At 49.9% G+C, this 288,358-nt stretch overlaps 2 protein-coding genes across 7 annotated transcripts; both read right to left on the reverse strand.

Annotated features, from left to right (window-relative positions):
* Positions 1-30,703: 30,703 nt before the first annotated feature.
* LOC140408434 (protein STPG4-like) lies at positions 30,704-156,878 on the reverse strand. Of its 5 annotated transcripts, none has more exons than XM_072495665.1 (7): positions 156,239-156,865; positions 156,074-156,142; positions 151,280-151,534; positions 127,743-127,804; positions 89,089-89,176; positions 36,488-36,595; positions 30,704-30,851 (listed from the first exon to the last, which is right to left on the reverse strand). In XM_072495665.1, exons 1-7 carry the CDS (start codon positions 156,365-156,367, stop codon positions 30,768-30,770), a joined length of 795 nt encoding a protein of 264 aa, XP_072351766.1. In that variant the 5' UTR covers positions 156,368-156,865; the 3' UTR covers positions 30,704-30,767. The 5 variants fall into 5 exon arrangements, 4 of the variants coding, with proteins under 4 accessions (XP_072351766.1, XP_072351846.1, XP_072352060.1 ...); XR_011940133.1 differs by lacking the exon at positions 30,704-30,851 and adding an exon at positions 41,880-41,980 and having other exon boundaries at positions 36,530-36,595; positions 156,239-156,877; XM_072495745.1 differs by lacking the exon at positions 36,488-36,595 and having other exon boundaries at positions 156,239-156,877.
* A 4,448-nt stretch (positions 156,879-161,326) lies between these two features.
* LOC140426392 (calmodulin-1) lies at positions 161,327-168,284 on the reverse strand. 2 transcript variants are annotated; one of them, XM_072511111.1, is made up of 6 exons: positions 168,158-168,284; positions 166,342-166,372; positions 165,252-165,395; positions 165,063-165,169; positions 164,163-164,298; positions 161,327-162,006 (listed from the first exon to the last, which is right to left on the reverse strand). In XM_072511111.1, exons 1-6 carry the CDS (start codon positions 168,158-168,160, stop codon positions 161,978-161,980), a joined length of 450 nt encoding a protein of 149 aa, XP_072367212.1. In that variant the 5' UTR covers positions 168,161-168,284; the 3' UTR covers positions 161,327-161,977. The 2 variants fall into 2 exon arrangements, with proteins under 2 accessions (XP_072367212.1, XP_072367201.1); XM_072511100.1 differs by lacking the exon at positions 168,158-168,284 and adding an exon at positions 166,576-166,683.
* Positions 168,285-288,358: the final 120,074 nt, after the last annotated feature.

Here is a 288,358-nt window from a genome sequence, read left to right on the forward strand (position 1 = left end):
ATACTCAGATCCAGGTCGGTATTGATGCAGTGAAGATTTACGTTGCAGTAGGTGCCAGGCGCCTGACTCCCCTGTGACTTCCCTCGCTTCCCTCTGGTGCAATCAGCAGATCTCTCCCTGTGGACACTCGGCATCCTCAATGATGGAGAGTCTAAATCAGTCCTGCACCAGCTGATCCGTCTCCATTTCCATTGTCTCTAAGTGCACAGGAAATTCATCTCTGCACCAAATAAGGTACCTTGTTAAATTCTGAACGATCATCAGTTTCCCATTGGAGGCAGGTTTCTGACCCCCAAAACACGATTATTTCCCCCAACCCCACCCATGAGACAAATTCAGCTTAAGGGTTGTCTGTGTATACACACATAGACACATATTACACCCATGTGGACACATACAGACACAAGTAGATGTACACATGCAGACTCATACAGGTACAGAGAAAGAGTAGCATGTGCATCTCAAGGCACAAATACACAGTGTGCAACAGGTGCACACCACAGAGGAATATGCAAGAACAAAAATACAAAGACATGCCTAGATGCAGGAAAAAAGAAAACTCACATTCACAGATAAAAAAGTGGGAGATATCGCCTTATTAAATAAAAACAGAGATAAAAAATTTGATAATTCAACAAATTGTACATACATTTTCGAAAACCATTCAAATTGTTTTCCGATATTTTATGTCTGACATATTTGACATGATTTCAAACCCTTATTTAAAAAGATGGCTTGAATCGGAGAAACAGAGTTTTAAAAACAGATTGACCTCTAGAGTAGAGTGGTTTTGCCGAGTTTTATTTGGAAACTCTGAACGGCTGCAGGTTCAGAGTGACAGGTCAGACAGCACACAGGAACCTCCTTCTTTACAAAGCAGATGCTGCAGGAACCCTTGCCACTTTAAGAGTGTGCCTCCTGGAAAGGTAAAGAGTACTCTCAATCAAAATAACGTCAGTGCTACGTGTTTATTTTTCACGGCACGTTCCAAATTCGTCCCTGGTAAATAAACATCTAAGGCTGGCATTGGACAAACATGGAAAATGTCAATGTGATGTCACCACTGGCTCAGGGGACCCTTCCTGCTCACAACTTCTTCCATTTCTCCTGAAGTGACTCAAATAACAAACAAAGTTCATTCCCATAGCGCAATTCTCTTGAACATTTTCCAAGTTAATCTGTGGTGGGTTTTCAGGGAGTTTCCTGCCGGCTCTGCCGGCGACTTCCCCGCCGCTATTCAAAGACACTTAGTCGTTTTTTGGGACCCTGGGGAGTTTCTCACTGGTTTAGCCGACACTTGGAATTTCCTTTAACGCTGGGGACCTGAACTCAGAGAGCACGATTCTCCGGAAAGTATTCTCAGGGCGGGATCTTCCCAAAAGGGAACAAAGTCCCCGAGAGGGCGCCTTTAGCCGCATATTTCCCGGCACTCGCAGTGTCGATAAGCACACGGGGCTATTCAACACAACTCGTTTTGAACAAGGGGCCTGAAGGGAGAACATATACCGAGGCTGCACATAGCCCCGCTTTTCACAATGGGGAACTCCAATCACCGCAGCTTCCCGTTGTAGCGAGCGATCAGGACGCCATTTAAAAATGGTGTTCCAATCTCCGAGGCACCAAAAAGAATCCCTGACATCCCCCCCAGCCCAAACACAACATGGGAGGGTCCCCCAGCAGCCCCCCCAACATCCACACCAGGCAACTCCAGTCCGATCACACACATAAAATTACAGCTTGGCACCACCACCTTGGCAGTGCCAGGCTGGCACACAGGTAGCACTGTCATGACAGGATGGCACTAACTTAGATGGGACCAGCAGTGCCAGGGCACCACTGCACCCAAAGGGCATGCAGTTGGGGGCCTCCAATCCCATTGGAGACACCCACAAGTGCCATTCCGTCTTGTCCCCATTTGTAGGAACCAGTATCAAACAGCACTCACTCAAGGTCCATACTGCAAAGGTTTGAATCCCAAAGCCTCAGGTACCTCAGGAGTCTGCACATGAGAGTAAAGCTAGCTGCCTCGCTCTAATATGCAGATTTGCTAAAAGGTGATCCCACCCATTGTGGGCGGGATTCTCCTGCAACATCTCACGGGATTACGTTGAATCTCGTGAGGCATTGCAAGCCAGGTAGATCTCCCGGCTTTCACCGGCCACGTTGCGCTGCTGCCAGATACCTTTCTGCCGCCGTGTGGATCGCGCCCTAAATCTTGTACTAAGCGGGAATTGCCGCGAGCTTCCCAGTGCTCGGCCCAGCGAGGCCAGCAATGCTATTCAACGTTAATTGGTCCACTGACCGAGGCCTCACGGGCTTCACGCTGCAAATGAAGGCTTGTCAGCTGATTCACCGGCACCGCGCTCGCCAGCCCCCCGCTAACAGGGTCGAACAGCACTTAAGCTGCATTTGTTCAGGCAACCCCAGCCAGCTCGCACCCGTGACGCTGAGGAGACCAGCCCCAAGATGTGGGGACGCTGACCTGGGGAGGTTGCAAGATACTGTGGAGGCCAGGAGGGATGTCCTGTTCCCCCGAGGGTCCAGGAGGGCTAGCCATATGGCAGCCTGTGCTGCCTGGGCCGAGGTGGCGGCCACAGTGAGCTCAGGGATTGTGACCAGGAGGGCTGGCCTCCAGTGCAGAAAGAAAGTCAATAACCTACACCGGGCGGCACAAGTGAGTAGGCCCCACCCCCTCCCCCGAGACCTCTTTCCCCCACGGAAGCATCTACCCCCCTTCCCTTCAAGCCCCCAACCCTCTGATCCCTCTCTCTTCAACCCCACCCCCCCCCGCAATCCCTCCTTCATATCCCTCCCCTACCACTGTGAACCTCGCATGTGACTAATGATGCCCTCTCCGTGCCGCCTCAGGAAAAGCTCTCCCACAATCGCCAGGAGAGGGCCCAGCGGTGGTGTGCCAGACATCAGGATCTTCACCTCCTTTGAGCAGTGTACCCTGGAGGTGATGGGTGTGGCTGAGGACTGAGCGGTCACTGACGCGGAGGTTGGTGGAAGCCACAGAGGTCAGGAACCACCAGGCCCTACATGGAGGACCTGTCAAACGTGAGTTATTATTGTCATACTGACTGACCCATCCCTCCCACTCACCGCATGTCCATTCTCCCACAGGTCCTCCAACCGACAGCGCCAGCCCATTTCTGGCAGCACCCTCTCCAGTCTCCCAGGAGATCACCCCGGACGAGAGCTCCGAGGATTCCACCGTAATAGTCGCGCCATAGCTGTCATCCACACCCTCCGACAATGCAGATACACACTTTGGTGGAAAATGTTAGTGGACAGGCTTCTGAGGCACAATCTGGTAAGCACCACGCTGTTGCTGATGCACATCAGGTGGAGGCAGGAACTCCCAGGAGAGACAGCAGTCGGAACCCTTGGCCCAGCTCTCCAGGCATCTCTCTCTCCGTGACACTCAACCACCCTCCGGCCGTAGACATGTCCCCGGAGCTGTGTCCCATCCACTGCGTGTTTGGATGTTGGCGGTTGCGCGTGTGATGTTGCCTCCCACAGTGTTCACGCGCAGTGTACAGGCATCAAGGTTTGATGCTGGGCAAGTACTCCCATATGCTTCATGGCCCGCCCATCTACAGGAATCCATTTGGGTTGCGTGAAGTGCTGACTGTGGTAGTCTGTGTAGAGGTATTACAGTACCTAGTAATGCTGGAACACCATTGGTAGATATTGTATGTTTCCTATTGGTCAAGCTGTATGGTAGCTCTGCACTGCAAGGTGGGGTATAAGAGCCCGTGCCGCCCAAGCAGCCTTCTTTCTGTACCTGAGCTGCTGGGGGAAACATTTAGCTTATTAAAGCCTTCAGTTGGACTACAACCTCGCATTAGTGGTCAATGATCGTGCATCACTGACTTAACCATGATTGCCATTTCCCTATTAGCAATAGCCTTCAGCCATACGGCCAGTGGCCTCGGCAGTCATGGTGATTATGGATGGTCGGTAGGGCACACAGGCAGGGACAAGGGTTTCCCCAGGAACAGGTACACACAATCCAGGGGTTGGCATTGTGATGACGTGAGCGGTTGCCCCCGGTTGCTCCCCCCAGCGCACCTCCCACCCTCTCTTGGCGGCCCACCCCTGTGGAGGGTCCCCCACCCCCACCGAGCACTGGGGTGGCAAGCCCATTATCCCTAGGCTCTTTCCCTGTGAGCAAAGATGGCTTCTCACCTCCTCGGCTCCCACAGAAGCCCTTCCACCAGGTTCACGCTTTTCAAAAGGAGTACTAATCAGCACCAATGTGAGCGCTTGCTGGGGAGGCCGCTGAATGATGGGAGGGCATTGGATATGGGGTGGCTCTCGCTAATTGTATGGAAATGGGGCTTAAGTGGTGATAATTGGTTTCTCACCAGACTCTGGCGAGATCCCGATTTCGCCTATTGGAGTGGGCCAGTTGTAGCGTAACCTGTTGGGCACCTGGCACGGTTCTTGTTTTGGCTTCTCCTGCTATTCACCGGCCTCATTTTGCTTGAGTGAGGGCGCAAAGGGGCTGGGAATTGGGCCCAGGGAACAGGCTGCCATTTTGAAAGGGTATCCTGATCTCTAAGTGAGGTTGTAGGTCCCTCACCCCCCCACCCATGGCCAATGTCATCCCCCACACCCCCCAAGTGAGACCCCCCAAGCCCCCTTACAGCACCCCTTCCCTTCCAGGACTCCCTGCACTTACCCTGACCACCCAAGGTCTCCGTAAGCCTGGGAGACCCACCGGGTGCCATGGTGAATCGAAGGTGGACCCCGGGCAGGTAGGTCGTAAGTAGGTTTAAGACCTACTTCCACGAGCGTCGTTTGGATCCGCCCCTTTTGGGCAGAGTTCTGACTCCGACGTCTTGCGGGACTTGGGTGAATCCCGCGAGGCACGGAGGCTGTCGGGAGACCCGCTGGAGGGCTCTCCCAAGATTCTCCGGCCACTTTGTGCTCCCACTTGAAAATCGGGCCTCAGTGTTAGAATGATGATCTTTGGGGTTTTTTTATTCGTCATGAGACGTGGGCGTCGCAGGCTGGGCCAGCATTTATTGCACATCCCTAATTGCCCTTGAGAGGCAGTTACGAGTCAACCACATTGATGTGGGTCTGGAGTCACATGTACGCCAGGCCATGTAAGGATGTCAGGTTTCCTTCCCTAAAGGACATTAGTGAACCAAATGGGTTTTTACGACAATGGACAATGGACAATGGGCAGTGGTTAGACGTTTAATCCCTGATTTTTACTGAATTCAAATTTCACCAACTGCGGTGGTGGGATTTGAACCTGTGCCCCCAGAGTATTGCTCTGGGTCTCTGATTAACTATTCCAGTGACAATAGCACTACGCCACCGCCTCCTCAGAATAGCTTGATAAACTATTGTCTCTAGAGTTTATAAAAGGGATATCCTAACGAAGGCCTTAAGTGAGACATTAAACAGGGGAGATGAAGTAAACCCGCAGTCGTACTTTCAGAAACAAAACGGCAACAGGGTTGTGAGTGGGCAGTTTAGGACGGCGTCAGGAGGTAACCTTTTATCCAGAGTTTGGGAAATAGATGGAAGAGGTTGCCATGAAGGATGGCTGAGAATTAGACACTCAGCTAGATGCTGTCATGGAGAAATGGTGGGATTGATAATCTGGAGAGGGATGAGTTCAAATGGGCCTAAGGCCTTTCTTCTTGCTTGCAAAGAACAATACGAAACAAACTGAAAAAACCTTCACTAACAGTTTAATGTGGAGAATGCAGGAGATCCTAATTTAGTGGTTCCAAAACATTAGATTTGAAATACAAATGCTCGTCAGAAGGCTCAGTTGCTAAATGCGCTGCCCAGTGTAGAAAGGGACTGTATGGATCAGGACATTTCCAGGCTCAGTTCTTTATGGGGGCTGATCACAGATAATGAAACAGCAATGATTACAACTCAACGTTCTTGGTGATGAAGGCCTGAAATGCAGGAAGCGAATGTACTGTAGCCAAATTTGCAGACAAAAATATGTGGAAAGGCAAGTTGCAAGAGGGATACGGATAATCTGTAAAAAGTAAGTGGGCAAAAAGTTGGCAAACGGAGTATAATGTGGGAAAATGTGAAGTTGTTCATTTTGGAAGGGAGAAAGAAACAGCAGAGTATTATTTAAATAGAGGAAAACTGCAGAAAGCTACAACACAAAAGGGACTTGTGGGTACTTGTGTACGAAACACAGAAATCTAGCACACAGGTGTAGCAAGTAATCAGGAAGGCTGGAATGTTGTCCCTTATTTCAAGGGGGTTGGAGAATAAGAGTGGGAAAGTCTTGCTGCAAATGTACAAGGTACTGGTGAGACCACATCTGGAGTACTGTGTGTCTGGAGTACTGGGTGTCATGAAATGCAAACATGCAGCTAATGAACACATAGAATAGGACACGACCAATGAGCATTCAGGGCACTCAGGGGTGGTATCTCACTATAAAAGGGATGAGGCACTCACACCCCGCCTCTTTCCACAGACCAACATCTACAGAGTGAGACAGGGTGTATCCTCAGCATCACACCCCAGCACGTGACTTAGAGCAAGGCCGGTTCAGTTAAACTGAGTTACTACATTTAGATTAGCAGAGAGTCGAACTCATTGAGAACTGTGCTAAAAGTTCAATAAAACACATTGAACTCACTTCAAAGTCTGGAGCATCTTTTACTCAAAACTGCATCAAGTGGCAGCTTGCGTTATTCCAAATTACATAACACAACACTGTGAGCAGTTTTGGTCCCCTTATTTACGGAAAGTTTAATAAGGACATAGGGGAGTCCTTATCGGGTAAGATAAGAAACAAAGTTTATTTACAAGAACGATATGTACACTACCTGATAGATCCCTACAGGGTTCTTCTCTGGTCGGTGCCTTACTTGCGATCTTTTATACAGTAATAAACAAAATACCCTACCCCTAGAACGGGGAAGACAAGCATTCCCTCCCCGTAGATCCCATGCGGGATATTCTAGGGGCCCTGGCTCCAAGCTCACATGCGCCATCCCTGAAATGACTTTGAAAACCTCCCTCCAATACTTCTCCAGCTTCAGGCAGGACCAAAACATGTGAACGTGGTTTGTGGGGCTCCACGCACAACGCTCACATACATGCTCCACTCCCTCAAACAGTCGGCTTATCCTCGCCCTCGTAAGGTGCACCCTATACACGACATTTAGCTGTATCAGACCCAGCCTCGTGCACGAGGTTGAGGCATTCACCCTCCGGAGCACCTCACACCACATATAGGATTCTTAAGGGGCTTCACAGGGTAAATATTGAGCAGATGTTTCCCCTCATAGGAGAGTCTAGGGTATAGTGCAAAAATAAAGGGGTGGCAATTTAAGACTGTGATGAGGAGAAATTTCTTCTCTCAGTGTTGTGAGTCTTTGGAACTCCTTGCCACAGAGAGCTGTGGGCTAGAGTCCTTGTGTATATTTAAGGCTGAGATTGATAGATTCTTGCCCAGTAAAAGAATCGAGGGTTACGGGGAAAGGGCAGAAAGTGGATGTGAGGAATATCGGATCAGACATGATCCTATTGAATGGCAGAGCAGGCTCGAGGAGCCTAACGGCCTACTCCTGTTCCTATTTCATATGTTGTCACGGTCACTGCCTGAGTGTGGAGAAGGAAGATTCAATTGTGAATTTCCAGAAGGAATTAAATCATTATCTAAAGAGTAAAATGTGCAACACGATGGAGAAAAGAGTGAGAACAGCTTCTCTCTTACAGAGAGCTAACATGGACGCAATGTGCTGCAACCACTCTTTGGTTGGAACTTAATGCCCACTCCTGAGGCACGTTTGGTGGGAACGGGAGGGCATTTAATCAGGTGGGCGGGTGCAAGTTTGGACCCCCATATCGATGTCCCGCCTCTGCTTCTCTGTGTATTGAATTCTTAGTCCTAAAACATGTTTTTGAGCCTGTAAGAGTATGATCCACCCTAATGACCAGAAAATGTGCATCTTGGTATCGATGAAGGTGCCCACAAAGGTGCCTGTCTGGATAGGGCTCTCAATGCTCTGCCGGTCTTTATCATTTGAAATTGGAACAAAGGCAGGAAAATGAAGTTGAAATACAAATCAGCGACTATGTGATCAAATGTCAGAGCATCCTCAAGGAGCTGGGATCTACAGCTGTTCTCAATGTGCCTAACTTGCTATAATCTATTTTGATGACGCTACACTCTTTTAATGGTATAATGAAAAGAATGCATTCCTCATCACAGGTGTTCCCTTTAAACCATTTTAATTATGTTCCAATTTTATTGGTTTCCAGAACGTGCCGTACTTAACACCCCACTGGAGAGGCATGATCACCAAAGTTAAAGAGCTGGGAATCAAAGTCCAGCATGTTAAAGTAGTCAAACAATACTTTTGTAAAGGCTCAGAGCAATTTCAGTCAACAGAAAAACAGACATGTATTCAAGATGTATTGAGTTAATTAGAATGCTGTAACTGCCCAGGTACTACAAAGATATCCACAAACAAGACCAAAATCATGAAGCAGTTCATGTATTATTCAAGGATTTTCTTTATGCTCTGCTTCAATCATAATAGCTGGGGACCAATTTTGGAAGATAATCTCAGAACCTTAATAAACTTTCTCTGCTTCTGAAGCTACCAACAATAATTGTGCCATTAATATAGTAAAATGTTCCAAGGTACTTCACAAGAGTAATATGAAACAAAATATAAACTATAAGGATAGACAAGTGTTGATAATCAGATGCATAGGGAGGTTCAGGGAGGGAGTTCCACACTTTCGGGCCTAAGCACCTGAAGGCAGAGCTGCCAATGTTGAAACTATTAAAATTGAGGATGCTCCAGAGGGCACGGTAGCACAGTGGCTAGCACTGTTGCTTCACAGAACCAGGGTCCCAAGTTCGATTCCTGGCCTGGGTTACATTCTATGCGGAGTCTGCACGTTCTCCACGTGTCTGCATGGGTTTCCTTTGGGTGCTCTGGTTTCCTCCCACTAGTCCCAAAAAACGTGCTGTTAGGTAGTTTGGACATTCTGATTTCTCCATCAGTGTACCCAAATAGGTGACGGAATGTGGCGACTAGGGGATTTTCACAGTAACTTCGTTGCAGTGTTAATGTAAGCCTACTTGTGACACTAATAAAGATTATTATTAGGTGAGCTCAGATATCTCGGAGGGATGCTGGAGGAAATTAAAGAGATATATAGATACACGGGGGCCACATAGAGATTTGAACACAAGGATAAGACTTTTAAAATCAAGGTTTTGATTGACTGGCAGTCAATTCAAGTTGCCAACTCTGCTTGGGCGTGTTCCTGGAGCTTTTATCACCAGACACCCTGCCTCCAAGTGCCCTGACTCTCACTCTTCTGGAAGGGAGGGAAAGAGCAGAGGCAGGTCTCAATGCTCTTTGTAGTATATATAAATGATTTGGAGGAAAATGTAACTGGTCTGATTAGTAAGTTTGCAGACAACACAAAGGTTGGTGGAATTGCGGATAGCGATGAGGACTGTCTGAGGATACAGCAGGATTTAGATTGTCTGGAGACTTGGGCGGAGAGATGGCAGATGGAGTTTAATCCGGACAAATGTGAGGTAATGCATTTTGGAAGGTCTAATGCAGGTAGGGAATATACGGTGAATGGTAGAACCCTCAAGAGTATTGAAAGTCAAAGAGATCTAGGAGTACAGGTCCACAGGTCATTGAAAGGGGCAACACAGGTGGAGAAGGTAGTCAAGAAGGCATACGGCATGCTTGCCTTCATTGGCCGGGGCATTGAGTATAAGAATTGGCAAGTCATGTTGCAGCTGTATAGAACCTTAGTTAGGCCACACTTGGAGTATAGTGTTCAATTCTGGTCGCCACACTACCAGAAGGGTGTGGAGGCTTTAGAGAGGGTGCAGAAGAGATTTACCAGAATGTTGCCTGGTATGGAGGGCATTAGCTATGAGGAGAGGTTGAATAAACTCGGTTTGTTCTCACTGGAACGAAGGAGGTTGAGGGGCGACCTGATAGAGGTATACAAAATTATGAGGGGCATAGACAGAGTGGATAGTCAGAGGCTTTTCCCCAGGGTAGAGGGGTCAATTACTAGGGGGCATAGGTTTAAGGTGAGAGGGGCAAGGTTTAGAGTAGATGTACGAGGCAAGTTTTTTACGCAGAGGGTAGTGGGTGCCTGGAACTCACTACCGGAGGAGGTAGTGGAAGCAGGGACGATAGGGACATTTAAGGGGCATCTTGACAAATATATGAATAGAATAGAGGGATACGGACCCAGGAAGTGTAGAAGATTGTAGTTTAGTCGGGCAGTATGGTCGGCACGGGCTTGGAGGGCCGAAGGGCCTGTTCCTGTGCTGTACATTTCTTTGTTCTTTGTTCTTTGTTCAATCTTCGTGACAAAGTGATCAGTGGGTTACTCACACTTATTGGTGAAGATAAAAGTGGCAGAGGTTGGGAAGAGGGCTTTAAGGATACAGTCTACAGTTTAGAAAAGAAGCAGGGGGTGGGGGTGGGCATGGGAGTGGTGTTATCCTTGCATTGCAGGAAGTGAGCAGATTTACAGATGAAAGCAAGGACCCAATAAAGTGGTCCAATCAGATCCGTTGGTGATGTTTAAGAAGGGCAGCAAGGATAATCCAAGGAACTACAGGCCGGTGAGCCTTACGTCAGTGGTAGGGAAATCACTGGAAAGAATTCTTCGCGACAGGATCTACTCCCATTTGGAAGCAAATGGACGTATGTTTTGTGAAGGGGAGATCGTGTCTCACTAACTTGATAAGAGTTTTTCGAGGAGGTCACATAGATGATTGATGCAGGTCAGGCAGTGGATGTTGTCTATATGGACTTCAGTAAGGCCTTTGACAAGGTCCCTCATGGCAGACTGGTACAAAAGGTGAAGTCACACGGGATCAGGGGTGAGCTGGCAAGATGGATACAGAACTGGCTAGGTCGTAGAAGGCAGAGAGTAGCAATGGAAGGGTGCTTTTCTGATTGGAGGGCTATGACGAGTGGTGTTCCGCAGGGATCAGTACTGGGATCTTTGCTGTCGTAATGTATATAAATGATTTGGAGGAAAATGTAACTGGTCTGATTAGTAAGTTTGCAGACGACACAAAGGTTGGTGGAATTGCGGATAGCGATGAGGACTGTCAGAGGATACAGCATGATTTAGATCGTTTGGAGACTTGGGCGGAGAGATAGCAGATGGAGTTTAATCTGGACAAATGTGAGCTAATGCATTTTGGAAGGTCTAATGCAGGTAGGGAATATACAGTGAATGGTAGAACCCCCAAGAGTATTGACAGTCAGAGAGATCTAGGTGTACAGGTCACTGAAAGGGGCAACACAGGTGGAGAAGGTAGTCAAGAAGCCATACGGCATGCTTGCCTTCATTGGCCGGGGTATTGAGTATAAGAATTGGCAAGTCATGTTGCAGCTGTATAGAACCTTAGTTAGGCCACACTTGGAGTATTGTGTTCAATTCTGGTCGCCACACTACCAGAAGGATGTGGAGGCTTTAGAGAGGGTGCAGAAGAGATTTACCAGGATGTTGCCTGGTATGGAGGGCATTAGCTATGAGGAGCGGTTGAATAAACTCGGTTTGTTCTCACTGGAACGACGGAGGTTGAGGCGCGACCTGATAGAGGTCTACAAAATTATGAGGGGCATAGACAGAGTGGATAGTCAGAGGCTTTTCCCCAGGGTAGAGGGGTCAATTACTAGGGGGCATAGGTTTAAGGTGAGAGGGGCAAGGTTTAGAGGAGATATACGAGGCAAGTTTTTTGCACAGAGGGTAGTGGGTGCCTGGAAGTCGCTGCCGGAGGAGGTGGTGGAAGCAGGGACGATAGTGACGTTTAAGGGGCACCTTGACAAATACATGAATGGGATGGGAATAGAGGGATACGGACCCCGGAAGTGCAGAAGATTTTAGTTTAGACGGGCAGCATGGTCGGCACAGACTTGGAGGGCCGAAGGGCCTGTTCCTGTGCTGTACTTTTCTTTTTTCTTTGTTCTTTATTAGATAGGGAGCTCTTTCAGAGAGTCGGTGCAGACCCGATGGACCAAATGGCCTGCTTCTGCACTGTAGAGATTCTATGGTTCTATGTAGAACTGGGCCTTACAAAACTCAGTCCCTAGCCTCCTATCTGACCTTACCTGAGGTTGATGCTATAGTTGACTTCAGCATTGGTGGGCTAGGAAAGGGGAAATTCAGCCAGGGTTTCTACCGCTGATCATTATGCAATGACTCCTCTGGGAAAGTACATACATATGTGAATGTTAGGTGAGAATAGATTTGTGCTTAACTCTAGGGGTAGAGGTGAGATGGGGGTGGGGTTGCAAACCCTGCACTAATGTACATTTCTGCTCCTGGTCACCATTGGAAAGGTCATGTGTTTAGGACAATTAAGGTCAGTTGTTATGCTCCAGAGCATCAAAGGATTTTCAATGATCACTTACACACAAACAATAGCAAGAACAGATTCTGGTAAATGGTGGTGAGGACACATTAGTGCTTTCAGGAGAATAGGCAGGACTTTGTATCAGCAGCATGTTCCATCCAGTCCTCACATGGTGCTCAAACTCATGTACTTCTCAGTATAGATTATGAAATAACAATAACTCTGATTTCCACGGATATTGAAGGAAGTGAGAGGGGAAATTGCAGGGGTACTGGCCAGAATATTTAAGTCTTCCCTAGTCTTAGGGAGGTGCCAGGACTCTGGAGAATTGCAAACACTATACCCTTGTTCAAAAAAGGTTGTACAGATAGCCCAGCAATTAGAGACCAGTCAGTCTAACCTCAGCGGTGGTAAAGCCTCCAGAAACAATTATTCACATTAGAATTAGTAGTCACATAGCAAAGTGTGGGTTGATCAGGAAGAATTAGGATTTCTAAAGGGTAAATCATGTTTAACAAACTTGTTTCGGTTTTTTGGAGAGGTAACAAAACGGGTTGATGAGGGTAATGTTGTTGACGTGGCATACATGGGGCGGGATTCTCCGGTCTCCGATGCCGAAACCGCATTCGGCGATCGGCAGGAGAATCCAGGGGCGGGATTCTCCTTTCCGGGGACTAACTCCCCATGGCAACGGGAGAACCGGCACCAACCACTCCGGCGTCAACAGCCCCCGAAAGTGCACTTCCGGGGGCTAGGTGGACGCCGGAGGGGTTGGCACCGCTCCAACGGCGTCGAAGGGACTGTGCAAGTTTGCACAGGAATCAGTTCTGGGTCCTCTGCTGTTTGTGATTTTCATTAATGACTTGGATGAGGGAGTTGAAGGGTGGGTCAGTAAATTTGTAGACGATACGAAGATTGGTGGAGTTGTGGATAGTAAAGAGGGCTGTTGTCGGCTGCAAAGAGACATAGATAGGATGCAGAGCTGGGCTGAGAAGTGGCAGATGGAGTTTAACCCTGAAAAGTGTGAGGTTGTCCATTTTGGAAGGACAAATATGAATGCGGAATACAGGGTTAACGGTAGAGTTCTTGGCAATGTGGAGGAGCAGAGAGATCTTGGGGTCTATGTTCATACATCTTTGAAAGTTGCCACTCAAGTGGATAGAGCTGTGAAGAAGGCCTATGGTGTGCTCGCGTTCACTAACAGAGGGATTGAATTTAAGAGCCGTGATGTGCTGATGCAGCTGTACAAAACTTTGGTAAGGCCACATTTGGAGTACTGTGTACAGTTCTGGTCGCCTCATTTTAGGAAGGATGTGGAAGCTTTGGAAAAGGTGCAAAGAAGATTTACCAGGATGTTGCCTGGAATGGAGAGTAGGTCTTACGAGGAAAGGTTGAGGGTGCTAGGCCTTTTCTCATTAGAACGGAGAAGGATGAGGGGCGACTTGATAGAGGTTTATAAGATGATCAGGGGAATAGATAGAGTAGACAGTCAGAGACTTTTTCCCCGGGTGGAACAAACCATTACAAGGGGACATAAATTTAAGGTGAAAGGTGGAAGATATAGGAGGGATATCAGAGGTAGGTTCTTTACCCAGAGAGTAGTGGGGGCATGGAATGCACTGCCTGTGGAAGTAGTTGAGTCGGAAACATTAGGGACCTTCAAGCAGCTATTGGATAGGTACATGGATTACGGTAAAATGATATAGTGTAGATTTATTTGTTCTTAAGGGCAGCACGGTAGCATTGTGGATAGCACAATTGCTTCACAGCTCCAGGGTCCCAGGTTCGATTCCGGCTTGGGTCACTGTCTGTGCGGAGTCTGCACGTCCTCCCCGTGTGTGCGTGGGTTTCCTCCGGGTGCTCCGGTTTCCTCCCACAGTACAAAGATGTGCGGGTTAGGTGAATTGGCCAATGATGAATTGCCCTTAATGTCCAAATTGCCCTTGGTGTTGGGTGGAGTTGTTGAGTTTGGGTAGGGTGCTCTTTCCAAGAGCCGGTGCAGACTCAAAGGGCCGAATAGCCTCCTTCTGCACTGTAAATTCAATGATAATCTATGATTAATCTAGGACAAAGGTTCGGCACAACATCGTGGGCCGAAGGTCCTGTTCTGTGCTGTATTTTCTATGTTCTATGCGCCGAAGGACTGGCGTGATCTCACGCATGCGCGGAACCGCCGGCGTGGTTCCACGCATGCGCAGACGGGCCGACGTATTCTGGCGCATTCGCAGGGGGTTGTCTTATCCGCGCCGGCCATAGCGGAGCCCTACAGAGACCGGCGTGGAAGGAGTGCCCCCACTTACCTGCCAGGCCCCACCGTGTGGACCATACCAACACACGCCAGCGGTACTGGCCAAAAACGGACAGCTGCTCGGCCCATCGGGGCCCGGAGAATTGCCGGGGGGACGCTACCAACGGCCCCCAACCAGCGTGGCGTGAACCCCGCCCCCACCCAAAAACCGGCGACGGAGAATACGGCAGCCGGCGTCGGGGCGGGACGGCGGGGTTCGCGCCACCCCCCGGGATTCTCCGACCCGGTGTGGGGGGTCGGAGAATCCTGCTGCATGTTGGTGCCAAAATCGCCTCTGCGATGCTCCGCCCCATCCAATACAGCGTACTCCTCACGCCGTTTAGACGGCCTCAGGGCGTTACCTGAGGCCCTCCCCCTAATGCTCCGCCCCTATGGGCCGGGTTCCCGACGGTGTCGGTCACGTGTGGTATTTCTTTTCGGGAACTCGGCGTGGCGGCTGCGGACTGAGTCCAGCGCCCCCACAGACGGGGGAGCTGATCCGTGGGCAGGGGAGGGCTTTGACGGGGGCTGGGGGCACTGGTGTGTGTGGTCCGGGGGTGGCGAGTCTGGCCAAGGGGGTCACTATTTGGCAGGCCGGGTCAGCGTGCGGCCGACGCCCTGTTGCACGACACGGCCGCTGCAGGCTGCCACGGTGCACATGCGGGCCACGGACCCGGCAATTCTCCAGCCGTATCCGCAGCTAGAGCCGGGTGCTCTATGCTGCGTGCCTGCTAGCCCCCCACCAGACGGAGAATCGGTGGCCGTTTTGCACCGTTTTTTCGGTCATAAAAGGCCACTGTTCCCACGCCGGCGTCAGCACAGTCTTAAAATCGGAGAATCCAGCTCATGGACTTTGAAAAGGCTTTCGATACTGTACCACGCTATAGACTTGTGAGAAAAGTTATAGCCAATGGAATAAAAGGGATAGTGTAACATGGATACAAAATTGGCTGAATAATAGGAAGCAGAGAATAATGGACAATGGATATTTTTTGGATTGGAGGAAGGTTTGTAATGGAGTTCCCCAGGGTCTGGTATTGGCACCCTTGTTTTTCCTGATCTATTTTAATGATTTAGATCTTGGAAGTATTGTGAACTGTGAGGAAAGTGTGGAGCTTCAAAAGGAAGGAGACAAGTTGGTGGAGTGGGCAGATAAGTTGCAGATGAAGTTCAATGCAGATGAGTGTGAGGTGATGTATTTTGATTGGAAGGACGTGGAGAGACAAGTCTACATGTAGATTAAAATCTCCCATGATTATCACCATGCCTTTCAAACAAGCTCCCATAATTTATTCCATTATGCTCCACCCTACCAAGTGATGACCGTTAGGGGGCCTGAACACGATGCCCACATGTGACTTCTTTCATTTACTATTTACCATCTCGACCCAAAAGTTTCCACATCCTGGTTTCCTGAACTTAGATCATCCATCTCTATTTTGCGAATACTATCATTACCTAACAGAGCCACCCCTCCACATTTTCCTAATTTCCTGTCCTTCCTAAAAACCCTGTACCCTTCAATATTCAGATCCCAATCCATGTCCTCCTGCAGCCATATCGCTGTAAAGGCTCTCAGATCATTCACATTTATTTCTATGTGCCCTCTCAGTTCTTCTATTATGCTTTGAATATTCCATGTATTCAGTGACAGAGCTTTTAGTTTTATCCTTTATTCTTTTTATACCTTCTAGATCTCGATTTAACAGAAATCAAACAAAGAGTAGGATTTAGGGCAGCACGGTAGTGATTAGCACTGTGGCTTCACAGCGCCAGGGTCCCAGGTTCGATTCCCGGCTTGGTCACTGTCTGCGCGGAGTTTGCACGTTCTCCCCGTGTCCGCGTGGGTTTCCTCCGGGTGCTCCGGTTTCCTCCCACAGTCCAAAGACATGCAGGTTAGGTGGATCGGCCATGCTAAATTGCCCTTAGTGACCAAAAAAGGTTAGGAGGGATTATTGGGTTACGGGGATAGGGTTGAAGTGAGGGCTTAAGTGGGTCGGTGCAGACTTGGTGGGCCAAATGGCCTCATTCTGCACTGTATGTTCTATATCTATATAACCCGCCACGTGATTTTCGGTGGCGGAAACAGCCCGCCAGCGGGATTTACCAGCCCCGCTGTGGTCAACGGGATTTCCCGGTGAATGTCCCCCTCATCACCGGGAAACCTATGAGTCGGCATGGAACTGGAATGTCCCGCTGGTGTGCTCAGCCGCTAGATCATGCCCAAAGACTCGTGTTGAACGCATTTAGCTAGATGTTTCCCGACGATGGCAGAGCCGAGAAAGACCCCTCTATTAAACGGGACTCAGTTTCATTGCTGGACCTCAGCGAGGAACGCGCCCCGCCGAGGCCGTACGGAGTCCCGCTTCCTGCACTAACAAGCTCCGTACGCCAAGTTGGCATCCAAGAACTTCCACATGCTGCAGCTGTAACACTTCACCTGTCCTGCCAATCTTAATGTGTTCGAATTAACTATTTAATTATTTTATTCATTTATATATTTTCCTTTTGTTTTGATATATTTTATTAATCTTATCACTTATTGCTAGACTATTTTGAACCTTAGGAGTAGAATAAACCTTAGTCACTTACCAAATAACTAGTTTATTCCCCTGTAGCAGAGCAAGATGACTTCCTGAAGGCTAAGAGAGCTAGACAGCAAAAAAGTACCTAATTTCCTAACTCTCTTAATGACCCATCTCCCAGTATTCTATCCTAAGTCGCACTCAAGTGCTAAGTCGCACTAAGTTGGCTTTAGATGCTGCATAGACAAAGGCTACCAATTTGAGCTACCCTTAATTAGCCAAGCCCAATTGCTCTTCCAGTGCAGCCTTGTTAAAACCCTGCTTCAGGTTGCGAACATTAGAATTTGCAGCTGCAGCTCCTGTTAGACCGCTTGACGGCTCTGGAGCTGCGGATGGACTCACTTTGGAGCATCCGCGATGCTGAGGAAGTTGTGGAAAGCACATTCAGTGAGTTGGTCACACCGCAGATTAAAATTACTGAGGCAGATAGGGAAAGGGTGACCAACAGACAGAGGAAGAGTAGGAAGGCAGTGCAGGGATCCCCTGCGGTCATCTCCCTCCAAAACAGATTTACCGTTTTGGAAACTGTTGGGGGAGATGGCTCACCAGGGGAAGGTGGCAGCAGCCAGGTTCATGGCACCGTGGCTGGCTCTGCTGCACAGAAGGGCGGGAAAAAGAGTGGCAGAGCTATAGTGATAGGGGATTCAATCGTAAGGGGAATAGACAGGCGTTTCTGCGGACGCAAACGAGAATCCAGGTTGGTATATTGCCTCCCTGGTGCAAGGGTCAAGGATGTCTCGGAGCGGCTGCAGGGCATTCTGGAGGGGGAGGGTGAACAGCCAGCTGTCGTGGTGCATATAGGCACCAACGATATAGGTAAAAAACGGGATGAGGTCCTACAAGCTGAATTTAGGGAGTTAGGAGTTAAACTAAAAAGTAGGACCTCAAAGGTAGTAATCTCAGGATTGCTACCAGTGCCACGTGATAGTCAGAGTAGGAATGACAGGATAGCTAGGATGAATACGTGGCTTGAGAGATGGTGCAAGAGGGAGGGTTTCAAATTCCTGGGACATTGGGACCGGTTCTGGGGGAGGTGGGACCTGTACAAATCGGACGGTCTGCATCTGGGTGGGACCGGAACCAATGTTCTCGGGGGGGTGTTTGCTAGTGCAGTTGGGGAGGGTTTAAACTAATGTGCCAGGGGGATGGGAACCGATGTAGGAAGTCAGTGGGGACAGAAACAAAAGGCAGGAAGGGAGAGTGTGTAAAGCATGACCAGAGAAAGCAGGGCAGAGAGCAAGGAAGGTCTACATTAAACTGCATTTATTTCAATGCAAGGGGCCTGACGGGCAAAGCGGATGAACTCAGGGCATGGACGGGCACGTGGGACTGGGATATTGTAGCTATGACTGAAACATGGCTAAGGGAGGGGCAGGACTGGCAGCTCAATGTTCCGGGCTACAGATGCTATAGAAAGGATAGAACAGGAGGTAAGAGAGGAGGAGGAGTGGCGTTTTTGATTAGGGAGAACATCACGGCAGTACTTAGAGGGGATATATCCGAGGGTTCACCCACTGAGTCTATATGGGTGGAACTGAAAAATAAGAAGGGAGAGATCACCTTGGTAGGACTGTACTACAGGCCCCCAAATAGTCAGCGGGAAATTGAGGAGCAAATATGTAAGGAGATTACAGATAGCTGCAAGAATAATAGGGTGGTAGTAGTAGGGGACTTTAACTTTCCCAACATTGACTGGGACAGTCATAGCATTAGGGGCTTGGATGGAGGGAAATTTGTTGAGTGTATTCAGGAGGAATTTCTCATTCAGTATGTGGATGGACCGACTAGAGAGGGGGCAAAACTTGACCTCGTCTTGGGAAATAAGGAAGGGCAAGTGATAGAAGTGCTAGTGAGGGATCACTTTGGGACAAGTGACCATAATTCCATTAGTTTTAAGATAGCTATGGAGAATGATAGGTCTGGCCCAAGAGTTAAAATTCTTAATTGGGCAAGGCCAATTTTGATGGTATCAGACAGGAACTTGCAGAGGTAGATTGGGGGAGACTATTGGCAGACAAAGGGACGGCTGGTAAATGGGAGGCTTTTAAAAATGTGTTAACCAGGGTGCAGGGTAAGCACATTCCCTTTAGAGTGAAGGGCAAGGCTGGTAGAAGTAGGGAACCCTGGATGACTCGAGATATTGAGACTCTGGTCAAAAAGAAGAAGGAGGCATATGACGTACATAAGCAACTGGGATCAAGTAGATCCCTTGAAGAGTATAGAGATTGTCGAAATAGAGTTAAGAGGGAAATCAGGAGGGCAAAAAGGGGACATGAAATTGCTTTGGCAAATAATGCAAGGGAGAATCCAAAGAGATTCTACAGATACATAAAGGGGAAAAGAGTAACTAGGGACAGAGTAGGGCCTCTTAAGGATCAACAAGGGCATTTATGTGCAGAGCCACAAGAGTTGGGTGAGATCCTGAATGAATATTTCTCATCGGTATTCACGGTGGAGAAAGGCATGGATGTTAGGAAACTAAGGGAAATAAATAGTGATGTCTTGAGAAGTGTGCATATTACAGAGGAGGAGGTGCTGGAAGTCTTAAAGCGCATCAAGGTAGATAAATCCCCGGGACCTGATGAAATGTATCCCAGGATGTTGTGGGAGGCTAGGGAGGAAATTGCGGGTCCCCTAACCGAGATATTTGAATCATCGGCAGCCACAGGTGAGGTGCCTGAAGATTGGAGAGTGGCGAATGTTGTGCCCTTGTTTAAGAAGGGCAGCAGGGAAAAGCCTGGGAACTACAGACCGGTGAGCCTAACGTCTGTAGTAGGTAAGTTGCTAGAAGGTATTCTGAGAGACAGGATCTACAAGCATTTAGAGAGGCAAGGACTGATTCGGGGCAGTCAGCATGGCTTTGTGCGTGGAAAATCATGTCTCACAAATTTGATTGAGTTTTTTGAGGGAGTGACCAAGAAGGTAGATGAGGGTAGTGCAGTAGACGTTGTCTACATGGACTTTAGCAAAGCCTTTGACAAGGTACCGCATGGTAGGTTGTTGCAGAAGGTTAAAGCTCACGGGATCCAGGGTGAGGTTGCCAATTGGATTCAAAATTGGCTGGACGACAGAAGGCAGAGGGTGGTTGTAGAGGGTTGTTTTTCAAACTGGAGGCCTGTGACCAGTGGTGTGCCTCAGGGATCGGTGCTGGGTCCACTGTTATTTGTGATTTATATTAATGATTTGGATGAGAATTTAGGAGGCATGGTTAGTAAGTTTGCAGATGACACCAAGATTGGTGGCATAGTGGATAGTGAAGAAGGTTATCTAGGATTGCAACGGGATCTTGATCAATTAGGCCAGTGGGCCGACGAATGGCAGATGGAGTTTAATTTAGATAAATGTGAGGTGATGCATTTTGGCAGATCGAATCAGGCCAGGACCTACTCAGTTAATGGTATGGCGTTGGGGAGAGTTATAGAACAAAGAGATCTAGGAGTACAGGTTCATAGCTCCTTGAAGGTGGAGTCGCAGGTGGACAGGGTGGTGAAGAAGGCATTCGGCATGCTTGGTTTCATTGGTCAGAACATTGAATATAGGAGTTGGGACGTCTTGTTGAAGTTGTACAGGACATTGGTACGGCCACACTTGGAATACTGTGTGCAGTTCTGGTCACCCTATTATAGAAAGGATATTATTAAACTAGAAAGAGTGCAGAAAAGATTTACTAGGATGTTGCCGGGACTTGATGGTTTGAGTTATAAGGAGAGGCTGGATAGACTGGGACTTTTTTCCCTGGAGCGTAGGAGGCTTAGGGGTGATCTTATAGAGGTCTATAAAATAATGAGGGGCATAGATAAGGTAGATAGTCAACATCTTTTCCCAAAGGTAGGGGAGTCTAAAACTAGAGGGCATAGGTTTAAGGTGAGAGGGGAGAGATTCAGAAGGGCCCAGAGGGGCAATTTCTTCACTCAGAGGGTAGTGAGTGTCTGGAATGGGCTGCCAGAGGTAGTAGTAGAAGCGGGTACAATTGTGTCTTTCAAAAAGCATTTAGATGGTTACATGGGTAAGATGGGTATAGAGGGTTATGGGCCAAGTGCGGGCAACTGGGACTAGCTTAATGGTAAAAAACTGGGCGGCATGGACTGGTTGGGCCGAAGGGCCTGTTTCCATGCTGTAAACTTCTATGATTCTATGATTCTAATTTAGATTTCAATTGACTGCTAACTACAAACAAAATTTGATTTTTGAAAAGAATTTAAGAAGTTAAGACTCCTTACTCACCACCCACCAGCACCCAGTCCTAATTACTCCTGGAAATTTGTAGACATTGTACATTATAAGTTACTCAGCACCTTTTGTCAACAATGATTTTAGCAATGGTGTTAATGCAGCCAATTGAAGAATGGGGAATATAAACAATGAGACAAAAAGAAGAGCGAAGCAAATAGAAAGAAACAAGGGGGCAGACGCACACACGGGAAGGATGACAGGCAAGGGAAAGAGATAGATTGAAGCAGAGAGAAGAGAATGAGAAAAAGACACGCAAACATTTCACAAATCGGGTAAGGTAAAAAGGAAGGTGAAGTGTTGGGTACTCTGCTACACAGGCGAACCAACATGGTTGCGAATGGTACAACGCAGTTTTATTTCAAACATCTATTTACACTGGTAAACTGTTTACTGAGGTTCGATCATGACCCTTAATTCTGTGGACCTATTCCTAATTCTATCTTGTAGTGGCACTCAGCACATGGTGGATGTCTGAGTGGCTTGTAATGAGCTCTGTGCCCTGAGCCGTCTCCTGCTCGAGTGCCCAGGAAGTGTTGTGTTCCCTGTTTTGTACTGTGTATGCTCTTGCCTGTGATTGGCTGTCGTGTTGTGTGTGTTGATTGGTCCGTTGATCTGTCCATCAGTATGTATGTATGTATGTGCTATGATGTTTACCTGAATATCATGACAGCCCCCTTTTTTACAAGAACATGTGCCTACGTGGTCATAAATAGAGATGTGTACTGAGTGTAGCTAAATGTGTGTGTGTGCAATATTTACAGCATGTACATGGGGCTAAACTATATACAAGGGGCGATGTTGGGTGCGACATAACAACAAGGTTGTACCATAAACAAAGAACGGGGAAATGTTGAACGACAAAATGAATTCCTGTAACGATAAGAACAGAAACATATTAACACAGTGGTAGTATGAGTTCAATGTACAAACAGTCTCATAAGTCCAGTCTAGTAGGTGGGCGACAAATTCGGGTTGACCGCCTCAAGTGTGGGTCTGGAACCACCGGCTGAGGAACGGGCCTCGCCACGGGCGACGACGGAAGGGGCATGGTGGCAGGCAGCTCCACAAAGTCGATATCAGGAAAAACAGGAGGGCGCGGTGTCGGTGTAAGTTCCCGTAGCGAGCGTGGAAGTAGGCGAAGAGCCCGGCGATTGCGCCTACGAATGGATCCATCAGGCATGTGAACCAGGAACGAGCGGGGAGCCCCGCGTCGGAGAACTTCGGCAGGTGCTGACCAGTCCCCTTCTGGTAGGTGGATGCGGACTTCGTCTCCAGGAACCAGGGCGGGAAGATCAGTTGCCCGTGTGTCATATGCCCTCTTCTGGTGACCGCACTGCAGTTGCATTCTGTGTAGTACCGGAGCATGGTCGATTGTGGGTGCCAGAATGGAAGGCACAGTGGTCCTGAGGGCGCGACCCATCAACAGGTGGGCTGGTGAGAGGCCAGTGGCTAGTGGGGCCGAGCGATAGGCCAGCAGGGCCAGGCAGAAATCCGATCCGGCAGCAGCAGCCTTGCAGAGGAGCCGCTTGACGATGTGAACGCCCTTCACCGCCTTTACATTGGACTGAGGATGCAGAGGGCTGGACGTCACGTTTGTGAAACCATACGAGGCACCAAAAGATGACCATTCCTGGCTGGCGAAACAGGGCCCATTGTCCGACATGACAGTCATTGGAATGCCGTGGTGAGCGAAGGTGTCTTTGCAGGCCCTTATGACAGCGGACGATGTCAAATCGTGCAGGCGTATGACCTCTGGATAGTTGGAAAAGTAATCAATGATGATTACATAGTCCCTGCCGAGCGCGTGAAAAAGGTCCACACCCACCTTCGCCCAGGGGGACGTCACCAGCTCATGGGGCTGAAGCGTCTCAGGAGGTTGCGCCGGTTGAAACCTTTGGCAGGTGGGGCAGTTGAGCACCATATTGGCAATGTCATCACTGATGCCCGGCCAGTATACCGACTCTTGGGCCCTCCGTCTGCACTTCTCGACCCCCAGGTGGCCTTTGTGTAGTTGGTCGAGGACCAGCTTGTGCATGCTGTGCGGAATCACAATCCGGTCCAGCTTTAGAAGGACACCATCAATGACGCCCAAGTCGTCTCGGACATTGTAGAACTCCGGGCACTGCCCTTTGAGCCACTCTCCCATCATGTGGCACATCACACATTGTAGAAGTGGGTCAGCCGCAGTCTCTCGGCGAATACGGGCAGACTGGAGTCGTCAGCTGGCAGATTTGCTGATGTGAAAGCCACCTGCGCTTCGACCTGACAGGCGAACCCCTCCGAATCTGGCGGCGTGCTCACTGCTCTAGACAGGGCATCCGCAATGATAAGGTCCTTTCCCGGGGTGTAGACCAGTTGGAAGTCATACCTCCTAAGTTTAAGTAGGATGCGCTGGAGGTGAGGGGTCATCTCATTCAGGTCCTTATTTATGATGCTGACCAGGGGGCGGTGGTCAGTCTCAACGGTAAACCGGGGGAGACCATACACATAGTCATGGAACTTGTCTATCCCGGTTAGCAAGCCCAGGCACTCCTTTTCGATCTGCACGTAGCGCTGTTCTGTGGGGGTCATGGCCCGCGAGGCATAGGTGACCGGGGCCCATGACGCAGTGTCATCCCGCTGTAGGAGCACCGCCCCAATGCCGGACTGGCTGGCATCAGTCGAGATTTTAGTGTCACGAGATGTGTTGAAAAACGCCAATACTGGTGCTGTGGTGAGCTTAAGTTTGAGCTCCTCCCATTCCTGCTGGTGTGTGTGCTGCCACTGGAATGCCGTGGACTTCTTGACAAGGTGGCGCAGAGCTGTCGTGTGGGAGGCAAGGTTGGGAATGAACTTCCCCAGGAAGTTGACCATGCCAAGGAAGCGTAGCACTGCTTTCTTGTCGGCTGGCTGTAATGGCGCTCACCTAGTCTGCATCCGGACGGACCCCTGACCGGGAAATGTGGTCCCCCAGGAACTTCAGCTCGGTTTGGTCGAAAGAACGCTTGGCTCGGTTGAGGCGCAGGCCGTTTTCCCGTATGCGCGCAAAGACGCGCTGGAGACGATAGATGTGCTCCTGTGGTGTGGTGGACCAGATGTGACGTCGTCCACGTATACGCGCACCCCTTCGATACCTTCCATCATCTGCTCCATGATCCTATGAAAGACCTCAGATGCAGAGATGATGCCAAATGGCATTCGGTTGTAGCAGAACCTGCCGAAATGGGTGTTGAAGGTGCACAGCTTTCGGCTGGACGGATCCAGTTGGATCTGCCAAAAACCCTTTGAGGCATCCAGTTTCGTGAAGATTTTAGCCCGGGCCATTTCGCTCGTGATCTCTTCCCTTTTGGGTATTGGGTAGTGGGGTTCCCTCATTATGTTGTTGTTGAGGACTTTTGGATCAATGCAGATCCGGAGCTCGCCGGAGGGCTTCTTAACACACACCATGGATCTGACCCATGGCATGGGCTCCGTGACCCAGGATAGGACCCCTTGGTCCTGGAGATCCTGCAGCTACTGCTTGAGGCGGTCTTTGAGTGGCGCTGGGACCCTGCGAGGTGCGTAAATGACCGGGGTGGTGTCCGGTTTGAGGCAAATTCTGTAGGTGTAGGGCAGTGTTCCCATGCCCTCGAATGCCTCCTGGTTGTGGGCGAGGAGCGATTGGAGCCGTGCGCTGAACTCTGCATCCGGGAAGTCAGATGTGCCGTCTGGGGAGAGAGAGTGGACTCGTTGCACGAGGTGGAGAGCCTTGCATGCCTGTGCGCCTTGCAGCGAGTTCTTCGATGATCCGACTATCTCGAATGAGAGTGAGGCCGTGTGTGTGTTGTATGTCACCTGGAGCTGGCAGGACCCCATAGCCGGGATAACGTTCCCGTTGTAGTCGACCATCCTGCAACGGGACGGCCAAATTGATGGTCTGACCTTCATGGCGTAGAAGGCTGACCATGCTATGAGGTTGGCGGAGGCGCCAGTGTCCAGACGGAATGTTATCGGTGATTGGTTGACCGTTAGGGTGGCACACCATTCATCACCCGGATTGATCGTGTTAACTTGCACCGGCTGGTGGGTCCTGGCTGGAGACATTCGGTTCCCATCAATGACCGCAACACGGAAGGCGTCCCGGTCGTCTGTGTCACTGGTCTGGATATCGTCTGGGCACGACTCGTAATAAGGAGGCTGAATGGTCCGCACGTCCCTGCGAGGTTGTCGGAGTTGGGGAACATTGACAGGTTGAGCTGCTCGACAGTGAGCAGCGTAGTGGCCCATCTTGCCACAGCGAGGCATGGTCAGGTTCTTGCAGGACATTGCCGCTTTAAATGTGCGGCTCCACAGTTGCCACATGTCGTGATGTCATGGCATTCGTTGCGCCACTGCGCATGCGCAGTTCGGTCTTGCGTCGAGCGCTGCGCATCACATCCCTCAGTGTTGCCGTAGTTTTTGGCACGCACAAGCGCGGGAGGCCTCGAAAAGCGCGCGAAATGTCCGCCCTCGTCCGGGCCACGGGCCGGGAGGAACTTGATCGCCTGGACCCGTTCGGCCTCGTACGGCGCCTGCCTCGCCGATCCGGCTGCGTGGGACCCCTGCCGCGCCGATTCGGCCGCCTAAAATTGGGTATAGCGGCTAGTCACGTTTCCATGCAGGACACAGGCTTCGATTGCGGAGGCTAAGATGAGGCCTTTTATTTTTAAGGGCTGCTGGCATAGGGTGCCCGAGGTGACCCCAAAAACGCTCTGGTCCCGAATCATGGAATCGGAGGTGGTGTCGTAACCGCAGGACTGCGCGAGGATACGGAGATGCGTAAGGAATGACTGAAAGGGCTCATCCTTACCTTGCAGGCGCTGCCGGAAGAGATACCTCTCAAAGCTCTTGTTGACCTCGACGTTGAAGTGTTGGTCGAACTTGAGAAGGACCGTCTTGTATTTGGTCTTGTCCTCGCCTTCCGCGAACACCAGGGAGTTATAGACATGGATGGCGTGTTGACCTGCCGTGGTGAGGAGGAGGGCGATCTTTCTGGTGTCCGAGGCGCTTTCCTTTTCGTTGGCTTCCAGAAAGAGCTGGAAGCGCTGTTTGAACAGCTTCCAATTAACGCCGAGGTTTCCAGCGACTTGCAGCGGCTGCGGTGTGTTGACGGTGTCCATGGCGCAGGATGGCAGATTCCGGAGGATTTCTAGGTAGATACCACAGTTACACCTGGCACTATGAAGTGCTGGGTACTCTGCTACACAGGCGAACCAACACGGTCGCGAATGGTACAACGCAGTGTTATTTCAAACATCTATTTACACTGGTAAACTGTTTACTGAGGTTCGATCATGACCCTTGAATCTGTGGACCTATTCCTAATTCTATCTTGTAGTGGCACTCAGCACATGGTGGATGTCTGAGTGGCTTGTAATGAGCTCTGTGCCCTGAGCCATCTCCTGCTCGAGTGCCCAGGAAGTGTTGTGTTCCCTGTTTTGTACTGTGTATGCTCTTGCCTGTGATTGGCTGTCGAGTTGTGTGTGTTGATTGGTCCGTTGATCTGTCCATCAGTATGTATGTATGTACGTGCTATGATGTTTACCTGAATATCATGACAGAAGAGAGAGAAACACACATAAAAAGAGAGGAGAGGAACATAAACAGAAGAGAATAAAGATGCATTTAGTGCCCATTTACACCCCAAAGTGCTTTACAGCACTTGTTTAAATGTAGAGAAACACAGTAGCCAATTTATGCTCAGTGAGTTTTCATAAAAAGTAATGAAAAAAATGACCAGATTATGTTTTTTAATGTTAATGGAGCGAGAAATATTGGCTATACAGAGAAAAACTCTCGGGAGAACTCTGCTGTTTGTCTTTTCCTTCCACCAAAGAGGATGGGGCGTGAATTGATTTTATCTGAAAATAGCACCTCTGTCAGTGCAACATTCCCTCAGTATTGCACTAAAATGGCTGTGAAGACTGTGTGCTCTGGTCTGTGGAACAGGCCCTGAACCCACAGCTGCCAGACTCTGAGGCAAAAGTGCTACACCGAGCCAACCCTGAAATCTAGGAAGAATAGGATAAAGGGATCCAAGAACAGTCAGAGAACAAAGAGAAATAAAGAGGTGCGAGGACTTGCAAAGGGAGAAAGACAAAGAAAGCACAAGGATAAAGATTACATGAGCATTTTAAGTGCCTGATTCCAGAAGCCTTCAGAGCACCATGTATTATATCAGTAAAGAAAACACTGCCAAACTCAGACAACTTTGAGAAAGCTAAAGCATATTATGATTTATTGAGGACAAGTTTATTCTTTATTCTGGAGTAGGATGTTTGTGTGATGAGAGCCTATTTCAGTGCTGCCATGTGACCTTACTTGGGACTTTGGCAGAGGTACAAGCAGTACAGCTGGTAATCTGGATACAGAACTGCCACCCTATTAGCACTGCATCATTTAATTCATATAAGATTTCATCTTCACAGCTACAAATGATCTCTTGGTGAGAAATAACTGCAGGGATAGACTTACACATGCACCCTGCTTCTCCACAGTTATTTCCTGTTAAGTGCAGGAACTAAGCTGCAATTGCAGTCGCCTGGAGTGCTACAGGAATGACAGGTGACAGCTTGATCTTAAAGTCATGCAGGCTGAATGTGGAGTCTGCATTGAGCTGCTTCCCTCAATCGTGTGACAATTTGATCACAAACCTGACCCAAATGTCAGGGGCCAGGAATAATTCACTGGAGCGAAAGGGGTTAGGAAGCTTGATTTATTTTTGAGTGGCAAGAAAAGGAATTTAATTTGTGATTTTGATCAGGGCAGCTTCGATGTTTCAGCAGTGTTGGAAGCCTGACCGGATAGGTCGCACCCCATGTTCAGGGAAAACATGCATGGATTTGGGTGGCGGCAAGATCTTTGGAGGTCGAAAAGAGAGTGATAGTTTGCAAGGACAGAAGGGTCAAGTGTTTTTATTTCCAGAAGGGAGGTGATGGTAGCAGTTATGAGAGGAAGTAGCTGATGGAAGGGAACCATTTTAACACGGTCCAGGAAGGGAAGCATGCTTAATAGGGAAAGGGTCACGAGGGTTCAGGGACAGATGGGGTCAGACAATGGGAGATGGGAGAGAAACCAGAGAAGGATGAGGGTTCAAGGTCAAGGCGGGGAAATTCTGAAGAACTTCAGGCAGCTAGTAAGGAAGTCTTAGCTGCGAGAGGGTAAGTTTTGGGTTGCACTTCAGAAAGGAGTCACACCTTTTCCATTCCTCCTGTTCCCAAAATGGGATGTTTTCCACTTTGATAACTGTCAACCTTCTTTCATCTTGTGGGAACGTCACGGTGACTCGAACATCAATGGAGTGAGAGAAACAGTTTAAAGCTTGTTTTATTCATGTGAAAAAGCCTGCACGCTTTCAACTGGGAATCATTCCTGTAATTCAGTAGAATTGCGCATACTGTGTGGTGATTTATAGCACTATTGGCAGGTCAGTCCATCAAGCCTATCAAAATGAGATCAGCGAGTTTAAATTGTCTACAGTCTCAATCGAAATGTGCCATGGAGGTTTGGCATCACCCCTCACACCCCAGCCAATTACCCCTCGGTACACAAACTGACTTAAAATTGAGGAGTGGATAGCAACCGATGCGATTAGCAATGTGATTGCCAATTGTGTTGCACACTCCTCTGTACAAGAGCAGATCAAAGCACCTTCCAAATGACAACCCCAGCTCCCTCAAGGAGTTGGTGCAGACACCAGAAAAATAATAAATGCTATACTCCAGTGTGACAATGGATACAAATGATCTCCTGACCTCCAGTCACTCCTGCGCAAACCCTGCATTACAAATAAGGCTTTTGATTGACAGCTGGTTACCATACAGAAGAGAGCATGTAGATCTTACGCCAAAATCTGTCTTTTTCAGTGATAATTCAATTCAGCAGAGCACATGAATAAACACTAAAAAATTGGAGCATAGATGTTAACATCCATACTTAACTTCTGGAGATAATTCATTTATACTGGTATTTTACAAAGAAATAGATGCATAACCTCCTTTGTATAATGGTTACACGCACTGATATGTCAAGGACATTTTTCAGATTTGCCTGTTGAAACAATTCACAATCTCTGGCCGGAATTCTCCAGTCATCGGGATTCTCTTTTCTCGCTGGCAGCGCATCCCGCCCGCCAGCGAATTTCCCGGTGGGGTGGGGTGGTTACAATGGGAAATCCCATTGACAAGCGGTGGAAAGAGAGATTCCCGCCGCCAGAAAATGGCAGGCTGCCAAGAAACACGCAGCTGGGATACTGGAGAATACAGCCCTATTTCTTTTTAATTTATGCATGGGATGTGGGCGTCACGGGCTTGGCCAGCATTTATTCCCCTTCCTTAATTATCCTTGAGAGGAGTAGGCCATACAATAGATTTCCTTCCGTAAAGGGCATTAGTGAACCACCAACAGTCATCCATTCCAGAATTGTATTCAATATTGACCATCTGTCGTGATGTGATTTGAACCCATGTCCCCTGAGCAGGGTCACTGGATTACTAGTGGATTACACTGGATTACCTCCTCCCCTGGCTTGTGGAAAGAGTGATCCAATTATTTCCACTTACCTGCCTTCCCAATAGTTCCCCCAGAAGGAAAAAACGGTAAAGCAGGGAAATAAGAATACTGATCCGAACTGTTTTTTCCTTCTGGAATTCTCTTTTAGAGAAAGTGAATCTGCTTCCATCGCCTTTCGTTCAGGCAGTGCATTCCAGATCACAATTGCTGCACAAAAAAAAAAATCTATTCATACATCCTTGGTTCTTTTATCAAATCTTAAATCTACTCCTTTGCAAGTAAAGTTTCTCCTTATTCACTATCGAAACCCATCATAATTTTGAACATTTCTATTAAATCATATCTTATTTGAAAGATGGTCCCTCTGATAATGCTTCCCTCAGTTCTACACTGATGTGTCAGCCCAGATTTTGTGATTGAGACACTGGATTGGGACTTGAATGCTGAGACGAGAATGTAATTACCACCACTTGAGTCACAACTTTAAAGATTTAGCACAGCTTCCTTGTTGTTGTACTCTAATATTTTTACCTACTTTCTCTTGCGGCACTTCAGGTAACTGTGCAAAAGAGTTTGTTTCATCCACCATTTTGTTCAACTCGGGAACTATTTTCTTCAGCTTGGCAGCTATTTTGTTCATGTGCCCATGATGCTTGCATCAAGCTTTTTATTTAAGCATGCAACCTCAGTTAATAACACACTCAGGAAACCATGGCAACAAAAATTACATGTATTTGAAGCTGAGCAAAATCTGAAGGGGGTTGAGATATTAAGTGATTTACGTGTTTAATTGGTAATAGTACAGACTGGAAGCAGCTCTGGTTCGTCTGATAGGGTCATAGGCTCCTGGTCCTGGGGTTTTCTGTTAATACATAAAGAATAAATTAACCACTGATAGATGAAATCTTTCCTGCATCATCATTTCATAATTTATTTGAAAAAAAAAAGCCCTTTAAATAGATCTAATCCTTAAATGTTGTTCTTCAAATTTTCACCCCCCTCCTCTCCTAAAAGCTAATGGTATGATTTTATGGGTAGTGAAGGTCCTCTAGTACTACTTAAAAGTAAATGTTGGGCAGTTAAATCAATCATGAAAATATCACAGCCAAGCCTTATTCTTTGCTCATCTAATCATTACATTGCACGTTCCAACAAAGATCAGTGGCTGCTGATCCCTGCCGGAGCACAACTCTTAGATGATATTCCTCTCCTTATCATAGGGCCGCTGGTGGCAACTGAGAGAACAAATTAATGAGCTTCTGCTGTACAGGGCTCAGGAGCTCATCGTATATTGGACCAAATTCATTTTGTCATAGTTCATGTAACAGGGCAAAGCATTTATCCGTGAAAGAAACCAACAGTTTATAAGACAGAGGAGTTGAGCCAAATCTTACAGTCTCCAGAGTGTCAGAGACTGGATGTATCAGTGTCAGGAGCCTGCTGAAATTCTACATGGGGATTTCCCCAGAATTGCGATGGGCAATTTTCCTGTTCCCTGGGATCCTTCACAAGTGTCGGGGTGCGATCTTCCGGCCACACTGCGCCGAAAAAGCAGTTCAGGCAGCGCATCATTGCTGGTGAAAGCAGGGAGATTCAACGCAATCTCGTGAGACATTGCAAGGTGAATCTTGCCCACAATGGGCGGAATCAGATTTTGGCAAATCTGCATATTAGAGCGAGGCAGTAATCTAATGTGTAGATTCCCAAGGTACCTGAGACTTTGGGATTCAATCGCTTCACCGAGGGGACTTCGGGCGAGTGCCATTTGGTACTGGTCCCCACAAATGGGGACCAGATGGAAAGGCACTCAATGGGGTCTCCTTTGGGCAGGGTGGTGCCCTGGCACTGCTGGTGCAACTTGAGCACCCTGTCAGCGCCAGTCTGGCACCAGCTTGCAGGGGCAGTGCCAGGTTGGCACTGTCACGGTCCTGAGCTGACATTTTTTGAGCACGTGGAAACTGGCTGGGATTGCCCAGCCTGATTGCCGGGAGGGGGGGCCGGGGGACCCTCCCATGTTGCGTTCGGGCTGGGGGAGGTTGGGGGTTCTTTTGTGGGCCTCGGAGATCGGGATGCCATTTAAATATGGTGTTCCGATCTCTTGCTACACGGGGAGTTCCAGCGAGCGGAGCTACCCGTTGTACAAAATGGGGCTTTGTGAGGCCTTGGCCGCACCTTCCCCATTTAGGCCCCTTACACAAAGCAAGTCGCTTTGAATAGTCATGTGTTCTCGGCACTGCAAGTGCCAGGAAACACATGGCTAAACGTGCTCGCTCGGGAACTTTGCTCCCTTTTGGGATGATTGTGCCCACGGATGCTGAACTAGAGTCGAAGACTTTGGAAAGTAGCGACTTACTTACTTGGGTAGTTACCCAGGAAATGTTAGATGGAATAAAACATAATCTAACACCTGGGTAAGCCAACAGCTGATCCCCCCATCATCCCCCCTGACCCCATCTGCATCCCATTTCTCCTATCTCGTCGGCCACCTGACATACTCCTGACCTGACTATACTCCCCTCCTAACCAGACTAAACTTACCCCCCTGATCTTATGGGACTACCCCGTCGACCCTACTACCCTGCCGATCACCTGACTAATTCCCAACCTGACCCGGCTAATCTCCTTTACCCAATGTGACGACTAACCTCCCTGACCCAGCCCAACTACCTCCCCCAATAAAACTACCAACTTACATACTGATATACCTTCAATTCACCGAGAGGCAGAGAGAGCGAGTGAACATTAGGCTTTATTAGTCATGAACTTGCCTAGCCAGAGTCAGTAGTACAGATGAATGCCACCCACAGGTGGCCGGTTTATATATGGCCCCGGTGAGGGCAGAGCCAGAGGCGGAGCCCTACCGGGGTCACAGTACAGTACCTGGAAGCAGCTCGTATCACCAGTTCCAGGTCTCAGGTCATAGGTTACAGTATCATACAGGCATTAGGTGAATACATTCACCACACATACCTCATCCACCTACCCCTACCCACTTACCCATTTCACATTTGTACCTACCTACCTACCACCTCACACACTTACCTACTGATCCACTTACCATCTACCTCCTACCCATTTACCCACTCACCCACCTATCAATTTATCCAGTATCCACTTACCATCCCATCCACTTACCCATCTACCCACACCCACTTACCCACCTCACCTACGTCTTAAACCTTATCCACCTACTCATTAACTCACTTACTCAGCCATTCATTCACCCACACATTTACTAACATTCAGCCTGACCTTTAAACTTCCCATACGGCTGACAGTGCTGTACAAAATGGGGTGTGTCCTGATTCCTTCCTGATGCTACTCACTTCAACAGAATTCCCTGATAGACGCTGCACTGTGCATTTCTCTGAAAGCCGGGCTTGGAAAAACCTGGAAGAAATGTGCAGCAGCGTCGAGTTGGGGGAATTCTCGAGTGAGGCAGCAATCCGAGTTTCATTGTCGCTGCTCAGGAGATCCCGACCATTGTCTGATCGCAATAAGCAAGCAAATCAAACTTTTATTGCAGGTTAAGTCAGATCAGATAAATGTATGGCGCCAGAGTCAACAGGACATGTGGTTCAACCTCAGAAATCTGTAAAAATGATCCAGACAGGCAGCAGCTGAGCACTTCTCAAATGTTTGAATGTCTTATCTATGATGAGCACTTAGAAGGTGAAAAGCACTAGGTGGTAGAGTAGGCAAGAACACTGGCCATTTAGCCCTGGGAACATGATCTGGCAGAATGAAAATCTCCTTCTCTATTGACGGAAAGGGTTCTATATATGATGTGGTTGAGAACCTGAGTTCAGTTCCTAGTCAGAGAAATGGACCATGCTCTAACCCATCTCTAACCCATGCCCCACCCTATCTGGGAGTGGCCAATACAGACTGGTGACCTAAATGAGAAAGTGTTCATTTTCCTATCAATAATGCTTACTTCAAAGGGCCCAAAATTCACTGAAAAATTGGGAATAGTATGAGTGCTCAGATACCTGACTCAGATTGGAACAATTTAAAAGGTTAGTCTTCAGTTAAACACCTTTGATGATGAAACTCTGCTTTAGAACCATACAAAGATTTCATTTACATTCGGACCATAGTGTTTCTTTAATACTCTAAAATGGGCAATGATGAATGATTTTGCTACTTCCAATTAAGGAATTTCCCTCATCACCCAGGGCTTTAATAATTGACAGCACAAAGCTATTAATTTTGTCAACAGTTGGATGAATAGCTTGGTTAATTCACATGCTGTTTGAGACCTAACAACAGTAAATGATTGCTACAAACCAGCACACTTTATGCAGGAAAAGTTAGTTTCTGACTGTATTTTCAGCTGTCAGTGTTGGAGTAAGGGCGGCGCGGTAGCACAGTGGTTAGCACTGTTGCTCATAGCACCAGGGTCCCAGGTTTGATTCCCGGCTTGGGTCACTGTCTGTGCGGAGTCTGCACGTTCTCCCCGTGTTTGCGTGGGTTTCCTCCGGGTGCTCCGGTTTCCATCCACAAGTCTCGAAAAACATACTTGTTAGGTGAATTGGACATTCTGAATTCTCCCTCAGTGTACCCGAACAGGCGCTGAAGTGTGGCGACTAGGGGATTTTCAGAGCAGCAGAATTCCTCCACCCCCCCCCCCCCCCCCCCCACCACCACCACCACCCCCCGCCCTCCCGCCTGGAAGTAGTGTGAGCGATTGTGAAGTCAAGTCTTGCCCCTCTCCAGTTGAACTCGTCTCTCTCAGACGGCATCTTGGAACTCTATAGTTTGCACGAGGCAGTTTCAAATTGACACTTTACCATCCAATGGCGAGGTTTTTGTATAGTTTCATTATTAGAGGAGTTTAATCTGAAGACTCACTTGTTATGTATTGTTCACCACCAATGATAATGTCAATGCAATTGGAGGCGATATCTTAAAATATCAGCAGCCTTAAGAAAGTCTGTACAAATTTTGACAAGGTAGCGCATTAAGTGGCTACATCCCTTTGACTGTTCCTACCAGCCCTTGAAAAACTGCCACCAAACCGCGAGCAAGCACCCAGCTCTTCAGCTGAATACTTAACTAAAGCTGACCATGAAATATCATTTCAGGTCAGTCCAGGGCCAGATGGGCAAGCATTTGCTGCTCCATTATAGCTCTTCCCTGCCCTTCATATTGCGAAATATGACTCAAAGTGTTGATATTTTGTAAATGCATCATTGCTCTTGGGATTACACATTGGATGGTATTTTATCATAATCTGTCAGAGTGTCAAGCTCTGACTGAAAACCGGCATGTATCTCTCCGGATGCACAGCCTGGTTTTTAGACCAGGTTTTCTGGCAGTTAGTGCAAAGGAAATCTGGGGATGTGGCTTACGCCGCCACTCCAGCGGGGCAGGGCCTGATAGAGCCGGCAAGGCCTGCTCCACAGAGATCGGGGTGCCATCTTTAAAGAGCGCCCCGATCTACGCTAAAAATAAATTTCAACCACCCTCCCATGGGCTTGAGGATCTCCCCACAAGCATCAGGGCGCAGGGCTCACTCATCAGCCCCTCCAACATCACATGGAGGTGTTGGGGCTCTCTTCCCACCCCATCCCCACATAACCACGCAAGTATTGGGGGCTCTCTTCCCCACCCCACCCCATAACCACACAGCTATCAGAGGATGTCTTCCCTTAACCCTCCGCAGCTGTCTCGTGGGCACTCTCCACCCCCTCACAGATGTCGCCCCCCCCCCCTTCACAGGCATTGGTTCTCCTCCACCCCCCAACTGCACCTAAGGGTAATCCCCCCCTCCCCCACTGGGACTTCCCAGAGGTCGGCACTGCCAGGTTGGCGCCACTAGGTTAGTGCACTGCGTATCCGTCTCCCCACCCCCAGGGGCTAAATGTAGCTGGCAGGATCCCCTTGACTGAATCCCATTCTTAGAAAGCTGTTGTAAACCTCCCCGACGTGAGGTATGAATATTCAGTGAGGGGGATAATGTGGCAGGGAAGCCCGTTACTCATATTTAAATGTAGTAAAATGAATTTAAATGAGGTTCCTGCTCGTTGCATCACCGGAGCGGGGGAGGGAAAATTGGCAAATCTTAGGCAAGAATCCCTGGCTGGATTCTCCGCCGGCTGATGCTCCATTTTGCCGGCAGCCCGGGGGTTTCCAGACGGCATGGGGCTGCCCCACAATACCACAATGGGAAACCCCATTGACCAGCTGGCGTAATGGAGTGTCCCGCCGGCGGGGTGAGACAGAAATGTGGCGCGGCGGGGCGGAGCATGCAGCTCCCCTTTTATGACTCTCACTGGATTTCGCATCCGCATCGCCAGTTACACTCGTGGCGGACACTGGCTCATAGTTCGGCCTATTGAAAAATCACATACCCTTTGGGCAAGCATCTACATGCTTCAAAAAGATTACTGCTTCTGAAGTTGTGTTGGTGAATTAGTGCTCACCATTCAAATGTCTAAAAAGAACAATATTTTATTTATGGAAGTGCTGGGCCTTCTATCTCTTCATACTCACATTGGGATGAGTTAAGAACCGAGGCACTTTTGATTGGAAGGAGGATGTTATCATCTGAGAAAAGGTTTCATGCTTCACATTGTATTGCCCCGGTGCTGGTCCTTCTTTCTGTGGGAGTAATGAAAACTCAGGAGCTATACCAGCCAAATCATCAACAAATACTTGCAAAATAATTATATTCTCTTCATGTCTCATGAAGATGTTGATCCCTGCTGGGATACAGTCCCATGGTTGTTAGCGAATCCACATTGTCACACTGGAGTGACCATTCTTCTATGGGCCTAGAATGCCAATTATTGGCAGCCTGTACCCACTGCTGTATTAACCAGATGCTCAAGCTAGCACGTTACCAGTGGAACTTAACACAGCAGTGAGTACAATTGGCTCCAGAAATCCAAAAATTAGGTTGGTGGTAACACATTCATGGATTCATTCAAACTATGTGAGGAGTGGACATGGAGAAGATCTTTCACTATGAAGAGAGACTAGAACCCGAGGACACAGCCTCAGACTGAAGGGACGATCCTTTAAAACTGAGATGAGCAGGAATTTTGTCAGCCAGGCGGTGATGAATCATTGCCGCAGAAGGCTGTGGAGGCCAAGTCACTGAGTGTCTTTAAGACAGAGATAGATACGTTATTGAATAATAAGGGGGTCAGGCGTTATGGGCAGAAGACAGGAGAATGTGGATAAGAAACATGTCAGCCATGATTGAATGGCAGAGCAGACTTAATGGGCCATATGGCCTAATTCTGCTCCTAAATCCTATGGTCTGATGATCAGATAGAGGAAAATGACCACCCATTGTTAATTATCCTGTGTTGCTCGCAGAAGCCTTTATTTTATGCTTAGAATTGTGTATCTAAAACAGTGAGCTGAAGAAACACGAAGGACCAGTATATAAACAAGGAAACAGAAATTCAGACTGATCACGATTTCATTGAGAGAAGATGCATTGAAGTGTCAATATTTAGTCAACGTACTTGCAGATCTCCAGACTCCGAACTTGATAAATAACCATTATATGCATAAAGATACCTGTTTTCAAAATTTTGGCAGGACGTTCCAGTCCCGCCAAATTTTCCTGTCCTGCCTGCGGAAAATACGGACCTTTATTTTGAAATGTAAATTTTGGCCAATCTACAAAGGCGCCTGGTGATGCCTTTTTGTTGGCAGCTTTTTTGTCAGTGGTGTTTTGCTATTGCCTTTCACTCTCAGGAACAGAGGAAGGAGACAAGTCTCAATTCGATTTCAGCCGGAATTGGAATTGAACCCCTACCGTTAGTACCATGTGCTAACCAACTAGCCAACTGTTACTCTCCCAATCAGAAATCCAAAATTAATGTGAGAGACTGAACATATACACACATGTCATTAAAGACAGTTAAGTAGGGCAGCACAGTGGCACAGTGGTTAGCATTGCTGCCTCACGGTGCCGAGGTCTCAGGTTCGATCCCGGCTCTGGGTCACTATCCGTGTGGAGTTTGCACATTCTCCCCATGTTTGCATAGGTTTCACCCTCACATCCTAAAGATGTGCAGGGTGGGTGGATTGGCCACATTAAATTGACCCTTAATTGGAAAAAATGAATTGGGCGCTCTAAATTTTTTTTTAAAGATAGTAACAGCACTTAACTGGCTTTGATGTGGTCTAAGAGCTGTCAATCATCGCAAGCTGTTTATAAACATTGCGGTTAGTTTCCTTCCCATGTACTTAATGATCTGTTGAGCTGCTCGCAGAAAAATACTTTTCACTGTACCTCGGTACAAGTGACAATAAACAAATCCAATTCAATCCTAGTTTCACAGCTAAATACTTGAAATCTACTCAAGCATGAAGGGAGATGAATTTAAAAATCCAAACAGCTGGGTGTGGTGTGTGGAAGCTGTCAATCACCGCCTAGTAAAATCAATTTCACATGGATATAAATTAAAAGCTTTCAGAATATAGATCTGAGGGGGTTTAAACCAAGCCTACATGATTTTCTCTTTCTAGGAATCTACAGGTGCTGCTTCCTGTGTCTAAGCCAGCAGGTGAATTGCGCATGTGAGTTTTAAAGAGGTGATTTTTTAAAAAATCATTGCCTCTATCTGGACTGCTCTCTAGCTTCCAGGCAGGGATCTTTCTTATACGGTCTCCCAGGCAGGGAAGGTAACCAGGAGGTCTCTAGTGGGGCCTCTGCAATTGGGCAGTCTCTGGTGGGAGTCCCTAGTATTTGTGTGTCTCTGGTAGCGGGGTGGTGGGAGGTTCTGGTGGGGGTGGGTTGGCAGGATTTGCATTGTAGGGGGAGGGTGGCCCTCCGAGGGACTTTGGGCAAACCCCCTGAAAGAGTTACCCCCTTGGCCCATCGTGAGGTCCACCGCGTCAGGTCCACGCTGGTAAATATCTGCACCAATTCTCGTCCACGTGAATCCCAGCCCGGAGAAGTGGAGGTTCACACAGGCTTGGAGAATATGCTGCCCTGCTTGTTAATAAGATGCAAATCGATCAAATTGAACCATTTGCTTCCTCCTGCTGACGATGGGTGTGAACTTCGATGCCACAGCCAGCGAGAGACCCGGAGCATCGGGTACCAATCCCGTTTTTTGCCCAATGCTGTTTTGTCCACCACATCAGGAACTCTGCTATCGGTGGTGGGTGGCAGAGATTCCTGCCTGTTTTTTCCTCATGTTGCCATCGCTAGTTTTGCCAATTAACTTAAAGCTGTGCCATCTTGTTCTCAACCCTTCCACCATGGGAGCAGTTTGTCCCTATCTACTCTGTCCAGATCCGTCATGATTTTTAGTACCTCTGTCAAACCTCCATTCAACCTTCACTTCTCAAGGAAAACACTCTCCAATTTAGCTACGTAACTGAAGTTGCTCATCCCTCAGACCAGTCTTTTCTGCACATTCTCTAATGCCCTCACATCTTTTCTGAAGTATGGTGCCCAGAACTGGATGCAATCCTTCAGTTGAGGCCAAACCAGTGCTCTACACAAGTTTAATGCACATTGCAGAGCAAGGTTAGATGCCACCCCTTCCTCCCCCAGCGTCCTGGACAATACGTATACCTTAACCAACATCATTTTCTCATTATCATATTGTTGTTTGTGGGAGCTTGAAAATTGGCTGCTTGTTTCCTATACAACAGTGACTGGTCTTGTGTACGGAGCCCAGTACTGAACAGCACTCGCCCGAGGTCTCCGAGACGAAGGGGACACATACCAATACCTTGGTACCTCAGGAAAATGCATATTAAAGTGAGACTAACTGTCACGCTTTAATATATAGATTTGCTAAAAAGTGATCCTGACAACAGTGGGCGGGATTTACGTCGCAACGTCTCGCGAGATTGCTTTTTGGGAGCAGTGTGACCAATTGATCAGGCCCATTGTCTCTCTATCTAATAGAGAAAGGTGTCCATGGAATTTGGTGGACTATGGCTAATTCTCTATTGAGTTCATTTTGCAATCTATACATTTTCTCCCTACTTTTCATCCAAAAATAACATTTATATCCACCTCCTTCCGCCCACCCTACCCCCCCAACCCAACCAATTTTCATCTGTATTTGAGAAGTGCTGAAAAGTTGCTTACTTTTTGTGATTCAGTGAAAAAACGTTAAAGTCCACTTTTGGGCACATGTGGCAGAGCACCGCCGAGATTCACCCTGTTATTCACCGACCAGTGGGGCGAGATTCTCCGACCCCCCGCCGAGTCGGAGAATCGCCGGGGGCTGGCGTGAATCCCGCCCCCGCCAGTTGACGAATTCTCCGGCACCGGAGATTCGGTGGGGGCGGGAATCGCGCCACGCCGGTTGGCGCCCCCCCCCGCGATTCTCTGGCCCAGATGGGCCGAAGTCCCGCTGCTAGGATGCCTGTCCCGCCAGAGCGTGGATTAAACCACCTCTCTTACCGGTGGGACAAGGCGGCGCAGGCAGGCTCCGGGGTCTTGGGGGGGCGCGGGGCGATCTGGCCCCGGGGGGTGCCCCCACGGTGGCCTGGCCCGCGATCGGGGCCCACCGATCCGCGGGCCGGCCTGTGCCGTGGGGGCACTCTTTTCCTTCCGCCTTCGCCACGGTCTCCACCATGGCGGAGGCAGAAGAGACTCCCTCCACTGCGCATGCGCGGGAATGCCGTAAGCGGCCGCTAACGCTCCCGCACATGCGCCGCCCGGAGATGTCATTTCCACGCCAGCTGGCGGGGCACCAAATGCCTTTTCCGCCAGCTGGCAGGGCGGAAATTAGTCTGGCGCCGTCCTAGCCCCTCAATGTTAGGGCTGGGCCCCCCAAGATGCGGAGGATTCCGCTCCTTTGGGGCGGCGCGATGCCCGACTGATTTGCGCCGTTTTTGCCGCCGGTCGGCGGACATCGCGCCGATACCGGAGAATTTCGCCCCAGATCTTTGGGCCCCAGGGAGTTTCTCCCCGCCGAGACCACACTTTAGTTGATTTAAGCTCTCCAGCAGGAATGGCTCCTTGCTAATCGGGGCGTTATTTTGAACAGCAGCTCTGATCTCTATAGACTCCCCCTTTCAGTCCCTTGCCAACTTTATTGACCACCCGTTCAACCCCCAAACTTCTCTGGACCCTTGGAAACCGCCCTTAACCTCACCCTCCTTTTGGATAGGCCCCCGCAGGCCATAACCCTGGCACCTGGGCACCCTGGCAATTCCAGCCTGGCAACTTGGCAGTACCCCTGGACACCCTGACTGTGCGAGATGGCCTGCGAGACCCCCCTCCCCCCACTGAGATGCTGTCATGCCTGGTCCACGTTTGTGGAAACCAGTGCTAAACGGCGCCCGGTTGAGATCTTGCAGGCGTGGCTGTTGACTCCCGGGCGCCGGGTGCATATGGTGTCCCGGTATTTAAATGAGCCTAATGGCGAGGGTATGACCCAGATCGCGCTGGATGGAGCGAGTCGGGTGACTTGTGATTGGCCCAGCGCAGATCCCGATTTGCGGCTCTCGCGCAATCCAACCGCTGCGCCTGGATCTGCGCCATGCGCAGCGCAGTTGCTGAATCGCACCCAAGACTAAAAATGAAGAATTTGAGTCCTAGAACAGTCACCGTTTTGTGACTGAACTAATTCCCAAGGACTTTTAGTTCTTATCTAGCTACACCGCAAATCACTGGGTAATTCATCTGCTCAAGTGTCAGGAGTAAAGTTCCTTGAAGGAATATTGCTGAAATGATATGTCATGCTCCTCTGTCTTGAACATCCACTGTAGCCCATCTGAAATAGTCCATCATCCACTACACCAAGGCTGACCCCTCTTTCTGCTGTCCTCCACTTTGCCCTCCAGCAGAGATCTCTGTAGCTGTTCTGCTCTGATCAATTAGCTGGAATACTAACATTTTCTTTTCTGAATGCCACTTTTTAAGAGTTATTTTTGTTCTTGCAATTTCATCTACCTCTTTATTGATCTTATGGCATGTTCATGGAATTTTAAGCAGTGTCCATTTTTCATAGGCCTCCACTTTCTTCCACAGATCCTTATTTATTGTCCAGGTTTCTGAGACAGACAGCAAAATAGATAGAATGTTTTTTTCCATGGTCCAAGCTTGAGTTTTCTTGTTGTTAACACATCCTTCTTCTTCTCAAAATTACTTCTAACTACCTCTCTCCTTAGTTTCAGAATCACAGCTACCGTCATCTGATATCATTTGTCCTAAAAAAACAAACTCATCTATTTTTCCTAGCCAATGAAAACCATTCATCATGTTTATCACCAAAAGCGAATGAATGTGTTTCTGAAACCATCCACTTCAATCTTCACTCTTGTTCTTTCTAAGGTATTCCATCTGGTGACCATCATTTTTGTCTTTTTGGTGTTCATACTCAATCGTATTCTAAATTTATAGATTTTACTTGATCTATGATATTTTGTAGGACCTCTATGGAACCTGTAAGTAGCACTGTGTTGTCAGCATACTGCAAGTTTGTTATTTTCTTACCTCTGATTTTTAGCCCTAGAAAGACATCTCCAAACATTTGTTCTGTGTAGAGATTGAATAATTTTGGCCACAGTACACAGCTTTGTTGTATTCCTCTCTTCACTTAAAACCTATCTGATTGTCCATCTTCTAGCCTGATGCTCATTATTAGGGCCCAATATAGGCTCTGGATGAATGTAACATCTTTACTGTCAATTTCACATTTCAAAAACACATTTATTCGATTTTGGTGATAAACATGATGAATGGCTTTTCATTGGCTAGGAAGCAGATGTGAATGTTTGTGTTTACTCCTAGATTTTTTTTTAGATTGTTCTTAGGTTAAATATTAACTCTCTTATTCATAGAGACAGCACGGCGGTGCAGTGGTTAGCACTGCTGCCTCATGGCACCGAAAACCTGGGTTCGATCCCACCCCTAAGTCACTGTACATGTGGAGTTTGCACATTCTCCCTGTGTCTACATGGGCCTTACTCCTACAACCCAAAGATGTACAGGTTAGGTGGATTGGCCAAGCTAAATTGCTCCTTAATTGGAAAAAAAGAATTGGGTGCTCTAAATCTATTTTAAAAACTCTCTTATTCATATTCCAGATCTAAATCTAAACTTTATTCCACCAATTTCTGCTTCAAATGCATTATTATTTCTTTGTATTATGATTTTCAAGATCAATGTAATTAAATGACTCATTAAGCTTACAGATCTAAATTGAATGCACTCCATCGCTTTAGGTTTCTTCGGTTACTTAACGAGTAACTAATGTCTCAAGTCACTTGGAATGTATCCTTTGCTACATATTTCATCACAAATGTCTGTAATCACTTCTAATTCAAGGGATTTTCGATTTTCTGTTGTTACTTTATCAATGCCTGGAGCTTTTCCTGTACTCATCAATTTTGAAGCATTCTTTACCTCTGATCTTAATTCATTTGCCTCTATATCTTGAGGACTCCCTTGATTAACACTTCAAACATTCACAGTTTAAATAATGCAGTAAAAGATTACAACCCTGAACTTCCACAGTCTGGATTTAGACTTGGAGGCAAACTGCTGGCAAAGACAGAAGAGGAATACTGGAACTCCTCGATTACAATTCATCTATAGCTTCGCTGGAAGACCAACGGGAACCCAAGGTAAACCGAGCAATTAAGACTCCGTGGATCTTTTGCTGAAATTGCTCAGAGCAACTGATGGGGAGGACCCCATCCGAATTGCACGTCAGAGGGTGCAGAGGAGATTTACACGGATATTTGCCAGGACTGGAAAAATATGCAGCTATGGGAAAAGATTGGTTCGGCTGGGGATAGTCTCCTTGGAACAGGGGAGGCTAAGGAGAGATTGAATTGAGATGTACAACATTGTGAGGGGCCTGGACAGAGTGGATGGGCAGGGCCTATTTACCTTAGGTCAGTGACTCTGGGGCATAGATTTGAAGTGATTAGTACAGGGGAGATGAGGAAAACATTCTCACTCAGAAGGCTGTGAGTGTCTGGAACTCACTATCTGAAAGGGTAGTGGAAGCAGAAACCCTCAACTCACATAAAAGATGCCTAGATAGGCAGCTCGAGCGCCGTAACCTGCAGGGCAATTTCCAAAAGATGTAAAGTGGGATTAGGCTGGTTGGCTAAATTTTGGGCTGGCACAGACATGATGGGCCAGTGACCTCTTTCTGTGCCGTAAATGTTCTCTGTGCTATGATTCTAACCCTCATTGAAATTTTCAACATTTCAAAAATTTTGCTCTTGAGATTTGACAATACAGGCAGTATTTATTACCAATCTACAGTCACACTGAGAGCACCAAGGGTGAACCGCATAGGCTAGAAGTGGAACTACCGTAATGCACAATTTAATAGACACAGGCGTAAAATTTCCAGCCTCACCCACCACGGGGACGGAACATTTGACGTACCAGCAAAAGGTCCATTGACTTTGGGTGGGGGTTTCTGGTCCTGCAGTGAGTTGGACTTGAAAAGCCCACCCACAGAACCATAATTTGAATAAATTATTCTGCATTTAAAATGCTCCTGATGTTCCTGCATCTAACTTCCGAAATATTGCTCTTCCTCCCTACCGTATTGGGCGCACAGCAGGCAGTTTCTGGCCGCAATTTGTTCAGTATCATTATAAGCAGTCGGCTACCGCACCCAAATCTCTGTCCTGAAGATAAAATGGTGCAATTATCTCAGGGTGAAGGTAGGTCGTAATTGTGTCCACTTTCTAGATACTTCATCTACTAAAAAGCAATGGGACCATTGGGATGGAGTCATCTGCTGGAATTCGACTTGTTTTATCACATGAGCCCCCGACATACTGTATGGTGGCACAATGCAGTTTTGTAGTATACTTGCATGGCTGAGGTGAGGCCCTCTAAATTGGCTTATTGGTCTGGAACATGGCAAGAAAAAGGTTCTGGACATTGTAAATCCATCTCTCTTACAAAGGGCCAATTTAATCTGTGTAGTTTTCTTTTACTGGGAACCTGCACGATGTAGAAGCCCTGCATTTTGCTGCCCCCTCCCCTGAATGAATACTCAAATCTGTCAATATTAATGTGGTGGTCTGGGACTTCTATTGGAGTCAAACACTTAGAACACCAGTGGGTGTAACACATCCGGTCATAACCTCAGTATGACTGTGTTCTTCCAAATCCAATAGAATTTAAACACTTTCTGCCTTTCGTAGAAACATACAAAATAGAAGCAGGAGGAAGCCATTCGGCCCTTCGAGCCTGCTCCGCCATCCATTATGATCATGGCTGATCATCAAGTTCAATACCCTTATCCCACCTTCCCCATCATATCCCTTCATCCCTTTAGCCACAAGAACTATATCTAATTCCATTAGATTTCCTTCATTCTCTTCTTCTCTTTTCCATTTTCTCTCAGCTTTTTTGAAAGATTTTTTAAATCATTATCGTTACCTTATTATCAATCAATCTATCCTAGCATTTCTGTAATCCTGGAAGTATCTTCAACAACTTTTATTTATTCTCTTCTCCTTCACCTCCTGGCTCAAGCCAACCATTTTGGTGGCGGGAGCTGCTTTCACCAATTGGATTTTTACTGGCTGAAGAATATCTTTGTTTAAGCCAACTGATAATAATAATCTTTATTAGTGTCACAAGTAGGCTTACATTAATAACGCTGTACTGAAATTGCTGTGAAAATTCCCTACTCGCCACACTCCAGCGCCTGTTCGGGTACACTGAGGGAGAATTCAGAATTCACCTAAAAAGCACGTCTTTTGGGACTTGTGGGAGGAAACCAGAGCACCCGGAGGAAGCCCACGCAGATACGGGTGAGAACATGGAGACTCCGCATAGTCAGTGACCCAAGCCAGGAATTGAACCCGGATCCCTGGCGCTATGAAACAACAGTGCTAATCACTGTGCTACCATACCGCCCTAGGTCATGGGATTGATAGGCCATGGAACTGATTAGTTCACATCACAAAGACAGTGACCTTGAAAATCTTCAGTGATTCCAGCAGACTCCCACTGTATTGACTAGAAAATAGACCACGATATATTTAAGAGAGGGTGATGGCCTAAAGAACAAAGAACAAAGAAAAAGTACAGCACAGGAACAGGCCCTTCGGCCCTCCAGGCCAGCGCCGACCATGCTGCCCGTCTAAACTAAAATCTTCTACATTTCCGGGCTCCGTATCCCTCTATTCCCATCCTATTCACGTATTTGTCAAGATGCCCCTTAAATGTCACAATCGTCCCTGCTTCCACCACCTCCTCCGGCAGCGAGTTCCAGGCACCCACTACCCTCTGTGTAAAAAACTTGCCTTGTACATCTCCTTTAAAACTTGCCCTCCCCGCACCTTAAACCTATGCCCCCTAGTATTTGACCGCTCTAACCTGGGAAAAAGTCTCTGTCTATCCACTCTGTCTGTACCCCCTCATAATTTTGTAGACCTCTATCAGGTCGCCCCTCAACCTCCGTTGTTCCAGTGAGAACAAACCGAGTTTATTCAACCTCTCCTCATAGCCTAGTGACAAAGTGTTCAGGGGGTCTCATGGGGTTGAAACCCCCAACCACATACTTATACCCTCACAAGGTGGTTGAAGTGAGAGGGACCAAATACTAGAGTTCTGTCCCAAGCCTTCTTTGATGTTCTGGCAAACACATTGACAGATGTCAGAGCCACTTGGAAATCCAGGCCGCGTTCAAGGCCTAAAATTATCCCAACTCTTTTTTTAAACATTTTTTAAAGCAATCCCCTTTAATAAAGGAGCTTTATGGCCACCTCCCAAAGGGACCAGCACCCCTCAGGCCCAATCCTCCGGCAGACCTTCCGGCAGTCTCTTTGGAGTGTTGAGGGCTATTCCACTATCCTGCCAAAGATGGCTTGATGACTTACAAAATGTGGCAGAGATCAAGTAGATGTAAAATGCACAGGTGAACTAGTTGGTAAATTTTGTGACTGTTCGCCTTAATCCATGTTCATTAAAAAAATCAAAGAAAATCATGTCATCCAAATAAACTCATCAGCTGTCCCAAAAACCCATACACGTAAACTCACAAGGGGTTCCCTGCTCTCCCTGCTCTACTATCTGTGGCTGCTCATCCACCCACCTTAGTCTCAGCCTTTGGGAATTCCTCCCTCAGCATCTCTACCTTGATATCTCATTCAGAAACCTCCTTAACATTCTTCTCATTTAAAGAATATTTATCCTCGCCTGGCCCTTATCCTCTTCCTCCCCTTGGCTCACTGTCCATTTGCTTTACATTTTGCAAATAAATGATTTAAATTTTAGAAGTTGCGAAGATTAATCAGTGTGATGGATTACTGCTCCTGTCCCAAGGCTCAGAGATATCTTCCAGTTTTTTTAAAGAATCTCAGTAACAGACAGTTCACAGTAGGAAGTTGCTCCCGGTTCAACTCACCTTTGCCTATTTATTCATGACTGACTTATCTCCTTGGCTCTAACAATGGTTACTGCACCTTACGACAAGTCTTAAATCTTGCTGCAGTGGAACTCTTCCCATACCACCATCACTACACCAGTATGAACTGCACCCAGGAACTGATAAATATGTAGAGCAGTTTCATGTGCAATTGTTGGCATTAAATGGACAGAAATCTAGCATGGTCAATCTCACAACCTGGTTTGATGGTTTTTTTGAGCTACTATGATGGCAGGGGTATGTGCTAACTGTGTGTACATGCAAAGCTCCTAGGACTGAAGATAGTCCTCGCCTCTCAATAGCCCAGTCCTGAAATGGACTTTCTGCAGATAGTGACACTTGCACTGATATATAGATCCTCTGGCGAGTGTGTTTTCTGACACCTGTACTGGCACGAGCAGGAGTTGGCAAGAGAGTCAACACCAGTGCATATTTCAGTAATACTCCTGGGCACTGCTCATTACTGTCAATAATAGCTGAGACAGCAGTCCTTCTGACACCACTGAAATCAGTAAAGCCTTACCTCTGGTTTTCTCCGACCAATTCCCAAGTCTTTCAATGCTGGAATGGAAAACCCATCGCATTCTCGAACGCTGGACCTCTATTGCTACAGTTTGAGCATCTGTGGGAGAGAAGCCCTAACTGCCTGTCTGGTATCACATCTGCAGATGTCCTGGAATTGCCATAAAGTTCATGTTTTATTTGCCGTAAAAAGCACCAAGTGGGGCTGCTTATATGCAACTAGTGGATCCGTCCAGCTGAGCCATCATCAGTAACACACGACTGGGCAAGGTCTCCAATGCCTGCACCAACACTTGATACTCAGCTAGCCTCTATTTTTTTGTGTGGTCCAGGTTTTCAGAATTATCAGGAGGCCGACACAGCCGGTAGCAGGCTCCACCTCCTCCTCTGCCAACACCACCCATTCCTGTGTACTCATGACTTGTGCTTCATTTAATGTACTCCCCTCTAGCTGAATTATTACATTCCCAAGGATGAATATCTGATTAATGTTTTGGAGGGAAAGTGTGAGTGATGGCATGTCCTAGAACAGTCAAAGTTAATGGGGTCTTGCCTGACTTCCTCTGGCATAGCTAAAGAAAAAGGGGAAGAGAGATTGAATGGTGTCTGATGAACAATGTATACATTTCAGTAATTCGGTCGGAGTAGCATGATAAAGAGCTTAAGATGATGCTTTGCTGGCTGTTAGCAAATGAGAAAATAAGATGAGAGTGAAAGGCAGTAGACTTTTATAACACATCATAAGCTGGAGCCATCTTTTATTTCTCTATCACTTTACAGGGTTTTCCTCATATAGCGTTAAATAGCTAAAGTTAGACGGTTTCCCAACAAGTGATTGCTGAGAATTCTTCTGGGCTGTTTCCTGCAAACAGAATAAAAGTGAGATGTTCCAATTTGTAATATCCAAGTATCAACATGCTGCCCACATTTGGGTGCAAAGACAAGTACATGAAATGATAGAATTCTTGAGGACAATGCAGATGTAAAGATGTAAACAAAGGAACAAGTCAGAATGAAAGCTGAGGGGACTTTGTTGTCACTTTGGCATTTGTAATCAGGCAGTAAAGAATGTGAGGGAGACCTGCCATAGTACCTAGTGCATAGAGTATTGGAATGTCAGGACAGTTCCTGCACCACGGTTGACCTGGTAGTATCATTGAACTTTTTCCTGCAGTTTCTAGGTGCACAATGTTGTCGAAGGAGCACTTCCACTCATAGGACAATGAGTTTCCATTCAGGCTAAACCAGCAAGGGAGTGGAAATGGGCACAAAAAAGGCCTAAGAGGAGGCAGGACTACTCCATCGTCCCCCAAAAGGGAAGTCTAGGCCTCCAGGTTCTCTCCCATCTTGTGGATTGTGGGATACCATTCAGCACGGTAGCCTTGTGGATAGCACAATTGCTTCACAGCTCCAGGGTCCCAGGTTCGATTCCAGCTTGGGTCACTGTCTGTGCGGAGTCTGCACATCCTCCCCGTGTGTGCGTGGGTTTCCTCCGGGTGCTCCGGTTTCCTCCCACAGTCCAAAGATGTGCAGGTTAGGTGGATTGGCCATGATAGATTGCCCTTAGTGTCCAAAATTGCCCTTAGTGTTGGGTGGGGTTGCTGGGTTATGGGGATAGGGTGGCGGTGTTGACCTTGGGTAGGGTGCTCTTTCCAAGAGCCAGTGCAGACTCGATGGGCCGAATGGCCTCCTTCTGCACTGTAAATTCTAAATTCTATGAAATCACAGGGTGGCCCTGGGCTGCGATATTTTACGTAACTTCCTGAAGATGTCCTACCTGGAACAAGTGGGGAAGTTGTTCAGCTGGATTAACGTGAGGCCTAGCTGTTAAAATTGCTCTCATCGTACCACGGGTACTTGTGAAATGAAGCCGTCAACCCAGTTTCCACAGAAAATCCACTGGTTATTAAAACCAGAGCCACAGAAACATTCCGACATTCACATTCTTGAAATCACAATGAGTCTCTGATGTTTCTGCAGATCAGTAAATTGTGTCGCAGTGTGAGACTTCCCACCCAGTATTGAGCTCTTCCCAATTACAGGTGTTTCCTAGGCCTGGAGCTAATACATTAAAATCAAAATCAAATTGACTGTGAAGATTCATATGGGGTTGGATGGGCATGTTTCATGCATCACTCCACATCAAGATGAGCTTTAACATTAAGTACAATTCTACAAAATCTACGATTTGAAATCTCTGACCAATACTGTCATATTTTGCCTTTTTAAAATGTTATTCTCCTACTTTTATATATTTAGTGCCCCTTACCAATCTTTGGGTGCCTGAGGGAGGGAAGGTGTTATAACCCTACAGGAGGCCAGGGATCTGCAATCTCAGTGGCCTCACCTGAGTACGATCTACAGCGCATCCCTTAAACCAGGGATTGCTGGGACATAAATACCCCGGCTCAAGTGTAGGTCGGGTGGAGGAGACCCTTCGGGGAGTAGGAGGTGTAAATACGTAAGGAAATAAATCTAACTTTTTTTCTACAGTTGTCGCTTCCGAGTGGCCGCTTGCCTGAGACTTTACAGAAAGGTAAAAGAAGAGGAAAATGGGGCGACTCTCTCGTACCCAGGACCTGTGTCCTGCAGTTTAATATCGTTCCCAGTTGAGTCTGAGGAAGTCCAATTGCCAACAGGCATCCTGCCACACTGAAGGTTGCCAATTTGCCGCACCATTTCATATCAATTCAGCAACAGAACTAAGTTCTTCAATAAAGTAAAAGCACTGAAATAAAAGCTCTGAAGAAGAGACATACTGACTCGAAATGTAAATTCTGTTCCGCTCTCCGCAGGTGTTGCCAGACCTGCTGAGTTTTTCCAGCATTTTCCGTTTTTGAGTTCTCAAGTATTTGTTTCTGCGAGCCAGGGGCCTGAACTGTGAGATGGTTTAATGGATTGATGGGTATTTTGGGCTTTCGGTGGTGGTATTATCACTGCCTTTATGTAAATGGCTTCTAACAAACCATGTGCAATTGAGGCTGCATTTGTGTTATCCCGGCCCTTTAATAGAGCAGCACTTCTGTGTACAAAGCAAATTAATTACAAGAGGCTGCAGACATGGTGACCTCCTGAGTCTTAGCTTCAGCAGAAGACGCAATTAGTTTACTTCATGATTACCTCACATGCATTTAGGCCAGAGGATTATGGGATTCATCGGGAGTAGCTAAGTTATTTTTGTGGTGTTGGGCGTTCTGACACACAGATGAGCCAACACGGTTGTATATGGTACAACGCTATTTTATTTAAACTTTCTATGTACAGTTTTGTCTTGATACTCTGCACGTGGGGATTCCCTGTTTGTGATCTTGTAACAGGTCTTGTCCGTGTCTTTGTCCCCAGACCTACTGTCCACTAGGTGTCGTGCTCGTGCTTTTATGTGGTTGGTGTCCTTGTGTGTGATTGGTTGTGGTGTTGTGTGCTCTAATTTGTCTGTTGGTGTGTCCATCATGATGTGTGTGTTTGAATATCATGACATCCCCCCTTTTTACAAAGATATGTGCCTACGTGGTAATAAATATGATCGCGTCGTGAGTGCATCTAAGAGTGTGTGTGTGTTGTGTACAGCATGTGCATATGACGTAACTATTTACATGGGGCGATGTCGGGTGCGTCACATGAACAAGGTTGTACCATAACAGAACATGAATGCGAACGAGAAAAAAAACTTGAACAGTGGTCCAGTCAGACGATATCTGGAACGATAAACAACAACAGGTTATCATATAAAATTGTGTAACTTGTTAGACATATGAACGGTGTTATAAGTCCAGTCTAATGGGCTTGCGACGAGTTCGGGTTGACCGCCTCAAGGGTGGGTCAAGAACCACCGGCTGATGTGCAAGCATGGCCATGGGTGGCGATGGAGAGGGCGTGATCTGCGGCAGCTCCACAAAGTCATCCTCGGAAGCCTGTTGAGGATCTGGCGTGTGCGTACTGTGTGGCTGCGAGCGTGGAAGTCGGGGAAGGGCGCGCCGAGTGCGGCGACGCACTGAACCATCCGGCATGCGAACCAGGAACGAGCGGGGAGCCACATGTCGGAGGACTTCGGCCGGTGCTGACCAGCCACTATGGTTGACGGACGCGTACTTTGTCCCCAGAGGACAGGGGGGGCAGGTCCGTCGCTCGTGTGTCGTACTGACTTCTGGCGATCACGCTGCATTTGCATGTTCCGAAGAACCGTCTCATGGTCTGTTGTTGGTGCCAGGATGGACGGTACCGTCGTCCTGAGGGAGCGACCCATTAGTAGCTGCGCTGGCGAGAGACCAGTGGATAGCGGGGCCGATCGATAGGCCAGCAAGGCGAGGTTAAAGTCCGATCCGGCAGCAGCCGCCTTGCACAGGAGCCGCTTGGCAATGTGGACGCCCTTTTCAGCCTTCCCGTTCGACTGTGGATGTAGAGGGCTGGATGTCACATGAGTGAAACCATATGCTGCGGCAAAGGACGACCATTCACGGCTGGCGAAGCAGGGTCCATTGTCTGACATGACAGTCCTTGGAATGCCATGGCAAGCAAATGTTTCCTTGCAGGCCCCAATGACTGCGGACGACGTCAGATCATGGAGAGGCATGACTTCCGGGTAGTTTGAGAAGTAGTCTATAATAACGATGTGATCTCTGCCGAGCGCGTGAAATAGGTCAACACCCACCTTCGCCCAGGGGGATGTCACCAACTCGTGTGGTAGAAGCGTCTCCGGAGGTTGCGCCGGCTGAAACCTCTGACAGGTTGTGCAATTGAGCACCATGTTGGCTATGTCTTCATTAATACCCGGCCAATATACCGCCTCTCGGGCCCTTCGTCTGCATTTTTCGACGCCCAAGTGGCCTTCGTGTAGTTGATTAAGAATCATCTGGCGCATGTTGTGCGGAATAACGATCCTGTCTAATTTCATAAGGACCCCGTCTATGTTGGTGAGGTCATCTCGCACATTATAAAACTGGGGGCACTGCCCTTTGAGCCACCCTTCCGTCATGTGGCGCATCACTCGCTGCAGAAGGGGGTCAGTCGCCGTCTCTGCGCGTATGTGGGCCAGACTTAGATCATCAGCTGGCAGATTTGCTGCTGTCAGAGTCACGTGTGCCTCAATTTGACGCACGAACCCCTCCGCATCTGGTGGTGTGCTCACTGCTCGGGAGAGCGTGTCCGCCACGATGAGATCCTTCCCCGGAGTGTAGATCAGTTCGAAATCATACTTCCTGAGTTTAAGTAAGATGCGCTGAAGGCGAGGGGTCATGTCGTTCAGGTCTTTGTTAATGATGTTGACCAGGGGGCGGTGGTCAGTTTCAACCGTAAATCGTGGCAGGCCATACACATAGTCGTGGAACTTGTCCAGTCCAGTTAACAAGCCCAGGCATTCTTTTTCTATTTGCGCGTAGCGCTGTTCGGTAGGGGTCATGGCTCGTGAGGCATATGCAACCGGGGCCCATGACGACATGCTGTCTTTTTGCAGGAGTACCGCTCCAATACCAGATTGGCTGGCGTCTGTTGAGATCTTTGTAGGGCGAGTCGTGTCAAAGAACGCCAGCACTGGTGCCGTGACCAGTTTGTGCTTGAGCTCCTCCCATTCCAGCTGATGCGATTGCTGCCAGTGGAATTCTGTTGATTTTTTTACGAGATGGCGCATATTTGTTGTATGAGAAGCCAGGTTGGGAATGAACTTCCCAAGGAAATTGACCATGCCCAGGAATCTGAGGACAGCCTTCTTGTCAGCCGGCCGTGGCATGGCTGTGATGGCGCTAACTTTGTCTGCATCGGGACGGACCCCTGATCGTGAGATGTGGTCCCCGAGGAATTTCAGCTCCATCTGGCCGAAGGCACACTTGGCGCAGTTGAGACGCAGGCCATTTTGTCGTATGCGGGTGAAGACACGTCGTAGACGATGCATGTGTTCCTGCGGAGTGGTGGACCAAATGATGATATCGTCCACATATACACGTACCCCTTCGATGCCTTCCATCATCTGCTCCATAATGCGGTGGAAAACTTCAGATGCTGAAATGATGCCGAATGGCATCCGGTTGTAGCAGAATCTGCCAAAAGGGGTGTTGAACGTGCATAGCCTTCGGCTGGCCGGGTCCAATTGGATCTGCCAAAATCCTTTGGACGCATCCAATTTGGTAAATATTTTGGCTTGCGCCATCTCGCTGGTGAGGTCCTCTCATTTCGGGATGGGATAGTGTTCCCGCATGATGTTGTTATTCAGATCTTTAGGATCTATACATATGCGGAGCTCGCCAGAGGGCTTCTTTACACAGACCATGGAGCTGATCCATGGCGTGGGCTCCGTGACCCTGGATAGGACCCCTTGGTCCTGAAGATCCTGCAGCTGCAACTTGAGGCGGTCTTTGAGTGGCGCAGGAACCCTGCGAGGTGCGTGAACGACAGGGATGGCGTCTGGTTTGAGTCGAATCTTGTACGTGTATGGCAATGTCCCCATATGCCTTCAAAAACCTCCTGGTTGTGAGCAAGGAGGGAATGGAGATTTGCGTGGAACTCAGCATCCGGGAAGTCGGATATCTCATCTGGAGAGAGAGACATAATGCGCTGTACCAGTTGAAGGACCTTGCACGCCTGTGCGCCCAGTAACAAGTCTTTTGATGAGCCGACAACTTCGAAGGGGAGTGTGGCCGTGTGCATCTTGTGAGTTATCTATAGCTGGCAAGATCCTATGGACGGGATGACGTTCCCATTATAATCAACCATCTTGAGCCGGGATGGCGTGATGGGTGGTTTGACCTTCATGGCCTGGAATGCAGAATATGCAATCAGGTTGGCGGATGCGCCGGTGTCCAGACGGAAGGTGACGCGCGATCGGTTGACCGTCAGGGTGGCACACCCCTCATCGGCTGGATTGATGGCATTGACCTTGTTGACATCGATGACGGAAACGCAGAAGGCATCCTGGTCATCTGCATCACTTAACTGGAAGTCTTGATGCGTGGGCTGGACGGTCCTGACTTGTCTGCGAGATTGTCAGGGATGTGCAGGATCCTGGGTTGAGCCGAACGACAGTGGGCAGCATAGTGGCTCATCTTGCCACATCTGAGGCACTGTCGGTTTTTAGCAGGACATTGCCCTTTTAAGTGTACATCTCCACAATTGCCGCACGTCATGACGTCACGGCGTTCGTTGCGCCACTGCGCATGCGCAGTGCGATCTTGCGGTGGGCGCGCCTGCGCAGTGCGTCCCTCGATGTGGCCGTTATTTTTGGCGCGCACCAGCGCGGGAGACCGCGAAAAGCGCGGGAAGCGGCCGCTGTCGTCCGGGCCGTGGGTCGGGAAGTAATCGACGGCCTGGATGCGTTCGGCGTCGTGGGCGGCCTGGCTTGCCGATTCGACGGCTGGGGACCCCCTCCGTGCCAACTCGGACGCCTGAAATCGGGCAAAACGGCAGGTTGCATTCTCGTGGAGGACACAGGCTTCCACAGCAGACGCTAAGGTGAGGCTTTTTATTTTAAGAAGCTGCTGGCGTAGGCTACTAGAGGCAACGCCAAAAACAATCTGGTCCCTGATCATGGACTCTGTGGTGCTGCCGTAACCGCAGGACTGCGCTAGAATTCGGAGGTGCGTCAAAAAGGGTTGAAAAAGCTCCTCCTTACCTTGCAGGCGTTGCTGAAAGAGGTATCTTTCAAAACTTTCATTCACTTCAACCTTAAAGTGCTGGTCCAGTTTGAGGATGACCGTGTCATATTTGGATTGGTTTTCGCCTTCTTTGAACACCAGTGAGTTGAAGACGTCGAGGGCGTGCTGACCTGCGTAGAAGAGGAGCATTGCAATCTTCGTTTCATCCGAGGCACTCTGTTTTTTGTTGGCTCGGATGTACAGGTCAAATCGCTGCCTGAAGAGCTTCCAATTGGTACCTAGGTTCCCCGCGACTTGCAACGGCTGCGGTTTGTCGGTGCGGTCCATGTCCAGAATGGCAGGTTAGTTGGCAGGTATCGATCCACTCCTGTACCATGTGGTGTTGGGCGTTCTGACACACAGATGAGCCAACACGGTTGTATATGGTACAACGCTATTTTATTTAAACTTTCTATGTACAGTTTTGTCTTGATACTCTGCATGTGGGGATTCCCTGTTTGTGATCTTGTAACAGGTCTTGTCCGTGTCTTTGTCCCCAGACCTACTGTCCACTAGGTGTCGTGCTCGTGCTTTTATGTGGTTGGTGTCCTTGTGTGTGATTGGTTGTGGTGCTTTGTGTGCTCTGATTTGTCTGTTGGTGTGTCCATCATGATGTGTGTGTTTGAATATCATGACAATTTTTACTTGATTTTATTTCAAATGTTCCCTCTGGGACTTACCCTCAGTGGCTCAGATGATAAATACAATACAATTCCATGGGGTAAAACTGAGCTTTACAGACAAGAAAGTCCCACAGCAAACCTGCGTGAAGGAGTGGTGGAGGCAGATTCGACAGCAAGTTTCGAAAGTGAACTGTGTATGTACTTGAAAGGAAAAAAATTGTAAGGCAATTGGCAGGGGAGAGGGGCTAACTACATAGCTCTCTATATCGGAGAGACCAAACGCAGACTGGGTGATCGCTTTGTTGAGCACCTTCGGTCTGTACGCATTCAGGACCCTGACCTTCCCGTTGCTTGCCATTTTAACACAAGACCCTGCTCCCATGCCCACATGTCTGTCCTTGGCCTGCTGCAATGTTCCAGTGAAGCTCAACGCAAACTGGAGGAACAACATCTCATCTTCCGGTTAGGCACGCTACAGCCTTCCGGTCTCAACATCGAATTCAACAACTTCAGATGATTAGCTCTACCCCATCTTGACCCATTTGTTTTCATCCCATTTCCTTTTAACTGTCTTTTACCATTTCTTTCTTTGTTGTCTTTCTGTATATATATTTACCCTCCCATCTTGTCCCCCTTTCCTTACCTTTTCTCCCCTTTGCTTCCCCTTCCCCTCCCCCACATCAACCTCTGTCACAGTTTACCCTCTGATGTTAGTTTCTCCGCAGTTTGGCCTTTCACACCTTTTGCTCTCTCTGGGGACTGCCATTAGCACTCTTTCCCCTTGGTTTCTGTGGCTATTAGCCTGTTCCCTTGGTTTCTGTGGCTATGACTCATCTTTCATTCTTTCACTCCACAGTATAAATATTTCCAACTTTCTCTGTCTTTTAGCTTTGACAAAGGGTCATCTGGCCTCAAACGTTAGCTCTTTTCTCTCCCTACAGATGCTGCCAGACCTGCTGGGTTTTTCCAGCATTTTCTCTTTGGTTGCTCTTTTAAAAGGGCCAGAAGAGGGGCCGAATGGGCCTCCTCATGTGCTGTAAAATCTACAACAAATAGTTTGTGGTGAGATAGTTAATCTCTGAAGTGGTGCTACGATTGACTTTGGTTCATGTGAGGTAGTGAGGTGCAAATCATGTCATGTTTATAATCACGCTTGAAGAAAAGATATGGGTAAGGAGATCAGATCCCAATGTATACCTCGAATGGTGAAATAACCTGCCAACATTCATTATCCATGATCTCTCATGAAAAATAGCCACTTTGTTAAGATACTGGAAAGCTTTCGCCACCTGTGGAACTGTATCCCAGCAAGAATAACGAGCAAGTGTTCTCTGGAGAGAAACGGAAAGGAAACTAGGGTAAACATTTTTTTTCATAGTCTGTACAGCTGCAAAATGTTTTGTTTGGTATGTGAGAAGGGAGGCATTTAGACATTGACGTTCATTTCCATTCTCTACACATTTCTTTCTCGGGTGACATAGAGAGAAAGCCTGACCAACAGTGAAATGATTCTTCGTGTGTGGCTAGACAGCAAATGTCAGCAGGTTCTTCAACCATGATTCACAATTGAGGCTCATCTTCTCTTCACATGACCCCCAGTTTGCACCAGGGACCAGTGCCTAGTGATCACGAGTGGGGAACTCAGCCCCAAGGGCACTGAAGCCAATTATAGCACTTCAGCTGCAGGCTTGGCTAAAACAGCAAGCTCAGCGGCTAGGAGGAATTGAACCCAAGATCGTCTGATCTATAATGTTAGCACTGCATTAGTGAGCCATCAGGGAGGTTAGGGATTAAAGTTACAATTGTAGGCATGTACAATGAATAAAATGATGGAGTTTATCTCGGCAGAGACTGGAAAGTCTTTTGTTCACTGTGTCATGTGTTTTCAGTGATTATATCATTTTTATAAAATATAGAAGCTTGTGGAGATGCTATCACCATCCCCCCCGTCCCTGCCTCCATAGGACTGGACTGCTTACCTCATCCATATCAGGCCCCCCCCCCCCACCATTACAATGTCCAACTGGCCAACATCACTCAATAACTTTATTCAACAATATAAATTAATCACTCCTTTGCATCCCCTTAGTCCTGTCTTATGAATCCCCTTGTCTGACCCAGAGCTCTTATGCAGTGCTGTCCCATTGGCTGTGATCCCGCCCTCTGAGATGTTTGCATATGAGCTAACCCAGTGTTTCTCAAACTTTTTTTCCGGGGTCCTATTTTTACCAACCGGCCAACCTTCAGGACCCAAACCAGCTGACCTTCGCAACCCACGGCGGCCGACCTTCGCGACCCACGCCGGCCAAACTTTGCGACCCACGCCGGCCGACCTTTGCGGCCCACGACGGCCGACCTGCGCGACCCACCATTTTCTCTTACCTTGTTTGTTGCTGACAAAAATGGAGGAAATAGTTTTGGGTCCCTTTGGCCCCAATGGTCCCTTTGGCCCCCCGAACTTGTAAAAAAAAAGGCAGCGACCATATAAAACAAAATGCGGCCGCACTGCGCATGCGTGGCCAATCATCGGCGCATATGTGCATAGTTTTGCGCATGCGCACTGATGATCGGGGACGCATGCGCAGTGTGGCCGAATTTTTTAAATCTGTTCCTGGCTATTTTGAAGGCCGCTCGCAGCTGTCATTATTAAAAGCCGGCTGCTGCGGCTGTTGCGCGTGGATTTGCGCGATCGGGAGCACCACGACGGACGGCTCCGCGACCCTCCCAACACCCGCCCGCGACCCATCCGTGGGTCACGCCCCCGAGTTTGACAATACCTGAGCTAACCTATCCTCCAATCACAGCCGCAGCCACTTGTGCACAACGTCTCATTACGTATAGATCCTGATCCTAAATTAGCCTCTAACATTTGTGCAGTATCAGAACTGGGGTCTGTGAATGTAAGGTCAAATGATAGTGCCTCTCCGAGGCATATTTCTCCTATCACTCTTCCATGTGAGGCTGCAGTGGCTGTGCAGTTGGCAGTTCTTCACCATCTGAAAGTGTTAAAGTGTAGTGGAGAGTAAGGGTGAGGAAAGGAGGTAGAGCTTAAAGCAGGAGGTTCGTACACTCTAATGGCAGATTGCACTTCATGGGGTTTTCAGGATGTGGGGAGATGTGAGTGAATATGATGCATAAGGCATCAATTTGTAGTCACCCAGGATGGCCTTTGCAGTGCTCGGTGCCACCGAGGCATTGTTGCCTATTATCCTGTGAGACAACTCAGTGAGAGCTTTTCGTCCACTGTCCTTTGCAGGTTCCTTCTGATGTGGGTGACCTTTCCTGCAAGGGAGAGGGCAGAATGTCAGTGACGATGGGCAGAGTTTTTCATCTGGAGACTAAGTCCAGTGGTGGGCAGGAAATTTGACGTGATTCCCGTTGGGAGGCATGGTGGCTGAACACTCCAGTGTTCAGCTCATTGATTATGCATCCACAAGGAGTTCGGCAAATCTCATGGCAGGGTGGGGCAGGAAGTTAGCTACTCTGCCGTTACCTCAGCAGGTCGAAGGTCCTGTCGCCATACTTAAACAGCACCCCGGACAGCCATTCACTCTTGCAGGTCGGGAGCTCTGCACTACCAGTCCTTGCAGCTCCAGTTCATACTGAACAAGCTGGGAGATATGAGCAACTGCAACCCGGAACATATGAAGGTATCTCCAGCATTACCTTCCTCTCATCTCTGGATAAGAACAGCACCTGTGCTACACCCACGGTCAGATCAATGCTCTCCATTACAGTGGACCCTATTCACCAACATAGTCATAGAAGTTTTAAAGCATGGAAACAGGCCCTTCAGCCCAATTTGTTCATGCTGTCCAGTTTTTACCACTAAGCGAGTCCCAATTGCCCACATTTGGCTTATATCCCTCTTTACCCATCTTATCCATATAACTATCTAAATGCTTTTTATTTTTTTTTAATTTTTTTTTTTTAAAATATATTTATGAAAATGTTTTACACAATTTTTCTCCCTTACAAACAATAACCCCCCCCCCCCCCCGTAACAAAAAAACTGAGAAATCGCGCAGAGCAAGATATATACATGGCAAAATGATATATTTACACAGCTTTGTACACTGGCCCTCACGCATACGTGCCAGTTTCCCCAACCCTTCATGTTATCTCTTGCTCATCCACCCTCCCAGGCAGTCCCCCCTTCCCCCCCCCTCCCCCCCTCCTCCCAGGACGTCCCCTCCACCGCCCCCCCCCCCCCCCCAAGGTTGCTGCTGCTGACTGACCTTCCCCTCTAACGCTCCGCGAGATAGTCTAGGAATGGATGCCACCGCCTGTAGAACCCCTGCGCAGACCCTCTCAAGGCGAACTTAATCCTCTCCAACTTTATGAACCCAGCCATATCATTTATCCAGGCCTCCAGGCTGGGGGGCTTCGCCTCCTTCCACATCAGCAAGATTCTTCACCGGGCTACTAGGGACGCAAAGGCCAGAATGCCGGCCTCTTTCGCCTCCTGCACTCCCGGTTCGTCCACTACTCCAAATATTGCTAGCCCCCAGCTTGGCTTGACCTGGACTTTCACCACCTGAGATATTGCTCCCGCCACTCCTCTCCAGAACCCCTCCAGTGCCGGGCATGACCAAAACATATGGACATGGTTCGCCGGGCTCCCTGAGCACCTTCCACATCTGTCCTCTACCCCAAAGAACCTACTCAACCTCGCCCCCGTCAAGTGAGCTCTGTGAACCACCTTAAATTGTATCAGGCTGAGCCTGGCACACGAGGAGGAGGATTTAACCCTACCTAGGGCATCAGCCCACAGACCTTCCTCGATCTCCTCCCCCAGCTCCTCCTCCCATTTACCCTTCAACTCTTCTACCAGCGCTTCCCCCTCTTCTTTCAACTCCTGGTGTATTTCTGACACCTTGCCCTCCCCGACCCATACACCCGAGATCACCCTATCTTGAACTTCTTGTGCCGGGAGCAACGGGAATTCCCTCACCTGTCGCCTCACAAAAGCCCTCACCTGCATATATCTAAAGGCATTTCCCGGGGGTAACTCGAACTTCTCCTCCAGTGCCCCTAGGCTCGCAAACGTCCCGTCGATGAACAGGTCCCCCATTCTTCCAATCCCCGCCCGATGCCAGCTCTGGAACCCCCCGTCCATCTTCCCCGGGACAAACCGGTGGTTACCCCTGATAGGGGACCACACCGATGCTCCCATTGCACCCCGGTGCCGTCCCCACTGGCCCCAGATCCTTAGCGTTGTCGCCACCACCGGGCTCGTGGTATACTTTGTCGGCGAGAGCGGCAGCGGTGCCGTCACCAACGCCCCCAGGCTCGTTCCTTTACAGGACGCCATCTCCATCCTCTTCCATGCCGCCCCCTCTCCCTCCATAACCCACTTGCGGATCATCACCACATTTGCTGCCGAGTAGTAGCTCCCCAGGTTTGGCAGCGCCAACCCTCCTCGGTCCCTACTGCGTTCCAGGAACCCTCTCCTTACTCTCGGGGTCTTATTCGCCCACACAAACCCCATAATACTCCTGCCTACTCTCTTTAAAAAGGCCTCAGTGATCACAATGGGAAGGCACTGAAACACAAACAGAAACCTCGGAAGGACCACCATTTTGACCTACTGCACTCTACCCGCCAGCGAGAGCGGTAACATGTCCCATCTTTTGAAATCCTCCTCCATTTGCTCCACCAACCTCGTCAGGTTCAGTTTATGTAGGGTCCCCCAACTCCTGGCTATCTGGATCCCCAGATACCGAAAGCTCCCCTCCGCCCTCCTCAGTGGTAGGTCCCCTATCCCTCTTTCTTGGTCCCCCGCCTGTAATACAATCTAAATGTTTTTTAAAAGACAAAATTGTACCCGCCTCTACTACGCCTCTGGCAGCTCATTCCAGACACTCACCACCCTCTGTGTGAAAAAATTGCCCCTCTGGACCCTTTTGTATCTCTCCCCTCTCACCTTAAACCTACTTTTCCCTCTAGTTTAGACTCTCCTAACTTTGGGAGAAGATGTTGACTATCTACCTTATCTGTGCCCCTCATTATTTTATAGACCTCTATACGTTCACCGCTAAGCCTCCTCAACTCCAGGGGAAAAAGTCCCAGTCTATCCAGCCTCTCCTTATAACTTAAACCGTCAAGACCTGGTAGTATCCTAGTAAATCCTTTCTGCATTCTTTCTAGTTTAATAACATCCTTTCTATAATAGGGTGACCAGAACTGAACACAGTATTCCAAGTGTGGCTTTACTAATGTCTTGTACAACTTCAACAAGACGTCCCAACTCCTGTATTCAATGTTTTGACCAATGACATCAAGCATGCCGAATGCCTTCTTCACCATCCTTTCCACCTGTGATTCCGCTTTCAAGGAGCTATGAACCTGTACTCCTTGATCTCTTTGATCTAAAACTGTCCCCAACACCCTACCATTAACTAACTGAGGTGAACCACTGTCATAGGAGATGTAAGGTAGGACATGTACTACAGGTTCGCCGGTAGCTCCTGCCGGCTGGCTCCGCCCACGGAGAACTGTATAAATATGCATGACCTCCAGTGCCCTGCCATTTCGCCAGCTGCAGCAGGAGGCCACGCATCTGACTGTAATAAAGCCGCAGTTGTACCCAACTTTAGTCTTTGTGCAATTGATCGTGCATCAATTTATTACAGTCAGATTTTCCACAGAATGGATATCTGAATTAAGCCCGATCGCCTGCAGCTGGATCCGCACTCGCCCGACGCCAGGAAAGACTTTGCTCACTGGCTAGCATGTTTTGAGGCCTACATCAACGCGGCGGACCCCGCACCAGCGGAGGCTCAGAAGATAAACGTCCTGTACTCCAGACTGAGCTCCAGCGTGTTCCCGTTGATCCAAGATGCCACGAATTACACAAAAGCAATGGAACTTAAGGAACACTACGCGCAGAAGGCGAACACACTCTTCGCCAGGCATGTACTCGCCACCCGCTCGCAACTACCTGAGTCCATCGACGATTTATGGCGGGCCCTAATTCCACTCGTCCGGGACTGTGACTGTCAGGCCGTTACGGCCGCCGAACACACGAATCTCCTCATGCGCGATGCCTTCGTGACGGGGATTGCGTCGGACCGCATCGAAGAACGATTACTGGAAGGGGCCACGCTCGAACTGGCGGAGACGAAAACCTTGGCGCTCTCCATGACAGTCGCATCCCGTAACGTACAATCGTACCACTCCCGCCGCGCTGCCCACCCTTCTACTCCTTCCTACCCCTCCTGGATCCCCCGACGACCTCCTCAGCAGGGGCCCTGCCTTCCCAATACGCCTGTGCTGCACACCGATCCGTGCACCCCGGGGGTCCCTGCTGCTACTTCTGCGGTCAGTAGAAGCACCCCCGCCAACACTGCCCGGCCCGCACTGCAGTTTGTAAGGCCTGCTGTAAAAAGGGCCACTTCGCGGCTGTGTGCCAGGCCCGCGCTGTCGCTGCGATCGCGCCCGCTATCGCCCCACGCCAGACGCACAATGTGAGCCGCCATCCTGTCCCCCTTCGGCCATGTGTGCCCCATGGGCGCCGCCATCTTGTCCTGACCCCGCAATGTGCGCACCATGGGTGCCGCCATCTTGTCGTGACCCCGCAATGTGCGCACCATGGGCGCCGCCATCTTGTACCCCACAGGGTCTCCGGACTTCCCGACATCGGAAACGCACACGCTCGCCACCGGAGGCATCCGATGGCTACTCGCAGCTCGCTTCGATGACGCTGGACCAATCTCGCCCGCACAACCTGGCCACCTCGTCGACGATGTTAACATCAACGGCCACGCGACCTCGTGCCTGCTGGACTCCGGGAGCACCAAAAGCTTCGTTCACCCAGAAACGGTAAGGCGCTGCTCCCTCGCGGTCCACCCTGCCAATCAAAGGATCTCCCTAGCTTCCGGATCCCACTCCGTCCCGATCAGAGGCTTTTGGACAGTCACCCTCACGGTCCAGGGCGTAGAATTTAGTAACTTCCACCTCTATGTCCTTCCTAATCTCTGCGCTGCACTCCTGTTGGGCCTGGACTTCCAGTGCAACCTCCAGAGCCTCACCCTCAAATTCGGTGGGCCATTACCCCCCCTTACCGTTTGCGGCCTCGCGACCCTCAGGGTCGATCCCCCCTCCCTTTTTGCCAATCATATCTGATATGGTCAATCAGATTGCGCAGTACCGGGTCTCCTCAACAATTGACCTGAAATCCGCCTACCACCAGCTCCCCATCCGGAAGTCGGACCGGTCATACACTGCCTTCGAGGCGGACGGTCGCCTCTACCACTTCCTTAGGGTCCCTTTTGGTGTCACAAATGGGGTCTCGGTCTTCCAAAGAGAGATGGACCGAATGGTCGACCAGTACGGTTTGCGGGCCACCTTTCCGTACTTAGATAATGTCACCATCTGCGGCCATGACCAGCAGGACCACGATGTCAACCTCGAATAATTCCTCTGCACTGCCACTCTTCTCAACCTGACCTACAGCAAAGAGAAGTGTGTGGTCAGCACGAGAGGCCCGGTTAGCGATTCTCGGCTATATAGCCCAAAATGGACTTCTCGAGCCCGACCCCATGCGCCCCCTCATGGAACTTCCCCTCCCCCACTGCCCCAAGGCCTCAAACGCTGCCTGGGGTTCTTTTCCTACTACGCTCAGTGGGTCCCAAACTATGCGGACAAGGCCAGCCCACTCATTCAGTCCGCCCAATTCCCCCTCGCGGCCGAGGCACAACACGCTTTCGCCCGCATCAGAGCAGACATCGCCAAGGCCGGGATGTGCGCAGTGGGCAAGTCACTGCCTTTCCAAGTAGAAAGCGACGCTTCAGACGTCGCCCTTGCCGCCACTCTAAACCAGGCAGGCAGACCCGTGGCATTCTTTTCCCGCACCCTTCATGCCTCTGAAATTCGACACACATCCGTCGAAAAGGAGGCCCACCCTATCGTTGAAGCTGTGCGACATTGGAGGCATTATCTGGACGGTAAGAGATTCATTCTCCTTATGGACCAACGGTCAGTAGCCTTCATGTTCAATAACACACAGCGGGGCAAGATCAAAATTGATAAAATCTTGCGGTGGAGAATCGAGCTTTCCACCTATAATTACGAGATCTTGTATCGCCCCGGTAAACTCAACGAGCCCCCAGACGCCCTCTCCCGAGGTACATGTGCCAGCGCACAAGTGGACCAACTCCGGGCCCTACACGACAGCCTTTGTCACCCGGGGGTCACTCGATTGTACCATCTGGTCAAAGCTCGCAATCTGCCCTACTCCGTCGAGGAAGTAAGGACAGTTACCAGGGACTGCCAGGTCTGTGCGGAGTGCAAGCCGCACTTCTACCGGCCAGACCGTGCGCGCCTGGTGAAGGCTTCCTGCCCCTTTGAACGCCTCAGCGTGGATCTCAAAGGGCCCCTCCCCTCCACCGACCATAACACGTACATTCTCAGTGTAGTCGATGAGTACCTCAGATTTCCCTTCGCCATCCCACGCCCCGATATGACGTCTGCCACCGTCATCAAGGCCCTCAGCACCATCTTCGCCCTGTTCGGTTTCCCCGCCTACATCCACAGTGACAGGGGATCCTCATTCATGAGCGATGAGCTTCGTCAGTTCCTGCTCAGCAGGGGTATAGCCTCCAGCAGGACGACCAGCTACAACCCCCCGGGGAAACGGGCAAGTAGAACGGGAGAATGGGACGGTTTGGAGGGTCGTCCAGCTGGCCCTACGGTCCAGGAACCTCCCAGCCTTTCGCTGGCAGGAGGTCCTCCCTGATGCTCTAAACTCCATCCAGTCACTATTGTGCACCGCCACTAATAACACACCCCATGAACGTGTTTTTATCTTCCCCAGGAAGTCCACATCCGGGGTGTCGCTCCCGACTTGGCTCGCTGCTCGACCGGTCCTTCTCCGTAGGCACGTCCGACTCCACAAGGCAGACCCCTTGGTGGACAGGGTTCACCTGCTCCACGCCAACCCTCAATATGCCTACGTTGAGTTCCCTGATGGCCGCCAAGATACTGTCTCACTCAGGGACCTGGCACGGTCAGGTTCCACCCCAACACACACCCCCACCAATGCGCTCCCCACCCCCACCTCCCACCGCACCGCCAATATTGACCCCACCAGACCACCCCCCCCCCCTCCCCTTTTCCACACAAGAGGACGAAGAGGACTTCAGCACGCTCCCGGAGTTTCCCGATGACTGGCCAGCATCAGCACCGCCACCACCGCCATCGGTGCCACCTCCACCACCGCCAGCACCAACTTCGCCACCACCGTTACGCCGCACCCAACGAAGCACCAAAGCACTGGACCGGCTGAACCTTTGACGGACTCCGGACCGTCAACATGGACTTTTCTTTCCCTACCACTGTACATAATTGCACTAATTGTATATAGTTTCACGGCACCCCCGCCGGACTCATTTTTAACAGGGGGTGAATGTGGTGAACCACTGTAATAGGAGATGTAAGGTAGGCCCTGCACTACAGGTTCACCGGTAGCTCCTGCCGGCTGGCTCCGCCCACGGAGAACTGTATAAATATGTATGACCTCCAGTACCCTGCCATTTCACCAAAAGCAGCAGGAGGCCACGCATCTGACTGTAATAAAGCCACAGTTGTACCCAACTTTAGTCTTTATGCAATTGATCGTGCATCACTAACTGAGTAGGTCCTGCCCCGATTTGATCTACCAAAATGCATCACCTCACACTTATTTTGACCTTCTTGAGGCCCCGGTGCCTCATGCCGCTCAGGTCCTTGCTCCTCTTGACCGAGTGCCAACCTGTGATGGGCACTCCTTCTCCTCATCTGGATGAGTCATTCGCAAGGCTGGGTTTCCTGCAACCTGCATCATTAATGCCTCAGTGGATCTGTGAATGTATTGCAGTGAAAAATTTAGTGAGCATGTCTTTAACCAGTTTCACCATCTCGAAGATAGAGGGCATGTGCTACGCCCTTCGCCTGGCCTCACTACCCCATCCCCTGTAGGTGAAGGACATCCCGGAGGACCAGCGGTGGGTGTTACTCCTGTTCATGCATGACTGTGCATGGAGACATTGCTTTGACCAGGCTGATGTGAACCATGTGCAAGAAGCTTCCCCCTGACACTATTCTGCCTACCTCCATTACTCTTGAATCTCTATAGAGAGACCACTGCCTTGGCAGCATAGAAAGACTAACCACATGAGCCCTTGTCAGCCATGAACATTCACCAGGGAGGGTGGAGGTTTGGAGTCGCGTGTTGGCGGATCCACCCTCCCTCTATCCCGGCCTCTGACTGTGGCTGGTAACAAATGGCACAGAACGAATGGCAACTCCACACCTGTTGGGATCTCAATGTTATGAGACCTATGGGTTCACCATAGAGGGCAGCACGGTAGCACAAGTGGATAGCACTGCGGCTTCACAGAGCCAGGGTCCCAGGTTCAATTCTCCGCTGGGTCACTGCCTGTGCGGAGTCTGCACGTTCTCCCCGTGTCTGCGTGGGTTTCCTCCGGGTGCTCCGGTTTCCTCCCACAGTGCAAAGACATGCAGATTAGGTGGATTGGCCATGATAAATTGCCCTTAGTAACCAAAATAAAGGTTAGCAGGGGTTATTGGGTTACGGGGATAGGGTGGAAGTGAGGGCTTGTGGGGTTGGTGCAGACTCGATGGGCCGAATGGTCTCCTTCTGCACTGTAAGTTCAATGTTCTAATGTTCATAGAGAGGAGAACATAACTGAGCATGGCTGACTTGCAGTTGCCTGATAATTATTAGGGTGTTCCTTTAGTTGGTCACTTGTGCTGACCTAGTCTCGATTATTCCACTGGACTCCTGGCTCGTCTCCTACATGCTGTCCCATGTAAACTTGAAATCATCCAAAACTCTGCTGTTGTTGTCATAACGCACACAGCAAACCTCGCTGACCTAGAATGGCCCCTGGCCAAGTAATATCTTGATTTTAAAATTCTTATCCTGTTTTCAAATCGTTCCACGGCCTCTATATCTATCACTACCTCTGTAATCCCCTCCATCCACATAACCTTCTGAGATATCTGTGCCTCGCTAATTCTGGCCTCTTGAGCAACACCAATTTTAATCACTCCACCATTGATGGCTGAGCCTTCAGCTGACTAGGCCACAAGCTCTGGCGTACCCTCCCTACTTCTCCATCGTCACACCTCGCTTTTCTTCTTTCAGACATTCTTTAAAAACCTACCTATTTGACCAGGCTTTTGGTGTATTTTTGGTGTCATACTTTGTTTCTAATGCTCCAGAAGCATCTTGGGACATATCATTTGTTACAGGCGCTAAATAAACACAAGTTGTTGTTGTGGCCATCTTAGTCACCTCATTTTCACTGAGGATGGGTAGCTCTTGTATCACTTGCACCCAAAAATTGGGATGAATGCATTTCATGCCCATAGGGTACAACATGCTCCTCATCTATTAAAGCAAATATCTTTCATTGGCTTCAATAGTAAAAAAACGAAACCATTTTTCCATGTAAATATTTCCATTCTGCAATCTGAGCTTCCTGCTACCTTCTCAGCCAACAGTTTTCCTCATCACCCTTTTCATTGGCTCAGTAACACAAGAACGTTGGACTGAAATTTCATACTGTCGTGGTCTGGGCCCCAAATCTTTCTACCCTTCTCTTCAACCCAACTTCCAGCACAATAGCCACTGCCAGCCCCTCCCTACCTGCAGCATGTAACTGCTGGCAAGCAGGAAAGACTTGGCAAGCCACCAAGTTTTTTATAAATGGAATCTTACAGATATTACCAGTCATAAGATGTGCAGGATAGGTGGATTGGTCATGCAGAATAGCCACCAGAATAGTCCAATAGATTAGGTGATGTTACAGGGATAGGGTGGGGGTGGGGACATAGGCTTAGGTAGGATGCCCCTTCAGAGGGTCGGTGCAGACTCAATGGGCCGAATAGACCCTTCTGCATTGTAAGGATTCTATGAATTTGGCAAAGTGTCAGACTCAGAAAACTGTTGTGAAACTCTCCAGTTGCACAGCCCAGGGGCGAAATTCTCCGGAAATGGCGCGATGTCTGCCGACTGGAGCCCAAAACAGCGCAAATCAGTCAGGCATCGCGCCACCCCAAAGGTGCGGAATGCTCCGCATCTTTGGGGGCCGAGCCCCAACCTTGAGGGGCTAGGCCGGCGCCGGACGAATTTCCGCCCCGCCAGCTGGCGGAAAAGGCCTTTGGTGCCCCGCCAGCTGGCGCGGAAATGACATCTCCGGGCGGCGCATGCGCGGGAGTGTCAGCGGCCGGAGACCGTGGCGGAGGCGGAAGGAAAAGAGTGCCCCCGCGGCACAGGCCCGCCCGCGGATCGGTGGGCCCCGATCGCGGGCCAGGCCACTGTGGGGGCATCCCCCGGGGCCAGATCGCCCCGCGCGCCCCCCCCCAGGACCCCAGAGCCCGCCCGCGCCACCTTGTCCCGCCGGTAAGGTAGGTGGTTTAATCTACGCCGGCAGGACAGGCATTTTAGCGGCGGGACTTCGGCCCATCCGGGCCGGAGAATCGCGCGGGGGGACCCGCCAACCGGCGCGGCGCGATTCCCGCCCCCGCCGAATTTCTGGTGCTGGAGACTTCGGCAACTGGCGGGGGCTGGATTCAAGCCAGCCCCCGGCGATTCTCTGACCCGGCGGGGGGTCGGAGAATCTCGCCCCAGTTTCCTCTCCAAATATTGAGCCTCTTAGAGAGAAGAAAATTAGTAGGTGTGGTTTATGGAGTCACTCTGGCAGAGCGAGATCTCATATAGCCGACAACAGGTTCCACAGAGATTGGGGTGTCATCTTTAAAGGAGCCCTGATCAGCGCTGCCAATGGCTCCCAGGCCCCCTCACAGAGCTTTTGGGAGCCCTCCCCCCCATAAACCTCAACAGCATAAACTCCAGCCCACCAACATTCAGTGTCGGCACTCTAACACCCCTCCCTCCACAACGCCACAAACTTATAGCCAGCACTCCGACACTTCCCCCCCCTCCCCTCCCCTCAGAATTCACTCGACCCCCCCCTCCCACCACCACCACACAAACCACTAGGATCCACCCCTGGCAGTTCTCTTTGGCACAGGTTGGCATTGTGCTAACCTGGCAGTGCCAACCTGTGCCAGGGAATAGTGTCAGGGCACTGCCCAAGGATGTCTCTCCCCCCCCACCCAACCCGGGGCCATACTTACCTCTGTACCCCCGGAGGGATGCCCTCGATCTCCTTATGTCTGGACAGACCAGTTGTGAACCACGCCAATGTGATGTCACGTTGGTGAGATATGAATATTCTGTGAGGGGGAATATGTGGCGGGAAGGCTGCTAATAATATTTAAATAAATTTAAATCTATTAAAATGAAGTTCATGCCGGCCGGACGAGAATCGTGTTTCCCGATTCTTGCGGGAATTTCATCCGTGCCACCAATCCCGCGGACGGCTAGTGTGGGCTCAAAATCGTTCCCTCTATCTCAGGTATTCACTTTTCAAGATGAGGTTGAATAAAAGCTAATGTCTAAAGAAGCACCAAATCCTTACTCTCACTTATTCATATTGTTTCCATTCTAATATTTTTCTTGCATTTTAAGCTGAGGTGCTCTGTAAGAGAGAGCTTGTTTTCTGATAATCAATCTTCTCTTATTGCTGTCCTTATCTTTATTTTATCGGTAGTGTTATGGTCATTGCTGCTCTGAACTTTCCTCTTTTGTTCTTTCTGAGCTGCACACTTATCTACACACCTTTCCTTCACCTTTTTTCCCCAGAGTGAAACCAAACGTATTGTGCTGTCTCCTCAATTAAATCCTTCAAAAACTCTGAAATTCCTTACCTCTCTCTGTTTCCTTCCTTTTTCAATGTCCCAGTTATTTAAAATTAAAGTTTTGAACTCCTCAGCACAGCTTTGTGATTTAGCTAGTGTCACAAACTCAAGGTAAATGTTAATTAAAAAAGGACTTTGAACTGGATTGTCATGTTTACTATTGAAATTTCGAACATGCTGTTGTACCATTGTTGATTGCCTCAAATTTAGTTATGGGGCGTGATTCCCCCATTCGGCGGCAGAGTGTCCACGCCGTCGGAAACTCCGTTCACGCCGCTCCAGCCTCCCATCCCGGCGTGAACTGTGCGTCGCGGGATCCCCGCATGCGCAGTGGCGCCGGCGTCAACGAGGACATGCGCAGTGGTGCCAGCGCCAACCCGCACGTGCGTGGTCGCCTCCCTCAACGTGCCGGCCCTGACGCAACATGGCGCGGGCATTCAGGGGCCGGCGCATACGAAAATAGGCCTGGGGAGCGAGAGGCCGACCCGCTGATTAGTGGGCCCCGATCGCGGGCCAAGCCCCAACGGAGGCCCCCCCGGAGTCGGAGCCCCTCCTCCCCACCAACAGGCCACCCCCCGACCCTGCGCGCAGAGTTCCCATCGGCTGCGACCGGCCGTGGACGGCGCCAGTGGGACTATGCCTTTTTAGAGCGGCCGCTCGGCCCATCCGGGCCGGAGAATCGGCGGCCCTGCCGTGTAGAGCGGCCCGCAACCGGCGCTGCGCCAAACGCGCCGCGCCAATGGTGCCGATTCTCCACTCTGCGGAGAATAGCGTGCCGGCATCAGGGCGGCGTGGCCCGGTTGTGGGGATTCTCCGGCCCAGCGTCGGGCTAGGAGAATTCCGCCGAACAGCTTTGTTAATTATTACATGAAAATATTCAAAATGTGATTCTCCTTCCCATCGTTCAGCATCACTATTACCTTTATGTTTTAAAAACTACTCCACAATTACAAAGACTTGCTTTTATAAAGTGCTTTTCATGATTTCTCAACGTCATGAAGCACTTTATGTCAATTAAGTATTTTTGAAGTGTAGTCACTATATGAAACATGGCATCCACTTTGCGCACAGCAAGCTCTCAGAAGCAGCTATGTGGAGGGCAGCACGGTGACGCGATGGTTAGCATTGCTGTCTCACGGCGCCGAGGGCCCGGGTTCGACCCTGGCCCCGGGTCACTGCCCGTGTGGAGTTTGCAGATTCTCCCCGTGTCTGCGTGGGTCTCACCCCCACAACCCAAAGATGTGCAGAGTAGGCGGATTGGCCATGCTAAATTGCCCCTTAATTTGGAAAAAAAAGTATTGGTACTCTAAATTTATTTTTTTTAAAGAAAGAAACAGCAATATGAGATGGAACAGAATATCTGATGTTAGCTCAGGGATAAACACTGGCCAGGCCACTGAGAAGAACTCCACTGCTGTTCTCCAAAAGAAAAATGGCAGGGAATCTTTTATGTTGACTTGAGAGTGCAGACTGGGCCCTCAGTTTTCATTTCTCAACTGGAAGACTTGGGGTTAAACTTTCTGGCCCTGCCTCTGCAGGAATCATCAATGGCAGGGTGGAAAATTCAGCGGACCATTTAAAGGTCCGTTGATCTCGGGCGGGAAATTCCAGTCTCTAACACTGCAGCACTCACTCAGTATCATTGAAGCATCAGCCTAGATTAAGTGGTCTGATCTCTGGGTGAAACTTGAACACGCAACTTCCTGACTCCAAGATAAGAGTGCCACCATCACAGAGCCTCGGCTGAAACTTTCAATTCATTTACTTTCGCTGTGCATGTGAAGATTGAAGAAGGCACATGGGGAGTTTTGTTCATATTGGCAGGGAATTGACACAAGACAGGCGATAATCAACCAGCAGCTTGATTTACTCTTTACTCCATTTTCTCTTCCTTGGCGATAATAGCAAAATGGAATAGTGATTCAGTGATCCCCATTTGGCAATACTTCCCAAAACAAATTTCAGTGCCAAAGAATGTGTTGGTGGAGAATCATGACCTGGTAGATCTTACTGAACTCTGGAAGAGGCTAGCTTCCAAATATTCAAAAAGCTCCATTTGATGCATTGTCCATGGTCCATGGAAAAGAAAGTGGAAGGGAGTGTAAAGCTATTGCCTATCGTTCGGTAGCACCCAAGATAAATATAACTCCCCACATGCTTTCTTTGACACATATGCAGCGAAAATTAATTAATTGATGGTCCACGTCTCAAACCTACAAATTCAGAGAATCATAGCAATTACAGCACAGAAAGGTGCTGTTGGCCTTAGTTCAATTGGAGCTGAGTCTTGGAGTGTGAATAAAGGAATAAAGCAAATCAGCCCAGATGACACTTAGTTTTATCACTGAGGGAGTGTTACACCATCGGAGGTTCCAACTTTCAGGTGAAACGTTAAACTGAGGTCCAGTCTTTTCTCGCAGGTGGATGTAAAAGACACCAGAGCACTCGTGGAAGAACAGCCAGGCTGTTTATGCAGTGTCCTGACCATTATTTATCCCTCAACTAACACAACTTAAACAAATGATCTGGTCACCTATCTCATTTGCGGTTTGCGATACCTAAATTAGCTGCTGTGTTTTGTTATATTACATCGGTGATTGTATTTCAACACATGTTTGGCTGAGCGTCACTTTGAGCCATTCTATGGTTGTAAAGATCCCGATATAAATTCAACTTCTTTCTTTCATCATCACACTTGCGCGGAAGCTAATTGTTTTTTTAAATAAATTTAGAGTACCCAATTCATTTTTTCTAATTAGGGGGCAATTTAGCGTGGCCAATCTATCTACCCTGCACATCTTTGGGTTGTGGGGGTGAAACCCACGCAAACACAGGGAGAATGTGCAAACTCCACAGTGACCCAGAGCTGGGATCAAACCTGGGACCTCGGCGACGTGAGGCAACAGTGCTAACCACTGCACCACCGAGCTGCCCCAGGAAGCCAATTGTTCAACTGGATCTATCTACTCTTGGGCTATAAAATTATTTAAATAATTAGTTGCGATTAATCTTTTGGCTTTATCACAAATTAATTGATACAGTTACTGGAGGCAGTGCAGAGGCCGGGGTGCAGTCAGGGGATTCTCTAAAAATGGGGCTATGTCCCCACACCGGCGGGAAAACCGGCGTCAATGGCCCCCCAAAGTGAGGACTTCTCACCTTTCTCGGGGGTTAGGTTGCCGCCGGAGTCATCCCCGCAGCTCCAGCCGGCGCGGGTTCGCACATACGCAGTATGGCTGGCGTGATCACGCGCATGCGCGGATCTGTGGCATATTTGCGCGCATGCGCTGGGGTTCCCTTCCCCGCGCCGGCCCCCGGGCAATATGGCGGAGACCTACAGGGGCCCGGCGCGGAGGAAGGAAAGCCCCACGGAACCAGCCTGCCTGCAGATCGGTCGGCCCCGATTGTGGGCCAGGCCACTGTGGGGGCCCCCTCCAGGGTCGGATCCCCCCCCCCCCCCCAGTACGGCACCCGCACACTTACCTGCCAGGTCCTGCCGTGTCTGAGGTGAGTAATTCACGCCGGCGGGACTGGGCAAAACTTGACGGCCACTCGGCCCATCGGGGTCCGGAGAATCGCCGGAGGGACTGCTGTCAATGGATCCTGACCGGCGTGTTGGGAACCCCGCCGGCGCCCGAAGAACGGCGCCGGAGAGTAGGGAAGCTGACTTCGGGGCGGGATTTGCGCCTCCCCCTGGGGATTCTCCAACCCAGCGCAGGGTCGGAGTGGGAGGACCAAAGTTTTTGTGATAAGATCGGGAGGGTATAATTGAGGAATATGTGGGTTTTATCTGCACAGGGGAGGTATCGCAGATGGCCGTGTGGGAGCCTCTGAAGGCGGTGTTGAGGGGGGAGGTGATATCGTTTAAGACCAAGGTGTTTAAAGAGGCAGGGTGGAGCGGAAAAGGTTGATAATGATAATAATCTTTTATTGTCACAAGTATGAAGTTACTGTGAAAAGGAGGGGAATACTGCGGGGGGGTGGAACATAGGAGGCGGGATTCTCCGACCCTCCCCCAGGTCGTAGACCCGCCGGGGGGACGGCGTGAATCCTGCCCCACCGCTCCGATGCCGGTTGCCGAATTCTCCGGCGCCGGTTTTTGGTTGGGGCGGAGATCGCACCGCGCCGGTTGGGGGCCGTTGGCAGTGTCCCCCCCGGCGATTCTCCGGGACCCGATGGGCCGCGTGGCCGTCAAATTTTGCCCAGTCCCGCCGGTGTGAATTACTCACCTCACAGTTTTCGGCTGGTCCCACCGGCGTGAAATGGACAAGGTCCATATCGGCGGGAGCTGGCTTTGAGGGCGGCCTGCGGAGACCTCAGGGGGCCGCAGGGGGATCCGGCCCCGGTGGGGGCCCCCACAGTGGCCTGGCCCGCGATTGGGGCACTCTTTCCCTCCGCGCCGGCCTGTGTAAGGCTCCGCGATGGCCGGCGCGGAGAAGAAAGCCCCTGCGCATGCGCAGGAATCACGACAGCAGTTCTGCGCATGCGCCAGAACACACTGGCGCTCCTGTGCATGCGCCAACTCGCGCCGGCCAGCGGAGGCATTTCGGCGCCGGTTGGCGGGGCGTCAACCACTCCAGCGCAGCCCTAGCCCCCGGAAGAGCGGAGGATTCCGCACCTTTCGGGCGGCCCGACGCCGGATGGTTCACGCCACTCTTTGGCGTGGGTACGGCCCGCCCCGCCGGTTGGGGGAGAATCCCGGCCAGGGTGGCTGTATACATGGATGATTTATTACTGTTTGTGTCAGAGCTGGGTGTGTTGATGGGGGGTATATTGGAGCTTCTCTAAAGGTTCGGGTCCTTTTCGGGGTATAAATTAAACCTGGAAAAAAGTGAATACTTTGTGGTGTCCCAGCCGGGGGTGGGAGCAGGGTTGGGGGTGCTGTTATTCCGCAGGGTGGTGACCCACTTTAAATATCTGGGGGTGCAGGAGGCACAGGACGTACGCAGAGGTGGGAAGGCTCAATAGGTTTAATCTCACTAGCTTTGTTGGGAGGGTGAAGGTAGATGTGGCGCTGCACAGGCTGGGTGCAGGCGATTAAAATTAATGCCCTGACGCATTTTTTGTTTGTATTTCAGTGCCTGACGATCTTTTTGCCGAAGGCATTTTTCAAGGAGGTGGATAAGTTGATCACCTCGTTGATTTGTGGTGGGGGTGGGGTTGGGGGGGGGGGGGGGGGGGGGGTGGGGGGGGGGGGGGTGGAGGTAGCCAGGGTTAGGAAGGTAGTTTTGCAGAGCAGGCTTCCCAAATTTATTGTACTAATATTGGGCGGCGAATGCCTAAAAGGCAAGGAGTTGTGTTGGACGGGGGAGTCCCAGTGGGTCAGAATGGAGGAGAGTCTGTGCAGGGGGTCGGGGGCTGAGGACGTTGCCAACAACGTCCTCTGGATGGTCCCCGGGAAATATTCTGGGAGTCCGGTGGTGGTGGCAACGCTGAAGGTTTGGAAGCAGTTGAGACAGCACTTTAGGTTGTGGGCGGGGTCAAGAGAGATGCCGACTTGTGGGGATCATAGGTTTAAGCCAGGAAAGTTAGGAGGTGGGAGAAGAGGGGAGTCAAGGCATTAAAAGACCTGCTACTGAGAGGTCGTTTTGCAAGGCTTGAGGAGTTGTGGGAGAAAAATGGACTGGGGCAGGGGGAAGAATTTAGGTACCTGCAGCTCCAGTGTAGCCATCTGGGATGGCCACGTCCCAATTACAAAATGGACACTTTGCAAAGAATGCAGGGAAAATGGACAATACTGAGAATGCAAGAGGGTGCAGGGTTTGTCTGTTGATTGGAGCCGCAGCTCCCAGACAAGACCAAAACTGCAAAACCATTACCATACTAATGAGCCATCCCCGGGGACAAAAGAGTAACATTTAAGTAAACCATACCAAGGCAGACACCCCGGCGCCAGAGGAGACCAGAACAAAGCAGGCCAACGGCCACCTAGGACATGCCCAGCCATCAGGGCACCCACCCCTTTATTGGAGGAAATCGATAGGAACGATTGGGAAACTTCCCAATTAATTATGGCCAAGTTCAAGGCCCGCCCAAGCACGCAAAGCCCCTTTTGGGTATAAGAAGGATCCCCCAAGAGAGAATCGCTCTCTTGGCTCCGGTTCTCATCAAGGAGAGACCTGCCAAAGCTGCATCAGAACAAGTAAGTCCAAGGTCAACGCACGCTACCAGACAGACGCTCTTAGCTGTTATTCCATACCAGTTCAACCCCAGCAGCCTCAGAACCGAACAACCATTGTTCCTCTGACTGAGTGGGCGTCTAAAGCTAAGTATAGGCTTTAGCAGTAGTGATAGTTTAGTCTGTAGAGTTTTGTGCATGAGTATATTCGACTGTGTGTGTAAATAAATGAGCATTGAGTTTGAACTTACTAACTGGTGTATCGAGTCTTTGATCAGTATTCGGTTTTGAACCTTGTGGCGGTATCGAGAGATACCTGGCGACTCTAGAGCAAAACGTAGTTAGAATTAAGGAAAGCGACCATATTGGCCACCATCTTCAGAGCCAAATTAAGAGAAACACAATTAGCAACATCAGGACTTTGTCTGGAAGGAGGTTCAGAGCTTCCCAGAGGTGCCGGCGTTATTAACGACAGGGGGAATGGAGAAGGCGGTGGTGTCGGCGTCCTATGGAAGGTTTTTGAGAGAGGATAAGATTTCCTTGGAGGGGATTAATGCCAAATGGGAGGAAGAGTAGGGGGAGGTTATGGAGGACAGTTTGTGGTGTGAAGTGCTCGGGAAGGTAAACGCCTCAATCTCGTGAGCGAGGTTGGGGCTGATACAGCTGAAGGTGGTGTACAGAGTGAGCCTCGCGGGGGCGAGGATGAGCTGACTCTTTGAGGAGTCGAGGATGCTCTGTGGGAGGAGTCTCGCAAACCATGTCACATGTTTTGTCCTGCATGAAGCTGGAGGGGTATTGTAGGGAGGTTTTCATGGTCATCTCGAGGGTGGTACATGTGAGATTGGAACCAAGGCCCCGAGAAGCCTTATCCGCGGTGTTGGACCGGCCCGGGCTGCAAGCGGGTGCGGGGTCAGATGTCTTAGCCTTCACCTCACTGATTGCCCGGGGGAGGGTCCTGTTGGGGTGGAGGTCAGCTTCTCCATCCTGTGCCTCGGCTTGGCAGGGGGACCTGTTGGAATTTTTGATGCTTGAGAAGGTGAAGTTTGAGATGAGGGGAAGGATGGAAGGGTTCTACAATTCATGGGAATTCATAGAATTTCATAGAATTTACAGTTCAGAAGGAGGCCATTCGGCCCGTCGAGTCTGCACTGGTTCTTGGAAAGAGCAGCCAAGGTCGACACCTCCACCCTATCCCCATAACCCAGCAACCCCACCCAACCCTAAGGGCAATTTTGGACACTAAGGGCAATTTATCATGGCCAATCTACCTAACCTGCACATCTTTGGACTGTGGGAGGAAACCGGAGCACCCGGAGGAAACCCACGCACACACGGGGAGGATGTGCAGACTCCGCACAGACAGTGACCCAAGCCAGAATCGAACCTGGGACCCTGGAACTGTGAAGCAATTGTGCTATCCACAATGCTACCGTGCTGCCCATTTATCATGCACGTTCAAGAATTGGATGCCATCGGACATTAGTGGAGGGCACTAATGGGGGGGTTGAGCACATTGTTTATGGGATGACCGTTGATTCTCTTTTGGTCTTTTTGTTTTGTTGTATTTGTAATGTAGGGGCGATGTTTGGGTTTGTAATTTGAAGGGGTTGTTGGTGGGGGGATTGATACTATATTTATTATTGTTGGCTATCTTTCGTTGTGTATTTGATGAAAATGTGGAAAATGAGGAGAATAAAAAATGCAAGAAAAAACATTGATACAGTTACTGGATCTATCCTCTTCAAGTTAATTTCATTACCGATGATAGAATATCATTATCATTGCAAAGAAATGTACAGAGAAACTCATGAACTGAACTGTTCATGGTGAAGAGCACTTCCGTGATCCTGGAACCAGGTTTGAAAATGGATATAAGTGACCATCGTTCTATCCGATGAACTATCAGAAAGTTTTTCAAAGATAAACTTCCCATTCACAAATCTATCAGTTTTAGTGCTTCGTACCATGATGTTTTGGTTTATCTTTTTTTGTTTTTTCCTATTTTATTTCTGTTGCATATTGGATCCATTTTAACCACAATTGTATTCTCATTCACTTGATACCCCTATTTGCTGTGAGCTCTCTACCCGATTTAGCTCAGTTGGCTGATGCAGTATGAGGCCAACAGTGCAGGTTCAATTCCCATACTGTCTGAGGTTATTCTCAACCTTGCCCCTTGCCAGAAGTGTGGTGATCCTCAGGTTAAAAGGGGAAAGCAGCCTATGGTCATTTGGGACAGTGGTGGCTTTACTTACCCAATTTTAAAGTTGGCTCTCTGCTCTATCTGGGATTTATAGATTTTCAACAATTGAGCACTGCAACTACTGCTGTCCACGAGAGTTTTACCATCAATGAAGTCAGGTGAATGGTTGCTGTTCATGGCTCATGTGGCTTCTACAGTTATGAGCGGATAAGTGTTTGCAATTGCTGTGGGCCGAGATTCTCCGATCTCGATCGCCCCGCTACCCCTGCCAGCAAACCGGGGAATTTGGCGCTCAGCCAAAATTCCATTCGCAGCAGCGGGACTGGAGAATCCCAGCCATGGGCATGGTTTTCGGCTAATTGATTATTGAATAAGTCTTAAGGACACTTTTGATCACAGAGTTTAACACCCAGGTAGGTACAAGTTAACACTATTCCACGCTGAACTCTGTCAAAGTTTTTGGGTAGCGATATCCATTGTGTTTTTATTGTTTTTAAATCCATCCACTCATCAGCCTAAGGCTTTAAAACTGTTTCCCAATTATATCCTCCAATATGTACATTAGAGACTTTGAACCACAAAGCAGGTAATTGGGGACAAGGAGAACTGTATCGCTTGTCGCTTCAGATAAAGATCCTTCTCTAGATCTCCTCAATTATTGCATTCGGTGCTATGTGTGAAAGCTTGTGTGCCCTCTCACTCGATCACTGAGCCATCCTGAAACCTCCTCTGTCAGCCAGCATTCTCCACACCTTTCAGTGGAAGTGGCTGTGTGGAGTCCACATATATTCCACAAACATTGGGCTGGACTCTCCGCAACCCCGCACCGAAATCGCGGCCGGCGGAGGGGCAGAGAATCCACTTTCATGCCGTAATTGGGCACGGTGCTGGTTCGGCGATTCTCCGGGACCCAAAAATCAGTGTGACCGCAGAGTACGCCGCTCAGCTGGGACCGATTGACAGAGGCCCGTCCACCACACCTCTGCTCCCGACTGGCCGAGTTCCCGACGGCATGGAGCTAACCACCTGTTGCCAGTCGGGACGCTGGTGTGGTGGCTGCGGACTCAGTCTGCGGCCACCCTGGTCGGGGTTAGGGGGAATTGGACACCGGGGGGGGGGGGGGAGGCTTATAGGCGGCCGGGGACTAGATCCGCGCAGTTTGATGCTCAGGCACGCGGCCGATCAGGGTGGGGAGGGGGTGTCTCATTTTTCCGTCTGGCTCCGCGGTCCAAGTCCGCCATGGAGCTCGGCGCGGCCGCTGGAGGCCACCGCCATGCGCAAGCGCAGACTCCAAACCGGAAGTGCGGGGGGCCGTATTCGCAGCTAAAGCTGCGAGATTTACTCCGGGTCCCTGCTAGCCCCCTGCAGGGCTGAGAATTCGTTCATCGTTTAAATGGGAATTTTGGGAGTAAAACTCCATTTTGGGAGAATCGAGCCCATTGTGTCTAATCAGTGCTTCAGCACTAAATCTGCATGTTTGAGTTAGTGCCACGACAAATTCAAATTATGGCTCTTAGGGACAAAGTCATGTAAATTAAGATCAGAGTTGTGTGCAAGAGCTGACTTTCAAAATAGGCAGGTCTTATTAGACCACCTCAGTGCTGGTTCACCAAAATAACCATAATTTTATAGTCTGTTGGCATTTCCTTTACCCTTCCTTACATACGGGGTGTAATACCTGCTACTCTCCAAACTTTTGGCAGACTTTTATTTTCCCCTCACTAAGATCTTCGGAAAATTATGATTTGTGTCTCAGGTATATCCTCCCCCAACCGCATTCCATATTCTGGGCTGGATACAATCTGGCTCTGCTGGATTTTCCTGCCCTACTTACATTTTTAGTACAATCGCCTCCTGAATATTTATCTTCAGAATGTATCCCGAGTCCCATGAACTAAACCCCTGTAATCTGTAGAAAGGATATTTGTGCTTGATGTTTGTATTTTGTTTATGGTTAATCTGAATTATTTTCACTCACTTAAAGTTATATTTTTTAGTTAGAAAATATTTTATTGAGGCATTTATAATTTTAACACTTTTCAACAATAACATCCAACAGAACCCACAACGAAATAGCCATTATTCCCCCCAAACACAAACCACAACCAACATGGGTTATAAAAGCACACCGCCAGCCCTTACCGGCCCGCCCGCCATTGGTTTTTCCTACCCTTCCATGCCTCCCCGTTTCCACGCCACCCCCCCAACCCCCGCTGACATTTCTAATTTTTCTCTAAGAAGTCGATGAACGTCTGCCATCTGCAAGCGAACCCCTGTAACGAACCCCTAAAGGCAAATTTAATTTTCTCAGGCCTGAGAAACACCGCCATGTCGCTAACCTAAATCCCCGGCTTTGGGGGCTACATGCCCCTCCATCCCAGTAAAATTCATCTCCGGGCCACCAGGGAAGCAAAGGCCAAAATGTCGGCCTCTCTCCCCCACTCTGCTCCCGGGTCTTCTGACACTCCAAAGATCGGCACCTCTGCATTTGGAGCCACCCTCCCTTGCAGGACCTCTGACATGACATCTGAATTTCCCTGCCAAAAGCCCCTCAGCCTCAGACACGCCCAGAACATGTGTACATGAATTGCAGGACTTCCCCCATATCGCCCACACATGTCCTCCACCTCCTCAAAGAAGCTCCTTATATGGGCCACAGTCATATGAGCCCTGTGGACCACCTAAGCCTGGCACACGACAAAGACGCGTTAACTTTCTGCAGGGCCTACTCCCATAACCCAGCCTCCAACTTCCCCCTCCAACTCTTGTTCCCACTTTCTCTTCACCTCCCCTATTGGGGCTCCCCTATTGGGGCTCTCTCCCACTATATCAGCTCGTTATAGATTTCCAAGACCTTCCCCTCCCCAACTCCTGTTCTCAACATCCTGTAACCCCCTTTGCAGGAGGCATGGAAAGCTCAAGACCTGCCTCTGTACAAAATCCCTCACTTGCAGGTACCGGAAGCCATTTCACCATGGCAACTCAAACTCCTCCTCCAGCTCCTCCAAACTCAGAAAACCCTCATCAAGAAAGAGATCCCCAAATCTCTCGATTCCTGCCCGCCGCCACCTCCGAAACCCCCCTCCAGCGAACCGATTGTTATCGCATATCGTTGCCAAACCGATCCCCCTCCAAACACTTGTGCTGCTGCCACTATCCCCACACCCTCAGAGCTGCCACTACTACCGGGCTTGTGGAGTACCGAGAACGGCAGAGGTGCTGTTAACAATGCCCTCAACCTCGTGCGCTTGCAGGATGCCGCCTCCACCTGCTCCCACACCGACCCCTCCCCCACTCCCCACTTCCTGACCATCGATATATTCACCGCCCAGTTATAGTTAATAAAGTTCGGAAGAGCCAGCCCCCGCTCCCAACACACACCCCCCCCCCCAGCAGCACTTTCCTCACCCGCGGGGTTTTACTGGCCAAATAAATTCCGAAATTACCGCATTCATCTTCCTAAAAAACGCCTTGGGGATAAAAATTGGGAGACACTGAAAAACAAACTGCAAGATTGGGAGCACTGTCATTTTCACAATATGTACCGTCCCCGCCAGAGACAGCTGGAGCGTGTCCCACCTCCGGAAGTCCCCCTTCATCTGCTCTACTAGCCTATCCAGATTCAATTTGTGGATCTGTCCCCATTCCTGTGTCACCTGGATACCTAAGTACCTAAAGCTCCCTCCCACCACCTTGAATGGCATCTCCCCCAATCAGCTCTCCTGCCCCCTTGCCTGGATCGCAAAATACTCACTTTTGATTCAATTTTTATACCCCGAGAACCGGCCGAATTCCTCTAGTATCCCCATTATCCCTCCAATCCCCCCCAACGGGTCTGATATATATAAGAGCAAATTGTCCGCATAGAGCGAGACCCTCTCCTGACAGACCTTTGAAGCTCGCAGCACCATTGCCAAAGGTTCTATGGCCAGGACAAACAGCAGTGGGGAGAGTGGACATCCTTGCCTCGTCCCCCGGTACAGCCTAAATATTCCGACCACATCCCAATTTGTGTGCACGTTTACCACCGGTGCCTGATAAAGCAACAGGACCCAGTGCACAAATCCCTGCCCAAAACCGAACCGTCCCAGGATCTCCCATAAGTACCCTCACTCCACCTGATCAAAGGCCTTCTCTGCATCCATAGCCGCCACCACCTCAACCTCGCGTCCTTTGAAGGCATCATGATAACATTCAAGAGCCTCCTAATATTGGTCGCCAGGTGCCGCCCCTTAACAAACTCCATCTGATCTTCCTCTATTATGGCACAGTAGAATAGTGGTTAGCACAGTGGCTTCACAGCTCCAGGGTCCCAGGTTCGATTCCCGGCTTAGGTCACTGTCTGTGCGGAGTCTGCACGTTCTCCCCGTGTCTGCTTGGGTTTCCTCCGGGTGCTCTGGTTTCCTCCCACAGTCCAAAGATGTGCAGGTTAGGTGGATTGGCCATGCTAAATTGCCCTTAGTGTCCAAAAAGGTTAGATGGGGTTACTGGGTTACGGGAATAGGAGTGGAGGTTTGGGCTTAGGTAGGGTGATCTTTCCACGGGCCGGTGCAGACTCGAAGGGCCGAATGGCCTTCTTCTGCACTGTAAATTCTATGATCTATTCTATGATTACCCCTGGAGCACGATCCTCGATCCGTGTGGCCAGGATCTTTGCCGGCTGTTTGGCATCCACATTGAATAAGGAGATTGGTCGATAAGGGCTGTTTAGCACAGGGCTAAATCGCTGGCTTTTAAAGCAGACCAAAGCAGGCCAGCAGCACGGTTCGATTCCCGTAACAGCCTCCCTGAACAGGCGCCGGAATGTGGCGACTAGGGGCTTTTCACAGTAACTTCATTTGAAGCCTACTTGTGACAATAAGCGATTTTCATTTTCAAGACCCACAGTTTTCCGGGTCCTTGCCCCGCTTCAAAATGAGAGAGATCGACGCCTGTGACAACATCGGGGGGAGTACTCCCAACTCCTTTGATTCATTGAAGGCCCTTACCAACAGCACCCCCGAAAACCTCTTATAAAATTCCACCGGGTATCCGTCCGCTCCCGGGGCCTTACCCAATTGCATCGCCTCCAGCCCCTCTATTACCTCCCAAGCCCAATTGATGCCCTCTACCAGCTCGCTGTCCACCTTCGGGAACTCCAGCCCTCCCAAAAATCACCTCAACCCCTCTTCTCCGGCTGGGGGTTCTGACTTATACAGCTTGCTATAGAACTCGCGAAACAATTGTAACAACCTGGTTTCTGTCCTAGTCAATTCAATTTTGTTGGTCTCCTGCATTGCATTCCTAAATTTATACAGAGGATAACGTGTGAAATCCTAATTCATAATCCTTTGTTGTGACTTTGATAAAAATGGGATTGTGGGCGGGTAAAATTAGGCATGCTAGCAGCGTGAAATGTGCTTGTAACGAATAGGTCGGCAATCTTTCACCACATCTGTATTGAGGGGTTTGTTCTGTTTTTAGCCAGGTTTGAACCAGCACTGACTAGCAGTAAGGGAGTCCATAGTCTCTCATAGGCACTCAGTATCATTGATGGGCGCAAACAATGTCATAATAATGATCTTTATTATTGTCACAAGTAGGCTTACATTAAAACTGCAATTAAGTTACTGTGAAAAGCCCTTAATCGCCACACTCCGGCGCCTGTTCGGGTACACAGATGGAGAATTCAGCATGTCAAATTCACCTAACAAGCACATCTTTCGGGACTTGTGGGAGGAAACAGGAGCATACAACAAGATTAACAACTGCAATGTCATAGTTTTATCAGGAAAAGAATCTAGGTGTGTTTTGTATCTCGCTGCGTCTTTTTGGGATTGTGACATCTCGTTTCTGTTCAAAATGAGCTGACAAACCTGTTTCTGTGTATGAATTGCATTCCATTTTCATTTTGGTGCTTGATACTAGTAGTTTGTTTGCATTTGCAGATTTGTTCCAGATGCTTCATGATGTATTTAGATTCTGGGAGCAGGGACACTATATTGTAATTAGTTTTTGAGCAAATGTGAAAGTATATTGGAGTGTTACGATCCCAGTTGATGTTACAACTGGACGGGAAGATCTCAGACTGGAAACCTGGCTCAACAACTTTTATTTCTTTTTATAAAATGTAGAAGAACTGAGTCACAAGACCATTAATTAGTTTTAACAACTGGAAAAAAACCATGAAAAAATTGAATTTTGATACAATACATCTTTACTCTCCCCTTAGCTGAACAATTACACTAGGGTTTTAGGATTAACACGGATTACAGAGTACATCTTAATCTACAATAGTCACATTAAGGCGGCTAGCATTGCTGCCTCACAGCGCAGGGACCCAGGTTTAATTCCCGCCGTGGGTGACGGTCTGTGTGGAGTTTGCACGTTCTCCCCGTGTTTGCATGGGTTTCTTCCGGGTGCTCCAGTTTCTCTCACAGTCCAAAAATGTGTAGGTTCAGTGGATTGGCCATGTTAAATTGCCCTTAGTGTCCGAAGGTTAAGTAGGGTTACGGGGATAGGGCAGGGGAGTAGATTTAGGCAGGGTGCTCTTTCAGAGGGTAGGTGCAGGCTTGATAGGTCGTATGATCTCCTTTTGCACTGTCGGGATTCTATGAATTATTAACACAATGTCCCTTTTAAGCACATCAGATGACTGTGGACAAATACAGTCTCCACACTGAACCCAAAGTGAATGTTTGTGAATGCCTCCTCAGAATCCCCCCAGATGGTTGTCACGTGAGAGTTTCCAAACTCCACTCCCAAACCACGCATTAAAATCTTCTCTCATAATTATGCTTTCCCTTAGCTGTTTGTATTTTGAAATCTTCCAAATGACACTTTAGAACAAAGCTCTGCTCCATTTTTAACAGCGAATCAAGTCCAGGATTTCACACCAACCACTTTTAGGATTTCTTATCTTGGCTGCTATGCAAATTGATCACAATTGCTTTAATTTTCAATTCCCAGACAGCATTAAAATGGCATCAGACATTTGGTTTACCTTTGAAGGCTGCTGCCGCATTTTAAATCTGGTTACTGCAATTGTCTCTGTGACTTGGAACACTTTTTTGAATTCTTCTTAACAATACATTGGTCTCTGTTCACTTAACTCCAGTTGCCTAAACATTCTACTTATCCCAATTCCCTGGTTACCTGGACTGTAACTTGTACTTTAGTAAATCTGCCCCTTTGCAAATCCCATCCTATTCTGTCTTTCTTCTAGCAGAGTTGAGGGACGTCTACTCCACGAGGTACTGTCTTCAACTGCCAAAGAATTTAGCTAAAACTAAAAGTTTAAACCTTTTTTATCCTTACAAGGGTCTCCAGTTGCTAAGCAACCCCTGCTAGTTCTATTTATTCTTCATGCCATAGCCCTCTCTAAGCACAATAGAATCACAGTTGGAATTGAAACCAACCCTCAACATACAAACATTTCTGACCAGCATGAGTCTAACTATAGGCTTTACCCTTCCAGGCACAGAAACATCAAATTAAACCCACTTAAAACTATACCTTATTTCTAATGTTTACCAATATAAATGCAAATCCCTGAAACCTACCTTTGTTTTCCTAAGAGGAATATAATCAATACGGGCAGGCAACTGAAGTACTTTTCCCTTGCTTTTGAAAATTGAACATGCTTAAACCCAACATACACTTACTACACCTATTTCTCAGCCAGTGGAATGGGACAGTCTGTACTATGAATTGCTGCACTTCCCATATATATCCAACACCAGGTTGATCGACAGTCTCGGTGTTCAGAATCTTATCAGCTCTGCAAAGGAGGGATCGGAGGAGGAACTGGGAGCAAGATTTGCAAATAAAGGGTGAGGTCAGATCCGCAACCATTCCCACCACATTTTAAGCTTCCTGGAGGTCAGGGTCAATGCAGGATAATAGGCCAATTAAGGAACCAATTGGGGGAAAGTTGCTAATGCAACTTTTGGGATCTTCCCAATATTGGGGGCCAGAAGGGGGAATGGGTGAATGTGGGTGTGGTTGCCCCCCCCCCCCCACATTGTGGCAGTAAGATTTGTCTTATCTCTCCTTCATAGATAAGTCAGTCCAGTTGAATAAATGCAAGCAAATTTTTATTTCTTAAAACACATTTTGGTACATTCACACGAAATTAACTCAAAAATGCTTTCTCCATGTTTCTCGAAGTGTCCTTGAATAAGTAGAAGCAAAAGCTTCAAGATAAAAGCGACCTCAGATTTTAAAAGTCATTTCAAAAGAGGCCTTCGATCCCATTCTTAAGGGAATCCTTATCTGGATTTAGCCCCTTACTTAGTTTCATTGGTTCTAATTCTCAGCTGAGACCCCCTTGATTCGTTCAGAAAAGTGTCAGTCACTTAACAGATGATTGGTTAATTAGACATTAATCAATTATCCCAAATTAATTAAGTGTCCCATGACATTTGTCCCATGTTCAAACTCCCTACGTCTGGTCTCAGCTAAGATATTGTTTCAATCTTGTTGAATGTACCTTCATATCAGAACATGTAATATATTATTTGTAACATTTGAGACAGCCATGGACAGTATTCATACAATTGTAATTTACTCATATTATTCTACAAATTCAGTAATTTTCAGGAATCATGTTAGCTAATATTTTAAAGGAATATAATTGCTGAATCTAACAGAGGCCAAAGCCCAGCAGGTACCTGGAGGCCCCAGTGTTGAATATATTTCAGAATAAGGCTGGCAGATCTTTTCTCTCTTGGGCAGTAGTCAAGGGATTTTGGGGGTTTGCTGGAAAGTGGAGTTCTGGCCAGGATTAGCTGTGGTTGTATTGAATCACAGAGCAGGCTGGACGGGCTGAATGGTCTATTTTTGTTCATGTTCCAATGTTTTTCCAGCAGCAGGCTGGAGGGTCATCAGTCCCTACTCAATCTGCCCCCATTATAAAGCCACTGTAGGCAAAGCTATTCTGTGCAGCTGTTCTCCCTGCATAATGGTGGCTTGTCAACTATGACCATTCTTTATTTTAAAATTCTCAAACTTGAGAGACGCTTCCATTCTGTGGCATCTTCATGGTCCCCTAAATACCTCAGCACGGTCTACCTCTCCCAATGGGGCTATCAGCCATCCAGAGCTATTGGTTCTCTGATTTGGGCGTCCCACCTCATGAGCCTACCCATCATCCTTAATTGGGATGCCGATTGCGGAGGCCGCCTTTTCAATGGCTGCCTCCTGTAAGATCAAGACACCAGTCTGGTTATGATCTACTTATGGTCCTGACAGCAGAAACATTTTAATGCTGTTAAGATTCCACCCGAAGAAAGTAATAAATGCCCCTGCGATCATTGTCATGTTAAGTGCATTTCAACCATTCATGCCTAATATAGAAGACCAGTGCCACATAACAATGCAAGAAATAAGAGCAGGAGTAGGCCCTTCAGCCCAGCGACCCTGCTCCTCCATCAATAAGATCATGGCTAATCTACCTGACCCATAACCCTTGATTCCATTGTCTATCAAACGTTGAACTCGCCCTTGAAGGTATTCAATGACCCAGCCTCCACTGCATTCTGAGAAAGAGAATTCTAAATTACAAATTACAACCAGACAAATCGACTCGAGGGAACAATAGACTGTTAGCCCAGCTTACAACCCATCTGTGGTAGTCACCACTGTTGTATTGTATATACTGCATACGAGGGTATTACGGTAAGGCCCCTGTACTACAGGTACGGGGGTAGATCCCTGCCTGCTGGCTCCGCCCAGTAGGCGGAGTATAAATGTGTGGGCTCTCCGACGTGCAGCCATTTCGGCAGCAGCTGCAGGAGGCTCCACATCTCTGCGTAACAAAGCCTCAATTACTCTCCACTCTCGTCTCATCGTAATTGATAGTGCATCGCCATCAAACTTACAATTTGCAGATAATGACTACTCGGTACTTACAGGCACAAAGTAAATGGTTGGAAACCTCTTCACAGAAGACCGAAAATTACCCTGGCTAAACGGTGAAAGAAAATCGACTTTACCAAGCCTGCAAGAAATGGACAGAATAATGAATAAACTGGAGGATGTTACACGGATATAATTTAGATCGGGAAGTTCGGGGGTATGGAAAGGGATAGTGCGGCGGAGGGGGCGGGGGGAGGGATGGAGCATAGGGTGTCCTTATATGCTGATGACTTGTTATTATACGTGTCGGGGGAGTGTGTCAATAGGGGGAATACAGGAGCTGCTTCGGGTGTTTGGGTCTTTCTCAGGATACAAATTAAATCTAGACAAGCATGAATATTTTGTGGTGTCTTGGCCAGGGGTTGGGCAGGGGTGAGGGGGCTGCCATTCCGTAAGGCAGGGACTCACTTTAGATACCTGGGGGTGCAGGTTGCTTGAGATTGGGGGGGCTCCGTAGGTACAACATTTCTAGTTTGGTAGGGAGGGTGAAAGCTGATCTGGCAAGGTGGGATGGTCTCCGTCTGTCACTGGCGGGTCAGGTACAGGCGGTTAAAATGAATGTGCTGCTGCGATTCCTGTTTATTTTTCAATGCCTGCTGATTTTCCTGCTGTAGCGCACAAAGACTCCGTGAGACGAATAGAGTGAAGTCGATGAGGCTTTATTAAGCGTGTCTGTTCCCCAGCAGCCCGATAGTAAACTGGCCTGCGGGGGAAGGCACCGGCTTCTTATACTTCGCCTTCAGGGCGGAGCTTGAGGTCAACGGCCAACCAGGACCCGGGATCTGTCAGCCAATGACATTAGGGCTTCCAGTCCCACATGACCCCCAATACATACTACCACATTCACCCCTTGTCAAAAATGAACCCGGCAGGGTGATGCTTCGTATGGTGGTAAGGGTTTACAGGGCTGGTCCTGGGAGGATAGAACAGTTACATGGTAGTACAGTATTGGACAGTATCGTCCTGTTACAACTATTTACAGAGGGTATAGGAAAAACAAAATGTTCATTGGACAGTCCATCTTTGTTTTACATCGACGCCACGAGTCGGTCGGGCGGTCTGGTCGTCCGTGTCGATCGCCTCGGCCCCGGCGGTGGTGGTGGTGCTTGTACCAGTGTTGTCGCCTCCGGGAGCCGCACGGTTTCAGCTGTCGGTGCAAAGGGGAGGGGGACTGATCCTCCTGGGAAGGGGGCGGTCGCGGGGTGCGGCGGTGGCAGGAAGGGGGGCGGTTGGGTTGATGGTGTCGGGGGGGTGTGCGTGGTGCCGGCGGGCGCCAGATCCCGCAGGGAGACCGTGTCCTGTCGGCCGTCGGGGTACTCCACGTAGGCGTACTGGGGGTTTGCGTGGAGGAGGTGAACCCTTTCGACCAACGGGTCCGCCTTATGTGCCCGCATGTGCTTTCGGAGCAGGATGGGTCCTGGGGCCGCCAGCCAGGTCGGCAGCGACGTTCCAGAGGAGGACCTCCTAGGGAAGACAAGGAGACGCTCGTGAGGCGTTTGATTAGTGCTTGTACATAATAACGACCGGATGGAATGGAGAGCGTCCGGGAGGACCTCCTGCCACCGTGAAACTGGGAGATCTCTGGACCGTAGGGCCAGTAGGACGGCCTTCCAGACCGTGCCGTTCTCCCTTTCTACTTGCCCGTTCCCCCGGGGGTTGTAGCTGGTCGTCCTGCTTGAGGCGATGCCCTTGCTGAGCAGGAACTGGCGCAGCTCGTCACTCATGAAAGAGGACCCCCTGTCGCTGTGGACGTATGCGGGGTAACCGAACAGCGTGAAGATGCTGTTCAGGGCTTTAATGACTGTGGCCGCGGTCATGTCGGAGCAGGGAATGGCAAAAGGGAAGCGGGAGTATTCGTCCACTACATTAAGGAAATACGCGTTGCGGTCGGTGGAGGGGAGGGGCCCTTTGAAATCGAGACTGAGGCGTTCAAAGGGGCGGGAAGCCTTAATCAGGTGCGCTCCATCTGGCCTGAAAAAATGCGGTTTGCATTCTGCGCAGATGTGGCAGTCCCTTGTGACTGTACGGACCTCCTCTAAAGAGTATGGGAGATTGCGGGACTTGATGAAGTGGTAAAACCGAGTGACCCCCGGGTGGCAGAGGTCCTCGTGGAGGGTTTGGAGGTGGTCAATTTGTGCGTTGGCACATGTGCCACGGGATAGGGCATCGGACGGCTCGTTCAGCTTTCCGGGCCGGTACAAGATCTCATAGTTGAAGGTGGAGAGCTCGATCCTCCACCTTAAGATCTTGTCATTTTAATCTTGCCCCGCTGTGCATTATCGAACATGAAGGCTACCGACCGTTGGTCAGTGAGGAGAGTGAATCTCCTGCCGGCCAGGTAATGCCTCCAATGTCGCACAGCTTCCACTATGGCTTGGGCTTCCTTTTCCACTGAGGAGTGGCGGATTTCTGAGGCGTGGAGGGTTCGGGAGAAGAAGGCCACGGGTCTGCCCGCTTGGTTAAGGGTAGCCGCTAGAGCTACGTCGGAGGCGTCGCTCTCGACCTGGAAGGGGAGGGACTCGTCGATGGCGCGCATCGTGGCCTTTGCGATGTCCGCTTTGATGCGGCTGAAGGCCTGGCAAGCCTCTGTCGACAGAGGGAAGGTCGTGGTCTGTATTAGGGGGCGGGCCTTGTCTGCGTACTGGGGGACCCACTGGGCGTAGTACGAAAAGAACCCCAGGCAGCGTTTCAGGGCTTTTGGGCAGTGCGGGAGGGGAAATTCCATGAGTGCACGCATACGTTCGGGGTCGGGGCCTATTATCCTATTGCGCACTATGTAGCCCAGAATGGCTAGCCGATCGGTGCTAAAAACGCACTTATCCTCGTTGTACGTGAGGTTCAAGGCTTTGGCAGTCTGGAGGAATTTTTGGAGGTTGGCGTCGTGGTCCTGCTGATCGTGGCCGCAGATGGTTACATTGACGAGGTACGGGAACGTGGCCCGTAACCCATGTTGATCAACCATTCGGTCCATCTCCCGTTGGAAGACCGAGACCCCGTTTGTGACGCCAAAAGGGACCCGTAGGAAATGGTATAATCGCCCTTCTGCCTCGAAGGCTGTGTACTTGCGGTCACTTGGGCGGATGGGGAGCTGATGGTAGGCGGACTTGAGGTCCACGGTGGAGAAGACTTTATACTGGGCAATCCGATTGACCATGTCGGATATGCGGGGGAGAGGGTACGCGTCTAGTTGTGTGTACCTGTTGATGGTCTGGCTATAGTCAATGACCATCCTTTGTTTCTCCCCTGTCTTCACTACTACCACCTGCGCTCTCCAGGGACTATTGCTGGCCTGGATTATGCCCTCCTTTAGTAGCCGCTGGACTTCGGACCGAATGAAGGTCCGGTCCTGGGCGCTGTACCGTCTGCTCCTAGTGGCGACGGGTTTGCAATCCGGGGTGAGGTTCGCAAACAAGGACGGGGGTTGCACCTTGAGGGTGGCGAGGCCGCAGATAGTGAGTGGGGGTATGGGGCCGCCGAATTTAAACGTAAGGCTCTGTAGGTTACATTGGAAATCTAAGCCCAGCAAGGTGGGGGCACAGAGTTGGGGAAGGACGTTAAGTTTGTAGTTTTTGAATTCCCTCTCCTGTACCGTTAGGGTAACTATGCAGAATCCCTGGATCTGTACGGAGTGGGATCCTGCAGCTAGGCAAATCTTTTGTGCGCTGGGGTAGGTAGTTAAGGAACAGCGTCTTACCGTGTCGGGATGTATAAAACTTTCCGTGCTCCCGGAGTCGACTAGGCATGGCGTCTCGTGGCCGTTAATTAGGACCGTTGTCGTCGTCGTCTGGAGAGTCCGGGGCCGAGCCTGATCGAGCGTAACCGAAGCGAGCCGTGGTTGTAGTAGTGGGGTGGGGTCCGTTGTTGCCGTCCAAGATGGCGTCGGGGATGGACAAAATGGCCACCCCCATACATCGCACGTGGCTGAGGGGTCACAAGATGGCGTCGGGGGTGGACAAAATGGCCGCCCCCATGCGTCGTACAGGTCGGGGGCGGTCCAAGATGGCGGCGCCCCTCCTCCCCTCGTGGTGGTCGGGACCCAAAATGGCGGCATCTGCGGGTCGCACAACGGCGCCCCTCCTCCCCTCGTGGTGGTCGGGACCCAAAATGGCGGCGTCTGCGGGTCGCACATGGTGTGCTGGGGGGTCTGGGGAGCGCTAGGACCGCGCGGAGTTCCTTCACTGCGAGCGCCAGGGCCGCGGGCGCTAGGTCCGCGCGGAGTTCCTTCACTGCGAGCGCCAGGGCCGCGGGCGCTAGGACCGCGCGGAGCTCCCTCGCCGGGGACAGCGGTGGTCGGGGCCCAAGTCGGCGGCGCCGGCGGGTCAGGCGTGGGGCCGCGAGCGCAAGGAGCGCGAGGAGCTCCCTCACCGGGGACAACGGTGGTCGGGGTCCAGGTAGGTGGTGCCGGCGGGTCAGGCGTGGGGCGCGGGACGGGGGTGAGGGTGGCGTTCGGGACGCGAAAAAACCCCTTCCTCTCCGTGGAGAGTGTTGGCCAGCACCCAAATCGGGAGCGCCGGCGGCGGGTCGTACATGGACTGCGGGGAGGGGGGTTGGGGAGCGTAGGCGGCGTGCAGGGCTCCCAGTTCTCCCGGGGCCGCGGTGGTCGGGACCCAGAGCGGCTGCGCCTGCGGGTCGCACATGGCGTGCTGGGGGGGTTGGGAGGCATAGGCTGCTTGTAGGGCTCCCTGTGGCCCCGGGACGGCGGCGACCTCGCGGGATCGGCACACCACCGCATAATGGCCCTTTTTCCCGCAGCTTTTTCAGATGGCTGCGCGGGCCGGACAGCGTTGTCGGGGGTGCTTCGCCTGGCCGCAGAAATAACAGCGGGCGCCCCCGGTGCGACTCGGCGTTTGGACTGCGCAAGCCTGTGGGGTGTTCGGGGGGGGGGGGGGGTAGGGGGTTTGCCGCGACGGGTACATACGGGGCCCAATGGCCTGCCGTGCGGTCAGGGCCGTAGGCGCGGGTATTACGCGCGGCGACGTCTAGGGAGGCTGCTACGGCCCGTGCCTCTGAGAGTCCTAGCGACTCTTTTTCTTGAAGTCTTTGGCGGATTTGGGAGGATTGCATACCTGCCACAAAAGCGTCGCACATTAACATGTCCGTATGTTCGTTTGCATTCACCGACGGGCAGCTGCAGGCTCGTCCCAAAATCAGCAGCGCGGCGTAGAACTCGTCCATCGATTCTCCGGGAGCTTGCCGTCTTGTCGCGAGCTGGTAGCGAGCGTAGATTTGGTTAACTGGGCGAACGTAGAGATTTCTCAGTGCTGTGAACGCCGTCTGGAAATCGTCGGTGTCTTCAATGAGGGTGAAAATCTCCGTGCTCACCCTCGAGTGCAGGACCTGCAGTTTTTGTTCGTCTGAGACTCGGCCTGTGGTCGATCTGATGTAGGCCTCGAAGCAAGTCTGCCATAGGGCTTCCAGTCCCACATGACCCCCAATACATACTACCACACCTGCCAAAGGCATTTTTTAGCGAGATTGAAGGGATGATTACCTCGTTCATATGGGGAGGTAAGGTGGCCAGAATTAAAAAGGTGCTACCACAGAGAGGAAGGCAGGCAGGGGGTTTGGGTCCACTGAACCTCATGTATTATTACTGGGCGTCAAATGTGGAGAAGGTACAGAGCTGGGTCAGAGGGGTTGACTCCCAATGGGTCAGAATGGAGGAGAGTTTGGGTAGGGGGTCGGGATTGAAGGCGCTAGCTACAGCGCCACTCCCGACAGCCCCGGGGAGATATTCAGGGAGTCCGGTAATAATAGCTTCGTTGAGAATTTGGAGGCAGTTTCGACAACACTTCGGGTTGGGGGCAGGGTCAAGGGAAATGCCGATTCGGGGGAACCATAGATTTGAGCCAGGGAAGTGGGATGGAAATTTTCAGGGATGGGCGGAGAAAGGAATTAGGCCACTAAAAGATTTGCTTCTTGGGGGTCGTTTTGCAGGATTGAAGGAGCTGGGAGCGAAGTATGGGCTGGAACAGGGGGAAATATTTAGATACACGCAGGTTCGAGACTTTGCCAGAAAGGAGATACAGAGCTTCCCAGTAGAGCCGGCTTCCACATTGCTGGAGGAGGTGCTGACGACAGGGGGACTGGAGAAGGGGGTAGTATCGGCGGTTTACGGAGCTATTTAGGAGGAGAAGGCGCCGTTAGAAGGGAATAAGGCAAAGTGGGAGGAAGAGTTGGGAGAGGGTATGGAGGAGGGGATCTGGTGTGAGGTACTGCGGAGAGTGAACGCCTCCACCTTGTGTGCGAGGTTGGGGCTGATACAGCTGAAGGTGGTGTATAGAGCGCACCTTACAAGGGTGAGGATGAGCCGGCTCTTTGAGGGGGTAGAAGATGTGTGTGAACATTGCGGAGGGGGGGGGGGGGGGCGCAAACCACGTTGATATGTTTTGGTCCTGTCCAAAGATGGAGGATTACTGGAAGGAGGTGTTGAGGGTAATCTCGAAAGTGGTGCACGTGAAACTGGACCCGGGCCCCCGGGAGGCCATATTCGGGGGGGGGGGGGGGGGGTGGAGACCAGCCAGGGTTGGAAACGGGCACGGAGGCAGATGTTGTTGCCTTTGCCTCGTTGATCGCCCAAAGGCGGATCCTGTTAGGGTGGAGATCAACCTCTCCACCCTGGCATGGCGGGGGGGACCTGCTGGAATTCTTGACGCTTGAAAAGGTCAAATCTGAACTGAGGGGAAGGATGGAGGGGTTCTACAATTCATGGCATTATTCATTATGCACTTTCGAGAATTGGATCACATCGAACATTAGAGGGGGGGGGCGAGGGCTGGGAGGGTTGGGGGGAGGGGGACTGTATGTGATAATGGTGACTATGGGTGATTCCTGAATCCTTTTTGTCATTTGTTTATGTTAACATGCGGGATGCTGTTTGGGGTTTGGTGGGAGGATGGGATCGTTGTTATCGATATGGGGATTGACATTACATTTGTTACTGATTATTGTTTATTGTTGGGTGTAAATTTGGGAGAAAATGTGAAAAAGGAGAATAAAAAATATTTTTTTAAAAAATAATTCAGATCGGGAATCCTGATGACCCAGGCCGCAATGGTGGAGGACAAATTCTTTTTTTTTAATGAAGTATATTTATTAAGGTTTTGCAGAATTTTTCATAATAAAATAGTAGTAACAATAATAACAAAACAAACTAGAGAGAACATTAACATGGTGCAAAAAGAGAATATAAAATAACAATTAAATAGACATTACCCCACGTGACTCAGTCTTCCCACACCATCCCAATGAAGCACTCACCCCCCCCCCCCCGCCCCCCCCCCCCCCCCCCCGCCCCCCCCCCCCCCCCCCCCCCCGCCCCCCTACGGATTGCTGCTGACATTTTAATTTTCTCCAAGAAAGTCGACGAACGGCTGCCACCTCCGAGAGAATCCTAGCGTAGAACCTGTGGTGAGCCACGTATGGCTACGTAAGGCTGTTGTATATATATTCACTGTTGTTCTACTGTTCTATTAGTATTGTTATCTCCACTATTGTATATACTTACTGTTATTACTGTTCTGTTATTGGTTGTTGCTGTTGTACTGTTGGAATGTTGTTATTGGTGCTGCTGTTGGCTCCGCCCCTTTGAGGAGATATAAAGCCCGTCGATCTGGGGCAGTCTTGCAGTGCGGGAGGAGCTACAGGTTGGCACACTTCTAGTCTATTAAAGCATCGGTTCACTACTACTCAGCGTCTCGACTGAATTGATGTCCATCAGACCCTCTTAAGGCAAACTTTATTTTCTCAAGGCTGAGAAACCCAGCCATGTCGTTAACCCAGGTCTCTACACTCGGGGCTTCGAGTCCCTCCACATTAATAAAATCCGTCTCCGGGCTACTAGGGAGGCAAAGGCCAAGACGTCAGCCTCTTTCGCCCCCTGAACGCCCAGGTCTCTGACACTCCAAAGATCGCTATCTCTGGACTCGGCACCACCCGTGTGTTTAGCACCTTGGACAATGCCCTTGCGAACCCTTGCCAGAACTCTCTAAGCTCCAGACATACCCAAAACATGTGGACATGGTTTGCAGGGCTGCCCTTGCACCTCATACAACTGTCTTCTACCCCAAAAAACTTGCTCATTCTCGCTGCCGTCATGTGTGCCCGGTGGACCACCTTAAATTGAATTAGACTGAGCCTGGCACATGATGAGGAGAAATTAACCCTGCCCAGGACCTCTGCCCACAGACCCACTTCCAACTCCTCACCTAGCTCCTCCTCCCACTTGCCCTTGAGCTCCTCCACCGGGGTTTCCTCCGCCTCCTGTAGTTCCCCCACCCAGGTGCCGGAGACCACCCTGTCCTGTATCCTCAGTGGCAGCAGCGTCGGAAAGGCCACTACCTGTTTTTTCAGGAAGGCTCGTACTTGCAGATATTTAAAGGCGGCAGATTAAATTTGTCCTCTAGCGCCTTCAAACTGGGAAAGCTTCCATCTATGAACAAATCTCCCATCCTTCTGATGCCTGCCCTCTGCCAGCTCTGGAACCCACCATCCATCCTACCTGGGACAAACCTGTGGTTGTTACATATCGGGGTCCAGACCGACGCTCCCTCCACCTTCTTGTACCTTCTCCACTGTCCCCGGGTCCGCAGTGTCGCCACCACCACTGGACCTGTGGAGTAATGGGGCGGCGAGAACGGCAAAGGAGCAGTTATCAAAGCTCCCAGACTAGTACCTTTACATGATGCCACCTCCAGCTGCTCCCACGCCGCTGCCCCCCCCCCCCCCCATTCGCCCACCTCCTAATCATAGCTATATTGGCCGTCCAGTAGTAGTTGCGAAAGTTCGGCAGCGCCAACCCCCCCAACCCGATTGCGTTCCAACAGCAATCTCCTTACTCGCGGGGTCTTATTCCCCCACACAAAGCCCAAAATGATCCTACTCACCCGCTTAAAAAAGGCCTTCGGGATGAAGATGGGGAGGCACTGAAAGACAAACAGAAATCTGGGGAGGACCGTCATTTTCACGGTCTGCACCCTCCCTGCCAGTGACAGTGGGAGCATGTCCCACCTTTTAAAGTCCCCTTCCATTTGCTCCACCAACCGGGTCAGGTTGAGCCTGTGCAGGGCATCCCATTTCCTAGCCACCTGTATACCCAGGAAAAACTTTTCTCTACCATCCTGAGCTGCAGCTCTTTCAGTCTCTGCTCCTGCCCCTTGGCCTGGATCACAAACAACTCATTCTTTCCCATGTTCAGTTTGTACCCTGATAAACTACCAAAATCCCTCCGATCCGCAGAACCTCCCCCATCCCCTCCACAGGGCCCGAAATGTACAGGAGCAAATCATCCGCGTATAGCGAGACCCGATGTTCCACCCCCCGAACCAGTCCCCGCCAGTTCCTCGAGGCTCTCAGCGCTATAGCTAGCGGTTCTATAGCTAGGGCAAATAGTAACGGGGAGAGGGGACACCCCTGCCTCATTCCCCGGTGAAGCTCTAAGTACCTCAGCCGGTTTGTACATACACTTGCTACAGGCGCCTGGTGCAGCAATTTCACTCAGCCAATAAAGCCCTCACCAAACCCAAACCTCCCCAGCGTTTCCCACAGGTACTCCCACTCCACCCGGTCAAAGGTTTTCTCTGCGTCCATCGCTGTTACCTCCCCTCCCTCTGAGGGCATCATAATAATATTCAAAAGTCTCCGAACATTGGTATTGAGTTGTCTGCCTTTAACAAACCCAGTCTGGTCTTCCTCTGTCACCCCTGGGACGCAATCCTCAATTCTTGTGGCCAGAATCTTAGCTGGCAATTTGGCATCCACGTTTAAAAGCAAAATCGGCCTGTACGACCGGCAATGTTCCGGGTCCTTCCCTCGTTTAAGAATGAGTGAGATCAAGGCCTGTGACATTGTTGGGGGAGGGTTCCTTTCTCTCTAGCCACATTGAAGGTCCTCATCAGGAGTGGGCTCAGGGACTTCCGGGTGCGGCGATGACCAGCTGAGTCGCACATTTCGGCAGCTCCCTGTGAAACGGACTTTTGGGCTCTTGATAGGAGCCCCAACGGCAATTTTGACGGCTAAAAACACTGTGCGGTAAACCAGAAGGGAATCCCCCCTGGATACGGATGGAAAAAGGAGAGGGAAGTGGCCAGATTGCAGTGGATCCTTTAGAACAGCGGCAAGGAAGGCAAGCAAAAACCAAGATGGCGTCGGAAGGTGGCAGTTTAACATGGGGCCCTGAACAACAAGAGTTCTTGAAATGCTGTGTGGAAGAGATCAAAAAGGAAATGAAGAAAGAGCTGTTGGCCCCGATACTACAGGCGATCGAAGGGCTAAAGGAGGAACAAAAGACCCAGGAGCGGGAGCTTCGGGTCGTGAAGGCAAAGGCAGCCGAGAATGAGGACGATATACAGGGCCTGGTGGTGAAGACGGAGACGCAGGAAGCACATCAGAAACGATGTGTGGAAAGGTTGGAGGCACTGGAAAACAACGCAAGGAGGAACAACCTGAGGATTCTTGGTCTTCCTGAAGGTGTGGAGGGAGCGGACGTCGGGGCATATGTGAGCACGATGCTGCACTCGTTAATGGGAGCGGAGGCCCCAGCAGGTCCGTTGGAGGTGGAGGGAGCATACCGAGTGATGGCGCGAGGACCGAGAGCAGGAGAAATTCCCAGAGCCATAGTGGTGAGATTCCTCCGTTTTAAGGATAGAGAAATGGTCCTTAGATGGGCGAAGAAAACTCGGAGTAGTAAATGGGAGAACGCGGTGATCCGCGTTTATCAAGACTGGAGTGCGGAGGTGGCGAGAAGGAGGGCGAGCTTTAATCGGGCCAAGGCGGTGCTTCATAAAAAGAAGATAAAATTTGGAATGCTGCAACCGGCAAGACTGTGGGTCACATATCGAGAGAGGCACCACTACTTTGAGACGGCGGATGAAGCGTGGACTTTTATTGAGGAAGAAAAACTGGAATGAGCGGGTTATTAAAAAGAACGTTCGAACAAAGTGGTGGGGCGAATGTGGGGGGCAAAGAGGGGTTTTATGTACTAATCCTGCGATGCGGTAACTTTTCTCTCTCCCACAGGTGGTGATGGGGGGAGGAGGGGAGGTGGAGGAGATGGGGCGTTGGCCATTGGGGGCGGGGCCAAGGGAGAAGCGCGGGCTTGGTTCCCGCGCTATGATAATCATGGCGGGAATAGAGAAGCAGGGAGGAGGGGGCGTCACACGGTGCGAGCCGAGGTCACGGGGGAAGCCGAGGTCAGCCAGAGTTTGCTGACTTCTGGGAGCAACATGGGGGGAGTAATTACGCTAGCGGGGGATCTAGCGGGGGGGGTGGGAGGGGGGAATTACTGGGTTGCTGCTGCTGGGGAGAGGGGGGAGCTGGTATGGGAGAGGATGGGCGGGGGGGGCACCGCCTGGGGGAGATACAGCTGCGTGGGAACCGGGTGAGGAGCTGGAAAAAGGTGATGGCTAATCGACAAGGGGGGGGGGGTAGGAAGCCCCCCAACTCGGCTGATCACGTGGAACGTGAGAGGGCTGAACGGGCCGATAAAGAGGGCACGGGTACTCGCACACCTTAAGAAACTTAAGGCAGATGTGGTTATGTTACAGGAAACGCACCTGAAACTGATAGACCAGGTTAGGCTACGCAAAGGATGGGTGGGGCAGGTGTTCCATTCGGGGCTAGATGCGAAAAACAGGGGGGTGGCTATATTAGTGGGGAAGCGGGTAATGTTCGAGGCAAAGACTATAGTGGCGGATAACGGGGGCAGATACGTGATGGTGAGTGGCAAACTACAGGGGGAGACGGTGGTTTTGGTAAACGTATATGCCCCGAACTGGGATGATGCCAATTTTATGAGGCGGATGCTAGGACGCATTCCGGACCTAGAGATGGGAAAGCTGATAATGGGGGGAGATTTTAATACGGTGTTGGAACCAGGGCTGGATAGGTCGAAGTCCAGGACTGGAAGGAGGCCGGCAGCAGCCAAGGTACTTAAAGATTTTATGGAGCAGATGGGAGGTGTAGACCCGTGGAGATTTAGCAGACCTAGGAGTAAGGAGTTCTCGTTTTTCTCCTATGTCCATAAAGTCTACTCGCGAATAGACTTTTTTGTGCTGGGTAGGGCATTGATCCCGAAGGTGAGGGGAACGGAGTATACGGCTATAGCCATTTCGGATCACGCTCCACACTGGGTGGACTTGGAGATAGGGGAGGAAACAGGAGGGCGCCCACCCTGGAGAATGGACATGGGACTAATGGCAGATGAGGGGGGTGTGTCTAAGGGTGAGGGGGTGCATTGAAAAGTACTTGGAACTCAATGATAATGGGGAGGTCCAGGTGGGAGTGGTCTGGGAGGCGTTGAAGGCGGTGGTTAGAGGGGAGCTGATATCAATAAGGGCACATAAAGGGAAGCAGGAGAGTAAGGAACGGGAGCGGTTGCTGCAAGAACTTTTGAGGGTGGACAGACAATATGCGGAAGCACCGGAGGAGGGACTGTACAGGGAAAGGCAAAGGCTACATGTAGAATTTGACTTGCTGACTACAGGCACTGCAGAGGCACAATGGAGGAAGGCACAGGGTGTACAGTACGAATATGGGGAGAAGGCGAGCAGGTTGCTGGCACACCAATTGAGGAAAAGGGGAGCAGCGAGGGAAATAGGGGGAGTGAGGGATGAGGAAGGAGAGATGGAGCGGGGAGCGGAGAGAGTGAATGGAGTGTTCAAGACATTTTATAAAAAATTATATGAAGCTCAACCCCCGGATGGGAGGGAGAGAATGATGGGCTTCTTGGATCGGCTGGAATTTCCCAAGGTGGAAGAGCAGGAAAGGGTGGGACTGGGAGCACAGATCGAGGTAGAAGAAGTGGTGAAAGGAATTAGGAGCATGCAGGCGGGAAAGGCCCCGGGACCGGATGGATTCCCAGTCAAATTCGATAGAAAATATGTGGACTTGCTCGCCCCGGTACTGACGAGGACCTTTAATGAGGCAAAGGAAAGGGGACAACTGCCCCCGACTATGCCTGAAGCAACGATATCGCTTCTCTTAAAGAAGGAAAAGGACCCGCTACAATGCGGATCATATAGACCTATTTCCCTCCTAAATGTAGATGCCAAGGTCCTGGCCAAGGTAATGGCAATGAGAATAGAGGAATGTGTCCCGGGGGTGGTCCACGAGGACCAAACTGGGTTTGTGAAGGGGAGACAGCTGAACACGAATATACGGAGGTTGTTAGGGGTAATGATGATGGCCCCACCAGAGGGAGAAACGGAGATAGTAGTGGCGATGGATGCCGAGAAAGCATTTGATAGAGTGGAGTGGGATTATTTGTGGGAGGTGTTGAGGAGATTTGGTTTTGGAGAGGGGTATGTTAGATGGGTGCAGCTGTTGTATAGGGCCCCAGTGGCGAGCGTGGTCACGAATGGACGGGGATCTGCATATTTTCGGCTCCATAGAGGGACAAGGCAGGGATGCCCTCTGTCCCCATTATTGTTTGCACTGGCGATTGAGCCCCTGGCGATAGCGTTGAGGGGTTCCAAGAAGTGGAGGGGAGTACTTAGGGGAGGGGAAGAGCACCGGGTATCTTTGTATGCGGACGATTTGCTACTATACGTGGCGGACCCGGCGGAGGGGATGCCAGAAATAATGCGGATACTTGGGGAGTTTGGGGATTTTTCAGGGTATAAATTGAACATGGGGAAAAGTGAGTTGTTTGTGGTGCATCCAGGGGAGCAGAGTAGAGAAATAGAGGACCTACCGTTGAGGAAGGTAACAAGGGACTTTCGTTACCTGGGGATCCAGATAGCTAAGAATTGGGGCACATTGCATAGGTTAAATTTAACGCGGTTTGTGGAACAGATGGAGGAGGATTTCAAGAGATGGGATATGGTATCCCTGTCAATGGCAGGGAGGGTGCAGGCAGTTAAGATGGTGGTCCTCCCGAGATTCCTCTTTGTGTTTCAGTGCCTCCCGGTGGTGATTACGAAGGCTTTTTTTAAAAGGATTGAAAAGAGCATCATGGGTTTTGTGTGGGCCGGGAAGACCCCGAGAGTGAGGAAGGGATTCTTACAGCGTAGCAGGGATAGGGGGGGGCTGGCACTACCGAGCCTAAGTGAGTATTATTGGCCGCTAATATTTAAATGGTGAGTAAGTGGATGGGAGAGGAGGAGGGAGCGGCGTGGAAGAGATTAGAGAGGGCGTCCTGTAGGGGGACTAGCCTACAGGCTATGGTGACAGCCCCATTGCCGTTCTCACCGAGGAACTACACCACAAGCCCGGTGGTGGTGGCTACACTGAAGATTTGGGGACAGTGGAGACGGCATAGGGGAAAGACTGGAGCCTTGGGGGGGTCCCCGATAAGAAACAACCATAGGTTTGCCCCGGGGGGAATGGATGGGGGATATGGAATGTGGCAAAGAGCAGGAATAACGCAACTGAAAGATCTGTTTGTGGATGGGAAGTTCGCAAGTCTGGGAGCGCTGACCGAGAAATATGGGTTGCCCCAAGGGAATGCATTCAGGTATATGCAACTGAGGGCTTTTGCGAGGCAACAGGTGAGGGAATTCCCGCAGCTCCCGACACAAGAGGTGCAGGACAGAGTGATCTCAGACATGGGTGGGGGATGGTAAGGTGTCAGATATATATAGGGAAATGAGGGACGAAGGGGAGACTATGGTAGATGAACTAAAAGGGAAATGGGAAGAAGAGCTGGGGGAGGAGATCGAGGAGGGGCTGTGGGCAGATGCCCTAAGCAGGGTAAACTCGTCGTCCTTGTGTGCCAGGCTAAGCCTGATTCAGTTTAAGGTATTACACAGGGCGCATATGACTGGAGCACGGCTCAGTACATTTTTTGGGGTGGAGGATAGGTGTGCGAGGTGCTCGAGAAGCCCAGCGAATCATACCCATATGTTTTGGTCATGCCCGGCACTACAGGGGTTTTGGATGGGGGTGACAAAGGTGCTTTCAAAAGTAGTAGGAGTCCGGGTCGAACCAAGCTGGGGGTTGGCTATATTTGGGGTTGCACAAGAGCCGGGAGTGCAGGAGGCGAGAGAGGCCGATGTTTTGGCCTTTGCGTCCCTAGTAGCCCGGCGCAGGATATTGCTAATGTGGAAAGAAGCCAAGCCCCCGGGGGTGGAGACCTGGATAAATGACATGGCGGGGTTTATAAAGCTAGAGCGGATTAAGTTCGTCCTAAGGGGGTCGGCTCAAGGGTTCACCAGGCGGTGGCAACCGTTCGTCGAATACCTCGCAGAAAGATAGACGGAATGGGAAAAAGAAGGCAGCAGCAGCAGCCCAGGATCGGGGGGGGGGGGGGGGGGGGGGGCGCCGCGGGGGGGGGGGGGGGGGGGAGATGTGGGGGGGGGGGGGGGGAGGAACCAGAAGGACTCTCAGGGTTGTTAATATATACTGTATAGTATGTATAGGTCGTTGCTACAGATAATTATATATTGGACTGTTAAATTATATTTTTGGAGAGTGTTACCTGTGACAAGGCAGTTGCCAATTAGGGCTAGTTTTTATTTTTGTTATTTATTATTTATTCATTTTTTGTTTATAAAATAGGTCATTGTTATTTGTGTTGTTATAATATTGTGTAAAGGATGCACAATGTACTGTGTTGGTTGACCAAAAATTTTCAATAAAATATTTAATAAAAAAAATAAATAAAAAAAAAGGAGTGGGCTCAGTATTTCCGAAAATTTCTTATAGAACTCTACCTGGTAAACGTCCGGCTCCGGGGCTTTACCCGATTGCATGCCCTCTATACCCTTGACAATCTCCTCCAATTAAATCGGGGCCCCCAGCCCCTCCACCAGGTCCTCTTCCACCTTTGGAAACCTCAACTGGTCCAAAAATTGCCTCATCCCTTCCACTCCCGCCGGGGACTCCGACTCGTATAGTTTACTATAGAACTCCTTAAAGACTCCGTTCACCCCCCCTGGATCCAAGACCATGTTACCCTCCTTAGTCTTTACTCCCCCGATTTCCCTGGCCGCCTCCCTCTTTCGCAGTTGGTGGTGCCAGCATTCTACTCGCTTTCTCCCCGTACTCATAGACTGCCCCCCTTGCCTTCCTCAGCTGTGCTACCGCTTTCCCTGTGGTCAGCAGTTAAAACTCCACCTGCAGACTCCACTGCTCCCTCAGTAGCTCCACCTCGGGGGCCGCCACGTATCTCCTGTCCACTTGGAGTATCTCCTCCACCAGTCTCTCCCTCTCCGCTCTTTCTCTCTTTTCCCTATGGGATCGAATTGAGATGAGCTCCCCTCTGACAACTGCCTTCAGAGCCTCCCAGACCGTTGCCGCTGCTACCTCACCCGTATCGTTTGTTTCCAGGTAATCCTGGATGTTCCTGCTAATCCGCCCGCAAACCTCTTCGTCCGCCAGCAGCCCCACATCCAGTCTCCAGAGTGGGCGCTGCCCTCTCTCCTCACTAAGCCGCAGGTCCACCCAGTGCAGGGCATGGTCCGAGACTGTGATTGCTGAGTATTCTGTCCCCGCCACCTTTGGGATTAACGCCCTGCTCAAGACAAAGAAGTCTATGCGGGAATAAACCTTAGAAACATAGGAGAAAAAAGAGAACTCCTTTGCACTCGGCCGCGCGAACCTCCAGGGATCCACACCCCCCATCTGCTCCATAAAACCCTTCAGTTCCTTAGCCACTGCCGGTCGCTTCCCTGTCCTGGACTTCGACTGGTCCAGCTCGGGGTCAATGACTGTGTTAAAGTCTCCCCCCATGATCAGGTTGTGTGACTCTAAGTCTGGGATTTTGCCGAGCATGTGTCTCATAAATTCCACATCATCCCAATTTGGAGCGTAGACGTTCACAAACACCACACGGACCCCCTCCCACTTTCCACTCACCATTATATACCTGCCCCCCTTATCTGCCACAATCCAGTCCTGAATGAAACACCTGGCCTACCCATCCCTTTCTCAATCTCATATGATCTGCGAGCTTTAAATGTGTCTCATGAAGCATTGCTACGTCTGCCTTTAACCCCTTTAGAAGCACGAACAAGTGCGCTCTTTTGACCGGCCCATTCAAATCCCTCAAATTCCACGTGATCAGCCTGGACGGGGGCCTACCCCGCCCCGCCGATTAGCCATCGCCCTTTTTTGGCCAACTTCGAGCCAACCCCTTCACTTCCTCGAGCGCCCCCACAGGGAGCCATCACCCCCGACCCTCAATTGGTACCCCAAAATTGATACCTCCTCTGTCAGCAAAGCAGCATTCCCCCCCCCTCCCCTCCCCCCCAACAGCCCCACGACACCCAAACCCCCGCCAAGCACCAGCTGAGCACTTGCTCACCCCCCACTACGCTCCCGAGAGTCAGCTGACCCATGCTGACCCCGGCAGCTCCCACCCCTGGCGCCGATCAGACTGTCGCCTCATTGTCCGGACCCCTCTCCCCACATGAATAAACCAATGTAGCTACCTCTCCAGCCCCAGTGAGTAAATAGTAATACGAAACGAAAAATAAACAGAAGACACAAACATAGCCCCGAGAGGAGACACTTGTTGAACCAAGGCTCTAACGTCCCGAAAAATCGCACTAAGTACAGGGCCCCCTCCCCCCTCTGTATCTCAACTTTGCCGAAAACACTGCACCCTCCAGCCACCACCTCAGCCCTTACACGCACCCAACATTGTACACAATCTTATATTGAAACGGTGCCGTGTTACCCAGCCCCACCACCGCATTCCACCAAAGCTTAACTGTCCTTTAATTTGAGCTTTTCTGTTTGACAAATGTCCACGCCTTGTCCGGCGTCTCAAAACAGTGATGCCGTTCCTTGTGCGTGACCCATAGCCTCACTGGGTGTAGCATCTCAAATTTCACCCCCTTGCTGAAGAGGGTCGCCTTCACCCTGTTGAATCCAGCGCGTCTCTTGGCCAGCTCCGCACCCAGGTCCTGGTCGATGCGTATCACGCTGTTCTCCCACCTGCTGCTCCGTTCTTTTTTTGCCCACCGCAAGACAAGTTCCTTGACCGAGAAGCGATGAAATCTCACCACCATGGCCCTCGGCGGTTCATTTGCCTTGGGCTTCCTTGCGAGGGCTCGGTGCGCCGCGTCCAGCTCCAGGGGTCGAGGGAATATCCCCGTCCCTATCAGCATCTCCAGCACCTTGGACACAAATGCTCCCACATCCGACCGACCCCCACACCTTCGGGGAGGCCCACAATTCTCAAGTTCTGTCTCCTGGACCTGTTTTCTAGGTCCTCCAGCCTCTTCTGCCACTTCTTGTGGAGGTCATCCTGAGCCTCCACCTTAAGGGCCAATACTACCAACTCATCCTCATGGTCGGATAGCTTTTTCTCCATCTCCTTAATCGCTTTTCCTTGTGTCGCCTGAGTTGCAATCATTTGGTCTATTGATGCCTTCATCTGGGCCAGCATGTCCTTTTTAAGATCAGCAAAGCAGCCCCTAAGGAACTCCTGTTGCTCCTGTGACCACTGCGCCCATGCATCTTGGCTATACCGGCCACCATGCCGTGCCTCGGCGCCCGCTCCACACGCTTCTGTCTGTTGGGACTGAAACGCTTCACCCGGCCACTCCTGTTCCAGCTATCCATACACAGAGAGGGAATCCTTTTGGCAGTGTTGTGGAGGACAAATTCTTCCACTATTCCACATCAGCATAATTCTATAACTGAATACAACAACTTACATCCCAAATACATCTGAGGTTCTTTGTTAAAATAGTACGGTCTACAGTAAAAGAGACAGGAATATAGGGAATAGGGGCAGGAACAGGCCATTTGGCCCGTTGAGCCTGCTCCGCTTTTCAACTAAATCAAGTCTGATCTTCAACACCATTTTCCCGCCCTATCCCCATATCCCTTGATATCTTTAATATCTAGAAAATCATTGATCACTCTCTTGAATAGGGCAGCACGCTGGCGCAGTGGTTAGCACTGCGGCCTCACGGCGCTGAGGTCCCAGGTTCGATCCCAGCTCTGGGTCACTGTCCGTGTAGAGTTTGCACATTCTCCCCGTGTTTGCGTGGGTTTCGCCCTCACAAGCCAAAGATGTGCAGGGTAGGTGGATTGGCCACGCTGAATTGCCACTTAATTGGAAAAAAATGAATTGATTATTCTAAATTTTAAAAAGATCACTAACTTGAATGTACTCAATGGCTGGGATCTTCCGGTCCTGCCCCCACTGTGGGGTTGGCTCCCCATTGGCTGCCATTGAATCTTCCAGTCTCGCCATTTGCATTGTTCACTGGCCATGCTGTTGGGGAACCCACCACGAGAGACTGACTTCGGTGGGACCAGAAGATCCTGCCAGCAGGACCTGAAGAACCCAGCCAATGACCGAGCTTCCACAGTCCACTGGGTAGAGAATTCCAAAGATTCACCAGACTGTGGGTGAAGAAATTCCTCCTCATCTCAGTCCTAAATGGCATACCTCTTATTATGAGATTGTGTACCCTGGGTCTAAATCCATGGCCACCTGCACCCACCCAGTTGAAACCTGTAAGGATTTTGTATGTTTGAGATCAGCTCACAACCTCCTAAACGGTAGAAAACAAAGGCCCAGCCTCCTTAATCTCTCCTCATTGGATAATCCCACCATTCCAAAAATCAATCTGGTGAACCCTTGTTGCAGTGACAGAGACAGAATGTTAGTGACAGGTTCAATAACCTCCACCAAAGAGTTGATAATATCCCATTATTTCCATTATTTGGTGATCTCCAATTTAGGGGCTGCATTTTAAGTGCCCCTGGCTGTGTTGTTGGCAGGTGGGCACGTAAATTAGTGAGTGTGCCCACCCTGCCAACTTTCCCACCCACCCTCAAGCTCACTCCCATAATGTGGGAAGGGGGTGAGTGTGGATGGGCACTGAAATCAGCAGCCCGCCGACCATATTTAAATTGTTACCAAGCCATTTGACTCTGATAATACACTGCCGACACCATAGAATATTGAGCATGGACATACAGGCGGGAATGGGAAGCCTTCTTCAAAGGGTAAGAAGGAAGTGGGGGATTCGATCTCAAGGGTGCCCATCCAAATCAAGGAGTGGTCCACCTCAGATAAATCTCTCTTTGTCCTAACCTTCCCCTTAGCCTTAAAAACCAACCCCCCGCCCGTTCCCCTCCCTGACCATCTGTAACCCTCCCTGCCCAAGAACCCGGACTTACTTACATTGGGTTCCAAGGACTTTCTTACTCAGTTTCTTGCAGACCCAGCAGCAGCCACTAACACGCTCTTGGCACTGTTGGGACTGATGAAGGCAGAATCGGGGGCGGGATTCTCTGTTGGCTGGTGTCGAAATTGCAAAACGCGATTGGACGGAGAATAGGTTCCGATGCCAAAATCGCGGCGGCCGCCGATTTGAAGCCAAATTGCAATTCTCTGTCACCTCAACAGCACATCAATGTGGTCCGCGTAAAATAAACACTTTGCATATCATTAGCGGGCCTGACCCGGTATTCTCCGGGGCCTCCGTGATTCTCCACCTCCGATGGGCCGAGTTCCCGACGGCGTGGTTCACTTGTGCTTTTAAAATTCGTGAAACCGGCGTCGTGGCTGCTGAGGGAGAGAGAGGGGGTACGGAAAGTGTCCAACATCGTCATAGTGTGCTGATAGTAGCGGAGGGTGGGGGGCAGGAAGTGGGTTGTGGGGTCGGAATGGGCGGAATGGGCAGCCATGCAGCTGCGCACATGGTGAATTTAGGGTCACGGGTCGTATAGGTGATCCCCCCCCCCATGGCACCCCCCTGGGTGCCCTGTTGCCCCAGCTGACCCATCAGCTGTATGGGCGTGCTCCAGCACAACCAGTGCTAATTTGTTGGCTGGGATGAGTGTGTGTGGGGAGTGAAGTGTGTATATGCAGCTGCAGCTTGTCAGCCTCCCGAGTGTCAATCACGGACCCGGCGAATCCCCCATCGTTTTCATTGGAATCGATTGTACTCCACGTGGCGCAGGTGCTAGTCCCTCAACAGTCGCTGAATCGGTCCAGGTCTGGTGCCAGTTTTGCTGTTGTGAAAGTCCACAAATCCAGCGCCAGTGTTAACACTTAGTCTCAGGAATAGAGAATCCCATCCCGGGACTTCCTCCCCATGAGAGGTGGATGTCTTAATCTGGCTTTATTAGGCCTGCCCGTAATGGACTTCAGGGCAGGCCAGAGTGGAGCGAGTTGGCTCCATGTTAATTTTGCTTCCAGGGAGGTGAGTCGTCAGCCCCCTGTAAAATCCCTCCCTATATTTTTTGATTTGGTATATCTATCAGTGAGTTTGCTTCGAAAATACAACTGGTGATGGTAACCCACTCTATACTGTCCATAACACAACATTTCTGAAACAATTAGCAAGTACAACAGACAATATGGGTGGCATGGTTGCACATCAGTTAGCACTGTTGCTTCACAGTGCCAGGGACCCGGGGTCGATTCCCGCTTGGGTCACTGACCGTGCAGAGTCTGCATGTTCTCCCTGTGTTTGCGTGGGCTTCCTCCCGGTGCTCCGGTTTCCTCCCACAAGTCCCGGAAGACTGTTTGTTAGGTGAATTGGATATTCTGAATTCTCCCTCAGTGTACCCAAACATGCTCCGGAATGTGGCAACTAGGGGATTTTCCAGATTTTTATTGAATTCAAATTTCACCATCTGCCATGGTGGGATTTGAACCCAGGACCTCAGGGCATTTCCCTGAGTCTCTGGATTATTAGTCAATTGCACTATACCGGTGCACCAAGGTCTGTGAGTTTTCCCCACGGCACCTGGAAGGACCCCGTGGGGTAAAGGTTCAGGATGACCATCACCTTGACAGCCACCGGAAATTTGTGTCCTTTCCCATACCCCTGCGATGCCAGGTGCACCATGGGCAGCATGGTCGCACAAGTGGAGGGCAGCACGGTAGCACAAGTGGATAGTGCTGTGGCTTCACAGCGCCAGGGTCCCCGGTTCGATTTCCTGCTGGGTCACTGACTGTGTGGAGTCTGCACATTCTCCCCGTGTCTGCATGGGTTTCCTCCGGGTGCTCCGGTTTCCTTCCACAGTCCAAAGACATGCAGGTTAGGTGGATTGGCCATGATAAATTGCCCCTTAGTGACCAAAAAGGTTAGTAGGGGTTATTGGGTTATGGGGATAGGATGGAAGTGCGAGCTTAAGTGGGTTGGTGCAGACTCGTTGGGCCGAATGGCCTCCTTCTGCACTGTATGTTCTATGTTCTCTGATCCAGCAGATATGTTGCACAGTCCCCCTGCTCTTCGACAGCACGCCCGGTACGGCTGGTACTCATAAGGCCTAATGCGGCGTCTCCTACCCACCTCCTCCTTGGCCTGTTGGCTCTCCATCCTCACTGGCTGCCTCCTATTCCTCTGTTGCTGCAGCGTTCTCCCCAAGCATATCCTGCTCGTAACGCCTCAGTGCATTCTTCAGGGCTGCAGCAGCCAGTATAAAGACCACCATTCCAGGTTGGATTCCGAAGTACATTGTCTGAAGGGGGTGAAAGGGAGGCATGTTAGCATGGTGCATACCCCTGTGCTCAATCAGGTCCAATGGGCTACATAGTGGGCCTGGCCTGCACTGCAGTCCCTGTTCCCGCATGACCCCCTTCCTCCCCCGGCTGTTCCCCCAGCACTCTGCCTTCCTCACCGCACCACTGGTCCCTTTGGTGTCCAGCACAGCAGAGATCTCTGGCCCTGGCACCCGTCCCTGCTGGCAAGGTACCAGTGGCTAGCCTTACCCATGCCAGGGGTATGCTCTGCAGCCCCCACCCAGTGTCCTCCTGTAGATACTACTGTGGGTGACCCCCTTGGGTTAGCTGTGTGATGTCCCGCCGGCGGGTGTGCCCAGTTGTTTTGGGGGGGGGGGGGGGGGGGTTGTTGGTGGGGTGGGGGGGAGGATAGAGTGTGGGGGTAGTGGGGTGGGATACCATAAGGCTGGCTTCACTTTGCGTAACCATGAGACACGGTGGCCGGTCAGTGGGGAGTGCAGCAAGGCGGCGGCCTTACAGGCTGCGGTAATGGCGATCCATGATTGGACACACCGGTCCCGGGGTGGGGGGTTCACCCCAACCTCCCACTACCGCCCTCACCACTCCCTCCCCCCCCCACCCCACCGCGGCCCTGGCAGACACCCCTCAGCCAGCCCTGCCAGCAGCAGGACCGGTAGCCCACGGTCACGCCTCTGGGAACATGTCCTACCTCCTCTCTCTCCCTCAGCGGCCACAGCGTCTGGTTCCCGATTTCTAAAACCACACGTGAACCTCGCCGTCGGTGGAGCATTGCGGGAGCCCCGGAGAATACCGGGTCGTGCCTGTTACAGATATGCCAATGCCGTTTACTGTACCGTGCGGAGTAGAATGCCTTCATGCCACTATCGAGGCACCAGAGCATGGTATTCCGTTAGGCACCCGGAGCTGACCACGAGTTTTGGCTCCTGTGTGATTCTCTGTCCAATCGTGTTTCGCGATTCCGGTGCCGCTGGACAGAGAATACCGCCCATTGATTTCTGAGATAGCTCTCGTGAGAAGCCAAGTTATAATTAGAATATACAATTATGTTTGAATTATTGGCAGTTGGAGAGAAATCACACACCAGTCCAAGGCCTTTGTCTAGTTGAAGCAAGTTATTCTGGGCAGAATTGGGCTATAAGCTGAACTAATTGGAACTTCTGCCTCTCTCTCTCTGTCCACTCATTTTGGATTCTGCCAACTAATTTGACTTTTATCTCCATTCTGCAGCTGATAAAGATTTTAAATAAAGAACTCAATACCACAGCTGTGTGCAACAGAACACCCAACATCTTTACATCTTTAAATTGGAAACATCAAGACCCTCAAATTCAACCTACAGCCAGTAGAGATTCCATGCTACAAACCGTTCACTTTTTTTATTTCTTAGGGACTCTAATTTGGTCAATCTATCCCTCCTGTAATTGCGTCAACAACCTGTATATGAGCTGTGATTTCATGAGCCTTCTATTTACTTCTGGCAAAGTCATCCTTCAAATCTCCTCCAACTATCCTACGGTTACAAACTCCCATTGAACGTAGGCACCTTTGGCATCTTAAGCATAAATACCTCAAGTCAGAACACTCCTATATCTAATATTGTTCCACTATGGAGTTTTATATCGAAAGCTCTCACTAATTCTCTCTCTCTCCTCAGCTTGTCTACACCAGAAATTCAACTCACTCTTACTTAGTCCTTCTGTTAACAGGGGAATTTGCTTTTTTCGCCAATGACCAGGATTTAAACAGAATTCTGCTGAAAGTGATGTTTCCTTCACTCCAAAACTCTCAAACTAAACTGCTTGAACAGGGAACCACCCCGAGGAACTTCCACACCTCTAATTAACAGGGTGATACTTTTTTTTCCCCATTGTTCACCTCCCAGGAAACCTGGTCATAGGATCATTTCCTGAAACCAAGTTTTTTTTAAACAGAAATCAAATCCTAGTTCTTAAAGGACCCATCACCCCAAGATAAGATGTAGGTTTCTTCGCCTAAAAGCACATGGACCACCAGAACAGCAACTTCTGCTATTCACATGCGCAGAGTTAAAAATGGAAACGTTGATTCAATGCCTCAATGACTACCATCCGGTGGCCCTGACTTCAGTGTAATGAAGTGCTTCGAGAGATTGGTCATGAAGCCCATCACCTCCGTACTCCCAGAACACCTTGATCCACTGCAATCTGTACCGCCGCAACCAGTCTGCAGCAGATGCCATTCCCCTGGCCCTACACTCATCCCTAGAGCATCTCGACAACAAGAACTCCTACATCAGACTCCTATTCATTGACTACAGCTCTGCCTTCAATACCATAATCCTAGCCAAACTCATATCAAAGCTCCAAAACCTAGGACCAGGCTCCTCACTATGCAACTGGATCCTAGACTGCCTGACCCACAGACCACAATCAGTAAGAATAAACAACAACACCTCCTCCACAATAGTCCTTAATACCAGGGCCCTACAAGGCTGCGTACTTAGCCCCCTACTCTACTCCCTATACACACATGACTGCGTGGCAAAATTTGGTTCCAACTCCATGTACAGGTTTGCTGACAATACGACCATAGTGGGCCGGATCTCGAATAACGACGAGTCAGAATACAGGAGGGAGATAGAGAACCTAGTGGAGTGGTGCAGCGACAACAATCTCACCCTCAATGCCAGCAAAACTAAAGAGCTGGTCATTGACTTCAGGAAGCAAAGTACTGTACACACCCCTGTCAGTATCAATGGGGCCGAGATGGAGATGGTTAGCAGTTTCAAATTCCTAGGGGTGCACATCTCCAAAAATCTGTCCTGGTCCACCCACGTCGACGCTACCACCAAGAAAGCACAACAGCGCCTATACTTCCTCAGGAAACTAAGGAAATTCAGCATGTCCACATTATCTCTCACCAACATTTACAGGTGCACCATAGAAAGCATCCTATCTGGCTGCATCACAGCCTGGTATGGCAACTGCTCGGCCCAGGACCGCAAGAAACTTCAGAGAGTCATGAACACTGCCCAGTCCATCACACAAATCTACCTCCCATCCATTGACTCCATCTACACCTCCCGCTGCCTGGGGAAAGCAGGCAGCATAATAAAAGACCCCTCCCACCCGGCTTGCTCACTCTTCCACTTCTTCCAACGGGCAGGAGATATAGAAGTCTGAGAACACGCACAAATAGACTCAAAAACAGCTTTTTCCCCACTGTTACCAGACTCCTAAATGACACTCTTATGGACTGACCTCATTAACACTACACTCCTGTATGCTTCATCTGATGCCGGTGCTTAATTAGTTACATTGTATACCTTGTGTTGTGTAGCCAGCTGAGTTGGCCAACTCCCGATGTAAAATGGAGAACAACAAAGGCTGCAGGGAAATTCAGCCAACACAGGCAGAAACCAGCAGGTGCAAGTTACTGTGTATTAAACTCTGCAAAAGCCCAGACAGCATCAATACAAGCAGCTATCTGCATAATAATGTAGCAGCCATCTACATACTGATGAGCGATCCCCGGGAACAATCGCAACATTTGAGACAAACAAAGCCAAGCCAGACTCCCCGGCGCCAGCAGGAGCCAACACAAAAGAGGTTAACGAACACCTCAAGACCGCCCATCGATCAGGGAACCGCTCCAGTATTGGAGAAATCAAACCAAGCGATTGGAACAAAGTCCAATCACTTGGATCCAGGTACAGGGTCCGCCCCGAAAGGCGGGAAGGCCCTGGCGACTATAAAGTTAAGCCCCCAAGTTCAAATCGTTCTTCTTGACCGGGTCACTCAGCAACGCGAACCAACCTTGACCGTGACCGGTTCAACTGCCGCCGAAATCCAGTAAGTCTTAAGTCAACACTCGCTACGAGATTGGCGCTCCTAGCTACCAATCCGTACCAACTTTGAATCCCGCAGACTCAGAAACCGAATGAAAGGCCATTTGTTCCCCTGACCTGGTGGGCCAGTCCGAAGCTAAGTATAGGCCTGTAGAAGTAGCTTAGACGTCGAATATTTCCATGAGTAGCGATTACTGTGTATAATAAATGTGCTTTGATTTGAATCTTACTAATCGGTGTATCGAGTTATTGATCATTACTTGGACTTGAACCTCGTGGCGGTATCATAAAGATACCTGGTGACTCGAGAGCAAAGGTTATAAAACAGAGCCAATTGAACCAACCAAAAGTTTTTCCCAGGGTAGAGGGGTCAATTACTAGGGCGCATAGGTTTAAGGTGAGAGGGGCAAGGTTTAGAGTAGATGTACGAGGCAAGTTTTTTACGCAGAGGGTAGTGGGTGCCTGGAACTCTCTACCGGAGGAGGTGGTGGAAGCAGGGACGATAATGACATTTAAGGGGCATCTTGACAAATACATGAATAGGATGGGAATAGAGGGATACGGACCCAGGAAGTGTAGAAGATTGTAGTTTAGTCGGGCAGCATGGTCGGCACGGGCTTGGAGGGCCGAGGGGCCTGTTCCTGTGCTGTACATTTCTTTGTCTTTGTTCTTAGCAACATATTACTGCCGACATCCTGACGGGATCCGAACTAGAAGTGGCTTAACCACTCCGGGAGAACCCAAAAATTTGAATTAGAGATCCAATTGGGAACAGAAAACCACAAATGTTCAAGCAGTTCTGATCAATCCTCATAATTCAGAAGTGTGTGTATGCATGCATAACTAACAGGGCTATAAGGTAAACTGATAGATATTTTTGTTGCGACAAAACTGTCGGGAGTTTGTATTTCGGAAATTAGCGAAAGCCGTACCCGTAATTACAGCACCGCCTTAGCTCCCCTGTTCCAAATTTAAAAGAAGCATTCGGATAGGAAAGATGGCAATGCAGGCAATGCAGCGCCTCATGAACCCAGAAGAATTTGGGTTTCAGCGACCAGCAGCAGTAGAGTAGAACAGTGTCCCGTATGGGAAGAAGAAATCAGGAAGTACCTCAAAGGGAAAGGATAGCCCCTTTGGAGCGAATTCTGTAGCAATGAGGAAACAGGTCCCGGGAGTATAGGACATACTTGGTAGGAGAACCTGAGCGAGATTCGCCAGAAAAGCTTAGGAAAAGCTCGCAAGCCGATGGCAATCGTGTCCTGCTTGGCACAATTGCGAGGCACAGAGGAGGTTATTAGGATGCTCCGGAAAGAGATAGAAGGCATACATCGAATGAGTAAGGTCGATGTAAGTGAGGTAGAAAGAGAGAACGTAGAGCTAAGGAGGAAGTTGGCAGCAAAAGATGGAGAGGTGGATGATGCCAAGTGGGCACACCAGTCTTGTCTGGCGCACTTAAGCAGCTTCCAGTCCAAGTATGAAAAGGCCGATCAGGACACGCAATGTGTAGTCCTGGTACGAGAGGAAACCGAGAAGCAGGTAGAAGCATTGCAGTGGCAGTGTAGTGACCTGAAGGCAGCATTAAGAGCACTCCATGCTGCCACAATAGAGCAAAGACAAAGCTCGTTAGACCACGCAAAGTGCCGGAAGCAGATTGCAGAACTGCAATCTCTGCTTTCAGTCTAAAAAGGATCCCAGGAAACCTCTGGAGCAAAATTAGATGAGGAAGACGGCACTGGTTGGGAAGAATTAAATGAGACAGCGCAGAGATATGTTCAGGGAACATGTGCGCAGGGAAAGCCTCAGAAGAGGAAAGCGCCCCAACCCCCCACAGAGCAGATAGTTCAGGCTCCAATAAACCCTGTAACAACCCACCGCACAGCCACATCAGACGATACGGAATTTCTGTACACCACCCCCTTAACAGTGACCCAATTACGGGATGCGTGCAAGAAAATCACACCGTTCCTCCCCACGTCAGACCCCCACCATTTCTTTGCCAGAGTAAAGCAGCAGGCGACCATATATGGCCTGGATGAGCGAGAGCATGTAAAACTCACAGTTTTGAGTTTAGACCCTTCGGTCGTAGCAGCCCTTCCCGACCCACAGAATGTAGGAGGAGGCACCCTTGCAGAAATGCATACCGCGGTCCTAGATGCAATCGGGTGTAACCGGGGTGACCCCGTAGATGGCCTCAATAAATGCAGGCAAAAGAAAACCGAGCACCCCACAGCGTTTGGTGGACGCCTGTGGATCCACTTTGCAGCAGTTTTTGGAGACTTAGACCGCGCCCATTTGTCCCCAGACAACATGGCCAAATGGACCCGCACCCTTATCTCCCATGCCACAGAAACAGGACAAAAAGCTTGTGCGAATTATGATCCCTCAGAGGAGGCTCATAATGAGAAATGGGTCGTAAAAAGATTGTCCCGCACCTGGGAGCAGTCTGTACAAAACAAACCCGCAGTTAAAAATCCCAAAGAAAAGCAGGCCAACGCAGATATACAGGCAGTTAAAACACACCAGAACCCCGTATGGGTAAATGAAGGAAAGAACAGCCTCCCACAAAAGTCACAGGAGTGTTACAACTGTGGACAGTTGGGACGCTTTGCAAGGGAATGCAATGCCCCACGAAAGCCACAGAGAGCCCAGCAGACGGGCACTCTAAGTAAGAATAAGACAGAGCCCATACATAGTGTGAGCACCCGTTCAGATCAGACGGACCTGAACGGAACGGACTGATGATGTTCGGGCTCCCCCAATTGGGTCTGCGACACCCTTTGGGATAGGTCCGGACGACCGGTAGTCGCAGCAAACATACGGGGACAGCCCATTGAGTTTCTCTGGGACACAGGAGGGTCCCGCACCACAATAAATTCCTCCACCATGATCCAAAAGGACACGTGGCCCACTACAGCCACCATCACACTCAGCGGCTTTACAGGCCACTCACAGCAGGGACACATCACAGCCCCTGTACCCATTCAAATCGGCAACATCACCACCAAGCACCCCGTAGTTTTAGTTGACCTGCCCCACACAGCAGAACACATTCTGGGGATAGACTTCATGACCTCCCACCAGCTTTCATTTGATCCAGTCAACCAGTGTGTCTGGAGAATGGCAAAATCCGCAAGAGCCCCCACAACGCTCACAATAGGAGAATACGCCAACAAAATCAGCGCAGTAGGCGAATTTTGGTTTATCCCGACGACACTTAGCACGGACAAGCAGGTTAGGGCAGTTTTACAGAAGAACAGGACAGCATTCGTGACGCACAAGCACGACTGTGGCCGGATGACTGGTTCAGTACAAATCACAGGACCTGACCCTAGACCCCAAAAACAGTATGGATTCCCCAAGAGGCAGAGGGAGAAATCTCAAAGGTAATCAAAAGCTTATTAGAGCAGGGCATACTCAGATCAGTAGCCTCCAGTAATAATGCCGATTTGGCCAGTGAGAAAGCCCGATGGATCATGGCGGCTGACCATCGATTCCGAGGAACTCACCCCCGCAGCAGCCCCCACAGTAGCCACAAGTCCCGACACCATGCTCAAGCAGGGACTCAATTCCCGACACTTTACGGTTTTGGACATCAGTAATGGACTCTGGTCCATTCCATTGGCAAAGGCGTGCCAGTACAAATTTGCCTTCACCTTTAAAAATCAACAGTACATGTGGACATGCCTTCCACAAGGATTCCACAACTCCCCCTCCATTTTCCACCGACAGCTGGCAAATGGTTTAGCCAAATTTTCCCTCCCCGAATGTCTGGTCCAGTACGTAGACGACCTACTACTTCAGACAGACACCAAGGAAGAGCACACTGAGCTTCTGTCCGAACTCCTACAAGCAATTGGATGTAAAGTTAACCCCAAAAAGGCCCAGATTTTGGAAGACAAGGTGATTATATTTGGGTACAATTATCACATATGGTAAATGCAAGATTGAGCACAAAAGGATTGACGCAATTGCTAAATTGCCCCTTCCCCAGAACGTTTCAGCCCTCTGGTCGTTTTTAGGACTGGTTGGCTACTGCCGAAACCACATTGACGGTTTCGCCAGCAAGGCAGCACCCCTCTCAGACCTCCTAAAGAAAGGAGCTCCCTGGGAATGGCTTCCGCAGCATACGGATGCTGTGGACTCGTTGAAACAAGCACTCATAGCAGCCCCCGCACTACAAGTTCCAGAACCGTTTTCCCCCTATGCGATAGAGGTAGCAAGCACAGACCGCACCCTTTCAGCCGTGCTCCTTCAGGAACAGCACGAACAGTTAAGGCCCGTGGCTTACGCCTCCAGAGTTTTAGATGCTGTGGAGCAGGGATTTTCAGCCTGTCAAAGGCACCTGCTCACAGTATTCTGTGCGGTACAGTATTTTTCGTACATTACCGGACTGAACCCCATCACAATCCTCACAGAACACACCCCCACCCAACCTTTACTGGATGGACGCCTCAAGGACGGTACAGTTAGTCAGATTAGAGCAGCTAGATGGACCCTTCTTTTGCTGGGACGGGACATCACTGTTAAAAGGACAAAGACCCACACTTTTTTAGCTGACAACCTACAGTACCCCGGAACCCCCCATGAATGTGACATTATCTCTCCACACCACAACACAGGCCCCTTTATTGCTAAAACACCCCCCAGAAAGATAGGTAGTTCACCCAGAGCCCCAAGCACACAGACACGTGCGAACCCATAAGGACATGTGTGGATGGATCTTCCACAATATTAGAAGGGAAGCGCGTAACAGGATGCGGTATTTATGTCGAGGACGCGCAGGGACGCGCCCTAGAAGAAATAGCAATAAAACTTCCAGGACACTTAGGCGCGCAGGCAGCAGAACCTGCGGCCATCGCATATATAGTGGAACACCCAGATTCCTTCCCCAGCCCAGCAGACATATACTCGGACAGCCTCTAAGTCTGCAACAGCCTTACGGAATTCCTACCCCTGTGGAAAGCAAGAGGATTTGTTTCCGCAGACGGAAAACCCCTCCCTTCAGCCCCATTGCTGCGTCACATCTTAGAGAGAGCACAGAACAGGACTTTTAGGATAGTCAAAGTTCGTAGTCACCATCGTTCCTCCCCCCCTGGAAATGTAAAAGCCGACGCACTGGCTAAAGCAGGTTCCAGGCACGGATATTTTTGGACACCCCCTGAAAGCGCACCAGTGAATGCAGTTCAGGTCTCGCAGACTAAGATCGAGGATTTAGTGCAGGCCCAGAAGCAGGACAGCAATCTCAGGGAGATTTTGAGAGGAAACTATCCAGCACCCTACGAGAGGTTTAAAAATGCTCTGACCACTGATGCACAATCAATTAGACTTGAAGACGAGGTTGTATCATAACTGAAGGCTTTAATAGACTAGATCTGTTCCCCAGCAGCTTCGGTACAGAATGAGGGCTGCTGGGAAGGCACCTGTTCTTATACCCCACATGTCAGGGCGGAGCCACATACCAAACAGCCAATGGTAAGCTGCTAGGCTTACCCAATGGTCTACAGCCTCTCGGGTACCGCAATACCTGATACTACCCCAACCACACATGACACCCTTTATGTGGTTCTTGAACAGTACAGGAAGCAACTGATTTGTTTATTCCATGACGGTCATGGACATCAGGGAATCGATCCCACTACAACCCACCTCAGGCAGCTCTGCTGGTGGCCGAGTTTAAAGGACGATTTAAATCACTACATTGAGAATTGTCTTATCTGTGCCCAGAACAACCCAGACAGATATGCCAAAAAGGCTCAGCTCAGTCACACCCGACCCGTTAATGGCCCCTGGACTAACCTCCAGACTGATTATATAGGACCATTGCCCCATTGCAGGAATGGTTATAAATATGTACTCGTGGTGATAGACACGTTTACAAAATGGGTGGAAGCATTCCCATCCAGAACGAACACTGCAAAGGCCACAGCCAAGATTTTAACCCACCACATCTTTACGAGATGGGGACTCCCCTGCAACATTGACTCCGACCAAGGTTCCCATTTTACGGGACGTGTCATGAAGAACGTCCTCACGATATTTGGCATTACCCAAAAATTCCCCATTGCATACCACCCCCAATCGAGTGTTATCGTGGAGCGCATGAGTCGGACCCTAAAATCAACCCTCAGAGAAATGGTCCAGCAAAACAACACCACGTGGGACTCAGTCCTCCCTTTTGCGCTGATGTTTTTGCAAAACACGGTTTCCACATCCACAGGTTACACCCCACACACTCTCATGACCGGACGCCCCATGAAAGGCACAGAGTTTTTATTAGGCTTAGACTTGACCAGCCCCGAAGTGACAGCCCTCACACACGAGAACGCAGTCAAACAATTAGTAGAGAATGTTAAAGGGGCTCAGCTAGCAGCCGCAGTGAAATTGGGCACCAGAAAGAAATAGAGCAAGGCCTGTTTCGATAAGACAGTGCATGTGACAGAGTTCAGTGTAGGACAGCAAGTCATGCTCTCCGTACACAACCCCAGCACATTCCTGTCACCAAAGTACTCGGGTCCGTACTCCATTGCGGACAAAGTAAGCCCTTCCGTCTACAAAATAAAGTACCCCAATAGAAAGACTGCATGGTTCCATATCAACCAGATGAAGGCATATGGAACACAGTCTAACCATGCATACCACGTCATGCTCGACGCAGCAGACCCCACCCCGCCCACAGCCACCGTAACCCTACCCTCCCCCAACACGTCCAGCCCAGCCACGGACTCAACCTCGACTCCACCCCCGAAATATACACTCCGCCCCAGAACGCCCACAGCCAGCAGCAGCAGTGACAGCGACTGTGACTCAGACAATAGCCACTGCACACCTCCCTACTATCCCCATGCAACAGGACCGACACCCAGCGAATCTGACCACGATTCGAGTGATCCCTCCACGATCACTTTCCTAAACAAACCCCACCACCGACCACCGACCTACAATGACGACCCAGATTCCGTCCCCACAGAACTAGACACCACCTATTGGCACAGAGATAATTCGTACAGACTCGTCCGGAATGACGAGAGCGACTCCACCTCACACCATGCAGTCCTATTAGCCCTGATACACTCGAGAGTTTTGCATCCGGGAGAAGATGACGACTTGGAGTCTGACTCCCAAAACAAGAACCCCTTTGCGACCCTGTTCGCAACCGATAACTGAGGTGTCCAGATGATGTTTTAAAAGGAACCGCTTGGGAGAAAACGGGGTCCTTTCTGATGGAACCTGCAGCATGTTTGATGTTGTTTGTAGTGTTTTGTTAAATGTTGTATGTCAGACCGGAATTTTTTTTATCCACGGCCCCACGCCACCACCCTTCTGACGCCCACTGGCAGTCAGAGGAACTAGTTTGGCCAAATGCTAGTTCAGCGGAACTAGTTTGTCCACAGAGACTTGTTAATGTCCCAGACGCCAGTTCAGAGGAACTCGTCTGTCGACGGAAACACAGACCCCCGTTCGTAACAGCTCTTCTGGTTCGAGGAAGGAACCAATACGGCAACCCCCCACGATGACTACATCTCTTGCCCATTCTTGTCGGTTGCTCAGGCAGTGGAGAAACGGCATTGGGACCCGCCCTGCCTGGGAGCCCCTCTGGTCAACTACGCTCGGGTACAGCACACACGGCATTGGTCGCCGTCCTACCTGGGGACTCCATCCAAATTGTACCCGTCGCGGCCCATACGCACCTCATTTCGGCAAAGTTTTGTTCAAAAAGTTTCCTTTTGTTTTCAGGTAACCCTTAGGTTGCTAACCCTCTGCTATTTACATCCTCAAACATTTGGATGGTAAACCGCACAGTCTGCGAGACGGCTCGCACTGGTTCATTATTTGTAAGTGTGTCTTGTCCTGAAATTCGGTTTTTGAAAAAAAAAACGAGGGAGTCACACATAGTGACCAATTATAAAGGGAGTAATTGGCACTAAAGGACAGACAGGCTATCGTACGAGATATTAAACCAAGAGAGTAACAGACACTATGCTTGATCACACAGAACTCCAGAAGCTCCAGGAGAAGAGAAGAGAAGAAAAGAAAGAGAAGAAGAACCATGAGGACATCCTCCGCGTTGCTCATAACCCTAATGGACATTTGGTTGCGCGCGAACGCGAACCCCCTGACCTCAACTCCCCCAGCCGTTAATGATTCACTTCCCCACAGTACCCAGAGCCCAGTCACGAGCGACACCACACCATCTTGGTGTGACAGGTTTATAACCTGGTACTCCCTGTCCTATGTGATAGAATCCCTATTGGTATTGGAGATACTCTGCTGCATCGTGCAGATTATTCGTCTAAGAAAATGGAGAAGGAGAGCCCGGTATATAGAATAAGATCCCCTATTTTCGGATACGACCAGACCCCCGACCCCCGCGATCTATAATAAAGAGCATTCATTTGCGATTTGTTGTAAATAAAGAAATGTTCATGAGCAATTGTATAATCCTGAGTTTGACTGCCAAGCCAGAAAATGTGTATAATACTGCTATGATTTTGTTTGTATCGTTTAGGAAGGTAGTGTGATGAAATGTTTGAGTGAGTGTAGTTTATTAAGGATAGTTAGAGGTTCCGATTTTCTTGTTTTGTAATGCATGCCCTGTTTGACATAGCGCCCCTCAGAATTGTTAGTTAAAATTTTTTTGCATAGTTATGGTCAGTGTAGAGGCCATAGAAGAGTGCTCGCCGGGTCAGGGAATGAAAACCAACGCAGCTATGTGATCCTTCACGCTTCGCGTTAGGATCACAAGGAGGAAGTGTAGCCACCTGAGTTGGCCAACTCCCGATGTAAAATGGAGAACAGCAAAGGCTGCAGGGAAATTCAGCCAACACAGGCAGAAACCAGCAGGTGCAAGTTACTGTGTATTAAACTCTGCAAAAGCCCAGACAGCATCAATACAAGCAGCTATCTGCATAATAATGTAGCAGCCATCTACATACTGATGAGCGATCCCCGGGAACAATTGCAACATTTGAGACAAACAAAGCCAAGCCAGACTCCCCCGGCGCCAGCAGGAGCCAACACAAAAGAGGTTAACGAACACCTCAAGACCGCCCATCGATCAGGGAACCGCTCCAGTATTGGAGAAATCAAACCAAGCGATTGGAACAAAGTCCAATCACTTGGATCCAGGTACAGGGTCCGCCCCGAAAGGCGGGAAGGCCCTGGCGACTATAAAGTTAAGCCCCCAAGTTCAAATCGTTCTTCTTGACCGGGTCACTCAGCAACGCGAACCAACCTTGACTGTGACCGGTTCAACTGCCGCCGAAATCCAGTAAGTCGTAAGTAAACGCTCGCTACGAGATAGGCGCTCCTAGCTACCAATCCGTACCAACTTCGAATCCCGCAGACTCAGAACCCGAACGAAAGGCCATTTGTTCCCCTGGCCTGGTGGGCCAGTCCGAAGCAAAGTATAGGCCTGTTAGTTGTAGAAGTAGCTTAGACGTAGAATTTGTGCATGAGTAGCGATTACTGTGTATAATAAATGTGCTTTGATTTGAATCTTACTAATCGGTGTATCGAGTTATTGATCATTACTTGGACTTGAACCTCGTGGCGGTATCATAAAGATACCTGGCGACTCGAGAGCAAAGGTTATAAAACAGAGCCAATTGAACCAACCAAAAGTTAGCAACGGTTGCCCCATGTACTTAATGATCTGTTGAGCTGTTCGCAGAAAAATTTTCACTGTACCTCAGTACACGTGACAATAAACAAATCCAATCCAATCCAATGATGTTAATGATTCTATGCTTTCCATTGGGTGCACTGTTGTGTCCTAGACTTCAGTTAGAAATCGCTGAACTGTTGAAAACATGCCCTTTTAAGCTATTAGCCTTATTAAAAGCTCTTGAAAAAGCTACCTCTTATTGAAGAGATATACATTTAACAGTATAACTAAGTTCATAATTACTGTTGAATACCCTCACTATACTTGAAAAATAATTTATTTGCTGAATCACAAATTCCTCCAATATGAACAATTCACGTATCAATTTGTTATTGAGATTTCAATATCTACATTAATCCCATATTCCAATGACTTCTTAACTTGCCGTAAAAGTTTAATTAGAAGTGTATATTTCAGTTCTTTTTACTTCCTTGTTTGCTGTCTGTCAGAATCATTCAATATGATTGGCTGCTTGATGGCATCACTATTGCTGGATGGTAGGAGAACCCCTTGACATGGTGGCAGATTCAAAGTGACATCTTAAAGAAGAAACCTACATGACAGTAATCGCAAGATCTTTGCGGGAAATTGTCTTCAACGTCAGCAAGGAGTGCGAGCACTTTTCAGCTGACTGCAAAATCTGAACCATAAGGTCAAGGTCAAAAAACTAGGAAATTCAACTCATATGACTGGGGTGTTTAATTGTGGACACACTATTTGATTTTGCTTTATGTATTCATTCATTGGATGTATGGATGTAGGTGTCACTGTCTAGGCAGCATTTATTGCTATTGGATAAAAAATAACCAATAATCAATTTTTAAAATATAACGTACAATAATAATGACATAAAAATTAAATGAAAACTTTATTTCACAAAGTGCTTGACCTCTGCACAGAGCAGCAGTTATATTTTTGATGAAGCCAGGAAGATAGTACTTAATAGTTACTGCCAACTGTCTGCCATGCTTAGAAACACTAATATAAGGAAAATTGTCATGTACTTGCAAGCAGCCAAAAATATTTCTCAGAAGTAATACAAGCAGAGCAGGCATATAATCACTGTCAATCATTAAGCTTATGTAAAACAAAATTTTATCACTAATATTTTAAAGGCCACATGTCACTACAGGTCAATGACACATTCTTTAAAAAATGAGACTAAGAAATGAAAAGTTCAGATTGTCTGAAAGGATGATCAAATTGGACACTTTTTTATTATCTTTTTGATGGTTCAATGCCAAAAATGGATTTATTGTTCCCTTACTAAGTTGTCTCAGTCTTTCAGGGTTAAAATGACAAATATCTTTCACATTATTAGTCTCTTTCAGTTATTATTTTGTTGAATTGCTGGTCATAGGTTGTCTATTGTATTGAACTCTCTACGTGTGACAATATTAAAGGTTTGCCCCTGTGGCACTGTGAAAGTTTGCTCCAATGCGCTCATGATATTCTGTCCCTGTGACATTCTGAAGTTCCAGTAATATAGTAAAAGTTTGATCCAGCGACACTGGGAAGTTATACGCTGATACCGGCTGAAAATGATGGGCGGGATTCTCCGGACCGCCAGCCGCGTGTTTCTCGGCCGCGCCATTTGCTGGCGGAGGAATTCTATCTTCCCGCCAATTGTCAATATGATTTCCCATTGTAACCACCCATGCGCCACAAAACCCGCAGCCACAAAATGGCCTGGTCCGTGGCCACACATGCGCATGGCAAACGTCTACGACAGCCGCGTTGTACAACTTTGGCCTACCACAAAACTGCTCCCCTGTAACCCCTCTCACCACCCCCGGACCATCCCCCACCAGTTCCCACAGACCCCGCCGAAGCCACCCCTGCCAGCGGAACTGCTCCACCTAACTGTGGTGGTGCTGGACTCAGTCCGCAGCCGCCTTGCGAGGTCTACATTAATCCGGGGACTCGGCCCATTGGGGCGGAGCATCGGGGGAGGGCCTCAGGTGACCTCCTGAAGCCGTTATGGCGTGAGACCTACTCCTCGAGTACACCGTTTTTGAGGGAGCGGATCATCGGAAAAACACCGCCGCCCCCGATTCCAGCGTAAAAACACATTCTCCTGCCCAAGTTAATTACTTATTTTTCCACTAACAATTTGACAACACTTACTTCAATGATCATTTAAAAGATATCTTATAAACATTTTTTTCAAGGATTCTAAGCGGCTCCTCTTCAACCTCCAGACTACACCACACTACCCCTGCAAAAACACAATCTCTTATACAGGCATGAAATGCCATGAAAGATCCACCACAAAGAAGTATTTACAATGAACTGGACATAGCTTAAATATATGTCTTAGGTGGTTATGCACCAATTTCAGTAATAATCTTTATTATTGTCACACATAGGCTTACATTAACACTGCAATGACGTTAATGTGAAAATCCCCTAATCGCCACATTCCGACGCCTGTTCGGGTACACAGAGGGAGAATTCAGAATGCCCAATTCACCTAACAAGATACCATTTGTGAAAGTGAGCCACATTGGTCTTAGAAGAACAGCATTGGTGGAGAGGGTTTGGAATAGGATCCACCAACATGAGTGAGGATTACATCCTGACTGGTGGCAACCTCAAGGAAAGATGCAGAGAGCTGAATAAAATATAAGCACCTTCTGAAAGATAAGAGCATCGGAATGAGAACGTATTAGATTAAAACAAAGTTTGATCAAACTAAAATCAGACTGCTGCTGCATTTTGTTTGTTTAGATGTATCATAAGACTGCCCTCACACTTACTTGGCTGTCGACTTTCCGAACAGAGGAGTTTTGAGGTTGTGAGATGTTGCAGTTAAGGTGCCCTGGAAAAGGTTTTTGATACATTTAGTAACATAGAATTCCATATTCATTTCTCTCACCTGTACACTTTCTTTTTTATGTATAGCATCTGTTATCGCACACTCCTGTAAAATCTGTAATGTTTCTGTGCCATTCTTAATCGTAGGCAAATTTACTTTAATCTAGACAAATTAATGAGTTAAAAGTTATTCGTCCCTAGTGTCTGACTCCCAACACAATCCTGCTTTCTGTTTTCTCAAGAGCTGCAGCAGAAATCAAACCACAAAATAAAACAATTATATTGCTTCAAGATAGCTGCTAATGTAGGATAGGTTAAACTTTTTAAATAGAGCTACTTACAGCTTGAATAATTTACCTCCTATTCTCACAGACGCAAAGCAATCTTGGCATGCTGTGCTTTTCAGCTCCCTCTTAAAAAGGACGTACAAGGTCCAGTGTCTCCACTTGTTAATTGACATGTTAATCAAACAAACAAGGGGTTTTCATCTTCAACCTGACTTGTAAGTGACCTAAACATTCAGAATGCAGAGCAATTACACTTAAAGGGAAAAACACATAAATTCTATTTTATGTGGTGCAATGTTCTGCATGGTGGCACAGTGGTTAACACTGCTACCTCACAGCTCCAGGGTCCCGGGTTCAAATCCGGCCTCGGGTGACTGTGTGGAGTTTGCACGTTCTCCCCGTGTCTGCGTGGGTTTCCTCCGGGTGCTCCGGTTTCCTCCCACAGTCCAAAGATGCACAGGTTTGGTGGATTGGCAATGCTAAATTGCCCGTGGCCAGGATGCCCAGGGTTCAGGGGGTGATCGATGGGATGCACGGCGCCGTGCGGCCACCTGCGGATAACAGGGCCGTGTTCACGAATAGGAAGGGGATCTATTCCATGAACGTGCAGGTGGTCTGTGACCACCGCATGAGGATCCTGCACGTCTGCGCCCCGTACCCGGGCAGTGTACATGACTCATCCGTATTGGCGCAATCTTTCATCCCCACCATGTTTGAGGGACACCCCCCCCCCCCCACACACACACCGCCCCCCCCCCCCCCCCCCCCCCCCCCTCCGGCTGAGGGGCTGGTTGCTGGGCGACAGGGGTTATCCGTTGCGGTATTGGCTGATGACGCCTGTACGGAGGCCATAGACTGACGCGGAGAACTGCTACGATGCCCATGCAGCGACCAGGGGTGTGATAGAGAGGTGCTTTGGGTTGCTGAAGGTGCGCTTCAGGTGCCTGGACCGCTCTGGGGGGGCCCTCCTGTACCCGTCAGATAGGGTTGGCCGCATCGTTGCAGTCTGCTGCGTCCTGCACAACATAGCCCAGCAGAGGGGCGATGTGCTGCAGGCAGAGAAGGGGGATAGGGAGGAGTAGCAAGACGAGGCGCAGACCTCCCCAGATGAGGAGGATGGGGCAATGGTCAGGATAGATGGGCTGGACATGGACGGGAGGCTGCCCACCGTTACCGGCTGGGCCAGCAGGCACGGGACAGGCTGATAGCCGCCCGGTTCACGGGCTATCATGGGAACCGCCAAGTATGGGAACAGACTGCACACTACGGCACCAGCCTACCACTCTCACCCCACCCACCCAACACCAACCACCCTCACCCCACCCGCAGGCACACCACCCCTCCATTGCACATCCACCTGCGGCACAACGGGCCGGGCTCACACGGTCGCCGGTGGAAGCGTGTCTATTGGAGGCCATGGAGGATGATGACAACCTGCTCTGCGATGAGCGCTGGGCTCTACATCGTTGGACAATATCTGACCCATGGCCACAGTACCACCCTCCACCCGGACCGTCCCTGCATGCGGCCGTGACACTGCTTCGCACGGTCCCGTCATCTGCCCGGGGGGATGGCGAGGGCGACCCGGGGGACACGCTCACCTGAGGCCGACGTTCTATCACCCCTCACACACACACTAGCGCTCACCTCACACCACACCCCCGCACGCATCGGACAGAGCACAAAGGCAGCTTCTGGAGGTGTGAAAGCGATTTCAATAACAAACAGTTCATACACGTGCCCTAGCCCCTATAACTAATCTGTGCCCTGCACCCGTGCCAACTTACTCAGTGTCTAATTGTTTGGCCTTGCGGGCCCTATGACTACGTCTAGGTGGCTCCCCATATGGTACAGCAGAACTGGAGGTGGACTCCTGTGATTCCTGCCCTGTGACTAGGGACCCCTTTGGCGGCCGTTTCCTGGGGCGGCCCGGCCTAGATGGGCCAGGCTGCGGCTCGGGCGACTGGGATGGCGAGCCTGTTGCCCACCAGATGCACCTGGGACGGAAGGGGGGGGGGAGTCCGAGGTGTGGCGGTGTTCCGGGACCTTCCCTATAGGGGTACCCGGAACGGGCCCCAACACCTCCTCCTCCCTTGGGGTGCCCGATGGCCCCCGGGCCTCTACATGGGTCGGGGATGCGAACTGACCGAGCACCCGACACCCCTCCGACACCTGGCGCTGCCAGTCTTGGAGGCCCGCCCCAGTATCAACAAGGGTCAGCAAGTTTACAGCCATGGAGCTCAGGGAGTTGGCCATCCCTGTCTGTGTCTGGGCGACACCGGCCAGAACCTGGGCAATGGCACCGATGCCCTCATCGATGGCCTGCTGAGACTGGGCCATTGCCTGCTGAGACTGGGCCACGGCATTCAGCGCCTCTGCGATCTGGTGCTGGCTCATGGCTGCCTGTGAGAGGGCAGCCATATCCTGGGCCACGGATGCCGCCTGCACGGAAAGCCCCACACCTTGCATACTGCGACCCATGTCTGACACCGTCGCACCCATTGCCTCCACCACGGACGCCACCTGTGCGGTGTCAGCCTGGGTGATACGCATGACCGGCACCGCTACCTGCTCCTGTACGCGGGTGGCCTCCTCCACCTTCGTCTGCAGCTGCCGCAAGCCGGCCGTCACCCCCTTCGGTCATCCCTTGGTCCGTGACTGCATCGGGTCTATGGGTGGGTGTGGTAACTCCAGGAACCCAGGGCCCGTCTGGGCGGCAGATGGTTGCTTGCGCCGGGCTGCCCTCCGACCGCCCGGCCCCTCGGCTGCTCCTGCCTCCACCTGCTGTACCGGGACGGCTGTGTTGTGCGCACCAGGTTAGTGTCCCAGATGCCTCATTGCTAAAGTGCCCAACCGAGGTGAGTGTCTCTGCGATGGTGGAGGGTGTAGTAGATAGCAGGGGCGTAATGGCGTGCTCCTCATCCGACCCGAAGTCCGGGGTCCCCTGGAGTGGTGATTCCTGTCCCCCCGTCCCCTGTGTGTGGGTGTCGTGTGCGTCAGTGTCCTGGGCATCGGTGTCCTGTGTGTTAGGGTCCTGTATGTTAGGGTCCTGTGTGTTAGGGCCCTGTGTGTCAGTGTTCTGTGCGTCAGTTTCCTGGGTCGACTGCGACGGGGGCCTGTTCCTGTGGCTGCCCTCCTCGTCACTGGGTGTGGCCCGCCAGCGTCACCGCACTCGCACTAGATGTGGGCGCCGTCCGCCTGGTGCTCCGGGTCTGTCCCTGGCTCGTGGCCGCCCTGGAACGTCCTGGGGGCATTGTATGCCTGATGGGCCGGGTCTGTTCCCCCTTCCCCCATATCCTCCATATCCCATTCCCCCATATCCCCCCTCCCCATATCCCCTTCCCTCATATCCCCCCTTCCCAAATATCCCCCATATCCCCTTCCCCCAGATCCCCTTCCCCCATATCCCCCCTTCCCAAATATCCCCCATATCCCCTCCCCATATCCCCTTCCCCCATATCCCACTTCCCCTATATCCCCCATGGGGGGATATGGGGGAAGGGGTAAATGGGGGAAGGGGGATATGGGGGAAGCGGGGATATGGGGGAAGGGGAGATAGGGGGAGCTATGGGGAAGGGGGATATGGGGGATATGGGAAATGTGGGAAGGGGGGATATGGGGGGACAGGGAAGGGGGATATGGGGGAAGGGAGGATATGGAGGGGATACGGGGGAAGGGAGGAAATGGGGGAAGGAGGGATATGGGGGAACAGGGATATGGGGAAGGGGGGATATGGGGGAAGGGGGATATGGTGGAAGAGGGGGGTATGGGGGATATAGGGGATATGGGGAAGGGGGATATGGGGGAAGGGGGGATATGGGGGATATGGGGGAATGGGGGATATGGGGAAGGGGGGATGGCGGAAGGGGGAAAGGGGGGCAGGCAGTGGGGGTCTCACTTGGCGCTGCGCAGCGGGTGGCCATTTTGCCGGGTCTCCTGAGGGGGTTGTGCAGTGACGCAGCGCGGCGTGAATGACACCGTCGTGAATGGCGTCACGCCACTACCAGTCCATTCCCGGCCGGAGAATTCGCAACATTTCGGGGGGCCCGACGCCAGAGTGATTCGTGCCATTTTTTGCGCCGGGTTCAGGCCATCGCGCTGATTCACGGAGACTCCCGCCCAATACTTCTAAGTTTCATATCATCCGCAAATTTTGAAATTGTTGCTGTAAAAGCCAGACACAGACAAGCTGGATCAGGTTTCGGCTGCAAAACAAATTTCTCAAACTTTAAACCTCCCTCACCCCCACCAATTTTGTTTCAGGTTAAAATTCAGCTCTTCATCTCAGAAGAACACTAGTGAGTTGGAGTTAAAGAATCATGTAAACAGGTGTGGGAAAATACAGGTTATGTTTAGACTGACACAATCGGGGAGTACTTGCATGGAGTGAGAGCTCAAGGGGAAGGAAGAAATTAACTGTCAGTCAAAGCTTTTGAGAGGTGCTGAAACCTTCAGGCTGCGAGTCTCATTGTTATTCAGATTTTCAATTTTAGCTGCTGTCAGGGCAGCATTTTCATTGGGTTGTGGACTTGATGTACTCAAGAAGTTAAGTGCCTTCCCACCCATCTCCTGATCCATGTGCCTACATAAGAAACCTCCATTATCAGCCACGTCCTGCCCACCTTACCCCAAGGCTTCCAATCCCATCACAAATCTTCCAATCTCTCCTATCCCCACCACCAGGTCTCTGATTCACCCCACATCCCCCTACTCTGAACTCTAATCCACCACCACCAAACCCCACCACTTTGTTATACCCCAGAAAGCAATGTTGGGAAGTATACAAGTATAGAAGGTGGAGGAAAGGGGGAGAATCCACGTGGAGGCCCAACCAGGCCTAGTCCAAGGCCCGATTCCAGGAGCGCCCGACTACGCCACCAACGTTGGAACCGAACATGGGACCCGGCCCAACCTGACCCAGGAAGACCCTGCCAGCTACCCAAACCCGGATTAAAGACCCCCAAAATGGCGGAGACCCCACGCGAGGAACCCGTGGAACCCCAGGGCCCGATCAGATCACAAATATGTTCCCCCTGCACATCCAAAATCGAACCCAGCTCCCCGGACCCTGCCAGACACAACCACTTTCCTTCCACAAGGTCAGTTTTCTCCCATCGGATCCCAGGACGACCCAGAAGCAGCCGCCGACTGAGAAAGCGAGGGAAACACGGCGGCCTGCAGATGGGAGTAAAACAACGCAGTTTCAAGTCTCCTCACCCCAGCATACCCCTGGCAAATGTCCAAATGATCGAAAACAAGCTGGACGAGCTTAACACTAGACTTACCTCTCAGAGGGAGGTAAGAGACTGCTGTGTGCTCTGTTTCGCAGAGAAACCCCTGCCTCACCGGACTGTGCCATACACCCTGACGGCTTCTCAATACACCGGGTGGACCGCACAGCGTCATCAGGCAAAGCAAAGGTGAAGGACTTTGCCTCCTTATCAACTCCTCCTGGTGCTCGGACCCTACTGCTTCCCGGACCCGGAATACCTGATTGTGAGGTGCCGCCTATATTACAATCCATAGGAGTTCACTTCTGCCATTATCACAGTGGTCTACATCTCACCCCAGACGGAAGCGGAGAAGGCGCTTGATGAATTGTACAGTTATAAACAACAATGAAACAGAATACCCGGAGGCCTTGTTCATCGTGGCCGGGGACTTCAACTAGTCCAACCACAAGAGTGTCCTGCCAAATCTCCAACAACACATCTCCTGTCTCACCAGGGGCTCCAACATCCTCAACCACTGCTACACAAAACCCAAGGGCACCTACTGATCCATCCCCCGACTCCATTTTGGAAAATCGGACCGTAAGAAGTTGCTCCTTTTCCCTGCACACAAGCTGAAACTTAAGTGAGAGAATCCGGTTAAGAAGGTCGTGCAATGCTGGTCCAGGGCAACAGAAGAGCTGCTACACGACTGCTTGGAGTCAGTGGCCTGGTCCATCTTCAAGAACTCAGCGGCCAACCTAAACGGGTATGCCACCACCGTCACAGACTTCATCAGCATGTGTGTAGAAGACTGCGTGCCAAAGAAGGTAGCACGTATGTTCTCCAACCTGAAACCATGGTTAAACTGGGAGATTCACTCGCTACTAAAGGCCAGATCTAAGGCGTTCAAGTCAGGCGACCCTGACTTATACAGGAAATCCAGTTTTGACCTCCGCAAAGCCATCAGGGATGCCAAGAGACAATACCAGATGAAGCTAGAGTCACAGACTAACATCATAGACTGTCGTAGGTTGTGCAAGGCTTAAAACAACTTAATGGGCTACAAAGCAAAGCTGAGTAGAATCTCCGGCAGCTGCGCATCCCTCCCCAATGAACTCAATGCATTCTTTGCTTGGTTTGAGCAGGAAACCATCAAACCATTGTCAACTGCCCCGGCGTCCTCGGTCACACCCATCCCCACCATCACAGCTTCTTAAACGTGAGCCCTTGGAAAGCGACGGGTCCTGACGCGGTCCCTGGCTCTACGCTAAGATCTTGCATGGCCAACTGGCGGATGTGTTAGCTGACATCTTCAACCTCTCCCTACTCTGTTCTGAGGTTCCCACCTGCTTCAAGAAGTCCACCATCATACCAGTGCCAAAGAAGAACCAGGCAATGTGCTGCAACGACTACCATCCTTGACATCTATCACTATGAAGTGCTTTGAGAGGTTGGTCATGAGACATGTCAACTCCATACTCCCAGAATGCTGTGATCCACTGCAATTCGCATACCGCCACAACCGGTCCACAGCAGATGCATCTCGCTGGCCGTACACTCATCCCTGGAGTATCTCGACAACAAGGACTCCTATGTCAGACTCTTATTCATTGACTACAGCACCACCTTCAACATGATAATACCACACAAGCTCATACAAAGCTCCAAAACCTAGGACTGGGCTCCTCACTCTGCAACTGGATCTTCGACTTTCTGATCCACAAACCACAATCAGTAAGGATAAACAACAACACCTCCTCCAAGATAGTCCTCAATACCGGGGCCCAGCCAGGCTGTGTACGTAGGTCCCTACTATGCTCCCTATACACACACGATGACGTGGCAAATTTTGGCTCCAACTTCATTTACAAGTTTGCTAATGTGTTATGGGCCAGGGTTTAGAGAACCCCAAAGTGTATCATGGAGGTCACCTGACCCACGACTTTTACTAGATTGTGGTATGGGGAGCACACGGCCCACTCTACAGGTGTGGTACAGCAGAAATGGAAAAGTATTTTTTAAAAGCAAAACCATGCTTATTCTGTGAATTCAAGTTAACCTTTTTAAAACATACAGTGAACATCTTAGCAACCATCAATTCAAGTACAACCCCCAAAGAATACAACACTAAGTAATCTTTAATAACTTCCCAAATAACATCCAGAAGACAAAAGAAACACCTTTTAACAGAAGGTCATTAGGTTTACATTCACTATTGAGAACATTTATAATTCTGAATTCACCAAATGATCAAGAGATAGTCTTTTCATGGCAGAGAGATCAACAGTACACCTGCTCTGTCTGGCTTCAGCTCCAACACTGAAAACGAAACCAAAAACACACTCTGCAGCAAGCAGCCTAAAACGTAAGTAAAAGGCTGACAGACAGCCCAGCTCCACCCACACTCTGACATCACTGGTAAACACCCATTTCTTAAAGGTACATTTCTTAAACACCCATTTCTTAAAGGTACTCCACATGACAAATGACACAACCGTAGTGGGTCGGATCTTGAACAATGGTAGTCAGAATACAGGAGGGAGATAGAGAACCGAGTGGAGTGGGGTAACTGCAACAATCTCTCCCTCAACGTCAGCAAAACTAAAGAGCTGGTCATTGACTTGAGGAAGCAAATTATTGTACACACTCCTGCCTGCATCAATGGTGCCGAGGTGGAGGTGGTTGACAGCTTCAAATTCCTAGGTGTGCACATCACCAACAATCCCTCCTGGTCCACCCAAGTCGACGCTACGACCAAGAAAGCACAACAGCGCCTAAACGTCCACAGGGAACTAAGGAAATTTGGCATGTCCACATTGACTCTCACCAATTTTTACAGATGCACCATAGAAAGTGTCATATCTGGCTGCATCACAGCCTGGTATGGCAGCTGCTCAGCCCAAGACCGTAAGAAACTACAAGAGTCGTGAACACAGCCCAGTCCATCACGCGAACCCACCTCCCATCCATTGACTCTGTCTACACCTCCTGCTGCCTTGGGAAAGCGAGCAGCATAATCAAAGAGCCCTCTCACCCAGGTTATTCACTCTTCCAACTTCTTCCACAGGGCAGGAGGTAAAAAGTCTGAGAACACGCACGAACAGACTCGAAAACAGCTTGTTCCCCGCTGTTGCCAGACTCCTGAATGACCCTCTTATGGACTGAACTGATCTCTTCACACATCTTCCCTACTGAGTAGTACTGCCCTCCGGTATGCATCACCCGATGTCTGTGCCTATGTATTTACATTGTATATTTATGTATGTCCTATGGTTTTTTTCACGGAAGGAATGATCTGTCTGGACTGTATGCAGAACAATATTTTTCACTGTACCTCGGTACATGTGACAAGAAAACAAATCCAATCCAAGTGGAGCTAATTTTTACAATTTTTTCCAAGCTGTTATATACCGAGATACACAGTACAAATATGCACAGCCAACCAACCACTGTTTCAATATTTTCTTATGTACAGGAGCACAAGTGAATCCTCTGCTAAAGTCCATTGTCTGCAAACAATGAAATACAAATAATATGCAATTCCTAGATTCCCTTCTCTCTCTTTAAATAAAAATGAGAATTAACATGTACAACCAAAATTCCAAAACAAATTAAATCAAAGACTCCCATATTCTGTGTAAAGTATTACCTTACCCTCCTCTACCAATTTCTTTGTGTGTGCATTTCTCTTTGAAAAACTATTTGACAATTGATGATGTGTATCCACCTATTTAATTTTAGAGATTTCCTTTCCCTCCAGCATTTGTTTCAACCGACAGGGTCAATATGTAGCTTTTCCACTCAGGTTTTTAGTAGAGTGTACATTATACCAAAAGGAACAATTATCTATGTAATATTAAATGAGTATATTATCTTCAGCATGCCAACTGTATAGAATCCCACTTAAAAAACATTCTTTGGCTGCACAAGAGCCAATGTCCGTTTATATTTGCCTCAACTTCCCATTATAAACGATAATATTACCCACTCTCACCTTTCAGAAACATTATGAAACCGCTGCAGAGAAAGATGAGCATGCGAAGCATCACTAAAACATAATAGTTTCATGTTCCTTTTGTCACCTAAGGATGGGAACTTAAATATGCATTTATCTAAGTTTAACTTCCTTAATATTTTAATTTCCCTTAAAACATTCTCTAATTTAGGATGTTTAATCATAGTACTTAACCCCAACATTTCAAACCCAGCATTTGGTCTGAGTGTGCAACCAATTTAATTGTCCAGACAAGCTTCACAATTAAGATCATCTTTATCTGATGGCCTGGCATGATTATTTGGGATGCGAATAATACTCTCAAAATAGGATTGTTGATTTAAAGTTATTCCAGGTCTACTTTGCTTAATATCGAAATATATTTAAAAGCCCCACAAGCCTAAAAGCCAATTTTAAATTCTACTCCAATCTAATAATAATAATAATAAAAATCTTTATTGTCACAAGTAGGCTTGCAATGACACTGCAATGAAGTTAAATTAAATTCGCCTTGAGGGGTTCGTTGCAGGGGTTTGCTCGGAAGTGGCAGCCGTTCATCGATTTCTTTGAGAAAAATTAAGCTGTCAGCAGGGGGGGAAAGGGGAGGCATGGAAGGGACGAGTAAGGGCAGGAAAACAACCGGGGGGGGTGGGGGGTTGGAGAAGATGGCACTGTATGTGTAAGTCATGTTGGCTGGGGTTTGTTACTGCGGGGTTTGTTGGTTATATTGTTGTGTTTTTGGTCTTGTTGAAACTTGATGTTTAAAATTGTTAAAGTTATAAATGCCTCAACAAATTATTTTCTAAAATAAAACACCATGCCGCCCAATCTTACTAATAACACATTTCTCAAGCACTGCCGTAAGAAATAATAAAGATGCATGAAAATTTTCCTTTATGATCGCAGGATCGTCTTTTGGTTGATCACAACGTATTTTCAGCAAAATAGATCTCACCAATAAATCCCTGATCCTGGTAATGATTCAGGCCTGAGATACAATTGTTTAGTTTCCACAGATTTCTATTTGCACCTGCTACCTATCTCTTTGGATGATTTCAGATACATTTCTCTCTGAAAAGTATCACTCTGCAGAAATGTGCCTTTTGTGTCGATTGACCTTTACTCCCATTAATATGTGGCCAAAAGCTTAAAAAAATTTTTAAGATTACATTTCCATCTGTGGGAAAGTCCACTCAAGCATTCATGTAACCAAATCACTTTTCAAAGCCACTCACAACTAGTCTCACTCCAACTTTATAGTTTATGTAGAGAGATCAACTAAAGGTGCTTTCATTCTTATTCTGCCTGTCTTTAATCTTGTTGAATTGATGTTTGATTCTAGTATCTGGACTATTTTGAAATCTGAAAATCATTGGGCTGGATTCTCCGATTTTGCGGCTAAGTGCCGACGCTGTCGTGGAAACTATGGCGTTTTACGACGCCAAAATCGACACCGAACCCTCACCGATTCCGGGACCAGTGAGGGGCTAGCAGCGGGGCCGAGTAAAACCCCCGACCCAAAAGCGGACAGAGAGTGGCCGGGTCTGTAGCCGCGCCGTGCGCAGACCCGACCTGCCAGAGAGTGGCCCCCTAGCCACTCCCGGACCACCCCTCACCAGTCCCCCCAGCCCTCACTGAAGCCTCCCCGGCCAGCGGCACAGCTCCCCCCCACCCCGACTGTGGTGGCGCTGGACAGTCCGCAGGTTGATGAAAACTGAGAGCACAAGTGATCCACGTCATCATGAACTCGGCCCATCATGGGCGGAGCATCGAGGGAGGGCCTTCAGGTGACGTCCTGAGGCCGTCCCAATGGTGTACTCCCCGATGATGCGTTTTGGAGGGGGTGTAGCATCTGAAAACAGGCGCCGCCTACGATTCGGTCGTAAAAAGGGATTCTCCGCCCGATCGCCGATTACGATATCGCCATCGGGCAACAGAGAATCCCACCCATTGAGTCTTCTATTCTTTGTGTCTTAATGGAATGTTGCCTCATTTATTCCCTGAAGGCTGAACAAAATGATTACTCTCCAAGATTTTTTAAAAAGGCAGCACAATTAAACACAACAGTCACCTTCTCCAAAATGTTAATTATTTGAAAGACTGCTAGAGTAAGGGAGGTGGTGGTGATGGTAATGATATTGGCACCAGAGACACGGGATAATGCTAAGGGGGCCCAGGGTCAAATCCCAACATGGCAGATGATGAAATTTGAATTCAGTCAGAATCTGGAATTTAAATTCTAATGATTGTGAATCAATTGTTTTATCTGATTCACTGATGTCCTTACGTGGGTGTGTCTCCAGACCCAAAGCAATTTGATTGACTTTTAACTGCTCAATTAGGGATGAGCAATAAATGCTGGCCCAGCCAGTGATGCCCATGAAAGAATAAACAAACAAAATTCACACGTAAGCTATTAGGTGTTCAGAGTGTTGGAGCTAAGCTGAGCTGACAAGGATATACAGATGGACTGACAGAGAGACAATTCATCACCTGAATTTCTGTTGCTTATATTTTGTTTGCATATCCCAGTGTCCCACCCAAAAACAGTCAAACCGCGTCTGCGTGGGTTTCCTCCAGGTGCTCCTGTTTCTTCCTACAGTCCAAAGATGTGCTGGTTAGGTGGATTGGCCATGATCAATGCGCGGGGTTACGGGGATAAGGCGGGGAGTGGGCCTATGCAGGGGGCTCTTTCGGAGGGTCAGTGCAGACTTGATGGGCCGAATGGCCTCCTTCTGCATTGCAGGGATTCTATGGATTTTATGGAACTCATGTACTGAGCTCTGTCAAATCCTAGCAATACCACCAATCCATGCTGCTAAACCAAGGGATTCCCGTAAGTGTTGCCATAGTCCAGTGTCATCCCTTGGGTACTAGCAAGTACTAGTAAAAATCTCAGAATACCATGTTGTTAATAGGATCCAAGCTGTTTGGTGAAGCCAACACTAAGACCCAGAGCTTTTCTTCATTGTGTGTTTATTGACTTGTTCAGTCTCACAGCCCTCCTCCCACACACCCAGTGTCCCAGCTATCCCTTATTTATATGAGTTCAAAGACAATTAACGCTATTTCTCTTAAGCTTGACAAAAATTGACAAAATATTAACACACACATGTAACAGGAGCACAATCTGCCTTATTCAGACAACTAAACCAAAAGCCCAAATGATACAGTGTACATTAGATAGAGTAGCGAACCTGTTGTTACAACACAAAGTACTAACCCAGTATTCACTATAATTCCCGGGGAGGCCATTCGGGAAGGCCAGTTGGCCTTAGCCCACTTTCTGTTAAGAATTGGGGAAAATTAAGATTTAAAAATGTAATTGGGATAAAATAAATAAAATAAAAAGGGGAATTGATAAGGGCAGCTAGTTGAAGGGGCGTTTTAATATGTGAGTTTGCATACCAGTGAGAAAAGCAAGTGTTCACCTCTGTGGTTAGGGGAGAGCAATGGGATATACAAGAGGTGAGAGATAAGGGAATTTATATGCTAAAAGCCAGGTCCATAGGATGGATATATTTGGAAAACAAAGATAGTTTTAAGGGATTTATGTTTGTATTGGTAGACATTAGAAATGATTTAAGTGGGTCAAATTTAATAGGCGGTATTTTCTTCCCCCTCCGCAGTGTGTTCTGCAGCGATAGAGGGCAGCTGGCCAGTGGCCAACAACTGGATATTCTGGTCCTGCCATTGTCAATGGGGTTTCCCGTTGAATGGACCTCTTGCCACTGCGGAGTCCCCAGCAGGGTGCACCATTGGCAGGATCATACGATCCCGCCAGCATGAACGGCCAGAAACCCCGACCACTGTTTCTATGCCGGAAAACCGATAGTTAGATTCATGCTGGACAATGCTGTTTGTATGTGTGGGGTTTGGTTAAGTTCCAACTGTGTTAGAGGGGGCTATGGCACGAAAAGTAAATATAAGCATAATAATAATAATCTTTAATAGTGATCTTTATTATTGTCATAAGTTGGCTTACATTAACACTACAATAAAGTTACTGTGCAAAGCCCCTAGTCGCCACACTCCGGCGCCTGTTCGGATACACTGAGGGAGAACTCAGAATGTCCAAATTACCTAACAGCATGTCTTTCAGGACTTGTGGGAGGAAACCGGAGTACCCGGAGGAAACCCACGCAGACACAGGGAGAACGTGCAGACTCTGCACAGACAGTGACCCAAGCCAGGAATCGAACCTGGGACCCTGGCACTGTGAAGCAACAGTGCTAACCACTGTGCTACCATGCGCCCATAAGCATGTGAGTGTTGCTTAACAACTGGGGCCTTGTACGGTTGAGATACTTTTAAGTTTAGCTAATTTGATTATCACTGGAGATAGGTGGTGAGAGAGAAGGCACCTCTCAGCTCTCACACCTTTGCTAAAAGCAGTTTGTTTAGAAGGCTAAAGAGGGAACATCTCTCTCAGCTTTGCTTGAAGAAAAGCCATACCATGGAGCGATAGTTAAGTAAACAAGTGCAGAGATCTGAAGAATAGTTAGTTAAGGAAACTTGAGAAATGAAGAGCAGCTTCCAAGAAGTCTGAAGTTAAATGTACTAGAACAGGGAACTATCTAGTAAGGACAGACCAAGCTGAGAAGAAAGCTGAGTTGCCAGAAAGATATCGGAAGTGATTTCCAGGTTTCTGAGATTTTGCTACAGTCTGTGGAACATGAGATAAAATAACAATGGAAATTGGTGGCTGGATCTCGGAGTTTGTGTAAAAGCAGTTAAGACACTGGAAACCTAAAAAGAGCTGGTGTAAAATCCTGGACAGGATCTGCTCTTAAATGCGGAGCGGAAGCTTTGCTTAAAAGTGTCATTTGGAAACCCTGGTATGGAATTGGGAATGCAAACCGCTAAGGGAAAGCACAATTATGAGAGAAGATTTTGGGAGTAGAGTTTGGAAACTCTCAAGTGACAATCATCTGGGGGGATTCTGAGGATATAGCCACAAACATTCACTTGGAGTTCAGAGTGGAGAGTATTTCCCCACCTCCATCTTGTGTGCTTCAAAGAGACTTCTGTGTTCACGGTGGTAAATGACAGAGCACATTGTAGTTTGTCATCTGTGTAAATCCTAAAACCTGTGTGCAATTGTTAAACTAAGCGGGGAGTGAAGGTTCATTGCATCGTATCCAATTTTTTCATGTTTAATAATTGTCTTTTTTCTTGCTGTTGAAACTAATTAGTGGTCATGTGACTCTGTTCCTCTATGTTTTATTTTACAAAGTAAAAGTTACTGTCTTAACATCATCTGGGATCATAACAGGTAACATCAAAGGGAAATAATTATATTCCATGGCACAATAAGTGGCAAAAGGGGACAGTAGTAGCAAACTACCATCACAGCCACACCTAGCTGCAGAAAACAAAGTTAGCACTGAAAGGACAGCAGGTTAAAATCCAAAACTCAAATCTAGAAGATATTAGTTGAGAGGTGGTAGATTCAGAACTGAGATGAGGAGGAACTACTTCTCGCAGAGGGTGGTGAATTTGTGGAACTCGCTGCCCCATCGTGCAGTGGAGTCTGAATCCTTAAATTGTTTCAAGAAGGAGATAGATATATTTCTGATTTTAAAAACTGGTTAAAGGGATATGGGGAACAGGCAGGGAGGTGGATTTGAGACCAGGAAGAGATCAGCCATGATCTGATTGAATGGTGGAGCAGGCTCGAAGGGCTGAATTGCCTACTCCTAATTCATATGTTCCTATGACGCCTTCCCTGAAACTGAAGGCATTTTTCCCAAACATGGACAAATAACCTGGGCGAGGTAACTATCTGCTGGATTTAGCTGATAGTTATACAATATTGAATGTTGTTTGAGAAAAGGGGCAACTCAAGAGTTCAGAACACGTAGGTAATTGGGAAGAAAGGGGTAACTTCATGAGACAATGTGTGTGTACAGCCATCAGTGCAGTTAGATGTACTGTTATATTGTGATATAGTCCTTTTAGTTATATGTTTTTCTTTTAAGTTGATAAATATTCTTTATTAATTGATCACAAAACAACTGGACTATTACTCCCTGGTTTGCATATCTTTTCTCACAGTATACCAAATTAAAATTGAACACCACTAAGAACTGGTGTTCCATGTTACCTTTCCGGGATTTGGGATACCCTCACATTTAACATCAGCGGGGTTCTTAACATTTCTTGTGGTGTTCCCAAATACTATGAAGCCTCAATACCCCATAACAGTACTACCAAACTTTAAGGCCAAGTTTCATATCCATGAATCCTTCCTCCTCACTTCCCACAGGTGTTAGCAAATCCTTAGACTACCCACCAAATGCTGTTAAACTCCAGGCACCCTCTCCATGGTGTTAGTAAATACCTCACTCCTAGAACATCATGCTTAGCACCTGGGTTTTCTTCTTCACTCTTCCCGTTCCTGGTGGTACATGAGACAGACAAAGCACATGCTTTCCATAGCTAATTTTCACTGGAACTGATCACCAGAGTCTATTGCTGCAGGGACATCGCACTACATCAAGCATGGCTAACCAGGAGACTCCCACTCTTACCACCTTCCCTAGATGCACTGGAAGAATTTACAGGTTAATAACCAAACTGCTTGGACATATTGTGAATGCATCTTCTGTGAGCAGCAGGTTTTGTAGTGGGACTCAAATCTGGAGCGCCTGGCTCAGAGACAGGGACGCTCCCCATTGCACCACAAGGGATCCTTTTAACTAAGATTTCAAAGTAATAATCAAGCCAACTGATTTTTTACCAAAAAATTGAAATAGCCGGGAACTCATTAGTGGGAATCTCAGCATACTTGAGTTAAAGAGGGGCAAAATTGGCAGCTCAACATCCTTGGCTGTAAGGTGTTCAGACAGGACAGAGAGGGAGCTAAAAGAAAGGTGAGGGTGCAGGTTTACTAGTTAAAGAATCAATTACAGCGGTGAGGAAGGATAATATACTATATTAATCATCGAATAAGGCAATATGGGTTGAGCTCCGAAATAAAAAAGGGATAGCGACACTACTAGGGGTATGCTATAGACCCCAAATAGTGAGATGGAGATAGTAGAGAAAATGGGGGCGATTCTCCGCGGCGCGGACCAAGTGCCCGCGCCATCGTGAACGCCGTTGCGTTTCACAACGGCGCGAACAGGGCCCAGGTACAACCTATTCTGGCCCCCACAGTGGGCCAGCACGGCGCTGGAGCGGTTCACGTCGCTCCAGCGTCCTTACGCAGCGCTAAATGGGTGCCGCGCCAACCCGCGCATGCACAGTTGGGGCAGCTCAACCTTGTGCACGCGCAGTTGGGCCGTGCCATCCTGCGCATGCGCGGGGAACTTCTTACGCGCGCCGGCCCCTCACCAACATGGCGCCGGTGTTCTGGGGCCGCTCGCAGAAGGAGATAGGCCCGGGGGGGAGAGGCCGGCACACCGATTGGTGGGCCCCGATCGCGGGCCAGACCCCATCGGAGGCCCTCCCCAGTGAAGGAGCCTCCTTCCCCCCCCCCCCCCCCCCCCAGCGTTCCCGCAGAGTTCCCCCCCAGCGTTCCCGCAGAGTTCCCACTGGCAGCAACCAGGGGTGGACGTCGCCGGCGGGAACCTGTCGTGTCGTAGCGGCCGGTCGGCCCATCCGGGCCGGAGAATCGGCACTTGCCGTTTGTCGCGATTCTCCAAGCAGCCCGGCATGAATTGTGCGGCGCTGGTTTCGGGGGGCGGGTGGGAGAATCGCGTGCGGGGGCGGGGTGGCGGGGCGCGATTCGCGCGGCGCCCCGGCGATTCTCCCACCCGGCGTGGGGGGGTGGGGGGCGTATCCTGCCCAATATGCAGCCAAATGTCTGAATGCAAAAGCACCAGGGTAGGTAGCAATAGTTGGGGACTTCAACTACTTAATATCAACTATGATATGAATAGGATAGTGTAGGGGGTACAGAGGGCATAAAATTCTTGAACTGCATTCAAGAGAACTTTTTAGCCAACAATTTCTCATGGCAGTTTTTTTTTCCAGCCAATTGAAAGCCAGGACTTTGTTGCTTGATTTGACTGTTATTAGAGGGTCTAGGCTAAATTTCTGATCTCTTTTGCTGTCTAACTTAAGCCACCTAATGACATGATCTAACAGACATACAAATAGTATCAAACACCTATTAACTGAGGGTCTGAGAGTTAATAGTTTGAGAACTAAACTGACCATAACTTATCTACCATGTTGTTAGAACATAAGAACATAAGAACTAGGAGCAGGAGTAGGCCCCCTCGAGCCTGCTCCGCCATTCAATAAGATCATGGCTGATATTTTTGTGGACTCAGCTCCACTTACCCACCCGCTCACCATAACCCTTAATTCCTGAACTGTTCAAATATCTATCTATCTTTGCTTTAAAAACTTCCAATGATAGTCTCAACTGCTTCACTGGGCAGGGAATTCCACAGATTTACAACCTTTTGGGCGAAGAAGTTCCTCCTCAACTCAGTCCTAAATCTGCTCCCCTTTATTTTGAGGCTGTGCCCCTTAGTTCTAGTTTAGTTGAGTTGATTCAGCTATTGCCCGTTTCCCTACTTGCCACTCAAACATTTGGCCATGCTGCCAATGCCACTTTTAATGAATCAGGGAAGATAGAATGATTTCTAAGTCATGGTATAACCCACTTGATGCCATTTTAAAATACAACCAATCTGAATTAAACATGTAAACCCACATCTATATCTTTCCCTACTTAGCCTGAAAGAATAAATTATCTCCTATCTTTAGCCTCCTGAATGTATTTGTTTGTGATTAATCCTTCCATACCCAATTTGCCAGCTTGAGTTATTCTCTAGAGTTCAGTCCATTCTCTAACGTTTTGTGTTTCTCTTCAACATTTTTCCACAAATGTAACTTCAGTTGCAGAAAGACCATAGTTGGAACAATGTCAAACTCTGATTCAGGAACACCTGCAGGAAATTCATCAAATTTCTAGTTTCTGAATATTAAACCGAACATGTATCTGCCATTTAGGTTTCTCATTTTAATAAGCTGAACAAAATAGATGTTTGAATTAATTATGTAAACCAGTTCAATCTGAGGTCAGCAAAGAAGAGCTGGACCAGAACTAGGTTCAGTTCGCACCATGAAGGTTTAAGGTTTTCAAAGATCATTCCAAGATTTCATCCAAGACCAACATGACATTTTGTCTTGGTCGAGATGCCAGTGAAAGGTTTCCCTACACCGCAGTGCACCATTACTTTCTGCCCATGGTTGACTGCATTTGACAGATGGTCACTGCAACTTAACACAGAGCAGACAGGTCCACTGTGGGACATCTGGCAGTGTTTCCAGAATTTTCTGAGCAACTGATGCTCAGCATCTCTCTAAGAAATGTGCTAAGCATATTTAGAGCAAACAATAGTATTATTAGGGATTAGCCCCAACCAGGCCATCCACTTTCCGGCAATGCATGTGTGTTGCAAACATCTATGAACAAAATGTAATTGACTAATATTTGTGAATAATATCTTAGTGGGGGTCCCTTTAGTTAGGGGGTCTGGAGGGGGTCTCTTTAGTTAGGGGGTCTCTGGAGGGCGTCCCTTTAGTTAGGGGGTCTCTGGAGGGGGTTCCTTTAGTTAGGGGGTCTCTGGAGGGGGTTCCTTTAGTTAGGGGGTCTCTGGATGGCGTCCCTTTATTTAGGGGGTCTTGGGAGCGTATCTTTATTTAGGGGTCCCTGTGGGGGGGTCTCCTTATTTAGTTCTCTTTCGGCGGGCCTTTTAGTTAGAGGGTCACTGTGGGTGGGGGGGGTCTACCTATTTAGGGGTCTGTGAGGGGGTTTCCTTTAGTTAGGGAGGAGGTTGGGGGGGTGGGAGAGGGGGTTGAGTGAGGTGGGGAGGAGCGTCAGGTAGTGGAGGGGTGGGCAGATAGCGGATTGTTGTGTGTGTGGGGGGGTGGGTTGGTCCTCAGGTGCACTTTGGGATCAGCTCCCTTAAGTGGTTATCCCCTTGGCCCACCATGAGGTACACCAAATCAAGTTCACGTTTGATGATACTGGCCCAGAGGACCGGAGAATCATGAGGGCCCGGGACTCTGGTGTCGGGTCTGTAAGTGGATGGGCCATGAGCATGAGAACTCCAGTGGGGGCCAGAGCTTAGCAGTAGGTTCACCGCCAGGCATGGATCTCGATTCTCCACCTGATCACAATCCACATAGCCGGCGTCATGGGGTGGAAAAGATGCCCCAATCTCGTTATGGGTTTGAGTGTCCCCACACCCCGACCCACAGGCAATGTCACCTCCCATACATATAGGGATTACCCCACAGCCCTCCAGGTGAGGACACCCCACTATGAGGTCGCTGAGTGCACCCCCTTTTCAGGTTATCCCACCCCACTTTCTGGGCCCCCACCCTTAATCACCCCAACCTTTATGAGGTCCATTCATACCCACCCTTCAGCCCCCATCTTTCATGGCTCCCCTATCCACCCTCTCAAAGAAATGCCCCCCCCCCCCCCCCTCAGGCCCCGACCCTTGGCAGTGTCACCCTGGCAACCGGACGCTGTCACCCCAGAAACCTAGGGGGGGCATGGTAGCACAGTTGCTTCACAGCTCCAAGGTTCAATTCCCAGCTTGGGTCACTGTCTGTGCGGAGTCTGCACGTTCTCCCAGTGTGTGCGTGGGTTTCCTCCGGGTGCTCCGGTTTCCTCCCACAGTCCAAAGATGTGCAGGTTAGGTGGATTGGCCATGCTAAATTGCCTTTAGATTAGATGGGGTTACTGGGTTACGGGGATAGGGTGGAGGTGTGGGTTTAAGTGGGGTGCTCTTTCCAAGAGCCAGTGCAGATTCACTGGACTGAATGGCGTCCTTCTGTACTGTAAATTCTATGAAACCTGGCAGTGCCCATGCCAGCCTGGCAGTGTCAGCTGGGTGTCAGTGCCAAGGTGTCAGGCTGGCAGTGCCAAGGTGTCCAGGTGTCAGAGGCAGAGCCAGGGGGCAACTCTGCCCTGTCCCTGACCACCCAGGGGTCTCCAATGGCCTGGGTCGCCCCCAGGTGCCATTATGCCTGTGCTAAACGGCGCCTGGTTTAGGCCTTGCTGGGGAGATGGGAAGCCGGGAGAATCCGGTGCAGAGATATTTAATTAAGCCACCTGGTTGTTGCAGACTGTTGCAAATATCACGAGCTGCAGTCCAGAAGGAGCCAGATGCAGAGAAGTTCATGACCATGGTCATCACAGCCACTACTAATGTCACCCTAACCCTACTCTGAGGCTGTAATTGTGACTGCAGCAGTTGGCAGATTTCAGTGAAGATGTCACTGATGTGGAAACATCTGACACTGTTGAGGTTCAGGTGGGAGAAGGTCTCCCTGAATATCCTGGCTGAATATAGCTTCCTGCTGACAGCCATTCTATTCCTCCTCCACCTTCCTCCAACAGCTTGTCCTGCTCTGTGTCACCGTTGCTCATTTTTCTCATCAGGCTAGAGGAAAAGGGGAATGTTTGCAACTGCAGGCGTATCTGGAAGCAAGTGGTTTCAGGACAAGGCCCTACAAGATGTGCCACACCTCTCTCATGGTGACCACATAGGCCCCCACGTCCGGCCCCTCCGGGAGGCACAGAATCCGCAGATTCTTCCGCCTCGACCGATTCTCCATCTCCTCGAACCGCTCCTGCCATTTCTTGTGGAGTGCCTTGTGCGCCTCCACCTTTACCGCCAGGACTAAGATCTCGTCCTCATTGTCAGAGATCTTTTGTTGAGCCTCTCGGATCGCCACCCCCTGGGCCGTCTGTGTCTCCAGCAGCCTTCATCGGCTCTAGCAGGTCCGTTTTAATCTCTCTGAGGCAGCGCTGGATACCCTCCTGTTGCTCCTCCGCCCACTGCCTCCACGCTGCCTGGTCTCCGCCCGCCGCCATTTTGTCCTTCTTCCCTCCCTTCTTCTGGTCCACCACCACCTTTTTTGTCACCCCGCTCCTAGTTAAAGCCATATACTGACGGGGAGCTATTATTAACTCCTTCCCACACCGGGAAACGTCGAAAAAGTGCCCTTGGGGGCCCTGAAAAGAGTCCGTTCCAGATGGGAGCTGCCGAATGCGCGACCTACTCCTCCATGGCTGCCACCAGAAGCCTCGTCCCCGCTTCTTCAGTGGCCTTGGTGAGATCTTTTCACAGTTGTTCCCTCTGCTGTTAGAATTCACTTTTGATAAAGGCCCTCACAGGTCAGTTTGCAGCTTTAAGCTTGCCCTTCCCCCGCCTGCATGCTGGAAGAGGCCCTGTTTATCCTGTTGCAGCCAAATCTTTTACTGTTTCTGTCGGGTCTGGTAGCCAAACGACATAACATTCCTGGGGGACACTGTCAGGGGAGTGTTGCAGTCTTCTTGCCTCACCGGGAAATGTCAAACAAATGCCGTGGGGGCCCTGTAAAAGAGCCCAAAAGTCCGTTCCATGCGGGAGCTACCGAATATGCGACCTAGCTCTGCATAGCCGCACCCGGAAGTCGTGCCACACCTCTTTCTACAGACTTCAGCAACTTTAACCAATGTTGGAGACCACCAAACATTTCTACAATTGCAGCAAGAGTCACTAGAAATCAATCAGCAACTACGCTTAACGCACTTGATGATCCCTTTAAATAGCACTGGTGTGAGTTCCTTCCTGCAGCTGCATGTATGTTCATTTAAAGGGCTGCAGCATTGAACTCCAAAGTAGTACACCTCGTGTTAAGTCAGTTTGTAAGGTCACATCTGATGGATGTTCACTGCATCTGGACTAAGGCTATCACCAAAATTAGAGGGTTCCTGTTAATAGAATGTGACTTGCACAAGAAATGTGTGCACACACTGCGGATGCCATTTTGGAGGTAAAATGGCACTCACAACACTGTAAAATCAGGTGCTACCAAATTAAATTTCAATGCTATAGACAAAAAAATGCTTGTGAATAGGACACATGGCAGTAACAACATTGGCTAAGGGTGTTTGCTGTATAACTTCAGTGGTGAAGCAATATTTATAGGTTAAGGGATCCATTAACTACTATGTGGAAAGATACCAGTTAATAAACAAAAACATTAGCTCTCTTTTCTCTCCAAGGATGCTATCAGACCTGCTGAGATTGTCCAGTATTTTCTGTTTTTGTTTCCGATTCCTGCATCTGCAGTAATGTGCTTTTACCAGTTAATAAAGCCTGTTCTTCAAAGAGGTTACGAACAGTTAGGTCAGGGAGTCTTAATTGAAGGAAATAACTTTGGACTAAACAACCACATTTGTTTCCATGAACGGACTGTCTTCAAAAGGATTTGGGAATAGATACATCATGAGGTGATATCTGTGAGATGAACCTTTGACATAACAAAATATGGTGTACAGAAAACCTTGATGTTCAATGTAAATGCAAACAGAAGATGGTGGAAAAATTTAGCAGTTCGGTAACACCTGCAGGGAGAGACACAGGGTTAACGTTTCAGGTCATGACCTTTCATCAGAACACAATCTGAAAGGTTAACTCTATCTCTTTCCCCACAAATGCTACTGGACCTGCTTAGTACATCTGGCAAATTTTATTTTTGTGTCAGATTTCCAACATCTGCAGGATTTTGCTTTTGGATTATGGTTTTAAATAGTTCTTCCAAGACTTTGAAAGATGTGTAATATAAATAAATGCTGTTCCACCTACTGCACCATGAAGTGTCCCATGTATATTTGAAACATATTGCTGTGAACCAGAATAAGAAAGAAGTTGGCTGCGAACAGAAACCTCTTCAGTCGCTCTTCCGTAGGCACTCAAGAATATCATGTGTGAAACAGGAGTTATGACCCAATCTAAGGCAGAACACAGTGGGCAACTGTTGCAACATTTCTCCTCTCTGCTATCGTATTGTTTTCCCAGGACTTCAAAGCTATAGAACTCCTTTCCGCTTCAGCCTTCCCTTCATTTCACTTTAAAGTAATTCATGGCCACCTTTGTTCGGGACATTTTAAGAGGAGGACATATAGCTGATTGATTAATAAATTCATAAAGTGCGCATTTCATTAAAGTAAATGACATCACCTTTTGAGATGCCTTGTGTACACTTTTCTTTTTGGTAGGACTTTTGAGAACTTGCAGGGAGGACGATTTCTTCCCCACCTCAGTTAATGCCACTGGATTCTGACCATGTTTTACTAGCTGTTCACGTGAATGTGATTCTGACGAGGTAGTGCTGACCCTGCCTTGCGCTTTAAAATTATATGTCCGTTTCACTGGATTTAGAAGCCCCTCTTCGATAAAATCTTTTATGGGATATTTTCCAGGTGGTGGTGTATCCTGAAAGGAAATAACATTAGTCGTTTGGAAGTACAGAACTCGAGTATTGTTGAAATAAAGACATTAAGTTAAAGCGTTTGATTTCGCACTCAGCACACTTTGCAAGTATTTATTTTTATTCGTTCATGGGATGTGGGCCCTTGAGGGGCAGTTTAGATTCAACCACATTGCTGTGGGTCTGGAGTCACATATAGACCAGACCCAGTAAGGACGGTAGATTTCCTTTACAACAATCGACAATGGTCTCATGGTCATGACTAGACTTTCGTGCTCGATTTTTATTGAATTCAAATTTCCCCACCTGCACTGATGGGATTTGAACCTGGATCCCCAGAGTACTCTGGGTCACTGGATTACTAGTCCAGTGACAATACCACTACACTACCACCTCCCTGTACCAGTAGAATACCAATATAAGAGGGAAAACAACAATAATAATAATCTTTATTATTGTTACAAGTAGGCTTATATTAACACTGCAATGAATTTACGGTGGAAATCCCCTAGTCGCCATATTCCGGCGTCTGTTCAGGTAAACTGAGGGGAAATTCAGAATGTCCAATTCACCTAGCAAGCACGTCTTTCAAGACTTGTGGGAGGGAACCGGAGCACCCGGAGGAAACCCACGCAGACAGGGGGAGAATTGCAGACTCCACACAGACAGTGACCCAAGCGGGAATCAAACCCGGGCGTTGTGAAGCAACAGTGCTAACCACTGTGCTACCGTGCCACCTATATATTCTGTACGAGAAGAGAATGCTACTAAATTTTCCAAGCATGGGCTGGTTAGGGTATGGTCTGTGCCTTGGCCATTGCAAACAAAGGAAGGGACATGCTGTTTGATATGATCGCCAGTCTTTGGGGTGTATGGCCTGCATAGCTAGCATAACATCGGCACTGAAATTAATTGACCGCATTACTCATTGGTGTGGTCCTGTTAGAGGCGAATACCACTTGTGTTGCAGCTGAATAGCAGCAGAGAGAAGGAGCTAACACCACCTGTTTGCTCAGGTTTCTGAGATACCTTATCCTTCCAGGGTAATCAGAGGCAGACTGGGCCTTTTCAGGGCCAAAAAGTGACACTTTTAGGCTCATTCATGAGTTTGCGTGAATTAGAGGAACACATTTATCTCGGAGGGTTGTGGGGCTGGAAGAGATCAGGGATGTGGAGGGGCACAGTTACAGAATGATGACATTCTAAAAATCAAATTGTTGCTCAACCAGAAGCCAATGTGATGGGTTTAATATACTTTGAGCAACTTAGGGCAGATGGAGCAGAGTCTTTGATGAACTAAAGTTTACAGAGGATAGAATGTGGGAGGCTGGGCAAGAGTGAATTGAAAATGTTAAGTGTAGAGGAGCGGATGAGGGTTTTAGCAGCAGATAAGCTAACGCAGGGAGTTACAGAGGTGGAAGCAGGTGGATTTAGTGATGGCGTGGATATATGATAAGGTCATCATCTGAGCGTCAAATATGATGCCAAGGTTGCAAATTGTCTGCATCAGCCTCAGACTGTTGTCAGGGTCCGGGATGGAGTTTGTGACTAGAGAACAGAGTTTGTGGCAGCAAAGTCAATGCATTCAGTCTTCCTAATATTTAGTTGGAACAGATTTCTGCTCATCTAGTACAGGATGGGCATCGTCAACATACATGTGGAAACTGACGCTGTGTTTTCAGCTGATGTTGTCGAGGGACAGCATCTAAATGAGAAATAGGATGGCGAGATTAGATCCTTTGGGAACATCAAAGGTAATGGTTTGGGAGCAGGAGGAGATGTCGCTGCAAGTGATTCTCTGGCTACAATTAGAGAACAGTACATAAGAATGGAACCAGGTGAGTGTGGTCACACCCAGCGGGACAACAATGGAGAGGGATCAGAAGGAAAATGGTCTGGACAATCATGTAAAAAGATGTAGTCGGGTCAGGAAGGGGGAGGAGGGATAGTTTACTTTTTTTCAGAGTCAAACAGGATGCCATTTGTGCCTTTGATAACCAATTCAGTACTGTGGCAAGGGTTCTGCTATGAATTTACTTTTGAGGCTGTATAAGGCACTGGTCAGACCCCGTTTGGAATATTGTGAGCAGTTTTGCGTCTCATATCTAAGGATAGATGTGCTGGTCTTGGAAAGGGTCCAGAGGAGGTTCACAAGAATGATTCCTGGAATGAAGAACTTGTCATATGAGGAATGGTTGAGGACTCTGGGTCTGTACTTGTTGGAGTTTAGAAGGATGAGGGGGGGATCTCATTGAAACTTACAGAATACTGCGAGGCCTGGATAGAGTGGACATGGTGAGGATGTTTCCACTTGTAGGAAAAACTAGAACCCGAGGGCAGAGGCTCAGACTGAAGGGATGATCCTTTAAAAAAGAGATGAGGAGGAATTTCTTAAGCCAGAGTGTGGTGAATTCATGGAACTCTTTGCAGCAGAAGGCTCTGGAGGCCAAATCACTGAGTGTCTTTAAGGCAGCGATAGATAGGTTCTTGATTAATAAGGGGATCAGGGGTTATGGGGAGAAGGCAGATTATATAGAATATAGAACATACAGTGCAGAAGGAGGCCATTCGGCCCATCAAGCCTGTACCGACCCATTTAAGCCCTTCACTTCCACCCTATCCCCGTAACCCAATAACTCCTCCTAACCTTTTTTGGTCACTAAGGGCAATTTATCATGGCCAATCCACCTAACCTGCACATCTTTGGACTGTGGGAGGAAACCCACATAGAAGAATGAGAGGCAACCTTATTGAAACATATAGGATTCTTAGAAGGCTTGACATGGTGGATGCTCAGAGGCGTTTTACTTTGTGGGAGACCACGGAGGGCTTGTAGAGGCTGGATTGTTAAGGATGTTCAAGGCTGAGATAGAAGGGCAGCATGTGGCGCAGTGGTTAGCACTGGGACTGCGGCGCTGAGGACCCAGGTTCGAATCCTGGCCCTGGGTCACTGTCCATGTGGAGTTTGCACATTCTCCCCATGTCTGCATGGGTTTCACCCCCACAACCCAAAGATGTGCTGGTTAGGTGGATTGGCCACGCCAAATTGCCCCTTAATGGGAAAAGAAAAATAATTGTCTACTATAAATTTATAAGAAAAAAAGGCTGAGATAGTCAGATTTTCTATCAGTAAGGGAATCAAGGGTTATGAGGATAAGGTGGGAAGTGGAGTTGTGGATTATCCTATCAGATCATCATGACCTCACTAAATAGCGGAGAAAACTCAATGGGCCGATGGCCTATTTCTACTACTATGTCTTATGGCCTTACCATCTATCACAATGGAAAACCTTGGTAAAAAGTTACCATGAAAATGTATTTGGCAGATCTTTTTTGCAAGAGCTTGCTGTAGAAAAAGCCATCATGGAAAGTTTTGAAATTACAGGAGTAACAGTGATAGTCTCCAGGCGTAGTTGAAGAATCGGAGAAGGAGGGAGAAAAGGAGACATCAGAGATACTGGGGGAATAACAGAAAAATGCTAGGACATATAGACACATGAAAAGAGTGAGAGAGAGGGAGACTTTCCTTTGCATTTGACATCCTAAAGAGATGGTATAAGGCAGTATCTCATCCAAATCTGGGCAAAGGGAAGTGGACCTTGGCTAAATGTACCAGGTACCTCCTGTGCCCTACAATAAAATCAAATCACTAACAATAAACAGTGACTGCACCAGGCAGATGCACCTAAATACAAATCAATTTTACTTTGCAGATTGACAAATGCCCTCGACTGCACTCTGCAGCGGCAAAAGGAGCGCACTCAGCAGGCCAACAAAGCAGCTTTTATAGATGGTTCCCAATTCTCAAGAGGCAACTCCAGCCATCTGTCATCCACAAGTAATGTGTTTTATTCTGACTTGCAATATCAAGTGCACGTGTTTGCAAACAAAGGCTTGTCAAATCTTTTTTGTGAGGCCGGTGTCACATTCAGCATTTACTGCATGAGGTTCAATAGGTTTTAATGGATGTCTTTTATAAGAGTATTGTTAGTTTTTCAGGGGTCCTATTCTAACTAACAATCTCACAAAATCATTTTGCAACAACTTATTTCTATTAGTTAACTTGCCAATCTCATGGCCAAGAAGAGACGTTATCTGTTTGTGCTCACTGCCAAGGCAAACCGGTGAACTTTAGCTATTCCTCGGTAGCAATAGTCTTTTCAAAACAGTTGGATAAATTTGCCTTTAGTTTCAATGGCATTTGTCACATTTTAAGTTTTAAATTTGAGGTGATGGAAATTTATGGAGACTGAGTGCCTAAATTCTCAGCAAGGACTTCTACTGGGCAAAACTGCCATTTGGTAATGCACCCCACCAATATTTCTCCTGCCTCACTGTGAAGAAAGAACCACTTTGCAATGACACAGATATGACTGTACCTTGCATCCAATTTTGGACAAGTAAAAAAAAAGTGAGAACATCAATGCCTCCAGCTAGGTTAAAAATCAAGAGATCATCGATTTCAGATTTTTTAATAATGGTATAAACGACAATCTTATGAGCTGCTATATTTGCTGCCTATCCAATGTCCATTCTACACTTACTTTGATATTTTCTTGCCACCACCTTCCTCTACTCGATTCCTGCACTTCTGGTAGCGAATTTCTTTTTTGCTGGAATAGTCAGCGCAAAAATAAGTTAGGATGAACACTAATTTAAATATATATATAATATAGCAGTCGAAAAGCCAAAATGTCACGTCCCACTACCTTGCTATTACGACTAACTTTAGCGTTACTGGCTACCTTCACTTTGGATTTTATTTCTGATTGGTTGGTTAAAACGCGTTTTGTATTGGCTATTTTCACAGCAGAGGGGTTGGAAGCGGTTGCGGCCATATTAACACCATTACCGAGATCCTAATCGCAAGCACTGCCCTGATTTCTTAGATGTCCCCTTTTTTTCCAAAGACTGAACCGCTACTTCCAATTTCGGAACATTTTTTTCTCCCTTGATCGCCTTTCACTTTCAAATCAAAACTATCGTAAGGGATACTCCGATCTAAATTCTTAAAATTGCTCCCAGTGAGAACGGGAGCACAGCCCCCCTCTATAATCGCCGGTGTTTGAAGCGTCGCCTTCAATTTAGCTCAATAAAACCCCATTACGTTCAGGGATAAACCACTGTGACGTGCTCCTGCAGTTTTTTTTCGACACAATTACTTCTGGTCCCAGTCCCTTTCCCGGTGGTCCTTGTGGCGACGGAGACAGACAGCCGCCACTGGTATTTTCTCTTTTCGCTGAGGTTTGCTCACAAATATATATTTCTCAACCCCCTTCAATAGAATACTTTGGCCCAATAACTTTAGAACAGACTGAACAAGATATGGAAGGGCTTTAAGGTGCGACAACTTGCTCTTGAACTGTCGTTTCCTTGATGGAGCAGCCAAATTTGTCAGTTTCTAGAATTCGGGTCCAGAGATGACAGTCCAACCCTACTTCCAATGCATTCATTCCCTCGCTCAAGTGAATGGGGCGGAACCATGCATTCACTGAACGTATTCTTTAATCTCACCGTGAACAGTCTGGAATTTTTTTTTAAAAATCAGGTAGGCTTACATTAACACCACAATGAAGTTACTGTGAAAAGTCCCTTGTCGCCACACTCCGGCACCTGTTCGGGTACACAGAGGAAGAATTCAGAATTTCCAAATTACCTAACAGCACGTCTTTTGGGACTTGTGGGAGGAAACCCACGCACTCAGGGCGAATGTGCAAACGCCACAAAGACAGTGATCCAAGCCGGGAATCGAACCTGGGACCCTGGAGCTGTGAAGCAACAGTGCTGTCTACCATGCTGCCACCAGAGCCTTTTTACCTAATAACTAACCCATATGGTAATAACTGGCCTCAGAACGGGTCGACTTGCAGATTAGGGGTGGGGCGAACGAAGGGCCGTGGATTTAGCTAAGATGAAACCATTTGTGACTAGACTGTTGTCATCACTTAGCTATAAAGCAAATCATACTTCCGATGTTAGAGCACGCCAAACAGTGGCCCTCACTCAGAAAAAGATATTGCAAAAACATTTCAAATAAAAGGCAGTGTATTGCAGTTTCATTTTCCTCACAGTTGTCCCAACAAAAAAAAGCATGCTGGTAGCTCAATTGAAAAGGGGTACTACTATCTGGAGTAGCTAGTTGTCACAAGTGGTACTCCAGACTTTGAAGCACATAATCTGAGACATTCAAGTGCGGTGCTGAGGGACTGCTACAATGACAGTCTTAGAGGAGATACTAAACAGAGGAATTAGTACATTCTCAGGTGGGGCTAATGTCTCCACACAGTACATCCCAGGTTTCCGGGCAATAATTCTACATCAGCCAATATTCAATGTTGATTGCCGATTGTTTCATTGCTATTTTTGGGATCGGTTTCCAACAGTGCCTACAAGTATGTCTTAAACTGCTTGGGAGCATCCTTAAAACCACCATTAGATCCAGATTTCAAGCAATTCAAAAGATCAGTTAAACAGAACTTGGTTCAAAGTGAAGAATTATTTCCTGCTAGCAAACTAAAAATCATTTAGAACTGTTCCACAAATGGGGTAATCGGCAATATAAACATGGTGACGATGGCTTTTAAAGAAATCGGAATCACATGGTTGCAGGACGCAAGTTCACAAACAAGGATGCAAGTTCACAAACATCAGCTCCCACAAGCAAGCTTCAGCAGGATGCCAAAACATCTCAATCCAAGTTCACTTCCAAAATCGATCCCAGACTTCGGTGGCTGCAGGGTTGCATGTTCTCCACATGTCAGTGTGGGTTTCTTCTAGCTCTAGTTTCCTCCCACAGTCCCAAGGGTGTGCAGGTTGGGTGGATTTGCCATTCTAAATTGTCCCTCAATGTTCAAATGTTAGGTGGGGTTACAGGGATAGGGTGGTGGAGTGTGCCTAGTTAAGATGCTCGCTCGGTGTAGAGTTAAGATTCTATGTAGGCATTGAAGCAGATATTTGAGGAGAGAAAATTAAAAACCAACTGTTGCAAGTGTCAGGTCAGATAGCACCTGTGATAAGGATATGGACTATTTGTAGCATTTTTCATTAACTTCAGATTTCCAGTATAAATAACTGAACATCTAGTACAAGCATGCCAGCAGACAAGGAATTCAAGCCAGCAGCTTGTCATTAATGCTTCAAATAATCTACCTTACATTGGGAGAAATTGTCAATAGTCAATACACAAATCTAATCAACTTTGATGCACATTCGCCCATTTCCTATTGCAAACCCCAAAACAAACAATTCCTACACAAAGTACTTCCAGCACGTTCAATAATTTGGGCAATTGAATATAAACTAAACTGTATGGAGGGAATAACCCGAACCCTAAAAAAGTCAGTCACCATGGTTAGATGTGCCAAGATAAAAGTGAATGGATATGTTTTCCAAAACTTGCATTCTCATTCAAGTCAGCAAAGAACTTGGTCATCAGGGAAATACATATATTTTTTAAAAACCTTGTGATCCTAGAGTGGCTATAATTAAGCTTCAAAACTAGCACACAAATGCAATTCCCAGCGATTGGCTCCTGGGAAATCAGGTCCTTTTATAAAGTAGCAAGATAACAATCAGAAGGATACTGACTTAACACCACACAATAAGGCAAATTCAACCAGTGAATTATGCAAGACCCACATATGTGCATAGTTTGCCTCTAACTTTTAGCTTGGGATATAAACATTATTGAATGCAAATCTTCATACGAAATCTACTCACCATCTTCAATTTTCAGTACAAAGCTAGTTACCGCAAACACATTAATTATATAGGTAGTGCAGAGAATGTTTAAAACTTTTACTGGTTTCACTGGGAGCCTGTATTAGCACTTACTGCTCATGCACATGGACATAATCTCAAAGTTGCAGAAAATAGTGAAGAGGCTTACAAGCCCAGTGTAATTGGAAAACACGTGGGAGATGAAGACAAGAGTTGTGATGCAATTTGGGAAGGGAAAATAAGGCAAAGACTAATGCAGGAACAAACTTGGCTTTATAAAAATGTCTTGATCATCAAAAAGTTATGAAAGCTTTTATGAAAGGTTAGCCCTCAGCTAGAATAGTGGCCACTTCTAGAAACTTGCATCAAGATCTTGACAGCAAGTGCAGAGATTTACCACAATCATGTGAGGAATGACTTGAGAGAATCTGGGTTGTTTTTTTTTTTTTAAATACGGAGGAAAAAGTGGTGGTCAAAATGGAGGGGCTGTAATACAACAGGCAAAGGTGAAAACAAGTTTCCAGTGACAGGAGTCAGTAACCAGTACAGATAATTGTCAATAACATGGCAAGCTTCAATCTGAAATGCAATAGGGTAGTGGAGCAGGATTATACAATTTCCTTGGATGCTACTATGTACAGGAGAAATTTGTAGGGCTATGGGAACAAAAGGGAGAACCAATTCATTATTGAATGCAGATACAAAAAAGCTGCCACGTGATGGCACAAAAAGGGTTTCCTCCCAGTTCACAATGTGTAAGTTAGGTGGATTGGCCACGTTAAATTACCCCTTAGTGTCTAAAGTTTAGATGGGTGACAGGGATGGGATAGTGGGGTCTAGGTGTGGAGGGTCGGTGCACTCAATTGGAGCGAATGGTCTCCTTCTGTGCTGTAGGGATTCTATTAATTCATTGTGAGTATTCATTGTGAGTAAATACATTTCATAACTATTTACTTTTTGGAATGGGTTCTCCTAAGCTTTGATTTGGTGGTGTAATACTAGTTTTGATTCCTTGTGCCCACTTTCAAGCTGTTTGTCTTCAGGATAAGCAATTATGCATTTATAAAGAAATGAAATAAACAATGTAACATTTGAATGAATTAGCAAAATTTCCTATTTTCACTTGTGGTCTGTACATTAGAGGTTGTGTACTATAATCCATACACCCAAGAAGTGTCCAGCAGTAAAGAAACAGTTGACTTCATATTTACAAAATTAATTGAAAATTAAGGATATTTAATTTGTGGGCTTTAGTATTTACCTGGTGTGTGTAGAATTCTGCATGGATAATACTTGTAGACAACTGATGCTGTGTTTGAGAAGCAGGCAAATATGTTTTTCTGCCTCCTGGCCTGGAAACTTCCCTGGGGTAAAGGATTTTTGAATCCAGATGGTACTAGACATCAGCATCAATTATGCTGTACCGACAGCAAGAGGTTTGTGAGCCAGTTTTACGTCAGTTCTCTAAAAGCCAGACTAATTTGGGCACTCGGATTTGTAATTTAAATGCTATCTACCACGCCATGCAGTTCTCGATGTGAGAATTTACTCAAGCATTTCAGCATAACTCAAAAGCTTAAAAGTAATGTCAAAACATGGAGCAACTAGGTGGCAAAGATCAAAAAATGAAATAAATTTAGCTAGTGGATTTGTTGTTCACGTAGGCTAGCCTTTCCCAGAGGTTATAGCCACACTTAGCAGCCTGCATCAGAATCCACCTTATTCAGCTTCCCATTCAACCAAGATATACATTGAATGTTAGTACCACTGGAACAGAGTAGCATCACAGAGCTGAACCCCTTGGTGAAGGTATCAGTGTCTTTTGTGATTTTATATCTAGGAACAGAATCTTTTTGATGGAAGATTTAGCATAAATTCGTAGGACCAGTCTGACCTTTTTGGTCAAAATGGAGAACAAAGCATTATTTCATTAGTTTAATACAAGCGTAGATCAGGAGGAAAAGATTTTCCCAGTATCAAACATGTGCATCTGGAATTTAAATGGTTACACAATATGAAAGCCAACAGTCTTTTGCAAACTAGTATTTTTAGTCCAATAGGAACAAAAACTACTGAAGTTATTTGGGTAAATTGTAGTTTTATTGGAAAAAAATATACAACTTGGAATGGATTTCAGGCATGTCAGTGCCAAAGCAGATTTCAGAAAGAACTAAGTGGCTAAACAAAATTTTGAAAGAGCACAGTAAGAAAACAAGAATGCTTCCTTGTATGGAACAGCAAATACAAAAAGGTTTAGTGTACGAGTACCTGGATGATACACCCGTTTTGCTATAGTGCAATGCTGAGAAATTTTAGGCTTTCTGTCCTTACTCTATGCAGAGTGATAACTCTGCATTTAAACAGCAATGCAACACATGCTGATACCAGCCATTTCCTCACAGCAGCATACCCAGATGATCCCTCGTTAAACCACAAGTCCTTATGTAGCTTTGAATGTGTAGAAGAGCTTGGATGCACTTCAAGATAAAGCCACATGCAACTTTTGTTACACCAAAGTCTTGTCTCAAATGTGAAAGAAAACAATGACAAGAAGATATTGTTGAAGGGAAGGAAAACAACATGGACTTACTCTACCCACTATACATGCACATGTTATAGACAGTTGGGGCAGGAGAGAAACATTACAGAAATTACAAACAAAGGAAAGGCAAATAAACAATGCTTATTTTTTTTTACAAGAAAATTAAAAGGTTTTATGTACAAGATCTTCACTTTGCAGTCATCATTTGCACAAACTCTGTAAAAGAAGAAAAATATGTCACTCTAATTTCCAAAGCAAAGCATCAAGACTAATCTCAAATCACCGTGCACAAGTTACGTTTCAACTCCCATTGATTGAACACATTTGGAACAATTGACTGATGCAGTGTTGGAATATCAAAACGATTATTCCCATTTGTTTTATCGACAATCTTTGAAAACGAATCAAGCCAACAGATTGATAGACAGAAACAAGGGGGGGGGGGGGGGGGGGGGGGGGGGGAGTGGAAGGAAGAGGAGAGAAACAATACATGGGTACTTGGGTTGAGCAGCAAATATTTGACAACCATGTTCAGGCAGCTGAACAAGTTCAGGATTTTGAGCACAACTGTTGGTAAACACCAGAGCAGCAATACTCATGGTCCACACCCCCATCCCTGCGACAACCAAAATCACTGCATATCTGAATTGGAGCACCTTTTAGACACAAGAAGCCATCCAGCTTTTATTAAAAGTTATAAACCAAATCAATTGGATAACCTCTTTTGATTAAGTCTGAATAGCAAGATCATTGCATAAAGATTTCCAATATAGTAAATCCAAGAGTTAAAATTAGTCAATTGCTTGTAATGAGTAACTATAAATGAAGCATGATGGTCAGTGTTGAGGTTCCTGAACAACCAGATGCTGATAGATGTCCTTAGTTCTGATGCAGGTAACCCAACATTTCGGATGTAATTTAGCAGTACTATCCATATTTACCCACTCAGAATCTCCAACTTCTAGAATTACCTCAGTGAATAAGAAATCTAGTGATAGTAAACAGGCTAATAGGTCACTCTATCAGCAGGCGTGTATGGCAGAATAATACTTTTTTTATTTGGTGAACTTTCCAGTCTTTAAAATTTATAACCTGTTAAAAGATTGTTTAAAAACACTTTTGAAATAAGGGATATTTTATATCCACATGTCTGGGGTGAGAAAGGCAATAGAATTATTGGATCACTACCATGGCACAAACTTGGGGTAGTCATAAATAAAATTCAAAGCTGAAATGATTTGTGAATTCTACAAATAAATTTGGATTCCAATTAATACTCAAGCAAAGAAAGAAGCACAATAGCATAATGGAAAGACTAGTTTCATAAAGCTTCCCTTCACTATTACATCTATAGTGATCAGCATTAGGTACCTTGCTATCACACCCAATGAGCAAGTAAACCTGAAGTTAGCATTTAATTGTATAGTTAACTTCCTTGGGTTGAAGCTATTGTTTGAATAATTACATTTTTCACTTCAAGTACTATACACAATTTCAAAATAATTGCATTTTGCAGATGTCCATTTAGCTCAGCAACAATATGCTGGTGGATGGGACAATCACAAGCAGCTTTTCGCAAAAAAATTAGCGGTCATCCACTCCAGGGAGATCCTGAAAATAACAATTTGGTAGCCTTTCCAGTCAAAGTTCAAGTGAGGACGAATAAATGTATTCTGTGCGGGGAATGGGGGATGCTGATCAAAAGTAGGTGAATGGAGAATTCCAATCATCAATGGAATATAGCACAATTCTTGCAGAATGAACCAATATGAAAGTACTCAGCAAATAAAATCTTTAACAGTACATTAAAATAAGCTACAATTATAAAATAGTGTACAGGTAATGGGCAGCACAGTAGCATTGTGGATAGCACAATTGCTTCACAGCTCCAGGGTCCCAGGTTTGATTCCGGATTGGATCACTGTCTGTGCAGAGTCTGCACATCCTCCCCCGTGTGCGTGTGGGTTTCCTCCGGGTGCTCCGGTTTCCTCCCAGTCCAAAGATGTGCAGGTTAGGTGGATTGGCCATGATAAATTGCCCTCAAGTGTCCAAAATTGTGCTTAGTGTTGGGTGGAGATAGAGTGGGGGTGTGGGCTTGGGTAGGGTGCTCTTCCAAGAGCCGGTGCAGACTCGACGGGCCGAATGGCCTCCTACTGCACTGTATGGATTCCAGATAGCTTGGCAATTGCTTCAGGTTGATAAAATGATGGTTCTCGTCGCAGGAACAGAAATTCTCGTAACAAATTCTGGTTGGTAGAAGAGTGCCGGATAACACAATTTACCGTAATTGGACATGAAATCGAAATACTGAACCAATGTAGGTATTGGGGGGGGGGGGAAGAGGATGCACAAGAGATAGCAACTTCCCTTACCTTCATAGTTCACTTGACCATCACCATCAATATCTGCTTCTCTGATCATTTCATCAACTTCTTCATCTGTCAATTTTTCTCCAAGGTTTGTCATTACATGACGAAGTTCTGCAGCACTAATGTAACCATTACCATCCTGGAAACAAAAAAAATCCCAACAGTTTGAGATTATTATCAAGAAAGTTAAATGCTGGTATCAAAGGGTCATGCAAGCAAGTCATAGTATTCTTGCTCCAAAGTTAGGTTGTGAACTAAAGGTCCAATCTGGGCGAATACATCATTTTGGCTGATAGTTACAAAAACAGCAACACACTTTTGAAGTGGCACTTCCAGACAAAACATCACCCCCCAAGCAGATGAAGGTCCTGTGTTGTGATTCAGAACAGGATCCACATTTGCAGTATCCTGGGCAATTATCCTCGACCAGTAATCTGGACGATATTATACTTCAACCAACATCAGAAACAGATGCTGTACTCTTTGTTGTCTATGAAGTCTTGCTGTGCACAAAATTGGGTGCTGCATTTGTTCAACATGCTTTGAATGCCAGTGTGAAAGTTACAATATAAAATGCAAGTTAGTCCCCTTAAATTAAAATGCAAACCATATTAAGAGAAGTCTCTATGTTCACTTGCTTCAAGGCTTTCTGAAAAACTGTAGTCTCAATCTAATTTAGTGGCCAAAAGCCCAGTGCCAAAACAAAATGTTCCAATTTGGGACAGCAAAAGTAATCTCGAATGAGGTTCAGAGTCACATTAAGGCAGTGGAATGCTAGCCTGGCCAAGTCCACCTAGGGGGGGAAGAACTGCACGGAGCTTAACCTGGAAGCACATAGTAATTCACATAATGTAGCAGAAAACTCACTTTCTAGCAACTTGAATTGCCACAAGTACACTATACCTTATCAAACACTCTGAATGCTTCTCTGATTTCTTCCTCACTATCTGTATCTTTCATTTTTCTTGCCATCATTGTCAGGAATTCTGGAAAGTCAATTGTTCCATTTCCTGCCAAAAAAAGGGAGGTTTGTGAAAACAGCACACAGTAATAGGAAATGCATAATGAGGGATTTTTGCTCCTCCTGCTTACCATCAGCATCAACCTCATTGATCATATCCTGTAGTTCTGCCTCAGTTGGGTTCTGTCCTAGTGATCTCATAACTGTCCCAAGTTCTTTTGTTGTTATGGTACCATCTCCATCTTTGTCAAAGAGTGAAAAGGCCTCTTTGAATTCTACAAGGAGGGAAAAATTCACTATTGTAAAGAGACATACTAGCACAGTAGGCACCGAATGCATGCAATTTTACTATTTTAAAGCATAATGTAAATTACTCTTTAAAGTTGTGAAAGGCAACATACAGATCAAGTTTATTGCTAAACTGGTGAAGGTCCCAACTAACACAATCATGCCAATTGCAAAAATGGAGGTTTCACTATTAGGTTACTCTAAAGATAAAAGTTGCAGATTTCTCAGATATACTGTACGGCCAGAAGGTTGAAACTACTGATTTTAACTGGCCCAGCTAAATATAGGGTATTAATCCCAAGGTCGAAATCTAACTTTGGCAAAAACAGTACAGATGTTTATTGACTAGATATTGTTAATTCAAATAACCAGCTTGGTTTAACACATGGATTTACTACAGAAAGACCACAAAAATGCTTCCGTCAAAAAAAATGGCAACCCAATCATTTATCTTGTTCACTTCTCCCCAACCCACCCTAGATAAATTAGTTCTGGCAATGTTCAATGCCAACTGATGCATATGCACTCTCTATACAAAGCTCCAAGTACAACCAGGAAATGCAAAGCCATGCATAGAGGAATCACTTCACTGGTCTGTTGGTTGTACTTTGTGGACAATTTGCAAGCTCTTTAAATGGTAACAATGAACCAAAGTTCAAGGATGGTCAATTTAATTAACCTTACGTTAATGTTACATTACTTGGAGTTCAACCACAATAACTTATTCCCAGCTGTACCAATTGAGATTAAATTTACACCCGCCCCATCAGATTTCTTGCACCATAATTTACAGAACATAAATATTTATAAACGTTTTAGTACTAAAACAGAGCTTTGAATATCTTACCCACACCCCCACCCCCCTCCTCCAAAATAAGAGATTTTTACACAAAAGCAAGCTGCAAACAATTAGGGCAGTTTTTGAATACTTGCCAGCAATTTGCTCCTCTGTTAGTTGATCAGCCTGAAAAGGAGAATTACAGATTATGAACTAATCATACATCAGGCTACATGACAGGGCAAGAAAATCACAAATTGGGCCAAATGACACAACTCATTCATTCGTTTGCAACAACAAAAAAATGACATGATGCCCAAGATAACATTGCTGAGGGTGTCCACAGGTTAAGATAATATGCAAGAATATATGTTTTAAAATAACGATACCTCGCCAGCAACATTGACTCTGGCTGAGACAAATTTCGAGACGACCAAGTGCAAGGATCCCCTACTTTTATCAAACAGCCAAAACATAAGTCTTCAGAAGTGAAACTTTTGAATTTAAAATTTGCACCCACAGTTCCAAAGAGGGATGTTTCATGATGTAATTAAATCAATGGCTACAGTAGGCAGGCTAATTTAACTAACCCAGCCTTAGTAAGTGAATAATACTGGACTCCATTTAAAAACCCAACTTTTTGGTAAATACAGACTTGTTCAACAGCACTCGAAAGCAGCTCATCGATTCACTCCATATAGGTCAAATACATTCAAAAGTCAAGTGCAAACTGCCAACAATGGGTGCGGTGGCAAGAAAAGCAGCGGTAGCCAGTGAGGGAGTGGCTCAAATTCCACAAGTCAGTCCCCGAGCCCCAGTGATCATCAAGCCCTGAAGAAAAAAAGCTAAACTTTAAGCAAGTCGCAGGGCGGCCCAGCCCCCGAGAAAGAGGGAGGGACAAGGCATCCTAAGGCTGAATGGAAGAGTCACTTTCCAACCCTGGCACCCCTTGGTTGCGAGTCGAATGCTCCCCCCCCCCCCCCCCCCCCCCCCCGGAATCGGCAGTGAGGGAGACGCTGCAGTCCGCTCCACTCCTTCTGCATTGCGTGCGGCTGCAGCCGGAAGTGCCGATAATCTTAAAACCAAGCCATCTCCCGAGGTCGACAACCCCCCCCCCCCCCCCGGGCAGACAACTCCCCTACCGTGAGCTGCACAACTCCAACCCCCCCCCCCGGAAATAAATTCAAACCTTCGACGTTAACGCTTTTTAAACGCCGCTGGGAGCTAGAGGGGGCGGCGGGCCCCCCGGGACCGTTACCGCGTTCCTCGGGCGCCCCCTCCCCCGGGACAGCCGTTACCACGGGCGCCCCCTCCCCCGGGACAGCCGTTACCGCGCTCCCTCACCTCTCCAGCTGTCCCCGCTCGAGCTCTCCCCCCCCCCCCCCCCCCCCGCGGGGCCAGGCTCCAACGGTCAGAACCGCCGCCCTCGGGATGAGGTGAAAAGGCGGCGGCGGCAGCAGCGACAGTACCACCACCGCCCCCTCTAGCTCCCTCCCCGCAGCGGCAAGAGCACGGGGAGGATCGGGCTGAGTGCGAGGAGCGACATTCGGGTAAGGTCGCCGCCGCCACCGTACAAAGGGGAACGGGGCGGGAGGTGGAAACGACCCCTTCACCCACCGCAACCCATTGCCGACATCCACTCCCTCCTGCCCCGCTCGTCCTCTCCTACGCCGAACTCCACCACCACCCCTCCCAAAATAAAAAGGAAAGAGCGAAGAATAAAGACCAAGGTCGATAGCGGTTGACGGCGACTAATGGGCCGCGGTGGTGGCCCGGCGGCTCTCGCCCTCCATCTCCCAGCTCCACAGAGGCGTCGTCTCACGTTGCCGAGGGGAACGGGGCAAATGAAAATATACAGATTAAAGAAATGTCCGCTTGCAGTCCAACGGAAAATACACCACCGGGGAGGGGAATAAATCCAAATCTCTTCCACGGCAGGGGACGGGGACTGACAGCCGGGGCGGGACTCACCATTTCTGCACCGTTGTGAACTGGTTGCCGATTGCCCCGCTCGCGGCTGAACTCCTCTCCGCCCTCACCGCCACTGACTATAAACAGCCCGCTCACAGCCACTGCTTAACACCCCTCTGCCGCTGTGTCCCTCCGCACAGCCCCGCCCACCGCGCATTACCCTCCCCAAAGAGGGCCGTCGCACCCACCCCAGCCTCCGCTCAAAGAAAAACTAGCAACCCAGCTTCGAATTAATCCGCCATCTCCTTTCAAATAAAGCACCGCTTTGCTAACCGTCAACAAACCCCCCCCACACACACAACCCCGCAGCCGGAAGCCTCCAGCTGGGGATTATTTGTTTCGCCCCGCGGAGGCAGATGCAGCCCGACGTGGCGGCTCGGCTCCCTCTGCGGTCGCTGATTGGTTGGGTCGTACCTGCAATGCGTCAGTGCAAGGCAACGTCGCTGGTGCTGCTTGGCGTCTGCTGGCCTCTGCCCTGTCACTCAGAGCGCAGGGGGAGGGGCTGTCACTCAGAGCGCGCGGGGAGGGTGCTGTCACTCAAAGCGCGGAGGGAGGGGGCTGTCACTCCGAGCGCGGGGGGAGGGGTCAGTCACTCAGAGCGCGGGAGGGAAGGGAGGAGAGGGGCGTCTCAGAGCGGGAGTGGGGAGGGGTCTGTCTCAGAGCGGGAGTGGGGAGGGGACTGTCTCAGAGCCGGGGGGTGGGGAGGGGGCTGTCTCAGAGCCGGGGGGGGTGGGGAGGGGGCTGTCTCAGAGCCGGGGGGGGTGGGGAGGGGGCTGTCTCAGAGCCGGGGGGGTTGGGAGGGGGCTGTCTCAGAGCCGGGGGGGGTGGGGAGGGGGCTGTCTCAGAGCCGGGGGGTGGGGAGGGGGCTGTCTCAGAGCCGGGGGGTGGGGAGGGGGCTGTCACAGAGCGGGGGGGGGGGGCTGTCTCAGAGCGGGAGTGGGGAGGGGACTGTCTCAGAGCCGGGGGGGGTGGGGAGGGGGCTGTCTCAGAGCCGGGGGGGGTGGGGAGGGGGCTGTCTCAGAGCCGGGGGGGGTGGGGAGGGGGCTGTCTCAGAGCCGGGGGGGTGGGGAGGGGGCTGTCTCAGAGCCGGGGGGGTGGGGAGGGGGCTGTCTCAGAGCCGGGGGGGTGGGGAGGGGGCTGTCTCAGAGCCGGTGGGTGGGGTGGGGTGGGGAGGGGGCTGTCTCAGAGCCGGGGGTTGGGGAGGGGGCTGTCTCAGAGCCGGTGGGTGGGGAGGGGGCTGTCTCAGAGCCGGGGGTTGGGGAGGGGGCTGTCTCAGAGCGGGTGTGGGGAGGGGTCTGTCTCAGAGCGGGTGTGGGGAGGGGTCTGTCTCAGAGCGGGGGTGAGGAGGGGGCTGTCTTAGAGCGGGAGTGGGGAGGGGGCTGTCTTAGAGCGGGGGTGGGGAGGGGGCTGTCACAGAGCGGGGGTGGGGAGGGGGCTGTCACAGAGCGGGGGGGGGGGCTGTCTCAGAGCCGGGGGGGGGGAGGGGGTTGTCACAGAGCGGGGGTGGGGAGGGGGCTGTCTCAGAGCGGGAGTGGGGAGGGAGCTGTCACAGAGCGGGGGTGGGGAGGGGGCTGTCACAGAGCGGGGGTGGGGAGGGGGCTGTCTCAGAGCAGGAGGGGGCTGTCACAGAGCGGGGTTGGGGAGGGGACTGTCTCAGAGCGGGAGTGGGGAGGGGGCTGTCACAGAGCGGGGGTGGGGAGGGGGCTGTCAGAGAGCGGGGGTGGGGAGGGGGCTGTCAGAACGGGGGGGGTGTCACAGAGCGGGGGTGGGGAGGGGGCTGTCTCAGAGCCGGGGGGAGGGGGTTGGGTTGTCACAGAGCGGGGGTGGGGAGGGGGCTTTTTCAGAGCGGGAGTGGGCTGTCACAGAGCGGGGGTGGGGAGGGGGCTGTCACAGAGCGGGGGTGGGGAGGGGGCTGTCACAGAGCAGGGGTGGGGAGGGGGCTGTCTCAGAGCGGGGGTGGGGAGGGGGCTGTCACAGAGCGGGGGTGGGTAGGGGGCTGTCACAGAGCAGGGGGGTGAGGGGGCTGTCTCAGAGTCCGGGGGGGGGGGGGTGAGGGGGCTGTCTCAGAGCCTGGGGGGAGGGCTGTCTCAGAGCCAGGGGGGGGGTGCTGTCTTAGAGCCTGCGGGGGGCTGTCTCAGAGCACGTGGGGAGGGGGCTGTCTCTCAGAGCGTGGGGGGAGGGAGCTCAGAGCCCGGGGGGAGTTGGGGCCCTGTCAGAGTGCAGGGGGGAGGGGGCCCTGTCAGAGCGCAGGGGAGGGGGGCAGTCACTCAGAGCCCTGGGAGAGGGCGCTCAGAGCCCGGGGGCAGAGGGGGCACTGTCAGAGTGCAGGGAGAGGGGGGCAGTCACTCAGAGCCCGGGGGGAGAGGGAGCCCTGTCGTGTTATGTACTCTGGGATAACACAGGCTGCAACTTGATGCAGCTTTAACCAAAAGATACTCAGACCTTGAAGTTAGTTCAATCTGATTTATTGAACCAGCAGCACAGTTTGCACAGTTCTCTATGAGTTCGACTCTCTGCTAACCTAAGTGTGGTTACTCTGTCTGACTGAACCAGACTAGCTCTTAGCCACGTGTTGGAGGTGTGATACTGCACATACACCCTGACTCACTCTAGATGTTCATCAGTGGAAAGAGGCAGAGTGTGAGTGCCTCATGTCTTTTCATCTCATCTCATGTCAGTGAGATACCACCCCTGAGTGTCCTGCCTGCTCATTGGTCATGTCCTGTTCTCTGTGTTCATTAGTTGCCTGTCTGTGCCTGCCTATATCATTATCTGCATGTCTGCATATCATGACATCTCCCCCTTTTAAAAAAATTGTTTTGTTGGCACATGGGAACATACTTACATGTGGTGGCATATATTAACATATTTACAAGCAGTGGCATATGTGAACATATTTACATGTGAAGACAGCTGTCTAATGTGAGAAAACAGAACATCGCAAACAAAACAAATGTTCATAAGTCCAGTCTCTGGGGCTTGCGTCTGAACCTTGTTGACCACCGGAGAGGTGGTGGTGGGGACGACAGCGTCTTGACCGGCGGGATGGAAGTCTGAAACGGGACGGAAACGGAGAATAAAGCGGGCAGGCAACTTGCGCAGTGCCCGTCTGTTTCGTCGCACAACAGAACCATCAGCCATACGTACAACATACAAGCGGGGCGCAACCTGTCGAACAACGACAGCTGGAGCAGACCAGCCACCATCCGGTTTCTTGATCCTGACAGTGTCTGCCGGGGATAACACGGGCAAATCGGTGGCATGAGCATCATAGCCCTGCTTTTGCTGGTTTCGGAGCTGCTGCACCTTCTGCAGCACCGGGAGGTGATCCAGGTTGGGCAAGTGTATGGCTGGAAGTGTCCGCAGGTCCCTGTTCATCAGGAGTTGAGCCGGCGACATGCCAGTGGACAGTGGGATCACCCTGTACGCAAGCAGCACGAGGTAGATATCAGAATCCGCAGCCTTGCAGATGAGCTGTTTCACAATGTGCACCCCTTTTTCAACGTTCCCATTGGACTGCGGATAATGTGGGCTGCAAGTGACATGTTTGAAATGGTATGACTTGGCAAACATAGACCACTCGTGGCTGTTGAAGCATGGGCCATTGTCATTCATGACAGTGAGTGGGATACCATGCCTGGAGAACGTCTCCTTACAGGCTTTGATGACGGTCCGAGATGTGAGGTCTGAGAGCTTCACGACTTCAGGATAATTGGAGAAATAGTTAATAATCAACACGTAGTCACGACCATTCACACAAAAGAGGTCGATGCCAACCCTGGACCACGGGGAGGTCTCGATTTCATGCTGCTGGAGCGTCTCCTTGCTCTGCGCTGGCTGGAAGCGTTGACAGGTCGCACAGTTGAGGACCATGTTCTAGATGTCCTGGCTAATCCAGTAGACCGCCTTCCTGGCTCTGCGTCTGCACTTCCCGACGCCCAGGTGTCCCTCATGGATTTGGCGGAGCACCAAGCTCTGGAGACTGAGTGGAATGACAATCCAGTCCAGTTTGAGGAGGGATACCATCAATCATCGTCAGGTCGTCCTTTACATTGTAAAATTGAGGGCACTGCCCTTTCCACCAGCCATTGCGAGGTGGTGCATGACACACTGCAAGAGGGGGTCTTTGGCTGTCTCCTCGCGCATACGAACCACCTTCTCATCAGACGCCGGCAGGGTGTTAGCTCACAGCTGCACCTGTGATTCAATTTGCCGGATGATTTCCAGCGGTTCACTAGGCAATGTGATGGAGCGGGACAATGCATCAGCAATGATGAGCTCCTTGCCAGGCATGAATACAAAGTCAAAGTCGTACCTTCTGAGTTTGAGGAGGATGCGCTGCAGCCGAGGCGTCATGTCGTTCAGGTCCTTGTGGATAATGTGGACCAGAGGCCTATGATCCATCTTGACAGTGAATGTCGGCAGGCCGTAGACATAGTTGTGAAACTTGAAAATGCCAGTAAGAAGACCTAGGCATTCCTTCTCTATTTGCGCATACCTTGTTTTGGTGGGCATCATGGCCCTCGATGCATCGGCTACCGGTGCCCAGGATGAAGTGTCATTGCGTTGAAGCAGCACCACATCGATGCCATCCTGGCTCGCATCTGTCGAGATCTTCGTCTCCCTGTCTGGGTCGAAAAATGCCAAGATGGGTGCAGTGGTGAGCTTGGCTTTCAGCTCCAAACACTCTGCCTGATGTGCTGCCTTCCACTCAAAGGCAGTGGCCTTTTTTATCAGATTTCGTAGGGCCGTGGTGTGTGAGGCCAGGTTTGGGATGAACTTGCCCAGAAAATTGACCATGCCCAGGAGGCGCAGCACCGCCTTCTTGTCTTCAGGGACTTTCAAGGCTTTGATGGCCTTGACCTTGTCTGTGTCTGGGCGCACGCCCTGCTGAGAGATCTGGTCACCTAGGAACCTGAGTGTCGACATGCCAAAACAACATTTGGACCTGTTCAGCTTCAGGCCATTGGCATGGACACGGCCGAATACCTGCTGGAGACGGCAAACATGCTCTTCAGGGGTCGTGGACCATATGATGATGTCGTCCACGTACACACGAACCCCTTCAATGCCCTCTATCATCTGCTCCATGATGCGATGGAAGATCTCTGATGACGAGGCAATGCCAAACGGCATGCGTTTATAGCAGTATTTGGCAAACGGTGTGTTGAAATTGCAGAGCCTTCTGCTGGACTCATACAGCTGGATTTGCCAAAATCCATGTGACGCATCTAACTTGGTGAAAAAATGTGAGTGTGCCATCTCACAGGTGAGTTCCTCCCGCTATGGGATTGAGTAGTGTTCACGCATTATATTCTTATTGAGATCCTTGGGGTCAATGCAGATGCACAAGTCTCCCGAAGGCTTTCTAACACATACCATCGAGCTGACCCAGTCAGTCGATTCGGTTACCTTGGAAATGATGCCCTGTTGCTGAAGATCCTTGAGCTGTGCCTTCAGGCTCTCCCTCAGCGAAGCCGGAACCCGGCGTGGTGCGTGGACCACTGGCTTGGCATCAGGTCATAGCAGAATCTTGTATCGCTATGGCAGCGTGCCCATCCCGTCAAACACATCCGGACACTGAGCGAGGATGTCGTCAATGCCGGCCTGAAATGAAAAATGAAAATCGCTTATTGTCACAAGTAGGCTTCAATGAAGTTACTGCGAAAAGCCCCTAGTCGCCACATTCCGGCGCCTGTTCGTGGAGGCTGTTACGGGAATTGAACCGTGCTGCTGGCCTGCCTTGGTCTGCTTTCAAAGCCAGCGAGAATGTCGTTGTGTAAACCCGCTGTACGAGGTTCAGCTGCTTGCAGGCATGTGTGCCAAGTAGGAATGCCCTGTTGGCTTGACAATTTCAAAACGTAACCGTGCATGGGTGCTCCGGTTGGAGACGAGTAGATGGCAGGATCCCAGTGCCGTGATGGCATTTCCGTTGTGGTCCAGGAGCCTACTGGAAGGATCTTGGGGGGCTTCTTGATGTGTTTGCAATCTGCCTCTGAGAGGAGGTTGGCAGAAGCACCTGTGTCCAGCTTAAACTGGATGGGGCAGTGGTTGACCTGCATCACCGCACGTCATTCGTCCGCAGAATCCACAGCGAGGGTGGATTGAATTTGTGATGAGTTGGATGTGGCATATTCACATTTGGTAATGATGTCCACATAGTAGGCGGAGTCCAGGCATTCTTCCTCTGGATCCGATGTACTGCCAGGATCAGAATCCTGTAATCGTTGTTGCACACTCTGATCGCGCCGTCGTCGGAATTGGGAGTGCTGGTCCCTGACTGGTGGTGCAGACCTGCACAAGGCTGCATAGTGTCCAGGCTTCCCGCAGTTTAAACATCGCCTGCCTCTTGCAGGGCAGTGTTTCTTTAAGTGGGCGTTCGAGCACGTCATGGCGTCGGCGTATTGACGCTCCGCGCGTCGTCGCACATGCGCAGTGCGGGTGTCGGCCGCTTCGTTATCCCGTTCGCATCACGCATGCATGGGGCCCCAGGAAAAGCACGCAAAATGGCCGCTTTCATCAATGCTGAGGCGCTGCATCCAGAAGATGGCTCTTCCTCGTGGGAGGCAAGTTTCTAATTTTCAGCCGATTTGTACTGGGCATAGTGCTTTTTGGCGTGCTCATGCACTGTGCATGTTTCAATCGCGACTGGCAGGGTCATATGCTTGATTTTCAGTAGCTGCTCTCTCAGAGGATCAGAGTGAACTCCAAAAACGATTTGGTCTCTGATCATGGAGTCAGCAATATCACCAAAGTTGCAGGACAGCACTAGCAGGCGGAGGTTAGTTAAGAAGGAGTTGAAAGATTCATCTTTACCTTGTAGATGTTGTTTGAATATGTAGCGCTCGAAGATTTCATTGGTGTCTACTTCACAGTGACTGTCAAACTTGTCCAGGATGGTCTGAAACTTTGTTGTGTCCTCGCCTTCGATGAATTGAAAAGAGTTGAAGAGTTTGATGGCTTGATCACCCGCTGTTGAGAGGAGAAGCGCGATCTTCCTTGCATCGGACGCACCCACGGGGTCTGAAGCTTCGATGTACAGCAGAAACTTTTGCTTCAATGTCCGCCAGTTGGCACTGAGATTGCTGGAAGTCCTGAGCTGGTGAGGAGCCTGAATCTTCTCCATGGTGTCGGGATACATTCGCTGGTCGTCACGGAACGGACTGAGGTAAACCACCTAGATTAAGCAGTCTCCTGGTAGCATGTCGTGTTATGTACTCTGGGATAACACAGGCTGCATCTTGATGCAACTTTAACCAAACGATACTCCAGACCTTGAAGTTAGTTCAATCTGATTTATTGAACCAGTAGCACAGTTCTCCATGAGTTTGACTCTCTGCTAACCTAAGTGTGGTTACTCTGTCTGACTAAACTAGACTAGCTCTTAGCCACCTGCTGGAGGTGTGATATTGTACATACATCCTGACTCACTCTGTAGATGTTCATCAGTGTAAAGAGACGGAGTGCCTTTTATAGTGAGATACCATCCCTGAGTGTCCTGCCTGCTCATTGGTCATGTCCTGTTCTCTGTGTTCATTACCTGCCTGTCTGTATATTATTATCTGCATGTCTGCATATCATGACAGGCCCTGCCAGAGCGAGGGGGGACAGAGCCCGGGGGGAGAGGGAGCCCTGCCAGAGGGCAGGGGGGAGGGGGCTGTCACTCAGGGCCCGGGGGGAGGGGGGCTGTCACTCTGGGCCCGGGGGGAGGGGGGGCTGTCACTCAGGGCCCGGGGGGAGGGGGGCTGTCACTCAGGGCCCGGGGTAAGGGAGGGCTGTCACTCAGGGCCCGTGGGGAGGGGGGGGGGCGCTGTCACTCATGGCCCGGGGGAGGAATGGCTGTCACAGAGCCCGGGGGGGAGAGGGGCTGTCAGTCAGAGCACGGGGGAGGGGGCAGTCACTCAGGGCCTGGGGGAAGGGGGGGCTGTCACTCAGAGCTCGGGGGGCTGTCACTCAGAGCCCGGGGGAGGGGGACTGTCACTCAGAGCCCGGGGGAGAAGGGCTGCCACTCAGAGCCCGGGCGGGGGGGGGGGGCAGTTAGAGCCCGGGGGGGAGGGCTGCCACTCGGAGACCCCGGGGGGGGGGCTGCCACTCAGAAACCGGGGGGAAGGGCTGCCACTCAGAGCCTGGGGGAGAGGGGCTGTTAGAGCCCGGGGGGGAGGGCTGCCACTCGGAGACCCGGTGGGGGCTGCCACTCAGAAACCGGGGGGGGGGTGGGGGCTGCCACTCAGAGCCCGGGGGGCTAGGGCTGTCACTCAGAGCCCGGGGGTGGGGCTGCCACAGAGCCCGTGGGAAGGGGGGGGCTGTTACTCAGAGCCCAGGGGGAGGGGGAAGGAGGCAGTCACTCTGAGCGGGGGGTTAGAGCGGGGGGTGGGAGGGCTGCCACAGAGCCTGGGGGGTGGGGATGGGAGCTGCCACTGAGCCCAGGGTGGGCGGAGCTTCCACCCAGAATCTGGGGGGAGGGGTTGCCACTCAGAGCCTCGGGTAGGGGCCTGTCACGGAGCCCGGGGGACTGTTGCTGAGAGCCCAGGGGGAGGGGGACAGTCATTCAGAGCCCGGGGAGAGGCGGCAGTCACTCAGAACTCGGGGGAGGGGGGGCAGTCACTCAGGGCCCAGGGAGAGGGGGACTGTTACTCAGAGCCCGGGGGAAGGGGGGCAGTCAGTCAGAGCCCAGGGGAAGGGGGGCAGTCAGTCACTCAGAGCTCCGGGGGGAGGGGGGCAGTCAGTCACTCAGAGCTCCGGGGGGAGGGGGGCAGTCACTCAGAGCCCGGGGAGGGGGACTGTCACTCAGAGCCCGGGGGGAGTGGGGCAGTCACTCAGAGCCCGGGGGAAGGGGGGCAGTCAGTCAGAGCCCAGGGGAAGGGGGGCAGTCAGTCACTCAGAGCTCCGGGGGGAGGGGGGCAGTCACTCAGAGCCCGGGGAGGGGGACTGTCACTCAGAGCCCGGGGGAAGTGGGGCAGTCACTCAGAGCCCGGGGGAAGGGGGGCAGTCACTCAGAGCCCGGGGGGAGTGGGGCAGTCACTCAGAGCCCGGGGGAAGGGGGGCAGTCACTCAGAGCCCGGGGGGAGGGGGGCAGTCACTCAGAGCCCGGGGGGAGGGGGGCAGTCTCTCAGAGCCCGGGGTGAGGGGGGGCAGTTACCCAGCGCCCGGGGGGAGTGGGGGCAGTCACTCATAGCCCGAGGGGAGTGGGGCAGTCACTCAGAGCCCAGGGGAGCCCGGGGGGAGGAGGGCAGTCACTCAGAACCCGGGGGGAAGGGGGCAGTCACTCAGAGCCCGTGGGGAAGGGGGCCAGTCACTCAGAGTCCGGGGGGAGGGGGCAGTCACTCAGAGTCCGGGGGGAGGGGGCAGTCACTCAGAGCCCGGGGGGGAGGGGGGCAGTCACTCAGAGCCCAGGGGGAGGGGGGCAGACACTCAGAGCCCGGGGGAGGAGGGGCAGTCACTCAGAACCCGGGGGAAGGGGGCAGTCACTCAGAGCCCGGGGGAGGGGAAGCAGTCACTCAGAACCCGGGGAAGTGGGGCAGTCACTCAGAGCCCGGGGGAGGGGGGCAGTCACTCAGAGCCCGGGGGGAGGGGGGCAGTCACTCAGAGCCCGGGGGGAGGGGGACTGTTACTCAGAGCCCAGGGGGAGCGGGGCAGACACTCAGAGCCCGGGGGGAGGGGGGCAGTCACTCGGAGCCCGGGGGGGGCAGTCACTCAGAACCCGGGGGGAGGGGGTCAGTCACTCAGAGCCCGGGGGGAGGGGGGGCTGTCACTCAGAGCCCAGGGGGAGGGGTGGCAGTCACTCAGAGCCCGGACGGAGGGGGGGCAGTCAGTCAGAGCCCGGGTGAAGGGGGGGGGAGGCAGTCACTCAGAGCCCGGGGGAGGGGGCAGTCACTCAGAGCCTGGGGGCAGGGGGGACAGTCACTCAGAGCCCGGGGAGAGGGGGACTGTTACTGAGAGCCAGGGGGAAGGGGGGGCAGTCACTCAGAGCCCGGGGGGAGGGGGCTGTCACTCAGAGGCTGGGGGCAGGGGGGACAGTCACTCAGATCCCGGGGGGAGGGGGTCAGTCACTCAGAGCCCGGGGGCAGCGGGGGGCAGTCACTCAGAGCCCGGTGGAGGGGGACTGTTACTGAGAGCCAGGGGGAAGGGGGGGCAGTCACTCAGAGCCCGGGGGGGGCAGACACTCAGAGCCCGGGGGCAGGGGGGCAGTCACTTAGAGCCTGGGGGGAGGGGGACTGTTACTCAGAGCCCGGGGGCAGGGGGGCAGTCACTCAGAGCCGGGGGGCAGGGGGGGGCAGTCACTCAGAGCCCGGGGGCAGCGGGGGGCAGTCACTCAGAGCCCGGTGGAGGGGGACTGTTACTGAGAGCCAGGGGGAAGGGGGGGCAGTCACTCAGAGCCCGGGGGGGGGCAGACACTCAGAGCCCGGGGGCAGGGGGGCAGTCACTTAGATCCTGGGGGGAGGGGGACTGTTACTCAGAGCCCGGGGGCAGGGGGGCAGTCACTCAGAGCCCGGGGGCAGGGGGGGGGGCAGACACTCAGAGCCCGGGGGATGGGGGGGGCAGTCACTCAGAGCCCGGAGGCAGGGGGGGCAGTCACTCAGAGCCCGGGGGGCGGGGGACTGTTACTCAGAGCCCAGGGGCAGGGGGGGGGCAGTCACTCAGAACCCGGGGGCAGGGGGGTCAGTCACTCAGAGCCCGGGGGATGGGGGGGGTGGGCAGTCACTCAGAGCCCGGGGGCGCGGGGGGGGGGGGAGTCACTCAGAGCCCGGGGGCAGGGGGGGTCAGTCACTCAGAGCCCGGGGGCAGGGGGGCAGTCACTCAGAGCCCGGGGGCAGGGGGGCAGTCACTCAGAGCCCGGGGGCAGGGGGGTCAGTCACTCAGAGCCCGGGGGCAGGGGGGCAGTCACTCAGAGCCCGGGGGCAGGGGGGGCAGTCACTCAGAGCCCGGGGGGCGGGGGACTGTTACTCAGAGCCCAGGGGCAGGGGGGGGGCAGTCACTCAGAACCCGAGGGCAGGGGGGTCAGTCACTCAGAGTCCGGGGGATGGGGGGGGGGCAGTCACTCAGAGCCCGGGGGCGGGGGGGGGGGGAGTCACTCAGAGCCCGGGGGCAGGGGGGTCAGTCACTCAGAGCCCGGGGGCAGGGGGGCAGTCACTCAGAGCCCGGGGGCAGGGGGGCAGTCACTCAGAGTCCGGGGGCAGGGGGGTCAGTCACTCAGAGCCCGGGGGCAGGGGGGCAGTCTCTCAGAGCCCGGGGGCAGGGGGGGCAGTCACTCAGAGCCCGGGGGCAGGGGGGGCAGTCACTCAGAGCCCGGGGGGAGGGGTGCTGCTGCTTAACGCAGCGCTGACTGGGCGCTGTACAGCACCTAGGTGTCATAAAGGCGAAAAGGGAGGAAACGGGTGTCGGACAAGATAGCCGATAGTAAATGTGCACTGCAGTATTCCAACATTAAGCAGACACTCAACCCGATGAAAGCAGCTTCCTGCTGCACCTTTCTCGCGGCTCATCGTAATTCACATGAAACTTTCTCATTTCTGATTATCTTTGCAGCACTTTGCAATGGGTATGATATTTGTGTGTCACACGCACGTGGCTTTGACCGTTGAACGCAGAATCTTGCTGTTGATTTTTCCCCCTCGTACCTGGGTTTCTGCTTTCTTGAGTTGCTTTCCATCTATGCGGCTGGTTGACTGTTCCTGCATAGGTGCTGCTTCCCTACCCCAATCAATCGGTCCATTTTTATAATCTGCTATAGTCAGATATTTTGTAGTATTTGTGATGATGGTATTGGATTGTGACTTTGTTTTGGCCATGTGTGTCTCTGAATTTGCTTCTCACAATTTATTGTCAAGCTCTGCTATTTTCTTACTCCCTCGCAAACTTAAATGCCCTATCTTTTTCAATAAAATTATTTTCTCATTGCTTTAAATGTTGTCTCATGTTTGGCTGACTACTCGATGGCCAAAAATTGTAAACTTCTCACTAAGTTTCTGAGCAATTTTCTAGTATATTTTTAAACGGCAGAACTATACTTGTACAATAATTGTGTTTAATAAACATTACAAAACTTCAAATTGCTCTGATTTAATGTTTATAGCATCTAAGGTCAGCACGGTACCATAGTGGTTAGCACAATTGCTTCACAGCTCCAGGGTCCCAGGCTCGATTCCTGGCTTGGGTCACTGTCTGTGCGGAGTCTGCACGTTCTCCCCGTGTGTGCGTGGGTTTCCTACGGGTGCTCCGGTTTCCTCCCACAATCCAAAGATGTGCAGGTTAGGTGGATTGGCCATGCTAAATTGCCCTTGGTGTCCAAAATTGCCCTTAGTGTTGGGTGGGGTTATGGGTTGTGGGGGTGTGGGCTTGGTTAGGGTGCTCTTTCCAAGAGCTGGTGCAGACTCGATGGGCCGAATGGTCTCCTTCTGCACTGTAAATTCTATGATTCTATGATAAGGTGCTATTTAATCTTGATGTGGAGATGCTGACATTAGACTGGGGTGGGCACAGTAAGAAGTCTTACAACACCAGGTTAAAGTCCAACAGGTTTGTTTTGAATCACTAGCTTTCGGAGCGCAGCTCCTTCATCGGGTGATTGAAGAGGTGGGTTCCACAAACGTGGACATGTACTTTATATTCTAGAACATAGTTCTATGTTGGGGAACCGTTCATGAGAAATGTGCAGCTCTGACCAACAAAAACTTTTTAAAAATTGATTTGAGGCCTTGGGTACAGTGTACAGAATTATTTCTGGGTTGCAGATGTGGTAACAAAATATTTTTGAGATAATTAAACTACATACCAGCACAATTTGCATAATTATTTCCTTTCTCTTTCCTCTGTATATTGTTATTTTATTACATTATTGTACAAAATCATCAACTTATTTAAAAGAGCCAGGGTAGAGGAAGGAGATGTTTTTGGGTATCATCTTGCTTTCTATACCTGCAATGCTGTATAAGGTTTAATTAGTTATTGATGCAAGTATAAGGAACATCACACTGAGACAATGGTATTTATTAGTGATACTCTTAATTTAATGATCAAATCATTCTCATTAACACCGGTAACAAACAAATAACCAGTAGGTAGTCCTATTATATAGTTCAAAATGCTCTCCACTCACAACACAAATTTAAAAGGATACAATCTACAACACATGCGTACTGCATGTGTTTGTCATAGTTGTCATGGATCCAAGTGCATGAAAACCAGCCAAGTAATTAAAACAGTCACATACTGGTAAACTATATGAAAATCTAGTGCCAGAAATAGACAGCATTTTACGTTGTAAAGAATAATTATTTTCAAATTAGACTGCAGTTATGGTGCAAATGCCAGTCTGGGATTGCTATCTATAAATGGCAGATTTGAGTTATATTGCCAACTGTGATTGTCTTATTCTAAGTAGGCATGCATCCTTAAAATGCATCCAAAGCACTACGTCCTCAGATGCCAATTTTTAATGGTCAAGAGATCCAATGGATCATTAGAATTTTTAAATGTAGTTTTTTACCGGCCATAATACTGAGGTTTGGAGACAGAGCAACATGAGCAATTGTATGTGATCTCTAATTTCCTGATTTAGTACGTTCGAAAGTCTGGTCACTGAACACGTTATGAAATGAAATGAAATGAAATGAAAATCGCTTATTGCCACAAGTAGGCTTCAATGAAGTTACTGTGAAAATGCTGCCATTTACAGATTAATCTCCAACCAATTCAAAAGGAAGCTTATTACACGGCATTGAACTTCAACATCAAGGCAATTATCATGCCTCAAGTTGTCCTCCATATGGAATGCCACATTGAAAGCCTCCTTTTCCTGACATGGAAGTCCAAAATGATAGTTGCTGGAATGAATATGAATATGTCCTGATTACATGAAAGCATTCATACATCTAAAGACTAGAGCCGACCTCAATTGGTTTGTAGAGTAGTGCGCAGTTTCTGCTGAAGTTCTGCTGAAGGGGCTGTTTAGCACAGGGCTAAATCGCTGGCTTTGAAAGCAGACCAAGGCAGGCCAGCAGCACGGTTCAATTCCTGTATCAGCCTCCCCGAACAGGTGCCGGAATGTGGCGAAAAGGGGCTTTTCACAGTAACTTCATTTGAAGCCTACTTGTGTGACAATAAGCGATTTTCATTTCATTTCAGTTCTTCATTACAAACGATTCAACCTTGTTCAATTACATATAATGTATTTTAATACTGTGGTTAGGAGAACAATAGCAATGCATTCACAAATTTCATGGTAATTTGTGCTTCATACCACTTGGGAAGATCTCCTCAAATGTATTGCCTGTCCCGCGAGGAGGTAAGCCTGCATTTTAAGTTGTCTGATGACTGATTCGTTCTTATTCACCCTCAGAGGTAGTAGACAGGGTCTCTTTGGAGTTGAACAGGCTGTAAGACAATGGGATGTATAATTGAAGATTGGTGATAGGTTAATCTTCCATTTGACAATCAATATCCAAGCTTGGCCAGAACAGCAGCACTCTAGAGTCCTATTGATGATAGACTAAACAGTCTGGTTTATTGACAGGATCTGAAGGCGTGCACCTGAACGTAGAGCTGGGATTGTTTCTGCTGATTTGCAAATAACTCAGTATTTTACTGATCGAGCAAACCTGAGGTCATAAGTTTTTGGTAAGTTCTGAAATTGAGGTCAATCTAGTAATTTGTGGCCAAGTACATGATCATGAAAGTTGCTACTTTTGTTGTAAAAATGCAACTAGTTTACGAATATCCTTCCAAGGAAGAGACTCCAATCTACTCTCTGTGGACAATGTGACAATAAATATGTTTTTGTCAGTGTTGCCCACAAGAGCAAACATTTTTTTTCAAATAGCTGAAATGTGTTCGATGTATTGTTACACAGGCCAAGTGTGAGACAATACCTTAAAATTAGTTTGTGTGCACAAAAATATTCAGGTTATGATTTCAGTTCCTGTCACACTTGAGCTAACTATAATTGATGGTTAAATTATAATTTGCTCCCAGCAGCATTTTTCCCTCTGCAAACATTTTTGTCCATTATAGGAGCTTAAGAAAATGAGAAGTGATTCAGACACTGAAATTTTAAAAATCTGGTCAGGAAATCTAGAACATGGGGGGGGGGGGGGGGGGGGGGGGGGGGCACAGTCTCAGGATAAGGGACGATCATTTAGGACTGAGATTAGGACAATTTTTTTCACTCAAGCAGTTGTGAAACTTTGGAATTCTCTCCCCAGAGGGCTGTGGCTGCCCTATCACTGAATGTATTTAGGCTGAAACACGCAGGTTTTTGGGGTCTCATGGAATCAAGGAATATGGAAGTAGACTAGAAAATGGAATGTAAGACAATAATCAGCCATGATCCCATTGAATGGAGGAGCAGGCTCAATTGGCCGTATGGTCTACTGTTCCTATTTCTTATGTTCTTCGATACCTTCTGTTTTTGCAGGATAATGCAGGAGGCACAGTGGTTCACACTGCTGCCTCATAGTGCCAAGGATCTGGGTTCAATTTCAATCTTAGTTGACTGTCTGCATTGAGTTTGCACATTCTCCCTGTGTCTGCGTGGGTTTCCTCCACAGAAATGCAGATTAGGTAGATTGGCCGTTCTAAATTGTCTTTTAGTGTTCAAAGGTTAGGTGGGGTTACAGGGATAGGGTGGGGGAGCGGGCCTAGGTGGGGTGCTCTTTCAGAGGATTGGTGTAGACTTGGTGGGCTGAATGATCTCCTTTTGCACTGTAGGTATTCTATGATTCTAAGGAGCGGAAAGCATATGAAACCAGCAATATGTGAATTTTACCTGGTTAAGCTCCAGCAGTACCCCAAAGTACACATTGGAATTCATTGATGACTGCTGCTGAGCTACACCAACATTTTCTGATTTAAGTACAAGGATGAGTGTATATTTCATACGGACCAAGCAAAAACTCAGCTTATGTATATAATTTGGTATTTTGCCGATTTTTAAGCATGGCGATAGGTTTAATGGCCCATTAGACAAGCTAGCTACTCAAACAAAAAATGCTGTTTGTCTCAAGTTACTCCTTTCAGAGGCACAGGTTTATATGATCAGCTAATTTATTCTTCTTTTCAATAATCTGAAGTACAGTAATATGGATACATTTATGAATATTTACAATAAATGAGAACTGCACATTTGCCACAGGTCATTTGAAGTGACTTAGGCCATTCAAATTCATTTGTGACTGAATCTTGCAGAACAATTCTGACAGAACAATTCTGACTAAAGTCCCCCCTCTCCCCTCCCGTTTGACAAAGGCAGATATGAAAAGTACTGTAATAATAACCACCTTTTATTGTCACAAGTATAAAGTTACCATGAAAAGCCCCAAGTTACCACATTCCGGCACCTGTTGGGGTAAGCTGGTACAGGAATTGAACCTGTGCTGCTGGCCCTTCTTCTATATTACAAACCAGTTGTCAAGCCCACTGAGCTATACTTCAAACACGTTTTATGAAATGACAATATTAGGTTACAGTTAATGTCACATCAAATTAATTCTGATGGCAAACATTTTATCTGTACCCTTCTGATTCACAAAGATTAACACTATTCACAAATATCATTAAGTTGTTATGAAGCAGACATTTATTTAAGTGGTAAAACTCTTTTTTTTTGTAATTGCCCGCCTGGGGAGATTTCTAGTTTTGTTTTATTCTCCTAAATAGACATGCTGCTTTTCAATAAGGCTGCATGCAGGGAAGGAGTGGTTTTGAGTACTGCATGTGATTGGCAGAATTTGAGATGGATTGTTTGTATGAGTTTGCATTTTATTTAACTTTAAACATGTTTAAATGTTTACAAAAAGCAAACGATGCCGAATAATTCAGTGAAAAATCAGCTTAATGATATATGCTTACTACTCTGGTGAAAGTAAAGTGCTGACAGAATTTGTAAACTTTTCAAATTCTAATAAAATGAACGCAAACCCGAGTTATTGAAATGCTTCCGGCAAGTGAACCCGGAAAAGGCCACCAAAATATGTTATTGAGCTATTTATTATTTATCTGCTTGCTTTACAATATGTTATTGAACTAGAGACGAACTTGCCCACATCTGTGTTCAGTTGCTTGGGGGGGGGGGGGGGGGGCGTTTGTTACCGTGAGTCAGTGGTGCAATGCAGTAACTAGGGTGGAAACGTCACGCATGCGCAAGGGCAGTGGCAAGTGCCTGCCGTGTAAACAGTGGGGCAGTTTTGTGGATCAGGATTTCCTACAAGTAGAGAGCTGAGAGAGAACCATTAGCAGACAGGGAGCTGAAGATTCGTCTTTCTGTACCATGCACATCCAGGCAACTCAGGACATCCCCCAACACAGCACCTTCTAATTCTTCTGTACCGTACCAGGAAGAACGGACTCTCGAGATCGGTGTCCGCAACAGGAGGCGAAACTATCGTGCAAGGACCAAAAAGCAGGCGGCAGTCAGGACAGCATTTGTGCAAAAGACACTGCTACTGAGGCAAACCAATGTTGAAATCAGTAACCAAAGAAACGCAGAGTTCAAACAGGGATGCCAGTAAACAGCAAAATCCAAAAGGAACTGCCAGACATGATGGGACCAAACTAAAAGGCGGCAAACGGAAGAAACAGGACTAAAAGGGCAGCAGCTGTCAGAAGTAACATTTAAAATGGAGGCTACGAAGTGTGTTTATTGTGCAATGTTTACAAACGAGAAAATCAGAAACAGTGGGGGGAAAAGTGAATAGTGCCGTATTTAGATTATAAATGAGTAGATGACTATATACACGGGGTTGGAATTATCAAAAAAGTGCCAGCAAGGCTCAGCGTGGACACATTCTCCCCCGAGTCAGAGGTTATGGGTTTATGTCTCACTTAAGATACTGGAGCACATGTCAAGTCATTTGTCTTACATCCTATTATGCAGACTAGCATATTGAAGTTCCATCCGTTCCATCTACCATTAGTTCATTAGTGTCATCCATTCCACCATAACTGCAGGATCTGGAGACTGCAGCAGCCAATTACCACTGTGCATTCTTCCTGCCGATTCAGGCAGCACACAATGAACAGACCAGTGGGGGAGTAAGTACTCTAATCTGACATTCAACACGTGAAGAGGAAGCAATGCAACAATTTGCTTCAATTCAGGCCAGGACACATTAAATAAGAAACGATAGACATTCTGAAAAATTCACTGAAGGCACAGTGACCCTCGCATCTCCACCCACAACTGCTCGTCCTCAGTTTTTCATTGAATAAAGAGTTACATTTTATGAGGCACATCACAGATTTCATGGAATTACAAACTTGAGTTACAACTAATCAGATTGTTCTGCAAATGAAATAACGAACAATTTTAAACCTAGATAGAAGTTAACATTTGTCACACTTGAGGTCTATTGACTCATGATATACACCATCAGTCTGACAAATTTCACATTGCCTTGGAGCATTCAAATTTCTGTTAGAGAACAATAGCCGTGAGTCCTCCAGGCTTGGGAAGGGAGGAGCTACCTTTCTGACTTCTTGTTGTTGCCCAGCCTCTTCAAGCTTTCTAAAGTGAAGGATTCCAATTGCAAAACCCACATTCCAATGAAAGGTCACAGATCTGAAATGTTGATTGATAATCTTTATTGTCACAAGTAGGCTTACATTAACACTGCAATGAAGTTACTGTGAAAAGCCCCTAGTCACCAATTCAGAATGTCCAATTCACCAAACAGCACATGTTTCGGGACTTGTGGAAGGAAAGCGGAGGAAACCCACACAGTCACAGGGAGAACGTGCAGATTCCGTGCAGACAGCAACCCAAGCCAGGAATCGAACCTGGAACACTGGTGCTGTGAAGCAACAGTGCTAACCAGTGATGCACGATCAATTGCACAAAGACTAAAGTTGGGTAAACTGTGGCTTTATTACAGTCAGATGCGAGGCCTCCTGCTGCAGCTGGCGAAATGGCAGGGCACTGGAGGTCATGCATATTTATACAGTTCTCCGTGGGCGGAGCCAGCCGGCAGGAGCTACCGGCGAACCTGTAGTGCAGGTCCTACCTTACATCTCCTATTACAGTGGTTCACCACATTCACCCCCTGTTAAAAATGAGTCCAGCAGGGGTGACGTGAAACTATATACAATTAGTGCAATTATGTACAGTGGTAGGGAAAGAAAAGTCCATGTTGACGGTCCGGAGTCCGTCAAAGGTTCAGCCGGTCTGGTGCTTTGGTGTTTCGTTGGGAGCGGCGTAACGGTGGCGGCGAAGTCGGTGCTGGTGGTGGTGGAGGTGGCACCGATGGCAGTGGTGGCGGTGCTTATGCTGACCAATCATCGGGGAACTCCGGGAGCGTGCCAAAGTCCTCTTCGTCCTCTTGTGCGGAAAAGGGGGGGGGGTCTGGTGCGGTCAATATTTGTTGCGCGGTGGGAGGTGGGGTGGGGGGGCGCATTGGTGGGGGTGTGTGTTGGGGTGGAACCTGATGGTGCCAGGTCCCTGAGTGAGACAGTATCTTGGCGGCCTTCGGGGAACTCAACGTAGGCATATTGAGGATTGGCGAGCATAAGCACCGCCACCACCGCCATCAGGTCCACCAAGGGGTCCGCCTTGTGGAGTCAGACGTGCCGACGGAGAAGGACCGGTCCTGGAGCAGCGAGCAAGTCGGGAGCGACACCCCGGATGTGGACTTCCTGGGGAAGGTAAATACACATTCATGGGGTGTGTTATTAGTGGTGGTGCACAATAGTGACCGGATGGAGTGTAGAGCGTCAGGGAGGACCTCCTGCCAGCGAGAGGCTGGGAGGTTCCTGGACCGTAGGGCCAGCTGGACGGCCCTCCAAACCGTCCTATTTTCCCGTTCTACTTGCCCGTTTCCCCGGGGGTTGTAGCTGGTCGTCCTGCTGGAGGCTATACCCCTGCTGGGCAGGAACTGACGCAGCTCATTGCTCATGAATGAGGATCCCCTGTCACTGTGGATGTTGGCGGGGAAACCGAACAGAGCGAAGATGGTGCTGAGGGCCTTGATGATGGTGGCAGACGTCATATTGGGGTATGGGATGGCGAAGGGAATCTGGAGTACCCATCGACCACACTGAGAATATACGTGTTACGGTCGGTGGAAGGGAGGGGTCCTTTGAAATCCACGCTGAAGCGTTCAAAGGGGCAAGAAGCCTTCACCAGGCGCGCACGGTCTGGCCGGTAGAAGTGCGGCTTGCACTCCGCACAGACCTGGCAGTCCCTGGTGACTGTCCTTACTTACTCAACGGAGTAGGGCAGATTGCGAGCTTTGACCAGATGGTACAATCGAGTGACCCCCGGGTGACAAAGGCTGTCGTGTAGGGCCCGGAGTTGGTCCACTTGTGCGCTGGCACATGTACCTCGGGAGAGGGTGTCTGGAGGCTCGTTGAGTTTACCGGGGCGATACAAGATCTCGCAATTATAGGTGGAGAGCTGGATTCTCCACAGCAAGATTTTATCGTTTTTGATCTTGCCCCGCTGTGTGTTATTGAACATGAAGGCTACCGACCGTTGGTCCGTAAGGAGAGTGAATCTCTTACCGGCCAGGTAATGCCTCCAATGCCGCACAGCTTCAACGATAGGGTGGGTCTCCTTTTCGACGGATGAGTGTCGAATTTCAGATGCATGAAGGATGCAGGAAAAGAATGCCACGGGTCTGCCTGCCTGGTTTAGAGTGGCGGCAGGGGCGACCTCTGAAGTGTCGCTTTCTACTTGGAAAGGCAGTGACTCGTCTACTGCGCGCATCCCGGCCTTGGCGATGTCTGCTCTGATGCGGGCGAAAGCGTGTTGTGCCTCGGCCGCGAGGGGGAATTGGGTGGACTGAATGAGTGTGCTGGCCTTGTCCGCATAGTTTGGGACCCACTGAGCGTAGTAGGAAAAGAACCCCAGGCAGCATTCGGTCCATCTCTCTTTGGAAGACCGAGACCCCATTTGTGACACCAAAAGGGACCCTAAGGAAGTGGTAGAGGCGACTGTCCGCCTCAAAGGCAGTGTATGGCCAGTCCGACATCCGGATGGGGAGCTGGTGGGAGGCGGATTTCAGGTCAATTGTTGAGAAGACCTGGTACTGCGCAATCTGATTGACCATATCAGATATGCGTGGGAGGGGGTACGCATCGAGCTGCGTGTACCGGTTGATGGTCTGGCTGTAGTCCACGACCATCCTGTGTTTCTCCCCAGTTTTAACCACTACCACTTAGGCTCTCCAGGGGCTGTTGCTGGCCTCGGTAACACCCTCCTTAAGCAGCCGCTGGACTTTGGACCTGATGAAGGTCTTGTCCTGGGTGCTGTACCGTCTGCTCCTAGTGGCAACGGGCTTGCAATCCGCAGTTAGATTGGCAAAAAGGGAGGGGGGATAGACCTTGAGGGTCGCGAGGCTGCAAACGGTAAGGGGGGGTAAGGGCCCACCAAATTTGAGGGTGAGGCTTTGGAGGTTGCACTGGAAGTCCAGGCCCAACAGGAGTGCAGCGCAGAGATTAGGAAGGACATAGAGGCGGAAGTTACTAAATTCTACGCCCTGGACCGTGAGGTTGACTGTACAAAAGCCTCGGATCGGGACAGAGGGGGATCCGGAGGCTAGGGAGATCCTTTGATTGGCAGGGTGGACCGCGAGGGAGCAGCGCCTTACCGTATCTGGGTGAACAAAGCTTTCGGTGCTCCCGGAGTCCAGCAGGCACGAGGTCGCGTGGCCGTTGATGTTAACATCGTTGACGAGGCCGCCAGGTTGTGCGGGCGAGATTGGTCCAGCATCATCAAAGCGAGCTGCGGGTAGCCATCGGATGCTTTGGGTGGCGAGTGTGTGCGGTTCCGATGTCGGGATGTCCAGAGACCCTGTGGGGGACAAGCTGGCGGCGCCCATGGTGCGCACATTGCGTGGTCGGGACAAGATGGCGGCGCCCATGGTGCGCACATTGCGGGGTCGGGACAAGATGGCGGCACCTATGGGGCGCATGTGGCCGAAGGGGGACAAGATGGCGGCTCCCATTGTGCGCCTGGCATGGGGAGGGGGCGATAGCGGGCACGATCGAAGCGACTTCGCGGGCCTGGCACACAGCCGCAAAGTGGCCCTTTTTACTGCAAGCTTTACAAACTGCAGTGCGGGCCGAGCAGTGTTGGCGGGGGTGCTTCTGCTGATCGCAGAAGTAGCAGCAGGGACCCCTGGGGTGCGCGGATCGGCGTGCAGCGCAGGCATATTGGGAAGGCAGGGCCCCGGCTGAGGAGGTCGTCGGGGGATCCAGGAGGGGTAGGAAGGAGTAGAAGGGTGGGTAGCGCGGCGGGAGGGGTATGATTGTACGTTACGGGATTCGACCGTCATGGAGAGCGCCAAGGTTTTCGTCTCCGCCAGTTTGAGCGTGGCCCCTTCCAGTAATCGTTCTCGGATGTGGTCCGATGCAATCCCCGTCACAAAGGCATCGCGCATGAGGAGATTTGCGTGTTCGCCGGCCGTAACGGCCTGACAGTCACAGTCCCGGACGAGTGGAATTAGGGCCCGCCAGAAGTCTTCGATGGACTCACCAGGTAGTTGCGAGCAGGTGGCGAGTACATGCCTGGCGAAGAGCGTGTTCGCCTTCTGCACGTAGTGTTCCTTAAGGAGTTCCATTGCTTTTGTGTAATGGCGTCTTGGATCAACGGGAACACGCTGGAGCTCAGTCTGGAGTACAGGACGTTTATCTTCTGAGCCTCCGCTGGCGCGGGGTCCGCCGCGTTGATGTAGGCCTCAAAACATGCTAGCCAGTGAGCAAAGTCTTTCCTGGCGTCGGGCGAGTGCGGATCCAGCTGCAGGCGATCGGGCTTAATTCAGATATCCATTCTGTGGAAAATCTGACTGTAATAAATTGATGCACGATCAATTGCACAAAGACTAAAGTTGGGTACAACTGTGGCTTTATTACCGTCAGATGCGTGGCCTCCTGCTGCAGCTGGCGAAATGGCAGGGCACTGGAGGTCATACATATTTATACAGTTCTCCCTGGGCGGAGCCAGCCGGCAGGAGCTACCGGCGAACCTGTAGTACAGGTCCTACCTTACATCTCCTATGACAGTGGTTCACCACAACCATTTAATACTGTTTTCCCTCATACGAACATACAAATTAGGAGCGGAGTAGGCCACTTGGCCCTTCGAGCCTGCCCCTCCATTTAATAAGATCATGGCTGACCTGATTGTAACCTCAACTCCACATTCCTGCTTACCTTAATAACCTTTGACCCCCTTGCTTCTCAAGAAACCACCTATCTCTACCTTAAAAATACTCCAAAGACTCTGCTTCCACCAACTTTGAGGAAGAGAATTCCAAAGACTCATGACCCTCTTGAGAGAAATACAATTTCTTCGCCTCTGTTTAATGGGCGACCTGTTATTTTTAAACAGTGACCTTCTTGTTTTAGATTCTCCCACAAGAGAAAACATCCTCTCCACGGACCCTTCAGGATCTTACATGTTTCAATCAAGTTACCTCTAACTCATCTAAATTCCAGTGAACTCAATCTAAATTCCAGTGGATACCAGCCTAGCCTGTCCAACCTTTCCTCATAAGACAACCCAGCCATTCCAGGTCTTAGTTTAGTAAACCTTCTCTGAACTACATCCAACGTACTTACAGCCTTAAATAAAGTAAGAAGTCTTACAACACCAGATTAAAGTCCAACAGGTTTGTTTCAAACACTAGCTTTCGGAGCACTGCTCCTTCCTCAGGTGATTCACCTGAGGAAGGAGCAGTGCTCCGAAAGCTAGTGTTTGAAACAAACCTGTTGGACTTTAACCTGGTGTTGTAAGATTTCTTACTGTGCTCACCCCAGTCCAACGCCAGCATCTCCACATCATCCTTAAATAAAGAGACCATACTGTGCACCGTACTCCAAATGTGGTCTCACCTATGCCCTGTATAACTGAAGCAAAACAATAATATATTAGCTTTCCTAATTATTTGCTGTACCTGTAGACTAGCCTTTTGCAATACATGCACCGGGACACCCAAATGCCTCTGCATCTCAGACCTCTGCAACCTTTCACCATTTAGATAATATGTTTTATTATTATTCCTGCCAATATAGCCAATTTCACATTTTCCCACATTATACTGTCACAATCTCAGACCAGACCCCAACAGTGGCTAGGATACCGGGCAGAAACACTAATATATTTTTTTAATTTTGTAAGACTGTGAGGAAACGATACCTCACTCCAGGAGTGATTTCACAAAGAAGTTAGGATATGGTATATTAACACAAACTTTGTTACTAACACAATATTAAAATATCTTTAACACCAGAAATAGCTTAAGTTATCCCTTAATGTCAACAAATACAGTGAATACAGTAATCCTTAAATACTATCTTTATTCTCACCAAACAACAGCAAAACAAATCTTAGTTCTCAATCCCCTGTTAAATACATTTAGCATTCAGGAATACCTGCTTCACAGATATGTTTGGATACTCAATTTTGAGAACAAGAGATCATTTGACACTGCCTTAAAGAAAAGACTTGACTCCTGTCAGAACCATGCAGGAGCTCTAGCTGTATTCCTTCAGAATATAGGGCGAGATTCTCCGACCCCCCGCCGGGTCGGAGAATCGCCGGGGGCTGGCGTGAATCCCGCCCCCGCCGGTTGCCGAAGTCTCCGGCACCAGAGATTCGGTGGGGGCGGGAATCGCGCCGGTTGGCGGGCCCCGGATGGGCCGAAGTCCCGCCGCTAAAATGCCTGTCCCGCCGGCGTAAATTAAACCACCTACCTTACCGGCGGGACAAGACGGTGCGGGCGGGCTCCGGGGTCCTGGGGGGGGCGCGGGGCGATCTGGCCCCGGAGGGTGCCCCCACGGTGGCCTGGCCCGCGATCGGAGCCCACCGATCCGCAGGCGGGCCTGTGCCGTGCGGGCACTCTTTCCCTTCCGCCTCCGCCACGGTCTCCACCATGGCGGAGGCAGAAGAGACTCCCTCCACTGCGCATGCGCGGGAAACTGTCAGCGGCCGCTGACGCTCCCGCGCATGCACCGCCAAGAGATGTCATTTCCGCGCCAGCTGGCAGGGCACCAAAGGCCTTTTCCGCCAGCTGGCAGGGCGGAAATCCGTCCGGCGCCAACCTAGCCCCTCAATGTTGGGGCTCGGCCCCCAAAGATGTGGAGCATTCCGCACCTTTGGGGCGGCGCGATGCCCGTCTGATTTGCGCCATTTTGGGCGCCAGTCGGCGGACATCGCGCCGTTTCCGGAGAATTTCGCCCATGGTTCTCAGCTTGTTTCAGATCATCTTCTAACCAGACAATTCTGAACTGCTTGGAAAGAAACTGCTAACATGCCTACAGACATATCTTTAACAAAACTACAATGATAGCAAAATGCTTGACTTCTGCTCACGGCTCCATCTAACTCTCAACTGAACTGCTTTTCTGCAAAATGCCTGATAGCTTAGCTCCATCCATAAACTACATCATCTTACGAAGCTGAAATCTAATTAACTCAACAGGAAACCCCCTTACTCCAAACAAAACTGTGTTCGTCCAAGCTTTCTACCATGCCTTAATTACACCCCTGGCTCCCAACCTTTCAAACCAGGATTTTTAAAAACATAACTGCAGCAGTCATATACGCATTAATCCAGGCTTTTAACTCTTATTGCAACAAGTACCTATAATACAATATATCTGATACTCCTTTTGCCAAATATTTGCCCACTCACTTAACCTTTCTATATCCCTTTGTAGCCTCCTTATGTCCTCCTCACAACTTACTTTCCTACCTATATTTACGACATCTGCAAATTTAGCAACCATACTTTCAGTCCCTTCATACAAGTCATTTATATAAATTGTAAAAAGTTGAGACCCCAGCACTGATCCCTGTAGCAGGCCACTTGTTACATCTTGCCAACCAGAAATTGACCTATTTATATTTACTCTGCCTCCTGTTAGCTTTGATGTGGTACTTTATTATATGCCTCTGGACATCTAAGTACAGTACATCTACTGGTTCCCCTTCATCCAAAGCACATGTCATTTCTTCAAAGAATTCCAAAACATTGGTTAAATGTGATTTCCCTCTCATGTTGATTCTGTCTAATTACCTTGAATGTATCTGTGTGTTCTGCTATAATGTGTTTAATAATAGCTTCCAACATTTTCACTATGATAGATGTTAGGCTAACTGGCCATTAGTTTCCTGCTTTCTGTCTTCCTTTTTGAAAAAGTAGTTACATTTGTTACTTTCCAATCTAATGGAACCTTCCCTGAATCTAGGGAATTTTGGAAAATGAAAACCAACGCAGCAACTATCTTACTAACCACTTCTTTTCAGACTCTAGGATGATGTCCACCAGGATCCAGGGACCTGTCAGCCTGCAGCTCCAACAATTTGCTTAGTACCACTTCCCCGGTGACTAATTTTCTTGAGTCCTCCCTCCCTTCTATTTTCAACTCCATAGATGTTGCATGACCTTGCTGAATATACCTAGCATTTTCTGCATTTATTTCAAATTTTCAGCATCTGCAGCATTTTACTTTTGTACTTGGGTGTGTTGTGTTGTTCTATGAATTCAAGTTGATCCAAAACTCTGCTGCTTTTAATCTAACTTGCGGCAATTCCATTCTCCCTTTGCTCATTGAACTACTTCAACTTGAATTTAAAATTCTCATCCCTGTGTTTAAATGCGACTGTGTCTTTCCTTCACTGCCTCTGCAACCTCCTCCAGGTCTTCAATCCTCCAACAACTGTGCATTCCTCCAACCCCTACCTCTTGTCTGTGCTCACATCTTTCATACCACCGTTGCATTTGTGGCTCCTGTCTTTGAGGCCTTCTGTATCTGTCCATCTTTAAGACACTCTTTTTAAATAAAAACTGTGCATATGAAACTGGGATAGTTTGTGCCTGTTTTATGGTGTTCAGTGTGACTTCCAAAATGGCATCCACAGTTTCTGTGCACATTTTCCGGGTGAATTGTGTTGGAGGCAATATTGGTGAGGGCATTACCACAAATGCAGTGAATGGCCTCCAGACATTTGCAGAGTAGATAGATCATGATTTGTTGATTTTATGCCAGCAGTGCCAATTTTGAGCTGAATGTTTGGCTAATACCCTCTCTTAACCTTGTGCAGGTGAATCTGTTTCTCAGCAGGAAGAGCACTCCCCCGCTTTTTTTCCTTATTTTCCTGGTTATATGTTCAAGGTGATTAAACAATCAGAATCACCTCAAATTAGTGACCTCTTAGCATTGTTCAGAATTTTTTTTTAAATTAGTTGCATGACAATTGTATGTCTGTAATTAGAGACTTTCGCGCAATTTACAACAGGGGTTCCCAAACCATGTGTTGTGACCCCAATTGCGGTCGTGATCCCCAGTGGGATTATGGACTAAGCAACTGAGGTCACGAGCACCAAGGCAATAATGGTAGCTGCAAAGCGAAAATTCAGGCAGGATAGGCCTGTGATTGGATTCGGGTAGGACATTCACACCCGCTATTTTCATTTCCTAGCTGGTGTTCATGTGTTAAGAATACATGGTCTAAAGTCCTATCACTGTCTCCAACAGAGCCTTCAAAACGGTTGGTGAGAAAATTACTCCACCTCCACTTCCCAGACACTTTGACTCCACCACCCCTCACAACTCTCCTAACCCTCGTCTCACTCTGGGGTCACACCAAGTTCATGCATTAAAGTGGGGTCACAGTGAGTGAACGTTTGGGAAGCACTGATTTGCCACAACCGGAATTTCATTAGCTATAATAAAAGACTGGTTTCAGGGTATCCTCATGCATGAATCTCAGAAAACTAATGTGAGGGTACAGCAGTTAATAAGGAAGTCAAATTGAATTTTGGCCTTTATTACTAAAGGAATAAAGTATAAAAGTAGGGACGTGTTGCTGCAACTGTAAGGCTGCACCTGGAGTACTGTGTACAATTTTGGTCCCCTTAGGTGAGGAGGGATGTAGTTGCACTCGAGGCAGTTCAGAAGAAGTTCACTGGATTGATTTCAGAGATGAGGGGTTTGCCTTATGTCGATAAATTGAGAAGTTTAGGCCTATATTCTCTTGAGTCTAAAAGAATGAGAGGAAATCAAACTGAGGTATATAAGATGATAAAAAGTATTGACAAAGTAGACGTAGATTGGATACTTCATCTTGTGGGGCAATCTAGAATGAGAGGCCATAGTTTTAGGATAAGGAGTAGCAGATTTAAAACAGATGAGAAGAAATTACTTCTATCAAACTTTTGTGGAATTCATTATCCCAGAGTGCGGCGGATGCCAGGACACTGAGTAAATTTGAGGAGATTGACAGATATCTAATTAGTAATGGATTAAAGGGTTATGGAGAAAGGGCAGGTGAGTGGAGTTGATGCCGAGAGGAGATCAGCCATGATCGTACTGAATGGCGGAGCGGGCTCGGGGGGCTGAATTGCCCACTCCTGCTCCTCGCTCTTGTGTTCTTATGACATGTGGGTAACATTTTTGAATGAACTCAACCATTACAAAGTTTGAGAATATAATATTGGGCTTACCAAGATGTCGCAATATATTCTTTTATAATTCATTACTTTAAACATCAGGGTAATGATAGATGCATTTGCAACAATACAGAATCAAGTCTTTAATGAAACATCATTCTTCATAATCCAATATGTGCGCAGCTCGGAATATGTAATGCACCACTCCTGCAATGTGTGTTCAGGTACAGCACAATTCAGAATTCCAGTGTGTGTGGCATACAATGATTCACATATAACTCTTTGATCAATACATCCCATGCATGCTACCACTAAATTATAATTGATCAAAATGCATAAAGTGATGTCAGAATAACAACACTGAGCCAGAAAAATGCACTTAACTCTTGCCAATCTCCTCTAACCATTGTTACCATGATTATACTGAAACCATGCTTCTGCTGCCTGGATCACACTGTGGGAGCCTACAATACACTCCAAGGAGATGGTCAAGTTTTGATGGTGGCCTGCATACAACGCAACCTTGCTATCATGAGAAGACAGCCCTTTCCAGCAGCTATAAGGTGAGTGGTTGAGGAGGAGGAAGAAGAAATAAAGTGGCATTTTGGACAGTTTCTGAAGGACCATTAGTGAGAAAATCATTGAGTATGATACCAATAACCTCAACCCCAATACTTTGTTCACCAACAGTCCCCAACCTTACTTATCCTCCATTACTAACCATCACAGTGCCTGCTTGGCCACAATGCAAAAATAAAAACCACCACAAAATGAACATTCCAAGTCATATATTAAAATTAAATAATTCCGTATTGGATTAAAAGGCCACATAACCACTTTTGTACATTCCCTTAGTGCCTGTCTTCCATATGCTTTTGCTTTTCCTTGTACACTTATGTCATGCTATCCCAGTGATGCAGCATGGCTGATGAAAGGCTACTGATTTTCAGTGGAGGAAAATGCAGATGGTCCTGGAGGATGACCTTCGGACCTAGACAGCCTGGCTGCAGACAGTACCATCACAACATGAGCATCAGCAGTCTTGGCTGGATATCAGGGAACTTCAAGGAATCATGGAATAGCAGGAGAGGGAGGATGAATGCTGAGTTGGTAGCAACTATCCTGGACTGCTCCACTTTTCTTGATTGATTTTGACTGCTGGCTTTTTGACAAGTTTCTCAATGCACCAAGCATTTAGTTGTGCCTATCCATCAACATTCTTCAATAAACTGCCCCAAATGTTCATTTGAATCCTCTGCAGCATAACTCTTGTGTTAACATGCCTTCTAGTGAGCTAACACCTGTGTTGTCCTTGTCCCCTGCTAGCTGCAGGTCATTCATGCTAAGTGTCCCACCACCTGCACACCTTGCCTTGATGTTATCCCCTAAATTATATACAGTGTCAATACCTGAGCTGTACTGTGACATCTAGTGAGGTGCTTCTCAAACATTCTTGTCCTTTGTTGTTCCTCCACAACTTGGCCTGCTTGCACTATTAAAGTCTCTGAAAAGAGAAAGGATCAAGGGTAAGATTGTGACAAGGAGAGGGGACTGAGGGTAAAAGTAAAATGTACTTGTAAATCAGAAGAGATTGGACTTTTGGCCTGATGGCGTGTGGTATGGTTCTAGCTTTGAGGCTTTCTGTTGTGCTGTTCAGCTTGATTTTAAGTTGAACTTCAACTCCGTTCATTGAGCCCAATTAATCTTCAAACCAGCCTCCCCGTACCAGCCTCCCCGAACAGGCGCCGGAATATGGCGACTAGGGGCTTTTCACAGTAACTTCATTTGAAGCCTACTTGTGACAATAAGCGATTTTCATTTTTCATTTCATTTCAAACACCTTTGTATACTTCTCAAGAAGTTGTTGTTGATCATTCTTTGAATCCACTAATTGATACACTGCTCCCCAGTTCAGTTTAATTTTTCCCAATCATATTCTACCAAATAAAGCAGGAAAATGTCCACAGACAACATGAAGAGGGGACTCCACTGTTTGAACATTTATTTCTACTTTTACCATAATGTATCCTTTTAATGGCATGACCGCTTCTGTACATGTCTTTAGGATAACATTTGATGATTTTAAAGGCAGTTGCTTCTTCTTTTAAAAAGTATTTTTATTCCAATTTTCAATATTTTACATTTGACAAAAATCACCAACATATAAAACCCCCCACCCAATAAGAACCCCTCCCCCCCTTAACAGTCGATGGTAACCAGCCACCAAAATGCAGAATGAACAAACCCCAACTCTTATGGAACCCATCATTTGCCCCCCTTAGGGAAAATGTCACCTACTCCATGGCTAAGAACTCTAGTTGGTCCCCCCGCCACGCTGAGGTACGGGGTGGAGAAGCCGACCTGGACCCGTACAGGACCCCCTTGTGAGCAATCAGCGAGGCGAAGGCTAAGATATCTGCTCCCGCGCCCGTCTGCAATTCTGGCTGGTCCAACACCCCAAATATGGCCTCCAGTGGACCAGGCTCCATATCTACATACAAAACTGCCGAGATGGTGCTCCAGAACCTTTCCAACTTTGGGCAGGACCAGAACATATCCACGTGATTAGCAGGACCCCTCCCACACCTCTCACAGATATCATTTACCCTCTCAAACCGTCGGTCATCCTTGACTTTGTCAGGTGCGCCCCATACACCTGTTCAGCTGTATCAGCGCAGCCTTGCTCATGAGGTCGAGGCATTCACCCTCTGCAGCATCTTGTACCATAGTCCCTCCTCCAATGCTGCCCCAACTCCTCTTCCCACTAAGCCTTAATCCCCTCCATGGACACCTTATCTTCCTCCAAAATCCACCCCTAAATCGCCGAGGTGACCCCCCCTCTCCAACCCACCGACTGACAGCACCTCCTCCAACAACAAAGAGGCAGGCGCAATCAGGAAGGTTGGAAAGACTTGTCTCGCAAAGTCTCGCACATGCATGTACCAGAAACTTTCCTCCCGCGCCAGTCCAAACTTCTCATTCAACTCCTCCAAGTTCATAAATCGCCCTCCCAGAAACAAATTCTCCATCTCTCTGACCCCTTCTCCTTCCATCCCCGGAACCTTGCATCCATCCTCCGCGGCTCCCAAGAAAAGTAATTTGTGGAATGTTTGAGAGATGATTTTCTGGAGCAGCTTGTGGTAGAGCCCACTAGGGAACAGGCAATTCTGGACTTGGTGATGTGTAATAAGGCAGACTTAATTAGAGATCTTAAGGTGAAGGAAGCCTTAGGGAACAGTGACCACAATATGATAGAATTTACCTTACAGTTTGTGAGGGAGGAGCTGGAATCAGATGTAACGGTATTACAATTAAATAAGGATAACTACAAAGACATGAGGGAGGAACTGGCCAGAGTTCTGAGGCTGTATATGGCTCTGGTCCGACCCCGTTCGGAATATTGTGAGCAGTTTTGGGCCCCGTATCTAAGGAAAGATGTGCTGGCCTTGAAAAGGGACCAGAGGAGGTTCACAAGAATGATCCCTGAAATGAAGAGCTTGTCGTATGAGGAACGGGTTGAGGACTCTGGTTCTGTACTCGGAGTTTAGAAGGATGAGGGGGGATCTTATAGAAACTTACAGGATACGGCGAGGTCTGGGTAAAGTGGATGTGGAGAGGATGTTTCCACTTGTAGGAAAAACTAGAAGCAGAGGACACAATCTCAGACTAAAGAGACGATCCTTTAAAACAGAAATCAGGAGGAATTTCTTCAACTAGACGGTGGTGAATCTGTGGAACTCTGCCGCAGAAGGCTGTGGAGGCCAAATCACTGAGTGCCTTTAAGACAGAGATAGATAGGTTCTTGATTAATAAGCGGATCAGGGTTATGGGGAGAAGGCAGGAGAATGGGGATGAGAAGGAGAACACAGATCCTTAATGGCATGATGGTAAAAGATAACAGCCTACACTCTATTGAACTGCCCTGACCCACATTACATTCAGAATGACTAGGCACCCCTGTGCCCTCTGAAAAGAATATCCTGCTGTACATTTTCAGACCAAATCTTTACTTAATACGGAATTATTTGAAACAAATCACGAGTTAGAAATACCTTTTTTAAAACGCTTTCATGGGATGTGGGCATCGCTGGCCATGATTGAATGGCGGAGTAGACCCGCTGGGCCGAGTGGCCTAATTCTGCTTCTATGTCTTATGGTCTTATGGCTCAGATCCGTGATTTTCCCCTGAACTGCATCACACTCAATCCTGCTCTCAACCTAAAATGCTGCCGGAACTGCCTCCAAATCTTAAAGGTGGCCACCACCACCGGACTTCCTGAATACTTCCCTGGAGCCAATGGAAGTGGCGCTGTTGCCAGGGCCCGCAACCCCGACCCCTTACACGAACCCATCTCCATCCTTACCCACAAAGCCCCCACCTCCCTATTCCATCCCTGTACCTTCTCTGCAGTTGCTGCCCAGTAATAGTGAATCAAATTCCACCCCTCCCCCCCTCAGCTGCCATCCCCTCTACAGTACTACCTTCCTTACCCTGGTCAATCTCAGCAGGTCTGACAACATCTGTGGAGATAAAAGGGAGCTAATGTTTCGAGTCTGGATGACTCTTTGTCTCAGCTTTAAGAAAGAATCATCCAGACTCGAAACATTGGCTCCCTTTTATCTCTACAGATGCTGTCAGAGCTGCTGAGATTGTCCAGTATTTTCTGTTTCTGTTTTAGATTCCAACATCCACAGTAATTTGCTTTCATTCTCTTTTGTTATATTCTCTAAGTGCCGCAGAGAGAAAAGGTATGGAGGTGCCACACTTGGATTTCTTACAAACACAATGAGAGGTTTATTAGGGGATGTTGCTCATATAATCTAAAATGGAGAATTGAAGCCTGCGCAAACACTCTCTAATATTGCCACGACAGTTCACGTGATGTTCCACCAGCAGGGATGTATTCTCTGACATATAGCAAGATCTGCCAGGTGGGAGAATCGCTGGGGTGTCGCGCGAACCCCGCCATGCCGCCCTGACACCCGCACGCGATTCTCCCCCCCCCCCCCAAACTAGCGCTGTGAGAATCACGCCTGGCCACTCGGAGAATCGCCGCTCGCCATTTGCAAAAGGCGAGCGGCGATTCTCCGGCCCGGATGGGCCGAGCGGCCGCTCCGACATGACAGGTTCCAACCGGCGCTGTCCACACTTGGTCGCTGCCGGCGGGAACTGCGCGGGAACGCTGGGGGGGCATCCTGTGGGGGGGGGGGAGGGGGGTTCCTGCACCGGGGGTGGCCTCCAATGGGGTCTGGCCCGCGATCGGTGCCCACCGTTGGCGGGCCGGCCTCTCTAAAGGAGGACCTCCTTTCCTCCGCTGCCCCACAAGATCCATCCGCCATCTTCTTGTGGGGCAGCCCCGGGGAGGACGGCAACCGCGCATGCATGGGTTGGCGCCGGCCAACCCGCGCGTGCGTGGGTGACGTCATTTACGCGACGCCGGCCGCGTCAGTGACGCGGCGCCGTTTTTTACGTGGCGCCAAGGCCCAGCACGCATAAAATACGCGACCCAGCTCCTAGCCCCCCGGGGGCGAGAGAATAGGGGGCTAGGAGCGGGCTCCGACGCCGGAGAGAAACACTCCGGTTTTCACTCCGGCATCGGGACTTTGTCTCCATTTCGGAGAATCGCGCCCATGTACCTAACCTCAGTGTCCTTTTCCTCTCCATATGCCTGGGAATGGAAGACTACATAGATGAATATAGTAGCTCATATTTGAGTGGATTCTAACAATGATTCTTGTATGGTTGAAAGCCAGTCACTCTGAAAAAATTAAGACCCCTTTCCTGTCAATGATCAGCGTCTTTAAGAAAAGTGTAAAAACCTTGGCTGTACAAAACAGTGCTTCAGTGACGAGATGTATGTCGTGTTAGATTGTTCTGACATATAATGGAGACAGTGATACAGAAGCTCAAGGTATTTGTGACTTTCAGTGCCATTAGCAGAGCCATCTGAGTCATAAAGAATGTTTGGCAGCCTGGTTGCAGATAATGACAAAGTTCCATGCTATTTTCCTGGTGAAGTGAAAGTTGCAAAGACATCTCTCCTCTGACGTACATGTAACTGTGTTGGTCTCTACACATATCACTTCTACTGAATGTTCCTCTAATGCAGGTGAAGGGCTTCTGCTTATGGTTGATGTGCTTCTCCAGTTCCTTGAGGGCAAGAGGATTTTTCAAAGTAGTGCCCGTCTTATGCAGATTGCAGGAATTGTCAACAAGTAAAGGTAAATAGAAATGTTAGAATAGGGAGAAAACAAAGATAAAAAAGAGAACTTTAAATGGAATGCAAAAAATTACACCTGACCATTTATTGCAACCCAAAACATGCAAAAAAAAGCTCTGAAAAGAATCTTGTGGAGTCAAACAGCACAATTAAAAAGCTTCTCTTGATGCTGTTCTTCTGCGGGGTGCTCACACTGCGGTGATATGCCTGTAGACAATATTGTATATAGTTGGTGGTGGGACCTCCAACCAGCAAATGGCGGTACAGATCCACCATGCGATCTGGAGACAGTGGTCATGTGACAAGAGACTCAGATATAAGTGAGGGCAGGTCCGGTGATCCTCAGAAGGTTGTAAGACGTACATGAGGACAGTCACCATGGGGATAGTTCCAGGGGAGTCTAAAGAAACTCCATGATAACTTGCTCTGTATCTGATTGTTACCTTACCATGTGGCTTTAATAAACATCCTGGTTTGTACAAGTCACCAGCAGTTCTGTGGATTCCTTGCTAGACAACAAACACCGAACACAACACACACTACTGATGGAAATGAGTGGGATTTGGAGGACAGGTTATATAACTTGCCACAAATACATAAAACAAAGTTACATAAAATAATGAAGATTGCACCTTGGACCAAAACTGTACATAATGCTGCAGGTGTGGTCTCACCATTGCACTAAAACTTCCTTGCTGTTATACTAGAATCCCCTCTCTATAATGGCTAACATATCATTTTTTTTCCAATTGCTTGCTGTACCAACACATTAACATTTTGTGATTTTTATACAAAGACACCTAAACCCCTCTGAAGACCAACATTTACTAATTGTGAAAAGCTCTTTTTTGTAATGTTATTGTTCGTCTAACTTTATTATGGCTGTCTTGTGCTTCATTTACAGTAACATATCGTATATTACTTACGAATCAGGTAGTTTATTTACAGACCTCTTGCCATTAGCAATCAGACAACATATAACAGAGTGGCATTGAATTAAATTGGCAGTTCTTCTTCCTCAGTTGATGGAGATTTGATATATCAGGGAAATCTTTTATGAATCACTGATAGTGTGAGCATAATCACAGAACACCTCTTGTGTCAGTAGTTCTGTTGGCAGCAGTTTTTGTCGGATCAGTTTCCACATTGGTAAACCTAGTCTGAGGAAATTGACTTGCTTGAGAAACAGGTGCTATTTTTCACCATCAATCTAAATCCATGGTACAAAGAACTGTCAGAGCCTAACAAGTGCACTTTTTGAACCTCTTGGCAAACACTGATAAATAGTGATGTATTGAGAATATACTAAGAATATTTGCCAAGACAAACCTTTCAACACTCTCTTCACTAAACTCTCAAGTGTTGCTAATGCTTTCCAGAGTCTAAAAGGTACAATAGTAAAATTATAAAGGCCACTTATTGAAATGAAAGTCATTTCTGACAAAGCTCCTCAACAAATTTGATTTTCCCATATCCAGCAAATAAATTGATGTTGAAAAACCAGCAACTGGGTCCAAAATCATCGATCAATTTCAGAAAACAGTACCAAAGCAGCTCTTATCAACGTCACAAATGACATCCTCTGTGACTATGACAAAAGTAATTGTTCCCACCTTGTCCTGTGTACAACCATGTTATGGCCGACTACACCATTCTCCTCCAATGCCTCTCCACTGTCGTCCAGCTCGATGGGACTGTTCTCACATAGTTCCATCCTTCCATTCTTACCTATGTACTCCTGCATTGTTACTTCTGTTGTCCCCCAAGGATCTCCTTGACCCCCTCCATCTGCATGCTGCTCCTCGGTTCATCATCCAAAGGCACAGTCATAGTTTTCACTGCGACAGCTCATCTACTGCCCTCATTCATGCCTTGTTAGCTTTACACTCATCTATTCCAACACACTCCTGGCTGATCTTGCACATTCTATCCTCTGTAAACTTGATATTGTCCAAAACTTAGTTGCGAATGTCTTCAATTTATTCATGTGAGCTCTGCCCAAAGGCACGTCCTTGGTTCGTTGCCTGCTGATGATTCATCCTGAACTGCTTATTTGCCAGTTTTCCTTTTAGTGTTGGTTTGCCATGGCCTTCTATTCACAAGGGCAGGACAAGGAGGCAGATCACAAATATGTCCCAGCCAGAGCAGGAATCAAACCCATGCTGTTGGCTTTTTTTCTGAACCACACATTATCCATCCAGCCATCTGAGTTAACTTGCTGAACTCATGGCAGGTCCTGTTCCCCTAACAAAACTATGCTTGCTGATCTACGTTGGCTTTTGGTCAAGCAACCTATTGATTTTCATTTTCTCATCATTGTTTCCAAATCCCTCCCTGGCTTTTCTCTCCTCCCAACTCTGTAATTTCATACAGTCCCACAGCCCTCAGTGGTAAGTACACTCATCTAATTCTGGCCTTTTGACTAATCCAATTCTAATTGCTCTACTGTTGCTGGCTGTGCCTTCAGTTGCCTAGGACTCACAACCTGGAATACCTTCCCTACACCTCTCCATCTCTCTAGAACACTTTCCTCCTTTAAGACACTCCTTTGAAGCTACTTCTCTGACCAAGCTTTCAGTCATCTGACTGATTGTTGATTGGATGTACCACCCAGGTTGGCAGGTTGGGAAGGGTGTGGTGGTGTGTATGTATAGTTGGGCGCTATAGCGGTAGCATCATGCCTGTTGCCTCCCCACCACCGTCTGGAGGAACCTTGGGCCAACTGAGGCTCTTTAGTGGTCAATTAATTGCTATGTAAGAGCTTTCATCTACCTCAGTGTGTCCAAGCAGAAAACAAAATTGACAGACTTATGATGAGAATTTCAGATGCTTTTTATACATCATCTGATCGCCTTTGTTGGATGGAAATCATATACTTTGTGGGCACTCATTATTGGCACTAGCTCACCAAATATTTAAGGACGTCATCTCACCTGCAATAGAAAGGGATAAGGAAAATACTCAGAATATGATTTGACAAAATATAGATCAATCAATAAGTATGAAACTTTATTCTTTGATTTGGTAAAGAGGATTCGTTATCAAAAAAAATTATGTTGACTCTTTGAAAGGGTAAGAAATCAATTAATTGATGCCGAATCTGGGAACTTAATGTCTGAAGATAGAACTGTCTGAAGATAGACTATCTTCCATGCCCATATAAAGAATCATTAAGGGCAAGAACAGAAAACCATTGTGTTGGGGTTAAAATTGAGACAACTGATCACAAGATGATAACTTTCTGGATGAGTAAATATTTTCAATATGATTTAATAGAATAAGGAAGGCGCTGGAAAATACCCAACATGCAGTTTATTACTACAGTTCTGCTTTGTAAGGAAAAATGTAGGGGGCGGGATTCTCTGGTCCGCCAGCCGGCCCGCCTCATGTGGCAGAAAGATCCTCAGCCGACCAATGAGATTTCCAATTGTGGCCACTCCACGCCATTGGGAAACCCGCGAGCGTGGGTGCACTGCTGGCGGAGCGGACGATCCCGTTGATGGAGCATTTCATTGCGGGAAACTGGGCATTTCTTACCATCGAAGCAAGAATCAAATGGTAAACAGGAACAAGCAACAGACATCCATTGATATCATCCTTAGACCAGATAATATTATTTCTGGTTCCAAAAATGTCAAGCAGATGTTCCATATTGGCTTCTCTCTTATGACCCTGGCATCACAGATGCCAGTCTTCAGCTAATTTGATTCACTCCACATGTTATCAGGAAATGGCTGAGTGCATTGGATACAGAAAAGGCTATGGGCCCGGACAACATCTCAGCTGTAGTGCTGAAAACGTATGCTCCAGAATTAATCATGCTCCTAGCCAAACTGATGCAGTGCAGCTACAAGACTGGCATCTACCTGGCAATGTGGAAAATTGCCAGGAATGTGTTGCACACAAAACAAGTCAAATACAATCCAGCCTATTCCTGCTCTATCTGTCTATTCTCAGTTATTAGCAAAGTAATGAAAGGCTTCATTACTTGGCAGTTTGAGCTCCAGCCTGCCTCAGTTTCATACCCTGATGCTGCACATTGGCACTACACATCAGCAGTCAAACCTTCCCACCCCCTTTAATCGAACTATCTGGCAGGATATTAATTTTAGACCAGAGCTGTTGGATAAAATCAATCAGGATTGATAGCAAGCAAATGATTCAAAAGCATTTACACATTTTCCACCAATATAACTGGCTTTTGTAAAAATGTTATTAATATTTTGAATGCTATTACAATACAGCTATTCTGTGTGTTTTTTCTGTGATTAACTTCATTACATTTTTCAATCATTTAACTAGAAAACGGAGTTGGGGGCGGGATTCTCCGATCCTCCACGCTGGAATCGTGCCCGCCGTGGGGGTGGAGAATAGCCATTCACGCCGGAAATCCAGCGCGACGGCGCCTCCGTGGACCCGCCAGTCTCGCGCGCGCGGTCGACGGGGCTCCGGTCGGGGGCCGTTGGAACAGGCCCCCACGGCGATTCTCTGCGGTCGACCGGCCAAACTCCCACCGGCGTGGTTTACATGTGGTACCACCCAGTGGGAGCTGGGACCCGCGGCCACGGTGGCGGTCCTGGTGGGGTACGGGGGGGAATCTGACTCCGGGGGGGCCTCAGCGGTGGCCAGGCCCGCAATCGGGGCCACCGATCGGCGGGCCATCGTGATCTGGGAGGGACCTGCCTTGCTCCGCGCAAACCCGCTGTGTGACTGTCGGCGGTGCCCGCACCGAGGTGGGCCGCCACGCACATGCTCGGCCGTGCAGTCTTGTTAGCAGGGCCCTGCCGGCAGCCAGAGCTGCGGGACGCAAGCTGATGCTCTGCTAGCCCCCTGGAAAACGGAGAATCACCTCGTACCTTCGAGGAAAAGGTCCGGGGTGATTCTCGCCGGTTTTCCGGCGGGTGTGGGGCTTAGTCCCCAGAAGGGAGAATCCCACCCAGGTTCTTTAAACAGCATGTGCATGCAGTGATTGGTAAATTGGTAATGCAATTGCTAAAATGAGTAAACAGACACTAACTAGGTTGAACTGAATCCATGATCGAGCAATGTACAAGACAGAGAACATTCCTGCGTTAAATTATTTTAAAAACTCATGTTCTATTGACAAGTGACGGTATCTCAAGTGCGTGTCATGATGGTTACAGGATTGTGAAAGGATTCAAACTGGTGTTGTTAAAATTTGCCAGCTGCAGTGGGTAAAAAATACACACAATTGTAAAATGTGAAAAAATTAAACTTGAAACAAAAACAGTGCACACTATATTGTTTGGATAATAGTCTTGTTGCAAGGCTATAGCATTCTGAGCCAACTTTTCATTCCACATTTTCTTCTCTTTTCCACTCTATCCCTAGAGCACTCATCAACCTAATATAGAAGACTAGAGCATTATTTCAAAGGCACATTATAGCTGTCACAGGAAGTTGATCAAGTGCTGTCCAGAATGTTTTTCAAATGTTATTCCCATGACCCACTTTTACCAACTGGCCGACCTTCGGGACCCATGCCGATCTTCACGCCTCATGCCGGCCGACCTTCGCGACCCACTCTGGCTGACCTTCGCGACACACCATTATTGCTTATCCTTATTGCGGCAGGTGAGCCTGCTTGGTTCTCACGATTTCACTTGTTTCGTCATTCAATGTTACATTTCTGCAAGGATTTCAGCTGACGATTTAAGTTCTCACTATCCTTTGAAAAAAATCAAGAGGTTTGTCCTCAAACTCGTCATGCTTAGTCATCAAATGCCTTTGAAGATTTGAGGGTTTTAAACTTCCATTTGCCAGTACTTCCCTGCATATAACTCACATTGGTTTTGCAGCCTGATTTGCATTGGTACAATTAATAAGCCATACCTCAATAAATCATCTTTTTCCTGCCTTGTTCCTGATTTTAGCTTCTCCTTAATGGGTTTTCACCAGAGGCCCTAGAGGTCACACTGTGGTAAACCACTGTGTTCTGATAGTAGAGGTTGTACGGTAGAACCTGCAGTTCGGTTCACCTGTGGCCCCTGCATGCTAGCTCCGCCCAGGAGGCAGGGTATAAATATGCGTGGCCTCCAGCTCGCAGCCATTTCACCAGCTGCTGTGGGAGGCCACACATCTGATACTAATAAAGCCTCAGTTTGGATTCAACTTCATCTCCAGTCAAATTGATCGTGCCTCACACACCACCACTGCTTTGTCCTGTTGTGGACTCTCATGAGCAGCTCACACCACCACTGCTTTGTACTGCCGTGGGCCCCCCTGTGCAGCTCCCTCCAGCAGATTTAGTTGTGAGATCCTGGCCTGTTTGTGCCTCTGGCCCTCTCTTCCTTATTACAAAACGATCCATTTTCAAATCTTCAGTCCTGTTGCTTGCTTGCGGGCAGCTCAAAATGGAGGAATCTCTCTCTCGCCTAGAGCATGTGATTTCTGTGTACGGGGTGCGTGACCTGCAATCTGCTGCTTTTGGCAGCAAGACTCCATCGCACTTTTTAAAAGAATCTGCTCCTCGGTCAGCGCACTGATACCAGGAGGAGGCAGTCTGCCCCCTTGGGCTCCGGGCCTGCGCACTGCTGAGGGGGCAGGCATGCGTGGGCCGGCTGGCATTTTTAAAGTTGGCTGTGGCTGACATATTTAAAAGCTGGTCCTGGCCTTTGGGCACTTGTTGCTCGATCGGAAATGCCATGACCGATGGCCCCGCGACCCTCCCAACACCCACCAGCGACCCACCCGCAGGTCACGACCCTGAATTTGAAAATGACTGATTTAGAATGTAAAAATAATAGAACCCCAGAAGTCAGTGCAAGTGGCTTCTTCCTTATTTTGTTGGTTAGCAATTGGTCAACTTTAAACTGAATAACGTTTCCTTTCTTAGATAGCAGCCTCCATCTGTGCCTTCACATCATTATGGAATAATGGCCCTACCCATTATAGTAGATGTGTTAATGATAAAGCAATTTGCCCTCTATATGCATTGGACAGTTTACATGCACTCCAGTAACTCCCTTATGTGCAATAATACCATAAGAGCATCAGGCCATAAGACATAGGAGCAGAATTAGGCCACTCAGCCCATCAAGTCTGCTCTGCCATTCAATCATGGCTGATGCTTTTGTCATCCCTATTCTCCTGCCTTTTCCCCACGCTTATCATGACATGCCCAGAAAATTAAATTATTTTACCATTGGTTCTGCTAACTGCTCTACTCCCTGTCTGACACAATATTATCTTGCCTTGCAATGATTCCTCTTAAATATGATAGGAATGGGAGCAGCATGTGGCGCAGTGGTTAGCACTGGGACTGCGGCGCTGAGGACCTGGGTTCGAATCCCAGCCTGGGCACTCTCTGCGTGGAGTTTGCACATTCTCCCCATATCTGTGTGGGTTTACACCCCCACAACCCAAAGATGTGCAGGGTAGGTGAATTGGCCACGCTAAATTGCCCCTTAATTGGAAAAAAAATAATTGGGTACTCTAAATTTATTTTTAAAATTTTGGTAGGAACAAGAGTGGGCCTGTGCCATTCAATATGATCATGCCTGATCAGACACTTCAATGTCTTTCACACACACATCCCCATAACTCTTTACTGTACTGTTAATCAGAAATCTATCAATCTCTAGCTTAAATATCTTCAATGACTGAACTTCCACATTTCTATGATTGTGGGGAATATTTAACATTCTTTTCATCTTGCTTCTTTGATGGTTTTTATGAATTTGATCTCAGCCAAGGCAGCAGGCAAAATTAATTTATTCAATAACTCACCCTCTTCGTGGTACACGTTTATGATAAAAATGAATGTAAAAGTGATCGACATTATTTGTGAGCATAGGAACACAATAAATTGCAAACTGTAACCCAACACTTTGGTGGGATAAAGTTTAAAAGTTCAGCGAGATACCTGTTCTGTCAGAAATAGCCTGTGCACTTAATCCGCTTTAAGTGGCGATGTAAATTGTATTAGTTTGCACTATTTACCTGATTTTTAAATGATGGGATGATACATTTAAATTTACTTCTCGTTTATGACCATTATCCATACATATTTAGCATTCCTCAGTACTAATAATTTTTGAACGTTTTAGCAGATATTACCTGAAGCTAACGCAGTAATTACAGATAATCTGTTGCAGGGAGAACTCTTTCCTTCCAGTTTTACTGAGGTTAAAATGTTTTTTTTTAATTGTTCTAAATTATGGTTTTACCAGAAGTGACAGCAGAAATGAAGGCAAATTGTATTAAGAAATGTCAAGTGGCTCATCTCCAGTTCGCTTGGTTGCTTAACTCCATTATTTATTATCAGTGGTAAATTATCTTGCATGAATACCGGAAATAGGATTTTTACTTTTCTGCAGTAGCTATTTATTCCTTATAACAAACTAATTTCTATTTTTATGATAACAACATTGCTTGATACATTTTGCTCATCATTTGTTACATGTCTGAGAGTTGAATGCTGTTATGGTACCTCAGAGCCACACATATTGTGCAATGCACTTGAAAAGCACAACTTTGCAAAAATAATTCTCTTTGTAACAAGTTCTTAATTCACAGGGCTAAATCGCTGGCTTTGAAAGCAGACCAAGGCAGGCCAGCAGCATGGTTCAATTCCCGTAACAGCCTCCCCGAACAGGCGCCGGAATGTGGCGACTAGGGGCTTTTCACAGTAACTTCATTTGAAGCCTACTTCTGACAGTAAGCGATTTTCATTTCATTTCATTTCTTCCATTGCCGGAAAGCAGATACTTTCAATTGTAAAAGAGAGAGAAGTTGAAAGACTGTTCATCCCAGATAGTTCTTATGCCCCTCCTAGTGGTCGGTTATAAAACAGCAATAATGGAAGCATGAAAGTCTGTTGCTTGCTCATCCTTTTAGTTGAAGGTGAAAAATGCAAGCTTTCAGGAGAAAGGGGAGAATATAAAGATTTTTTTAATTTTAAATGAAAGTGGCTATTTTTAGCTGCAATTCATTGGGAAATATTACAAAATTCTTCAAATGTTCATAAATTTTACTTCATACACTTCTCTCTTCAAGGCAATGTTTCCTTGTTGGAATGCTTTCAGACATTCAGTTGGCTGTTTGATGGCATTAGCTGTAAACTTCTCAAGGAACTAGTACACACAGATAGTCCAAGTACGAGTTATCAACTTGCAATAATAATCTTTATTGGTGTCACAAGTAGGCTTACATTAAATGAAGTTACTGTGAAAATCCCCTAGTCGCCACACTCCGGCGCCTGTTCGGGTACACAGAGGGCGAATTCAGAATGTCCAATTCACCTAACAAGCACGTCTTTCGGGACTTGTGGGAGGAAACCGGAGCACCCGGAGGAAACCCACGCAGACACGGGGGAACATGCAGATTCCGCACAGAGTGACCCAGGCCGGGAAGCAAATCCGGGTTCCTGCCGCTGTGATCTTCATGGCGGTTGTGAAGAACACAATCCAGAGAATGTCTCCTCAAATATCCACGGTCATTTTGCTCAAATGCCAAAAGTGTGGGCCACCAGAAATATCCAGTGCAGTTACAAAACAAAATATGTGTCATGCCAGTGCCAGGAAAGCAGGTGACTGTTGACCGAGCTTAATGTCACTCAAGACTGTACAGCAACAGCTCTCATAGATTCACTGTTAGTACGATTGTGAGGAACCATTGAAAACCTGGATTAAAAAATTCCAGCAGGAAACCTGGAATTTGTTTCGCAGGTTTGGCTCCTCTTGACCTACTCCAAAAGGTACCAAAACTCAGTGCAGCCTGCCTCCTAACCAACTCAATGGTAACCACCATCACCAAACCAAAGAATGAAAAGTCTGCTAAAACTACCTCTGCAAAATTTGTGCACCATCATTTTGGTGGCGTTCGCCACTGAAAGAAGTGGGCAGATTGCTGACAACCACCAAGTCTGTGAAGTCTGCCAGAATCGGTGGCTTTTATCCAGAATTCTTCAAGAGCCAGGCCCCAAATAGATGGATGTTGTTTGGAAATCTCATCTTCAATGCCCGAAGGCATTGCCATCTTAAGGCCAGGAAGAGCAGGCAAAGATCCCAAAAGTTGCCATTACAATTCTCTTCTGCCCACAGTGTGGAAGAAGGTCAATGACCTTATCCAGATAAAACTCGGCTAGAAATCACTCTCACCAATGAGCATGAAGGCTTCAGGGAAGAAAAAAGCTGTGGTGACCAGGTCTTCGAAGCAAGGTTCCTGAGCAGTTGAAGATTGCAGCTGTCTTCACTGACTTGTCATTGGCTCAAGCACTTTGTTTATTTTGTTGGAAAATTGTACTCACAGTCCTCTAGCCACCAACCAAAGATCATGACCATGCTGCTAAACATTGCCGTGAGGATGGTATCAGAGATGTTTCTATCCATGCCAGTTGCTCCCAGTTCTGTCCCACATTTCCCTGCTTGCCATCAGCTGAAGTGCTATCAAGCTGCACGAGATGGAAGAGAAGTCATAAACTAAAACAAACCTTTCAATCATGAAGACTTGAAAAATTCACGATGAAAGTGTTTAAAATTATGTCAGCCATTATGGGAAAAAGCACTGATATTCATGAACCAGTATCAACCCATATCCAGATGGACAGAATTATGGGAAGTATGCAGCACAAGAAAAAACACCTCATCACTCACCCAATGGCAAAGGTCCCTGCTTCAGTCTTGAAAATTTTGGACAATGCTCAATCGAATATGCACAGGACATGGATCTGTTCTGAGGGCTGACCCGAAGTGCGATTTTGTTCATGAGAACCAGAACATGGAAATATCACATCAGTCTGCCAACTAAGAACTATTGTGGGAGGCACCTCATTTCTCCACTCGGTATCTCAAGGGGCCATCAAGTAGACAGCCAGACTAAATATTCCATTACAATGAATACAGAAAACGTTGGATATACTCATCCAGACTGGCAGAATCTGGGAGAGAGAAACATAATTCAACATTTCAAGATGATAATCTTTCATCAGCTTGAAACATTAATCCTGCTTCTCACTCTGTGGAGGTTGCCAGTCCTGCTTAGTATTTCCACAATGTTCTGTTTTTATTTCAGATTTCCAGCATCTGTAGTATTTCGTTCCAGACATCCGGTGCTAAGCTTTTCCGTTCATATGAAAGCAGTTCTAGTTGCTGTGAACCCTCTGATACTTCATCCAAGTGACTATTTCTCGTGTTTGAGTCTAGACCAGTGTTTTTCAAACTTTTTTTCCGGGGACCCATTTTTACTAACAGGCCAATCTTCGGGACCCACGCCAGCCGTCCTTCGGGACGCACGCCGGCCGCCCTTCGCGACCTACGCTGGCCGATCTTCGCGATCCACCATTTTCTCTTACCTTGTTTGCTGCTGACAAAATGGAGGAATCGTAATTGTGCCCAACGCATGTGACGTCAACGTTCGGGGGGGGAGGGGGGGGGTGATCTGCTCTCTGCCTCCCTTTAGGCAGGAAAATTATATTGAATTTAAAACAAAATCTTCTCCTGCGCCTTTGATTGCACAAATTTGCGCGTAACAGCTGCAGCAGCCGACTGGCATGAGCAGCCAGAGGACCTCGCTCTTGAAGAGCATTACATGGGGTCTTACCTGAATCATTAACCTGTCTTTCCACTTTATAGAATTTGGCTGACCTGTTGTGTATTTCCAGCATTTACTCATTTCTTTGGAATTTGCAGTTTTTGAGAAAACTAATTCTAAAATATTAGTAATTTCTACAGCTTGCATAATTTAAAATAATCCTAATGATACAGTGAATCATCATATTAACCGATCTACCTCATTTGATTTCACCAACACATTCAGTCCTCAATAACATAATGACCTCCCCAGTCACAAAATGTACTTTTCCAGAATTATGATCAATATACTTAATGTAATAAAGATCTGCATTTTCAATTTCAGCGGATAAAAATGATCTATCTGGTAAACTGATGGGATGAATACATTTATTTAATTTCACATTAGACTTGTCAATCCCCAGAATCCTTTATACTCCATGAATTAGTCAAAATATATAAGAATACATTTCAAAGTGATCTGGGGGTATTAGTACACTCAACAGCAGAGTAATTAACAAAGGAAATAAAATACTGTATGATATTAAGATATGGAGACAGTTACTTGGGTGAAATTGGAATTCAAATGTGAGGTTATCCATTTTGGTAGGAATAACAGCAAAAGGGATTATTATTTAAATGATAAAATATTAAAACATGCTGCTGTGCAGAGGGACCTGGTGTCCTAGTTCATGAGTCGCAAAAAGTTGGTTTACAGGTGATCATAGAATTTACAGTGCAGAAGGAGGCCATTCGGCTCATCGAGTCCGCACCGGCTCCTGGAGAGAGCACCCTACCCAAGGTCAACACCTCCACCCTATCCCCACAACCCAGCAACCCCACCCAACACTAAGGGCAATTTTGGACACTAAGGGCAATTTATCACGGCCAATCCACCTAACCTGCACATCTTTGGACTGTGGGAGGAAACCGGAGCACCCGGAGGAAACCCACGCACACACGGGGAGGACGTGCAGACTCCGCACAGACAGTGACTCAAGCCGGAATCGAACCTGCGACCCTGGAGCTGTGAAGCAATTGTGCTATCCACAATGCTACCGTGCTGCCCACGTGATTAAGAAGGCAAATGGAGTTTTGTCCTCCATTGCTAGAGGGATAGAGTTTAAGACTAGGGAGGTTATGCTGCAATTGTATAAGGTGCTAGTGAGGCCACACCTGGAGTATTGTGTTCAGTTTTGGTCTCCCTACCTGAGTAAGGATGTACTGGGGCTAGAGGGTGTGCAGAGGAGATTCACTAGGTTAATCCCAGAGCTGAAGGAGTTGGATTACGAGGAGAGGTTGAGTAGACTGAGACTGTACTCGTTGTAATTTAGAAGGATGTGGGGGGATATTAGAGAAACATATAAAATTAGTTTTTTTTAAATTTAATTAAAAAAAAGTAAATTTAGAATATTCAATTCATTTTTTCCAATTAAGGGACAATTTAGCATGGCCAATCCACCTAGCCTGCACATCTTTTGGGTTGTGGGGGCGAAATCCACACAAACACGGGGAGAATATGCAAACTCCACACAGACAGTGACCCAAAGCTGGGATCGAACCTGGGACCTCAGCGCTGTGAGGCAGCAGTGCTAACCCACTGTGCCACCGGGCTGCCCAGAAATATATAAAATTATGAAGGGAATAGATAGGATAGATGCGGGGAGGTTGTTTCCACTGGCGGGTGAAAGCAGAACTAGGGGGCATAGCCTCAAAATGAGGAGAAGTAGATTTATGACTGAACTTAGGAGGAACTTCTTCACCCAAAGGGTTGTGAATCTATGGAATTCCATGCCCAGTGAAGCAGTTGAGGCTCCTTCATTAAATGTTTTCAAGATAAAGATAGATAGTTTTTTGAAGAATAAAGGAATAAAGGGTTATGGTGTTCGGGCGGGAAAGTGGAGCTGAGTCCACAAAAGATCAGCAATAATCTCATCGAATGGCGCAGCAGGCTCCAAGGGCCAGATGGCCTATTCCTGCTCCTAGTTCTTATGTTCAAGAGACAAAGTTTCCATGGATAAGAATAATAGGAATACAGGTTTGATGGACTGAATGTCAGTTTCACGCCGGAATGAAATGACAGCCGGATCTTCCACCACTGACCCTCACAATCCCCGCCAGAGGTAGGCTTGAAACTGATTTATATCCCACCAATGGGATGCTATAAAGGTCCAACCGGTATCAGCCCCAACCTCACGTCCAATCGTAAGTGACACCTGCAGGGAATCATGCTGGCCCAGAACATGCCATAACACGCCTGGACCAAATGCGCCAGCACTTATTACCCATCCCTAATTGCCCCTAGAATTAAATGGCTTCCTAGGCCATTTCAGAGGGCAGTTAAGAATCAACCACATTGCTGTGGGTCTGAAGTCACATGTAGACCAGACCAGGTAAGGATGACAGATTTCCTTCCCAAAAGAACAGTATTGCACCAGATGGATTTTTATGGCAAGGGTTTCATGGTCAGCATTTCACCATCTGCCGTGGTGGGATTTGAACCCAGGACCCCAGAGCATTAACCTGGGTCCCTGGATTACTAGTCCAGCAACAATACCATTCCGCCTTACCTTAAGAAGACCTTGGGCAGCATGTGGAGATCAGAAAAGAAAATTGAGGCCTCCAGTGACCATACCCTGGAACATCACGTGCAACACTGGGTGGGTGGAATTTTAACCATGTGGATCTTGTCTGTGAAGAAGCATCCAATGGTATGGGGGATGCTGAGATGTGAAGAGACATGGAGGATGTTGAGGTGTGAAGGGACTGGGGAGGGGGTTGAAGTGTGGAGAGACATGGGAAGATGTTGAGGTGTGAAGTGCCATTGGGGGTGTTGAGGTCTGAAGGGGCATTGGGGGGATGTTGAGGTGTGAAGGTACATGGGGTGATAGTGAGGTGTGAAGGGGCATTGGGGGTGTTGAGGTGTGAAGGGGCATTGGGGGATGTTGAGGTGTGAATGGGGCATTGGGGGTGTTGAGGTGTGAAGGGGCATTGGGGGTGTTGAGGTGTGAAGGTACATGGGGGATGTTGAGGTGTGAAGGGGCATTGGGGGATGTCGAGGTGTGAAGGGGCATTGGGGGTGTTGAGGTGTGAAGGGGCATTGGGGGGTGTTGAGGTGTGAAGGGGCATTGGGGGGTGTTGAGGTGTGAAGGGGCATTGGGGGTGTTGAGGTGTGAAGGGGCATTGGGGGATGTTGAGGTGTGAAGGGGCATTGGGGGTGTTGAGGTGTGAAGGGGCATTGGGGGTGTTGAGGTGTGAAGGTACATGGGGGATGTTGAGGTGTGAAGGGGCATTGGGGGATGTCGAGGTGTGAAAGGGCATTGGGGGGTGTTGAGGTGTGAAGGGGCCTTGGGGGGGTGTTGAGGTGTGAAGGGGCATTGGGGGGTGTTGAGGTGTGAAGGGGCATTGGGGGGTGTTGAGGTGTGAAGGGGCATTGGGGGTGTCGAGGTGTGAAGGGGAATGGGAGATGTTGAGGTGTGAAGGGGCATTGGGGGGTGTTGAGGTGTGAAGGGGCATTGGGGGTGTTGACGTGTGAAGGGGCATTGGGGTGTTGAGGTGTGAAGGGGCATTGGTGGTGTTGAGGTGTGATGGGGCATGGGTTAATGGTAAGGTGTGAAAGGGCATGGGGGGATGTTGAGGTGTGAAGCGGCATTGGGGGGTGTTGAGGTGTGAAGCGGCATTGGGGATGATGAGGTGTGAAGGGGCATTGGCGGTGTTGAGGTGTGAAGGGACTGGGGAGGGGGTTGAAGTGTGGAGAGACATGGGAAGATGTTGAGGTGTGAAGGGGCATTGGGGGGTGTTGAGGTCTGAAGGGGCATTGGGGGGATGTTGAGGTGTGAAGGTACATGGGGTGATGGTGAGGTGTGAAGGGGCATTGGGGGTGTTGAGGTGTGAAGGGTCATTGGGGGATGTTGAGGTGTGAAGGGGCATTGGGGGTGTTGAGGTGTGAAGGGGCATTGGGGGTGTTGAGGTGTGAAGGTACATGGGGGATGTTGAGGTGTGAAGGGGCATTGGGGGATGTCGAGGTGTGAAGGGGCACTGGGGGGTGTTGAGGTGTGAAGGGGCATTGGGGGGTGTTGAGGTGTGAAGGGGCATTGTGGGGTGTTGAGGTGTGAAGGGGCATTGGGGGTGTTAAGGTGTGAAGGGGCATTGGGGGTGTTGAGGTGTGAATGGGGCATTGGGGGATGTTGAGGTGTGAAGGGGCATTGGGGGTGTTGAGGTGTGAAGGGGCATTGGGGGTGTTGAGGTGTGAAGGTACATGGGGGATGTTGAGGTGTGAAGGGGCATTGGGGGATGTCGAGGTGTGAAGGGGCATTGGGGGGTGTTGAGGTGTGAAGGGGCATTGGGGGTGTTGAGGTGTGAAGGGGCATTGGGGGGTGTTGAGGTGTGAATGGGCATTGGGGGGTGTTGAGGTGTGAAGGGGCATTGGGGGTGTCGAGGTGTGAAGGGGAATGGGAGATGTTGAGGTGTGAAGGGGCATTGGGGGGTGTTGAGGTGTGAAGGGGCATTGAGGGTGTTGAGGTGTGAAGGGGCATTGGGGGTGTTGAGGTGTGAAGGGGCATTGGCGGTGTTGAGGTGTGATGGGGCATGGGGTAATGGTAAGGTGTGAAAGGGCATGGGGGGATGTTGAGGTGTGAAGCGGCATTGGGGGGTGTTGAGGTGTGAAGCGGCATTGGGGATGATGAGGTGTGAAGGGGCATTGGCGGTGTTGAGGTGTGAAGGGGCATTGGGGAGTTGGTGAGGTTAGATGGAGCATTGGGCTGTGTTGAGGTGTGAAGTGGCATTGGGTGATGGTGAGGTGTGATGGGGCATTTGGGTGTGCTGAGGTGTGAAGGGGTGTGGGGTGTTGGTGAGGTGTGAAGCGGCATGGGGTGATGGTGAGGTGTGATGGAGCATTGGGGGGGTGTTGAGGTGTGAAGGGGCATTGGGTGATGGTGAATGTGTGATGGGGCATTTGGGGGTGTTGAGGTGTGAAGGGGCATTGGCGGTGTTGAGGTGTGAAGGGGCATTGGCGGTGTTGAGGTATGAAGGGGCATTGGCGGTGTTGAGGTGTGAAGGGGCATTGGCGGTGTTGAGGTATGAAGGGGCATTGGGGGCGTTAAGGTGTGAAGGGGAATGGGAGATGTTGAGGTGTGAAGGGGCATTGGGGGTGGTGAGGTATGAAGAGGCATGGGAGACATTGTGGTGTGAAGGGGCATGTGGTGTGTTGAGGTGTGAAGGGGCATTGGGGGGTGTTGAGGTGCGAAGGGGCATTGGGGGTGTTGAGGTGTGAAGGGGAATGAGAGATGTTGAGGTGTGAAGGGGCATTGGGGGGTGTTGAGGTGTGAAGGGGCATTGGGGGGTGTTGAGGTGTGAAGTGGCATTGAGGCTGTTGAGGCGTGAAGGGGAATGGGAGATGTTGAGGTGTGAAGGGGCATTGGGGGGTGTTGAGGAGTGAAGGGGCATTGGGGGTGTTGAGGTGTGAAGGGGAATGGGAGATGTTGAGGTGTGAAGGGGCATTGGGGGGGTGTTGAGGTGTGAAAGGGCATTGGGGGATGTTGAGGTGTGAAGGTACATGGGATGATGGTGAGGTTTGAAGGGGCATGGGGGATGTTGAGGTATGAAGGTACATGGGGGATGTCGAGGTGTGAAGGGGCATTGAGGGGTGTTGAGGAGTGAAGGGGCATGGGATGATGGTGAGGTGTTAAGGGACTTTGGGGGATGTTGAGGTATGAAGGCACATGGGGGGATGTCGAGGTGTGGAGGGGCATTGAGGGGTGTTGAGGTGTGAAGGGGCATGGGGTGATGGTGAGGTGTGAAGGGGCATGGGATGATGGTGAGGTGCGAAGGGGCTTTGGGGGATGTTGAGGTGTGAATGTACATGGGGTGATGGTGAGGTTTGAAGAGGCATGGGGGAATGTTGAGGTGTGAAGCGGCATTGGCGGTGTTGAGGTGTGATGGGGCATGGGATAATGGTAAGGTGTGAAAGGGCATGGGGGGATGTAGAGGTGTGAAGTGGCATTGGGGGGGGGTTGAGGTGTGATGGGGCATTTGGGTGTGCTGAGGTGTGAAGGGGTGTGGGGTGTTGGTGAGGTGTGATGGAGCATTGGGGGGGCGTGTTGAGGTGTGAAGGGCATTGGGTGATGGTGAATGTGTGATGGGGCATTTGGGGGTGTTGAGGTGTGAAGGGGCATTGGCGGTGTTGAGGTATGAAGGGGCATTGGCGGTGTTGAGGTGTGAAGGGGTGTGGGGTGATGGTGAGGTATGAAGCGGCATGGGGGGATGGTGAGGTGTGATGGGGCATTGGCGGTGTTGAGTTGTGAAGGTGCATGGAGATGTTAAGGTATGAAGGAACATTGTGGGGGGATGGTTGTTGAGGTGCGAGGCACCATGGAGGAGAAGTTGAGGTGTGCATGGCCAAGGAGGTGTTGTTGAAGTGTGAAGAGACATTGGGAATGTTGAGGTGTCAAGGGGACTGGGGAATGTTGAGGTGTTAAGAGGCATGGAGGGTGTTGAGGAGTGAAGGGGCTTTTGGGGGTTGTTGGGGTGTGAAAAGTCATGGGTGATGTTGAGGTGTGAAGGTGCATTGGGGGGTGGTGAGGTGTGAAGAGATATTGGGGGTGTTGAGGCATGAAGGGGCATTGGCAGTGTTGAGGTGTGAAGGGGCATGGGGGGTTGGTGAGGTTTGATGGAGCATTGGGGTGTGTTGAGGTGTGAACGGGCATTGGGGGTGTTGAGGTGTGAAGGGGAATGGGAGATGTTGAGGTGTGAAGGGGCATTGGGGGATGTTGAGGCGTGAAGGGGCACTGGGGGATGTTGAGGGTGTGAAGGGGAATGGGAGATGTTGAGGCGTGAAGGGGCATTGGGGGATGTCGAGGTGTGAAGGGGCATTGAGGGGTGTTGAGGTGTGAAGGGGCATGGGATGATGGTGAGGTGTGAAGGGGCTTTGGGGGATGTTGAGGTGTGAAGGTACATGGGGTGATGGTGAAGTTTGAAGGGGCATTGGGGGATGTCGAGGTGTGAAGGGGCATTGAGGGGTGTTGAGGTGTGAAGGTACATGGGATGCTGGTGAGGTGTGAAGGGGCTTTGGGGGATGTTGAGGTGTGAAGCGGCATTGGGGGTGTTGAAGCGTGAAGGGGCATTGGCGGTGTTGATGTGTGATGGGGCATGGGATAATGGTAAGGCGTGAAAGGGCATGGGGGGATGTTGAGGTTTGAAGCGGCATTGGGGGGGTGTTGAGGTGTGAAGCAGCATTGGGGGGAGTTGAGGTGTGAAGGGGCATTGGCGGTGTTGAGGTGTGAAGGGGCATGGGGAGTTGGTGAGGTTAGATGGAGCATTGGAGTGTGTTGAGGTGTGAACGGGCATTGGGGGTGTTGAGGTGTGAAGGGGCATTGGGGGATGTTGAGGCGTGAAGGGGCACTGGGGGATGTTGAGGTGTGAAGGGGAATGGGAGATGTTGAGGCGTGAAGGGGCATTGGGGTGCTGAGGTGTGAAGGGGCACGTGGTGTGTTGAGGTGTGCAGGGGCATTGGGGGGTGTTGAGGTGTGAAGGGGTATTGGGGGTGTTGAGGTGTGAAGGGGAATGGGAGATGTTGAGGTGTGAAGGGGCATTGGGGGTGGTGAGGTATGAAGAGGCATGGGAGACATTGTGGTGTGAAGGGACATGTGGTGTGTTGAGGTGTGAAGGGGAATGGGAGATGTTGAGGTGTGAAGGGGCATTGGGGGATGTTGAGGTGTGAAGGGGCATGGGAGATGTTGAGTTGTGAAGGGGCATTGGGGGATGTTGAGGTGTGAAGGGGCATGGGTGATGTCAAGGTGTGAAGGGGCATTGGGGGGTGTTGAGGTGTGAAGGGGCATGGGTGATGGTGAGGTGTGAAGGGGCATGGGGGATGGTGAGGTGTGAAGGGGCATTGGGGGTTGGTGAGGTGTGAAGAGGCATGGGAGACATTGTGGTGTGAAGGGGCATGTGGTGTGTTGAGGTGTGCAGGGGCATTGGGGGGTGTTGAGCTGTGAAGGGGTATTGGGGGTGTTGAGGTGTGAAGGGGAATGGGAGATGTTGAGGTGTGAAGGGGCATTGGGGGGTGGTGAGGTATGAAGAGGCATGGGAGATATTGTGGTGTGACGGGGCATGTGGTGTGTTGAGGTGTGAAGGGGCATTGGGGGGTGTTGAGGTGTGAAGAGGCATTGGGGGTGTTGAGGTGTGAAGGGGAATGGGAGATGTTGAGGCGTGAAGGGGCATTGGGGGTGTTGAGGTGTGAATGGGCATTGGGGGATGTCGAGGTGTGAAGGGGCATTGGGGGTGTTGAGGTGTGAAGGGGCATGGGATGATGGTGAGGTGTGAAGGGGCTTTGGGGGATGTTGAGGTGTGAAGGTACATGGGGTGATGGTGAGGTTTGAAGGGGCATTGGGGGATGTCGAGGTGTGAAGGGGCATTGATGGGTGTTGAGGTGTGAAGGTACATGGGATGATGGTGAGGTGTGAAGGGGCTTTGGGGGATGTTGAGGTGTGAAGCGGCATTAGGGTTGTTGAGGTGTGAAGGGGCATTGGCGGTGTTGAGGTGTGATGGGGCATGGGATAATGGTAAGGCGTGAAAGGGCATGGGGGGATGTTGAGGTTTAAAGCGGCATTGGGGGAGTGTTGAGGTGTGAAGCAGCATTGGGGGGTGTTGAGGTGTGAAGGGGCATTGGCGGTGTTGAGGTGTGAAGGGGCATGGGGGGTTGGTGAGGTTAGATGGTGCATTGGGGTGTGTTGAGGTGTGAAGCGGCATTGGGTGATGGTGAGGTGTGATGGGGCATTTGGGTGTGCTGAGGTGTGAATGGGTGTGGGATGTTGGTGAGGTGTGAAGCGGCATGGGGTGATGGTGAGGTGTGATGGAGCATTGGGGGGCGTGTTGAGGTGTGAAGGGGCATTGGGTGATGGTGAATGTGTGATGGGGCATTTGGGGGTGTTGAGGTGTGAAGGGGCATTGGCGGTGTTGAGGTGTGAAGGGGCATTGGCGGTGTTGAGGTATGAAGGGGCATTGGCGGTGTTGAGGTATGAAGGGGCATTGGCGGTGTTGAGGTGTGAAGGGGTGTGGTGTGATGGTGAGGTATGAAGCGGCATGTGGGGATGGTGAGGTGTGAAGCGGCATGGGGGATGGTGAGGTGTGATGGGGCATTGGCGGTGTTGAGGTGTGAAGGGGTGTGGTGTGATGGTGAGGTATGAAGCGGCATGGGGGGATGGTGAGGTGTGAAGCGGCATGGGGGGATGGTGAGGTATGATGGGGCATTGGCGGTGTTGAGGTGTGAAGGGGCATGGAGATGTTAAGGTATGAAGGAACATTGTGGGGGGGGGGCATGGTTGTTGGGGTGTGAGGCACCATGGAGGAGATGTTGAGGTGTGCATGGCCAAGGAGGTGTTGTTGAGGTGTGAAGGGGCATTGGGGGGTGTTGAGGTGTGAAGATGCATTGGGGGTGTTGAGATGTGAAGGGGCATTGAGGGGTGTTGAGGCATGAAGGGGCATTGGGGGATGTTGAAGCCTGAAGGGGCATTGGGGGATGTTGAGGTGTGAAGAGGCATTGGTGGTGTTGAGGTGTGAAGGGGCATTGGGGGGTGTTGAGGTGTGAAGAGGCATGGGGGATGTTGAGGTGTGAATGAGCATTGGGGGTGTTGAGGTGTGAATGGGAATGGGAGGTGTGGAGGTGAGAAGGGGCATTGGGGGTGTTGTGGTGTGAAGAGGCATTGGGGGTGTTGAGGTGTGAAGGGGCATTGGGGGGTGTTGACGTGTGAAGGGGCATGGGGTGTGTTGAGGTGTGAAGGGGAATGGGAGATGTTGAGGTGTGACGGGGCATTGGGGGGTGTTGAGGTGTGACGAGGCATTGGGGGATGTTGAGGTGTGAAGGGGAATGGGAGATGTTGAGGTGTGAAGGGGCATTGGGGGGTGTTGCGGTGTGAAGAGGCATTGGGGGTGTTGAGGTGTGAAGGGGAATGGGAGATGTTGAGTTGTGAAAGGGCATTGGGGGGTGTTGAGGTGTGAAGGGGCATTGGGGGTGTTGAGGTGTGAAGGGGAATGGGAGATGTTGAGGTGTGAAGGGGCATTGGGGGGTGATGAGGTGTGAAGAGGCATTGAGGGGTGTTGAGGTGTGAAGGGGAATGGGAGATGTTGAGGCGTGAAGGGGCATTGGGGGTGTTGAGGTGTGAAGGGGCATTGGGGGTGTTGAGGTTTGAAGGGGAATGGGAGATGTTGAGGCGTGAGGGGCATTGGGGGTGTTGAGGTGTGAAGGGGCATTGGGAGGTGTTGAGCTGTGAAGGGGCATTGGGGGGTGTTGAGGTGTGAAGATGCATTGGGGGTGTTGAGGTGTGAAGGGGCATTGGGGGGTGTTGAGGCGTGAAGGGGCATTGGGGGATGTTGAAGCCTGAAGGGGCATTGGGGGATGTTGAGGTGTGAAGAGGCATTGGGGGTGTTGAGGTGTGAAGGGGCATTGGGGGGTGTTGAGGTGTGAAGAGGCATTGGGGGTGTTGAGGTGTGAATGGAATGGGAGATGTGGAGGTGAGAAGGGGCATTGGGGGTGTTGAGGTGTGAAGAGGCATTGGGGGGTGTTGAGGTGTGAAGGGGCATTGGGGGGTGTTGAGGTGTGAAGGGGCATTGGGGGTGTTGAGGTGTGAAGGGGAATGGGAGATGTTGAGGCGTGAAGGGGCATTGGGGGTGTTGAGGTGTGATTGGGCATTGGGGGGTGTTGAGGTGTGAAGGGGCATTGGGGGATGTTGAGGTGTGAAGGTATATGGGGTGATGGTGAGGTTTGAAGGGGCATTGGGGGATGTCGAGGTGTGAAGGGGCATTGAGGGGTGTTGAGGTGCGAAGGGGAAGGGATGATGGTGAGGTGTGAAGGGGCTTTGGGGGATGTTGAGGTGTGAAGGTACATGGGGTGATGGTGAGGTTTGAAGGGTCATTGGGGGATGTCGAGGTGAGAAGGGGCATTGAGGGGTGTTGAGGTATGAAGGTACATGGGATGATGGTGAGGTGTGAAGGGGCTTTGGGGGATGTTGAGGTGTGAAGCGGCATTGGGGGTGTTGAGGTGTGAAGGGGCATTGGCGGTGTTGAGGTGTGATGGGGCATGGGATAATGGTAAGGTGTGAAAGGGCATTGGGGGATGTTGAGGTTTGAAGCGGCATTGGGAGGGTGTTGAGGTGTGAAGAAGCATTTGGGGGTGTTGAGGTGTGAAGGGGCATTGGCGGTGTTGAGGTGTGAAGGGGCATGGGGGGTTGGTGAGGTTAGATGGAGCATTGGGGTGTGTTGAGGTGTGAAGCGGCATTGGGTGATGGTGAGGTGTGATGGGGCGTTTGGGTGTGCTGTGGTGTGAATGGGTGTGGGGTGATGGTGAGGTGTGAAGCGGCATGGGGTGATGGTGTGGTGTGATGGAGCATTGGGGGCGTGTTGGGGTGTGAAGGGGCATTGAGTGATGGTGAATGTGTGATGGGGCATTTGGGGTTGTTGAGGTGTGAAGGGGCATTGGCGGTGTTGAGGTGTGAAGGGGCATTGGGGGTGTTGAGGTGTGAAGGGGCATTGGCGGTGTTGAGGTATGAAGGGGCATTGGCAGTGTTGAGGTGTGAAGGGGTGTGGTGTGATGGTGAGGTATGAAGCGGCATGGGGGGATGGTGAGGTGTGAAGCGGCATGGGGGAATGGTGAGGTGTGATGGGGCATTGGCGGTGTTGAGGTGTGAAGGGGTGTGGTGTGATGGTGAGGTATGAAGCGGCATGGGGGGATGGTGAGGTGTGAAGCGGCATGGGGGGATGGTGAGGTATGATGGGACATTGGCGGTGTTGAGGTGTGAAGAGGCATTGGGAGGGTGTTGAGGTGTGAAGAAGCATTTGGGGGTGTTGAGGTGTGAAGGGGCATTGGCGGTGTTGAGGTGTGAAGGGGCATGGGGGGTTGGTGAGGTTAGATGGAGCATTGGGGGCGTGTTGGGGTGTGAAGGGGCATTGAGTGATGGTGAATGTGTGATGGGGCATTTGGGGTTGTTGAGGTGTGAAGGGGCATTGGCGGTGTTGAGGTGTGAAGGGGCATTGGGGGTGTTGAGGTGTGAAGGGGCATTGGCGGTGTTGAGGTATGAAGGGGCATTGGCAGTGTTGAGGTGTGAAGGGGTGTGGTGTGATGGTGAGGTATGAAGCGGCATGGGGGGATGGTGAGGTGTGAAGCGGCATGGGGGAATGGTGAGGTGTGATGGGGCATTGGCGGTGTTGAGGTGTGAAGGGGTGTGGTGTGATGGTGAGGTATGAAGCGGCATGGGGGGATGGTGAGGTGTGAAGCGGCATGGGGGAATGGTGAGGTGTGATGGGGCATTGGCGGTTTTGAGGTGTGAAGGGGTGTGGTGTGATGGTGAGGTATGAAGCGGCATGGGGGGATGGTGAGGTGTGAAGCGGCATGGGGGGATGGTGAGGTATGATGGGGCATTGGCGGTGTTGAGGTGTGAAGAGGCATTGGGGGTGTTGAGGCGTGAAGGGGCATTGAGGGTGTTGAGGTGTGAAGGGGCATTGGGAGGTGTTGAGGTGTGAAGGGGCATTGGGGGGTGTTGAGGCGTGAAGGGGCATTGGGGGATGTTGAAGCCTGAAGGGGCATTGGGGGATGTTGAGGTGTGAAGGGGCATGGGAGATGTTGAGGTGTGAAGGGGCATTGGGGGATGTTGAGGTGTGAAGGGGCATGGGTGATGTCAAGGTGTGAAGGGGCATTGGGGGTGTTGAGGTGTGAAGAGGCATTGGGGGTGTTGAGGTGTGAAGAGGCATTTGGGGATGTTGAGGTGTGAATGAGCATTGGGGGTGTTGAGGTGTGAATGGGAATGGGAGATGTGGAGGTGAGAAGGGGCATTGGGGGGTGTTGAGGTGTGAAGAGGCATTGGGGGGTGTTGAGGTGTGAAGGGGCATTGGGGGGTGTTGACGTGTGAGGGGGCATGTGTTGTGTTGATGTGTGAAGGGGAATGGGAGATGTTGAGGTGTGAAGGGGCATTGGGGGGTGTTGAGGTGTGAAGAGGCATTAGGGGATGTTGAGGTGTGAAGGGGAATGGGAGATGTTGAGGTGTGAAGGGGCATTGGTGGGTGTTGAGGTGTGAAGAGGCATTGGGGGTGTTGAGGTGTGAAGGGGAATGGGAGATGTTGAGGTGTGAAGGGGCATTGGGGGGTGTTGAGGTGTGAAGGGGCATTGGGGGGTGTTGAGGTGTGAAGGGGAATGGGAGATGTTGAGGTGTGAAGGGGCATTGGGGGGTGATGAGGTGTGAAGAGGCATTGAGGGTGTTGAGGTGTGAAGGGGAATGGGAGATGTTGAGGTGTGAAGGGGCATGGGGGGTGTTGAGGTGTGAAGGGGAATGGGAGATGTTGAGGTGTGAAGGGGAATGGGAGATGTTGAGGTGTGAAGGGGCATTGGGGGTGTTGAGGTGTGAAGAGGCATTGGGGGTGTTGAGGTGTGAAGGGGAATGGGAGATGTTGAGGGGTGAAGTGGCATTGGGGGGTGTTGAGGTGTGAACGGGCATTGGGGGTGTTGAGGTGTGAAGGGGAATGGGAGATGTTGAGGCGTGAAGGGGCATTGGGGGGTGTTGAGGTGTGAAGGGGAATGGGAGATGTTGAGGTGTGAAGGGGCATGGGGGATGTTGCGGTGTGAAGGGGCATTGGGGGTGTTGAGGTGTGAAGGGGAATGGGAGATGTTGAGGTGTGAAGGGGCATTGGGGGTGTTGAGGTATGAAGGGGCATTGGGGGTGTTGAGGTGTGAAGGGGCATTGGGGGTGTTGAGGTGTGAAGGGGAATGGGAGATGTTGAGGTGTGAAGCGGAATGGGAGATTTTGAGGTGTGAAGGGGCATTGGGGGTGTTGAGGTGTGAAGGGGCATGGGGGATGTTGCGGTATGAAGGTTTTCACAGGTAGAGTCGGTTGAGTTAATGGTGAACTCCTGGGTAAGAACTGAGGGTTGGCATTGTGGGGGTGAGTCATGAGGGTTATAGGGGCAGAGGGAGCTGAGAGTGTGAGGAGCGATCTGTGAAGTGGTGCTAATGGTCGTTAATGGGGACACAGAGATGGGTACGGATCTGGGGTGTGGAGAATGAGGGTGCTCATGTCAATGTAATTGACACCCCAATGTAATTGTGGTGGGATTCTCAGGGAGGTAGGGACTTTGACATTATTCTGGAAATTGGTGAAGTGATATGGGCAGGTTGGAAGAAGGTTAAAAGTTTTACCAGCGTGTAGGTGATCAGGGAAAGGGAAACAAAGTTTGAGCGTATGAAAAACGTTACTGCCACCATTGCTAGCTGGTTGCAACTATGCAGAGCTTCGAAGTGGAAATTTGAGATGCTGCATTGAACTTGGGTCATTGGGCTGGGCAGAGATGCAGGTCTTCTCTATTGGACAACTGACAGGGAACCCCAGCATGTGGTATTTACAATGATGGGGCCCTGGGTCACATAACAGTTTGAAGGATAAAGGCTCAGAGTGCATGGTAGGGTGCTTGCACACGGCTTGCAAGTGTCTTAGCACATACCTTTGCACCCTGCAGATGCCTTATCCTGGGGGATGGTGTCTGCAGGTTGATGAAGCGGGGGGGGGGGGGGGGGGAGGGGGCTGTGATGGGGAGGGGGTTGGGGTGGAACACTAAGACTTAAGGATTGCAGCTAAAACCAGACAGGGGACATTATTAAAGTGATTATATTTACAAATGTTATCTGACTGTGACATTCAATTATTCACCCGCACAACCAGTTGTGATTTCAATATTTCTTGATTTTCCTTTTATTCCTTCTTCCTCTAGGTGCTCCTGCAACATCCACAGCATTGGCGGAGGCAGCCTGCTGTCAATTGCATTTGTCATCTTGGATGACATTAGCGGCTGTCCTCTGGTCGGCCTGGAGGGCTCCAGCTTCCTTTAGTTATCCTGCTGTGGGTCAGCTGCTGCCCCTACAGAGACAAAGAATGATGCTGAAGGGGTCACAGACAATGGGGATTCGGAAAGACTAGACAATCTCAGAACTTCTTGAGCGGATGTTCCAGGGGTGTCCTGCTGATGCTCCTCCTCCCTTTGGGTACCTGAAAGCCCCTGACGGACTTCTTGAGGGGAAAAGTATCCGGAGGGAGGCTGTGGTGCCCCATTCCACTCTTGTGTAGCCACTGCAGACCTGCATTCTAACCTCATGGGGGAACGGCCACTATCACTTGTCATCTCCTGAACAGGGTGACTGATTAGCGCTTTCACCATAACGCCTTGCATTGGGGGCCACATCTGTGTAACCTCTCTGTCATGGGGATGTGAGCATTAGCCTTGAAGGTCAATGCTTGGGGGCTATGCTTCCAATTATTTTGATGAACACAAATAACCTCCCACAAGTCCCAAAAGACGTGCTGTTAGGTATTTTGCACATTCTGAATTCTCCCTCAATGTACCCGAACAGGCACGGAATGTGGCGACTAGGGGTTTTTCACAGTAACTTCATTGCAGTGTTAATGTAAACCTACTTGTGACAATAAAGATTATTGTTATTATTATTATAACCAAACAAATTAAATCAAATAAACCTGAGGGACAAATTAAAGGGACAGTCCCTTAAAGGGAACTTGCCTTAAACAAAAAGCAAATCACCCATGAAGCTTAAACACATCAAACCAAAATGTCATTAAAGGGGTGATGTACCATCAATTCACTACAAGATGATGAGAACGAGTGAACATAGGCTTTATTATCCAAGAACTTGCCTGCCTGTGACTGCTGTAACAATGAGCGCCGCCGACAGGCGGCAGGTCTGTATACCGCCCCGAGGAAGGCGGAGCCAGAGACGGAGCCCACCAGGGTTCCTGTACAATGGAAGGAGATCATATTACCATTCCCTGACCATAGGCCACAGTACTATACAGCCAACTTATATTGTGGTGAATACATTCACCACATTCACACCATTAAAAATGAAGTCCAGCGGGGGTGAAGTGGGGTCATCATACGTTCAGTCTGTCTGGAGCCGGATTGTTCGTTTGGACCTCCTCAGCTCTAGCAGAGCGGCGGGTACGGGCGTTGTAGTTGTTGACTCCGAGAGCGTGTTGTCTGGAGCTTTGGTCCGGCGTGTCGGCGACGGTTGAGGGGTGGGGGTAAGCAGGGGGGTGGTGGATGGCGACTGTGTTGGCGCGGGACAGTACAGGAGCCCCAGGGGGGCATTAGGGATTCAGGGGGTGGCGGTAGGCGGTGGGGAGGGGGGCGCGTTGACATGGGAACCAGCGGGCGCCAGGTCCCGGAGGGAGACCGTATCTTGCCGTCCGTCTTGGTGCGCGACGTAGGCATATTGGTTGTTGGCATGCAGCAGCTGGACCCTCTCGACCAGGGGGGTCAGTCTTATGGCTCCTCGTATGCTTCCGGAGAAGGGCAGGTCCCGGAGATGTCAACCAGGATGGAAGCGAGACCCCGGAGATGGACTTCCTAGGGAAGACAAACAAACGGTCGTGAGGGGTCTCGTTCGTGGCTGTGCAGAGGAGTGATCTAAGGAGTGGAGCGTGTCGGGGAGGACCTCCTTCCAGTGGGGAATCTGGAGACTTCTAGACTGAAGGATAAGAAGAACGGCCTTCCATACCGTTGTGTTCTCCCTCTCCACCTGCCCATTTCCCTGCGGGTTGTAGCTCGTAGTCCTGCTCGAGGCGATGCCCTTACTGAGCAGGTGCTGATGCAGCTCATTGCTCATCACTGTGGACGTATGCAGGGAAACCAAACAGGGTGAAAATGCTGTGCAGTGCCTTTATAACGGTGGCCGAGGTCATGTCGGGACATGGGATAGCGAAGGGGAAGCGGGAGTACTCGTCAATGACGGTCAGGAAGTATATGTTGCGGTTGGTGGAAGGGAGGGGTCCTTTGAAGTCGATACTGAGGCGCTCAAAGGGCCGGGAGGCCTTTACCAGGTGGGCCTTGTCTGGCCGGTAGAAGTGCGGTTTGCACTCTGCGCAGACTTGGCAATCCGTGGTCATGGCCCTGACCTCCTCGGTGGAGTGGGGCAGATTGCGGGTCTTAATAAAGTGGATATGCCGATTGACCCCCGGGTGACAGAGGTCATTGTGGATAGCCCGAAGTCGGTCACCTTGCGCGCTGGCGCATGTGCCGCGGGACAGGGCATCTGAGGACTCGTTGAGCTCCCCAGGACGATACTTGATATCGTAAGTATAGTTGGAGAGTTCGATCCTCCACCTCAAGATTTTGTAATTTTTAATTTTGCCCCGTTGTGCGTTGTCGAACATAAAGGTCAGTGACGGGGGTGAACCTCCTACCGACTAGGTAGTGCCTCTATTGCCGTACAGCTTCCACAATGGCTTGCACTTCCTTCTCGACAGAGGAGCGTCGAATCTTGGAGGCGTGGAGGGTTCTAGAAAAGAAGGCTACTGGCCTGCCCGCCTGGTTGAGGGAGGCTGCCAGGGCGACGTCTGACGCATCGCTCTCTACCTGGAAGGGACAGACTCGTCCACCGCATGCATCGCGGCCTTAGTGATATCGGCCTTGATGCGGCTGAAGGCCGAGCGGGCCTCAGCCGTCAGGGGGAATATAGTGGCTTTGATAAGTGAGCGGGCTTTGTCCGCATAGTTGGGGACCCACTGGGCGTAATAGGAGAATAGCCCCAGGCAGCGTTTGAGGGCCTTGAGGCTGTGGGAAAGGGGAAGTTCCATGAGGGGGCGCATGCAGTCGGGGTCGGGCCCTAGGACCCCGTTTTCCACGACTTAGCCGAGGGTGGCTAGCCGGGTTGTGCAGAAAACGCATTTCTCCTTGTTGTAGGTGAGGTTGAGGGATTGGGCGGTCTGGAGGAACCTCTGAAGGTTGACGTCGTGGTCCTGCTGATCATGGCCGCAGATGGTAACATTGTCCAAGTACGGGTATGTAGCCCGCAGCCCGTACTGGTCTACCATTTGGTCCATCGTTCTCTGGAAGACCGAGACCCCATTAGTGACGCCGAAAGGGACCCTAAGGAAGTGGAAGAGTCGGCCGGCAGCTTCAAAAGCAGTGTAGTGGCGATCTTCCGGGTAGATCGGGAGCTGGTGGTAGGCAGACTTCAGATCTACCGTGGAGAACACCGGGTAGTGTGCGATCTGGTTGACCATCTCTGCTATGCGGGGGAGGGCGTAAGCATCAAGTTGCGTGAACCGGTTAATGGTCTGGCTGTAGTCCACAACCATCCGATTCTTTTCCCCGGTCCTGACAACCACCACTTGTGCTCTCCGAGGGCTGTTGCTGGCCTCGATGACGCCCTCCATCAAGAGTCGCTGGACCTCTGATTGATAAAAATCATGTCTTGTGCACTGTATCACCTGCTCCTGGTGGCGACGGGCTTACAGTCGGGGGTGAGGTTCGCAAAGAGCGAAGGGGGGGTGACCTTAAGGGTCGCGAGGCTACATACAGTCAGAGGGGGTAGGGGTCCGCCGAACTTTAGGGTCAGGCTTCGGTGGCTGCATTGGAAGTCGAGTCCAAGCAGTAGAGGGGAGGGAGGACATACAGTTTAAAATGGGCGTACTCAGCGCCCTGTATCGCGAGGTTCGCGACACAGTACCCCCGGATCTGTACCGAATGAGTTCCGGAGGCAAGGGAGATTGTCTGGGATGCGGGGTAGATGTGGAGGGAGCAGTGCCTTACCGTGTCGGGATGGACAAAGCTCTCTGTGCTCCCAGAGTCGAAAAGACAGGGGGTCTCGCGCCCATTGACCCGGACGGCCATCATTGAGTTCTTCAGATGTTTTGGCCACGACTGGTCGAGGGTGACTGCGGGTAGTCTGCGTGGTCGGAGGTATCGGGATCACAAGATGGCGGCCCCCACCAGTCGCACGTGTTGGGCTTAGTTGAAGATGGCAACCAAGATGGCCGCCCCCATGAGTCGCTTGTGTCGGGCTGAGTTAAAGATGGCGTTCCCCACGAGCTGCACGAGGCGGATGATGCGGTTGAAGGGGTCTGTGGGCCTGTGAATCCGTGGATCGGGCCTGGTAAGCTTTTGACTTCGGGGCTTTGGATCGGGCCAGACAGACTCTGGCAAAATGTCCCTTTTTGCCGCAGTCGCTGCATGTTGCGGTGCGGGCTGGGCAACGCTGCCGGGGGTGTTGGCCCTGACCGCAGAAGTAGCAAGACGGTCCCCTGGGCTGAACGGGCAGCCACGCGGCACAGGCCTGGGACGTAGTCGGGTCTGGTGAAGGCTGCGTCTGTGGTGCCAACGAGGGGTTCGCTGGGTCTGCTGGGAATGTGCTGTGGCTCTGGTAGGCCACCTCTAACGAGGTGGCTAGTTTTATCGTGTCCTGTAGATCAGTGGCCCCTTTTTCCAGCATTCGCTGCCGGACGTAGTTAGACCGGACCCCGCCACGTAGTTGTCCCGGCTCATCAGCTTCATGTGCTCATCGGCCTTCACATCCCTGTAGTTGCAGTTGCGGGCGAGTAGTGTTAGGTTCTCTCGATACTCGTCCAGCGATTCCCCGGCGCATTGACGGCGGGTAATGAGGAGGTGCCGCGCGAACACTTCGTTCACGGTCTTCACGAACTGTCTCTTTAGAATCGCGACCGCCACTTCGTACATGACTGCGTCCTCAATCATACCCGAGATTCGGTGGCTCACCTGGGCGTGGAGGAGGCGCAGCTTAAGGGCATCGGAGGGAGGCGTTTCAGAGGAGTCGAGGTAGGCCTCAAAACAGCGGAGCCAGTGGGAGAAGATTTCCTTAGCTTCTGCTGCTCGTGCGCGAGTTCCAGTTTATCAGGCATCAGAGCGGCTTCCATAGTGATGTCTTTGGATAATAAATTGATGTACCATCAATTCACTACAAGACGATGAGAACGAGTGAACATAGGCTTTATTATCCAAGAACTTGCCTGCCTGTGACTGCTGTAACAATGAGCGCCGCCCACAGGTGGCAGGTCTATATACCGCCCCGGGGCAGGCGGAGCCAGAGACGGAGCCCACCAGGGTTCCAGTACAATACATGGAAGGAGATCATATTACCATTCCCTGGCCATTGGCCACAGTACTATACAGCCAACTTATATTATAGTGAATACATTCACCACAAGGGGTCAATAAGACACCCCAGCCCCTGAGGAACCCAATGGGCACGGAAGGTCTCGAAGATGCCAGAATATACTGCATGCACCCTCAACAGAGACAACCAGCCGCGAATGTCACCATGGTAGAGGGGCGGGTATTCAGGTTGGATGACCCTTTGATTGCACGCTGCCTGGGCCTGTTAATAGCAAATTTGGCCAAGCCCAGGAGCAGGCAATTTACTTCCCATTGAGGCAGGCGAGGCACACCTGATGCATGAGAAATCTGCAATTTGCAGTCAACTTCATCTTTATATGGTACCCTCATTCCCCAGCTCTCATGGGCTGCGGATTAATCGAGTCTTCCAACTGTTGAATCGTGTGCTGTTGTATAAACTGAAACAAACTGATAGAAAATCTGTAGTGTAACTAAATATATCTATGATGTGGAGGTGCCGGCGTTGGACTGGTGTGAGCACAGTAAGAAGTCTTACAACACCAGGTTAAAGTCCAACAGGTTTGTTTCGATGTCACTAGCTTTCGGAGCGCTGCTCCTTCCTCAGGTGAATGAAGAGGTATGTTCCAGAAACATATATATAGACAAATTCAAAGATGCCAAACAATGCTTGGAATGCGACCATTAGCAGGTGATTAAATCTTTACAGATCCAGAGATGGGGTAACCCCAGGTTAAAGAGGTGTGAATTGTATCAAGCCAGGACAGTTGGTAGGATTGCGTTGCAAGCCTGTGCCGTGCATCAATCCGTCAACTCCGGAGGCCCGAGTTGCTACTTATGTGACCAGTGTAAGCACCCCAGACAACGCTGCCCAGCACGGAGCGCGATCTGCAACGGGTGCGGAAAGAAGGGCCACTTCGCCAAAGTCTGCCAGGCCCGACCTGTTCCTAAAGTTTCCAGACCCAGCAGCAGCAGCGCTGCGTGTTGCCTGTTGGGACTGCCCCATCTACCACGTCAACCACCACGTGCGACCCGTGGGGGCCGCCATCTTCGAGGTCACCCACCATGTGCGACCCGTGGGGGCCGCCATCTTCTTATTTTTTATTTTTTATTTTTTTTATTCTCCTCCATTTTCACATTTTCTCCCACATTTACATCCATCAACAATAAACAATAATCAGCAAAATATGTCAGTCCCCATAATAATAACAACGATCCCAGCTACCCACCAACCCCCAAACCTCAACCCGCATGTTTACATAAACAAATGACAAAAATAAATCAGGGATTACCCGTAGTCATCCTTAATGTTACACAGCTCCCACCCCCAGGTCTCCAGCTCCTCCCGTCCACTGCCTCTTGTAAAACTCCTCCCCCTACCCTCGGTTCCTTCCCCCCCAACTTTCCACCCCGGCTAGGCCATTCGGACCCTGTTCTGCCAGGCTCCGATGGCCGCAGCCCCTCCCCCCACCTCACTCCCGTTCACTGGCCGGCACAAAACGGGCAGCGTGGAGGCCCCCGCCCGGGTCCCTTTCCCAGTTGCCCGGCCCCAGGAAAGCCCAAAGATCCCCTTTTAGCACACAAACCCCGCCTATCCACCTACATCCCAAAGAACTCTTATTTTGAGTGAAAGTCCCGTCCCTTCCCTTGTCCAAATATATACCACATTGGCTCCTTTAGTCTCTACACCCACGCGCAGTGATACAAAAAAGAAGAAAATACAGTCATGAGGTTACATCGGCACATGGCCATTCCTCAATTTGTCAGTTCTGCCACAGTCCTTCTGCTTTCGCAAACTCCTCCGCTGCTTCCGCCGTTCCAAAATAAAAGTCCCTGAGCTTGTAAGTCACCCTCAGCTTCGCTGGATATACAATGCCGCACCGCACCTTGCTAATGTACAGTGCCCTCTTCACCCGGTTGAAGGCAGCCCGCCTCCTTGCCAGCTCCACCGTAAAGTCCTGGTATACACGTATACCAGCTCCAGCCCACTGCACCACCCGTTTCTGCTTGGCCCAGCTCAGGACCTTCTCCTTCACCCTGTACCTACGGAAGCACAGAGTCACTGCCCTTGGCGGCTCACTCGCCTTTGGTACAGGCCTCCACGACCGATGAGCCCGATCCAGTTCATATCGGAAGGGGTCCTCCCCCTCCCCCAGTAGTTTTGCCAGCATCGCGGCAAAATACTCAGTCGGCTTCGGTCCTTCAACTCCTTCGGGCAGCCCCACAATCCTCAAGTTCTGTCGCCTGGATCTATTTTCCAGGTCTTCCATTTTTCCTCGCAGGTCCTTGTTAGTATCCATCACCTTCCGCATCTCTTTCCCCATCGAGGCAAGTTGATCACCGTGCTGCAATAACGTCTCCTTCACTTCCTTCAGCGCCTACCCTTGCTCTCGCACCTCCGCCACTGCGCTCGCCACCTCCGTCCTCACCGGGGAAACCGCCTCCTCCACCAGCACACTCAAAACCTCCCTCATCTCCTTCCTCACCGTCTCCATGCATTTCGCAATCTGCGCCAACTGCTTTTCAAATTCCGCAGCCATCACCTTGGTTATTTCTTCAGCCGTAAGCAGTGCGGCCTTCCCTGGTGCTCCAGCCTCCATTTTTCCTGGTGACCCCACGGTGACCTTTCCACTCCCCGACGGACCTCCAGCTGTTTTTTTTTCGGCCGTTTTTTTGCTCACCCTCAACATTTTTCTTTGGGGTTTTTTTCCCTCCTGTGTCTTCTCAGTGCCTCCTCCGTGCCTTCTCCCTTCTTCTGCCGCCGCCGCGGACCCTGGGACCGGGCTTAAAGCCCCGAAATTGCCGTTCCCGAGCGGGCACTCTCCATTGTGCGGCCGCCTCCCGCCCGCCGTCACCGGAAGTCGGGGCCGCCATCTTCGACGCCACCCGCCACGTGTGACCCATGGGGTCCGTCATCTTGGAATCACCCGCCGCCTCCCGGAACCCCTGCTCACCCAGTCGTATGCTGGCCTCCACTGCTCTAGACCAGCCCACCCACCTTCCGAAGCTCGCCTCCATCACCCTCGACCAGTCTCGACCTCATCACCTCACTAAATCCATGATAGCCGTCCGGATTAACGGACATGAGACGACCTGCTTCTTCGACTCCGGGAGCACTGACTATCTGGGTGGATGATTTTACCCGCGACCCAGAAAATCTCCCTGGCTTCTGGATCACATTCCGTGGAGATCCAGGGGTACTGTGTCGCAACCCTTTCGGCACAGGGTGTAGAGTACGCTAATTTCAAGCTCTACGTCCTCCCTCATCTCTGCGCTGCCCTATTACTGGGTCTTGATTTTCAGTGCCACCTCCGAAGCCTTACCTTGAAGTTCGGTGGACCCCTGCCCCCCCTCACTGTCTGTAGCCTCACAACCCTTAAGTTCGCTCCACCCTCGCTCTTCGCTAACCTCACCCAGGGCTGTAAGCCCATCGCCACTAGGAGCAGACGATAAGGTGCCCGGGATAAGGCCTTTATCAGGTCAGAGGTCCAGTGACTCCTACGAGAGAAGATCATAGAGGCCAGTACCAGCCCCTGGAGAGCCCAAGCGGTGGTCGTCAAGACTGGGGAGAAGCACCGGATAGTCATCGACTACTGTCAGACGATCAACGGGTACACGCAGCTCGATGCGTACCCCCTTCCCCGCATATCTGATATGGTCAATCAGATTGCGCAGTATCGAGTCTCCTCCACTGTTGACTTGAAATCCGCGTACCACCAGCTCCCTATCCGCCAGAGGACCGCCAATACACTGCCTTCGAGGCAGATGGCCGCCTCTACCACTTCCTCAGGGTCCCCTTCAGCGTCACCAATGGGCACTCGGTCTTCCAACGAGTGATGGACCGAATGGTTGACCAGTACGGGCTGCGGGCCACATTCCAGTGTCTGGATAATGTCACCATCTGCGGCCATGACCAGCAGGACCATGACACTAACCACCGACATTTCCTCCACAGCGCTAAGCTCCTTAACCTCACATATAATAAGGAGAAATGCGTTTTCCGCACAACCCGCCTCGCCATGCTTGGCTACGTGGTGGACAACAGGGCCCTAGGGCCCGACCCCGACAGCATGCGCCCCCTCCTGGAACTTCCCCTCCCTCACAGCCCCAAGGCCCTGAAGAGATGCCTGGGGTTCTTCTCCTATTATGCCCAGTGGGTCCCCAATTATGCGGACAAGGCCCGCCCACTCATTAAATCTACCATTTTTCCCCTGACGGCTGAGGCCCGTCTGGCCTTCACCGCATCAAGGCAGATATTGCCAAAGCTGCAATGCACGCAGTTGACGAGTCCATCCCGTTCCAGGTGGAGAGCGATGCGCCTGACTTTTCTCTGGCCACTACCCTCAACCAGGCGGGCAGGCCCGTGGCTTTTTTCTCCCGTACCCTCCAAGCCTCCGAAATTCGACACTCCTCTGTCGAAAAGGAAGCCCAAGCCATTGTGGAAGCTGTGCGACATTGGAGGCATTACCTGGCCGGCAGACAATTCACTCTCCTCACTGACCAACAGTAGGTGGCCTTCATGTTCAATAACACATAGTGGGACAAGATCAAGAATGACAAGATCCTGAGTGGAGGATTGAACTCTCCACCTAAAATTACGATATCTTGTATAAACCTGGGAGCTCCCAGATGCCCTATCCCGCAGCGCACAAGTAGACCGACTTCGGGCCCACCACAATGACCTCTGTCACCCGGGGGGGGGTCACCTGTTTTTTTCATTTCATCAACGCCCGCAACCTGCCTTACTCCATCGAGGAGGTCAGGACCATGACCAGTCTCTGCCAGGTCTGCGCGGAGTGCAAACCACACTTCTATCGGCCAGACAGAGCGCCTCAGCATCGATTTCAAAGGGCCCCTCCCCTCCACTGACCGTAACGTGTACTTCCTCAACATTATTGACGAGTACTCATGTTTCCCTTTCGCCATCCCTTGCCACTGTCATCAAGGCCTGCACAATCTCTTCACCTTATTCGGTTTCCCCACCTACATCCATAGCGATCGGGGTTCCTCTTTCATGAGTGACGAGTTGTGTCAGTTCCTGCTTAGCAAGGGCATTGCCTCAAGCAGGACTACCAGCTACAACCCCCGGGGAAACAGACAGGTGGAGAGGGAGAACGCGACGGTCTGGAAGGCCGTCCTTCTTGCCCTATGGTCTAGACGTCTCCCAGTCTCCCGCTGGCAGGAGGTCCTTCCAAATGCGCTCCACTCCATCCGGTTGCTCCTGTGCACTGCCACCAATGAGACCCTTCACGAACGAATGTTTGTCGTCCCCAGGAAGTCCAAGTCAGGGGTCTCGCTCCTGTCCTGGCTGACGGTCCCAGGACCCGTCCTCCTCCGGACAATGCGAGGAGTCATAAATCGGATCCCCTGATCGAAAGGGTTCTTCTCCTCCATGCCAACCCACAATATGCCTACGTGGCACACTATGACGGGCGGCAGGACACAGTCTCCCTTCGGGATTTGGCACCCGCAGGTTCGCCAGTGACCGTCACCACCACCCCCGACCCTACACCGTCTCCCTCCATCGCTACTTGGCTAGTTCGGAATTTGGCACCCGCAGGCCCGCCAGTGACCATCACCACCACCCCCGCCCCTACACCGTCTCCCTCTCCACCGACTCAACTACTGGACAAAGAAGAAGACAACACACTCCCGGACACGCAGGTCTCTACACCAGTGCCCACACCACAGCCGGGACTGAGGCGTTCGTGGCAGAAGGTCAAAGCCCCCGACAGACTCAATCTTTAAGTCCACTTCACCCCCGCCAGACTCTTTTTTTTAAACAGGGGCTGAATGTGGTAAACCACTGTTACTGTATTATCTATATTGTGGTAAACCACTGTTACTGTATTGTATATATTGTGGTAAACCACTGTTACAGTATTATATATATTGTGGTAAACCACTGTTACAGTATTATATATATCGTGGTAAACCACTGTTACTGTACTGTATATATTGTTTGTTGTCTCTGCTGGCTCCGCCTGTGGCTCCTCCCCTCAGGCTCTGTACAAAGGTGCCCGACCTCTGGCCCTGCCCCAGTTCGGGATCAGTTCCAGCAGGTTCTCGTTTAGCTTATTAAAGCCACAGTTTTGTTCCACAACTCGTCTTTGTTATTATTGATGGCACATCAAGGTGCACTGGAGAATCTAACGCCTGCAGTCATGCTGACTTACAATGCAGAAGCCTGCAAGAATGACTGGAAAGGGACCCACCCCAACTCTTAGCAGGTCAGGTAGCATTTGTGGAGAGAGAAACAGTCAGCATCAATGCCCGTTAGTCCAAGACAATTTGGCTATCATAGTAAGAGGGGTAAGGGTCAGCGACAGTGCTTAATCAAAGGGTTTTTTGCCTTCAGAGGTCAACATATGGTCAGCCGGTAATCCAGATTTAGCCACGCACTGGCAGGATTGTGGCCTAGACCCGTAAAATTTGGAAGTTCAATATTATTGTTTGAGTCTTTAAATCCATCCTCTCACGAGGGTCTCCTAACACTTTTCATCTCTACTCTCATGCTGGACATTCCAGCATTTTTAAAAAGTGAAAACACCTGATATGTCCTTAATGACACAAATTTCCCAAATCCCCAAAAAATCTGTGATGGAATAGCCATCTCCTGGCCTATTTGCTGGGGTTAGGGCATCATGATGGCACAGTGGTTAGCACTGCTGTCACACGACGCCGAGTTCGGGTACGATCCCGGCCCCAGGTCACTATCTGTGTGGCGTTTGCACATTCTCCCTGTGTCTGCATGGGTCTCACCCCCACAACCCAAAACAATGTGCAGGGTCGGGCCTCCCTAAATTGCCCCTTAATTGAAAAAAAAAAATTGGGTCCCCTAAATTTATTTAAAAGATTGAAATAATTGCCAGGGTTGCTGGCAAGTAAATTATTGAAGCAATAATGTAAAATCTCAAATACAGGATATCCGAAATCAAAACAAAAAGTGCTCTGAATTCACAGCAACATTGAAAAAATAAGACAGAACCCAGATCAGTAATGAAGGAAGATTGACATAGACTCTGTGAATTTCCAATGTTTCCTGTGTTTGTCCGAAAAACTATATGCTGGAAAGTCAGATGGAGAGCTTTTCAGATGCAGTTGAGGTCCAAAATGTGCACATTACTTTGAAAGAACGTATTGTTCAGATATTTCCCTCAATTGCTCATTCCCTTTGCCCCTTCTTTAAATCCCCAGTGATATGCTCATTTTCACACAAGAGCCATCCATACATCACTGACATAACATGTTCTAAGCACCTGTATCGCTACATTTACCCTGTAGGTATTTATTAGGTGGTGAATTACTGGAGATGCCATCAAGTGGGTCACAGCATACAGCTGAGCAAGCCAAATGGTGTTAAGCATAGGAGAGCAGGCTTCTGCTGGCGAAGGGATCATCTGCAGAGCCAGGAGATTTCAATCTCACAAGGTTTTCTTACAGAAAGTAGATTGATATCCGAGCATCATTGCCAATTTGAAGAATTTCACAGAATCTTAGAATTGTTACAGTGCTAATATTCAGTCCATCATATCTACACCAACTCTCCAAATGAGCAATTCACCTTGTGTCATTCCCCTGCCTTCTCCCCATAACCTTATACATTTTTATTTTACAGATAATAGTCTAATTCCCTTACGAAAGCCATTTTTGAACCTGCCTCCACCACACTTTCAGGCAGCACGTACAATCTTTTAAAAAAATATATGTTTATTAAGAATTTTTAAACAAAATTTTCAACCTTACAAACAACCCCCCCCCCCGTAACAAAAAGAAAGAAAGCTCGCATAGCACGCTGGGGGGCTTCGCCTCTTTCCACATTAACAAGATCCTTCGCCGGGCTACTAGGGACGCAAAGGCCAGAATGCCAGCCTCTTTCGCCTCCTGCACTCCCGGCTCATCCACTACTCCAAATAGTGCTAGCCCCCAGCTTGGCTTGACCTGGACTTTCACCACCTTAGATACTGTTCCCGCAACTCCCCTCCAGAACCCCTCCAGTGCCGGGCATGACCAAAACATATCGACATGGTTCGCCGGACTTCCTGAGCACCTCCCACATCTGTCCTCCACCCCAAAGAACCTACTCAGCCTCGCCCCCGTCATATGCGCTCTGTGAACTACCTTAAATTGTATCAGGCTAAGCCAGGCACACGAGGAAGAGGAAATAACCCTACTTAGGGCATCAGCCCACAGCCCCTCCTCAATCTCCTCCCCCAGCTCCTCTTCCCATTTACCTTTCAGCTCCTCTACCAAAGCCTCCCCCTCTTCTTTCATCTCCTGGTATATCGCTGACACCTTGCCCTCCCCGACCCATACGCCTAAAATCACCGTGTCTTGAATCCCCTGTGCCGGGAGCAGTGGGAATTCCCTCACCTGCCGCCTCACAAACGCCCTCACTTGCATGTACCTGAAGGCATTTCCCGGGGGTAGTCCAAATTTCTCCTCCAGCACCCCTAAGCTCGCAAAAGTCCCATCGATGAACAGGTCCCCCATTCTTCTAATCCATGCCCGATGCCAGCTCTGAAACCCCCCGTCCATCCTTCCTGGGACAAACCTATGATTATCCCTAATCGGGGACCACACCGAGGCTCCCGTCGCCCCCCTGTGTCGTCTCCACTGCCCCCAGATCTTTAGCGTTGCTGCCACCACCAGGCTCGTGGTGTACCTTGTCGGTGAGAGCGGCAGCGATGCCGTCACCAGCGCCCCCAGGCTCGTTCCTTTGCAGGACACCATCTCCAACCTCTTCCACGCCGCCCCCTCTCCCTCCATCACCCACTTACGGATCATCGCCACGTTGGCTGCCCAGTAGTAGCCACCCAAATTCGGCAACACCAACCCTCCTCCATCTCTGCTAGGCTCCAGGAACCCCCTCCTTACCCTCGGGGTCTTGCTCGCCCACACAAATCCCATAATGCTCCTGCTTACCCTCTTAAAGCAGGCCTTGGTAATCACAATTGGGACACATTGGAATGCAAAAAGAAACCTCGGGAGGACCACCATTTTAATCGACTGTACCCTGCCTGCCAGCGAGAGTGGCAACATAGAACATAGAACGATACAGCGCAGTACAGGCCCTTCGGCCCACAATGTTGCACCGACATGGGAAGTCAAAAAACAAAAGCCATCTAACCGACACTATGCCATTATCATCCATATGCTTATCCAATAAACTTTTAAATGCCCTCAATGTTGGCGAGTTCACTACTGTTGCAGGTAGGGCATTCCACGGCCTCACCACTCTTGCGTAAAGAACCTACCTCTGACCTCTGTCCTATATCTATTACCCCTCAGTTTAAGGCTATGTCCCCTCGTGCTAGCCATTTCCATCCACGGGAGAAGGCTCTCACTGTCCACCCTATCTAACCCCCTGATCATTTTGTATGCCTCTATTAAGTCTCCTCTTAACCTTCTTCTCTCTAACGAAAACAACCTCAAGTCCATCAGCCTTTCCTCATAAGATTTTCCCTCCATACCAGGCAACATCCTGGTAAATCTCCTCTGCACCCGCTCCAAAGCTTCCACGTCCTTCCTATAATGAGATGACCAGAACTGTACGCAATACTCCAAATGCGGCCGTACCAGAGTTTTGTACAGCTGCAACATGACCTCATGACTCCGGAACTCAATCCCTCTACCAATAAAGGCCAACACACCATAGGCCTTCTTCACAACCCTATCAACCTGGGTGGCAACTTTCAGGGATCTATGTACATGGACACCGAGATCGCTCTGCTCATCCACACTTCCAAGAACTTTACCATTAGCCAAATATTCCGCATTCCTGTTATTCCTTCCAAAGTGAATCACCTCACACTTCTCTACATTAAACTCCATTTGCTACCTCTCAGCCCAGCTCTGCAGCTTATCTATGCCCCTCTGTAACCTGCAACATCCTTCCGCACTGTCGACAACACCACCGACTTTAGTGTCGTCTGAAAATTTACTCACCCACCCTTCTGCGCCCTGCTCTAGGTCATTTATAAAAATGACAAACAGCAACGGCCCCAGAACAGATCCTTGTGGTACGCCACTTGTAACTGAACTCCATTCTGAACATTTCCCATCAACCACCACCCTCTGTCTTCTTTCAGCTAGCCAATTTCTGATCCACATCTCTAAATCACCCTCAATCCCCAGCCTCCGTATTTTCTGCAATAGCCTACCGTGGGGAACCTTATCAAACGCTTTACTGAAATCCATATACACCACATCAACTGCTCTACCCTCGTCTACCTGCTCAGTCACCTTCTCAAAGAACTCGATGGGGTTTGTGAGGCATGACCTACCCTTCACAAAGCCATGCTGACTATCCCTAATCATATTATTACTATCTAGATGATTATAAATCTTGTCTCTTATAATCCCCTCCAAGACTTTACCCACAACAGACGTGAGGCTCACCGGTCTATAGTTGCCGGGGTTGTCTCTACTCCCCTTCTTGAACAAAGGAACCACATTTGCTATCCTCCAGTCCTCTGGCACTATTCCTGTAGCCAATGATGACATAAAAATCAAAGCCAAAGGCTCAGCAATCTCTTCCCTGGCTTCCCAGAGAATCCTAGGATAAATCCCATCAGGCCCCGGGGACTTATCTATTTTCAGCCTGTCCAGAATTGCCAACACCTCTTCCCTACGTACCTCAATGCCATCTATTCTAATAGCCTGGGTCTCAGCATTCTCCTCCACAACATTCTCTTTTTCCTGAGTGAATACTGACGAAAAATATTCATTTAGTATCTCGTCTATCTCTTTAGACTCCACCCACAACTTCCCATCCCTGTCCTTGACTGGCCCTACTCTTACCCTAGTCATTCTTTTATTCCTGACATACCTATAGAAAGCTTTTGTGTTTTCCTTGATCCTACCTGCCAAATACTTCTCATGTCCCCTCCTTGCTCGTCTTAGCTCTCTCTTTAGATCCTTCCTCGCTACCTTGTATCTATCAAGCGCCCCAACTGAAACTTCACACCTCATCTTCACATAGGCCTTCTTCTTCCTCTTAACAAGAGATTCCACTTCTTTGGTAAACCACGGTTCCCTCGCTCTACGCCTTCCTCCCTTCCTGACCAGTACGTACTTATCAAGAACACGCAGTAGCTGTTCCTTGAACAAGCTCCACATATCCAGTGTGCCCAACACTTGCAGCCTACTTCTCCAACCTATCCCCCCCAAGTCATGTCTAATGGCATCATAATTGCCCTTCCCCCAGCTATAACTCTTGCCCTGCTGGGTATACTTATCCCTTTCCATCACTAACGTAAACGTCACCGAATTGTGGTCACTGTCCCCAAAGTTCTCACCTACCTCCAAATCTAACACCTGGTCTGGTTCATTACCCAAAACCAAATCCAATGTGGCCTCTCCTCTTGTTGGCCTCTCAACATATTGTGTCAGGAAACCCTCCTGCACACATTGTACAAAAAACGACCCATCTAATGTACTCAAACTATATCTTTTCCAGTCAATATTTGGAAAGTTAAAGTCTCCCATAATAACTACCCTGTTACTTTCGCTCTTATCCAGAATCATCTTCGCCATCCTTTCCTCTACATCCCTAGAACTATTTGGAGGCCTATAGAAAACTCCCAACAGGGTGACCTCTCCTTTCCTGTTTCTAACCTCAGCCCATACTACCTCGGAAGAAGAGTCCCCATCTAGCATCCTCTCCGCCACCGTAATACTGTTTTTGATGAGCAGCGCCACACCTCCCCCTCTTTTGCCTCCTTCTCTGAGCTTACTAAAACACCTAAACCCCGGAACCTGCAACAACCATTCCTGTCCCTGCTCTATCCATGTCTCCGAAATGGCCACAACATCGAAGTCCCAGGTACCAACCCATGCTGCCAGTTCCCCTACCTTATTTCGTATACTCCTGGCATTGAAGTAGACACACTTCAAACCACCTACCTGAACACTGGCCCCCTCCTGCGAAGTCAAATCTGTGCTCCTGACCTCTATACTCTCATTCTCCCGTACCCTAAAACTACAATCCAGGTTCCCATGCCCCTGCTGCATTAGTTTAAACCCCCCCCAAAGAGCACTAACAAATCTCCCCCCCAGGATATTTGTGCCCCTCAGGTTCAGCTGTAGACCATCCTGTCTGTAGAGGTCCCACCTTCCCCAGAAAGAGCCCCAGTTATCCAGAAATCTGAATCCCTCCCGCCTGCACCATCCCTGTAGCCACGTGTTTAATTGCTCTCTCTCCCTATTCCTCATCTCATTATCACGTGGCACGGGCAACAACCCAGAGATAACAACTCTGTTTGTTCTCGTTCTGAGCTTCCATCCTAGCTCCCTGAAAGCCTGCCTGACATCCTTGCCCCCTTTCCTACCTATGTCGTTAGTGCCAATGTGGACCACGACTTGGGGCTGCTCCCCCTCCCCCTTAAGGACCCGGAAAACATGTCCCACCTTTTAAAATCCTCCTCCATCTGTTCCACCAGCCACGTCAAATTAAGTTTGTGCAGTGCCCGCCAGCTCCTAGCTACCTGAATCACCAAGTATCGAAAGCTCCTTTCCGATCTCCTCAACGGTAGGTCGTCTATCCCTCTTCCCTGATCCCCCGGATGCACCACAAAGAGCTCACTCTTTCCCACATTGAGCTTATAGCCCGAGAAGTCTCCAAACTCCATTAGGATCTGCATGACCTCAACCATCCCCTCCACTGGATCCGCCACAGACAACAACAGGTCGTCTGCATACAGCGACACTCGATGTTCCTCTCCCCCTCGGACCACCCCCTTCCATTTCCCCGACTCCCTTAACGCCATGGCCAAAGGTTCAATTGCTAGTGCAAACAGCAGAGGGGACAGGGGGCACCCCTGCCTCATCCCGCGATACAGCCGGAAATACTCCAACCTCCGCCGGTTCATGACCACACTCGCCACCGGGGCTCTATACAGGAGCTTAACCCAACTAATAAACCTTCCCCCGAACCCAAACCTCCTCAACACTTCCCAGAGATACTCCCACTCTACTCAGTCAAATGCCTTCTCCGCGTCCATGGCTGCCACTATCTCCGCCTCTCCCTCCACTGATGGCATCATTATCACATTTAGGAGCCTTCGAACATTGGTGTTTAGCTGCCTACCCTTTACGAACCCCGTCTGGTCCTCGTGAATCACCCCCCGGGACACAGTCAAGGCAGTACAATCTTAACCATTCGGTGCTTGCAAAATGTTTTCTTGGTTTCACTTTTGCTTGTTACTAATTACTTCAAATCTTCGCCCTCTCATTCTCGATCCTTTCTACTCTGTGCAGACAAGTCATGATCTTGAATATCTCTATCAGATCTCCTCTCAGCCTTCTCTTCGCCAAGTAAAACAGACCCTCCTTCTCCAATCTATCTTAGTGACTGAAGTTCCTCATCCCTGGGAGAGTTTTCCAAAATATTCTGTCAGGTTTGCCTGACGTGGATAGAAACCCTCTCGCTGCAGCTTTGCAGTGATTCAGGAAACATTTTCTCCAACGTAGCCGACCACAGAGGATGTTCCAGTTCCAAAGGAATCTGCTCCAGTGTCCCTAATATCAGTGGTCTTGCACAGATTGGGAGTACATTTTTTTGAATGCTTAGGCTGTTGCTGTGGAGAACTTGGTGTTAGACAGCCTTTGCTGTCCATTTTAGTGGATTGAATGGCACAAACCATATAATAGGGCCTTACTGACCTTATTGTTGTGCTAAGGTGGATCAGTGGATGTACAAGAGCATAGCTGATAAAGATGGGAATGAAACTGATGTGTTTTTTTTATTTGTTTACGGGATGTGGGCATCGCTGGTTAGGCCAGAATTTCTTGCCCACCCCCAGTTGCCCTTCAGAAGATGGTGGTGAGTTGGGCAACTGAGACACAGTCAATTGAACAAAGACTAGAGTTGGATACAACTGAGGCTTGATTGCTCTAAGATGTGTGGCCTCCCACAGCAGCTGGCGAAATGGCTGCTGAATGGAGGACACGCATATTTATACTCCGCCTACTGGGCGGAGCCAGCAGGCAGGGACTACCGGCAAACCAGTAGTACAGGTCCTACCTTACATCACCTAATACAGGTGCAAAAGTGGTTTAGCACATTCACCCTCTGTTAAAATTGAGTCCGGCGGGGGTGGTGGAGAACTATATACAGCAATGAATTTATATTTACAGTATTTGATCAAAAAATATATATCTTTTGAAGTCCGGTGCCAGTTAGAGATTTAACCGGTCTGGTGCTTTGATGTTCCGCTGGGAGTGATGTAGCGGTGGCGGCGATGTCGATGCTGGCCTGATGTTCGGTGACTCCGGGAGCATGCCGAAATCCACTTCATCCTCGGGCGTGGGCAGGGGAAGGACAGATGGTCCTGGTGGGGTTAATGCTGGGAGCGCCGGGGGAGGGGAGGGTGGCGCCGGGCCGGAGGGGTGTGTGTGTGTGGAACCTGCTGGTGCCAGGTCCCTGAGGGAGACAGTATCTTGGCTGCCGTCGGGGTAAGCCATGTAGGCATACTGGGGATTGGCATGGAGCAATTGCACCCTTTCCACCAACGGGTCCGCCTTGTGGAGGCGGACGTGCCTACGGAGCAGAACTGGTCCTGGAGCTGCGAGCCAAGTCGGGAGCGACACCCCAGATCTGGACTTCCTGGGGAAGGCAAAAAGACGTTCATGGGGTGTGTTGTTCGTAGCGCTGCACAGCAGTGACCGAATGGAGTGGAGTGCGTCAGGGAGGACCTCCTGCCAGCGAGAGGTTGGGAGGTTCCTGGGCCGTAGGGCCAGTTGGACGGCCCTCCATACCGTCCCGTTCTCCCTCTCTACCTGCCCGTTTCCCCGGGGGTTATAGCTGGTCGTCCTGCTGGAGGTGATACCCCTGCTGAGCAGGAACTGACGCAGCTCATCACTCATGTGTGAGGACCCCCTGTCACTGTGGATATAGGCGGGGAAACCGAACAGAGCGAAGATAGTGTTTAGGGCTTTGATGACGGTGGCAAACGACATGTCGGGGCATGGGATGGCAAAGGGGAACCTGGAGTACTCATCGACCACACTGAGAATATACATGTTTCGGTCGGTGGAGGGGAGGGGCCCTTTGAAATCCACACTGAGGCGTTCAAAGGGGCGGGAGGCCTTCACCAGGCATGCACGGCCTGGCCGGTAGAAGTGCGGCTTGCACTCCGCACAGACCTGGCAGTTCCTGGTGATTGTCCGTACTTCCTCGACGGAGTAGGGCAGGTTGCGGGCCTTTATGAAATGGTACAACCGTGTGACTCCCGGGTGACAAAGGTTGTTGTGCAGGGTCCGGAGTCGGTCTACTTGTGCACTGGCACATGTACCTCGGGATAGGGCGTCAGGGGGCTCGTTGGGTTTGCCGGGGCGATACAAAATCTCGTAATTATAGGTGGAGAGCCCGATCCTCCACCGCAAGATTTTATTGTTTTTGATCTTGCCCCGCTGTGTGTTATTGAACATGAAGGCTACCGACCATTGGTCAGTGAGGAGAGTGAATCTCCTGCGGGCCAGGTAATGCCTCCAATGCCGCACAGCTTCAACGATAGCTTGGGCCTCTTTTTCGACGGATGAGTGCCGAATTTCTGAGGCATGAAGGGTGCGGGAAAAGAATGCCACAGGTCTGCCTGCCTGATTGAGGGTGGCGGATAGGGCGACGTCCGATGCATCGCTCTCTACTTGAAAGGGCAGTGTCTCGTCTACTGAGTGCATCCCGGCCTTGGCGATATCTGCTCTGACACGGGCGAAGGCCTGCTGTGCCTCGGCCGTCAGGGGAAAATGGATGGACTGAATGAGTGGGCGGGCCTTGTCCGCATAGTTTGGGACCCACTGGGCGTAGTATGAGAAGAACCCCAGGCAGCGTTTGAGGGCTTGGGGCTGTGGGGGAGGGGAAGCTCCATGAGGGGGCGCATGCGGTCGGGATCGGGCCCCAGAACTCCGTTCTGGACCACATAGCCGAGTATGGCTAAGCGGGTCGTGCTAAACACGCACTTCTCCTTGTTGTAGGTGAGGTTGAGGAAAGTGGCGGTGTGGAGAAATTTGGCAAGGTTGGCATCGTGGTCCTGCTGGTCATGGCCGTAGATGGTGACGTTGTCTAGGTACAGGAAGGTGGCCCGCAAACCATACCGGTCGACCATTCAGTCCATCTCCCTTTGGAAGACCGAGACCACGTTAGTGACGCCGAAGGGAAACTTGAGGAAGTGATGGAGACAACCGTCCACCTCCAAAGCGGTGTATGGACGGTCTGATTTACGAATGGGGAGCTGGTGGTAGGCGGATTTGAGGTCTACCGTTGAGAAGACCCGGTATTGTGCAATCTGATTGACCATATCAGATATGCATGGGAGGGGGTACGCGTCGAGCTGCATGTACCGATTGATGGTCTGGCTGGAGTCCACGACCATTCTGTGTTTCTCCCCAGTTTTAACGACGACCACTTGGGCTCTCCAGGGGCTGTTGCTGGCCTCGATGATGCCTTCCCGAAGCAGCCGCTGGACCTCGAATCTGATGAAGGTCCTGCCCTGGGTGTTGTACCATCTGCTCCTGGTGGCGACGGATTTGCAATCCGGGGTTAGATTGGCGAAGAGGGAAGGCGGATTGACCTTTAGGGTCGCGAGGCCACATACAGTGAGAGGCAGTAGGGGCCCGCCAAATTTGAGGGTTAGGCTCTGGAGGTTACACTGGAAGTCCAGGCCGAGTAGTAGGGCAGTGCAGAGGTTAGGGAGGATGTAGAGGCGGAAGCCGCTGAATTCGACGCCCTGGACCGTGAGTGTGACCATGCAGAACCCCCGGATCACGACAGAATGGGATCTGGAGGCCAGGGAAATTCTTTGGTTGGCAGGGTGTACCGCGAGGGAGCAGCGCCTTACCGTACCCGGGTGTATGAAGCTTTTGGTGCTCCCGGAGTCCAGCAGACAAGAGGTCACGTGGCCGTTGATTTTTACACTGGTCGATGCGATGGCCAGATTGTGCGGACGAGACTGGTCGATCGTCACTGAGGCGAGTCGTGGTCGGTCGTCGCTGACGTCGGATGATGGGGAGCCTGGGGGGCCCAGGTCCTGGAATGCTGTTGGTGTCCATGTCCCGTGGGGGAGACAAGATGACGGCGCCTGAATATCCTGCGGGGGACAAAATGGGCCGCATGTTGCGGGGGTTGGACAAGATGGCGGCGCCCATGAGCCGCACGTGGACTGAGGGGGAGAAGATGGCGGCGCCCAATGTGTGTAGGCTAGGGGGGTGGGGGCGATAGCGGCGACTGTGCGCGCCTGGCACATTGCGGCGAAGTGTCCCTTTTTGCCGCAAGCCTTGCAAAGGGCAGCGCGAGCTGGGCAGCGTTGCCGAGGGTGCTTCTGCTGGCCGCAGAAGTAACATCGGGGACCCCCGGGGTGCGCGGGCTGGCGTGTGGCGCAGGCGTACTGGCTGTGTAATGCCCCCGCTGGGGCGGCCGTCTGTGGGGTCCACGAGGGGTAAGAGGGGTGGGCCACGCGGCTGGTTGGGTAGGCCTGAATGTTACGTGAGGCAACCGTCATGGAGAGCGCTAGCTTCTTTGTTTCAGCTAGGTCGAGCGTGGCCCCTTCTAACAGTCTTTGGCGTATGAGGTCCGACCCTATCCTCGTTACGAACGCGTCCCGCATAAGAAGGTTGGAATATTCGGTGGCCGTAATGGCCTAACAGTCACAGTCCCGGATGAGTGGGATTAGGGCCTGCCAGAAGTCCTCTATGGACTCACCAGGGAGCTGAGAGCGAGTGGCGAGTACGTGCCTGGCGAAGAGCGTGTTCGTTTTCTGTGCATAGTTTTCTTTGAGAAGCGCCATGGCGTCGGCATAGTTCAGGGCGTCCTGGATCAGCGGAAACACGTTAGAGCTCAACCTTGAGTACAGGATCTGTATCTTCTGAGACTCCGGAACGGGGGCGGTTGCAGAGTTGATGTACGCCTCGAAGCAAACTAGCCAGTGATTAAAGTCCTTTTTGGCGTCGCTTGATTGCGGATCCAGCTGCAGGCGATCTGGCTGGATACGGAGGTCCACCTTTTAGAAAATCTTAGAGCAATAAATTGAGGCACGATCAATTGAACAAAGACTAGAGTTGGATACAACTGAGGCTTTATTGCTCTAAGATGCGTGGCCTCCCACAGCAGCTGGCGAAATGGCTGCTGAATGGAGGACACACATATTTATACTCCGCCTACTGTGCGGAGCCAGCAGGCTGGGACTACCGGTGAACCTGTAGTACAGGTCCTACCTTACATCACCTAATACAGGTGCAACAGTGGTTTACCACAGCAACACACTGGTGCAGTGGTTAGCACTGCTGCCTCACGCACCAAGGTCCCAGGTTCTATCCCGGCTCTGGTCAGTGTCTGTGTGGAGTTTGCACATTCTCCCCGTGTTTGTGTGGATTTCGTCCCCACAACCCAAAAGATGTGCCAGGTAGGTGGATTGGCGACGGTAAATTGCCCCTTAATTGGAAAAATGAATTGGGTACTATAAATTTTTAAAAAACAAGATGGGGTGGGTTGCCTTTTTGAATCGCTGCAGTCCTTGAGATGTAGGTACACCCACTGTGCTGTTAGGGAGGGAGTTCCAGAATGTTGCCCCAGCGACAGTGAAGGAATGGCGATATATTTCCAAGTCAGGGTGGTGAGTGACTTGGAGGGGAACCTTCAGGCGGTGGGGTTCCCAGGTGTCTGCTGCTCTTGTCTTTCTAGATGGTGGTGGTCATGGGTTTGGAAGGTACTGTCTGAGGAACCTTGGTGAGTTCCTGCAGTGCATCTCATTGGTGGTGCACATGGCTGCCACTGTTCGTCAGTGGTGGAGGATTTGAATGTTTGCGGAAGGGGGAGCAATCAAGTGGGCGGCTTTGTCTGGATGGTGTCGAGCTTCTTTTTTTTTTTTACAAATTTAGAGTACCCAATTATTTTTTTTCCAATTAAGGGGCAATTTAGCGTGGCCAAACCACCTAACACGGGGACACGGGAAGAATGTGCAAACTCCACAAGGACAGTGACCCATGGACAGGATTTGAATCCGGGTCCTCAGTGCCGTAGTCCCAGTGCTAACTACTGTGCCATGTGCCACCCCTGTGTCGAGCTTCTTGAGTGGTGTTGGAGCTGCACTCATCCAGGCAAGTGGAGAGTATTCCATTACACTCCTGACTTGTGCCTTGTAGATTGTGGACAGGCTTTGGGGGGGGTCAGGAGGTGAGTTGCTCGCTGTAGGACTCCTAACCTTTGACCTCCCCTGGTAGCCACAGTATTAATGTGGCTAGTCCAGTTCAGTGTCTGATCAATGGTAACCTCCAGGATGTTGATTGTGGGGGATTCAGCAATGGTAATGCCATTGAATGTCAAGGGGCGATGGTTAGATCCTCTCTTGTAGGAGACGGTCATTGCCTGGCACTTGTGTGGCGCAAATGTAAGTTGCCACTTGTCAGCCTAAGCCTGGATATTGTCCAGGTCTTGCTGCATTTGGGCACGGACTGCTTCATTATCTGAGGAGTTGTGAATGATGCTGAACATTGTGCAGTCATCCAGCTTATCCAACCTGTAGTCTGGAGCCCCACCTCCAATGAAAAGGGCAGTGTGGGAGGATCGCTTTGCGGGGCTAAGGAACCCCCTTCTTCGGATGTATGCTCACTTGGTACAACAATAGTGAACAGGAGTCAAGTTAGTTACAAAGGAGGAAGACTCCCTTGCCAAAGAAGCAACTGAAGGCCATTGCTTTTATTAGCGCTGTTAAAGGAATGTCCTTAACTCACTGGTTTGACACCACAGTCACATAATCAAAAGAGTATAGCGTAGGAATGTAGACCGGTGAATGGAGGCAGTAGAGAAGTGGGCAGAGCTGCATCATATATGGCACTCCATCAATAAAGACAGTCATGGGTTCACCATAAATGTCATTAATTTCAGTTAATTTTACTGATTTTCCATAAAATAGAATGAATGCCATACATAACTGGCCAGAGGGCTTCACTCATTAATATTGAGCAGCTGATAGGTCATGAATATGTCACTTCAGAGATTGGAGCTCAAGGAAACTCAACTCATTTACACCCTATCATCTCACTCAGGGCTCCAGGCGCTACGGGCGGGATTCTCTCAGCCCACGCCGGGTCGGAGAATTGCCATCCCAGGCACAAAACGCGCGCCGCCGCACCGTCGGAGGTCCGCCGATTCTCCGGTGAGCAGAGAATCGGCGCCATTGGCGCGGTTGGTGCCGGCGCGGTTGGTGCGACGCCAGTCAATGCGGCCCCTCCCGCCGATTCCCGGCCCCGGATGGGCCGAGTGCCCGTCCAAAAAAAACCCAAGTGTTACCGGCGGGTCCTCGGCATCCACCCTGCGGGGGTGGCCTTGGGGGCGGGGGGGGGGGCCTCCACCGTGGCCTGTCCCGCGATCGGGGCCTACCGATCGGCAGGCCGGCCTCTCGTGGTGGGAGTCTCTTTTGCTCTGCGCCGGCTCCTGTAGCCCTACGCCATGTTGCGTCGGGGCCAGCGCGAAGAAGGGAGCTGCCGCACATGCGCACATTTGCGCCTGTCGCAGTGCGCAGCGCCCATTTGACGCCGGTTTCGGCAGCTGCAGTGGCGTGGGTCGCTCCAGTGCTGTGCTGGCCTCCTGTAGGGCTCAGGGTCGCTGCTCCTGGGGGCCTGTGACGCCGTCGTAAAACGCAACGGCGTTTATGACGGCATCAACACTTAGCCTCAAGATCAGAGAATCCCACCCTACATTTCTGGAATGCTTTCTTCATCACCACAATGTGTGTCCTAGCATCTCCCACAAATGTGCATCAACCACCATGCAAGTAAGGCAGCAAAAGCTGTGGAGTCCTACATTCCCTGGAGTTTCTTAGTCTGAGCTTCACTTTCTTGACCCGTTAATCATTCTTCGCTTCAATGTTTCATTCAAGAGAGAATCCAAAAAGTGTAATGGATCCACGGATTAATACTGTCTTTGACAGAGCCCTATGCAATGGAGGAGATGAAGGAGGGAGAGGTGTTGCCAAGTGCAACTCCAGCAGGAGGCAATGTCTGGCATACATTGTCAAGGGGAGCCAGAGCATGAGCAGAAGGGTGAGGAGGAGAGACCCAGATAATGGATGGGACTCACCAGACCTAGGATTTATCTTCAAAGAGTGTCCTATTTACAACTAGGTAAGAGGCAGTGCTGGCATGCCTGTGCTTGCCCCGAGATCTAGTTCATCACATATGCCCCATTCTTTTGGAAGACTTGTTGCCATGTGGGGTTGGAGACTTTCCCCTGCCTGTGGCTTTGAAGGTGACCGCAGCACTTATTTTCCTTGCCTCTGGCTATTTCCAGGGATTAACATGGGACCTATGCTGCATCTCCCAGTCCACACAACACATTGATGCATAAAGGAGGTCGCCAATGCCTTTCACAGGAAGACCCATCATTATGTCAGGCTTGCTCTAGACAAAGATAGCCAAGCTGCAAGATTCACTGATGTTGCCGCCATTTCAGGCTTCACAAGAGTGCAGGGTGTAATGGTTTGCACCATATGGCTAAACGAGCTTCATAGCAGCTGCCCCTAATGTTTATAAACCCCATAGGCTTTCATTCCAGCAATGGTGTGTGTTCATCGGAAGCACCTACTGTACGATTGTGCACGTACCCTGAAAGTTGCCATGACTCCCAGCTGCCTATGTTTTCCAAGAGGCCAGTACATCTGCGGGGATGGCTGCTTGGGGATAAGAGGTACCAATGAAATACTGGCTGATGACACCTATGTGTCGCCCCAAGAGTCTCTTCGAGGAGAGGTACTGCACTGTTCGCAACTCCACACCTTCCCTTATAAAGCAGACCACAGATCTTCTGATAATGTGCTACAGATGCCTGGACTGCTCAGGTGGCTCCCTGAAATACACCCCCCAATAAGGTTTCCCACATGACCACAATATGTTGCGGCCTTCACAATCTGGCTATGCAATGGTATTCCTTGAGGCAGAAGAATTAGAAATGCTTATCATACACTTCCAATAAAGATTTAAGCACATCTCCCTGACAACATACAAGGGCACAGAGACTAGATCAACTGAGGTTGGCATCACATGAATGTGAATCAGACTGGGACACTATCACTGAGTGGGAGAATGGCGAAACCTCAACATAAGAGGATTCCAATGTAGAAATTCAGAATGCCTTCCGTTGACCAGAACATTCACAAACTCATCAAATGTATTCACAAAAATGCAATTTATTTACATTGACAGCACACCTATGAACCAGAGATGACATCAACATTTTAAAACGTTCCTAAACCTACCACTACGCGGAGGTGCAGCCCCAACAGAATCCACAGCAGAATCATAGAATTTACAGAAGGAGGCCATTCGGTTCATCGAGTCGCACCGGCCCTTGGAAAGAACACCCTACCATATCTTCATACCTCCACCCTATCCCCGTAACCCCACATAACTGATTTTATACACTATGGGCAATTTATCATGGCCACTCCACCTAACCTGCACATCTTTGGACTGTGGGAAGAAACCGGAGCACCCGGAGGAAACCCACGCAGACATGGGGAGAATGTGCAGACTCCGCAAAGACAGTGACCCAAGCCAGAAACCGAACCTGGGATCCTGGAGCTGTGAAGCAACAGTGCTAACCACTGTGCTACACTGCTGCTCTAGTATGCTATCTCCGGTGATGGAGGTAGCCTACTAATTGCCACATCTAGATATCTGTGATGACCTTGGTGGACATCCTCGGGTGGCTGGAAGAGTGGAGGTCCCTGGCATGATACGGGTCTCCTCCTCAGGGGCAGAAGTGCCCTCGGTGGCCGGCACTGCCAGAGTGGGTGTGGGCACTGGCAGAGAGGTCAGTGAGTGGCTGTACACCTTTGGAGTGTCCTGAGAGGAGAGATCTGAAGTGCCCAGCTGACACTCATCTCCTCTTTGGGTGCCCAAATGCCCCGCCTGACTCCTACAGGAGATGGTGTAGCTGGAGGGAGGTCAAGGTTCCTCGTTCCCATCTTGCCTGCATCCTGGTGGTGCCCACCAAAGTGTGGTCCCATGGAGAGCAGTGCCAAGCACAAATCGGCAAAACCTGTTGGAGCAAGGTCTCCGTGGTGGTCGCCAAGTTTCCCATGATGACTTCAAGGCACTCACATGTCAGAGCTACGACATCAGACTTCTTCATTGTTCACTCTAGTCTGCTGAGTGACTCCTGAATCTCTGCCTGATGTTTTGCCACCTGTCATTCCAGCATTGAGTTGGCACCGTTTCCAGCATTTGACTGGGACTGAGTGGGTGTCTGGCCACTCGCAGTCTTCCAAGTGCTGGATAGCTGACTGTCCTTGCCTCTGACTGTTGTGGAGATCTGCCAGTGAGGTGTTCTCCAGAAAGCCTAATGTAAAGCTGTTCCCTACCGAAGTGTGTAACTCTGTGCTGGTGGTGGATGCACGTGAACGCTGTAACGGGTTTCCTGAGCCTCTTCTTCCTTGGATCTGGTCTGGGGGCACAGGGTACTGCTCAGCTGCCTGGAAGGCCTTTATCTGCTGGTGCCTAGAAAATAGAAAATAGATCGTAATCCAACCGCATTTGGGAATATTTTGGGAGTCAGGGGTGATTTGCGCCGTGGGACCCGATGAAGCAGGCAAGACCAGATCCTCAGAGATTGGGGCACTCTTAGAATAAGACGCAATTTGTAGGAATGGATAGTGTATGAACAATGCGTGTGGTTTTATAACCTAAGAAATACTAATATAAGAAAGGACACAAAATGGCTGTTAGCTGAGCTAGTCACATTCCTGAACAACCATTAGCTGGGTTAAGTTACAAACAACATCATTTAATTACAGACAGCAGAGTTAGTCAGGGGGACAAGAATGATTGAAACCGACATGGGAGTCACCAGCACCGATAACAGCTCCATAGGACAAAGAGCATAATGTATCCTCACCAGCTCAAGATCTCCAGGTGCAGGGAGGAGACATAACGTTAACAGTTAGTTTTAGAACATAGAACATAGAACGATACAGTGCAGTACAGGCCCTTCGGCCCACAATGTTGCACCGACATGGGAAGTCAAAAAACAAAAGCCATCTAACCTACACTATGCCATTATCATCCATATGCTTATCCAATAAACTTTTAAATGCCCTCAATGTTGGCGAGTTCACTACTGTTGCAGGTAGGGCATTCTACGGCCTCACCACTCTTTGCGTAAAGAACCTACCTCTGACCTCTGTCCTATATCTATTACCCCTCAGTTTAAGGCTATGTCCCCTCGTGCTAGCCATTTCCATCCGCGGGAGAAGGCTCTCACTGTCCACCCTATCTAACCCCCTGATCATTTTGTATGCCTCTATTAAGTCTCCTCTTAACCTTCTTCTCTCTAACGAAAACAACCTCAAGTCCATCAGCCTTTCCTCATAAGAGTTTCCCTCCATACCAGGCAACATCCTGGTAAATCTCCTCTGCACCCGCTCCAAAGCTTCCACGTCCTTCCTATAATGCGGTGACCAGAACTGTACGCAATACTCCAAATGCGGCCGTACTTCTTCATGAAGTTAGGGGCTGGTAAGATACCAACGCACTTTACGTAATGTCAAATTTAATTGGGTATATATCTGTGGTAGTATGTATTGGGGGTCATGTGGGACTGGAAGCCCTAATGTCATTGGCTGACAGATCCCAGGTCCTGGTTGGCCGCTGACCTCTAGCTCCGCCCTGAAGGCGGAGTATAAGAAGCCGGAGTCCTCCCCCGCAGGCCAGTCTACTATTGAGCTGTGGGGGAACAGACACGCTTAATAAAGCCTCATCAACTTCACTCTATTCGTCTCACGGAGACTTTGTGCACTACAATTTATTAAACGTGCCTAAAAAGGACTATGGAGCTCAGGATCATTCCGGAATGCCTGAGGATCAGCCCCCACGCAGTGAACGCGGCAGCAGCCTTCAAGCACTGGCAGACTTGTTTCGAGGCCTACCTCAGAACGGCCACCGGCCGGGTCACAGAAGACCAAAAACTACAGGTCCTGCACTCGAGGGTGAGCACGGAGATCTTCTCCCTCATCGAAGACTCGGAGGATTTCCAGACGGCGTTCGCAGCACTGAAAAGTCTCTATGTCCGCCCAGTTAACCAAATCTACGCTCGCTATCAGCTCGCGACGAGACGGCAAGGTCCCGGAGAATCGATGGACGAATTCTACGCCGCGCTGCTGATTTTGGGACGAGCCTGCAGCTGCCCTTCGGTGAACGCAAATGAACACACGGACATGTTAATGCGCGATGCTTTTGTGGCAGGTATGAATTCCTCCCAAATCCGCCAAAGACTTCTAGAAAGAGAGTCGCTAGGACTCTCAGAGGCCCGGGCCCTAGCAGCCTCCCTAGACCTAGCAGCCTCCCTACCCGCGCCTACGGCCCCGACCGCGCGGCAGCCCATTGGGCTCCGTACGTGCCCGTCGCGACAAACCCCCCCCCCCGGACACCCCACAGGCTTGCGCGGTCCAAACGCCGAGTCGCACCGGGGGCGCCCGCTGTTATTTCTGCGGCCAGGCGAAACACCCCCGACAGCGCTGCCCAGCCCGCGCAGCTATCTGCAAGAGCTGCGGGAAAAAGGGCCATTACGCGGTTGTGTGCCGGTCCCGCGAGGTAACCGCTGTCCCGGGAGAACAGGGAGCTCTGCAAGCCGTTTACGCGCCCCAACACCCCCAGCACGCCATGTACGACCCGCAGGCGCAGCCGCTCTGGGTCCCGACCACCGCAGTCCCGGGAGAACAGGGAGTCCTGCACGCCGCTTACGCTCCCCAACCCCCCTCCCCGTACCCCATGTATGACCCGCCGGCGCTACCGCTTTGGGTCCCGGCCACCACTCTCCACGGAGAAGAGGGAGTTTTGCGCGTCCCTAACCCCCCCCTATCCCCCACCCCACGCCCCACGTCTGACCCGCCGGCGCCACCAACTTGGGTCCCGATCACCGCTGTCCCCGGTGAGGGAGCTCCGCGCGGTCCTAGCGCTCCCCAGCCCCCTCAGCGCCCCATGTGCGACCCGCAGACGCCGCCATTTTGGGTCCCGGCCACCACGAGGGGAGGAAGGGCGCCGCCATCTTGGACCGCCCCAGACCTGTACGACACGTGGGGGCGGCCATTTTGTCCACCCCATCGCCATCTTGTGACCCACCAGCCACGTGCGATGTATGGGGGCGGCCATTTTGTCCATCCCCGACGCCATCTTGGACGGCAACAACGGATCCCACTCCACTACTACAACCACGTCTCGCTTCAATTACGCTCGATCAAGCTCGGCTCCAGACACTCCAGACGACGACGACAACGGTGCTAATAAACGGCCACGAGACGCCATGCCTAGTCGACTCCGGGAGCACGGAGAGCTTTATCCACCCCGACACGGTAAGACGCTGTTCCTTGACCACCTATCCCAGCGCACAAAAGATTTCCCTAGCTGCAGGATCCCACTCCGTACAGATCCAAGGATTCTGCATAGTTACCCTAACGGTGCAGGGGAGGGAGTTCAAAAACTACAAACTAAACGTCCTTCCCCAACTCTGTGCCCCCACCTTGCTGGGATTAGATTTTCAATGCAACCTACAGAGCCTTACGTTCAAATTCGGCGGCCCAATACCCCCACTCACTATCTGCGGCCTCGCAACCCTCAAGGTGCAACCCCCGTCCTTGTTTGCGAACCTCACCCCGGATTGCAAACCCGTCGCCACTAGGAGCAGACGGTACAGCGCCCAGGACCGGACCTTCATTCGGTCCGAAGTCCAGCGGCTACTAAAGGAGGGCATAATCCAGGCCAGCAATAGTCCCTGGAGAGCGCAGGTGGTAGTAGTGAAGACAGGGGAGAAACAAAGGATGGTCATAGACTATAGCCAGACCATCAACAGGTACACACAACTAGACACGTACCCTCTCCCCCGCATATCCGACATGGTCAATCGGATTGCCCAATATAAAGTCTTCTCCACCGTGGACCTCAAGTCCGCCCACCATCAGCTCCCCATCCGCCCAAGGGACCGCAAGTACACAGCCTTCGAGGCAGACGGGCGATTATACCATTTCCTAAGGGTCCCTTTTGGCGTCACAAACGGGGTCTCGGAGGGGAGATGGACCGAATGGTTGATCAACATGGGTTACGGGCCACGTTCCCGTATCTCGACAATGTAACCATCTGCGGCCACGACCAGCAGGACCACGACGCCAACCTCCAAAAATTCCTCCAGACCGCCAAAGCCTTGAACCTCACGTACAACGAGGACAAGTGCGTTTTTAGCACCAATCGGCTAGCCATTCTGGGCTACGTAGTGCGCAATGGGATAATAGGCCCCGACTCCGAACGTATGCGCGCCCTCATGGAATTTCCCCTCCCGCACTGCTCAAAAGCCCTGAAACGCTGCCTGGGGTTCTTTTCATACTACGCCCAGTGGGTCCCCCAGTACGCAGACAAGGCCCGCCCCCTAATACAGACCACGACCTTCCCTCTGTCGACAGAGGCTTGCCAGGCCTTCAGCCGTATCAAAGCGGGTATCGCAAAGGCCACGATGCGCGCCATCGACGAGTCCCTCCCCTTCCAGGTCGAGAGCGACGCCTCCGACGTAGCTCTAGCGGCCACCCTTAACCAAGCGGGCAGACCCGTGGCCTTTTTCTCCCGGACCCTCCACGCCTCAGAAATCCGCCACTCCTCAGTGGAAAAGGAAGCCCAAGCCATAGTGGAAGCTGTGCGACATTGGAGGCATTACCTGGCCGGCAGGAGATTCACTCTCCTCACGGACCAACGGTCGGTAGCCTTCATGTTCGATAATGCACAGCGGGGCAAAATCAAAAACGACAAGATCTTAAGGTGGAGGATCGAGCTCTCCACCTTCAACTATGAGATTTTGTATCGTCCCGGAAAGCTGAACGAGCCGTCCGATGCCCTATCCCGCGGCACATGTGCCAATGCACAAATTAACCGCCTCCAAACCCTCCACGAGGACCTCTGCCACCCGGGGGTCATCAAGTCCCGCAATCTCCCATACCCTTTAGAGGAGGTCCGTACAGTCACAAGGGACTGCCACATCTGCGCGGAATGCAAACCGCATTTTTTCAGGCCAGATGGAGCGCACCTGATTAAGGCTTCCCGCCCCTTTGAACGCCTCAGTCTCGATTTCAAAGGGCCCCTCCCCTCCACCGACCGTAACGCATATTTTCTTAATGTGGTGGACGAATACTCCCGCTTCCCTTTCGCCATTCCCTGCTCTGACATGACCGCGGCCACAGTCATTAAAGCCCTGAACAGCATCTTCACACTGTTCGGTTACCCCGCATACGTCCACAGCGACAGGGGGTCCTCTTTCATGAGTGACGAGCTGCGCCAGTTCCTGCTCAGTAAGGGCATAGCCTCAAGCAGGACGACCAGCTACAACCCCCGGGGGAACGGGCAAGTAGAGAGGGAGAACGGCACGGTCTGGAAGGCCGTCCTACTGGCCCTACGGTCCAGGGATCTCCCAGTTTCACGGTGGCAGGAGGTCATCCCGGACGCTCTCCACTCCATCCGGTCGTTATTATGTACGAGCACTAATCAAACGCCTCATGAGCGTCTCCTTGTCTTCCCGAGGAGGTCCTCCTCTGGAACGTCGCTGCCGACCTGGCTGGCGGCCCCAGGACCCACCTTGCTCCGAAAGCATGTGCGGGCACATAAGGCGGACCCGTTGGTCGAAAGGGTTCGCCTCCTCCACGCGAACCCGCAGTATGCTTACGTGGAGTACCCCGACGGCCGACAGGACACGGTCTCCCTGCGGGATCTGGCGCCCGCCCGCAACACACCAACACCCCCGACACCATTCACCCCCCCCCCCTTCCTGCCACCGCCGCACCCCGCGACCACCCCCTTCCCAGGAGGATCGGTTCCCCTCCCCTCAGGCCCGACCAAGAATAAAGCCCAAGCTGAAACCGTAAGGCTCCCGGAGACGACAACACCGATACAAGCACCACCACCACCACCGGGCCCGAGGCGATCGACACGGACGACCAGACCGCCCGACCGACTCGTGGCGTCGATCTAAACCAAAATATGGACTTTTCACAAGAACATTTTGCTTTTCTCTCTATACCCTCTGTAAATAGTTGAAACAGGACAAAATTGTACAATACTGTATTACCATGTGAATGTTTTTTCCTCCCAGGACCAGCCCTGTAAACCCTTACCACCATACGAAGCATCACCCCGCCGGGTTCATTTTTGACAAGGGGTGAATGTGGTAGTATGTATTGGGGGTCATGTGGGACTGGAAGCCCTAATGTCATTGGCTGACAGATCCCGGGTCCTGGTTGGCCGTTGACCTCTAGCTCCGCCCTGAAGGCGGAGTATAAGAAGCCGGAGTCCTCCCCCACAGGCCAGTCTACTATTGAGCTGTGGGGGAACAGACACGCTTAATAAAGCCTCATCGACTTCACTCTATTCGTCTCACGGAGTCTTTGTGCGCTACAATATCTAATGTATATAATCTAGAATCAGTATTATTGGACAAGGTCCAGCCGAAATGGGCTGTGTAGATGTTTTGAAAAATATAAGAATAGATGTTTTTCTTTGTTCGGTGGAGAGATGGTCTGGGACTTTAACAGACGTCATCTCCCCGCTGGCAAAATAAACCATTTGATGTGAGGACCAGTAGCCCTGGGCATTGAGTGATTTCTTAGAAATTCTCTCCCGCTAACAATGACCATGAGCCCACTGTCGATTGTCATAAAAACCCATCTGGTTCACTAATGTCCTTTAGGGAAGAAAACTGCCATCCTTACCCGGTCGGGCCTACATGTGACTCCAGATCCACAGCAATGTGGTTGACTTGTAACTGCCTCCTCAAGGGCAATTAGAGATGGGCATAAATGCTGGCACAGTCCGCGAAGCCCACGTCCCATGAACGAATAAAATAAAAGAGGGGATGGTCCAGAGGTGGAGTGAAATGCATGTCCCCTGTGTCTGGTGAGCCCACCCCAGATGGTGGAGTGTGATAGATTTGATGGTGATGGTGTGGAAGTGTTCATGAAAGAATAAATATTGATACGTGTCAGACCCATGGAGAGGGATATGATGAGAGTCTGATATTGGAGGGTGTTGAGAGACAACTTACTCTGGCGGAGCAGGTGAGATCAATCATCCTCTTCCTGCGTTGGATAGTGTTGCCAGCGCTGACCTCCAGGCGACAGCCTCCCATTTGGAGACGTGAGGTTGGTGAGCTTCTTTGACCCATTCTTGGGGTACAAGATATAGAAATAGGGCAGTGGATATAGGTAGGTGCTCTTTCAGAGGGTTGGTACAGATTCAATGGGCTGAATGGCCTCATAGAACATACAGTGCAGAAGGAGGCCATTCGGCCCATTGAGTCTGCACCAACCCACTTAAGCCCTCACCTACACCCTATCCCCCTAACCCAATAACCCCTCTGAACTTTTTTGGGCACTAAGGGCAATTTATCATGGCTAATCCACCAAACTTCCACGTCTTTGGACTGTGGGAGGAAACTGGAGCACCCGGAGGAAACCCACGCAGACACGGGGAGAACGTGCAGACTCCGCAGAGACAGTGACCCAGCGGGGAATCGAACCTGGGACCCTGGCGCTGTGAAGCCACAGTGCTATCTACTTGTGCTACCGTGCTGCCTCCTTCTGCACTGTAAGAATTCTATGATAAAATGCCAGTCTATGGTAAATCTCAAACAATCATGATGGGCCTTGTAACCAGTCCAGTGTGGAACTCAACCGCCCCTATGGCTGCTTATAATCAACTTCTGTGGTCGGTAGACCCAACTCTATTGCATTCCCACGTCCCCTGAGTGAAGGTTGTGTATAACAGGGCCCTTTATATTGAGGTGGGTCTGCTGTGCCAGGAAATTTTCAGTAGTGAAAATCCAGACCGGCTTTTGAAATTACAGAACAAGTAATAGTAGATCAAAGGATGTTTTTCGGTCGTTGAAACAATGGCAAGAATCACATTTGTGTTGTGGTTCATTACATAGTGCACTTGGAGACAGGGTGATTAGTTGAAAAGACAGCTCAGATATTTTGACACATGAGGCTAGACTGCAAATGTGTTTTCATCACTGAGCTTGTTTTTAGTGCTCTGTCCCAGTCTTGCCTGCAGGTGGCTCTCCTCATCCATGGTAAGGCCTATTTCGATACACATGGAGAACGCAACAAGTCAACAATGATATTAATATCCTAACGTAGCTGTAATGATTTTTAAAGGCATCTTTAGTCTCATTGTATCTGTCTTCATTTTCTTACCAGGATGTCATTAGCCAGGGTTAGAGAATGTTCCAGTTTGCCTTCTCTTTCAAATAAAACAGGAACAGTGGATTACATCAAAGTAAAAGGAAGGCAATCATTTGATGCCTAGAAATGGGATTTTTTAAACCTGGCAGAATCATGGGGGTCGATAATGACTTTGTGTGATAGTGTAAAACATGTTAGGAAGTTTCTGCCCATTCTACACCTCTCCCAATTTTTATTTCCACTGAAGTCAATTGGTTGTTGAGCAAAATTTACATTGTTATTCATTAATGATACTGGGACTAATTTTCCTCTTCCTAGGGTCTATTTCTTGGGTGTAGAGTAAAATCGGGCGAAACCTGTTGCGTAGGGTTTTTGTCCATTTTTGTTTAATTTGCACTTCTAGATTATCCCTCACCATGAATGGAGGGCACCTATCTGAAATAGATAGGATTGCAATTGAATATTAATGATTTGCAAACAATCCATAGAATCCCTACAGTACAATAGGAGGCTCACCGGGTCTGCACTGACCCTCCGAAAGAGCACTCTACCTCGACCCACTTCCTCATCCTATCCCCGTAACCGCATGCATTGATCATGGCCATTCTACCTAACCTGCACATCTTTGGACTGCGGGAAGAAACCAGATTATCCAGAGGAAACCCACACAGACACAGATATTTGCGCCTCGCCCCTTAGATTAATTGGTGGATCTGAAGGGGGACTGCCAGAAACTTCCGTCTACCTCCAGCATGTAAGACCAGCAGGAATAAAGACCACCAGCAGGCCCTAAAAGAAAAAGTAAAAGCAGTCACTATTCCTACCTCAACTTTGAGAGCAAGACAGGTCCTGCACAGGGGGCATCCAGGACATGCTAATGACTTAACCCTGAAAATATAAGTAGGTTCAGGTTTGTTTGATGAAGAACATCTACACATCCCACTTCCCTAGTTATGCTCAGGTAGAAGGAGGGGGAAGAAATGTTTCACCACTATCTTGCAGATTGGGGTCTTTGACACAGTAGGGAGTCACCTTCTAATTTCACACTTTGAAAGTGCCTCACCTGGGAATTAGTGGGAATTAATTTTCCAATCATTGATATTAATTGTAGAAAATCATGTTCAAAGTGCATCTAGATTTTCAATACATGCTCCTAGTGGATGAGACTGCCCTGGGAATATGAGTTTGGAAAGTTACTCCCTGTATTTCAAAGATTTGAGTATGGGAATCTCATAGAATCACAGAAATTACAGTGCAGAAGGAGGCCATTTGGCCCATCGAGTGTGCACTGGCCCTTGGGAAGAGCACCCTACTTAATCCAAGCCCACGACTCCACCCTATCTATCCCCATAACTCAGTAATCCGACCTAAGCTTTTGGAAACTAAGGGGCAATTTAGCATGGCCAATCCACCTAACTTGCACATCTTTGGACTGTGGGAGAAAGCCGGAGGTCCCGGAGGAAACCCTCGCAGACACAAAGAAAAAGTGCAAACTCCACACAGACAGTCACCCGAGGGCAGAATTGAAGCCGGGACCCTGGAGCTGTGAGACAGCAGTGCTCAGCAATGCCACCGTGCCACCCCTTTCGATATAACATTTCACCTAGCCTCAATTGACATGAAGACAAAATGCAGCAGTTTGGTAAAATGCTTACATAGTTCTGAGAAAGACTACTCAATAGAGATCTGGGTCCGTAATCCAAGAAATGCTTTGTGTAAAATCCTGCAACAAGATCCATTCACAGGAACTCAATTTATGCATTTACCCATTCAACCCTTTCCTGTATTGCTTGTATTGTTCAAAGCTGCTGTGTTATTTGGATGGACTTCAGCTACTTGCCACTGTAAATGATTCTTACCTGGGAAATCAACTTGGCAATTTAGTGTGTGATGAAAGTGTTCAGTATGACTAACATTGACCACCTGAAGTGATGTGACATATCGACATGACCACAGGGACAGTTAATTTGTAAGTTCCTAATGAGGAAAATGAAAGGACTCAATACATGAGGAACAGAAAGCTACACACAGCCCGACAAACTCATGCAATGACTCAAAATCAAGAAAATAAAATAAATTGTAGAACTGACTTGAAATCATCTGATGTTCTCCATTTAGGTTGCCACCTTCAGGATTGGAGATGCCATTTGAAAAGGGAGAACCTTATGGTGTTCAAATCAAATACATCTGTGAACAATACTGAAGCACTAATCTGTCAAGCATAGCCTAATTTGGACAATTCAGATTATTATCCTTTAGAGAATGTGTCACATGGAACAAATTTAAACCAAAAGTAGGCTTTTTAGAATGTGAGATTTTATCAGGGTTTAGTGCCAATCATTACTTTTATAACAGATCTAATTAAGAAATGATCCAAATTTGACTTTCTGGTGATATTTAGGTTATAATTGACATGTTTGACATATTACTACTGATTACATTATAGTGGACTGATTGCCAGCTTCTTAAATTGCTGCCAGATTATTTGACTAAATATTTTGCAAAGGTTGACATAGGTATAGAATCCCACTCTACAATATCGTCTTTGTCATAAGATAATACTAATAATATAATAATTGCTTATTGTCACAAGTAGGCTTCAATGAAGCCCCTAGTCGCCACATACCGGCACCTGTTCGGGGAGGCTGGTATAGGAATTGAACCTGCGCTGCTGCTTTGTTCTGCATTACAAGCCAGCTGTTTAGCTCACTGGGCTAAACCAGCCCCTATGTTATCCTGATGTTATCAAACAAGCACATATTTTCTGAGAAGTGACAACGAGCTTTGTAAGGTTTTTGTAAACCAAAAGAGTGTTCTCTGTCTTAGCATAGGATCAGAGAATCAGTGTTTACAGCACAGAAGGAGACCATCAGCCCATTGTGCCTGTGCTAGTTCAAAGGTTAGATGGGCCACATTTGAGAGCAACCACTAGAATTTGCAAAGCAATATGTAATTGCTGTAGTATGATACGGCAATGACTCAGTATCTGCTTAATTTAATGGGGAAGCAGTGCAAAGTCCTCCTCACTAACATCTGGGAGCTTGTCTCAAAATTGGGAGAGTTGTCTCACAGACTTGTCGAGCATGACATAGTCATACTCACAGAATGATACCTTACAGATAATGTCCCAGACATTACCATCCCTGGGTATGTCCTATCCCACCAACAGGACAGACACAGTAGAGGTGCTGGCACAGTGGTATACAGTCAGGAGGGAGTTGACGTGGGAGCCTTCGACATCAACTGTAGACCCCATGATATTTCATGGCATCAAGCCAAACATGGGTGAGCAAACCTTGATGACCACGTATTACCACGCTCCATTCCCTAACCCCCTTCAGCTGATGAATCAGTACTTTTCCAAGTTAAACATCACTTGGAGGAAGCACTAAGGATGGGGTTCTTTAATGCCCATCACCAAGAGTAGCACGGTAGCACCACCACAGTCCTAAAGGACTCGGCCACACTGGACCTACAAGAATGGTGAGGGAATCAACAAGAGGGAAAAACATACTTGACTTCATCCTCACCAATGTGCCTACCACAGATGTATCTGTCCATGACAGTATTGGAGAACCACAAGTCCTGTGGAGATGAGGGTCCCATCTTCACAATGCAGATGATTTTGAACAGATCTAGAACTCAAGACTGGGCTTCCAAGAGGCGATGTGGGCCATCAGCAGTAGCAGAATTGTACTCAACCACAATCATGACCCATGATATCCCCCATTCTATCATTACTACCAAGCCAGGGGATCACCACTGATTCAGTGAAGATTGGAGGAGGGCATTAGTAGCAACAAGCACACCTAAAAAGGAAGTGCCAACCCGGTGATACCACAACACAGAACTACCTGCATGCCAAACAGCATGAATAGCAAGTGCTAGACAGAGCTAAGCTATTCCACAACCAACGGATAAGATCAAAACTCTGCAGTTCTGCCACATCCAATCATGAATTTCCAATTCTCTTCCCACACCCCAGTCATGAATACTAGTGGATAATTAAATAACTCATTCGATGAGGAGGAGGCTCCACAAATATCCCCATCCTCAATGATGGAGGAGCTAAGTGCATCAGTAAAATAGATAAAGCTGAAGCATTTGCAAAAACTTTCAGTCAGAACTGTTGAGTAGATGATCCATCTTGGCCTCCTCCAAAGGTCCCCAACATCACAGATGCCAGTCTTCAGCCAATTTGATTCCACATGATATCAATAAAGGGCTGAATGCACTGGATTCTGCAAAGGCTATGGGTCCTATCAATATGCAATAATATTGAAGACCTATGCTCCAGTATTTGCTGTGCATCTAGCCATGTTGTTCCAGTATAGCTACAACACTGGCATCGACCTGGCAATTTGCATTGTTTTGGGTTTCATTTTCTCTGTGTTTTTCTCATTTGGGTTGGGGAGGGTGGATGGGGCGGGTTGGGCACTGTTTTGGTTGGTGGCTGGGCCCGGTAGGTGGAGAGCGCGGGCTTTCTTCCCGCGCCGAAGACTGGGGGGGGGGGCAGGGGCGGGGCAGGGAAGTGAGGATTGTTTCCCGCACTTAGAACGGAGGGGGGAGGGTGTCAATGGGGAGCGGGAGAGGAGGGTGTGCCACACAATGGGAGGAGTCGAAGGGGAGGCGGGAGTGGCCGGGGTCAGCAGAAGTCAGCTGACTTGCGGAAGTGCAATGGGGGGAGTAAACCAGCTAGGATGGGTCCTAGCCCGGGGGGGGGGGGGGGTCCTAGCCGGGGGGGGGGGGTTCCGAGCCGGGGGGGGGGGGCGGGGGGGAATCGAGTTGCTGCTGCTAAGGTCAAGAAGGAGCTGGAGCGAGTGGGGGGGTCGAGACGGGGGTATGCCGCTGTGGGAACGGGCCGGGTGTGGGGTGCGGGCGCGTGGCTGGCCGAGGAGGGGTCATGGCTAGTTGCTGGGGAGGGGGACGGGTAGCCCCCGATCCGGCTGATAACCTGGAATGTAAGGGGACTGAATGGGCTGGTTAAGCGGGCCCACGTGTTCACGCACCTGAAGGGGCTCAAGGCGGATGTGGTTATGCTCCAGGAGACACACCTGAAGGTGGCAGACCAGATAAGACTGAGGAAAGGATGGGTAGGTCAGGTGTTTCACTTGGGGTTCTGCCAAAAATCGAGGGGTGGCGATCTTGGTGGGAAAGAAGGTGTCATTCGAGGCGTCGAGCATTGTGGCAGATAATGGCGGTAGGTACATAATGGTAAGTGGTAAGTTGCAAGGAGAGAGGGTGGTACTGGTCAATGTGTATGCTCCGAACTGGGACGATGCGGGTTTTATGCGGCGTATGTTGGGTCGGATCCCAGACTTGGAAGTGGGGGGCCTGATAATGGGGGGAGACTTTAACATGGTGCTGGACCCGGCACTGGATCGCTCCAGGTCTAGGATGGGTAGGAAGCCGGCGGCGGCTAGAGTGCTGAGGGGGTTTATGGACCAGATAGGAGGGGTGGACCCTTGGAGATTTGCAAGGCCGGGGGCTAGGGAATTTTCATTCTTCTCACATGTCCATAAGGCTTATTCTCGAATCGACTTTTTCATTTTGAGTAGGGTGCTGATAGCGAGAGTAGAGGTTACCGAGTATTCGGCAATAGCCATTTCGGACCACGCCCCGCATTGGGTGGACTTGGAGATGGGGGAGGAGAGGGACCAGCGCCCGCTGTGGCGCTTGGAGGTGGGGCTGTTGGTGGACGAGGAGGTGAGCGACCGGGTCCGAGGAAGTATAGAGAGGTACTTGGAGACCAACGACAACGGGGAGGTCCGAGTGGGGATGGTATGGGAGGCACTGAAGGCGGTGGTGAGGGGAGAGCTGATCTCCATTAGGGCCCACAAGGAGCGGAGGGAGCGGGGAGAGAGGGAGAGGCTGGTGTGGGGAGATGGTGAGGGTAGACAGGAGGTATGCGGAATAATTTGAGGAAGGATTGTTGAGGAAGAGGCGCAGCCTCCAGGCCGAATTCGACCTGGTGACCACCAGGAAGGCGGAGGTGTAGTGGAGGAAGGCCCAGGGGGCAGTCTACGAGTATGGGGAAAAGGCAAGCCGGATGCTGGCACATCAGCTTCAGAAGCGGGATGCAGCTAGGGAGATCGGGGGAGTTAAGGACAGGGGAGGGAGCGTGGTGTGGAGTGGGGTTGGCATCAATGGGGTCTTCAGGGACTTCTCCGAGGAATTGTACCGATCTGAGCCCCCACGGGAGGAGGGAGGGATGGGCCGTTTCCTGGACCAATTGAGATTTCCAAAGGTGGAAGAGGGACTGGTGGCGGGACTGGGGGCCCCGATTGGGCTGGAGGAGCTGATCAAAGGGATAGGAAGCATGCAGGCGGGGAATGCACCGGGGCCGGACGGTTTCCCGGCCGAGTTCTATAAAAAATATATGGAACTGTTGGGCCCGCTGTTAGTTAGGACCTTTAATGAGGCAAGGGGGGGGGGGGGGCCTTACCCCCGACGATGTCCGGGGCACTGATCTCCTTGATCCTGAAGCGGGACAAGGATCCCCTGCAATGTGGGTCTGACAGACCGATTTCCTTGCTAAATGTAGATGCCAAGGTGCTGGCGAAGGTCTTAGCCACGAGGATTGAGGATTGTGTGCCGCAGATCATCCATGAAGACCAGACGGGGTTCGTGAAGGGGAGGCAGTTGAACGCGAATGTGCGGAGGCTTTTGAACGTTATCATGATGCCGGCGAGGGAGGGGGAGGCAGAGATAGTAGTGGCGATGGACGCTGAGAAAGCCTTCGATAGGGTAGAGTGGGGGTACCTGTGGGGGGTGCTGAAGAGGTTTGGGCTTGTGGAGGGGTTTGTCAGGTGGGTGAGGCTGTTGTATGAGGTCCCGTTGGCAAGTGTGGCCACAAATAGGAGGAGGTCCGAGTACTTTCGGGTGCACCAAGGGACGAGGCAGGGGTGCCCCTGTCCCCCCTGCGCTTCGCACTGGCGATTGAACCCCTGGCTATGGCACTGAGAGAGTCGAGGAACTGGAGGGGGTTGGTGCGGGGTGGGGAGGAGCATAGGGTGTCGCTTTATGCGGACGACCTGCTGCTGTATGTGGCGGACCCGGTGGGAGGAATGCCAGAGGTAATGAAGATCCTTAGGGAATTCGGGGACTTTTCGGGGTACAGGCTCAATATGGGGAAGAGCGAGCTGTTCGTAGTTCAGTTAGGGGACCAGGAGAGGGGGATTGGCGAGCTCCCACTAAAAAGGGCGGAGAGGAGCTCAGATATTTGGGGGTGCAGGTGGCCAGAAGCTGGGGGGCCCTGCATAGGCTTAACTTTACAAGGCTGGTGGAGCAAATGGAGGAGGAGTTCAAGAGGTGGGATGCGTTGCCGCTGTCCTTGGTGGGTAGGGTGCAGTCAATCAAAATGATGGTGCTCCCAAGGTTTTTGTTCCTGTTTCAGTTCCTCCCCATGTTTATCCCGAAGGCTTTTTTCAGGCGGGTTAACAGGAGTATAATGGGGTTTGTGTGGGTGCGACGGACTCCGAGGGTGAGAAGGGTGTTCCTGGAACGGAGTAGAGATAGGGGGGGGGGCTGGCGCTGCCCAACCTCTGTGGGTACTACTGGGCCGCCAATGCGACGATGGTGCGCAAGTGGGTGATGGAGGGGGAGGGGGCTGCATGGAAGACGCTGGAGACGGCGTCCTGTGTGGGTACGAGTCTGGGGGCGCTGGCAACGGCGCCGCTGCCGCTCCCTCCAAGGAGGTATACCACGAGCCCGTTGGTGGTGGCAGCCCTCAAAATTGGGGGCAGTGGAGGTGGCATAGGGGGGAAGTTGGGGCCTCGGCGTGGACCCCATTACGGGGGTACCACAGGTTCGCCCCAGGAAGAACAGGTGGAGGGTTTTTGGAGTGGCACAAGCAGGGATACGTAAGTTGGAGGACCTGTTTGTGGACGGGAAGTTCGCGAGCTTGGGTGAGCTGAAGGAGAAGTACGGGCTCCCCGCGGGGAACACCTTCAGGTACTTACAGGTAAGGGCGTTTGCCAGACGGCAGGTGGTGGAATTCAGGTGGTGGTGGGTCAGCTCCATGGTGTGCGTTAAGAAGCCCTCTGGCGAACTCCGGATCTGCATCGACCCGAAAGACCTGAACAACAACATAATGAGGGAACACTACCCCATACCCAAACGGGAAGAGATCACGAGCGAAATGGCCGGGCTAAAATCTTTACAAAGCTGGATGCCTCAAAGGGTTTTTAGCAGATCCAACTGGATCAGTCCAGCAGGAAGCTGTGCACTTTCAGCACCCCTTTCGGCAGGTTCTGCTATAACAGAATGCCATTTGCCATCATCTCGGCATCCGAGGTCTTTCACAGGATCATGGAACAGATGATGGAGGGCATCGAAGGGGTACGCGTCTACGTTGACGATGTCATCATCTGGTCCACCATACTACAGGAGCACATCAATCGTCTCCAGCGGGTCTTTGCGCGGATACGGGAAAATGGCCTGCGCCTCAACCGAGCCAAGTGTTCTTTCAGCCAAACCGAGCTGAATTTTCTGGGGGACCACATATCCCGGTCAGGGGTCCGTCCGGATGCAGACAAGGTGAGCGCCATTACAGCCATGCCGCAGCCGGCAGACAAGAAAGCAGTGCTACGCTTTCTAGGCATGGTCAACTTCCTGGGGAAGTTCATTCCCAACCTTGCCTCCCACACAACGGCTCTTCGCCACCTAGTAAAGAAGTCCACGGAGTTCCAGTGGCTGCCTGCACACCAGAAGGAATGGGAGGAGCTCAAAATTAAGCTCACCTCAGCCCCAGTATTGGCGTTCTTCGACACCTCTCGTGATACGAAGATCTCGACTGATGCCAGCCAGTCCGGCATTGGGGCGGTACTCCTGCAACGGGATGACACTGCGTCATGGGCCCCGGTCGCCTATGCCTCACGGGCCATGACCCCCACAGAACAGCGCTATGCGCAGATCGAGAAGGAGTGCCTGGGTTTGTTGACTGGCATAGACAAGTTCCACGACTACGTGTATGGTCTCCCCCAGTTCACCGTGGAAACCGACCATCGCCCCCTGGTCAACATCGTACATAAGGACCTGAACGAGATGACCCCTCGCCTCCAGCACATCCTGCTCAAGCTCCGGAGGTACGACTTCCAACTGGTCTACACCCCAGGAAAGGACCTCATCATTGCGGATGCCCTATCCAGAGCAGTGAGCACACCTCCCGACTTGGAGGGGTTCGTCTGTCAGGTCGAAGCGCAGTTGGCCTTCACATCGGCAAATCTGCCAGCTGATGATTCAAGTCTGGCCCGTTTTCGCTGGGAGACTGCGGCTGACCCCCTTCTACAACGGGTGATGCGCCACATGACGGGAGGGTGGCTCAAAGGACAGTGCCCATAATTCTACAATGTCCGGGACGACTTGGCTGTCATTGACGGTGTCCTCCTACAGCTTGACCGGATTGTGATTCCACACAGCATGCACAAGCTGGTCCTCGACCAACTACACAAAGGCCATCTGGGGGTTGAGAAGTGCAGATGGAGGGCCCGAGAGGCGGTATACTGGCCGGGCATCAGCAATGACATTGCCAACATGGTGCTCAACTGCCCCATCTGCCAAAGGTTTCAGCCGGCGCAACCCCCTGAGACGCTTCAGCCTCATGAGTTGGTGACGTCCCCCTGGGCGAAGGTGGTGTGGATATTTTTCATGCGCTTGGCAGGGACTACGTCATCATCATAGATTACTTTTCGAATTATCCAGAGGCCATGGGCGCGATTCTCCACTCCCACGCCGGTTGGGAGAATCGCCTGGGCCGCCAAAATTTCCGGGGACGCCGGTCCGACGCCCACCCGCGATTCTCGCAAGCGGCGGGGAACGGCCCGGTCGGGTTTCGCAGGCCGGAGAATCGCCGGAGACACCCAAAATGGCGATTCTCCGGCACCCCCGCTATTCTGAGGCCCGGATGGGCCGAGCGGCCAGGCCAAAACGGCGGGTTCCCCCCGGCGCCGTCCACACCTGGTCGCTGCAGTCGTGGGCGGTGCATGAACGCTGGGGGGGCGGCCTGTGGGGGGGCGAGGGGGGATCCTGCACCGGGCTTCACCTGGAATGTGGGGTGGCCCGCGATCGGTGCCCACTGATCGTCGGGCCGTCCTCTCTGAAGGAGGACCTCCTTCCTTCCGCGGCCCCGCAAGATCCATCCCCCATCTTCTTGCGGGCCGGATTTGGACAGGACGGCAACCACGCATGCGCAGATGACGTCCGTTATGCGGCGCCGGCCGCGTCATCTATGCGGCGCCGCTTTTACGCGGGCGACAAGGCCTGGCGCGGGTAGATGACGCGGGCCCGATACTGGCCCATTGTCAGGGCCTGAATCGGTCGGGACCGGGGCCGTTCCGCGTCGTCGTGAACCTCGACGGCGTTCACGACAGCGCGGCCACTTCGGCGTGGGGGTGGAGAATCCCGCCTCATACGCCTACACGATTTGACATTGTCCGCTGTCATCAGGGCATGCAAAGACACCTTCGCTCGCCATGGCATTCCGCATACTGTCATGTCGGACAATGGGCCCTGTTTTGCAAGCCAAGAATGGTCTTCTTTTGCTGCTTCACATGGCTTCACACACGTGACGTCCAGCCCTCTGCATCCCCAGTTAAATGGCAAGGTGGAAAAGGGCGTTCACATCGTCAAGCGGCTCCTCTGCAAGGCTGCTGATGCTGGATCGGATTTCTGCTTAGCCCTGCTGGCCTATCGCACGGCCCCACTAACCACTGGCCTCTCACCAGCCCAGCTGTTGATGGGTCACGCCCTCAGGGCCACTGTGCCATTCATTCTGGTCCCTACACCCAACTATGCTCCAGTACTGCAAAGGATGCGACAGCAGCGTGCTCAGCAGAAGGTGGCACATGACACTCGGGCAACTAATCTTCCTGCCTTGGCGCCTGGAGACAACGTCTGCATCCACCTACCAGAGGGTGACTGGTCGGCAACTGCCGAAGTTCTCCGACGCGTGGCTCCCCGCTCGTTCGTGGTTCGCATGCCTGATGGCTCCATTCGCAGGCGCAATCGCCGGGCTCTTCGCCTGCTTCCGCGCTCGCTACGTGATCATACACAGGTGCCACGCCCTCCTGTTGTTCCTGATGTCGACTTCGTGGAGCTTCCTGCCACCATGCCCATTCCTCTGTCGCCTGTGGCCAGGCCCATTCCTCAGCCAGTGGATCCAGACCCACCCTTGAGGCGGTCAACCCGAATTCGTCGCCCACCTACTAGGCTGGACTTATGAGCCCATTTGAACATTGAACTCACTGATGTATTATGCCACAATGTTAATATGTTTCTCTTTTTGTCATTACAGGAGTTCGTTTTGATGCTGATGTTTACACGTGTTTTGTTTATGGTACAACCTCGTTGCTATGTTGCACCTGACACCTTCCTATGTATATAGTTTAGCCTCATGTACATGTTGTAGATATTGCACACACACATTCAGCTGCACTCAGTACACATCTGTATTTATTACCACATAGGCACATAGTCTTGTAAAAAAAGGGGGGATGTCATGATATTCAAATAAACATCATGGTGCAAACATACATACACACTGATGGACAGATCAATGAACCAATCAATACACACACAACATGACAGCCAATCACAGGCAAGAGCATACACACTATAAAACGGGGGAATACGACACTTCCCGCTCATTCCAGCAGGAGGCAGCTCAGTGCACAGAGCTCACAGCAAGCCACTCAGACATTCACCATGTGCTGAGTGCTTCTCCAAGATAGTGTTAGGGCTAGGTCCACAGGTTAGAGGGTAATGAACGAACCACAGTAACCAGTTTACAGATGTTGTAATTGTTAGTAATAAAACTGAGTTGTACCATCCGCAACCGTGTTGGTTCGTCTATGTAGCAGAGCACCCAACACGAGAGGCAAAAATACAGATATGCACATGGTGAATTGTTACAGCAATACATTCACCACAGGGGCGCTATCTTTAAAAGGCACCTGATCATTGCTGCACCCTAACGGCTCCAAGTTCCTAACATGGAGATATCAGGGGCTCTCCCACCACCCCGACAATCCTCACCAGGATTCCACCTCCCCTTCCTGACATTCATCGCAGGCATTCCACCCACCCCTCCTCCTGCAACATTGCAGAAGTATTGCTGGTATTTCACCCCCCCCCCCCCCACCGGCCCCCCCCCCCCCCCCGCCCCCCCCCCCCCATGCCTACTCCTCCCTCCTCACAAGTCATTACGCCTAAATGCACACCTCCATGGGGCTCCCACTAAAGTAGCAGAGTGTTGCTTTACAGCACCAGGGATCCAGGTTTGATTCCTGGCTTGGGTCACTGTCGGTGCAGAGTCTGAACGTTCTACCCGTGTCAGCATGGGTTTCCTCTGGGGTGCTCTGGTTTCCTCCCACAAGGCCCAAAAGACGTGCTTGTTAGGTGAATTGGACATTCTGAGTCCTCCCTCAGTGTACCTGAACAAGCGCCAAAGTGTGGCCACCAGGGGATTTTCACAGTAACTTCATTGCAGTGTTAATGTAAGCCTACTTGTGACACTAATAAAGATTATTTAAGATTATTATTATTCGGACCCATCCCTGGAACTGCCCCTTGGCACACGTTGGCTCTCCTAGGTTGGCATTGTGTCAACCGGACAATGCCAATCTGTGCCAAGGGGAAGTGCCAGGCATGTCCCTGTCCTCCCACGGGGAGCTATATTTATCTTTGCACCCCGTGGAGGGATCCCCTCGACTGCTTCTCATCTGGCCAAACCTGTTGTAAAAGTCACGTCAGCCAAGTATGAATTAAGCCTTCAAACCCATGGGCAAGAAACATTAAATTTAGCCCATCCAGTGCATGCCATAAAGAATGATCTAAATTTCTACCCGCAGGATTTGACACTTTGATCCAGAATTGAACACCTCAAACTTCCTCTGCTTTTAATGTCACTCGTTCTAATCTGAACCATAACTTCTGGGAGTTTTCTCTCCCTTTCCAGAAGGTTTTGCATTCATTCCTTGACATTCCACAACCACATGTGTTGGAGACAGGATTTCATGCAGGATTTCGGTCAACACTCTAGATTTGAACGTGAGCAATGGCCTCCGGGGGTGAAATGTAAGGATTGGACAACATGGAGAAAATGAAGACATCTTACTTCTACCAGCAGCCCAAGTGCCACCTAGTAGTTTTCGGCAGAAAACTGACAAGGGTATGCAGCTGAGACCCAGGGGTTGAAATCTCCTGGGTATCATGCTGCCAAAGTTAGCTCTGTTTATTCCCCAGCTTGGCAACTGCATGCTCAATCCCCACCCTAAAGTATTGGGGCTTGATTCCCCCCGTTTTACATTTGATATTATTATAAAATAATGGCCATAGCCAGGGTTGCCGCCGGTTTGCAGCTCCAAGGAATTTCCATCCTTTTGACTTCTCCTTTAAGATGGAAAAAATGTCTTTTACATCAAACATTTGGTAACATTTGTAAATCTGGCATACAAATGGGCGGTAAGAAAACAAATGGGTTCCTCTGTTGTAAAGTAGGACACACTAACTTGGATTTTAAAATCCACAAATATTGTCTTTCAGGTCGATTAGATCAAACAAAATCCCTCTTGTGTAACATGGACATGATGTCATGCTAGACCTATTTAAGGAACAGAACAGATCAGATCTTGATTACAAAAGAAATAAATAGTGTATTTGTGTAGACTTTTTTGTATATGAGAAAAACATTTCAAAATTGAATGCAATCTGTGTTCATTAATAAATTTATTCAATAGACTTCATATATACATACACACACAAAGAACAATATAGTGGAATGCTCCTTACTGTTGTCAGATATTTATTATTAATTTGCAGATCACATCATTATCATTACTTTTTAATACAGATCTGTGTCATTAATTTATGCATTAGTGCATTTATCATGACGTACTTTGCCAATTTCTTTCTCCTTTACCCACCAGCTTTCAGTAACACTTCTCCCATTGCAAAAAACGACTGAAAAATCACTGTCCTGAAGATTCACAGCCACTTACCCTGGTGCCATTCCAAGTCAAAATATTTCCCATCAATGCTTCCTGCCACTAAGGAACATTGCCTATCTCCAAATTGCTCAGATCTGCCTGTTCTAAATCTCTGAATCGTTCCTCACTGTCAAAACAAAGCATATCATCAGTCTGCTTGCAGCTTGACATCTCCTCGTCCACTCTCTTGTCTGCAGTGAACTTCTGCTTCAGGGTCTGTGCTTTTCCAAATGCGACTTTATTCCCTGCTGCCTCTCGCTTTCAACAACACGCCTTACATCGAGGGAATTCCATCCATGTGGTTCAAAAACCAGGACCAGGTTAGGGCGAGGAACAGACTTTTGAAGAACAGGGAGAGAAGCTTCTTGTTGGCTGGCATGGACTTCCGGTTGCGGCTATGCGGAGCTAAGCCGCACATTCGGCGGCTCCCGCTAAAACGGACCTTTGGGCTCTCCAGAGGAGCCCCAACGACAATTTTTTCGACAACCTCTAGTGTGGGAAGGTGAGCAAGGTCCCCCCTCCATAGTATATGGATTGGACCAGGAGTGGAGCGGTCAAAAAAACGTGTTTGGAGCAGCGAAAAGTGCGAAAAACAAGATGGCGGCGGGCGTAGATCAAGCAGCCATGGGTGCAGGAGCAGCAGGAGGTTCTCAAGCGCTGCTTTGAGGAGCTGAAGAAAGAGGTGCTGGCGCCAATGCTGACGGCGATCGAGGGACCCAGAAGGCCCAAGGGGCGGCGATCCAGGAGGTGCGGGAGAAAACCGCGGAGAATGAGGATGAGATCTTGGGCCTGGCGGTGAAGGTGGAGGTGAACGAGGCGTTGCAGAGGAGGTGGGCGGAAAGATTCGAGGACCTGGAGAACAGGTCGAGGAGGAAGAATCTTTGGATTCTGGGTCTCCCTGAAGGAGTTTAGGGGGCCGATGCTGGAGCATATGTGAGCACGATGCTCAATTCGCTGAAGGGGGCGGGGGCCTTTCCGCATCCCCTGGAGCTGGATGGGGCTCATCGGGTCCTGGCGAGGAGACCCAAGGCCAATGAGCCGCCAAGGGCAGTAGTGGTGAGGTTTCACCGTCTCGTGGATAGAGAGTGTGTTTTGAGATGGGCCAAGAAGGAGCGGAGCAGCAGGTGGGAGAATGCGGAGATCCGAATCTACCAGGACTGGAGCGCGGAGGTGGCAAAGAAGAGAGCTGGTTTTAATCGGGCCAAGGCGGTGCTCCATTGGAAAGGGGTGAGGTTCAGAATGCTGCAGCCAGCGTGATTGTGGGTCACATTTCAGGATCGACACCACTACTTTGAAACGCCTGAGGAGGCTTGGACCTTTATACAAACTGAAAAGTTGAACTCAAACTGAGGGTTTGTGGTTGTGGGGGAATGTCAGTTGTATACAGGGTTTTAACTATGCGTCGGGAATGTTCCACGGGTTGGGTGATGGATGGGGATGGGGGAAGAGATCTGATGGGGAGATTGTGAGCGAATGTGGGCGTCGGTGCTGGAGGGAGGGGAGGCCCGGGGATGGGGGAATTGGGATAAGGCCGCAAAAGGAGCTGTGCCAGAGGGGGTGGGCCGGCTTAGGAAAGCGCGGGCTTTTTCCCGCGCTAGGGAAAGGCGGGAGGGGAGTGTGGAGGAGCGCTCACTGGCTGCTTGGGAGGAGGGGGGGGGGGGGGGGATTCCCACACGAAGGGGGGGGGGTCAATGGGATGGCGGGGGAGGCCGGGGTCAGCAGAAGTCAGCTGACTTACGGGAATGTTATGGGGTGAGCAAAAGAGCTAGACATGGGTTAGCGGGGGGGAGGGGGGGGAGGGGGGGGATATTGGGTTGCTGCTGCATTGGCCGATGGGGAACTGGAAACAGAAGAGGTGGACGGGACGGGGGTCCCCAGCCTGGGGGGCTGGAGGGTGTGGGAGGCGCGGGCACGGGACTGGCCCAGAAAAGGAGATGGCTAGTCGTCAGGGGGGGGGAGGGACCCCCCCCTCCCCCCCCTCCCCCCCCCTCCCCCCCCTCCCCCCCCCCCTCCCCCCCCCTCCCCCCCCTCCCCCCCTCCCCCCTCCCCCCCTCCCCCCTCCCCCCCCCTCCCCCCTCCCCCCCCTCTCCGCCCCCCCCCCCCCCTCTCCCCCCCCCCCAATCCGGCTGATAACCTGGAATGTGAGGGGCCTGAATGGGCCGGTTAAGAGGGCCCTCGTGTTCGTGCACTTAAAGGGACTGAAGGCAGACGTGGTCATGCTTCAGGAGACACATTTGAAGGTGGCAGACCAGGTCAGGTTACGAAAGGGATGGGTAGGTCAGGTATTCCATTGATGGGTGGATGCAAAGAACAGAGGGGTGGCAATACTGGTGGGGAAGCGGGTGTCGTTTGAGGCCAAGAATATTGTAGTGGATAATGGGGGTCGATACGTGATGGTGAGTGGTATTGGTGAATGTCTACGCCCCGAACTGGGATGATGCTGGATTTATGAAGTGCATGTTGGGGCGAAGTCCGGATCTGGAGGCAGGAAGCTTGATAATGGGGGGGGATTTCAACACAGTGCTGGACCCAGCATTAGATCGCTCCAGATCTAGGACAGGGAAGAGGCCGGCTGCGGCCAAGGTGCTTAGGGGGTTTATGGACCAGATGGGAGGAGTACATCCGTGGAGATTTGCTAGGCCCCTGGCCAGGGAATTTTCTTTTTTTTCTCACGTGCACAGAGCCTACTCCCGGATAGATTTTTTTGTTTTGAGCAGGGCGCTGATTCCGAAAGTGGAGGGAACGGAGTACTCGGCCATAGCCATCTCAGATCACGCCCCGCACTGGGTGGAGTTGGAGTTAGGAGAGGAGAGGGAACGCTGTGGCGTCTGGATGTGGGATTACTGGCGGATGAGGAGGTGTGCGGGAGGGTGCGGGGGTGTATTGAAAGGCATTTGGAGGCCAATGACAATGGGGAGGTGCAGGTGGGGGTAGTCTGGGAGGCGTTGGAGGCGGTGGTCAGGGGAGAGTTCATCTCCATCAGGGTTCACAGGGAGAAGAGAGAGGGCAGGGAAAGGCAGAGGTTAGTGGGAGAGATCCTAAGGGTGGACAGGAGATATGCAGAGGCCCCCGAGGAGGGACTACTTAGGGAGCAGCGAAGTCTCCAGACGGAATTCGACCTGTTCACCACAGGGAAGGCAGAGGCACAGTGGAGGAAGGCACAGGGGGCGACGTATGAGTATGGGGAGTTGGCGAGCCGGATGCTGGCACATCAGCTCCGTAAGAGGATGGCAGCGAGGGAGATAGGTGGAGTCCAGGATAGCAGGGGAACTACGGTGCGGAGTGCGGTGAAAGTAAATGAGGCATTTAAGGACTTCTATGAGGAGCTGTACAGAACTCAGCCCCCAGCGGGGGAAGAGGGGATGCAAAGGTTTCTTGATCAACTGAGATTCCTGAGGGTGGAGGAGCAAGAGGTGGCTGGTTTGGGGGCGCCAAGAGGGTTGGAGGAGCTGGTTAAAGGACTGGGGAACATGCAGGCGGGGAAGGTCCCAGGGCCAGATGGGTTCCCGGTTGAGTTTTACAGAAGTATGCGGACCTGTTAACCCTGTTGCTGGTGAGAACTTTCAATGAGGCAAGGGAGGGGGGGACCCTGCCCCCGACAATGTCCGGACCGCTGATTTCTCTGATCCTGAAGCAGGACAAGGACCCACTGCAATGTGGGTCATATACACCGATCTCGCTCCTCAATGTGGATGCTAAGTTGCTGGCAAACGTGCTGGCTACGAGAATTGAGGGCTGTGTCCCTGGGGTGATCCATGAGGACCAGACGGGATTTGTAAAGGGCAAGCAGCTAAACACCAATGTGCGGAGGCTCCTTAACGTGATTATGATGCCATCGGTGGAGGGAGAGGCGGAGGTAATGGCAGCTATGGACGCGGAGAGGGCCTTTGACCGGGTGGAGTGGGAGTATCTCTGGGAAGTGTTGCGGAGGTTTGAGTTTGGGGAGGGGTTTATTAGTTTGGTTAAGCTTCTATATAGAGCCCGGTGGCGAGTGTGGCTACGAATCAGCGGAGGTCGGAGTATTTCCGGCTGTATCGAGGGACGAGGCAGGGGTGCCCTCTGTCCCCCCTGTTGTTTGCATTAGCAATTGAGCCTTTGGCCATGGCATTAAGGGAGTCCAGGAAATGGAGGGGGGTGGTCCGAGGGGGAGAGGAGCATCGGGTGTCGCTGTATGCGGATGACCTGTTGCTGTACGTGGCAGATCCAGTGGAGGGGATGGTGGAGGTCATGCGGATCCTAAGGGAGTTTGGGGACTTCTCGGGCTATAAGTTCAATGTAGGGAAAAGTGAGCTCTTTGTGGTGCATCCAGGGGACCAGGGAAGAGGGATAGACGACCTACCGTTGAGGAGAACGGAAAGGAGCTTTCGGTACTTGGGGATCCAGGTAGCTAGGAGCTGGGGGGCCCTGCACAAACCTAATTTGACGCGGCTGGTGGAGCAGATGGAGGAGGATTTCAAACGATGGGATGTGTTGCCACTCTCGCTAGCGGGCAGGGTACAGTTGATTAAAATGATGGTCCTCCCGAGGTTTCTTTTTGTGTTCCAGTGCCTTCCTATTAGGATTACCAAGGGCTTTTTTAAGCGGGTAGGTAGGAGCATTATGGGCTTTGTGTGGGCAAATAAGACCCCGAGGGTAAGGAGGGGGTTTCTGGAGCGTAGTAGGGACAGGGAGGGCTGGCGTTGCCGAATCTGGAGGGCTATTATTGGGCAGCCAACGTAGCGATGATCTGTAAGTGGGTGATAGAGGGGGAGGGAGCGGCATGGAGGAGGTTGGAGATGGCGTCCTGCAAAGGAACGAGCCTGGGGGTACTGGTGACGGCACCGCTGCCGCTCTCGCCGACAAGGTACACCACGAGTCCGGTAGTGGCGGAAACGCTAAAGATCTGGGGGCAGTGGAGACGACATAGGAATGAGATGGGAGCCTCGGTGTGGTCCCCGATCCGGGAGAACCACCGGTTCGTCCCAGGGAGGATGGATGGGGGGTTTCGGAGCTCGCATCGGGCAGCGATCAGAAGGGTGGGGGACCTGTTTATAGACGGGACGTTTGCGAGCCTCGGGGCGCTGCAGGAGAAGTTCAGGTTACCCCCGGGAAATGCGTTCAGGTCTATGCAAGTGAGGGCATTTGTGAGGCGGCAGGTGAGGGAATTCCCGTCGCTCCCGGCACAGCGGATCCAGGACAGGGTGATTTCGGGTGTATGGGTCGGGGAGGGCAAGGTTTTGGCGATATATCAGGAGATGAAAGAAGAGGGAGAGGCTTTGGTGGAGGAGCTGAAGGGCAAGTGGGAGGAGGAGTTGGGGGAGGAGATTGAAGAGGGTCTATGGGCGGATGCCCTGAGTAGGGTTAATTCCTCTTCCGCATGTGCCAGGCTCAGCCTGATACAGTTTAAGGTTGTTCACAGAGCGCATATGACGGGGGCGAGGCTGAGTAGGTTCTTTGGGGTGGAGGACAGATGTGGGAGGTGCTCGGGAAGCCCGGCGAATCACGTCCACCTGTTTTGGTCGTGCCCGGCACTGGAAGGGTTCTGGAGGGGTTTCGCGAGGACTATGTCCAAGGTGGTGAAAGTCCAGGTCAAACCAAGTTGGGGGCTGGCATTATTTGGGGTGGCGGACGAGCCGGGAGTGCAGGAGGCGAAAGAGGCCGGTATTCTGGCCTTGGCGTCCCTGGTAGCCCGGCGGAGGATCTTGCTATTATGGAAGGACGCGAAGCCCCCCAGTGTGGAAGCCTGGATAAATGACGTGGCAGGATTCATTAAGCTAGAGAGGATAAAGTTTGCCTTATGAGGGTCTGTGCAGGGATTCTTCAGGCGGTGGCAACCGTTCCTTGACTATCTCGCGGAGCGCTAGAAGGAGCTCGGTCAGCAGCAGCAGCAACCCAGGGAGGGGGGAGGGGGGGGTGTTTCTTTCGCGGGTGGGGGGGGATATTTGGGTGGGTGGGGGAGGTTTTTTTTCCCGGTAGTATTTGTACAAACATAGGGAGGGTTAATATGTGCGGGAGAAACCCATTGTATAAGTTCTGTACTATGGTTGCTTGATATGTTTATGTTTTGTTTTGCTCTTTTGTCTTTTTCTTTTCTGTTAAGGGGATGGTTTAACTGGTTGAAAACTTTTGTTGGAAAAACTTTGAATAAACATTTATTTTTATTTTTTTAATTTTTTAATTGTTGGCTGGCATGGCTCCCCTTTTGGAGGGCTTCCATGGCTACTGAATAAACAGATGCCTATATGCTGATTGACCATTGATTGCTAACTGCAATGGTGGTGCCTTGCCTACATCAGGAACTATCAATACCATGTGAATAGGAGCAAAATAGTAACGTACATCACTAAGCCAGAGGCACAATCTGTAAAGCTTTGCAAACAATATTCAGATATTCAATGTTCAGATACACTAAGGGAGCTATGGGGTTTATTTTTGTTCTGATGTGGCAATACAGAAAGGAGGAAGTTTTTTCAAGAGGCAGCATTATGGGATGGGCAAGATAGACTCACGAGATTACACTGAGTTGGCAGGGATACTGAGCAGATGCTTTGCGCCAGTATTCACTGAAGAGGCTACTAAAGAGGAAATGATAACAATAGAAGGCAAGATTAGTATAACAACAGTCAAGGTAGAAAGAAAGGTGAAACTGGATAAACAAGATAATTTTAAGCACGCAAGATCCCAGAATCCGATGCATTACACCAGCAAATCCTCAAACAAATGGAAGGCAAAATCATGGGGACTAGGATCAATCTGTACAGATTATCTAGAAAATGGAATCATGATGCAGAACTATCATAGAGAAAATGTCATTCTTATCTTAAAAAACAGAGTTAGCACTAATACAGTTTACATTAATTCATTGATGCATTGAATAAGTTCTGTACTATGGTTGCTTGATATGTTTATTAACTAAATTTGGAGTTTAGGAGGTTGAGGGGAGATCTAATAGAAACTTACAAGATAATGAATGGCTTAGATAGGGTGGATGTAGGGAAGTTGTTTCCATTAGCAGGGGAGACTAGGACCCGGGGGCACAGCCTTAGAATAAAAGGGAGTCACTTTAGAACAGAGATGAGGAGAAATTTCTTCAGCCAGAGAGTGGTGGGTCTGTGGAATTCATTACCACAGAGGGCGGTGGAGGCCGGGACGTTTAAGACAGAAGTTGATAAATTCTTGATTTCTCGAGGAATTAAGGGCTATGGAGAGAGAGCGGGTAAATGGAGTTGAAATCAGCCATGATTGAATGGCGGAGTGGACTCGATGGGCCGAATGGCCTTACTTCCGCTCCTATGTCTTATGGTCTTAATACTATTGTACAAATTAAAGTTGTGTTGGTGACAGGGGTATCTCATTGGGAAATTATTTAATAATAATAATCTTTATTGTCACAAGTACGCTTACACGTTACTGTGAAAATCCCAGAGTCGCCACGCTCCGGCACCTGTTCGGATACACTGAGGGAGAATTCAGAATGTCCAATTCACCTAACAGCACATCTGTCGGGACTTGTGGGAGGAAACCGGAGCACCAGGAGGAACCCACGCAGACACAGGGAGAACGTGCAGACTCCGCGCAGACAGAGACCCAAGTCGGGAATCGAACCTGAGACCCTGGCGCTGTAAAGTTGACAGAATCTTCTTATCCCATTAGCAATGGGAAGCTTGGCGGGCAGGGGAACTTGATTTGGTTTGTGACAAATGGCTGGATTCTCCATACAAACGGTATGAGCACATGTAACCCACGCCGGAGGGAATGCGGCCAGCCGCTGTTCAGAAATTGGCGCCGCTCTCGATTTTGGCAGCAAAACAGTTTCTCCGCCCTGTCGCCGAACGCGAATTTGGAGTTGGGGAGCGGAGAATCCAGCCCATTTTCCAATGGTGGGATGAACTGTGGGAATTCTGTTCTTGGGATGTTAAAGGCAGGTCAAATTTCACCATATACAATGTCGGGAAGTCCTTTTGCAAACATTAGCATGACATGCATGCTCATTAAAAGGTGACCTTGCTGGAATTAAGTTCCCCACCAGTGAGAAATTATAATGTTCACTTTTCCAACTGCATATAAGTGGCAAGCATCTGGTGAGCTCCACTTCTTCCATGACCTCAAGGTGAGTAATGCTGCTTCCGCCTTCTTGAGAACCACTCACAACTTGACATATCAGCTGCTGGTAGGTGGAAGGGTGAGGTGGTGTGGAGGCTGGACATGGGGGGCAGGCAAAGGCTGGAAGGGGGGAAGAGAGTATCTGGGAAGGAAGATATTGCCCAGAGAAGAAAGAGAATGTCTGGGGAAGGGGTGCGGGATATAATATCTGGGGAAGGAAGAAATCTGGGGGTGAGGATACAGCAACATGAGAAGGAGAGAAGAGCCTATTGTGTTGAGTCTGGGGGTTCTGTTGCTGGTTGGGGGAGGGGGTTTATAGGCAAGGATAGCTGGAGGGAGATGGTCCAAAGGACAGGCTCAGTGCTGTCAATGACGGAATCCTGGGGGTCAATCTGAGGATACATGACAGAGGAGGGTATAGTCACAGTCAGAGGGGAGGACTGGGCTGCAGTAGGGTGGCAGGTACAAGGTGATAATACAATAGATGAAGGTCTCGCCGGGTCATGGTGGCGGACTACACAGGTGAGTTGGATATGAGGAGGGGGGGGGGGAGGTTCAGGGTGGGCATGGGGACGGTAATGGGTATCGGCTCTGATGGGAAGAAAAGTATGTGGCAGTGGATGGCAATCGGGTCTAGGGTAATGGGGGTAAGTTTAAGTGTCTCAGAGGGAAGAGGAATTGTGATATTTGGTGGGTCTAAAGTGATAGTGGGTGACTGGGGTAGGGTAGTGGAGTCAGTATCAAAGCGAACATGTACCATTTTTCCAGTAACAATGCAACAGGATTTAAATCAGCAATACCTAGAATTCGGAAGAGGGTCTTTTCTGGTGGCTGGTAAAGGTTAGCACAATTGGAAGCTGAAAGGGACACTCGAA

Source organism: Scyliorhinus torazame, chromosome 1 (assembly GCF_047496885.1).
Source record: "Scyliorhinus torazame isolate Kashiwa2021f chromosome 1, sScyTor2.1, whole genome shotgun sequence".
Lineage (NCBI taxonomy): Eukaryota > Metazoa > Chordata > Chondrichthyes > Carcharhiniformes > Scyliorhinidae > Scyliorhinus > Scyliorhinus torazame.

Coding starts and splice junctions, on each gene's coding strand:
- LOC140408434 (XM_072495665.1), bottom strand. CDS start 156,367: ATGGCCGCAACCGCTTCCAACCCCTCTGCTGTGAAAATAGCCAATACA. Junction 89,177..127,742: donor TTCGGAAAGTCGACAGCCAA/GTAAGTGTGAGG, acceptor CATTTCTTGCAG/GCTTGGTAAAGTCGATTTTC. Junction 30,852..36,487: donor GGTTCTTAACTCATCCCAAT/GTGAGTATGAAG, acceptor ATGTATTAACAG/AAAACCCCAGGACCAGGAGC.
- LOC140426392 (XM_072511100.1), bottom strand. CDS start 166,662: ATGTTTTGGCTGTTTGATAAAAGTAGGGGATCCTTGCACTTGGTCGTC. Junction 166,373..166,575: donor GAGTCAATGTTGCTGGCGAG/GTATCGTTATTT, acceptor TCTCCTTTTCAG/GCTGATCAACTAACAGAGGA. Junction 165,396..166,341: donor AACAGAGGAGCAAATTGCTG/GCAAGTATTCAA, acceptor CCCTCCTTGTAG/AATTCAAAGAGGCCTTTTCA.